We start from the raw sequence: 227,650 nt of genomic DNA on the forward strand, positions 1-227,650 counted from the left end.
TTCCCTCCTTCCTCTCCGTGGGCCGCAAAAGCCTCAGAACCACGCTGGTCTCTCGGGCAGGGCAGGTTTGCTCCCTGTGCTTGCGCCCCTAGATTTTGCAGGGTGTGTGGCTTGAACCGTTTGGGCTTGGAGGGAGCGCGCGGCTCCCACAGTCAATGGCGTGTGCATCCAGCCCACTCCTCACGTCACGAGCCCTGGCGTTTAGTCCGTGTCACACAACCCCACGTGGACGAAACCCGGCGGCCGTGCGAGCCACGGCAAACAACATGTCTCCCGGGCCACTCTGGGCTGTGGGGGGGCCCATCACTGATGTAGAGGGGAGACGGGGGCAGGGCTACCCAACAGGAGAGGGGCACTGGTGCCAGGCCAGAGACAGGCGTGTGGCACCTTGTGGCTGGTACAAGCGGCTGTGACGTCAGGCCTGTGGAACACAAAGCCGTGCCAGTGGAGAGCGAGCTGGGAGAGCAGGTGCAGCCGTAACGCTCGCCAGGAAAGGAGGATGGGTCTGTGGTGGATGCCTTGGAGGCTCTCTGGGGCTGCACGGTGGCGCTAATTCCACTGCTCTTGGCTGTGTAAGCGCGTTGGAGCCGGGCGGGCGCGTGGGTGGGCGCACACGCAAAAAATACAGTCTGGGATGGGCCTTCGCCATGATACTGTGACGCTTAGAACGGAAGGGCCCTTGCGAGCTCATCGCGTCCAGTCGCCTGCCCTCCCGGCAGGACCACGCACCGGCTAGCCCAGCCATCGCCACACGAGCGCTGTTTGAATGTGTGTGCCATCCAGGAGCTACCTCAGCCCCAACTACCCTGGCCCCGCCCCCTATGTGCCCCTTCCCCGAGACCCCGCCCCTGCTCCCTCCATCCTCCCCCCCCCATCCTCCCTTCCTTTCACCAGGCGGGGGCAGAGGGTTTGGGGACAGGCGCTGGTCTTGGGAATTTGGCGTGTGAGGGGGGCTGTGAGCTGAGCCTGGAGCTGGGGTTGGGGTGCAGGGCACAGGCTCTGTAAGGGGACCCAGGGCTAGGACAGAGTTAGGGTGCAGGAGGGGGGTTCATGACGGGGGCAGGGGATCGGAGCTGGCTCCAGCCGGGCACTGCTGACCACAGGTGGCTCCTAGGTGGTGATGCCGTGGGGCTAAGGCAGGGTCCCCCTTGCACCATGCTCCAAAGCAGCCAGCCAACTCCCTTCATCCCAAGCCCTGATGTGCCCCCCTCCGTTCTGTGAACGTAGACTACAGGGCGAGAGGGGGCATCCTGACATCAGCGCCCCCCTCTCCCTTCCCGGCTCTGCACCGCACGTAGCAGGCGCCCAAGGAGGGGCAGTTCCAAGGCCAACGGCAGGAGGTGCACAGCAGGGGGAGAAGGGACAGCGGAAGTGCTGGCACGTGCCAGCCCCGTGGCCACGCCAGTCGGGATCACCTGTCAAAGGCTCCACGATCTGCAGTAGCTCCCGCTCCGCTGGTTAGTGACCACTGCTCTAGACCGTCCCTGACAGGTGTCCAGCTGCTCCTTTGAAGGTGCGCGTGGCAAGTGTAGTTACTTGTGGCACGTCCGAGGTGTGGCTCCTTGCGGTATCCGGCTGGTGTGTTGGGTGGCACAGAGCTCGCCTGCATCGCTTAGGTGTGCGTCACAATGCAGCTGGGCTTGCCAGCTGGGATGTGTCCTGCAGCCCGACCCCCCCCACTGGCCCTACGCGGGAAGCTGGAGCCGCGGTGCGTTGTGTACGGGGGCCTTTCGCTCCTCTCTGCTGGTGTTTGCAGCCCTCGCCGCGCCTTTGTCTGCCGGGCAGTGAAAGAAGCTATTAGCGAGATAGACATCTCCCGAAACGAGGGCTCCTTTGTAGGGGACACCACACAAAGGCCCTTAGCCAGACCTTTTGGTCTCCTCTGTTTTTAAGCCCCGCCATGGTCATGTTATTGACACCCATCCTGTCGCAACAGAGAGCCACTTAGAGCTGCCAGGGCCTGAGAAAAGGCCGGGGTCCGCCCGGTGTGTGGCTCAGGGCCGGCAGCACAGGTATGGCAGGTATGCAGGGGAAGGGGGGGTTACGGTTTAGCGGCTCTTCACACCTGCGCTGGGTATTGAATATCCAGGAAGAGCCTTCCCTTTGCCTCGTAAGTACCCTTGACCGGCGCATGAAAGGGAGTTGCTCTAGGCCTGGCACTCTGGGGTGGAAGCCGCTGTGTTAACAGAGCGTTTTACTTAGCCGGACCTGCCCCTCCATCGCATCTTTGAAAGCCCTGTAGGGGCCGTCACGCGCCGCTCCCCCCACGAGAGCCCTGCGGTATTTCCACCGGGGAGTTGGAGAATCATAGAATACTAGGACTGGAAGGGACCTCGAGAGGTCATCGGGTCCAGTCCCCTGCCCTCATGGCAGGACCAAATACTGTCTAGACCATCCCTGATAGACATTTATCTAACCTGCTCTTCAATATCTCCAGAGATGGGGATTTCACAACCCCCCTGGGCAATTTATTCCAGTGTTTGACCACCCTGACAGGTAGGAACTTTTTCCTAATGTCCAACCTAAACCTCCCTTGCTGCAGTTTAAGCCCATTGCTTCTTGTTCTAGGCCAAGATGAACAAGTTTTCTCCCTCCTCCTTATGACACCCTTTTAGATACCTGAAAACGACTATCATGTCCCCCCCTCAATCTTCTCGTTTCCATACTAAACAAGCCCAATTCCTTCAGCCTTCCCTCACAGCTCATGTTCTCTAGACCTTTCATCATTCTTGTTGCTCTTCTCTGGACCCTCTCCAATTTCTCCACATCTTTCTTGACATGTGGTGCCCAGACCTGGCCACAATACGCCAACTGAGGCCTAACCAGCGCAGAGTCAGGATTCTGAGGGGCCGGGAGCTGGTGCTGCAAACGCCCAAGCAGGAGGCATTTCTGCCCTCTCGGGGATGTTTCCAACCAGAGACACCTGGTTTTTTTCAGTCATCTGGGCCAGGAACGGGGTTGGGGGAGGGGAACACAGGCCCTGGGAAGCCGGGAGCCTCCAGTTCCTTGAGAATTTGGGTGGCCAAAGCCAAACACGCCAGCGCGCTGAGGAAGTCTGGGGGCCCCCCCTTTTGCAGCAGGCTCCTGTTCCTGCAACTGACTGAACCAGACGCCCTGCTCGCCAGGCCCTAAAACCCGGGGACGGTTTGTGCCGCACGTGCCCCAGGCCTGCTTAAAACACAGTTCCTTGGTGTGCGACTCTTCCCCATCCAGGCCCCGTTTTAGGGCCTTTTCCCTCGTACGGAGGTGGAACGGGCCCTGCCTTCGATCGGCTTGGCTGAAACCTGCAGCCTGGCAGCGTAGCGGAGTCTCCGGGCCATGAGGCAGCTCTGGGAGCGCGGTGCCCCAGGGTTTGTCTTTCCCTGGGGTAGGCTGCTTCTCCGGAGACAGAAAGCAGGCGACTAACCGCTGGGGCCCTGAAGCAAGAGGAACCCCCCCTCCCCGTGTTTTGCTTTGAGCAGGGACACTCGCTCTGAGATCAGGTTACTCAACACCTCTCTCCGTGTGACTGTTCACACACCAGTGACCTCCTGTGCCCCCCCCCCCCCCCGCACTCTCCATCTGTCTCACCGCCCGAGGGGCTCGGCCCAGGGGCCTGAGAGCTGCCTGCTTAGGGCTGGGCCAGGCATCCTCCCAAAGGCTCGCCCAGCCAGCCATGTAAGCCACAAGGCTAAACAAACAAACGGGGGAGAGAGAAGGGGCCAGGCAGGCCCAGGGGTGGATGACACCTGGGTGCAGGTAGACACCGGGCACAGGGACGACAAGCAGGCGTCTCACCGGGCACAGGTAGGCCCATGCTGGTTAGGCCCTACCTGCTGATCCTGAGCCGGGACCAGGCCGGGCCGGCGCTGCAGGGTTTACATAGAAAGGCGGGTGGGCGGGGCACTTTGGGGAATTCCACGGGTGTAACTAAGAGGACAGGGCTGGACTGCATGCTGGGATTCGGGAAAAGCCCCCGATCGGAAGGAGGGGGAGGGAGGGATGCGATGTCACTTACAACCAGCTAGCCCTAAGGCCAGACAGCTGGGAACTAGGGCTGAGAACGGTTAACCAGCTCCAGTCGACCATTCATGGGTTAAATTGCTGCAGAAAGTGGGTGGGCATAGGGCGTCCCAGCTCTGGTTGCTATGGGTCTGCCTGAACTCATAGGGGGCCGACAGAGGGGATGGTGGGGTTAGCATGAGGCCCTGCGATTCTGACGTGTATCCAGCCCCTTGGGTCAATGCTAAGGAGAGCAGGTTAAGAGCGGCCCAACTGGGTCAGACCAACGGTCCATCGAGCCCAGTGTCTTGTCTTCCGACAGTGGCCAGTGCCAGATGCCCCGGAGGGAGTGAACAGAACAGGGAATCTTCCAGTTATTCCCTCCCCTGTCGCCCATTCCTAGCCAATGGCAGTCAGAGGCTATGGGGAACCCAGAGCCTGGGGCGGCAACCCCAACCATCTTCATAAATAGTCTTTGATGACCCTCTTGTCCATCAAGAATTCTTTTTTTGAACCCATTTATATGTTTGACCTGCACAACATCCTCCAGCAAGGAGTTCCACAGATTGGCTGTGCGTTGTGTGAAGAAGTACTCCCTTCGGTTTTATAGACCTCTGTCATATCCCCTCTGTTGGTCGTCACTGTCCAAGCAGAAAAGGTCCTGCCTTTTCACCCTCTTCCACAGACATTTTTGTTGCCCTTTTCTGTCATCATGTCCAATTCTAATATTGCTTACCTGAGATGGGGTGACCAGAATGGCACATGGGTGCAAGGTGTGGCAATACCATAGATTTATCTAGCAGCATTATGCTATATACTGTTTGGCTACGTCTACACTGGCCCCTTTTCCGGAAGGGGCATGTTAATTTCACCTATCGTAGTAGGGAAATCCGCGGGGGATTTAAATATCCCCCGCGGCATTTAAATAAAAATGTCCGCCGCTTTTTTCCGGCTTTTAGAAAAGCCGGAAAAGAGCGTCTACACTGGCCCCGATCCTCCGGAAAAAGCGCCCTTTTCCGGAGGATCTTATTCCTACTTCAAAGTAGGAATAAGATCCTCTGGAAAAGGGCGCTTTTTCCGGAGGATCGGGGCCAGTGTAGACGCTCTTTTCCGGCTTTTCTAAAAGCCGGAAAAAAGCGGCGGACATTTTTATTTAAATGCCGCGGGGGATATTTAAATCCCCCGCGGATTTCCCTATTACGATAGCTGAAATTAACATGCCCCTTCTGGAAAAGGGGCCAGTGTAGACGTAGCCTTTTAGTATTTATTCCTTTCCTAATGGTTCTTAAGATTCTGTACTTTTTTTTTTGACTGCTCCTGCAGGTTCTGGAGCCAACTGGATTCTCTCGCCTGGCAGATCACCTAAATAGCACAAATATCACACATAGAAACTGGGATTTAGGAAGGCAATGGGGGGGAGGCAGGTGTTGCTCTAAGTTACGTCGGTGTAAAGCGGGCAACAGGTCCACGGTGTTACACTGCGCAGCCATATCATGGCGACACAGAGGAGCCGAATTCCAGCAAGTGCTACATAAGCGACTCTCCCAGCACCATTGTTTGAGACACACCATGGCTGTGTCTACACTGGCGCGATCTCGCGCAAAAGCAGCCGCTCTTGCACAAAAACTTGCTGCCTGTCTACACTGGCCACGTGCTCTTAAGCAAGTAAACTGACGTTCTAATGTATGAAATCAGGGCTTCTTGCACCAGAACTCTGACGCTCCTACTCAGGAAGAAGCCCTCTTGCGCAAGAGCTCATCCAGAAGAGGCCAGTGTAGACAGGCAACATGAATTTCCTGCGCAAGCCAGCCCTATGGTTAAAATGGCCATCAGAGCTGTCTTGCACAAGAGAGCGTCTACACAGACACGGATGCTCTTGTGCAAAAGCACATCTCTTGTGCAATAGCACATGCCAGTGTAGACGCTCTCTTCTGGAAGAGTTTTTGCAGAAGAACTCTTCCGCAAAAGAGTTTTTGCGCACGATCGCGCCAGTGTAGACGTAGGCATGTGAAAAGCGTGCGAGTTCTTTTTTGGGAGAAGAGAGTTACACAACCTCAAAGGGTGTATTATTTATTTAGATTTACTTCTTAATGCATTGAAACACTGTCAGCTTTGCTGAGGCCCACCCTTTGGGCTGTGCACAGAAAGGCAGCTTTGACAAGAGACCCGCTAGCAGGAGAAATGTTCTCCTCAGTACTGGGTTTTTGAAATATCGGGGATGCTTTATGTAGCTATTCGGCCTCTCCGGCAATATGGGATGCAGGATTTTTTGTGGGTTTTTTTGGGGGGAGGGGAGGGTTTAATTTGGGCTTTCTTCCTCGCCGCTAAGGACACGTCTCACTGGCAGTGTGAGTAACAGGCTGGCCTCCACGCCGGCCGGCCAGCTGCGGAGATTGCCGGGTGGCACCAGGGGGTGCTGCGTTGTTAGAGGTGGTGTGTTGTGCGGCTAAGGTCCCCTCAGCCGGGGGTTGACAAGGAGAGAGGCTAGGGCTGTGGATGACTGACTCCCAAGGGGAGTGGCGGGAGCCGCTTAGCTGGAGCTGCCTGTGTAAATACACAAACGAGGGCTAACCCTGCATTGTCACGGGATGCACGAAGACGCCAGCTCCTTCAGGCTGCATGGACGGGCGTGGGGCGAGCCTGGAGCCCGTCGCTACTTGAGCAGAGCCTTGCAGGCCTTCTGAAGCGTGTCCCGGAAGGCGCGACGTGTCCTGAAGGTTTCCGCCCTGCACCGAAGGCCCAAGCCACAGGCTGACAGGACACGGCAGCGACGTGGCGACAAAGCCCTTTTCTCAGCCACGTTGGCTTTGGGCTAAAAGGTTTGCCCCCCCCCTTTTTTTTTAAACATCCCCTGGACTCTCTCTGAGACCTGGCCCTCAGCTTCCTTGAGCCCAGAAACCTGCTGCTTTGCTAGACCCGAATGACGGCCTAGGAGTGGCTCACTCACACTCTTATCTAACAATCGATTTCCTCTGTGGAGCGGCTCCCAGGCGGGCGCCTAGCTCAGCATGTGGGTTAGACGTGGCCACAAGGGCCTCGCCTTGCACCGGCCAGGGCAGCTTGGCATATTGGGAGAAATGCATCTGAAATGGTCCACCTGTTTCTTCAGTCCCCCCCCACCGCAACTGCTCCCCCTCCCCATTCACCTCACAAGCTGCCTTGTCTTTTGCAGGAGATTGGGGGCGATTTTGATAGGACAGTCCCTGTAAGAACGTAAGTGGGATGGAGCACAGGCGCCTCATAGAAAACTAGAACTGGAAGGGACCTTGAAAAATCATCAAGTCCAGTCCCCTGCCCTCATGGCAGGACCAAGCACCGTCTAGATCATCCCTGACAGGCGTCTGTCCAACCTCCTCTTAAATCTCTCTAGTGATGGAGATTCCACAACCCCCCTAGGCAATTTATTCCAGTGTTTAACCACCCCGACACTTGGGAGTTTTTCCCTCGCTGCAATTTCAGCCCATTGCTTCTTGTCCTGTCCTCAGAGGCCAAGGAGAACAATTTTTCTTCCTCCTCTTCGTAACACCCTTTTAGATACTTGAAAACTGCTCTCATGTCCCTTCTCAGTCTTCTCTTTTTTTCTATACTAAACAAGCCCAATTCCGTCAGCCTTCCCTCATAGCTCATGTTCTCTAGACCTTTTGTCATTTTTGTTGCTCTTCTCTGGACCATCACCAATTTCTCCACGTCTTTCTTGAAATGTGGTGCCCAGAACTGGACACAATACTCCAACTGAGACCTAATCAGAGCAGAGTAGAGCGGAAGAATGACTCCTCGTGTCTTGCTCACAACACTCTTGTTAAAGCCTCCCGGAATCATGTTGGCTTTTGTTTGCAACAGTGTCACACTGTTGACTCACAGTGATAGAGATGCAGCCGTGTTAGTCTGGTCTAGCTGAAACAAAAGACAGAACTATGTCGCACTTTAAAGACTAACAAGATGGTTTATTAGATGATGAGCTTTCGTGGGCCAGACCCACTTCCTCAGATCCTCAAATTGAAAGCTCGAAAGCTCATCACCTAATAAACCATCTTGTTAGTCTTCATAGTGCTGCATAGTTCTGACTGTTGACTCATGTTTAACGTATCGTCCACTCTGACCCCTAGATCCCTTTCTGCAGGACTCCTTCCTAGACAGTCACTTCCCATTCCGTGTGTATAACGGATTGTTTCTTCCTAAGTGGAGCACTTTGCATTTGTCCTTATTAAACTTGATCCTATTTACCTCCATCATTTCTCCAGGTTGTCCGGATTATTTTGAATTATGACCCTATCCTCCAAAGCATTTGCAACCCCTCCCAGCTTTGTATCATCTGCAAACTTAATGGCTGCGTCTAGACTGGCAAGCTGTCTACACTGTCCACTTGAATTTCTGCAAGAACACTGACAATCTCATGTAAGATTGTCAGTGTTCTTGCAGAAATGCTATGTTGCTTTTGCGCAAGAGGGCCAGTGTAGACAACGCGGTAGTGTTTTGCGCAAAAAAGCCTCGATTGCAAAAACGGTGATCGGGGCTTTCTTGCGCAAAATCGCGTCTAGATTGGCACGGACGCTTTTCTGCAAAAAATGCTTTCGCGGAAAAGCGTCCGTGCCAATCTAGACACTCTTTTCTGCAAATGCTTTTAATGGAAAAACTTTTCCGTTAAAAGCATTTGCGGAAAATCATGCCAGTCTAGACGTAGCCAATAAGCATACGCTCTATGTCATCATCTAAATAGTGGATGAAGATATTGACCAGAACCGGCCCCTAAACAGACCCATGACGGGGGCAAGGGTGTGTCAGGGTGTGGGGAGACTCAGGGCAGGGGGTGGGGATGTGGGGGGTGCAGAAGTCAAGGCAGGAGCTTGAGGGAAGTGGGGGGCTTAGGGCAGTGAGTTTGGGACGAGGGGGTGAAGGAGACAAGGTGGGGGGGTGAGGAAGGGCTCAGGGCAGAGGATTGGGGGTGTGCAGGGAGTGTGGGAGTCAGGGTCCAGGGTGAGGTGGGGCTCAGAGCAGAGTATAGGAGGAGGGGTGCAGGAATCAGGGCAGGAGCTGGGGGGACGTGGGGAGCTCAGGGAACAGTGGTAATGAGACTCAAGTGCACTCAGCCTAAACTTTCGGGAATGCTGAGTTTCTGCTCACTGTGCTTCTGCGGGGACTGGCCTGTTTCACTTTAGCTTGTTTTCATTATTTATGTTTAACAGTGAAGACAAAGTACGTGGATTCTACACTAGCCATGGGACGTTGCAGCAACTAAGTGGTAGCTGGTACTGTTACTTACTATGTTCATCACAGGAGTTTATAACGCTGGTACTTAAGCAGTAAGGGTATGTCTACACTACGAAGTTAATTCGAACTAACAGACGTAGTTCGAATTAACTTTGATAGGCGCTACACATACAAACCGCTAGTTCGAACTTAATTCGAATTAGCGGTGCGCTTAATTCAAACTAGGTAAACCTCATTCTACGAGGACTAACGCCGAGTTCGAATTAACTAGTTCGAATTAAGGGCTGTGTAGCCCCTTAATTCGAACTAGTGGGAGGCTAGCCCTCCCCAGCTTGCCCTGGTGGCCACTCTGGGCACCACCAGGGAAACTCGTATGCCCCCCTCCTGGCCCCGGACTCCTTAAAGGGGCACGGGCTGGCTACGGTGCCTGTGCCAGGTGCAAGCCTGCTAGCACCCAGCCAGCAGACCGTGCACCTGGCACAGCTCAAGCCAGCCACACGCTGCCACCCAGCCCTTCGCCTCTTCCCGGGACCAGACTGGCGGCTCCCGGGAGCCTGCCCAGGTCCGCAAGAGGCGGGCGCCTGCCTGGTCTAGTGCAGACATCGTGGACCTCATCCACGACCTCCGCACTAGGCACAGGAAAGTGGCCGTCTAGGGCAGGATAGCTGCCAGCCTGGCCACCCAGGAGCAGGTTGGCATGAAAATCAAGGTGGTCCAGTGAGACCCACGATCCTGAGCCCTGAGCTTAGAATGGCCATACTGGGTCAGACCAAAGGTCCATCTAGCCCAGTAGCCTGTCTGCCGACAGCAGCCCTGGAGGGGATGGTCCGAAGACAATGACCAAGCCATTTGTCTCATGCCATCCATCTCCAGCCTTCCACAAACAGAGGCCAGGGACACCATTACTACCCCATGGCTAATACCACTCCATGGACCCAACCTCCATGACTTGATCTCACTTCTCTTTAAACTCTGTTCTAGTTCTAGCCTTCACAGCCTCCTGCAGCAAGGAGTTCCACAGGTTGACTATTTGCTTTGTGAAGAAGAACTTTCTGTTGTTAGTTTGAAGCCTGCTACCCATTCATTTCATTTGGTGTCCTTTAGTCCTTCTATTATGGGAACTAATGAAGAACTTTTCTTTATGCACCCTCTCCACACCACTCATGCTTTTATAGACCTCTATCATATCCCCCCTCAGTCTCCTCTTTTCTAAGCTGAGAAGTCCCAGTCTCTTTAGCCTCTCTTCATATGGGACCTGTTCCAAACCCCTGATCATTTTAGTTGCCCTCCCCTCTCCCAGCCTCTCTCTTCCCCTCTCCAACCTCCTTTTCCCAGTCTCCCCGAGTTCTGTTCAATAAAGAGAGATTCTATTTTTGAACACACGTGTCCTTTATTTTGTACATCAGGAAGGGGGGCTAGGGAGGCGTAAGTGGAAGGAGGTGAGGGAGGAATGGGGTACGAGCCCCCAATGGGGAGGACTGGGCTGGCTCTGCGGGCTCTTCGGGGTGGAAACTCTCCTGAAGCCCCTTGATTGACCCCCCCTCCGGATGGCAGCCTGCGGCAAGTGCAGCCGGGCTGATGGCCGAGTGCTGTGATGTTCCGTGTGTGGGCACTCAGGGCACTCCAAGCCAGGACTGCTTTGCAAGCGGGGAACCCCTGAGAACTGTCTGTCCGGGGTGGGGGTCGGGTCCCTTTAAGCACAGCTCTCGGCTAGCCTGAGACAGCAGCTCCACACTCTAAGTCCTAACCCGATGCCCTGCCGGCACTGCTTCCGGCCATCTTTAACCTCAGTTCAGGGTCCACTCAGTGTGGACATGCTAGTTCGAATTAGCAAAACGCTAATTCGAACTAGTTTTTAAGTCTAGATGTGCTAATTCGAATTAGCTTAGTTCGAATTAACTAATTCGAACTAAGTTAGTTCGAATTAGTGCTGTAGTGTAGACATACCCTAAGTTAATTCCATTTGGACTGGACAGCGGGGCGATTAATCCTGTGCAATCCTCGCTGAAATTCTTCGGTGACGGAATTCCAGCTCTCCATGTGCTTTTCTATGGGACTTGTTTTTAGGCACTAGCGGCGAAGAGCAACGAATTAAGCTCTATCCCACCCAACGGTTATATAAAAAACTACCCACAGAGGGACGTGTCAGTGTCCCATGGCACGAGCAATATGGAGAGAGGTGGGTTTAGCTTCTCTTTGTGGCGTGTAATAAGACAGAATTTGTTATGGGCTTTGTCTAATTCCACAAAGACACCTGATGAGCGGCAGGGGAGGAGAGACACTGATGTTTGTATTCGTTCTTCTCCCTTCCCTGGAAGATGGAAATCTTGGTGACTAATCTCTACACAGCAGGGCTACACTCGAAATAAGCGATGCAACTCGAGCTATGCTAATTGCGTAGCTGAAGTCAAAATAGCTTATTTCGACTTTTGGCGCTGTCTACACAGCAGTTATTTTGAGGTAGAGCTCTCTCCCCGACTTCCCTTACGCCTCGTACAATGAGCATTACAGGAGTCAGAATAAGACGTCCTCCAGCTGGACGTTATTGCGACATTATGTGCAAAAAACTGCTTGTGTGTAGACGCTGACTATGTCATTCCGAAATAATGCTGCTCTGTAGATATAGCCTAAGAGGAAATTCTAAGGCCCCGCCAGCCCATAAATCCCCAAAGGATTCACATGGGTCTGGCAGTGATTCTATACAAGAGAGAATTCCACCCCAAGTTACTGCCTCTTACCCGTAACAGAAACTGAGAAAGAATCTACGTCCCTGAAAATCTAGGTAATGATTCACCTCATAAGTGCTGGGAAAAAACCCCACATTCTATCTAAGTAATTGTTTAGGGCGTGAATGTTATTATTTTACTAACTGAGTAAAAGGGTTTTTAAAAGATTAACTCAAACACTCTCAAATAATTAGAGTTAAATGACACGTAAACACTCATCTGAATTAATTTCTGAACTTGGCTGGATGCGTTACTGAATGCATCACTGGGCAGCCATTACTTTAGACAGGACTAAGCAGAGAAAATTAATTTCCTATAAGAGTTAATAAAGGCATGGCTGTTTTAGGTTGCCCACATTAATAAATCTTGAAAAACATTTTTGGATGAACCTGTATACCCGCCCCCGTCTCTCTCTCTCTCTCAGTTCATCCAGCAGTGGCAGGAAAGAACACACACACACGGACAGTACATTTTAGACTCTAATGTGTTTCAGAGGGGTAGCCGTGTTAGTCTGTAAGAGTGCGTCTACACAGCTGTGTTATTTTGGAATAACAGCCGTTATTCTGAAATAACAATGTGAGCGTTTATGCAGCAATTCCGTTATTTCGAAATAAATTTGAACTAATAAACTGCCTATTCCGACTTTGGTAAATCTCATTCCACGAGGAATAAAACCTCTTCTGAAACAGCTATTTCAGAGTAGCAGTAGCATGGATGCTCCACTGCTGCTATTTTGAAATAGCTCTTCCCCAGGGCCAGTCAAAGTAATTATTCCCCAGTGTCTCCTGGGGCTCTAAATCAAGGTAGCATGTCCACATTAGGGATGTCAAGGACTAGTCAACTACTTGACTATCCGATAAGCAAAAGCTTATCGGATAGTCGACAAGATAGTTGACTAGTTGCTCCTCACCCCATATTCCTTCTATCAGATAGAGGCAGCAAGGGGGCGGGAGAAGACAGTGGTACTTAAAAGCGGCAACACCGCACTGAGCCCGGGGTCAGCTGGGGAGTCCCCAGATAATCCCGCGCTCCAAGCGGTGCTGCCACTTTGAAATGCCATGCGGAGCCCAGGGTCGGCCTGGGACTCCCCAGCTGACCCCGGGCTCCGTGCGGAGTGCCTGCTTTGAAACGTATTAGAGTAACCAGCGGAGGCTCTTGTACATTTCAAAGAGGAAGCGCAGCATGACCCCCACTGACCCCAGACTCCATGCGGGTGCTTCTGCTGGGGCGCTTGTACATTTCAAAGATGGAACACAGAAGTGCTTATCGACTAGTCGATGGAAAGTCCATCGACTACTTGACTAGTAAATTAATCGCTAGACAACATTCTTACTCCACATTAGGGGAGCCTGCCTTAGACTAATTTTGAGGCTTTCCTGTAGTGTAGACGTGCTATTTTGAAATAAGCTATTTGAGAGTATTTCTTCCGGAATAGCTTATTTCCAAATAAGCGTGCTGTATAGACATACCCTAAGGCTGTGTCTAGACTGGCCAGTTTTTCTGGAAAATCAGCCGCTTTTCCGGAAAAACTTGCCAGATGTCTACACTGGCTGCTTGAATTTCCGCAAAAGCACTGACTTGCTACTGTAAGAAATCAGTGCTTTTTGCGGAAATACTATGCTGCTCCCATTCGGGCAAAAGTCCCTTTTGCGCAAAACTTTTGCGCCAAAGGGCCAGTGTAGACAGCTGAGATTTGTTTTCCGCAAAAAAGCCACAATTGCGAAAATGGCGATCGGGGCTTTTTTGCGGAAAAGCGCGTCTAGATTGGCCACAGACGCTTTTCTGCAAAAAGTGTTAATCTAGACGTCCGTGCCAATCTAGACGCTCTGTTCCGAAAATGCTTTTAATGGAAAACTTTTCCGTTAAAAGCATTTCCGGAAAATCATGCCAGTCTAGACGTAGCCGAACTGTAAAAACAATGTGTAGTCCTGTGGCACTATAGAGACTAACCACAGGACTACTATGCTAGTTTCATGAGCTTTCATGGGTAAATCCCCTTCTTCAGATGAGCCGGAGTAGAAAAATAGGAACCCAAAGTTAGCATATAATAATGAACAGAATATTTCTGTGCCCACTAACCGCTGCTGGATGAAAACAGACATGTACCCCCTCCTTCATATTATACATACAATAACCAGGCAAGAGTCAAATGGCTTAAATGCATCGGTTTTTATTCCAGACATTTAGAAGTGTTACATAAAGTGTTGTGATTGATAAATCTATTGAGAAGGTTAAAAAGACTCTGTGTGCGTGCCGGAGCGGATTGAAATTGACAGAGGTATATGTGCTTGTAAAGTTACATTATCATAACTGCTGGAAGACGAGACAGTTCAGAAAGAGAATACCCCTGTTTTTCTCATGATTTACAGTTTGCCATTCAATACAATTATAAGGTGCATTCAAATGGGAGGGACTTGTTTTCTGAAAACAGCAGATTCCTTCAGGCTGCTTAAGGGCACAGGAGGACGTGAGTAACGACGCGTTTTTTTTTAAAAAGAACATTTCTCAAAGGGAACCCGAGGGATTTCAAGGTCTGCAATAACCAGTGTGGTCGGCACGGGTGTGAGCCCCCCTATTTCACACACGTGACCCCAGTAGCTCTAAGCGAGTTTTTATGCAGAGCTGCCCCTTTTCACTCGCGTCTTTGTAGCCTAAGAACGCTTTGTACCCAGCTTTGGTCTTAACGGCATCAAGGAACGTTCCGAATGCAGCTGGGTGGCCTGCCAGCGCGCCTGCATTCTGAGTCGTGCTCTTTTAGAGACGCCTCGAGCTCCCTTGGTATGTGGCATCCAAGTAACCCTGAGATCTACGGTCAGCGTTATCCTGTTGTTTCAGGGCCATGTTTTGATTTCACGTTTCAGACCTAAAACCGGCAACTTGGCAGGCCCCCTTCCTGCCTGTTTGGAGGACACCCTGACCGGGGGGCGCTCCTGTGCTCACATCCGCCCACGCGTGGCGGCTGTCACTGTGCCAGCGGGAGTAGGAACAGCAGCGTGGCCGTGCCAGCGTGGAGAGTGGTGTCGGAAGGGCACGGCTAAGCTGGTTTCAGGGACGTTGGTGTCTCCACGGCTGCTCCCCGGGGCTACGCTGCCATTGATACTGGGGCTAGCTCCGTGAGAATGAGCACGAGCAGGAGACTGGCACCCCATGCTCAGAGATGCCCTGTCCATAGGACAGTGTGGGGTGGCCGTCCCAGGCACTGAGCGGTTGGGGGAGCCTCGGCGTGGCAGGAGCCAGAGCAACCTAGCAGCCTGCTCTGCCCTGCTGCTCTCGGCTTCTCAGTGGCGGGAGGAAGCAGAGTGCCCCGGCTCCAGGGCGCTTGGGTTCCTGCTGCTGCGGAGAGGTGGGGCGCAGCAGGCCGGGAGGGTGGCGTGGCAGAGCAGGCGGCTGGCCACTCCAGCTCCAGCCGCCTGTGTGGTGTGTGAGGGGCGATCCCTGCTGCTGCCGTGCCTGGCCCCTGTAACGCCCTGGGCCACCCTGCTCGGGGGTGGGGCTCGGAGCATGGGTGGGGCCTGCAGCGGGGGCGGGGGGTTGCCCAGGCCCCATGCTCCCCTCAGGACAATCCACAGCCTACACTGCATTGGGCAGCCTACTGGATTCACCAGGGCAGGAAGACTTAGCGCCCCGAAGCCACGTCCTGTTCAGCTACTTTGGCAAAGCGCCCGTTGCCTTCCATAGGATTGAATCCAATACAGCCCAGTAAGCGAGCAGGCTGCTTTTGAGTTAATAGAGGTCACTATGGAGCCAGCCCCATGGCGAGAGCCCTCTGGAATAGCCTGTCGGTAGAGAGTAGCTGGGGATTGCCCACGTGCCCCTGCCCTGCAGAGCTCACACGCTCAGTGTGCACGCGTCACATGTCAATACCGAGGAAGTGGCGTCCGGCCTAACTTACAGGATTGGGCTTTGGTTAACACGCGAGACAAGCCATGAACAAAAGCCGAGATGAAATAGCCGAAGACGCTCAAGGAAGGCAACTTTGACTAAAGAAATGCATGAAGCAGACACGAACGAGAGACGAGAGACGAGATTTCCCGCGTCATCTAGGGGCACTATGCGTTCGCTTTCACAAAGTGTATTGAACAAAAGTAGCTATTATCGCTTTGCTAAGTGCTCAGACTCTTACCTAGCCCCGGCGTGGGGAGGAAAGTAGCATTGCCCGGCTAAACAGACAGGCAAGGAGACTTTCTGCCTGGGCTGCTCTTGCTCTAGCCAGGATGCAATGTACACCACTTACCGCTTAGCTCTGTCTTCTCTCCTTACAAAGGTTTTGCGTCACAACTGGGTTCACATTCTGGCTTGCCAGTGAATACAGCAGATCCACGCTATGAGGTTTAATAAGTTAATCGGTTAAACTTAATCTTTAACCGGTGAACTAAGTTCACTGGGGCGTTTTCCATCCCGAGCTGTCATAAGTACCTCACTCCAGGTGTGAAAAAGCCACACCCATGAGCAGTGTAGTCAAATCTCCTGACCTAAGTCTCCGTGTTAGGGCGATGGATGAATTCTTCCATCAGCACAGCTAGGCCTCTCAGGGAGACACTTATGCTGAGGGGAGAATCCCTCCTGTTGGGGCCGGCAGCGTCCACACTGAAGCAACACAGCAGCACCAGAGGGGAAACAGCCCCCTGGTTAGGCTAATGGCTGGAATGAAGCGGCAGCAGTTCCCCCAAACGAGGTTTCCTCAGGGCTTCCCATGCGTGCATCTAGCATGGACTCCTGGCTGTCATGCCTCACCATGGAGCTGAATCGGAATGTGGGAATGGAGCAGGAGGCTCTGGCGAGGCAGGTAGAGCCTCTTGCTAGTGGGGAATCTGCTACGAAGTTAACGTAGGGTCTTCCTATGAGCTTGGAGTCACCCGCGGCCGTGAGGTGGCCTTGGGGCCGATGCTGAGAGGCAAAGCTGCTGCATGGACAGTCCTCGCCTTTGGCAACTCCCCCAGGAACAGCAGGTCACAGAAACAATAGTTCACGACCGTGCTTGAGGCAAGTTTCTGGTCCCACCGCCCCCTCCTGCTGGGGTCTGCCACAGGGGAAGAGGAGGCAGCTGATTCCTACCTGGGTCCTGAACACCCTCACACTACACCAACCTTCCAGTCCTCTTGAGCTCCCGTTGACGAATCAGCCTGCCCTGAGAGCCGCGACACGAACACATCTCCCCCAAGGGACTCAAACTTCTTGCTGGCTCCTTTTGCTGCAAACTGGGCCTCGTTATTTCTTAATTAACATACCCAAGAAATCAATTAACTGCTCCCTTTCTAATTAAATACTACGGGAGATGATCATCTCATTATTATCTGCTGAGGTGAACAACTCGATGTGTTTCTTTTGCCATTTCTCCCACTTCCCCAATTATGGGAAATAATAAATGCAAATGACGGTGCTGTTCTCACAGATTCGAAACTCTTTTGTACATTAGGAAAGTCAGAGAGATTAATTAGCTATTAAGTGGATGTGCATAATACTATCATTAGCTGTTGTGTGTATTGTTTTTGGCACAATTTGCTGTCCTAATAAACACTACTAATGTGCTCTCGCTCTCCAAGTACCATGCTTTTAATTTCTAATATTGCATTCATAGCAAAGCGTGTGTGTGTGTCTTTTCTCTGAAGATGCACGCTATCAATCATGTTAGATTCTTATTTGGGCCGGATTCTTATCTCATTTACATCTGGTCTAAACTGGGGTTAACACCACTGAAGTCAGTGGGGTTACTCAGATTTACTACAGGACCATTAGAGAACAGAATTTGGGCCTTTTAAAAAACTTTTCGCAAGTAAACAGAGATGCAACATTTAAAAAACAGCGATTAGTCATGTTGGGTGCTTCCATTTTGGAGGGGGGGGGGGAGAGAGCAAAGGAAAGCAACCTGAAAAACCTAAAGGGGCCCAATTTTTAGGAAATGCTGAGCTCCCGCCCTCTAAAAATCTGGCCCCCTTTCAAGTAGTTTCAGGCTGGAGCTCCAAAAACCAAGTCATGCTTGAAAAATCCGAATGAAAGAGCTCAGAGCTCATAGTGCTTCGTGGTCCAGTCAGTTTGCTCATTCTGAGCCTTGTATGTTCACATTATCGTGTCACATTGTTTGGGGAAAATGTAAACAACATCAGAAGTTAATAAACCAAGAGATTCATAATTCCTTAAAACCAGGGCCAGGCTCGCGCTAAGCCCGGGCGACAGAGAATACAGTGCAAAACCAGCAACTCTCACTCGCGGTACACGTTTCAAGTATTCCAGGGCGAATGCAGATGTTGCGTACAACTGCAAATGAAACCGGCTGCGTAAGACTAATTGTTCCTTGGGCAATCAAATGCCTGAGCATCGACCCTCCTTGCTGAACCACTCTGCTGCTTTTACTGCCCCCCAAATCCACTGCAAACCCTTCTCAAACATGAGCCAGTGATTAAAAATAAAATCAGGTCTCATTCAACAGTGCAGCACCCAAAATGTAAACTGGGTTCGTGCCACAGATTTCCAGCTGAAACCTGCAGAAATGGAAGGACATGGCGAGTCGGGCCCATTGTTACTGGTCTGGCTTTCGGCAGCACCGAGCCCAATGGAAAATGGATCCCTACCTGGGTCCTGGCCCCAAAATCTTACAGATCCCAAAGGGCTGGCGTGGCCTCTCCAGCTATTGGTTTCAATGGGGCTTACTCCTGATCTGCACCAGTGTAAGCAAAAGGTGACCTGCAGCTGACGCTTGCCAGTGTCGTCAATGGGAAATCCTCCCGGTTTCAAACGATGGAGGACAGTATAGCCCTAAGTTAGACAACGGCCAGCGGGAAGAGAGGGAAGGCCGGGAAAGGGTGAGACGTTACATCACGGAGCATATTATAACGCTCCCTGTATTATAAAGAGTCTGGCCATGGCCAGCCAATCAAGGCAGGGCAGAGGCGGGGTGGCGGGAGCCAGAGCTGCTGGAGAATGGGCACTTCCAGGGGGCAGTAGAGGGCCCAAGGGCACTGTGTGCTCCTCAGGCTGGAAGGGTGCCAGCAGGAGGCGCTCTCCGGTGGGAGCCGGCTGCGGCTGTCGCTGGAGTTACCGTTCCCCTCAGTCGGCTCCGGGGAGGGAATAGTGCACGTCCACAGTCGTGTACCTGCACACAGCGGCTGACTGGGCGCTCCCCAGCTTCTTCTCCTGCCCTGGGATGCTCCCATTGGATTCGGGCCTTCAATTTTCCATTGACACGGGCTGTAGGGGGTGGCAGTGTGGCCTGCTGGCAAATCATCTCCAAGTTTGCAGAGACGTCTTCTTGGCAGGCCCAATCCCTGTCGTACTGTTTTTGGGGCCATTTTGACTGCGAGGAGCCACGCCTTCCGTGGCAGGTGTCAAGCTGAGCGGGAGCTGTGGTCTGCTGAAGACACGGTCTGCTCCACTTCATGTTCATAGATCTTTTCCCTGCTCCCGCCCATCTCCTGTCTCTCCCTGGCTTCTGTCCCCCCACGGACGCAGTCTTCGGGCAGATCCCTTCCCACCTAAGGCCAGTTCTATTCTGGTGGAAGGCCACTACTGTAAAGGGCGCTATTCCTGGCTGAGAAATGCCTGGATTAGCAATCATTGGCAGGAGATGGCCTGGCACGTCCATCCCATGCTAACAGGGGTTCCATCACTCGTTCTGCTACTACCCCACAGCATCTGCTCAAGGGGGAAAGGCTGCCCTGCCAGGCAGCGGTGAGTTAAGAGAGGCAGTAATTACCGAATGGAGGCAGAGGAGAGAACAGAGAGGCACTTCCAGGGGTTAAAGCAGGACGGGGAGAGAACAGACTGACAAGAGGTGGAAGGAGGAGACCAGGAGGGTGGGGAAAGAAATACAAATGGGGAGAGAAGGCAGATGAACGACAGGAGAGGACTGAAAAGGACTCAGCATGCAAAACAGTGCGAAAAAAAGGCTTGGTAACAGAGTGACACCTGTTTCCCCTTCCCTGCCCTCTACTGTACTGAACAGGGGGGCTGAGTCTGTTCCACTCCCTGGTTTCGCTCCGGATTGTCACTGAGGCCCATGTAGCAGCCGCAATCCGAGTGGCGCTCCGGACCACGTCAATGGAGGCGACACATGCTTGGCAAGGACAACATAAAACCCTAACTAGTCTAGGCTGGATACACGGGCTGCTCTGAGCAGCACAAGTGATGCAGAGCAGCTGGAGCGAGCCAGGAAAACTTGCCCTCCATCCTTGGGAAGCAAGGGGTCCATGACAGAAAAGGATGTGGCTACTTTAACAGGCACCAATCCAGCCGGCCCTGTAGGATGATCTCTAGACTCCCCTGCCTTTGTCACCTCTGCAGCAGCTGACCCCTGGGACACGGTGCATCCGTTGAGCACGGACAGGCTTTACCAAGAGTGATGGCAAATTTTTAAAATCAAGACGCGGTGACTTCTTAGATCTGCTCTAGGAATGGTTGTGGAGCAGTCCTCTGGTCTGTGTTATCCAGCAGGTCCGATTAATTGATCACAACGGTCCCGTCTGGCCTGGGAACCTACGAACAGAAGACCTGCATTACGACATTTCTGACAAGGGGACTCAAATCTAGACACAGGACAGCAGCCACAGAAGCTGTCCAGAAGATTGGAAAGGAATTCCTCCCTGAACCCACCCCCACAAATCAGGGAGAAATTGTCCCTAATGCTCTTCCCTTGCTTTTTACCACCACCAATGAGAGCGCAGTGGGGTAACACGATTGTTTTGATGCCGGCAGAAAGCACTCTCGGTTTCTCCTGCTACCTCCTACAGATAAAAGGAGAACGGCTGAAGGACAGAAAGATGATGATCCATTTCTGTGCTTCACTGAAGAACCGGACAGCAGCGACTTCAGTTCACCTCCTGGCAACAGTGAAAAAGGGTGGCCTTGAGGCGGAAAACCAACCCGGACTGAACCATCATGGCAATTAGAGATGGGCCCAGGCTCCTTGTGCAATCAGAGTCAGATGTGGATTCATACACACTACACAGCCAAAGGACGTTCAGATCCAATGGATGGTTTGCCTACTTTACAAGGATGGTTTTCAGGTTACTGGACTTTTAATTTTTCAAGGTGTCTTCTTCTGTGCGGCGCTCAGTCTTGCGAGGCAGAGTGCAGGCAGTGTATGACATAATGCATGCACACACTTTGCCCTCTCATGGAGCCTTTACTTTTGTTCTTTCTTGTTTTGTTATTTCCCTTCACAGACAGTGGTCACAATTCAGACTGAAACACACAGTTGATCTTTGGTTCGGAAAAACACAGAACAAGACTCTGGAGAATGACAGGGAAGGACAAGGAAAGAAGAAAACAAAATTGAATTTTCTATGAGATAGTACGGTGTGTGTCACATGCTTCATCTCCCCGCATCACAAAACGGAAGGCTTTACGGCAGAGACTGGGGCAATGCCTTAGCTACTTAAAGATGACACACAGATGAGCACGAGATGTTGGCGAAGAGTCAACATAGGTTCTGTAAAGAATCTTGCATCACCAATCTATTAGAATTCTTCGAGGGTGTCAACAAACAAGCCAACGAGGGTGATCCAGTTGATACCGCATACTTAGATTTTCAGAAAGATTTTGACAGAGTCCTGCATCAAAGACTCATAAGCAAAGTATGCAGTCATAGCGTAAGAGGGAAGGTCTCTTCATGGATCTGTAACTGGGTAAAACAAAGGTTAGAAATAAATGGACAATTTTCACTACAGAGAGTGGTAAAAGGCAGGGTCTCCAAAGATCTGGACTGGAATGGGTGCAGTTCAACATAGTCATAAAAGATCTGGAAAAGGGGGTGAACAGGTAGAAAAATTTGCAAACAATAGAGAATTATCCAAAATAGCTAATTATCCAAAATAGCTAGCTGCTAAGAGTTACAGAAGGATCTTCCAAAACTGGGCGATAAACTGGCAAATGAAGTTCAAAGTTGATAACCACAAAGTAATGCAATGACAGTAACAAAAGCTAACAGGGAATTTCCTTAGAAATTATTAGGCAAAGGATCGATAAGACAGAAAATATCATAAGACCACTTCAGACATCCCTGCTACACTTGGAATGTTGCATACAGGTCTGGTCTTGGAACTGGAAAACATACAGAGAAATGCACCAGAAATGATCAGGGATATGGAACTGTGGAAAAAGTGAATAAGGAAAAATTATTTAGTTATTCCTACAATATAAGAACTAGGGGTCACCAATGAAATTAATAGCCAGCAGGATTAAAATAAACAAAAGGAAGTTTTTCTTCACTCAACACAGTCAACTTCCATTCGCTTTTACACCATCCAACCCTCACAGTGCAACTAGCGATTAGTACCTCTGCTAATTCATTTCCTGCAAAGTACTGCTCTAAAACACTCTGCAGTCAACGTTTATGACTGTAGTGACACAATCCAGTTGCCTATCCTTCTTGGGAAAGACTTAACTAGAATAACTAGTCTTCCTTCCTTCCTTTCTCATTTGCAAAACTTGTTTCTTTTTTTCTCCCCTCAGGTATCTCTCTCACACAAAAAAACCCAAATGCAGTGAGCAAATCCTTGAATATTTTTCTACCAAACACTGTAATTAGCTCTGCATGTTGAAAATTACTCACTCCATCTGTAGCCCCGGCAGGTAGCTAAAGTTCACAGCTAGTGGAATCTTTGATCAGTAATTATGATGTAAAAACAAATCATCTCTCCCTCTCCCCCCCAGCAGTGACATCGTTCCAAAGAAGTACTCGCGCCTACCTCCTCCACACCCTCCAATGACTCAGTTAACTCCTCCCTTCAGAGAGGTTGGCAGGCTTTCAGCAGAGTGGTTCGACAGGTGACAAAACACCCATGACATGGAAAATCAAGCGATGCCGAGAGAAAACACAGCCAGGACATTGCTCATTGTTCATACGAGCAGCTGATTTTTGTTCGCCACTTGGATTTCAGTTCAGAACAATACTGAATGCAGACTGCATGGCAGACAGCGAGATCCAGTTTGATTTCTGCATTCATCAAGAACACGAGATTATTCCCTTTCACATGAAGCTCAGTTTAGCTGATACACTTTTGGCACGTTTAAGACCAGTTTTTCCCTCCTGTGTGTGTGTGTGACTATGTGTGTGTCCATCAGTTGTGGGGCTCAGGTTTATTTTAATTTGGCATTTATCTTTCACCCAACCAGTGCAGCAATGAAAAGTCCCAAGTTTCCTTCTGTTAAGCTAAGTATGGGACACTTCCAGCCCACTTAATTAGCCTCATTAGTACTGGCCCTGAAACTGACAGTTACTTTTTTTCCTTGTTATTTCTACCCCAACTCATCTGAGGCAGTGGGTTTTGCCCATGAAAACCCATGACACTAGATATTTTTGTTCTCCTCTAAGGTGCCACAGGACTACTCGTTGTTTTCTGTGATCTGTGTTTTTGTCCAAAGCTGTCTGTCTTTCTCACTAGCAAGTTGAGATTTGTCGGTTTCATCTCTTTGTGGGCTCCATTTCTTAAACAGCTGCCGTGGTAGGCCTGGCTTTTCTGTTTCATTGCTGCTGTGAGCCAAACAACCCACGCACACACTGGTTGGAACCAACGGGCCTGGTTCTGTGTTGGCTTGCCCCTTGTGTCAGCTTAGATACTTGTGCAAAGTGGATGTGCAGTGTTACCCTGCCAAGAAGGCAGGGTTCCGGCGCTCGCTCTGGGCCTGATCCAGAACCAATGGAATGTATGGCATTGACCTGAATGGGCTTTGGATCAGGCCCCCAGTGCAAAGGCAGGTGTGAACATGACACAAGGCACAAGGCAGTGAAGAATCAGTTGTCCTGGTGGTCAGATGGTGTAAATCACTGACCTCAAAGGAGTGACACCAATTTACACCAGTTGAGGATATGGCCTTGTGTGTCCTGGGAATAATGCAGCGTGTGGCTGGCAGAACTGGACTTTGCAGGCCTGACTCGTCCACACCACGGACACGTGATCCTAACGCGACTGGGCTCAAATCGCCTTCCGTGCAGGTAAGCACGAGGGGCAGCGCCTTTGGTGAAATGGAGACGCTCTGGGGTAAAAACCCCGGCGAGAGGAACATCAGCCCAAAACTCCCACGTCACTCCTGTGCATTGGGGGACCGGAATCCCCACGGCCCCTGCCGTTTCCTGCGCCAGTCAAAGCCTGGCCTGCTATTTCGTACACTTCTGTGCCTTGCTAGAGCACATTTATTCTCTTCTGTCCCTACTACATGCCTAATGCTTGGCTACTGCTCAGCAGACGCTGGCTGCCTCGCCCATGTACATTCATGTGATCTAGTGCATTAGAAGAAATATACCGGGTTCAAGTCTGTTGTCTGTAACCCTGGGGGAAACCCAGAACAGGCCCATAGACTTAAGTAAAATGACTCTGGATTTACACCAGTGCAACTGAGAACATGATTTGGCCCATCAACTCTAAATATGGCTAGAATGCTTTGAGATTGGTTTGTCTCTCACTTAGGCTGGTCGGAGACTGGTGTAACCCCACTGACTCCCATGCAGTTACACCTGATTTACACCAGCATGGGAGCGGAATCAGCCCCCTTTGGCTTGATCCACCACTGTGCAACTCCGTGTTTACACTGGTGTAGCTCCAGTGGGCTGTCAGACTAGCATAAACCGGAAGGAACACACTGGTGACATAGGTCTGTTACTACGAAACATTGCAAGACACCATTTGCATACATTCGACAGCAGAGAGGCAGTTTGGTTTCCCATGCACCCCCTCCCTCCACCCCCCAAAAGCTCCAAACCCAAACAGGCATTTTAATAATTATACTATATGCATTTCTATAGCGTCCCTCCCCACTGTACCCGGATAAAGATCCTTGCATTCTAAATTGTAGTCAGTTGTGAAATGCACCAACGGGACAGATTCTAATCTCGGTAACACCAGCCTAAACGTGTGCACCTCCACGGACGGCAGCAGAATTCCTCTGGGGTGAGCGATTAGAGTGTGATTTATATTATAAGTCAGGTTCTCCGACAGTGCCAATCAACAGGGTGCCACTCAAATAGGGGGAAGTTCTGATAGTTTAGACCAGTGTTTCTCAAGCAGGGGTACGAGTACCCTTAGGGGTACTCCAGAGAAGTCTGGGCGGTACGTCAGCACAACTGAAATGTGGAGAAAACTGATTCTTTTGTGTTAAGTTCTACAGCACTTTATTATTTTTTACTTTTTACACCCAAAAATTTCATCGCCCGCCTGGCTACGATGAAGTCATTTAAACAAATGTGTTGCAATGGTAGAAAAAAATTGTGTGTGTCTGAAAACAAACTGTAGGTACTGGGGGTACTTACAATTTTTTTTTTAAAAAAAAGGGTACTTTATATATATATATATATATATATATATATATATATATATATATATATATATATATATATATATAAAAAGGTTGAGAAACACTGGTTTATACGAGCTGAAGCTCTGTCCCTTCACCATTTAGGCCTAATTCTGCTCTTATTAATTCCAGTGTATTTTAACAGAAACCAGTAAAGTTATGCCTGGAGTATGCCAATGAGAACAGAATTTGGCCCATTATGCAAAGTTATGGGACAGATCTGTGTTCTTTCTACCGATAGATCTCTTCCCATTCTGTGCACTGTACGTTGGCAGGTTGATGTTTCGTTATCTTGCTACCCTGGGCAAAGTCTGCCAATAAGCTAGAGCCTTCGGCGCCAATCACACAGAATATCCAATGAATGGCAGGGTCTGATTGTGGCTGTTTGTCAGAGAGGGAGGGAGGGCACACAGGCTAAGACCTTCATCGTGTTATTTGTTTAGAATCAAAGTGTCACAAACCTAACTAAAGGTTGTTTTTGTGCAAGATTACTGGTGCGAGATTGACATTTAATCAATACTGTACACGTATCAAACGCCCTAGCTAGCACTTCTAATTCATGCACCAATTGATTTCTAGAGAGTGATATCTGTGCAGCATCCAAGTGTGGAGATTTAATTCTTATTAAAAAACAAAAGTGTCTTGTGTAGTCTACTTTCATGGTGAGTTAGGCATACCCATGTCAACATATCATTAAACGCCTTTCCATGCAGCGCTGTTTCTAATTCAGGACGTTATATGGTAGCTAGCTCTCTAAAGTGTTTGAAAGTCATTTGTTTTTCTTCTCGTTGCTAATTTAAAACCTTAAATATGAATCTTTTTGACTGATGTGAGGTGTCAATATTCTGAAAGTGTTAATTCACTCCCAGCTCCTGAGAGCGGTAATAGGTTACAATCTCTGAGTTCTAGTGCTTGTTTTCCCCCCTTCTCCTCCTCAAATCTTCTGTGTTGAGAGGATCCACGTCCACTTACAACCCTTTATTGTAGACAACAGTCTTACTGGGTGTGGCCACTGCTATTTCTGGCTCCAGTCGAGAGGTCTCGATCTGCCAAATGAAAGAGGAGGCAAGATTAGAATCGGGCTAATATCGTCTGATGGCAACAGAAGCCTGATACTTCAGTAATATAAATAAGCAGGGGCAAGACTTTGGTTGATGTTGTTCTGATTTTACTTCAGCTGGCATAAATTGAGGGGGGACTCCGTTCAAGTCAGCAAGCCTGACACTGGTCTCGTAACTGCAAAACAGGTGTAAGCACCCCACGAGTCATGGACGTTACAGCTCGCCCAATGGAGTTCCTCTGCTGTGAACTGCCCAGGGGTCTGTAGTAACAGGCAGTAATAACTGTACTCTCCAAATGTAGTCTGGTCGTCTCAGGGTACCATCCCATGGTTACACTCATCTCACACCAGCTGATATTGAATTTTCTGTTACATGACCGGACTCACACGCCCTCCCTTGCCGATCTTTGAAATTCTGTACGAGTTTAAACACACACTTTTTTTTTTTTAAAGAAACTCTATTGTTTTATTTTACATCCCTGTCCCTTTCCCTGGCCTGATGCGGCCTCCCCCTCCACCCCATCGGATCCTAGCTAACTGCCAATCCTGCGACAGGACTCCTGTGGTTGGGTGCTTTGGAGGTGGGGGACGGGGGGAGATTCACAAAAAGGCCTAACACCACCCTTTTGACTGTGCTAAGACCCAGTGAAGTCAGCGGGGCTCTTTGTGGATGCCAGAGTCTGCATGCTGAGATCCAGGATCAGGGCCCTAACGTCTTCGGAGGGAGACTGGCAGCGAAATCCTAGCCTTGTTGAAACTGGTGGCAAAAGTCCAGTTGATTTCAGTAAGGCCAGATTTCCCCCCACATCTTCCTTAATCCTGCCATAAGTGGAGCGGACAGGACTAATTGACCTCTCGAGGTCCCTTCAAGTCTTACGATTTTATGACTCCTCTCTGTGCTATGGACACCTATGGCATGACAAAGAAGCATCAGATAACATAATACACAATATAACAGACTCAATAATATACTATCTAAGTCTTTGAAAAGTTGATTGTCTATGATGCATGGTTTAAAGGCAGCATTGTTCCATGCTCCACTGCATTTTTCTCTCTGTGAAATCTCCTTTTTCTTCTAATCGGGGGTGGGGTGGGGTGGAGGAGGGATTCTTCTTGTCCAGTCCAAGCCAGGATCCCCCCCCCCCCGAAAACAAGACAATGTACCTTAAAGTATCATCCTTTTAAAACCCCTATACATTTAATCAGTGCTGTAGCTGACACAATGCTAGGAACCCACGTTAAAATCTAAATGCTTTTGAAAATGTTTAACCTAGTTAGACAAATTAGCAAAAATTTGTGCAAAACAATTTAGGTATTTAAAATATTCAATGTTTTTAAAAACTGGAAAAACTGTTCTTAGCTTTCAGCTGCACAAACCCAACAAAATATAACATCAAAGCAATCTTAACATGAGGTGCAACATAACCCTTCAGCAAAGCTGTTAAACAGCTACTGAGGCATCATGGGAAATAGCACTTCATTTATTCAAATGCACATATGTCAGGTTTTTGCACCATATGTCATTCCAAGCTATTTACAGTAATAATTAAATCTTAATCAACGTTTAACCTCTGTAAAATGTTTGAAGGGATCTAATCACCCTTCAGACTGCACTAATGAAGGAGAAATATATAAACATAAAAAGAAAATGATGCATAGATAGCGCACCAGAAAGAACAGTAATTGCAAAATTGTATTTCTTTTAAATATAATCATCAAATTATGTAAAGTAAGCCAACGAGTATTTTAAGTGAAGACATCTTGGGTGTCAGAGGTGTGATCAGCTAATTTTGTACTGCTATCCATAACAGATGTAGCATATTTTCTTTTAGTGCCATTATTAGCAACTTCACCATTTCTTCTTTTACTGACACACAAAGTGGAGCATTGTAATAGGGGGAAGCTACTCCGCAAGAAGAGAATAGCCTTTCCTCTCATTGTACACGAGCGCTGACAGCCGCCATTTTCATACCAGGATTAGCTCTGATCTGGCTGGTTCTCACAGAGCCTTCCTTTCTATTTTTTCCCCTCCGGTATGGAAGGAGATGTTTTTACACATCGACAGTGCAGTTTCACAGATCAGGATTAAATCTCACAGCAAGAGGTGCCTTCGAATTCCCTAGCTCGGAGACCGAGGTAAGGGAGATATATACGCGCAGGTTAGTCTCAGACTCGCCCACTTGACCGAAGTCTCTGCTCTGTTCACACAACCACGCAGTCAACTCAGGATGGCAGCCTGTGAAAAGCTCTAGCCCCACTGCGAGGGTGCAGAGCTGGGTGAATGGGTGGGACTGCGCGGCTGCCGCCTCAGAGCAGCGCAGAGATAGCTGGCCTACCCGGGTCAAATGGCTCAGAGGATGCACAGAAGGACAGCAGCTGCTATCTGAACCTGGTGGATGAAGCAGGGAAGAGGGTGGCGCTGTGGTTTCCGCATGCAGGGGCTTGGAGTGTGAATTCATCGCTCCTCTTCGTTCTCTGCACAAGGCTCCAGACAATGGGCATTATGTGGAAAGGATGGGGGATTTCTAAGGACTGCAGTTTACGGGCTGGAGCGGTGGCTCTTAACCTTTCCAGAGTACGGGTCCCCTTTGGGGAGTCGGATCTGTCTTGCACACCCCCAAGTTTCATTTCACTTAACAATGACTTGCGAAGGCCAGGTCCACACTAGACCCAGAAGACACGACGGCACAACTCTAGCTACGTAAATAACGTAGCCGGAGTTGACATACCTTCCGCCAAGCTTGGCGCCATCTTCACAGTGAGAGGTCGACGGGCGCAAATGCTCCCCATAGTTTCCCTTACTCCTCATGACTGGGGGCACCCTCAGCATTCACTTTAGCGGGTCTTTACTAGACCTACTAAATCAAACATTGGAAGATTGATCTCCGGCACAGCAAGTGGAGAACGTGGCCTCAAAAACCAGATATAAAAATACAAGAGGGTCACAGCCACGTGGTTAATGAAAAATTGGTTGCGTTCCTCATTTTTACCACATAGTTATTAAAGAAATGAACTGAAACATAAATATTTTAAGTATCAGAGGAGTAGCCGTGTTAGTCTGGATCTGAAAAAGCGACAAGGAGTCCTGTAGCACCTTATAGACCAATACATCTGTTAGTCTATAAATATTTTACATTCACTTCAGCGTATAACATATAGAGCTGTATAAAGAAGTCATTGTATGACATTTTAATGTGCACTGACTTCGCTAGTGCTTTTTAGATAGCCTGTTGCAAAAACTTGGCAAACATCTAGTTGAGTTGATGGACCCCCTGGGAGACTCCTGTGTTCCCCTAGTGGTTCACATTCCCCTGGATCAGAACCACTGGGACTGTGTATTGCATGTGTCCCTGAGGATCTCCAGGGGGTGTTCTGGGGCTCCCTGTTTGCACTGAGGAAGAACAGTTTGAGACCCCTGTACAGGCTACAGCGCTCTCACTCGTACACAGCCGCCCAGTCCCCGCACAGTACTGTGCAGCCCGGAAGGCAGGCCCTGGGGCGGGGGAGGGAAGGCCAGAGGAGGGGATAAGGATGGTAATCGGTGGCCCTCATGGATGGTGTTGGAGCTGAGGAGACAGTGGAGAAATGGTGCTGTTTGACTGGGAAGAAGGCCGAGCTCATGGAGCAGAGAACAAATTCATAGCACAGGCAGTCCATGCAGGGACAGGTCTCCTTCCAGAGACCCGTAGCACATGATGGAAGTAAAGCGGCTGTGTAAGCAATCCTGGGTGCACTGGGTACCTTTTATTGCGGGGTCCTGTTGGACCCACTCAGGACCTCCTGGGAGACTGGAAATAACTGACAGGGGGTGGGGAACCCTGAGGCCTGCATGGCTGCACTAAAGGCAACCGAGCGGAGGTGTTAGAAGCCCTGGCCCCGAACGTCAGCTCCACGCCCCGAAGTGCAGACGTGTGTCCTAGGCAGATGAAGGAACAAAGTCCTTTGCAGAGGCACTCACAAAGCACCGATGAGAAATGCCCCCAGGTGACTCCCCTCCCATAGGAAAGAAATGGAAAAACCAAGGCGCTGGAACGGGAGTGTCACAAGCCAGCAAATGCAACGTGGAAGTCCTGGCGGCAGCGTTAGCCAGGCTCTCTCCACAGACCGCTCCGTAGCGCTTTCCATCCCATCTGCGTGTTAAACACGGAGCTTCGGATACTTGAGGGTAGGGTGCTCCAGCAGCTGCCTGTGTCCTGGTATCTGCTCGGCCTGGCTTTGACCCTTGGTCTGGCTGACGTCCACGCGCTGTCCAGAGAAAAGGGAAGTCCCTCTGTAACTCATCCTGCTGGGCCTCTGGAGCCTTTGATACCGATGGTCACCGAATACGTTCGCCTCGTCTTCAGGAAGATGACGCATGAATGGAAAAGCCTGAATCGGGGACTTGCCCCCAAGACAACCCGGAGGGCTCCTATGGGCTTTGATGCATCCGCCTCCAGACCCCTCCCCGGCAGCACCACCCGGTGCGGTACTCTTCCCCACACGACTCAACCTCCCCGGCAAGCTGCTGGAGGGCTGGTGAGACAGCAGGGCTGGGGGGGCTGCCGCACAGAGACTATAGCTCCTTCACACCACATGCAACCGGCATCACCCCCTAAGATCCCCCACGCCCCGTGCAGCTCCTGGAGAACGCGCTTCAGCTGGCTGCTTGAAGAGAGGTTAAAGCGACTGGGACTTTTCAGTTTGGCTCATCCCAGGGACTGGATTTGGAGACGACGAGTCACGTCCCCACCCCTCTTCTCACCCACGCAAGGTGGCTCAAAGGGAGGGAGTCCTGTGCAGATCTGTTGGGGAGGGCAGGGTCTGCAATAGGAGTTAGCACCCAAACTCGGTGTGTGTGTGTGTGTGGGGGGGGGGGAGTTGTCTGCAGAAGCACAGGGTCATTGGTGTAGAGTCCCTTTGCTCCTGGATCTTCATAGTGACTCTGGGCCCCGGGCCCCCCCATCTTGCTCCCTAGTAGCACAGCTCCATGGAAGTCCTGTTATCCAGCCCTTTCTAGGTCATGGCTGCCCAACAAACCCCCTTAGAGACAGGCCCACCACAGAGGGGGTGCCAAGGAACAAGACCCGTTTGCTGGGCCCCAACCTCACCTCTGTGGGGCAGCGTTCCCTGTAAGATGTGCACTTGGGCAGCCACCCAGGAGAGACTCATGAGCCACCCAGCTGATTAGCAGAGCGCCCACAGCCAGCATGTGTTCTGTGGGTGGTACACATCCACACCGGCCTCGGTGCACAGAACAAAATTATTCCACACATGGATTGGGAAAAATTAGAGCACATGGATATGGGAAGACTAGTCTCCATCCCTCCCCAGGGCGCGTCCCTTGTGAGGTGCAGTTCTAATGATGCCAGTCTCCTTTTCACGTGTGTGTCGGGGATGATCCCTCAGTAAATTAGGAATAATCATTGCCAGGAGGTCTGGGACTCAAAGGGGAGCCGGGCTATGGCAGTGGGTGAGTCAGGAGTGTGAGAACAGCTCGAGTACGCACTAAAGGGAAGCCAAGTTTGCAATCTGTTGCCAAAGAGCACTGAAAAGGGCCAGGGAGGGAACCGAGCAGCACCTCACCTTGCTCCTGCCAAATCAAGCTTCACCCTTAACCTCACCAGGAGCTAGCTCGGGCCTGGGAAATGCAGAACAGGCAGGAAGGGGCCAGGAACGAGCCGTACTCTTCCTGCGCTCGGTAAGTCGAGCTAGCCTCTCCCAAGACTAAATATTATTCCCTCTCCTCTCATGCTCTGGGATTTGGTGCCCTTCTAACAAGCTGACATCTTCCCCCCGGCAGGCTACCAGGTGCATTTCAAACAAATCCACCCAGTGTCTCTCCTCGAGCATCTGTTTATAAATGAGCATAACCCAGGTGAGGAAGACCGCATGGCAGAGCCGGCTTCCCGGCCGTGCTCTTGACCCGGTGAAATGTATCCCTCGAGGGGAACAAAAGCGTTTTAATGGGAAGCGCTCCCGCCGGCGGCGGCGAGAGAGTTCTATTCCCCCGTCTGTCCCCTGCTGCGGAAGCCTCTCTCTTCTAATCAGTACAGACAAGGCTAATTGGGGTGATAAAGAACTGGCTCCGAGAGCTGGCGTGGGCTGGCAGAACAAATGGTGCGGTGGTCACAGCTGGGACTGCGGAGACAGAGCGAGAGAGTGTGATACAGGCTCTGGGAGTGGCAAGTTTAATCAGCCCGCGCCGCGTGCGGGGCTGCAAGGTGGGGGGTTGTGTGTGTTTTGCATTCGCTGCTGCCATGGGTGTGACGTACCCGCGCGTCCGGTGGAGCAGAAGCAGGCAGAAAGCAGATGCTTTTTGTTGGGGGTTGATAATCATTTCGATCCCGGCTCGGGAAAAGGTGTAGAAAGGAATGTGCTCCGCAGGGTAGAGAGAGGGAGACAGGTCTAGGCTTCCTGCCAGGGATCCTGTCATGATATGGAAGGCAGCTAAGGGGGACCAGACCAGATGGATTTGGCATACAGCTAATCGCTCAGCCAAAAAAAAAAAAAAAAAAAAAAAGCCAGTTTTCGCAAGGGGAGGGTCAGCATGTATTGACTGAGGCTCCGTCGTGATGTGGGGGAGGGGACATGGCTTGTTCTATGGGGCAGGAATAAAATGAGAGAAGATGATGTTCGCATTCAAACTAGGGATGTAATAGTGTACTTGATTAACCGATAAGCAAAAGTTTATAGGTTAATGCTACAGACTACATGCATTCTCCTCCCCCCACCTGCCACTACCTATTTTAGCAGGCTGGCCAGTAGCCCGGCTCAGTCCTGGCTCGTAGCAGATCCAGAACCTACGCTGCTGCGGCTCTGCATTAGAAGTGTACTAGGAGCCAGGTGGGCAGGCAGCCCCGCTCAGTTCCGGCTCGTGCAGGGTCCAGGAGCTCAGCCCCTCCCCTGAACAGGGGCTGCTGCCTCTATCAGACACAGCCGTGCGGGGCGACAGAGCCGGTCCGCGAGGGGAGCTGGTTTTTAAATGGTCTCCCCTTGCAGACCAGCTCCCGCTTGGGACCCCATGCTGCCACCTCTGATACAGAGGCAGCAGCGCACAGTGGCGGAGGCTCCCCAGGGGTGGGGCCAGAGCACACTGGCTTCTGGCCCTATCCCCAGGGACTATAGAATAGTCGGCTAATCAGTAAGAATTCACGAGGTTAATTAACTATTCAATTAACCGATATTTAACATCCCTAGTTCAGACACAAAAAGGATGTGGATGCATTGGAGAGGCTCCAGCGGAGGGTGATCAAAATGATTAGGGGGCTGGAGCATATGACCTACGAGGAGAGGCTGAGGGAGTTGGGTCTGTTTAGTCTGCAGAAGACAAGAGTGAGGGGGGATTTGATAGCAGCCTTCAACTTCCTGAAGGGAGGTTCCAAAGAGGATGGAGAGAGGCTGTTCTCAGAACAAGGAGCAATGGTCTCAATTTGTGGTGGAAGAGGTCCAGGTTGGATATTAGGAAAAACGATTTCCCTGGGAGGGTGGTGAAGCACTGGGATGGGTTCCCTAGGGAAGTAGTGGAGTCTCCATCCCTAGAGGGCTGTGTCTAGACTGCATCCCTTTTTCGTAAAAGGGGTGCAAATTAGACATATCGCAATTACAAATGAAGCGGGGATTTAAATCTCCCCCGCTTCATTAGCATAAAAATGGCTGCTGCTTTTTTCCGGCTCGGAGCTTTGCCGGAAAAAAGTGCCAGTCTAGACGCGGATCTTTCAAAAAATAAAGCCTTTTCCGAAAGATCCCTTATCCCTCTTAAAATAAGGGATAAGGGATCTTTCGGAAAAGGCTTTATTTTCCGAAAGATCCGCGTCTAGATTGCGGCTTTTTTCCGGCAAAGCTCTGAGCCAGAAAAAAGCGGCAGCCATTTTTATGCTAATGAAGTGGGGGAGATTTAAATCCCCGCTTCATTTGCAATTGCAATAAGTCTAATTTGCATCCCTGATAGAACCCTGAGCACCGACCCAGTGGCATTTCCAAACAAATGGGGCCAGAATCCAGCATGGTACTCGCTCACAATTATTCAGTGTATTCCAGCAGTACCCAGAGATGCCAGTCCGGACCTAGGCACCGTTGCGCATGGTGCTGTACAATCAAAGAAGTCACCGCCCACTTTAAGAGAAGGTGACCCAATGTGTATAACAAACATTATTGATGGGTTTGACCCTGCTTGGGGATGGACAAGCAATCAAGTAGGTTTTTATCCTCTCTCGCTCCTGCAGTAAGATCGTCTGTGCGGATTGGACAGTGGTATCTAAAGCCTTTCCATGCTGTTTCATAATTTCTTGGTTTTTAACGGAGAGTAAATGAAACTATGTTGTTTAATAGCAATAACATTCAAAAATCAAACCAAATCCTGCAGTGCCATGTTTTAGAAGGCTGAGAGCTGCTCTCCAAAAAAGAAAACCAATTTAAAACACATGTACAGACAGCAAACCCATCTCTCTTTTCTTCAGGTCAACGAGAGAGTCCAAGAAGCTCCTGTTAACTCACCAAAACGGAAACTCTCTCTCATTAAAGGCAGAATCAGGAAGGAAATTGGGATTTGCTCATCAGAGAGCAGCTTGGAGTGCTCCCTTTGCATTCAGAAATCTCTTTGTGGCCTCTGTGCACAAAATAGCGTTCTTTTCAAATAACTTAGTCCGTGTCTACACAGCAAGTAGTTATTTCGAAATAGTGTCAAAATCCTGTCCAGCTGGAGGATTTCTTACTCTGACTCCTGTAACCCTCATTGCACAAGGAGTAAGGGAAGTCGGAGGAAGAGGGTTCTATTTCGAAAAAAGAGCTGTATAGACGCTCCCTATTTCCAAATAAGCTACGCAATTGACGTAGCTCAAATTGCATCGCTTATTTCGAGTTAAGCTCTGCAGTGTAGACACACCTTAACTGTGTAGGGCCCAGTCCACCCACAGCAACACCCACATGAATACAGATGCACATCAGTGTCCTATGCAGGAGCGGGTGCTCATCCCCTGAAAAATCACCTCTGGACGGCACTTACGCCAGGAGCATCGGTAGCCACAACAGGGGAAGAAGAGCTAAAGGGCTGTACTGAGCTTGTGAACCCTCTCAACCACAGTTGCCAATGAGAAATGTGCTCTATAAGCCACTTCTGTGCCATGGGGTATCCTCACTACACACATTCTCTAGAGGGAGTGTGATCTCTCACGACTCAAGTCAATTCTCTTCCCACCCATTATGGGCACCAGCAAACCGGGTCATTCCACAAAGCCCACAAACGATGCCCAGTCTCCAGAGCGAGAGTGGAAAAAGCCACAACTTTTTTTTTATGCTGAATTGTCTCCATGAAGCTTTCAAAACCCAGGCTCCCACTAACACGTGTCCAAATGAACAAGCTCCTGTGTGCATCTGCCAATCCCCTCTGCTGGAAGAAATCAAACCTGCCTGAATATGTGTCAATGGCCTTCCATGCCTCATACCAAATGGAGATTCTCCTGTCCCTCCAAGAGCAGGAGGATCTGGAGTGTCTCTCTGTTGCCACCAGGCAGTTCCAAGTGGCTGTAGGGCCCCGCTCAGTTAATAACACCACAGGGGTTTGGCCTGATGCAAGCAATCAGACAAAAGCATAAACTTTGGGCTTGCTGGGAGACACGTGGCTGGGTGCACGAGACAGGCAGGGATCAAGAATACCTGCACAGCTGCACAGTGACGAGACATTTAGCCGGTGATTACTTGTGCCATTGAGGGCTTTTGTGACTCATTTCTTTCCATCTCTGCTTTGAGCCTGGCCTTTGGCTTGGCACATTAAAGTACAGAATTTGACATTCCCTAAGACCTGTCTGGTGAGGGAGGGAAAGTGACGACTACCAGCTCCGGAGGAAGTGGGTTTTGCCCACAAAAGCTCATGAGATGTATATATTTGTTAGTCTTTGAGGGTACGTCTATACTTCCACCCTCTTTAGAGAGAGGGATGCAAATGAGGACATTCAAAATTGCAAATGAAGCTGGGATTTAAATATTCCGTGCTTCATTTGCATAATCGCGTTATGGCTCTATTTCAAAATAACTGACGCTGTTAAGATGCGGTTATTTCGAGAGAAAACCCTTCTCTCGAAATAACTGGTAAACCTCATTGTATGAGGAATAAGGGTTATTTCGAGAGAAGGGTTTTCTCTCGAAATAACCGCGTCTTAACAGCATCTGTTATTTCGAAATAGCGCCATAACGCAAATATGCAAATGAAATGCGGGATATTTAAATCCCGGATTCATTTGCAATTTCGAATGTCTTCATTTGCATCTCCCTCTCAAAGGAGGTTGGAAGTGTAGACATACCCTAAGGGTGTGTCTAGACTACATCATTTTAACCTCATGAGGTTTACAGGATCTTTCGAAAAAGGCTTCTGTTTTCAAAAGAACTGCGTCTAGACTGCGGTCTCACTTTTGAAATAGCGCTTTTTCGAAAAAGCGCCACAACGCGAATATGCAAATGAAGCGTGGGAAATTCAAATCCTGGCTTCCTTTGCAATTTCGAAGTATCTAATTTACATCCCTCTGTCGAAAGAGGGATGTAATCTAGACACACCCTACAGCTATGTCTACACTGCACAGTTATTTCGAAATAAGCTATTTCGGAACAGGTATTCCCAAATAGCTTATTTTGAAATAGCACATCTATATTAGGGAAGCCTGCCTCGGACTCATTTTGAGGCTTCCCTGCAGTGTAGACGTGCTATCTCAATTTAGAGCCCCAGCAGGAGTAACTTAGCACGGCCCTGGGGAGGGGCTGTGTCGAAGTAGCAGCAATGGAGCGTCTACACACGCCTTATTTCGAAATTGCTATTATGGAAGAGGCGCTATTCCTCGTAGAATGCTGTTTTCAGAAGTCAGAATAAGCCGTCTGTTATTTTGAAAATATTTCGAAGTAATAGAATTGCTGTGTAGATGCTCGCATTGTTATTTTGGAATAATGGCCGTTATTCCGAAGTAACTTTGCTGTGTAGACGCACTCTAAGGTGCCACAGGACTCCTTGTTTTTAAAGAGTAATTCCTGCGACCGTCATGGAAGCTTGAATGGTGGAGGTGAGGCCATTGCCTAGAGCACGGTAGGGAAATGCCTACCGATGGGGGGGAAAGGGCAGGGACGGGGAACTGAGAGAGGCCTCACCGGTGCTGTGCAGAGCTCCGGGGAGACATGGCCTAAGAAGTAAGCAGAGCAGAAGCTGTGAAGGGCTTAAAAAGCCACGTCCTGATGTGGCCAGTGAACAGAGCAGCTCGCATTGGTTATCGGTACAGGGATGACAGGACATGCTCCCTATGGGCATGAGCAGCACCGGCAGACGGATGCAAAGGGAAGCTTTTGGCACCGTCCTTGCCTAGCTCCCCCGAGTGTTGTCCATCCGTAGGAGCAGGCGGCACGTTGCAAACCAGACGCCAACCTACACCCTGCAGAGTTCACCCTCTTGGTAATAGGCAAATGTCACCTGTGGGCAAGGACTCAGGCACCAGGCAGGGTGGAGAGAGCAGAGGCGAGCCGAGTGGCAGAAGAGGCGTGGTGGGGTTTGAAGGACGGGAGGGGAGGGGGACGGGAGGAGAGGGGGTTCTGTTAGAGAGGCTGTTGCAAATGCAGGAGAAGCATCCAGAGAAGAACCCTTTTCCTCCCCCTTTTAACCTATCCGCAAGGAATTAAAACTTTATGTCCCCTTCCGCTGCACTAAGGTAAATAAGAATGGCCAGACTGCCTCAGACCAAAGATCCATCTAGCCCAATGTCCTGTCTGCCGAGAGAGGCCAATGCCCGGTGCCCCAGAGGGGGTGAACAGAACCGGGAACCATCAAGTAATCCCTCCACTGTCACCCATTCCCAGCTTCCAGCAGAGGGTACGTCTAGACTGCAGGCTTCTCTTGAAAGAAGCTTTTTCGGACGAGATCTTCCAAAAAAACTTCTTCCGAAAGAGAGTCCACACTGCCAAAGCACATCGAAAAAGGGATCTGCTTTTTCGAAAGAGTATTCACACTCATTGGACACACTCTCGCGTGTAAGCTGTGATTACTATGGACAGAGTGGCCACCAGGGCACCTGTGCTTTTTCCTGGAGGCCTCTTCTTTCAAAAAAACCTCCCTCTTCTGCGTCCACACACGCCTTTTTCTGAAAGAGCTCTTTCGGAAAAGGCATTCTTCCTCGTAGAATGAGGGTTACCAATGTCAGAAAAACCTCTGCATTCTTTTGATTTTCTTTTGAAACAACGCAATAGCAGTGTGGACGTAAGTGAAGTTTTTTCAGAAAAATGGCCATTTTTCTGACACCCCCCCCACCTCTGCAGTCTAGATGCACCCAGACACCAGCCCCGCCCACCCTGGCTAACAGCCATGGATGGACCTATCCTCCATGAACTTATCTAATTCCTTTTTGAAGTCCTGGTCTTCACAACATCCTCTGGCAAGGAGTTCCACAGGTTGACTGCATTGTGTGAAAAAATATTTTTTTTCCTTGTTTTAAATCTGCTCCCTATTAATTTTATTTGATGACCCCTACTTCTTGTGTTATGAGGAGTAAAAAACATGTCCTTATTTATTTCTCCACACCAATCATGATTTTATAGACTCTATCCTATCCCCCTTAGTCCCCTCTTTTTCAAGCTGACAAGTCACAGTCTTTTTAATGTCTCCTCGGATGGAAGAAGCTGTTCCATATGCCTAACCACTTTTGTTGCCCTGCTCTGTACTGCTTTCAGTTCCAATATATCTTTTTTGAGACGGGGCAATCTGATGTGCACGAGGTATTAAAGATATGGGTGTACCCTGGATATTTTTGTCTCCCTTTCTTAATGTACAAGTGCCACCTGATGCAAACAGAGCAATATTTCCTATGCAGACATGCTAGGAGCCACATGTCCAGGGTGCATCCAAGGGTTATAATGAAGCCCACGACTGAGAAATCAAAATGAAATACCTCCAGGCTTGGCCTATGCAGCCCTTAGACAAACACTCCCTAAGTGCCAACTATGGATGTTAAATATCAGTTAACTGAATAATCAATTAACCTCATGACTTCTTATCAATTAGTCGACTATTCTATATTCCCTGGGGTGGGGCTGGCAACCAGTGCGCTCCGGCCCCACTCCCAAGGGGCCCCCTGCCACTCCGCACTGCTGCCTTGTGGGGTGCCAGGCAGAACTTGGTCCACAAGGACAGCCAGTTTAAAAACCTGTTCACTTTGTGGACCGGCTGCCTGTCACCCTGCGCTGCTTCCTCTGATAAAGAGGCAGCAGCATGGGGTGGCAGCAACCCCTGGTCCTGACGTGAGCTGGAACTGAGTCAGGCTGCCTGCCCGCCCGGCTCCTAATACACTTTAAATGCAGAGCTGCAGCGGGGGTAGGTCCCGGACCTGTCACAAGCCAGGACTGAGCTGTGCTGCTGGCCAGCCTGCTAAAAAATGTACTGCAAGCGGGGGAGTGGGGGAAGGGATGCGTGTAGTCTATAGCATTAACCGATATGCTTTTGCTTACCAGTTAATCGACTGCACTATTACATCCCTACTGCCAACCCTGCTGTGGTTTTCACCTTTTGAAATAAAATGGAGGCATGAGCTGGTAAAGAGGTACAACTTGAGACCATACCTAACAACTTATGGGTGTGTTTGATGTACACCTCCTTGCAAGGCCCTAGCGGCCTGGGCGCAGATTTCCATGTAATTCATAGGGAGGGCGTACGTAATGCGGGGATGATCAGATGTTCCATTGTGACTGCCAAGCGGTTACCCATTTCATTGCAGATCAGGCTTGCAGGATGGTAGATCTACTTTGAGCACGATACGCTTTAAACCTCACTGGCGTACTTTACCTGTGAATTTCAGACGGGTTAGTGGGGGAATTTAGGGCTGTTACTATCCAATGCCTCTGCTGATTTGCCATGTGGCCTTAGATGCCTGTTTTCAGGCTGGAAGGAAGTGAATTTTATAATCCTTTCTTTTGACTGAAAAAAGCAACAGTTGCAGCTGACGATTGTGGACATGGAGGTGGCCGGTTTCAGATGCGTTCTTTGTGCGTGTATCTATGTTTGCGGCATCCTCTTTCAGTGGGAGCTTCTGGCCACCAGCTCCATCTGTCTGGGGATAGGGTGCCTGCTACGGCGTTGGGTCGGATGATACGAAGGAGACGCTCCAGGAGAGAAAGGGTTTTAACGTGGGCAGCCTGCATTGCCCCACTGGTGAAATCTGCTCTGTAGAAAACGGCTCGGTGACAGGCCTTGGGACCACCTGCTTATTTACGCTTTCTCACATCTGCTGACTTTTCTGGGCAGGACTGTGGCAGCGTCACGGCCTACGACAGAGCACCAAGTGAGAGCTGGAGGCAGTGAGAGGGGTGACATCAGGGACATGGATGACAGCGAGCAGCAATACTCCCTGAGTCAGCGCGTCGGCGTGTGTTAGTGCAGCGTGGCCCTGTTCAAACATGAAGCCCTGTGTCTGCGTCAGAAGAGCCTTATCAGAAGGGAGAGCTGGTGTTTACAGCTATCACCCATTATGCAGGTTAGCCTCCAGGCAGAAGGCCCTTCGGAGCAGAGAACAATTCTGTTTGGTGCTGGACTTAATAAATAAATTAATGGAGATTGCCTATCTCCTAGAACTGGAAGGGACTTTGAAAGGTCATAGACTCCACTCCTCTGCCTTCACAGCAGGACCAAGTACCATCCCTGACAAATATTTGCCCCAAACCCCTAAATGGCCTCCCCAAGGATTGAACTCTCAACCCTGGGTTTAGCAGGCCAATGCTCAAACCACTGAGCTATCCCTCCCTGACTTCCATTGCCAGGTCTAATTTTTAAGCCCTCCACAGGCTTGGCTCGGTTATTTCCCTAACGGTGTCTCACAATGACAGCTCAGGCAGACAGGGACACTGAGGGCTCACGAGGCTCAGGGAGGAACTTGCCAACTCTGGCCTCCGCTGCGGGACCCCCGAAGCCAGAAATCCGAATGTGCTTGCATCTCTGTGACATACGGCTCATCCCGCTGCAGACAACCTCCCGGAGAAACAGCCTCAAAGAGTCTTCTCCAAACCTGCCGGCTCAGCTTCAGTCCTGACCGCTCCAAGCACTCGAGAATCATTATGAAGCCAGTCTCCAAAACATTATGAAGTTGGCTCAAAAGCCACGAGATTAAAAAATAAAAAAATACAGAAAAAACATCATCAGAACCTAAGAACGGCCAGACGGGGTCAGACCAAAGGTCCATCCAGACCAGTGTCCTGTCTGCCCACAGTGGCCAATGCCAGGTCCCCGGAGGGAGGGAACAGAACAGGGAACCATCCAGTGATCCCTCCTCTGTCATCCATTCCCAGACAAAGAGAAGCTAGGGACACCATCCCCGCCCAGCCTGGCTAACAGCCATTCATGGACCTAATCTCTATGAATCTATCTAGCTCTTTTTTGAACCCTGTTCAAGTCCTGGTCTTCACACCGTCTAGGTGTTTCTGAACCATTGGGGGTACTAGGGAATCGTTTTGAAATTTTCCTCCGCAATCATGAGGACTAGAAAATGTGTTTTTTAATTAACCAAGCCAAGATTCTTACCTACTCACTTGTCCGAAGGAGCTGAGGTTTTAAGAAGAGTATCAAATATTACAAGGCTTGCAATGAAATCATGAGTTGGCCACACGGCGACCCTAAGGCAGGGGTGTGAAATGAAGGAGGGAGGGGAAAAGATGATCCTTCTGATGAGCAGAGATGCGCTGTGTGGGGCATGCAGCGACGGCAACCATTAGGCATGCGCTGGACAAACGCTCAGAGGTCAACACGCGTGTAACATGAAGTTACGGCTTACAAGCGCTTACAGAATGGCAACTCCCAGGCACGTGACTGAATCAAAAAACCCAGAGTCGCTACGGACAGAAAACAGGTCATGTCCGGGCAAAGGCAGGGCACTTCCTCCCTCCCACTGGAGAACCAGATGAAGAGGCAGAATCACGCCTAGTCAATGGTAGGGCTTATGATGCCCTTTCACATGGAACAGAAGAAGAAGAATTTTGCCTCAGCTTGTTTATTCTGCAGGGAAATCCTGATTATATGAGGTATGCACAGCGGAAGGTAAGTGCACATAAAGCAAGCAGTTTGCTAGCCATGGTAGGCCCACAACTGGAGATGGCTCCAATCCCAGTCCTATAGAGATGTCTCTTCTAAGGTAAGAGGCAGGCGCAAGCCAGAACCAGCAGTCGTAGGGGACTGAGAACCCTCCCCACAAGAGGAAGTCCTTCGGAGGTTAACTGCGTGGCAACATTTAACATAGCACGAAGGAGGAGAGAGAGATTCCTTACTCCTTAGTCCGGAAGTTTAGGCTGCAGACTGCATTCTGCTGGGGTGGGGTCCTCAGCACCTGAAGCAGCTCTGGAAAGATCAGGACTAGCCTGCCGAGAAGACGTCATGGGGAAGGCCACAGGCATTTTGTAGCCAAAGCAGCAGAACTCGGGTTCTGGAGCAGCCCAGCTGTGGTTATACAAGCCCCAGCGCATATAGATATATTGGACTTTTGTCCTCTTTTGGTGGCTGTGAAGACTCACACTGTCACATCTGGATGCCCGGAGTGGGCATCCCCATCTGCATTGAGGCCCCCAAAATCAAAACAGCCTGATTTTCAGAAGTGCTGAGCACCTACAGCTCTCACTGAAATCACTAACGTCAGGCCCACCAAATATAGTCCAAAGCACAGAAGCTTTTTAACACGAGTGCCAAGTATAGACTAGCTAAGCAAAGTCAGCCTAGATCAGCATGTGGATGGGAAACCAGCATGGAGGATACTACGGGAAATGTCGCTTGTGGTTCGGGAGGTGACACTTTCCCCCTATGAATCCCTGTTGAAGCAACAAAGACATTGGTCAGGAATAAATTCTGCTCCTCTAACTCCCGCTCTCCCAGAAGTTTCCAGTGGACATGGTGTATTTCTTCACGCCCCATCCCTAGGGCTTGTGGAGTGTTGTTCTGCACAGCTAAACCAGGCTGCATTACACTCCCAAGGGAGCTGCATTTCAATGATGTGACTAGTGAGCGTGCTGTGGCGTAACAAGCACTGGATACACAAAACTGGTATGTTGACACTATTCATTCGCCAAACCTAAAGTGGTATAATGGCAGCTTGCCTGGGTGACAAGGGAAGTAACAGTAAAAACAGCGAGGAGTCCTGCGGCGCCTTAAAGTTGAACACGTTTATGAGGGGGTAAGCTTTGGAGGGCTGTAGCTCACTTCATCAGATGTATGAAGTGGAAGCTTCAGCTGGCAGCTGTCCGTGCATACAGAGATGGGAGTGTGACACCAGTAACATGGCCGCCTCTCGGAAACGTGACTTAACAGCATTTCAAGCAAGTGCCATTGTCTCTTGACCGCTGAAAGATGGAAGAGTGACTACTAACTCCCTTCTCTAGAGCCCAGGCAGTGAGGGAATAGCTTTTACTGGATTAAAATAGCTTGAATTCTCATTAGAGTTTTATTCACATTCAGTAAGATCGTCAGAAAGAGCTCTGCTGTCCGGTTTCTCTCTCTGTCCCTGGGACACAGGTAGAAATATGTAAATGCCGCATGCAAGTTCTCCTGCAGGTGGGTGGGTTGCCCCATAAAATACATTCTCTCACCCACTTTGCCTCTCTGATATCCTGGAACCCATGTGGTTACAAAACCTCTGCCTACCACGCGTGCTCTCTCAATCGGAAGCCTCGGCAGTGCGGATTATGGCAATCATTATGAGCACTAAAATCAGACTGACTCCATTCCAAAGAGAATTCCTCACCCAGAGCGTGTGGCAGAAGAAACCATTCCGGGCTGCTTGACGGGGAATATAAAATCCCTGCAGGTACGTGAGACTAGGAGGGAATGCTAAGGACAGCCTGTCGGGTGTTAAAGGATGTAGAGATGCTGCTGTCGCTTGTGAGATGCCAGACAACCTGCCTGAGCTTTGAAATCTCATGCTTTGACTGGGTCGCCTTCTCTTGGCTGGGATGCAGAGTGGGACTACCAGGAACATACCGCAGACCTCAAACAGAAAGGCCGGTGGGTGGGCTGTCATCACTTGCCATTGGGCCATTTGCTTTGTTCTTTGGATGGTCCATGTAGTAACCAATTCTCCTCCTGGCAGGCACATTTGGAACAGTTCTGCTTGCTAAGCAGCCATGGGTCCATAATACCTTGCTTGGAGCATGGCCTCTTATGGGCAGAGCCACAGCCGTTTGTGATAAACCTCAGCAGCCATCCCTTTGAGTGGGACTGTTGAGAAATGTCCCGGAGAAAGACGGCAATTAGCAGGCTCTGCAAAAATGGAAGCATGGAATCTTTTCAGTCTGGCTGTCAAGCCTCTTCAAGGGTTAATGTTTAGTTGTTTACCTAGAGATGTCGGATGTCAGCTCTTTCCTTTGACTCTTAATGGCTTGTGGCTATCAGGAGGTGAAGACGCCTTAAAAGCGATGGGTGTCAGGAATGTTTTTATGCCCACCAGCACCCACACACCTGCAGGAGTTTGTGCTTGCAGGAGGGATAGTTTACATACTTGAACCTGTATCCAGGGGACAGAGATATAAACATGAAACTGGATCCCTTTCTGACATTGTTAGGGAAGCTGTCTGTGCAGTACAAAGGGGTTCTTTCTCTCTCTACCCACATCAAATGACCACAAAGAACAGTTCAAATTGTTGCTCGGGGGAGGGAAGAAGGGGGAATCAAGGCTATCGGCATAGGGCCTGATCCTGCAGGATGCTGATCTCCTATTAACTTCACCCGGGTGGGATTTCAATGGGAGAAAGATTCACCTCCTAACAGCTCCTTGGGAAGCAAGGTGACACACTTGCATTAGCAGACACAAGACGGGTGAAGTAATATATTTTACTGGGCCAACTTCTGCTGGTGGAAAGGACGAACTTTTGAGCTTCAAAGGCAACACACGGAAAGGGCAAAAATGTGGTGATTGGGTCAGGAAACAACTTGCCACTATTGTGAGCAGACTTCAAAACACAGATCCACCCACTCACACATCAACACTGTTTTGACAGGGGCATGGGAAAAAAAATCTGGGTGCTGAATAAACCTGGAGACTGCTCACTTGTGACATGCAAGGGATGAGACATGCCAGAGTGTCTGCTAATTACCCTCGGGTGCAAAGAGGCATTGCTACATCAAACCTTCTCATTCAACGGCTGCCTTGCTTTCAATAACTTCCGAGAGCTACTGGTGCTGGGAACAAGAACTTCTGAAGACAGAATTTCCTGCTCTTCCTCTGAAACACAGCCACAGCCTGGGCACAAGGGAAGTGTGCTTCCCACAAGCGAGTGACTAAGGCCCTCCTACACTACGGGGTGGGTGGATACTGCAGTGATCGATCCACCAGCCATTGATTTATCATGTCTGCTTAGATGCAATAAATCGATCTCTGAGCACGCTTCCATTGACGCTGGTATTCCGCCAAAGCAAGAAGAGTGGAATCAGAATACTGGGACTGGAAGGGACCTCGAGAGGTCATCGAGTCCAGTCCCCTGCCCTCATGGCAGGACCAAATACTGTCTAGACCATCCCTGATAGACATTTATCTAACTTACTCTTAAATATCTCCAGAGATGGGGATTCCACAACCTCCCTGGGCAATTTATTCCAGTGTTTAACCACCCTGACAGTTAGGAACTTTTTCCTAATGTCCAACCTAAACCTCCCTTGCTGCAGTTTAAGCCCATTGCTTCTTGTTCTATCCTCAGAGGCCAGGAAAAACAAGTTTTCTCCCTCCTCCTTATGACACCCTTTTAGATACCTGAAAACCACTATCATGTCCCCCCTCAACGTAGACGGCGTCGACGATAGAGCAGCCCCCACCGACCTTACCATATGCAATACACTGTGGTATATCAACTTCATCTATGCCATTTGCATAGCTAAAGTAGATCGATGACATGAGGAAGCGCAGACAAGGTGTGAGAGAGAACGAGGCAGATCGACCTCGAATCAATCCAACCCCAGCGGATGACAACTCAGGTGCCAGCTGCAGAGGGTGTGTTTGTAACTCAGACACGAGTTCACGAGAACCTCGATGCTGACCAGCCAAATTGTTTTGTGCAAGTCTCCAAGCTGCCACCAGGAAATATCTTCCATCTGCTACCAGTCTGGGTTAGATGGAAATTGGCTACCACGTACCGCACAGAGGAGAAGTGGCCCTGGCTATTGCTACAGAGTTTACATGGACGGTGCTCAGATCCTGCAGAGATGGGTAGCAGCATGAGACGGAGAGACAGAAGGATTCGATGCTAGGCACATCTCCATAGCCATTAATCCTCTTCCTTTTATAAAGGTTAGCTGCTTTCCATGTCGAAGGGTCTCCTGGGATATGTAGCGACGTGTGTTGCTCTCCTGAAGCATGACTCAGAAGGGCACTGCACAGATTTATGCTGGAAGCACAGGGCTTCCCGCGTTCCTTTAATAGTAACAAGGCTCTACAGAGATTCCACGGGCTGCCCACAAGAAAAACTCTCAGGAGTCTGCAGATGCCACTTCTGGGAGATTATTGCCAACAGGTTGGCAGCAGGCATGCCTGGACGTCGTCCAACTGAGATGAGGCGTGGGTGTTGCAGTGAGGCAATCCAACACCTAAGTCATGTAGTCCCCTCTCTTGCTCCAGCCCGTGGCCTATGTCGGAGAATTGTGATAATCAGTGCGATGGACTTTTGAAAAACTAGAAGGAATACTACTGTGAGGGGAGTAAGCCCCTGGAATGATTTACTAAGGACTGCGATCACCGGCAGTTTTAAAATCAAGACTGGATGTTAAGAACTTAAGAGCGGCCACACTGGGTCAAAACAAAGGTCCAGCCAGCCCAGCGTCCTGTCTTCTGACAGTGCCAATGCCAGGTGCCCCAGAGAGAGTGAACAGAACAGGGAATCGTCCAGCGATCCCTCTCCTGTCAGACACTTCCAGCCTCTGACAAACAGAGGCCAGGGACGCCATTCCTACCCGTAAGTACTGATGGACCTAACCTCCACGAATTTATCTAGTTCTTTTTTGAACCCTGTTAAAGTCCTGATCTTCACAGCATCCTCTGGCAAGGAGTTCCACAGGTTGACAGTGCGCTGCATGAAGAAAAACTCCCTTTTGTTTGTTTTAAACCTGCTACCTATTCATTTCATTTGGGGACCCCTAGTTCTTAACATTATGGGAACAAGCAAATAACTTTTCCTTATTCACTTCTTCCATCCCTGTCATTATTTTACAGACCTCTATCCTATATCCCCTCCTCCCCCCGTCTCCTTTTTCTAAGCAGAAAAGTGCCAATCTTTCCTCAGTTCCAAAAGGAAGTGTTCTGGTTCAAGCAGGTGGCACTCTGAGCTTGTGTTCTGCAGGATCAGACTAGATGACAAGAGTGGTTCTGTCTAGCCGTGGAAAGGTTGAGTACTGCTCTGATGCTTGCCATCTCCCCCGACAAACTGTGCACAGCTTCCCCCATTAAAACGCAGCCCACTCTGGGGCAGACTGGAGTAGAGGCAGGCAGGAAGCAGGAAGGAACCAAACGGCTGCAGGCACTTGGCTCGTTGGTGGCTCGGCTCAGTGTACAGTAGGAGCTCAGGGCTTCTGCTCGGCAGTGGTGGAGATGGGGAGAGTCGGGGTGGATGGGGCAGTTCCACATGGTAGGGAGGGCGAAAGTAGCAGAAGCCGGCACCTCAGTGACGAGGCTAGGCCGGAGCCAGGTGGGAGAGGAACAGCAGTGGGATGTTTGCAGCACACGGAACTGACATGGAAAAGGTTTTCGGATTCTTACTGCCAACATTTCATGACATCTTATTTCTTTGAAGAGCGTAACAAAAAAACAAAAACAAAAAAAAGAGACCCTTGTCATTCAAACAACCATGCTCTCTGCTGGCACTTTTTACATGCTCCAGTGCTCACATGGGCCCTGGGCGTTTCTCAATGCCTTTCGAACGCGCGGCACCTTGCTGCACTAATGAACTCCCAGACAGCAGCCTTGCAGAGCATCACAATGAGAGGGGGATGAAAGGGTGTGCTCGTCGAAGGAACCGGCTCTACAGGAAGCAAACAACTGTGATTTTTTTTTTTTTTGCCCTGGTTGTTTTTGCAGCAAAGGTGTTCTGCAGATGCCAGATTGTCAAGGTGGGAGAGGGGGAGCGGAGAGGAGGCGTGAAGGGAAGGCCAAAGGGCAAGGCCAAAGGAAAAACAGCCTGTGAAATCTGGCTCCTCAGGAAACGCACGCCAGGCCTGTGAACCCGGCCCTTGACGGAGGAATAGCTGGTGCAGGTGAAAGAAAACAAGAGACGAGAAAGAGCCAGGGAATGAGCTGGCGAGAAGAGGGATGGGCCATTTTCTCCTTCATTCTTTTTGTGCTTTATCTTCTTATTCAGCTAATGGTGACGGGAGGGGTGGGATTGGCAGTGTCCAAGACACAAGTGGGCAAAAGCCCTCCTGTTTTAACTCAAGGCAGTGCAAAATCTTTCTGACGCGTACAGTTCTGACAGGGTAGGTCTGCTCTCCTGCTAGCCCCTTTGAGCTGATCTGCTTTGCTGCGTCAGGCCAATCGAGGGGACTTTCTTGTCCAGCAAATTATGATTTTTAGTGGGCAATCCCTTCTCTGAGTTATATCTCCTTGTGTTTCTGCTGTGCCACGTGACCTGCTCTGATCGTGTTAACCCCTGCCCAGGAAAGGACTCAAACGTTCTAAAGGCACTGAGACGAGGAGGACTTTGTCAGTCCAGAACTCGCTAGAAGAGCTTTCAGCTGCGTGGGTGACAACACAGTTAAGCCACACACCAGGCATGGGAGGTAGGTCAATATTAATCCCATTTGATAGATGGGGAAACAGAGGCACAAACAAAAAGGTGATTGGCTCAGCCAGGGAATGATCCTAACACTGAAGTATGAAACGGCTCCTCTGCAGTTCTAGGAAGAATAATAAAGGGGGGGGCTGTGTCCCCTCAGCCCCCCCACCTGTCAAAAGTTACTGCAACTCAAGCGAACCTCAAGAGGGCCAAGTCAGAAAAAAACCTGCAGTCATGAGCTCCCCAAAAGCGCACGTTTTACATTTCCCCAGGAGAGCCCCGTGTGCGTTCTCCGCTCTCTGCCTACAGCAGGCTGTTTGCACTCCCGTTATCCCATTTACTGGAAGGATGAGCCGATAACCGTCAGTCCTACGCACTCGCTCGCAGCCCTTTTCTCTGTCTGTGGGGTCACGCTGCTAGACCCCAAGCACAGGCTAGACCCACGAGGGGCAACCTGGGCTAGTGAGTGGTCCACATCCACAGCCCTCCTTCACCCCCGAGGAGATGGGTGGTCTCCTGGGAGAGAGGCATCTTGCTCACTGCGCTGGCGTCCCTAGAATTGGCGGGGGGTGCCGACTGAACCGCAGCAGAGCTCTGATTGGCTGCAGAGGCAGCACCCGGCTCTCACAGTCCATGCTGTGTGCAGGCAGCACCCGCCTCCCTTCACTGCCCTGGCTTTACATGCGCGTCACTAACTCCAGTAGGGAAAGAACGACGCGGATGGAAGCCAGTGAAATCTGGTCACCCTGCACATGGACAACGGACTTGTGGGTCACACACAGACACCCAATGGGCCCACAATGGGCCTAGAGGGTGTAGACTTCCCACCGCTGGGCTCTCTCCCACTCCTGCCCTCATTCCCCCCTTCCGATGGAGCACAGTACTTCTGCCCTTCATTCAAACGCCAACCTCAGATAGGAGTCAGTCCCCCCTACTCACCTACTCCACACACAAACCCTTACCATCCTCCACAGCTGACACAGCTCCAAGTGCCACAGCTGTTATCTCCAGCCCACCACAACAGCAGCAGGGCCAGCCAAGACACAGGCTGACCAAGTCAAAGGAGTTCCCAACTCATCCTTTGAAATTTGAACCAGCATTCGAAACTAAAGGGACTCTTGTCTAGGACTCTTTCTGTCGGTGTGTACGGAGACTCCGGCGGATTCCCAAGCGGGGCTGAGTCAGCGCCGAGAAAGGAGCTCTCCCAGGAACGCCTTATGGCCGCAGGAAGAAATGCTGGTGTTTCTGCAGGTGTCTGCTTTTCCCGCCGAGTGGTCCCAAACAACGATCCAGGAGTGGAGTTGTGGGTCTGCTGAAGTGCACCGCGTAGTTCACACCTAAAACCAGGGGTCCGACACTTGTCAGCATTTAAGCCCTCATGGCGCTTGTCACAAGCAGGGGAGTTTTCAAGGCCAACCTTGACCACAAACGTCGCTGCCTACAGCCATTGGCATCCACGAACCCCTCCTTCACGCCCGGGAGCCACAATGCTTCTCACTTCTTAACACGCTCCCCCCCAGCAGCTGGTGAATCCTTTCCCCCTCTCCTCTCCAAGTTGGACACAGCTCCTGCAGAGAATCCCCTCCAGTAAGGCAGTCCCAAGAGAAGAAGGGACGGTTGCTTCGAGAACCCCTGTTGCCTTGCATCTGATTTCTCCTAAGTAGGATCCAAGGATGCTTCTGGAGGGCTTATGGCTGTGACCTCCATACCGCTCTTTTTGTCAAGTGCCATTTCATTAAAAAATCAGCCTTTTAACTGTGGACACATTTCAACCTCACCAAATCTGCTAATTATTGACAGTTGGTGAAGAGGAGATTTCACTTGTTCCTCCTGTTAAACTGCATCTAATTAGTAATTACTGGTTCACTGTCATCTTTACTGCAATAATCCCACTGCACATTGGCTCATTAACCTTTTGCTTTTCTAATGCAGCCTGCCAACAAGATGAAGGCTGAAACAGATTGGAAAACAATAGCTCAGTCTTGTATTTGCAGTGTTTTTCCTCTTGCCCTGAAGATCCAAACGGGAGATTATTTTAAGAGAAGAATTTCAATTGCAGGCACTCTCCTTCTTGGCGGTGGTTTGTCCTTCATCTGGTCGGCGAATAGAAGCCTTTAAACTAAGCCTGTGATGGGAGCTGGGTTTCTTGGTCACTGAGTCCTCTTCCAGATGCTTCCGCCCTCGTAACCAGAGCCCCGTGCCCTACCCAGCGTGCTAGGCCTGGACTCTGCAGGAAATTGTGCAGCAAATTCTTTGAAACGGAACATGAAGGGTTTGAGTTAATTAAATGTGGATGTGAACAATGAACTCAGTAGAGCAGCCCTTGCCTTATTTATTGGCATGCTGAATTCAGCTGATTTTATGCCATTTCCCTTTTCCGTGGTGGACATGTTGCAGATGTTTGTACAGGCAACGCATAACTGCACGGGGGACTGGCAGCGCGACGCTGTAGATTACAGTAGCTGGGTAGGAGATGTTGAGAGGTGTAGGAAACAGTCGGAGATTGTCTCTTACGTGCATACCAGCAGGAGATTTCTGGTAAAGTGACCAGCAGTGAAATATTGAATGCTGACTTGCATACTGCTGCATTAGGTTTCAGAGTCAACAAGACCATACTGAAATTAATGGGCTAAACCTTACCATATTCCCACGTTCGTCTACGCTTGCAGCAGACCAAGGAAACATCACTACCGGTTTCCAGTTGAGCCCAAGACACAGTTTCGATGCCTGAACTTTCCCAAAGCTTGGTTGATCAATTCACAAGTAACCATTTTAATGTCTGCATAGGCAGTTTTAAGGCTAGATTCTGATTTCACTTAGGCTTTAAACTGGTGTAATTCCACTAATTCTGAGTGAGCGACTTCTGACTTATGCTGCTGTAAACGCAAGCAGAATCAAATCGTAAGGCTTAAGAATCCAACTGTACAGCCTATTTCATTAATCTTCGGAACGTAAGAATGGCTGTACTGGGTCAGACCAAAGGTCCATCTAGCCCAGTAGCCTGTCTGCCAACAGTGGCCAGTGCTAGGTGCCCCAACAATCAAGCGATTTGTCTCCTGCCGTCCTTCTCCAGCCTTTGACAAACAGAGGCCAGAGGCATCATTCCTCCCCCCTGGCTAATAGCCTTTTATGGACCTAACCTCCATGAATGTATATAGCTCTTTTTTAAACTCTGTTATAATCCTAGCCTTCACAGCCTCCTCTGGCAAGGAGTTCCACAGGTTGACTGTGCGCTGTATGAAGAATTTTCTTTTATTAGTTTTAAACCTGCTATCCATTAATTTCATTTGGTGTCCTCTAGTTCTTATATTATGGGAACAAGTAAATAAAGTTTCCTTATTCACCCTCTCCACACCACTCATGATTTTATAGACCTCTATCATATCCCCCCTCAGTCTCCTCTTTTCTAAACTGAAAAGTCTCAGTCTCTTTAGCCTCTTCTCAGATGGAACCCGTTCCAAACACCTAATCATTTCAGTTGCTCTTTTCTGAACCTTTTCTAATACCAAAATACCTTTTTTGAGGTGAGGACACCACATCTAGTATTCAAGATGTGGGAGTACTATAGTTTTATATAGGGTACTAAGATATTCTTTGTCTTATTTTCTACCCCTTTTTAAATAATTCCTAGCATCCTATTTGCTTTTTTGACTGCTGCTGCACACCGCGTGGACGTTTTTAGAGAACTATCCAAGATAACTCCAACTTCTCTTTACTGATTAACTGTAGTTAAATTAGCCCCCACCATTTTGTACGTATAGTCGGGGGTTTTTTTTTTTTCCAATGTGCATTACTTTACACTTATCCACTTTAAATTTAATTTGCCATTTTGTTGCCCAATCACTCAGTTTGGTGAGATCTTTTTGAAGTTCCACACAGTCTGCTTTCGTCTAGACTATCTTGAAAAGTTTAGTATCATCCGCCAACTTTGCCACCTTGCTGCTTACCCCTTTCTCTAGATCGTTTATGAATAAGTTGAATAGGATTGGTCCTAGGACTGACCCTTGGGGAACAGCACTAGTTACTCCTCTCCATTCTGAACATTTACCATTTATTCCTACCCTTTGTTTCCTGTCTTTTAACCATTTTAAAATGTGGCAAGTCACCATTTTTCTCAGGCCTATAGGGAGCATGCACTTTGACAGGATGGGCAAGTAGAGGTTTGGAGATGGGAATTGGCTTTTGCATAGGTTTCCTGTATGGTTTTTACAGTGCCCAGAGCCATCAAAATAAACCAAAATAAAACAAGGCTCCCCCCATCAGTCCACTAAAATCAATGAAGACCAAAAAGCCACAGAAGCTCCCAAGTGGAGAGCTTAATAATGAACCAGCTGCTACGTTCGTTTGGTTGCTGACATCAATAGAGAAGTACATGCATTAGGGATATACAATTTTGATTAATAAGCTAATTGATTAGTCGACAAGGAGGGGGTGTGGAGCTCGCTATCTGCCTTTTAAATGTAGAAAGAGCCACCAGTGACTCTTATTACATTTAAAAGGCAGAAGAGCGGCAGAGACTCCAGCTGACCCCAGTCGCCCGGAGGGGAGCCGGCTGGGGGAACAACAGCGCAGGGGACCAGTGTCTACAAGTGAGCTCAGCGCAGTGCAGAGCCACCTGTGCCCCCTCCCGGGAACTGAGCCAGGTAGGTGCCCCAATTCCCTCTTGCCCAGACTGCACGCCCTCAGCTCCAGCCCCTCCCACACCTTTCCTCCTGCCCAGCCCCCGCACCCGCAGCTTCCGCACTCCCAGCCCCTCCCGCACCCTTCCTCCTGCCCAGCCCCCGCACCCGCAGCTCCCGCACTCCCAGCCCCTCCCGCACCCTTCCTCCTGCCCAGCCCCCGCACCCGCACCCCCCGCACTCCCAGCCCCTCCCGCACTCTTCCTCCTGCCCAGCTCCCGCACCCACAGCTCCCGCACTCCCAGCCCCTCCCTCACTCTTCCTCCTGCCCAGCCCCCGCACCCGCAGCTCCCGCACTCCCAGCCCCTCCTGCACCCTTCCTCCTGCCCAGCCCCCGCACCCGCACCCCCCGCACTCCCAGCCCCTCCCGCACTCTTCCTCCTGCCCAGCCCCCGCACCCGCAGCTCCCGCACTCCCAGCCCCTCCCGCACCCTTCCTCCTGCCCAGCCCCCGCACCCGCACCCCCCGCACTCCCAGCCCCTCCCGCACTCTTCCTCCTGCCCAGCTCCCGCACCCACAGCTCCCGCACTCCCAGCCCCTCCCTCACTCTTCCTCCTGCCCAGCTCCCGCACCCGCAGCTCCCGCACTCCCAGCCCCTCCTGCACCCTTCCTCCTGCCCAGCCCCCGCACCCGCAGCCCCCGCACTCCCAGCCCCTCCCGCACCCTTCCTCCTGCCCAGCCCCCTCACCTCTGCCTTCAGCCTGCTCCTGCGCCCTCCCTCCCGCCCAGACTCTGCACCCCCATCCCGTTCCTGCACCTCTCTCCCACAGACACTACACCCAACCCCATTTCCCGGCAGCCCCCTCCCACACACTGAACTCCTCATTTTTGGCCCCACCTTAGAGCCTGGGGGCCCCCCAAAATCTGCTAACTATGGGTCCCCAGAAGTGTTACACCAGCTCTTACGCTTTGGCACCTCCCCCCTGCACCGCAGAGCTGGCGTGTACGGGGAACGCTGCTGCCCCGAGTTGCACGAGTGAGGTGAATGTCTCTCTCTTTTTCTCCTTTCAGCTGGGAGCCACGTCTGTGAGGTTTGTTTGGTTTTTGCTTCTCATTTGCATGTGGCCCCCGATTGACTTCTCTGTGGCCTAGTGGGTCCCATACCAAAAAAGGTTCCCCGCCCATTTTAAATGGTCCCTCTTTGGGCCAGGCTGCCTTTGGAGCTGAATACCTTGGTCACATTCCTGTTGCCAATCATTTGCTCCATGGACATAGCTCATTACAAGTGTCTCTAGCGTCCAATCTCTAGCTGCTTGGCCACAAATACTTCTAGCACTGGGCACAGAGGTCATACCGAGAGGCACAGGAAGGTCTGCTAGCATAGCTGGTAGAAGGAGATTTTGTGGGCTACTCGTGCCCACACATAAGCCAAACACATCACATGCTCAGATCCTGAAGGGGCTTGCTTCAAATTGAGGCTCGGGAGATGGGCTGCGACAGGACACCTAGTCATGTCTGTGGAGAACTGGCTCTGAAGAGATTATGGTTTTAGAGAACTGACCTACTCTGCTCATTTCTGGGGTGCTGAATGTCCCGATAGCTCATCGGCCATTAAATGGATTAGAATCAGACTCTGTAGGGCTGGAGAGGCAAACCGTTTAAAGCAGGGGTGGGTGATAATTTTTGATGGGGGAGTCACACCAAGGTTTTGGTAAGTTGTCAAGGGTCATGCTTTCCTATGGAGGGGGTGCTGGGTCTGGGCAGAGGTTGGGTGCACAAGGGAGCTCAGGGTAGGGAACTGGGGTGCAGGAGACGGTGTGGGATCTGAGAGGGAGTTTGGCTGAAGGAGGGGGTTGTGACCTGGTGCAGGGCATTGGGGTGCAGAGTTCAGGAAGGGTATGGGTGCAGGAGAGGAGGGAGTGCAGGATCTGGGAGGGAGTTGGGTGCAGGAGGCGGTAGGGTGCTAGAGGCAGGCTCTGGCCAAAAGCACACACAAGCAGCTCTCAGTTGGCTGTTCCACGGGGCTCTCTGCTCTGTGGGGGAAGGCTCAGCGCACTGCCTCTGCCCCCAGCAAAATCTCTCAGCTCCTATAGGTTGGAAACTGGTCAATGGGAGCTGAGAAATTGTGCCGCACTGTTTTCATTGGCCGGCTCCCAGCCAATAAGAGCTGAGAGATTTTGCTGGGGGTGAGTGCAGTGTGCAAAGCCTCTCCCCTCTCCCCAGCTGCTGTATGATGCTGCTCCCAGCTGCAGGAGCAGACAGGCCAGATTAAAAGGCTTAGTGGGCCGGATCTGGCCTGCGGGCCATACCTTGCCCACCCTGGTTTAAAGACTGGGAGTCTCAGAAGACGAACTATGAAAATGCCTGATACCGCAGTTCCCACAGCAGAACCGCACTTCTCTTAAAGCGGAGGGACGAGAGCTGAGTCCCGGTGGATAATGAGCAATACACCACTGGCTGTGATGCCTTCGCTGACACGATGAGTGGGCGGAGAGCACGCCAGCCTATTTTAGCAGCTAATCAGCACTTTTTTTTTTTTGCTTTTAGAAAGTCACTGTCAAATCATCTTTGTATCAGTTAAAAATGTCCCTTTGTTTGCAATTTTAATAGTCTTTGGTTCAAGACGGATATTCATTTTTCTCTGAAATATGAACAGAGCTGGGATGGACACGGCCATTAACATCAGTAAACCCTGTCAGGCCAAAGTAGCGATAACGCTTTTTACCCAAGGAGCTCAAAGTGCATTTTAGGTGTCGGTACGCATTGTCACAAGCTCATTTTTTGCATAGGGAAACAAAGGCATGGACTTTTTTTTTTAAAGGCCCAAGCTTTCACAGAGGGCATATCATTTTGGATGCATCAATTTCTGGATAACAAACTTTAGATACCCATGGCTTGACTCGGTGCTCATCAGCCCCGAGGTGCTTGAAGATGGAAACCCCAACTGTAAGGGATGCTGACAGCCATGCCAGGCCCATGGCAAGATGGTGAGGGGGCAGGTCCATGCTCCTGGAAAGGGCAGGGCCTCAGGTAGAAGGGGCAGAGCGAAAGGCAGCCAGTCCTCTGCACTGCCAGGACCAGACCAGACCACATGCCCCCAGCACTACCTGGAGCGTGCCGGGCAGAGCCCCTGCCTCCCTAGGCAGCCCCAAGAAGGGCAGTGTCAGCCAGGGCACCAGACCCCTTTCAACCACCAGGCCTTTGGTCAGTGTTGCTCCCTTTGCCTCCTCTCCTTCCCCACCCCTGGTTGGCGGGCCTGCTAGTGGACATTCTTGAAAATTTAAGCCTTACTGACTTGTCTAGGGAAGCTTCAGGGGGTAGCCGAGTTAGTCTGTTACAGAAAAAAACAACAACAAATAGTCTGGTAGCACTTTAAAGACTAACAAAACATGTAGACGGTATCATGAGCTTTCGTGGGCACAGCCCACTTCTTCAGATGACCGGAGTTATGAATTTAGGATGTGCACAGCCAAAATAAATAGGAGAGGGGGAGAGGAGAGGGGAAAAAAAGAAAGGGGGGTGGGAGACAGGGAGCAAGAGGGAATCAGTAAGTATCAGCACTACTAGCTAGATCCACAGAGAAGCATTGGAATTAGAGTTCATCCGCAAATTCAATTCACATGCTAATGGACTCAATGGTGATGAAAGTTGGTTGGGACACGACCAACTTAACTGCCATTGACGGTGCAAACAGCTCTTTGGGTAGACTTTTCTGTCAGGAAGGGTTCTATCCATTGACTTTGATTCTTATCTGCTTTGTTTTAACTACTCAATCTTCAGATACTTACTGATTCCCTCTAGCTCCCTGTCTCCCACCCCCTCCTTTTTTCCCCTCCCTCCTCCCCTCCCCCTCCCCTATTTATTTTGGGTGTGCACATCCTAAACTCATAACTCTGGCCATCTGAAGAAGTGGGTTGTGCCCACGAAAGCTCATGATACCGTCTACATGTTTTGTTAGTCTTGAAAGTGCTACCAGACCATTTGTTGTTTTCGTCCAAGGAAGTTAGGTCCAAGCAAGTTCAGTGGCAGTTGTGAATGGACCCCAATTCCATGGCTTCCACAGTTAAATATCCCATCTTCTTTTAACTTACGTGTTGGTGACCCTTTAAGCAAGAGAATAAACTGGCCCTGACGTGTAGCTTCTGGCCAAAAAAAGCCTACACAAAAGTGCACGAGACACCAAGCAAAGCCGGTCCCTGCCCAGAAGAGATGCTCTGGAGATGAAATGAACATGGTGGAATGCTGTGTGAAGCCGTGAGAATGTATCTGCTCCTTGTGCGTCTTCCTGTCATAGGAGCTTTAAGACAAAACCACATGCTCACGAAATTCACTCTCTGGAGACAACACAGACACAGGAGGGTGTGCAGGCAGGGTTCTGCCAGAAGCATCAGAAAGGAAAGAGGCAGCTCATTTCTGAAGACCGCATGAACCAGTTTGATTCTTAGGCTTTGTCTACACGACGAGATTTTTTGGCAGAAAATATGCTAATGAGGGACTCCTTAGCATAAGTCACAATCTCATTTGCATATTTTTTGCCATTTCTTTTTGTGCGAGGGTTTTTTGCGCAAAAAAGAAAGCAGCGTGAACTTTATTTTTTTTACGCAAAACCCCTGTTTTGCACAAGACCCTTATGTCTGTCCAGGAGAAACACAAGTATCTTGTGCAAAATGGGGTTTTTGCGCAAAAAAAAAAAAGTTCACGCTGCTTCTTTTTGCACAGAAACCCCTTGCGCAAAAAGAAACGGCAGAAAATATGCAAATGAGATCACGACTTATGTTAACGAGTTCCTCATTAGCGTATTTTCTGCCAAAAAAATACCTCGTAGTGTAGACAGAGCCCTAGAGCCCATGGTGACCTGTCAGGTCCCTCAGGCAGGAAACACAACCATGGGTTGACTTGTGAACTGAACACATTTGACCTAGAATGACGGAAATAATACAGAGGGCCACAATGTCAGTTTTAGCGTGTTACTGTTTTAACTACAGCTGCTACCCTGTAAGTACAAGCAGACAGGATACTTTCCGGATAACGTTTTTAAAAAGCCTCACTAGAACGTTTTGGGTCCCTGCTCCTCCCTGCGATGAGTATGTGTTAAAACGGATTGCTGCCTAGCCTAAGTATCCTCAAGACAGGTGGGGATGAACCAGCTAAGTCCTATGGGAGGAAAAAAAAAGGATGGGGTGAAGGAGGAGCCAAATAGGAATGGTGCTATATGTTGCCTTTAAACCATGTATTTCTTGCATGGAACATGGGACTCTATTCAGTTCATTGCTGGTTAACTTCAGCCTGCATTTGCTTTACTCCAAAGCTCAGGAGTTAAATCCTTTGTAATAAATATAACAACATCACAACTCCTGGTTCGATCACTCAGGGCAGGTACTGTATGATCCAATCGCCAGCTAAGGGAAAGGAAAACCCAAGTGATCATAAAAGATGAACATGCCTCTGTGCATGCATCCAGTACTGCCATGTGCTGAGCAAGCTGTGATGTACATGCAGGAGGCCATATATATAACCAAGCACATATTTAAGTCAAGAAGAGAACAGCTGACTCCAAAAGAAGAGGAAGCCTGGTAGTGAACGTTCAACAGAGCAATCGATTTTTGTGAGTCAGTGTCTTCTCCCCATACCAAACCCACGGCTGCAGGCCTGCTCCGTCTCCCTAAGCTCCAATTCAACATGTCCTCTCTACGCCTAGGTGGGAAAGAGCCACACTTCCCATGGACTCCTCCCCAAATCTCTAGGACCACATGAGGTTTTACATTCTGGGGGCTGCTGGGGTGGCAATTGATCCCCTGATAAAAACTCATCCCCCCTTCCCTTAGCTGGGTGAGACAAACCGACTTTGCTGGAGCTACGGCTGGGGCAAGAGAGATATAGGACACCCCTGCTTCATGCTGTGCAGTGTGACACAGAGTAGACGTGCACTGACCTCCGACATCTGCGGGAAGAGACTGATGGCCAAGGGAAGAGCCAGGCCAAAGGCCGCGAGGCACACAAGGCCTTGCACGGGGAGGACCATCCGGGGCCGGGATCGCAGGAAAGATGTTCTGCAAAGAGGAGGGAGGCGTGGTTAGCCCGACAGACACCCCAGGTTACCTCGCGCCATCGGCCACCCCAGCACGGCTGCTCCGTTAGAACCGCACCAGGAGCAGCTCCAACCCCCATCTCACCGTCTCCCGGGCTCAGGTCTCCAGAGCCCTCCCGCTACCGCAACGCTCCTGAAAAAGGACCAGCTCTCTGGCCCTCACGTGCGTCGAGTGACGCCCTGCTGACGAGATCAGAGAGACCCCCTCGCAGAAGAGAGTGCTACTCGCAGTGCCCCACCATCTGCACCAATCCTGTAGGCTTGAGCAGTCCCCTGACAGCGAACTGGACTAACTCAGAGGTGCACATTGTGCAAGCTGGGCCCGTATTATCCAACGTCTGTTAGCAGGAGCCTGGAAAAGCACATAAGCCCAATCCTTGTAGCCTACGCTCAGGCAGCATTCCTGCTGAAGACAGCAGGGGGTGTGTCTGAGTAGGAGGTTCAGGATCAGGCCCTTAGCGATATTCTGATGAACTTCTAACGTTATTCTCTTGGACACTGAGCTTTCAAGAGCTGCCAGCAATGAAAAGTAGATAATGGATCCCCGCTCTCCTAGAGGGGCAGCCTATTGCCGGGCCTGATGCATTCAACTTGTGCGCAAAATACCACCGTCCATTAGAGCCCTTGTAGAGAAACTCACAGAGACTGGCCTCTTTCCGGCTTCCCGGGCACACAGTTTAAAACCCAGGCACCATTGCTGGGTTTCACCCCGGCGCTTTCATTTGGAAGCTACCCCCTTTTTAATTACTGCCCAGTTGGGGTCCGTATAATCACCCAAGTAAAAACTAAACCAATTTAAAGGGATCACTGGTACAGCTCCCAGGTGTCATTTCCAGGAGGTTTTTAAACACAGGCCAGTTCAAATTACAATGGCTATAACCTCCTAATTAAGAAGAGTTATGGCTTGATTTAAAGAAAAAAAAAACCTAATTAACACATGAAGTGTAATGTCTTAATTGGGACTCGGATTCTAAAATTTGTGAAGTTCAGTATAAATGATTCATAATTAGCTAGGAGGATCATTTTTCTTCTGCCTTTAGAATCTTTGTTCTCAAATCAGTTCTCGGAATAACATTTATCGAAATATTGTCGTCTGTATTTTGCAGAGAGGGACCAGAAATGCTGCCTAATATCCCGACAGTGGTCTCCCCCATCCGAAAACCTACATCTGATCTCTATTGCTAGTTGTTCCACAATCTCCTATTTGCAAAGGCCCCTGCCAAATTCGCAGTCCATTTTGGTCAATTTCATGGCCACAGGATTTTGCAAACAGTACATTTCGTGATTTCAGGTATTTAAATCTGAAATGTCACGGTGTTGTCACTGTAGGGGTCTTGACCCAAAGAGGAATTGGGGGGAGGGTCACAAGATTATTGGGAGGGGATTGAGGTAGCGCTTCCCTTACTGCTTTAGGTGCCGGTGCTGCCTTCAGAGCTAGGGAACTGGCAATTGGTGCCTCTTGGCCAGAAGCCCAGCTCTGAAGACAGGGCCACCGCCAGCAGCAGCACAGAAGGCTGGCCAGGTATGATATTGCCCGCTTGTGTGCTATTTCCTGCAAAGCTGGGCCTCCGTCAGCAGACACTCTCCGGCCACCCAGCTTTGAAGGCAGCACAGAAGGGTGGCAATAGCACCCCCCTAAAATAATCTTGGGACCCCCATTGCCATTCCCTTTTGGGTTAGGAGCAGCCCTGGTCGCTCTATGAAATTGGTGGCGTATAAGGCAGCATCTCTCAAACTGGTGTCCGCGGACCTCCAGGGAATTCACTGTCCCAGCTGATCAAGGCCCCGGGGAACAGCTGTTCAGCAGGGTGAGCAGGTGCTGGGAGGGAACAGGAGGAGGGGGGATGGGGTGTGCTTAGGGGAGGGGGCAGAAAGGGCAGGATTAACCAGGATGGGAAGAAGAAGGGTGGGGTGGGGCCTTCGGGAAAGGGGCATAGTGGGGGCAGAGCCTGGGGGGGGGGGCGGTCTGCGGAACATTTTAAATCGAAATGGGAATCCTCGGGTTGCTACCGTTTGCGAATCGCTGGTACAGGATAGAAACACACCAAAGACTAGATTTCTCATGGTCCGGGACGCCTTTTTCATGGCCATGAATTGGGCAGGGCCCTACTCGAAGCGGAACAAAGAATTAATTCGCTGTTTGCCGAATGGTGAACTAGTTTATCTCCGGGCAAAGAGACCGGGAGTCTTGCCCAGCTGCTAGGGCGCAAAACTGAAAGCGGACTCCTAGTTCCTATCAACAGGTTCGCCCCTGAGACGTCTACACTTGAAATGACACAGGGTCATGGCGGCACCACCTCAGCACAGACACTCCAGCAACAGGAGGGGTTCGCTCGCTGTATTTAATCCACCTCCCTAAGAGACGGTAGCTTAGTCTATAGGTGCACGAACTACGGGAGAGGGGGCTGCTTTTGTACCCCCCTGGTTTGAAGTAGCAATAACAGCCCCAATCCGTGGTTTCTGCCTTCAGCACACCCCCCCCCCCAAGAAAAGTTGTTCCAGCACCACCTACACTGGGGGTTAGCTCGGCTGCCTACCCGAGTCCTCTAGCATTCACAGTATGTCGGACCGGCACAAATCTTTCCAAGTGGCCTCTAATTCTGAGTCGCTCCAGTTTTTGGGTGCTTGGCTTTAGATGCCTTGCTGCCTCTAGCATTGTCAACGACACCAGTGGAAAATGAGTGCAATACACTAGCAAATCAGAGCAGCGGTGCACGGGGGCAAGTCACCCTCAAGCTATACGAGTGAATCAGACCCAGCATGCCTAACCTGGGCACCCAAACACAAAGCATGTAGAATTAGAAGATGCTTTTGAAAACATGGGCCTTGATTCTTCCGTTCCTCTGCGTAGGCTCCTGCAAAATATAGGTTGAACCTCTCTAGTCCAGAACCCTCGGGACCTGACCAGTTCTGAATCAGAGAATTTGCCAGCCCACGGGGGGTCAGTAACATTACCAACACTTCCACTGCTTACTAGGCTGTTAGAGGACATTTAGGAGTGATTTAGAGCTAAGTAACAGCACAAAACACTGATAGTCCGGACTAGTGGCTGCAAACAAACTTTATGGGATCACAGGAAACGTGGTCACACCCATGAAAAGTGGACATCCGGCTAATTAAAATCATGCCGGACAATGGAGGTTTCTGAACCAAAGAGTTCTGGATTAGAGAGGTTCAACCTGTAGTAACATCGCAATCCTATTATTCCCATTTCTGAAACACACGTCGCCTCCTGACACTCGACTGTGAAGCACAATGAACATTTGTAAACTGATCTTTGGAGGAAACACACTATGGATGTGCAGAGTATTTCTCCTCCTGCCACTGCCACTTTTCTCCTTCTGTCTGTCTCTCTCCCTCTCTTTTTAAGGCTTGTCTGTCTACTCCCCCTCAAAATTCCCTAGAGCCTACTTTTTTTTTTTTTTTTTTTTGCATCTTGCTGCTGACGCACAGCAGATATAAGCAAGCCAATGACATAATGAAGAGCGTCTGGCTCATTGATCTCAGGTATAAATTATTATTCTGAGATAGTTGTATTTAAAACAGAAAGACCTTACAGATCCCATTTACATATATACATATATATATGCGTGTGTGTGTATCTAGATCAACTTATGCAGACAGTACATCTGCTCCACAGACACCGTGTGTTGTAGATCTTGTAAATACACCTTCATTCAACTTTCATCACATTGTTCATTAGTGATTTAAATTTTGCATAATTTGGCAGCTGCCTCTGGTGTTTTTCAGGAGGTACTGTAATTTATTCCATATGGAAGTCACTTGGTGTACTAAAAAGGAGTTATCGGGTTCAGTGAACCAGAGCTGTATTTGCCTAGAAGAAGGTGTTAGATGCTAAACTAAATATGACAGGAGTTAACTGAAATCTCCCGACTGGCAGATTCTGTGGGTTTTGTCGTGTTTAATATAAACAGGATCATAGCGAACGCGTATTGTGAGCGATTGACAGTTACAATGGGGCAGGAACAGTATGTTGATTTCCTGTGGGTCAAAGACCCGAGGCACATCACAGGCAGGCAGTGGCTACTCAGAGCATCTTGTTACAACTGCACCTCCCAAATAAAGGAATGTTTGGAGTCGTTTTCCTGTCCCTCATGGAACTGTCCTGTAGCTGGAGCCTGCTGACCCACTTTTGCCACAAGCAGCTACCCCGAGGGATCAGAACCATCCAGCTGATTTATTTTGCCAGCTGGAAGGTCTCTCTTTTCAAAATCCGTTCCCAGAGGGAGTTTCCCCCCCACGTGCCGTGCAAGCCCCCAGCCCCACAAAGGGCCACTCTCAATGGGATGCTGTGCTTTGCTAGTGATGAGGCAGCTGCCAAGAGAGCCAGGGACTCCAGGGTTTCCCTTTACAAAAAACCAGCTTTGACTTGTGCTATGTCAGAGCCTCGCCAAGGCCTGGACGCATGCGGATATGATGCTGTGAGCTGAGCCCATTTCACTGCATGCCTTGAGACCAATCATATTAAAATCTGGGCTAGATGGGAGGTTAAGAGAGAGAAGAAACTCATCTCTAGAAAAGCTGCCAGTCCCGCCCATTCTTTCCAGGCCCCACCCCCTCACAAGAGCCAAGCTGCTCCCTCCCCCAGCTCCACAGGGAGGGTGGGTGGCACATGGCCCGTCTCCACAGCCCTGGATCATGGGGAGGGAAGGAGGGCGCTTGGGGGCAGCAGCACTTCACCCCCAGAATGCCTGCGGTAGGTGTTCTGGGGGCAGGGCCAGGCTGGCGGTTTAGGAAGTCAGAGCCTTCCCCTGCCTAGCAAAACCCTCCACCCTTTTCTCTAGGGCAGTATAACTTGGCCACTCTCCATGCATTTCGTTAGCCCTTGCGCTCCGCTGACATTACCAGCCTCCCTGGACCACTGGTCAGTTTCACACACAGTCACGCTATGCCTTCTTCTGTGTGGCCCACTGTGCATGACATGACCCTCGGCGCTTACCTACAGGGCCCCGGCCCTGCCTGCATTTAAGTCCCTCTTGGAGACCCACTTCTGCGAGGCACCCTACAGCAAATGGAGCGATCCGGTAAAGAAATCGCCTGGTGATATTTCCTCTTTCCCTTGCCTTGCCCACTGGGAACTCCGTGAGACAGGCTAGATCTGCAGAGTGTGTGGAGAGCTCTGAGCACACGCTGGGCATTACCAAAAGGAAACGGGTTGAAACTCTCTGCAGGTGCCTGGCTCAGTCAGTGGCTCGGGATGATTTTAAACTAGACAGTAAACGTTTGAAAATGGGCCCATCTGGTTTTATGGCAGAATAAAGGGTATTTCAGTGAAACCACTTGACCGCTGTCTTCCACTTTGTGACCTTTGCCCTCTGTGCCACATTGAGAGGACGTACCTGGGCACAAGGCGTTCAGCCATGAGCAGACTCCAACGGGTACAAGATAGAGGCAGCAAAGTTGGGGGGAATGGAGAGGGGGTACTTCAAAGGGCGGTGCCACACGGCATTTCACCGGAACCCAGGATCAGGACCTGGGGAAGTGCCACGCGGAACCCGCCGTCAGCTGGGGAGTCCCCAGCTGATCCCAGGTTCCGCTGAAATGCTGTGCGGAGCCTGGGACCAGCTGACCCTGACTCCGTGTGGTATTTCACATCGGCAGCGCAACATGCAGCCTGGGGTCAGCGGGGGACTTCCCGCTGACCCCGGGCTGCACATGGTTCCCCATTCCTCCTTTGAAATGTACAAGAGACCCAGTGGGGGCTCTTATACATTTCGAAGGAGGAACGCAGAAGTGCCTATTGACTAGTCAAGTAGTTGATGGAAATTCCAGCGACTACTCGACTAGCCAATTAACCGCAATTTAACATCCCCGCAAGAAGGAGAAAGCCTGTCTGTGCAGGAGACAGCATTTTCTCAGGGGCAGGCCCAAGAAGGCAAAATGAACTCCCTCAGGACCTACGGACCACCACGAACCTCCCCCCTTGCTGTCCTGAGTGCTAGGAATGTTTCTTCGACCTTTGCATCTCTGGTATAAACACACAGCAAGTATGCAGGGGGGTACAAACCCTCCAAAAGAAAAGACTGTGGCACACACTTCTCCCCGGAGATGAGGACAAGAGAACAAAAAATGTGACAGATGTGCAATCGCATTGCCTAATGCGCTAGGGGAAGGCACAAATACCACACTCATTGCTGCAGGATCTCAGGATCTATACAGCACAGAATAGCGAGAATCCTGCCCCTGAATAAATCAAACCAGTAGCCTTACGTATCCCCTCAGCAGGAAGATTTCCAGCCAAAGGTCTCTAGTTCTCGTCTGTTTGCCAAAAAGTCCTGCCACCTTCTTTTGCTCTGGTTATGAGACTCCCTTTTTGTTTAGCTCAAAAAAACAAATTAATTGATTCCCAGTTCTCCTCTCCTGCACAGCAACAAACCCCAAGACACTGGGTTTATCACAGGTCGAGGGAGAGGGAAGGAGAAATTGTTGTGCTAGTTCCTGTTAAAATCCTGACACAAACTCTCCACTGCACAAAGGCTGCTGAAAGGTGTAACTGCGCTCCTGGGACCAGGCAGAAGATAATGCTGCTGTCTAGAACAAATTTATCAAAGTGGCTGCAGTTTTCCCACTTTCTCCGACCCAGAGCCAAGCGCACCCCCCACCACAGCGGCTAGCTCTCGCTGTCGCCCCCAGCTCCGGAGTGACCCAAGGTTCCCCAGCTGTTCCCCTCCCAATGCGCACTCCGGCTCCGGCCTTCCTGGCTCTGGAGCACCAGGGCTGGGAAGTGTGGGCTGGGCCTGACCCCTGGATGCCTCTTCCCCTCCTTCTGCCTCTCCAGCCAACAGCCCCAGGCCAAGAGAAGCCTGCTGCACACAGGTGTGAGGGGGCCTGGGGCAAAGCGTGGGTGGGGCCACCCTGCCTTTTTGGGAAGGCAATGTCAGCGCCACCCATGGTCTCCAACACCCTGTCCTTTCTCGGAGGGTGTGTCTAGACTCCAGGGTTTTTTCGAAAAAACATATCCTGCATCTAGACTGCTACTGCATTCTTTCGAAATTAAATCGAAAGAAGGCAGCGGTTCTGTCGACTGTGGTAAACCTCATTTTATGAGGAATAACGCCTTTTTTCGAAAGTGCACTTCTTGAATGCAAACAGGGCTTTTTCGAAAGAGAGCGTCCAGACTGCCTGGGTGCTCTCTTCGAAAAAGTGGCTCACTTCTTCCAGAGAAGTGGTTGCAGTCTAGATGCGCTCTTTCGAAAGAGTCTAGACGTAGCCTGAGACTGCCCACTTAGGGACCACAAAATACCAGCTGCGGGGTGGGTTCTGCAGTGGGAAAGGATGGGAACGTCTCCAATAGGCTTTCGGTGAACATGGGGCACCCTGCTGGGTGCGAGGAGTCCGCTTTGACATTTGTATCACCACCTCTGCTGCTGAAAGGTGCAGGGTGATATTCTAAACACACCCCTGCGATCCCCACTGCAGCCTTGTGCTCCCTGCCTCCCCCTCCTCTCCTCTCCTAAAATCCCTCCACTTGCCTCATCTCACCTCCTGCAGCCAGAGCCAGATTCTCATCCTGGCCTTTCAGGCCTTGCGCAGCTCAGAGACTTCCTCCTGCCTATACCTCTGTTCTCACTCCACAGCCTGTGCACTCTCTGCTCTGCCAGCACGTCCTCCTTCCCCTCCGCCTCGCTGATCTCCACGCAGCTCTGTGCCTTCTTCCTCGCAGGCCCCTGCACCGAAACCCATTATCAGTTCTGCCCATTGACAGAGCTATCACCAGTCCGAAGGTCATGTGGGCCATGTAAAGAAAGCTGGGTCTGGCACCAGGGCTGTATGTCTGACATACAGGCTAAGGCCGTAAGCTCTTTGGAGCAGAGATCTTGCCTCAGATTTTCTTATAGAAAATGGGGGTATTACAAGGAGGAGGGGAAAAACATATTTTCCTTGGCCTCTGGACAAGGACAAGAAGCAATGGGCTTAAATTGCAGCCAGGGAGGTTTAGGTTGGATATTGAGAAAAACTTCCTGCCTGTCAGTGTGGTTAAGCGCTGGAGTCAGCTGCCTAGGGAGGTTGTGGAATCTCCATCTGTGAAGATTTTTAAGAGCAGCTTAGATAAACATTTGTCAGGGATGATCTAGATCAGGGCTACTCAACTTTGGAAGCCCCAATAATACTCTCAGCACATGCCGAGGGCCACAGCTTAAGTGTGGTTGCACATACATGCACATATACATGCAAACTGCTTCTTTCACGGTGAGGGGCATGAACACAAAATTAAGGGAAGGCTACACAACACACAGGCCCCATTTAAGTCAGTTCTGCTGATATTAATAACATGTAATATTTACCCCATTTCCCTTCCTAGGTCAGCACTTTGAATGAGAAATGACAGTCCAGGAATTTAACTACTAAAATGCATCTCAACAAAAGACCATTCTATTGACCACTTTTTTGTTTTAGCTCCCACCCACGGGCCACAAATAAACAGGCCACGGTCCACATGTGGCCCGCAGGCTGTGTGTTGAGTAGCCCTGATCTAGATGGTGCTTGGTCCTGCCGTGAGGGCAGCGGACTGGACTTGATGACCTCTCGAGGTCCCTTCCAGTTCTAGTGTTCTAGGATTCTATGAAAATCACTGCTGGTGTTAACTGGTGTGATTTCACCAGTTTACACCCAGAACCACTTCCCAAGATGAAGCCCTGTCCTGTTCCCAATTAACTTAATGGGATCATACCGCAAGGGCAGTGTTTTAGAACCATGCTAGGCTGCAACTGTGTCCGATAACAAGGGTACAATCCATACAATGAACAGGTTCTACCTCTGTTTCTGTGAGAAGCAAGAAGCTGTGTAAGGGGAATGAGAGGAAGCTAGCAATATGGCTGCAGCAACTAATGCTTTGTTGGTGAATCTCTGCACCTTTTCTTCCTCATCTCCCTGTAGCCATTGTCCAGTAGGATTCATACACGCATACGCATGATGACAACGTAATGAGAGACAAATACAGTACATTCATTCCTGGTGTAACACCACTGAAACGAGAGTTGTGTTAGGGGTGGGTTTGGTCCAGTGAGCCTACACCAGAGAAGGCGCACAATGGAGTTCTCATACTTTCTTCTGTTTTAAAATTAGCTACGTCCTAAACTTTGAATGTTACTACGTTCCTGGATGCAGCTATGCTGCATTTCTATTTTATTGAGTCTGTCTTAAGATAGGTATTTTTAATTATACAACTTAAACAAGAATACATCTGTGCAAAATAACCAACATTGTGCTGCTTGCATGGCACGCGCCGTCCCAAAATAAACGTGGATTCGAGAGGATGGATGCTTCCACCTCACATCCAGGCAGCGGGAGATGCATGAGACATGGAGAAAGAATGGAGCACCAGAGAGCTGAGCAGTGGGAGGTAGCACTGAGTTGCCTAAAGAGCAAACAAGGAAGGCCCAGGGAGTTAAAATACGCAGCAGGCGAAGAGACTAGAACCGCCAAGAGAGCTGAAAAAAAAATGGCATGAGAGATGAGAGAGGCAGCTGGGGGAGTTAAAACATGCAGATGGAGAGATGTGAGATATGGCTGGGAGAGATGAAAGACCCGGATCCAAATGGAAAGACGACGACCAGGAACTGGCCACTAAAATAAACTTTTAAAATACTGGGACAAACCCCGCCCAGCAACATTGGATTAGTTTTGTTTTAAGCTAAAAACCACTGATGGGGACAATGGGCTGACGGAACACGGCTCCACTGAGGTCAAGGGAAAACACCAATTGACATCAGAGTGGCATTTGTACGAGTCACTTTTCTCACTAACCAAAACCTCAGTTTTAAACACACCAGAGCTCTGAGGAAGATCCAGATGGAACTCTGTGACTCAGGCCTAGGTTTATTTAAAATCACTTTCAGCCATCAAAATAGTAAATCATTAGTCTCCATATCATTTTTAAAGTAATACGAGTTTTTTTAAATCACGAAAGCTATGTGTAATACACCTCATCTGTCTCTTATTATAGCTGCAATAAAACTGTCCCATCACAGCCAGAATCTGACAGACAGTTTGCAGTGTTACTCTAGCCTCGCTGGCCTCAGGATATTAGAAGATCAGGTGGGTGAGGTAATATCTTTTATTGGACCAACTTCTGTTGGTGAAAGAGACAAGTTTTCAAACTCACACATCATGTCTCTCTGACAGACAGGAAAAAAGAGCTGCCTGACAATTTTCCAATTAAATTGTTTTTTGACAGAAAAGGCAGTTTCTGCAAAATTGAAATTTTTCACTGGAAAATTTTGATTTTGCCAAACACATTTCAATTTTCTATCAGGAATACTGAATCAAAATATTTAATTTCAGGTTGGTTACACTCCTATTGAAATGTCTCAGTTTGTTGAACTAATCCAAAACATTTTGTTTCAAGCCGATTCGAAATTACACTGAATCTCTTCATGGTACTGTACTGCTTCATGGGAGTTGTAGTTTACAAGTCTCATGCCACCATTTTCTCCTATGGACCAGGTTCCCTGACTTGACTATGTCTCCTATGATGCAATGCAGCTTCCCTTCTGACCAAGCTATATGGCGCACCATAGAAGATGGTGCCTGGTCAGACATCTGAATGATAACTTCTGTGAGGCAGTGCAGCAGCACTGGGAGATACATTGTAATGTTGAACTGACTTGAAACTGAAGATCTTAAAAATCACATCATCATGATTATGATCTCGTGATTTCCTCTATATCAATACCAACATGATTTTAGCAGCTGATAACTCACACATTGCTAAAGATAAATGAAAGATGGAGTGTCGTAGCACTTGAAAACTGGGGTTCCAAGCCTTCAGATGGCAGGGGACCGTTTTTGAAAGCACCAACTGTTCTCGAGAGAGCAGCAGACAAGTTCCTGTTGGAACCGATGAGGGCAGAAAGCAAGGCAGCAATCAGAATAATGTATCATAGCTTTCTAAATCTAGGTATTATCACGGGAGAGATCTTCAAAGGCACAATGACAGCGAGACACCTTTTTCTCACTGAAAGCCAATGGGAATTGGCTGCCCATATGCCCTTTTGTGTCTTTGAAAATCTCGGCATTGTCTGTAAATATTATAAATATGTAGAAAATTGTATTTCTGCTAGTTCTCATTCTATACGCTCAGTATTGCCAATCCAAAGCATTCAGAAATTAAAGTCAGAGCCTCAAAACCATGAAACTGGCTTCAACATCATGAGATTTAAAAAAAAAAAAAACCCTAACTGTTGGGTTTGGTTGGTTGGGTGAGGTTTGAGCCTTTAAGGAGCACTCAGGTCACATTTTCAAGCTCTTCTTTGCACCCATGAGGGCTAAAAATTACTTTAAAAAAATGAATCCTGAGATTTTCACCCAATCACTTGACTCCAGGAGCTAGGCTCCAAGAAACATGTTGAATAGGCTCCTATTGTATGAATATTCAAATGTATAATCCCAGCCAATGTCCCCATTGGCATCTTTATGGGCCTGGTTCTCTCATGAAGTAAACCCATGTAGCTTTGCTAGCCACCTCAAAACCTGGCTTTATGAGTCTTTCTTTCTTTGCTGACCTAGTCTGCTATTGCCTTGACCTTCCTCTGATGAACGAACTCCTGAAAACTCCTAGGGAGTCTTCTGACTCCTACCCTTGGGTACCCTCTGCTGGTGTCCCAAAGCTGCCTGCATCCCCCATTTTTAAGGGCAGAGAGTTCCTTGCTGCAGGAAAGGAGCCTCAGACTATAATTACTGGCCTGAGAAAACCACTGAGCCAAGGTGGATGAACAAAGAGCAGCCACCGGGAGGAAAGACCCCCAGATTTACAGTAAGGAAAGCAACCCCAGTGGTAGGAGAAGATCACTGCACCTCAGCACATGCAGGCTGGAGCAGTCGGTACCTAATGCATGGGGGACTTAATGAGAAAAGGAAGAGATGCTGGAGCAAGGCAAGGCCCAGTGCGGTCATGGGGGGGAAGAGGAGGAAGGTGACTACGACTGGAACAGAGGGGGTTATTTTTAAGGTGATGCCAAAATTCCAAAGATCTGGCCAGGACACTTGGGCAAAGGGGATCAAAAGTTCCCCAAGATCTTTAAACCACCTTGCACATACCCGATAACATGCTAGTTTTACAGCTCATCAGACGGCACAGACTTTTTACTTGGCATTAACCCTTTGGGACTAGGAGTCCTGGTTCAATTCCAAGCGCTGTCATTGGCCTCCTGGGTGACACGGGGCAAGTCACTTCTGCTCCCATTGCCTCAGTTTCCCTATGCGTAAAATGGGAATAACAATACTGAACTCCTTTGTAAAGCACTTTGAAATGATTCCATAATAAGGCAGGGCTTGATCTTAAAGCATAATAGCTATTCTGGAATAGTTCCCTGTGTGGACACACTCATTCCAATTTAGCTTAATCCAAATTGGAATTAGTCTAGTCAGTTTCCCCATGTAGACAGGCCCTTAATCTATCTCTGCCTCAGCTTCTTATCTGTAAAATGGGGCTAATAATACTTTGATTCCTGCCTCCCTTTGTCTGTTCTGTCTATGTAAAAGAGTCCAGGGTAGGAACACTGTGTTTATACAGTGCCAAGCACACCACAGACCAGGCATTGGAGTGGGTCTTGCCAGGCTACAGCAATACCAATGAACAAATGCAAGAGGCTCAGAAGCACATCAGACATCACGCTTGATACTAGTTAACTAGCAGAGAGAATTTCACATCGTCCAGTGGCATTTATGGACCAAGGACAAAGCTCTGGTTCAATCCCCAGTCGTGCTAATTATTGTTTACTTTGTCATTGGAGTGTCTTATGTTGCCAACATTTGCTTTAAAAGTGCTTCCAGCTTAGCCCGTCTAAACAAAGGGAGCTGGCTCTTTAGAGACACTCTCCTTCAAGGCAGTAATCAGTCTCTGAAGGCTCGCAGGCTACACACGCCCCATTAAAGCCCATTGAAACTGAATGAGGTGTACTGATGGGATGATAGTTGATGGCCTCTTCTCTGGCAGAGAAAATCTTTCAAGAAGCCAGGAAGGAGTAAACATCCGGAACCAGAAGAATCCCCTGCGCTACCTTCTTAGCAGAAAGGAAAAAGGACTTGCTGAAACCTGGGAGGGGGAGTGGCCAGCAGATGCAGAACGCATGTTGTTAAAATGCGGTGACGCAGATAATTAGACATACTATGATATCCCTCACCCCCCAAGGTGCTACTAATAGGGTAGCATTTCTCTAAAGCGCACTGAAATGAATTTCATTTAGAGGACACCAAATGAAATTAATGGGTAGCAGGTTTAAAACTAATAAAAGAAAGTTCTTCTTCACACAGCGTGTAGTCAACCTGTGGAACTCCTTGCCAGAGGAGGCTGTGAAGGCTAGGACTATAACAGAGTTTAAAGAGAAGCTAGATCATTTCATGGAGGTTAGGTCCATAAAAGGCTATTAGCCAGGGGATAGAAATGGTGTCCCTGGCCTCTATTTGTCAGAGGCTGGAGAAGGATGGCAGCAGACAAATCGCTTGATCATTGTCTTCGGTCCACCCTCTCTGGGGCACCTGGTGCTGGCCACTGTCGGCAGACAGGCTACTGGGCTAGATGGACCTTTGGTCTGACCCAGTACAGCTGTTCTTATGTTCTTATGAAATGCCATGCAGCCGTTCATCACAAGGGAGTCAAGCTGAGGCTTTGGGTACACTGCTAAATCTACACGCGCAGCACTTGAATGTGGCAGTGTGGTCACGGTAAACCACTGACACCAGGGACATAGCTAACGGCGCTGGGAGCCTGTTTACACTGGCACTTAGCAACACTGCAACTTGCCGCACTTGGGGGCGGGGGTGGGTTTTTTTACACCTCTGAGCGAGAAAGTTACAGCAAAGTACGGTGGCCCATGTAGATGAGCCCTTACCCCAGGTAGCCACGTTTCAGAGGGCATGCAACAGACAGTATTTGAGGCTAGTGTCCTACCCAGGCTTCCAGACAGCGGCTGATAATTAGACACAGTTTCAGAAAGAGGCCTGAATGAAATAACATGCTTACTGCCTGATCCAAAGTCCGCAGAATTTAACGGGGATTTTTTCCCACTGAATACGCTGGGTTTGGGCTCAGGCCCCTAAAAAGAAAAGGTGGGTCTACCAGCTGCAGCAATTCAGAGAGAAGTTTTCTTCTTGTTCCTTTTAAAGAGAAGCCCTAAAACTGAGATTGAAGCTACGTTATTCGACACCACTGGCCAAAAGAGCAGTACAGCGTCTGACAATACAATCGCTGCTCTGCACCGGAGGACACTTTTGTCCTTGGCCTATTTGACAAGGGAATTGCCTCTCAAATCACAGTGAATGGCCACGCTGGAGCCTGAGGGTGTAACTTTTGGCTCAGGCAGACACACTCACACTAGCTCCGATCAAACTCACAAGCTGAAACCTGAAGAGCAGCCACGGCCGCATGGGAGAGCTAGCTGACCCGAGTCCACACTTGGGTTCTCCGATGGGACTGGCCCCTCCTGCTGATTGCACTGCTGTGGCTACATTGCTAGTTTCAGCACTCTAGCTAGAGCTAGCACGGGTATGTCTCTAGTGCGGGGAGAGGGAAGGGGAGGATGACGCCTTCCGGTTCCAGAGCAGGTGTAACCCACACAGCTGCTGTGGGAGGTCCACTGTCCCATGGAGTGGCACTGAGACCACCTACAGAGAGACAGAAGCATGAGTCTCTACAGGTCCCAGGTTTGATTCTGCCTGTCAGTGTTGTAAGTGGAAACCTGAGACCTCTGGAGCTTAGTCCATGAACCTCTGCTTGCTAGCGCTAAAAGCCACTGGCGCTCAGCTGAGGCTATAGAGCAAACTCCTTCTTTGTCTCAGTGCCACTCCGTGGGACGGTGACCCATCTCCCAGGTGTGTGGATTACATACATCCCTTAGCTGAAGAAGTGCATCCTGGACTTCAGAGACATCCCAGATGAACCCCTTCCCCGCCCCCGCAACTTTCACTGGCTTTTAGTTCAGGCCGTAGAGGTGAACTAGAGGCTTTTAGTTCAGGCTGTAGCTCCGGAGAGACCTCATGCACGAAGCTCTGGAGAGACCTCATACACAAAGCTCCGGAGAGACCTCATGCACGAAGCTCCGGAGAGACCTCATACACAAAGCTCCGGAAAGACCTCATGCACGAAGCTCCGGAGAGACCTCATGCACGTAGCTCCGGAGAGACCTCACACATGAAGCTCTGGAGAGACTTCATACACGAAGCTCCAGAGGTCCCAGGTCCGGTTCTGCCTGTCGGTGTTACGCGGACATATCCTAAACTGCACATCTTTACCCACAAAGGCTGTCTCTCACTGCCCCTTGGCTATTTCCCCTTGTCCCACATCATCCAACACTTACTTTTCCAGAAGAGACATAATAATTGGAGGTAGAACCAGTATAGGCATTGGCAGGACTACTCTAGTCAGGGCTGTCTCCATCAGTGCCTGAAATAAAAAAGAGAGAGAAGACAGACACTTAAAACTGGTCTCAGCGTATGCCTTGATTGATCAAGCAATCCACTGGGACACACATCCTTCCCCTGGCATTTTGAATGGTGGGTATATGGTTGTAATGCAACAACCAAGACTGATAACAAGGTTCCTATCAGTCACTTGCATGTAGATTCGTAGACTGTCAGGCCGAAAGAGGCAACTGTGAACATCTGGTCTGACCTGCTACATAACCCAAGCCTGAGAACTTCCCTCAATTAATTCCTATTTGAGCTAGAGCAGTTCTTCAGAAAAATATTTACTCAGAGAACGCTAGAAATGGAAGGGACCTCGAGAGGTCATCAGGTCCAGTCCTCTGCACTCACGGCAGGGCCAAGCACCATCTGGACCATCCTTGACAGGTGTCTGTCCAACCTGCTCTTAAAAATCTCCAGTGATGGACATTTTAAAACTGATTTTTAAATGGCCAGTGATGAAGAACCCACCACACCCCTTGGCAAGTTGTTCTAATGGCTAATTACCTTCCCTGTTCAAAACTGGCACCTTCTTTCCCATTTGAATTTGTCTAGTTTCAGTTTCCAGCCATTGGATCTTGTGTTAGATACACCTTTGTCTGCTGGACTGTAGAGCAAGGATGGGCAACCGATAACGGTGGGTCGGTCGCATGAGGGGCCTCCTGCACTTCAGTGGGCCGCAGCAGCCCACAGGGGTTCCACCCGCGGCCCCGTGACCCCCCTTTGCCTCTCTCCTCCATGAGTCTCTTGTGCACAGGGACCCTGCACTTACTTGCTCCTTCGCCCTCCCTCTCAGCACTTCTGGAGCCCATGAATCACCTGATTCGTGCACCATCCCTGCTTCTTTCCCCGCCTCCCTCCCACAGCAGGAACCTGCAAACAGCTGGGGGAAAAGGGGAGGGGCAGGGATGGATCAGCTCCTGCGTACGGGCCTGTAGTGGCTTCCCGACTGCTCTGCGGGCAGGCTGTCCAAGGCTGGAGCGGGGCTGTGGTGTGATTGCTCCTGGGGCTCGAGCCCCCTGCATCTCTGACCCCTCCCACACCTCTCTTTTGCCCTTCAGAAGCTCCTGCCCCCGCAATGCTCTGTCAACCCTCCCCCCCGTTCCTCACGTGTCACTGCCCCATCCCCAACACCTCTCCCCTGCAAGCCCAGGATGCTGGCAGCTGCTTCCCTCTACCCCAAGTGGGGACTCACAGCCAGCCCCATGAGGAGGGGGGGCATGTCTCACCTTCTCCCCACAAGGTGAGGGGACTCTACCTAGGAGTCTCTTGGGGGTTTGCGCCATGGGGGCGTCCCACGGCAGCACACACGACCTCATTGCTGGCGCATGAGACACAAAACACTCCGCTCATGGATGGAAAATCTTAGAGGGAACATGGGACAGGTCCATCGATGGCTGTTAGCCAGGATGGGCAGGGAGGGTGTCCCTGGCCTCTGTTTGTCAGAGGCTGGGAGTGGGCGACAGGGGAGGGATCACTGGATGGTTCCCTGTTCTGTTCACTCCCTCTGGGGCACCTGGCGCTGGCCACTGTGGGCAGACAGGACACGGGGCTGGATGGACCTTTGGCCTGCCCCCGTCTGGCCGTTCTGATGTTCTCATGCGAGGGGTGCTGGGAGGGGTCCCACGAGGGAGACAACCAGGTGCTGCCAGAAGCAGACTGGCTGAGGAAGGAGGCTGTGCAGGCAGAGCTGGGAGGAGGAGAACTGAGGAGTCTAAACACTGTGGCTAAGATGCTGGGGAGAGCAGAGCCCAGGTGAACGGAGAGAGGAGAGGGGGACAGCACAGCTGCCTGGCCTGGTGCGCGAGGCAAGATGGCGGCTGAACGGCCCCACCCTTTCCCCCTTCGCTGTGTTCCAATCCCCTCGTGCGGGGAACCCGCCCGTAGCAGCAACATGGGAGGGCAGCTCGGCTCACCTCTCCACCCCGCCAAGTGCTGCCCTGCCCTCTCCTGCACAGAGCAAACCGCCGGGAGCTTGGGCACTCAAAAGGAGCTGCCAGGCAACCAGCCAAACCCAGGTCCTCAGAGACACTGACTTGCTTCTCTCCCACTGAATCAATGGAAGCTGGGAAGCTGGCTACCCTTCAGGACCCGGGCCTGCGCCCTTTGGCCTGACATTAGGACCCAGAGGGGTCTTGGGCTAGAGATCGGGTGGGGCGAGTCAGGAAACCTGCTTCCGCTCTTAACACCACCTGCTTCTGAGCCCCTCGGCAAATTGCTTAACAGCTCCGTGCCTCAGTTTCCCCTTCAGTCACATGGCGACATTAACAGGGAGGCAGGCACCTGGAAGGGTAAATTAGATACCCTGTGTATTATGAGCAACCCTGCCTGGGCGTGTGCCACTGCACACTTCACCTTGCACATTAAAACCCACTAGAAAAGCACCCGGTTCAAGGAGACAATCCGCTGCTGTGCCAGAGACGAAGCTACTCAAGAAGAGAAAACAGGAAAGTCCAAATATATGGAGCATAGGACAGTTTAGAACAGCGGTGGGCACGTCACCTGCAGCCCATAGACCCTCTGGCTGCTCCCTTCCCCCACATGCCTCTCATGCACTAGGGAACTGCACTTACCGGTTCCTCCCTCCCCTTTCCTTCACTTTTGGTGTGTGCAAATCACTGGATTTATGCTCCATCCCTCCCAGAGCTGGAATGCCCCGAATCGCCGGTTCAGAAAGTTGGGGAGGAGCAAACCAGGTGTTAACAAGAGAAATAAAAACAGCTGGAGTCTCCTTACAAAGGTTTGGTTCATGGTAGCTAGTGTCATTCGGCACAGGATGGGTTAAAGAGCTAATCTAAAACTAAGTTTTTCTCATTTGTAAAAAGGTGCGTGTTATCTCTGCTTCATACTCGTAAGTGAAATGCTTATAGCTTCCCCAGTGAAATCCTCAGACCAGCTGGGAGTGAACAAGAGGCTCTCATTTGAAGAGATATTAGATTTTTCAGGCCAGAAGGATCATTACGATCCTCTAATCTAATCTCCAGCATAACATGCCCGTTCCTTCATCAATCCCACAACTTCTGGGGGAGCTAGAACACAGATTTTTAAAAAATAGCCCGGCTGGATTTAAGGACTTCAAGTGCTGAAGAATCAGAGGTCTAGGGAAGTTGATTTAGTGACCACTTGAAAAACCCCGTGCCGTACATTCTTATCTGAATGTGTCTAGCTTCACCCACCGGCTCTCACTCCGCCTTTTGCTACTAGACCGGGGAGCATTTCTACCATTCTTACTCTCATTAATCTTGATTGACTAAACCAGGTTTTCTGGACCAAATACTCAAAAGCAGCTTCTACCCCAATGGTACCCCTAATCCATCATGCACAACAAAGCCCCCAGATTTCTGAGTACTCACCATAGTTGTCTCCACAAAGCAGGTAATTAACCTCAAGATCTTGATTTATCTTGGATGATTATTAAGGCCTAAACCACCCCAGTTGAGTAACTGACAACTGTGATTCTCCTTTGTTTCTAGCTCTCCCACAGACATGGGCTTCATTGGTCCTAAAGGCCAGCTGTGTATGTGTGCACAGATCCACGGATCTGCACAGGTACATACATGTCTTATGTGTGCGTGTGCACAGCTGCAGGGAACCCACAAGGTACATACGTGTTTAGCATGTCTGGGCGCAGAGAACCAGAGAGCCCTGCAGGTACATACATGGTTAGCAGGTGGGGGTGCAGCGAACCAGAGAGCCCTGCAGGTACATACATGGTTAGCAGGCGGGGGCGCAGAGAACCAGAGAGCCCTGCAGGTACATACATGGTTAGCAGGCGGGGGCGCAGAGAACCAGAGAGCCCTGCAGGTACCTACATGGTTAGCAGGCGGGGGCGCAGAGAACCAGAGAGCCCTGCAGGTACATACATGGTTAGCAGGCGGGGGCGCAGAGAACCAGAGAGCCCTGCAGGTACCTACATGATTAGCAGGCGGGGGCACAGAGAACCAGAGAGCCCTGCAGGTACATACATGGTTAGCAGGCGGGGGCGCAGAGAACCAGAGAGCCCTGCAGGTACCTACATGGTTAGCAGGTGGGGGCGCAGAGAACCAGAGAGCCCTGCAGGTACATACATGGTTAGCAGGCGGGGGCACAGAGAACCAGAGAGCCCTGCAGGTACCTACATGGTTAGCAGGCGGGGACACAGAGAACCAGAGAGCCCTGCAGGTACCTACATGGTTAGCAGGCGGGGGCACAGAGAACCAGAGAGCCCTGCAGGTACCTACATGGTTAGCAGGCGGGGGCGCAGAGAACCAGAGAGCCCTGCAGGTACCTACATGGTTAGCAGGTGGGGGCACAGAGAACCAGGGAGCCCTGCAGGTACCTACATGGTTAGCAGGTGGGGGCACAGAGAACCAGGGAGCCTGCAGGTACCTACATGGTTAGCAGGTGGGGGTGCAGCGAACCAGAGAGCCCTGCAGGTACATACATGGTTAGCAGGTGGGGGCACAGAGAACCAGGGAGCCTGCAGGTACCTACATGGTTAGCAGGTGGGGGTGCAGCGAACCAGAGAGCCCTGCAGGTACATACATGGTTAGCAGGCGGGGGCGCAGAGAACCAGAGAGCCCTGCAGGTACCTACATGGTTAGCAGGCGGGGGCGCAGAGAACCAGGGAGCCTGCAGGTACCTACATGGTTAGCAGGTGGGGGTGCAGAGAACCAGAGAGCCCTGCAGGTACCTACATGGTTAGCAGACGGGGGCGCAGAGAACGAGAGAGCCCTGCAGGTACCTACATGGTTAGCAGGCGGGGGCGCAGAGAACCAGGGAGCCTGCAGGTACCTACATGGTTAGCAGGCGGGGGCACAGAGAACCAGGGAGCCTGCAGGTACCTACATGGTTAGCAGGTGGGGGCGCAGAGAACCAGGGAGCCTGCAGGTACCTACATGGTTAGCAGGTGGGGACACAGAGAACCAGGGAGCCCTGCAGGTACATACATGTTTGGCAGCAATTCTGGAAGATCCGACAATGTTCCCATTGCTGTCCAGGACGTCAATCCCTTCCTCCAGCTCCGTGTGCCTCATCAGGACAACGTTGCAGATATTGGCACTCGCTGAGGGCGAGAAAAGCACAATGATCAGAAATCCCTCCACCAGGTTTCACAGGCCACCTGGGCAGCCGCATCCCTCATTCAAAACCCACACCGCCGCCTTCGGCTCTCAGTAACATCTGCCCCGTTCTGCTTTTGCTTCGCTGTCACTGAGTAGAATTGGACCCCCGAGGGGATTTTGAAGAGGGAGGACTGACACTTGTAATGAGAGTTACACATGATTATCGGAGAGGAGGATAATACGTCGAGATCACATACTTTGACTGGACAAGCAATTTGTGGTCACAGTCAGAGGTAGATGGAGGCAAAATGGGACTTGGAAACACCTAAATTTTCAACCTCCCCCAAACTCGCTTTCGTATGATGACTGCCCCTCCCCTACTCAAATCCTGCTTCCCATCGTACCCCCGCACCCTGACCCACCTCCCAGAGAGGGTCGCCCCAGGATGGCACTAAGTAGTTATGTTCTGAGCCACTGCCTGCTACTCTATCTACGAGACACGGCTCCATGAGGAGTGGGTCCTGACTACAGACCCAAAGTCTCAAGGAATCTGCCTTCATCTCCCCCCAGGACAGCTTAGACGGACACAGATCCTTCTGGACAACAGCTGTTTGCAGACATGACAGAAACCTGTTGAAAACGATTTCACTGAGCTGCGGGAACAAAATCCAGATGTTTTACCTCACAGCTGCCTTCAGCTGTTAGCAGCACCTACCAAGTTTTGTAGAATCTAATTAGAAGCAGTTTCATTAACACATGTGGTTGTAAACCCGGTTCCTACTGAACTCTCATCACGGGGTGGCAACATTAAGGGGGGAAAAGCTGTTTAGATTTGGCTTTGTTTCTTTCTTTCTTAAAGAGATCTACTTGCTTGACACTTTCATTAGGTATCTTTCCAAAGTAGGCTATAAACCACCAGCACCCTAGCGGGTTCCCTTGATTTTCAGTCAACGTTTAGCCTTAACCTCCAGCCTGCTCCAGTTGTGCGGCTCATACCTAGCCTCAAAGAACTGCCCGCTGCTGAGATTTATGGCTGATTAGGGTTCCGTGCTGGAATTCTTTTGACATAACCTCCCCTCCTTGTTAGTCTGGACTATATTAAGAGCATGAGAACACAAGAGTGCCCACACTGGGTCAGACCAAAGGTCCATCTAGCCCAGTGTCCTGTCTTCCGACAGTGGCCAATGCCAGATGCCCCATAGGGAGTGAACACAACAGGGAACCATCAAGCGATCCATCCCCTCACCGATTCCCAGCCTCTGTCAGAGGCTAGGGACACCATTCCTACCCAGACTGGCTCAGAGCCATCCATGAATATATCTAGTTTTTTCTTGAACCCTGTTAAAGACCTGGTCTTCACAATGTCCTCTGGCAAGGAGTTCCACAGGCCAAGACGCTGTGTGAAGAAAAACGTCCTTTTCTTTGTTTAAAACCTGCTACCTATTAATTTCATTTGGTGACCCCTAGTTCCTAGTTATGGGAACACGTAAATAACTTTTCCTTATTCACTTTCTCCACACCAGTCATGATTTTATAGACAGTTCTATCATATCTCCCCTTAGTGTCCTCTTTTCTACGCTGAAAAGTCCCAGTCTTTTTAATATCGCTTCATATGGGACCCGTTCCAAACCCTATCATTTTTGTTGCCCTTTTCTGAAACTTTTCCAATGCCAAGACATCTTTTTTGAGATGAGGTGACCACATTTGTACGCAGTATTCAAGATGTGGGTGTACAATGGTTTTATACAGAGGCAATAAGATATTCTTTGTTTTATTCTCTATACCTTTTTTAATGATTCCTAACATTCTGTTTGCTTTTTTGATTGCCACTGCACATTGAGTGGATGTTTTCAGAGAACTATCCACAATGACTCCAAGATCTCTCTCTTGAGTAGTTGTAGTCCCCATCGTATTGTACGTATAGTCGGGATTATTTTTTCCAATGTGCATTACTTTACATTTATCCATATTGAATTTCATTTGCCATTTTATTGCCCAATCACTTTGGGTATGTCTACACTTGCACCCTCTTTCGAGAGAGGGATGCAAATGCAGCTGAGCAAAATTGCAAATGAAGCATGGATTTGAATTTTCCACGCTTCATTTGCATAACTGTGGACCGCCGCTATTTCGAAATACCCTATTTTGTAATAACAAACGCTGTGTTGACACCGTTATTTCGGGAGAAAACCCTTCTTCTGAAATAACCCTTATTCCTCATACAATGAGATTTACTGGTTATTTCAGAAGAAGGGTTTTCTCCCAAAATAACTGTCTAGACTGCGTTTCTTTTTCGAAATAGTGCCATAACATGAATAAGCAAATGAAGCACGGGATATTTACATCCCGGCTTCATTTGCAATGTCGAATGTCGACATTTGCTTCCCTCTCTCGAAAGCGGGTGCAAGTGTAGACATATCCTTAGTTTGATGAGATCTTCACAGTTAGCTTTGGTCTTAACTATCTTGAGTAGTTTAGTATCAACTGCCAATTTTGCCACCTCACTGTTTAACCCTTTCTTCAGATCATTTATAAATAGGTTGAATAGGATTGGTCCCAAAACAGACCCCTGGGGGACCCTACTGGACGCTCATGGCTGTGAAGGCTCCACTCCCTGGTCCCGAACACGCTGCCTGCACTGGAAAGGACATGGGGAAGCTGCCCAGCATGCAAGCCCACCAGCCAGGTCGCGTGGCTGCCACCGGAGCTGGAACAGCTTCACCATGGCCTGGCTCCAGCCGCGGCACATGGGGCAGCCTGCAGCATCACTCACATTGGGAGGCTGGGAGGAGAATATTTAGCGCACAGGGAACGGAGCTCCCCAGCGGGTGGAGCTCATTAGCAGCTGGGGGTGAGGCCCGGCAGAGTGCCATGGCTGAGCAGGCAGCGGTTTGCGGCCGGCCACAGGTCCACAGACCAGTGGTTGGAACTGCTGCTTTAGTTCACCTATCATGTTATTTAAACTTCTAGGGTCTGTGGATAAGCCCTTGAAAAATGTCACTATTTCGGTCTGCCATTTCCTGATGTGTTAGACTCTTTCTCATTTGATTGCTCCTCATCTGATCTGACCCATACTTTATCATCTTCCTTCCACTCCTCTTTACTAGAGCACAGAGAATCTCTATTAATAGAGCCTCCCCAAGAGATGTCTCTGTCTGATCCACGTGCTCCTCTGCACCCATTGGCTTCCCCTAGCCCTAAATTTTAAAACTGCTCTATGACCTTTTTAATGTTAAATGCCAGCAGTCTGGGTTTAGGTGGAGCCCATCCTTGCTGTATATTATCCACCGGATAATATTGTTAACCATTCCTGTATAGGCTCCTCCTTTCCCAAAAGTTTCCCCAGTTCCTAATAATTTCTTTTTTATAGAACTGGAAGGGACCTTGAGAGGTCATTGAGTCCAGTCCCCTACCCTCACAGCAGGACCAGGTACCATCCCCGACAGATTTTCCCCAGATCCCTAAATGGCCCCCTCAAAGACTCAACTCACAACCCTGGGTTTAGCAGGCCAACGCTCAAACCACTGAGCTATCCCTCCCCCCACCATAATCTAAACCCCTCCTCTCTACACCATCATCTCATCCACGCACTGAGACTCTGAAGATCTGCCTGCCTACCTCACCCTGCGCGTGGAACTAGAAGCATTTCAGAGAAGTCCTGGATTTCAGTCTCTTTCCTAGCAGCCTAAATTTGGCCTCCAGAACCTCTCTCCTACCCTTCCCTGTGTCATTGGCACTTACGTGTACCACAACCACCAGCTCCTACGTAATTTACGCCCTCCCCTCCATCTCTGTACAGGACACAGTTGCGAGGCTCTGATGCACACCTCTGGACTCAGCTAATAAACAGGACCAACTAGTTAAACTGATGCAAGCTAAGAGAACGGGATCAGGCTATCAAGAGAGTCCGGTTTTGCAATATCATTCACTCTAGGAACTCCTTCCAAAAGGCATCTTTCGGCAGCTCTCAAAGGGTTAATGATTGCTAATTAAAGTCAATTCATATGGTATAATCAACATACCACCCCCGACTGGTGGGTGGGCGGGCCCCGATGCAAATGCCGCTCCCAGCAATGAAAGCCGTTTTGTGGCATCACTGCTGTTTACACTCCAGCATAGGAGGGAAACCACATGCACGCACACACATTTCAGAGCTGAAGCAGTGTGTGGGATTAGGGTGTAGAGTTATCTGGCAGGTGGACTGAGCACACTTGTGGTGTGGGGCATAACAGGGAAGGTACCAGGGAATCTCTCACTCTATGTGGGTTAGTAATGCTGGGGAGGGGGACAGTCAGGGAGAATCAAGTCTCTTCTTCCCTCTCGGTCACCACACACAGGCTACGTCTACATCGCGCATTCTTGTGCAAGAAGATATGTAAATGAGGCGTGGCAATGAAAATCGGGGTGCCTCATTTGCATACCTAACGAGCCACCATTTTTGCACAAGGGGCTTTTGCGCAAGAAGGAGCAGTCTACACTCCTCCTTCTTGCGCAAAACCCCCCTCTTGCTCAAGAGCCGTTCTGCCACTTTCCAGGCAGAACAGCTCTTGCGCAAGAGGGGGGTTTTGCGCAAGAAGGAGCAGTGTAGACTGCTCCTTCTTGCGCGAAAGCCCCTTGCGCAAAAACAGCGGCTCATTTGCATATCTTCTTGCGCAAGAATGCGCAATGTAGATGTAGCCACACTCTTTGCTAGCAACTGCCAAGCTCTGAGCATCCTGTAACGTCTCGGGTCAGGAGTGCGTTTGTTCCCCTTTCGCCCTGCACACGTAGGTATTTCAGGGTGTAACAGGTCCACCCGCTGATGAGCGCCCTGCTGCGGCCAAGAGGCGTTGAGCAGGATCCTTGCCTGGTTGTCCGGTTTTCCTCAAAGTCCTGGAACCAGGGCCGGACTAGGCCTCTGTCCACGGTGCTAGTAAGTCTCTGCTTGTGGCTGGTCTTCGGCCACTGAGTCTGAGTCTTACCCAGATCTAAGCTCAGCTCACACTGGGAGCTAGCCGTAGTGCTGATCTCCCAGTCAGGGTATAGACCTGGCTGGCTCAAGCTCCTGAAAGGAACTGCCAAGCTCCACCCCTGCAGCTTCTTTTATATCCCCTCTGCTGGGTCCTGATTGGCTGCCGCAGAGACAGCCACTCTATAGTGCCTGGAGGACCTCTTCTCCGCTTCTCCTGTTGGGATGGGGGGCGGCAATAGCCTCCTGTAGGGGGCGTTGGGGCCTAATCCAGCCCATCACACAGGGCTTTCAGGGTCATTTGCAACTATGCTCTGGCACCTGGCTCTCTGCTTTGAGACTTATATAGAAGGGAGGAGAGATGGGAGGATGGAGCTGGCCTAGCATGAGGGCTGAGGCCAGGGCTCCATGCTTCCAGGAAAGAGAACTGGAAGGCTAGGGTGCTGGAAACCGTTCCCTGACAGAAAGCCTGGCTTGCAATTCTTCTCCCTCCACATTCCCAGGCAGGTGGAACCCGAATGCCAACTGCTGCTAACTGTTCCCTGCCATAGCGGGGAAAAAAGAGAAACTCAGAATACGTTTTACTTTCTTTCTGCTAGCAGGGGTGAAAAATCAGGACAAAGGGTTGAGAGTAATAGGTGCCTATGTAAGAACCCTCCCCCTCCTCCTGAATATCAGGATTGTCCCTATAAAATCAGAACATCTGGGCACCCTATCTGCAACACAGGTTACAAACAGGCCTCTGTTAAATGCTGGAGAGACTCTAATTACGACTATGGTCAGCCCACCCCGAAGCCCTCGCGATGGCAAAATTCCCGTTAACTTGAATGGAGTTAGCGTGTTCCACTTGGCAGGGGACCAGAATAGATGAAGGAGCCCTGGGCTTTGTTCCTGATTCTGAAACTGACGTGCCGTGTGACTCTTGGGAAGCGACTTCGCTTCTGTATACCTGGGCTTCCTCCTCTATGAAACTGACACGGCTGGTTTCCAGCTTTGTTAACTGCTTAAAGATCAGGCTCGACATGCACAGTGAGGTACCTGCTCTGTGGATGAAAAAGAGGCAGAGTCTTCGGGGTGGGAAATCTAGCACCTTTCACCAGCACTAAATGTATATCAATGTATTTAAAAAGCTAAAATCCAAATATACAGTGGAAGAAACAAAGGGGGGGGGGGAGTAAACTATCAGCTCCTGCTGTAAAAGCAAACCAGATCTCCCTTATTGCGCTGAGAGTGATCTACGGTGCTGATCTAGCGCTTGCAGTAGCTCAACCCCTCAGTCATCTTTAAAGTCTGAACTGAGTCCAGCGTCCCTTCAAACAGAGTCTAATGTTCAGAATTGGGGACAATCCTGTCCTAAGTTTCCCTTTGTTGACAATCTTTCATAATATGTATCCCTTTATATGTCCAAAGTCCTGGTCAAATATGAAATATCTAAGATTATCATCCACCAAATGCCTTGTCCCTTGCAATATATCCTACCAACTTCTACTAAACAATGTGTTCCACTTTGCATCTTGCTGTGAAAATGCCCTTTTGTTCTGCCTAAATGGAATTGTTTAAAAAGATTATAAAACCAGAAAAGCACCCTCCATAAACTCCTATTGGCGCTAACTTGGCCACAAATCTTGAAACTTTAAAAGGTTCTTTTTAGGTGACAAAAAAAAATCCTGCATTGCATTAGTGACACTCCACCAAGCAGAAATAAAATTCCTGAGCTGACTTACAATACATGCCAGCAGCATTAAAGGGCTGCTCCACGCTGAAAGGCGACTATGGTTCGCTGTCTCATAGTAATTTCTCTATGAAACGTATCTCTCAAATCTCAGAGCTCGGGTATGGACTTCGACCCAGAGCTAGATCAAAAGACAGTTTTGCTAAATCCCTGCAAACTTAGCCCGGGGAGCTGGGGCCTGACATATGGGAGTCTTTTCATTGACTTCAGTGGGCTTTGGATCCGGCCCTAGGAGGCCAAACTGGGTTCCACATCATCCCCATTGATAAAGGTCAAATTCTGCCTCCAGTGACATCTGTGCCACTGCCCTAGCTTTACATAATGGCCCTAGCAACAGCGAGGCAATCCCATTGCTTTCAGTGGCTTACCCCTGTATAATCAATTGCACTTAGGTATCAACTCAGCTACACAGTTAAGTGTGTGTTTGAGTCCTTAGTAGGCAATTCTGCTGATGAAGCACAAAAAGGAACAGAATCCAGCTCCTTCTCTCTTTACTGTGTTGGCCCTGCAGGGCTACACAGGAACAAAAAGCATTCACTTTGCACATCTGTTGCTGTTGTATCCAGGTACGGTTGATCCGTGTAGGTCCCAGTTCTCAAATTCATAGATCAAGCGCACAACGGACCCACATTTTGGGGGAGTTTGAATTCAAATCCAAGCTAATCTAGACTCTACGTCACAGACCAGTTGCTACTTTCCTTTTCAAACGGCATTCTCCCTCCCCCCCCCCACTCAAACATCAAAACCAGATGGATAGTGTAGGCAACATTTCTTTCCACCATGACAATGCTTCAGAGCAGGAAGCTGATCAAAGCACAGAAAACGGGTACAAAAGGACTCTAAGTCAGAGTTGGTATAAATGTTACTCTGCGGACTGTGGTATAGCTACAGTAACTTATTTCAGAGCTGCATTTGGGTTCTTTTCTCTGTTTTTAAAACAATGCCTTATAACCAACACATCCCAAAATTCAGCCTCATACATTCACCAGAGGCGAGCAATGTGTGTAGCAATGCATGTATCACGTGTTAGCATCAAGGCAAAGGGTAGTTGAACAGCGATCGTGGTTGGTCTGGTGGCACATGTTCAGGATCATTCTTCAAGCTGTTTATAACATTAACTTTGTTTCTTTGAAGATAAGGTTCCTGGTAACTCTGCAAATCGACTCTCTCTTCCCATGTTCCTTAGCCTGGCAGATTTACACTCGGATGAATATGGATCATTGGATTGCATTTCTTTTCAGCATGTCTGCAAGTCACCAGGGCCTGAGGAAATGCATCCTAGAATACTCAAGGAGCTGATAGAGGAAGCATCTGAGCCTTGAGCCAACATCTTTGAAAAATCATGGAAGCTGGGAGAGATTCCAGAAGACTGGAAAAGGTCTAAGTGCCCATCTATAAAAAGGGACATAAGAACAACCCAGGATACTGCAGACCAGTTAGTTTAACTTCTGTGCCAGGGAAGATAATGGAGCAGGTAATTAAGGAATTCATCTGCACACATCTGGAAGATAATAAGGTGAGAGGTAACAGCCAGCATGGATTTGTAAAGAACAAATCATGTCAAATCAACTGATAGCTTTCTTTGATAGGATAACACGCCTTGTGGATAAGGGAGAAGTGGTGGACGTGGCATACCTAGACTTTAGTAAAGCATTTGGCATGGTCTCACATGATCTTCTTATCAATAAACTAGGGGAAATACAACCTAGATGGGGCTACTATAAGGTGGGTGCATATCTGGCTGGATAACTGCTCTCTGAGAGTAGATATTAATGGCCCACAATCCTGCTGGAAAGGTATAACAAGTGGAGTTCTGCAGGGGTCTGTTTTGAGACCAGTTCTGTTCAATATCTTCATTGATGATTTAGATGATGGCATAGTGAGGATGCTTATTAAGTTTGCATAGGATACCAAGCTGGGAGGGGTTGCAATTTTGGAGCATAGGGTCAAAATTCAAAACGATCTGGACAAATTGGAAAAAAGGTCTGAGGTAAACAGGATGAAGTTTAATGAGGACAAATGCAAAGTACTTCACTTAGGAAGGAACAATCCTTTTCACACAGACAGAATGGGAAGCAACTGTCTAGGAAGGATTACGGCAGAAAGGGATCTAGGGGTCAGAGTGGACCACAAGCTAAATACGAGTCAACAGTGTGCAAAAAAACAATATGATGATTCTGGGATGCATTAACAAGAGTGTTGTGAGCAAGACATGAGAAGTCATTCTTCCGCTCTGCTCTGCACTGATTAAGCCTCAACTGGAGTATTTTGTCCAGTTCTGGGCAGCACATTTCAAGAAAGATGTGGAGAAATTGGAGAAGGTCCAGAGAAGAGCAACAAAAATGATTAATGGCCTAGAAAACGAGCTATGAAGGAAGGCTGAAGAAATTGGGCTTGTTTAATTTGGAAAAGAGAAGACTGAGAGGGGACATGATAGTGGTTTTCAGTATCTAAAAGGGTGTTACAAGGAGGATGGAGAAAATTGTTCTCCTTGGCCTCTGAGGATAGAAAAAGAAGCAATGGGCTTAAATTGCAGCAAGGGAGGTTTAGGTTGGCCATTAGGAAAAACTTCTGTCGGTGGTTAAACACAGGAATAAATTGCCTAGGGAGGTTGTGGAATCTCCATCAGTGGAGATATTTAAGAGCAGGTTGGAGAGGCATCTATCAGGGATGATCTAAACGGTTCTTGGTTCTACCATGAGATCAGGGGACTGGACTCAGTGACCTCTCAAGGTCCCTTCCAGTTCTAGTGTGCTAAGAGTCTGTGATCACTCTATGGGCCAGTGCGCGCTCTTACAAATGCTATATTGGAAACAATGAGATTCATCATCTTCCCACATTCAGCATCTGCAAGAGAGAGGAAGAAGACTGGTTAATGAAAGAACAAGCCGGTATGTGCGTGGGGTGGGAGGGTGGGGAGAAGAGTGGAACTACAAAAATTGCTTCTCTGAGGGACACAAGTTACCTGATCTTGTGTATCACAGTGTATCTCCACAAGGATGATTGGTCTTCTGAACCCTAGGGGGCGTGATATTCCTGTCATAACAAAAGGATGAAAGTTGCAACCAGCTGCTCACATGAGGACACAAGAGTTGTATCTTCCCAGCCTGAGATTTCCCTGAAGGCAGCAGGTCCCTCCAGAATCAAACAATATGCTCAGGCTCCTTGGTTTGCTGTTTATTTTGTGACAAGTCCATTTCCTTAGCAGACCCATCTCAGAGAGAGAGATGCTATCAATAAATGTAGTACACAGTGAGTCCTCCGGGACACTGCAATAAGAGCAGGAGCAAGGAGAATGGGGTTTTGTCCTCTAATACAGGTTCGCTGCCTGACCTCGGACAAGTCACTGAACTGCCGTGACTCAGTTTCCCCCAAGCACTTTCCCACCAATCGATTGTGGACTTCTTTTCATCATGAAGCCCAGGAAGAATTCCGAGAGGGGTCTGAGCCAATGAGCGTATTCCTGCAGCGGAAAGTACAAGGGCAGATGTACGTGCTTATGCTACCACTGTGCATCCGAGGGAGGGAGGGAGAGAACTCATCCACCGGTGAGTGCAATTCCATTTCCTGCAATACTGCATTGATCGTCTGGCTTGTCGGGTGTTTACAGCTCAGTGCAGGCTTTGTCCTTTTCCTAGCACAGTGTCAGAGGGGATGCTGGTGCTGTTTTCACATAAAGTATTTGTCTGCACAATCAACTGGGGAAAAGGCACAAAGTTCAGATGAAAGCTTTTAGTAGTCCGAACGGCAGCGGATACATTGATATGCACAGCACACACAACTCCACGTTAGGGCGTTTCCACTGTAAGGAAGGCTGTGGGCTCACAGGACATCCCTCACTCTCCTGGGCCAAGACCCCATGTTTTTCTGGCTGCCTGCTTTGCGTCTGTAAACCAGCACAGTCTGTGACTCACTCCTGGTGAAAGGATACCCCATAGCCTCACATACGCCGTGCCGCTTGCAGCATGCCCTGAGAACACAATGGTATTACGGGCATTGCCGGTCAAATGGTTTCTAGGCAGCGCCAACTGGCTGGCTGTCAGTCGAAGTCATAGCCCATCACCTTCCTGCAGCTGCAAAGTGGGTAATTAACTCTTCTTCTGCCAGATGGTCCCATAGTGAGCTGGAGGAGAACCCAAGTCCCTAAAGCAGCAGTGGGCAGAGACACCTCGCTGCTAGCCATGCTATTGGGAGGGAAGAAAGTCCTTCCTGGTCCACATTTAAAACACTCTGGAATTTTTCCTCTGGTGTCATGCACCTTGTGGCACATCCCATGTCGGTGCATGTGAATCCCCTTCTGTGGTCAACCGCGGTGTGCCAAATGAACACAATATTCCAGGGCAGGTTGGACAGACACCTGTCAGGGATGATCTGATCAAGGTTAAACATGTGGTCCATTGGCCACATGAAGCTGGCGGCTCATTTGTTTGCAGACTGTGGCACAGTTTGGGTTTACATGGGGCTCACAGGTGGGAGCCAAAGCAAAAAAGTGGCCAACAGAATGGTCTTGAGTTGAGATAGTTTTTAGCAGTTACATTCCTGGACTGTCATTGCTCATTCAAAGTGCTGACCTAGGGGTGGAAATTGGGGAAATGTTGCATTTTATTAATATCAGCAGAACTGACTTAAATGGGGCCTACTTGTTGTGTCGTCTTGCCTTAACCTTGCCAGCTTACCAGTGTGAAAGAAGCTATTTGCATCTATATTTGCATGTATGTGCAACCACACTTCTGTTGCAGCCCTCGGTATGTGCCGTGAGTATCATTGTGGCCCCCGGGGCTTCCAAAGTTGAGTAGCCCTGGTCTAGATGGTGCTTGGTCCTGCCGTGAGGGCAGGGGACTGGACTGGACTTGATGACTTCTCGAGATCCCTTCCAGTCCTAGTATTCTAGGATTCTCAGTCCCATTCTCCCAAAGCCAGTAATTATTTTGGGGACATGAGCAATCCTCACCACTTATGGGCAAATCACAACAGCCACCAAACCATGCATCCCCATGGCCACAGCACTGACCGCCGGCTTGCCACCACCACACAAGGTAGCCACCGATCTGCAGCAGTCTAAGAGAGGCCGCTACCAGGCGGCAACAACAAGTGGTCTAGACCGGCCTGGCCTGCCTCGGATGCAAGTTGTGAGGTGTAAGGGCCAGGGCAAGCGCCTCACACAGCTCCATGCAAGTGGCCTGCTCGTGCGGAAGTTTGCCTCCACTTTTCCCCCTGTTCCACTGCTGCATGCCTCTGGCACGGTCTCCTCAACAAGACCTGCCCCTGCCTTCCCAAGGCAACAAGCCACGGCCTCCACTGCATCTCAGGGCCTGTGTTTGTGCCGAAATGCAAATGAGAGCTGCATTGATACCGACAGCTAGAACAGGCCCTCGGTATGCCGGGCTGGATTCGTGCCTTGCTAGCAGTGTAACTATCTAGAAGCGCGTCTATTTACAGCACTGGCTTACTCAGTCTTCTGCACAGAGATCCAGAAAGAGAAGTAAGTTCTCCCGCAATACACTGCAAAGGATTCACAGAGTGACACAGTTCAGTGGAGTACTCGGACCCAGGAGATCTCTCTCAATCTTAGTGCCTAAGAGGCACTACATTACTGTAGAACCAGTGTGGACATGGTTACACAGGTGTCATTTGACCGTAGCTTAATGGCTGAACACTCACATCCTTAGGGTGTGTCTACACTGCCCCCTTTGCTCGAAATAAACTACACAATTTGCCTAGTTTATCTTGCGTTAATTTCGAAATAAACTGCTATTCTGAAACATCCCTTAATCCTCGTGGAATAGCGAGCCCCTTTTATTTCGAAATAACAGGCGTGTTCAAAGACACTGAAGTTATTTTGGGATACCACAAGTATCCCAAAATAGCACTGCAGTGTTCATAGAATCATCGAATCATAGAGCTGGAAGAGACCTCAGAAGGTCATCAAGTCCAGCCCCCTGCTCTAGGCAGAACCAATCCCAACTCAATCAACCTGGCCAGGGCTTTGTCAAGCCGAGACTTAAACATCTCTAGGGATGGAGACTCCACTACTTCCCTAGGGAATCCATCCCAGTGCTTCACCACCCTCCTAGGGAAATCGTTTTTCCTAATAGCCAACCTGGACCTCTCCCACCACAACTTGAGACCATTGCTCCTTGTTCTGCCATCTGTCACCACTAAGAACAGCCTCTCTCCGTCCTCTTTGGAACCTCCCTTCAGGAAGTTGAAGGCTGCTGTCAAATCCCCCCTCACTCTTCTCTTCTGCAGACTAAACAGACCCAACTCCCTCAGCCTCTCCTCGTAGGTCATATGCTCCAGCCCCCTACTCACTTTGGTTGCCCTCCGCTGGACCCTCTCCAGTGCGTCCACATGCTTTTTGTAGTGGGGGGCCCAGAACTGGAAACAATACTCCAGGGCTACATCTAGACTGGCATGATTTTCCAGAAATGCTTTTAACAGAAAAGATTTCCGTTAAAAGCATTTTCGGAACAGAGCGTCTAGATTGGCACGGATGCTTTTCAGCAAAAGCACTTTTTGTGGAAAAGCGTCCGTGGCCAATCTAGACGCGCTTTTCCGCAAAAAAGCCTCGATCGCCATTTTCGCGATCAGGGCTTTTTTGCAGAAAACAAATCTCAGCTGTCTATACTGGCCCTTTTGCGCAAAAGTTTTGTGCAAAAGGGACTTTTGCCCGAACAGGAGCAGCATAGTATTTCCGCAAAAAGCACTGATTTCTTACAGTAGGAAGTCAGTGCTTTTGCGGAAATTCAAGCGGCCAGTGTAGACAGCTGGCAAGTTTTTCCGGAAAAGCGTCTGATTTTCCGGAAAAACTGGCCAGTCTAGACACAGCCCAGATGTGGCCTCACCAGAGCCGAATAAAGGGGAATAATGACATCTCTGGATCTGCTGGCAATGCTCTTCTTTATGCAACCTAATATGCCATTAGCCTTCTTGGCTACAAGGGCACACTGTTGACTCATCTCCAGCTTCTCATCCACTGTAACCCCCAGGTCCTTTTCTGCAGAACTACTACTTAACTGGTTGGTCGACAGCCTGTAACAATGCTTGGGATTCTTCCGTCCCAAGTGCAGGATGGAACTCTTAGACCGCGACGATTCCCATACCTAGTTACCTGGCGTGACGGCGCGTCGGGGTCCCCCCGATCCTGCACCCCTGTAGCAGCCAGATCAGACTCCACCAGCCAGTAGAATACAGAGGGTACAACACAGCATAGACATGATGTGGTTACAGGAGACAGGGCCAGGATGCCTCAGACCCCTTGGGTCCATGACCCCCTCAAACGCTCAGCTTAGTCTGTTCCCTTCATGTTTCCCAGCCAGACACTGCCTCATTCCCAGACCCTGCCCCCCAGCCAGGTGCTCGTCTCCGCCTCCCTTCTTTGTCTCTTCCCCTGGGAAGAGCCTTGTTACCTGCTCAAGCCGGGACTAGGTGTGTGGGCCAATATACATGTGGGTGAGTCTGGGAATCACACGTCACAATGAAGGGGAACCCCAGGTTACAGAGCAGACAGCTCCCTTACTACATCACACCTGGGTTCAAGGAAACTGCAGTGAAGACATACTCTGTCTCTGGCCAAAATCTTATCCCCTCAACCTGGCGTGAAACATGTGCTAGTGGACACAGGATAGTGGCTGCCTTCCACCCTAGAGGTGGGTGCCTTTTACTGGTGTTCTACCACTTTTGAGCACATGTGGGAGGAAAGAGGCTAAGGATGGGAGTGAGCATAATTCATTGGTATGAGAAGAGAATTTCTAGAAGCCCCCTCTGAGCAACATACCACAATTCAGACTCCTGGCTGCTGTAAATCGGTGCCAGCAAAGTCAGTGAACCAGATTGGATGGAACTGTCCTAGTGACATTAGTAGAGTGACACCAGCTGACATCAGCTCAGCATCTGGACCCATGTCATCACACGATTAAATCTAGATCATTTCTGGAGGCTGGTAGTTGAAAGCGAATATGAAGACAAACCCTTAATTAAGCAGTTTGCCCAGGTCTCCAAACCAATAACTTCCAGCTCTCCAAACAACACAACAGTAATTAATGGGAGGATTCCTGATGTCCTGGCACACAATTAAGCACGACAGTACACAAATAAAATAAGAACTAGAGAATTAATTAAGGGCTAAACAAATTAATTAGGGTCCCCAATCAATTCTGACGCCAGCTTAACCTCTTTCTCCTAACACCTCCGTGTAAAAATAGAACCACCTGGTGGCAGAGTGCGCGTACATACACTGCTGATCCAAGCCTGGTCTAAAAATCAGGCTTTGAAATTTACAGCGAAGCTTTAATGCCATCTGGATGCAGAACACAAAAGAATGGTTACAAGACAACTTCCCATTAAACGCACATCTGAGACAGCTGTGCCCATTGTGATTGGGATTTTCATGATACATTTTCACTCCTAGATCTCACAGTGCCTTTTAAAAGCAAGGGAGTATCTTTAGCCCCATATTGCAGATGAGGAAACCGAGACCTAATGTGGCCATGTGGTCTGCCCAAGATTATTCAGGGAGCGTGCGACAGACCAGCGGTTCCCAACCTCCAGGCCACGGCAACGCTGGGGGTCAGGGCTGGGATACACCACCCAGCACCTCCACTCCTGCTGCGGCTGTTGGGAGAGGCGTGTCCTGCTGTGCCTCTCAGCCAACCAGCGCCGGGCAGGGGCGGGGTCTCTTGCCAGTCACAGCAGAGCACTTCGCTGCATGGCAGGAGGGCAGCCTTAGAGCAGTCACGACCTGGGCAGCAGCTGGCACTTGGGCGGCAGCCCAGCAGAGACTCAGGTGCCGCCCAGCTGATTGGCAGAGTGCTCACAGTCGGCACCATGTGTTTCTTATGGTGGCGCACACCTTCCCATGCACTGGTGCACACAATAAAATGTATTCTGCACATGGGGTGTGCTATATGATACAATCTATTACATGATTCCATGCTATTTTTCCTCACTCGCGGTACAGGCTGGGTGGTGAATAAATCAGGGCTGGTTCAGTCACCGGACCTGAACTGGGAGAAACGGATGAAGGAGGGATCCCTGTGCACTGAGGAGAACATGCAAATATTGAACAGTTCACAGTGCATCATCTCACCTGCACACTCAACGAGCCCCTTCCAACTCTGGCATCCTTTTCACGTCATCCTGTATTTATTTGCCTGGGGACACACAAACGCTCGGTTTGAGCGGTGGACACTCCTGGGGCAGCACTGTCTGCTGTTTAGATGGAAGAACTTTTGAGGCAGAAGACCCAGGTTCTACTCCAAGCTCTGCCCCGACCCACCATGTGACCTCTGCAGAAACTGAAATGAGTATCCACAAAGCTTCTTGCTCACCTCTGCACATATGCTAACCAGAGTAACTGGTTTTAATACAGTGCTTATGTACATAGGAGTGGCCAGACGGGGTCAGACCAAAGGTCCATCTAGCCCAGTGTCCTATGCCAGATGCTCCAGAGGGAATGAACAGAACAGGGAATCATCCAGTGATCCCTCCCCTGTCGCCCATTCCCAGTCTCTGACAGAGAAATGGACACCATTTCTACCCATCCTAGCTAATAGCCACTGATGGACCTAACCTCCAGGAATACATCCTCTGGCAAGGAGTTCCACAGGTTGACTGTGTGCTGCGTGAAGAAAAACTTCCTTTAGTTCGTTTTAAACCTGCTGCCTAAAACTCAATTTCCCCATGTGCAGAACAAGGATCATGATCATGTTTGTAAAAATCTTTGAGATTTTTGGAGAAAGAGGATGCAGATGTAATAAACATTAGTAGGGCATGTCATGTGTGTTAGTCCAAGATAAGACTTCCCGTTGGGCAGCTCGGTCAAACCAGATATGCCAGCTGAGGTCAGAGGAAGGAAGTTAGTATGTTCTATGGATCATAATGAGAATTGATCCAGGAATTCTGAAATGAACCTTTTTGCATCGGAACCAAAACTTTTGCAGAATCACTCTCAGTTTTGAGGAAAATGTCACTGAGAAAAAGAGAGAGACTCTCTCTGGGACTGCCAATGCTCTGATGGCATCGTTCCAACTCACCACGATGCAAGTCGGCGACAGACCACCTTCCTTGTGGGTCACTATGCAGGGTGTGGACGCAGAGTGCAGGTGCAGCAGCTTTGAAAAATACGTGCAAGTCCTATTGTGTGCCCGCAGTAGTGATGAGGCACAAACAGTATCTTACACATTCAAAGCTGGTGCCCACAAATGGAGCCTGAGCTGGGGCGATTGCCCTTTAGAAGAGGAGTGGGGAACCCTTTTTTGGTTGGTGGCCACTGACCCACAGAAAAGTCAGTCGGGGGGCCACACACAAGTTAGAAGCAAAAAAAGAAAAAAACCAACCAAACCCTCACTGGTGTGGCCCCCGACTGAGAAGGAGAAAGACCCTCCCCACATTCCTCTCCACACCACAGCCTACGGGGTCCCAGGCTAGTAGATTTTGTGTGCGCCAGCCCTGTGTAGGGATAATGCAGGGCTGGAGCACCAGCGTGGGCTCTCCAATGTTGGGGGGTAGCCCTGAGCCTCGGGGGCCGGATCCAGCTGTGGCGGCGCGTTGGGGTTTTCCCGTCTCCTGCACCCCCGCAGTGGCACGGACAGACTCCACCAGCCAGTAGAACAGAGGCAGTTTATTGCTTCTCCAGGATATAGCACAGCACAGATGTAATCTCGTCACAGGAACTGGGGCTAGGAGGCCTCAGTGCCCCCCCTTGAGAAGGGGGGTGGCTGGGCCCTACAATCCCAGCCCCCTCCCTTGCCCCTTCTCCCTTGCTTCCCAGACAAACTAAAGACGGTCCCTTCCAGCCCCGCCCCCCAGCCAGGGGCTGCATTCCACCTTCCTTTGTTCCTCTCCCTGGGGGGTAACTGGTCGAACAGGTGACCTCCCTGTCCCATCAGCTACTCGGCTGGGCCGTGGTACAGACAGCAGCCAGCGGGAGTCACCCACAGCCCAAGCCTAGCAACCAGCAAGGTACCCCCACTACGTCACACCAGGCAAGTCAGGGGCTGCAGCCGGCCCCCGGGCCTGAGGTTCCCCACCCCTGCTTTAGAAGTTCAGCTCCATATGTTGCACACTGAGCAACACAGGCAAAGGCAGTAGTGAACCTTACCAGTCACTATGGCCCAGTTCCTCAAAGGTTTTGAGCCCCCTAACTCTCACTCAAATCAATGGGAGGTAGACACCTCGATAGCTCTGAGAGTCTGGGTGCCGGGCTCACTTTCCAGTGGTCTGAAGCACTGATGAAAATCAGTCAGCAGCAGACTCGAGCTTGAGCGAAAAGTTTTTAAAATGAGCAGAGCCCTGAAGAGTTAGCACTTCAGTGTTCCGCTACAGAAATAGAAAAAGATTCATTAAATGTGTGGAATCGCTTTAATAATCATTATCCGACTCAGCAATGACTTATGACTGGTGATTAGTCCTTTAAAATACTCAGACTATGTTGTACCCGAGCTGTCTAGAAACCGTGGCCAGGTAAGACTGGCTGGGAGCTGGCAGCCCCATGGGGCGGGAGTATCCCTACGCCCACAGTGGGCCATGGGCAGGGGCTGCTCCCAGGGAACGGTGAACCAGCTACCCGTTCACATCCCTATCTCACACTTCTGAAGATCATCATCTGCAGCTCAGAAGGTCCGCAAGTCTGGCCACCCCTTCTATACAGGGAAAAACTTTCTTGTATCCTCTGTAGCAGTGTCAAGTGCGCTATTCGGCTCTGGTGAGGCCACACCTGGAATACTGTGTCCAGTTTTGGGCCCCCCACTATAGAAAGGATGTGGACGCATTGGAGAGAGCCCAGCAGAGGGCAACCAAAATGATGAGGGGGCTGGAGCATATGACCTACGAGGAGAGACTGAGGGATTTGGGTTTGTTCAGTCTGCGGAAGAGAAGGGTGAAGGGGGATTTAATAGCAGCATTCAATTTCCTGAGGGGAGGTTCCAAAGAGGATGGAGAGAGGCTGTTCTCAGTGATGATGGATGGCAGAACAAGGAGCAATGGGCTCAAGTTACAGCGGGAAAGGTCTAGGTTGGACATTAGGAAAAACTATTTCCCTAGGCGGGTGGGGAAGCACTGGGATGGGTTCCCTAGGGAGGGGGTGGAATCTCCATCCCTAGAGGTTTTTAAGTCTCGGCTTGACAAAGCCCTGGCCGGGTTGATTTAGTTGGGATTGGTGCTGCCTTGAGCAGGGGGCTGGACTTGGTGACCTCCTGAGGTCTCCTCCAGCTCTAGGATTCTATGAACATTAATCTTCAAGCACCCCAAGAGGGAGGTAAGTCTACTTGCTTATAAAGGATGTCATTTCCAGAACGGGCTATGGATTCTGGGACCTGCCTTTTTGCGCACTCAACCATAGACACCCAGGACCTGAGTTTTGGAAGCAGGGCTCACTTTCCACTCCAGCTGGTGTCAAGAGGAGCTGCAAGTGCTCTGCATCTCTGAAACGCAGGCCCAAGTGAGTCATACAAAAGTAGAAGCTACCTGAAAATGAGTCTGCAAGAGTGCGTCTATACAGCAGGGCTAACGCCGAAATAAGCGATGCAACTTAAGCTATGTCAATTACGTTGCTGAAGTCAAAGTAGCTCATTTCGGCTTTTGGCACTGTCTGCACAGCAGGAAGTCCGAGAAAGAGCCCTCTTCCTCCAACTTCCCTTACTCCTTGTACAATGACGTTACAGAACTCGGTGTAAGACGTCCTCCGGCTCAACATGACTTAGACATTCTGTCGAAATAACAGCTTGTAGTGTAGAGGCGGACTATGTTATTTGGGAATAACATTAGTTATTCCAAAATAATGCTGCTGTGTAGACATACCTGAAGTGATTTGCCCCATGTCATACAGGGAATCAGTCAGAGCAATGAGTTTAACTCAAGAGTTCTGTACATAAAGCAGAACACATCACCTCTGCCTTCACTCCAGAGGGGAAACTAGATTTTAATGGGCCACGGCTAGCCGGCCTCTCTCCCCAGTGTAAAAAAGCAGAAGAACCCCATATCTGTGATGTTTGCCATTTTTCACACAGTTAACACCCCTGCCCCCAACAATAGAGCCTTGTAGTGACCCTGGATTGTCTAAGCGAAGGTGCCTAACTCCCCCTGACTTTCAGTAGAGCGAGGTCCTTAACCTGCTCAGGTGCCTTTGTGCATCGTTAGGTGCCTAAATACACTTGCGGCTTCACTGGGATGACGTGCAGCAGCTGTTTTCGTTGAACAGGCAGGTTGGCAATCCTATACAATAATCAGACCACGCGGCCAACAGCCTCTCTCAGTCCTTTCATGCACACGTCTGTCTCCCTCTGCTTTTTGGGAGACCGTGAGCGTACTCAAAAGCAAGGAACTGATGGCGCCAAGTGGCACCAAACCCCACAGCCTCTCCACACATCGTCTGTCAGTGCAATTCAGACTTATCCACTGATGCTCCTGCACTTCTGATTCAGCATCTCTAGAGGCTTAAGAATGACGCACAGTGCAGCGGATATTTTAATGCGATGTCCAAACCACCAGGGAGGAGGCCAAGACCACCACACTCATTTCACTTGGCACCTACAGCACACTGGAACTTCGATTTTTAGAAGCAGGGAGCTACGGTGTTGACACCAAAGTCTTACTAGCTTCCTTCAGATTAGGGTTGTAAGTGACTAATCAACTAGTCCCTCGAAAAGTCGCTTCTCCCCCCACATCCGGGGGGGGGGGGAAGGGAGCTGGCTTAAAAGGGGGAAGCGGAGACAGAGGGGTGGTAGGAACTGGGCGAGAGCCGGGAATCAACTGATTCCTGGCTCATGGCCAGTCTCAGATGCTGCACCTCTGTTTTTTAAATGTATTAAGAGTCATATAACTAGTGTAGGGAGTCTCGTGTCCAGTGAGTCTCACCAGGGACCTAGACCTCGGAGGGTGCCCTGGATTCCCCCAGCTGGAGCCACATCTACTGCGGCCTGGTGCGAGGTGACAGGAACAGGACTCCCTGCAGACTGAAAGGGTGTAAGCATTTCCAAGTGCCTGTTGCTCTCTTTTACGCATCGCTCTGCTTATGCTTATTGATCTGTCACTTTGCAGTAGCTGTGTAACCATCTGACAGTATTAAGCCTGTAATAGTAGTTATGTAGTAAGATTAATAAAAGCAACTATCCCTAATCCACTCTGTCTTGAAGCGAATCTACAACCCTGTTGGGCCCGGGCCCTGTGAGTTGACACAGTCTTCCCTCAAACAGGATGAGCGGCCCACACGGGTTATTCTCACTGAAACAGCGTGTTTCAGTCCTGTATTTTGTTTAGAATAAAAACATCCGAGCTGCTCACTGCACACCTTGCATTCCTGCCAGCCGGGTGTTCAGGCAACAGTATAAATTGCAGAGACAGAAGCTACCTGTCTGCCTCGACAGCATTAAATCCATATGCAGGACTGTATCACACACAGAAGAGTATATAGACGTATGTCACTGCTTACCTACAGCAGGGAACGGCACGAACCTCTGGATCAAGAGACGGGTGGCTGGAGTAAACTTGTTTGCTCTCTGAACCAGAACATTAAGGCCCACCTGTAGATGGAGAAATGAAAGAAAATTAAGAGCATTTAGCGCCAAACAGTGGTGCACATCCCCGGGCCTGCAGCAATTAAGGAGTAGAGCTCCTAACAGAGACAGAATGAAACTGAAAGGGGGAGAGACCTTTGCTTCGGAAATGATTCAGAAGTTGAATTCATTCAGGTAACCTTACTTGTAGCCCTTTCCAATGCTCCCATCCTCCTCCCATTGTCCCACAACGTCCAGCCCTCCACTGCCACTCACCCAAAAAAAGGCGGGATCCCTTACAGTGTTACTCTTCTGGGCTTCTTTGCATTGCCTGTAATGTGAAGTTTACATTTTCTATCCAGCTAACCTCACCCCTCTAGCAGAGTTTGGATTGAATAGTAGTTTAGCCATGTAGATGGCAGCATATACTTGTAATAGCAACAGATCCCAGATATCATCAGCTGAGATCAAACCTGGGACCTCTGGAGCTTAATGCATGAATCTCTCTACTACATTAGCTAGAAGACAACTTTTTTAGCAGAGGCTCATCAGCTGGTCTAGGTGCTGCATCACGCAGGCATTGGTTCAATAACTGTATCTTTTCCGCCCATTTCCTGAACGACACAAGAGGCACTGCTTTTTTACTGCAATCCCTAAGTAGCAGCATTTATGTAACCCAAAGCAACAGTGTGGGTCTTTGCTCAGCTATTAAAGGGGAACAAAACCCTACAATCTATCTGTGTGGGTTACAGATTAAGGCTGCTCAAAATGTTTCCATCAAAATTTCCTCCCCCCACAACTCCGACAAAAAAATCGAGTTCTCATCTAAACACAATTTTATTGCAGAAAGCGTCTGCTTTTCTCAAAAACTTTCTGTTTTTCAAAAGTTTTGGCTGTAATTCATTTGACAGTTTCTAAGTGAGAGTCAGCCAGAAAAAGTGCAATGCCGAAAATTTTCAGCTGCTGAAAATGTTTTGGTTTTCAGTGATTTCCATTTTCTTACCAAATAAACAATACATTTTCTTAAAAAAATCAAAATTGTTTGTGGGGGGAAAAAAACTCCAACATTTTCTAATCAGGTCAGTTACAGATGCACATGCAGTGTCGTTGTCCTTTTGGGGGGAAATGCTGAAAAACACCATTACTATTTAAACACTGCGTGAACACAATTAGAGTTTTCACACCCACAGCACCCTTCTCAATCCAAGCAAGTTTCCACTGGAACAGAGAGTGACACTCCTAAATGGTGGGCTGCCATGAGGGCAGAAGTCTGGACTTGATGTCCTCTCGAGGTCCCTTCCAGTTCTCGTGTTCTATGATTCTCCTTCTCTGGAGTATTTCTCTGCCAAACTGTCCTTTTCCACATTCACATGATATCACCCCCCCATTCTGGTATTGGTGGTGTTCAAAAAGAATCATTATACACACATTTTTAAATAATCAGACAAATGTTTCTCTTTTCCTCCCCTTCTTCATTCTCAGCGTTTGCTCATACATTCCAAGTCCTGGAAAATTTAAGCCCCAGAGATGAAAGTGTTGGGCCCAGAAAAACAAGGCCTGGTCAACATTATGCTAAGGAAAGTTAACAAAGGCTAATTTCATAGGCCTCTGAGTATTCTTGACCAGAACCAGGAAAGTGGTTCAGACAGAACCCTCCATGCTGGCTTAGGTTATAAAAGTAAGATAAGTGATAAATTACATATTTGTACCTACTGCGGCTTGCTTTGGGAACTGGTCAGAAACTCCCTGTTTTTGTTCCCCTTCGCTAATCTTACCTCCCTATTTTTTGCCCTTTGTTTGTACCCGACTCTTTTGTCTCCTTGTTCCTGGTACCTGCCTTTTGTGATTGATAAGAAAGTTGCTGATGCATTATGAAGAGCTTCTGGCCACAATGTATGGTTGGCTAAGATATGCATAGATATTAAAAGTTTCTAGAAAGGGGGGTCAGTGGCTTGGGTGAAGAGCTTATGACACGACGGAACTGTCTTTATAAGCCTACCTGTTACTAAAATCGGGGCTGGTTCTCTTTGGAGACGGGCCGCTCTCTATTGTTCTGTGCACTCTTCAATAAAGAGCTTGTGATTGGACTTTGCTGGTGTTGCCTGTCTCTTTGCAGTCAGACAACGAACCGAACCGTCTGGGCTAGAGTCCCTGACAAAAGCAAGCTTGGAAAAAATTGGGGTTTCAAAATGCTCAGACAATGCTAACCACAGCTGCTGGTACCACTACACTTCTAATGCAGCTGCAGTGCTTATAGATTTGATTCACTGGATCTGCCACGATGTCATATTTTGTTTTGCTATCGACCTCCTCTGCGTGCAGCTTTGAGCGCAGGATGTGAAAGCAAAGTGCGGGCGCAGCAGCTTTCGAAAAGAGAAAAAGGTTGAGTTGAATCACTGCTGTGAAGTGGCTGATAATAAAAAACATTTTACTGTCAAATTCAATTGGGTGCCACAGATGAATTCAATCTTCTGTCTAGAGCAGCCACCCTGCTGTGCATATGAAATTAAATGTTGATACGGATTTAAATCCAATCTCCCCAAATTCTCAACACAGGGACTAGATTTAAGAAACTAATGAGGGTTTGTTTTTACAGGTTTTAAATTATTTTACCCAATCTGTGAACTCTTTCCCGCAGGCCACTAAGTGGAACCACTGGAAACAGGAAAAGGAGAATGCACTGAAACATACAGGTATTTATGATCTCAAATCATTGCAAACAGAAGGACCACCAGCAGAGACTTATTCATGGGTTTTAATTGTGTGGGCTGGCCAGAGGTATAATGACCAGTGGGCCAAATGCATGACGGAGGTAACTCAATGCTCATGAAATTACTCCAGGGATGAATACAGTTAATTATTATTTGTTCGTAGCACCACCAAGATCTGGCCCCATTCTGCGACGGCACATCAAAGAGGCAGTCTCTGGACCACAGAGTGCTTGCTTAGTAGCTTGAAAATAGCATCACTTTCTCTTTCGGATCTCCAATTGCCTCTGGCAAAGTATTTTCCCCTCCTATTTTTCATGGAGGGTCTTTGCCCCACTTGCTTATTGTCATCATCCTCAATGCAGTCGGCTCGGTGCTGAGAGCAGAGTTCGCTCTGGATTTTACCACGAGCGACCCAACATTTGGTGCTTTTCTGAAAGCCCCACCTCCTGGAGTCACGGGATTATATAAGAACCTTAACTCTTACATTATTTTTTTCCCTCATGGTTGCAGAGAAATCTTAAAGCCATGACGCAAGTGTAACCTCAGAAGGCAAAAGTTAGTTAAGTACATGCCTCTTACTTTGTGGCTGTGTCTACACTGGCACCTTTTTCCAGAAATGCTTAAAACGGAACAGTTTTCCGTTATAAGTATTTCTGGAAAAAGAGCGTCTATATTGGCAGGATGCTTTTCCGGAAAAGTGTCCGTGGCCAATGTAGACGCGCTTTTCCGGAAAAAAGCCCCGATCGTCATTTTCGCGATCGGGGCTTTTTTCTGGAAAAGATTACTGTGCTGTCTACACTGGCCCTTTTCCAGAACAGTTTTCCGGAAAAAGGACTTTTGCCCGAGCGGGAGCAGCATAGTTTTTCCGGAAAAGCAGCTGATTTCTTACAGTAAATCGTCAGTGCTTTTCCGGAAATTCAAGGGGCCAGTGTAGACAGCTCGCAGCTTATTCCGGAAAAGCTGCTGCTTTTCCAGAATAAGTGGCCCAGTGTAGACACAGCCTGTGACTTTTCTGAGGTCTGGCTAATTTTTTTTTCGGGGGGGGAGGGGGAGGCGGGAGGCACAACCCTGAGTTTGTTCGATCCGGCTCCCTCTCAAACCCACGGGGAATAGCTCCCACTCAACGCCAGATTTGGGATTTGGGATTGCTCTGAGGGCTGTCTCGGAAGCTGCAGAGTAACAATACCGGAGGGTCGCCAACCACGAGGCATTTTTATTTATTTTTCAGTGATGGATTTTTTACAAAGAAAGCCACCCTGAGAACTCCACCACAAAAGCCAACAGCGCTTCCTCACTACCTCCTACGAGTCAGGAGACTTGCCTGGGGGACAGATTACCCAACAGCTGCCTGTTGTAAGGCTCCCTGCATCTTCCTTTGAAGCACCTCCTTGGAGACAAAGATGCTGGCCTCCATGGTCCACGGTTTTGACTCAGTCTAACAATTCCGATGGTCCAGCTTAATGGTGGTATTTGAACCATCTCCTCGCCAGTGTCTGCAAAAAGAAATCCAGACCTTCGGGAAGGGATCTAAATGAGACTCATCTTTCAGCCTCATACTCACCAGCATAAAAGGGGCCACGAGAGGGCCTGAAACATAATTAATACAAAGGGTGGGTCAGGACAGACACAGCAGAAGACTCACCGGAACTCAGATGTGAAGAAGGAAGGAAATTGGAAAGCAAGCGGGGAGAGGACAGGAGAAGAGAGTGGGAAGAAGTATGGGCTGGAGCAAAGGGAGAGAAGGAAGCCAGAGTGCAGTCCAGGAGCATGGGATGAGAGGAAGGCAGGAGAAGGGAAACTATGGAACCAGAGCCAGCGTTAGCAGAGACAGTGGACGGAGGCTGAAAGGGAGAGGTTGGTGGGGGGCAGAGGAAATGATCTTTCGATTGAAGAAGATGGCATGTTCTTGAGCAGAGAAAGAAGAGATGGCGCAGGGGCACATGAGGAAGGAGGGATGTGGTGAGGAAGCAGGACAGAAACGTGGCACGGGGAGTCACGCAGGGCACTGACGGACGAGAATCTTAGACTTGATTTGGGAGGTGACGAAGACCCAGTGGTGGGACTCAAAGGAGGGGAGCGGCATGGTCTGCATCCCTGTAAGTACACAAAAGATAGAGAGTCCTCTGGCATAGACGGGGGAGGAGGAGAGGGGCTTTACTTTTGACTGCACATCAGCAAATGGGTACTGTCCTGTACAGAGGTAGCAGCAAGCCCCCGAGTCATCCAGCAGGCCTGAGGAGGGTGCAGGAAGCTGCCCTGGCAGCAGTAAACGAGAAGCCACCGCAGCAACAAGGGAAAATGCTGTAGCGAAGAAAGAGGAGCCTGCCGGGAAAAGGCAGCAGGTGGACACCGCAGAGTTCCCGCGAGGTGGCAAACCTTTGGGTGACACGGAGAATACTGAGCTACCGACCCACAGCGCCTAGTGTGCATTCAGTGAAACTGCACGCTGCTGTGTGGACATAAGTGTGAGGAGACGCACCGGCAAACGCAGCGCAGCGGGAACGCACTCCCCCGCTTTTTTGGGCTGACCTGTCTCAACAGGTCTTGAAACGGCCAACTCCTGTTGGTAGACACGTCCACGGGCAAGTATGGCTCCTTCTGAAAGATACGCAGCAGCTCCAACAGAAGTGATAGGGTTGAGGAAGAAACGACAGGGTGAGCTCCTCTGGCCTTAATGGGTAGCAGGTTTAAAAATAATAAAAGAAAGTCCTTCTTCACACAGCATGTAGTCAACCTGCGGAACTCCTTGCCAGAGGAGGCTGTGAAGGCTAGGACTATAACAGAGTTTAAAGAGAAGCTAGATAATTTCATGGAGGTTAGGTCCATAAGAGGCTATTAGCCAGAGGATAGAATTGGTGTCCCTGGCCTCTGTTTGTCAGAGGCTGGAGAGGGATGGCAGGAGACAAATTGCTTGATCATTGTCTTCAGTCCACCCTCTTTGGGGCACCTGGTGCTGGCCACTGTCGGCAGACAAGATACTGGGCTAGATGGACCTTTGGTCTGACCCAGTACGGCCGTTCTTATGGCCTACAGGCTAGACCACAGCATCGTACTCGGACAGGGGCCGATCCCCCATCAATGATCACTTTTAAATCCAGACTGAGTGTTTTGTGCAGAGAGGCTCTATGGCCATGTTACGCAGGGGTCAGACTAGCCACCCTCCCAATACCCCACATAAAGCCAAAGTAGGAAAAAAGGACCAATTAATCCTGCACCAGGAGGAGAGCAGGAATGATACTGCTTAATGGCTAACGAACCCCAGGTGGGGGAGGAGCCAGGCTAGGCATAAAGAGGGCAGCTGGAAGGAACCCTTCCGCCATGCCCTGGAGAGACGGGGAGCTGGTGCTACACAAGGAGGCGTTTTATGGGGCACAAGGCCAGAGATTTTGCCTGGCAATGTTGCTGTTGTATGTTTCTGGAGTTCAGAGATGACCATGACATTGCTGATCGGTTTGGATTCTGCAAACAGGGGAGTGGCCGATGGGGCTGGTTTGAACTGGGAACTGCGGACAGGCTGCTCTGGGCTACTTGATTAACAGCCAGCCTGCTGCTGCGAGGTTCACACGGTGTGCGCGTCTGCTCTGCTCCACAGACCGTAGCTCCAGTATAGATGAGACTTCGCCTGGCAGAAAGATTTTGAGTCCAATCTTCAGGCTCCAGCAAGCACCCAGAGAGGTAAGTGGCCTCGGGGAACAGAGGAGGTTTCAGTGGTGACCAAGGGTGGGCCAGAAGGCTGTGAGGAAACATAAGGAGTTATCCAGGGAGATAGCAATAGGGTCTGGGAGCAAGCAGATGGCAATTGCTAGACGTCGGGTCCCTGGGCTGGAACACGGAGCAGAGGGCAGGCCTGGACAGAGAGCAGAAGAGCGACAGAGAGTTTATATCGCAAGACTTGGTGACCACCAGAAGGCCGAGTCGTGCAGAGGGAGTAACCTAACTTCAGAGATGGCAGAAAGAGGGAACATCAGACTAGTGGAGAGCTAGTTCCACGACGAGCCACAAGGAGGCCCCACAGCCACGGGTGCCGACTTCCCCTCTAGCCATGGGGCTGCTTGACCCTCCCTGCCCCAGGCCCCGCCCCACTCCAACCCTGTCCTGCCTCTGCTCTGCCCCCACCCCGTCCCCTTCCCCATAGCCCCCAACCTGCCTCTTCCCCCACCACCTCCACAGAGCGTGTCCTATCCCTGCTCCTATCCCTCCTTGAGCTTCCCGAATGCCACAAATCAGCTGTTTGTGGCACCCTGGAAGTGAGGGGACGGCAGAGCAGGAACTGGTTAGTGGGGCCACCAGAGGCTGAGGCACGTGAGGGGGACAGAATCACACAACAATAGAGCACTAGAACAGGAAGGGACCTTGAGACGTCATCGAGTCCTGTCCCCTGCCCTCACGGCCGGGCCAAGCACCATCTAGACCATCCCTGACAGGTGTCTGTCCAACCCGCTCTTAAATATCTCCAGGGATGGAGATTCCACAATCTCCCTGGGCAATTTATTCCAGTGTTTCACCACCCTGACAGTAGGAACTTTTTCCTAATGTCCAACCTAAACCTCCCTTGCTGCAGTTTAAGCCCATTGCTTCTTGTCCTGTTACTCAAGGCCAAGGAGAACAATTTCCCCCCCTCCTCCTTGTGACACCCTTTTAGACACCTGAAAACCACTATCATATCCCCCCTCAGTCTTCTCTTTTCCAAACTAAACAAGACCAGTTCCCTCGGTCTTCCCTCCTAGCTCATGTTCTCTAGACCTTTAATCATCTTTGTTGCTCTTCTCTGGACCTTCTCCAATTTCTCCACATCTTTCTTGAAATGCGGTGCCCAGAACTGGACACAATACTCAAACTGAGGCCTAACCAGCGCAGAGTAGAGCGGAAGAATGACTCCTCGTGTCTTGCTCACAACACTCCTGTTCATGCCTCCCAGAATCATGTTGGCTTTTTTTTGCAACAGTGTCACACTGTGGACTCCTATTTAGCGTGTGGTCCACTCTGACCCCTAGATCCCTTTCCGCCGTGCTCCTTCCCAGACAGTCTCTTCCCATTCTGTATGTGTGACACGGATTGTTCCTTCCTCAGTGGAGCACTTTGCATGTGTCCTTACTGAACTTCATTCTATTGACCTCCGACCATTTCTCCAGAAGTGAGCGTGGCTGCTGGTGAGTGATCAGCACCCCCTAACCTTTCCCCGAGGGTGCTCCAGCCCCAGGGCACCCTCCCAGTGGGTGCCTATGCTCTCTGCAGTGAGTAGCAAACCCTGGGACAGGCCCCCTTTGGCCTTGGAATTTATGAAGTTGTGAATAAGGGTCCCATCCTGCCTTAAAATCTATGAACAGTCAGGGCAGGAGAGAGGCAAAGAAATGGGAGCAGGCGTCTTTGGGAGTTTGCTCAGGGCAGGGCTGCCGGATTCAGAGCCACATACTCACGTACCACAGAAGCCAAACAGGCAGAGAGGGCGCATCACCTGCTCTCGGAAGCAGGAACGGGAGGAAAATCACTGAGTGACTCAAGCCATGTTCCTGCTAAGCCCTAAGGCGGCATCAGGTCACTCTCCCTCTTCTCCCTTGCCCTGCGTTGGGCTGACCTCCTCCTCCTTCTAAATGTTCCTTTACGGCACTAAGTGGTAGGCAGTCCTGAGGCCGGTGGGTGGCCTCCGGCTCGCTCTCTCAACCTGATGATGGGCTATCACACCAAATTCACAGGCTGTCAGTGCAGCCGCTCCACGCCACTCGCAAACAATTATCGAGACGAGGGAGCTGGGATTGGAAAAAGCCACGGGGTACCTTCGCCGAGACAGGAGAGTGAATTGTGTGCACGAGGTGGTGCCTGAGGGGGGAGGGCGGTGGGGAAGGAGGAAGAGGAGAACCGTGCAGGGGAGAGCAGGGGCGGTGGGGAGTAAAAGCGGCTGCTGGATCCCTCTGTGCTTAAGCACGTCACCCGAGAGCACACAAGCCCGTTCCTGCCCGGCTGTGCTTACGGCTCCCGGCAAGCCAAGCACAGAGCAGCCAGGAGGCCCTTGGCAGCCCGGAGAAGGAAATCACTCGCGTGGGGGTGTCTATAGCGCTGCCACTGACTCTCTTCTGGTGGCCATTTGATGCAGGTGGTCTTTAGGAGGGAGGGAGGTGGCTCAGGGCCCTGGACCAGGAAGGCGTTCTGTTCACAGGAGGAAAGCGTGGGGAAAAACCAGAAGGCCGGCTGTGGAAGAAGTGGGTGAGCACGGCCACAAGGCCAGTCACTGAGGAAGTGGGGGGTGTATGTCCAACACCACATCTGAGCCTGGAGCTCAGGCTATCAAGCTCCCCTTGTCCTGTTGGCTTCTGAGAACAAGTCCAGCCTTAGCCACGTCCTCAAAGCAGTGTCTACTCAGCTATCTTGAGGGAGCGTGCATGAGCCCCCCAGCACACGTCTGTGTACCCAGGCCAGGAGGCGGACTCCCAGAGACAGTGTAGACGTACCCTTGGGGTATGTCTAGACTACAGGGTTTTGTCGACAAATACTGTTGACAAAGCTTCTGTCGACAAAGACCGTCTAGACGACATCCAGTTCTGTCGACAAAGCAAGCCGCTTTGTCGACATAACAGTGTGGACGCAAAGGACAGTGTAGATTCAATAATGCCTTCTATCGACAGAACTCTGTCAAGAAAGGCGTTATTCCTCGTAGAATGAGGTTTACATACGTTGACAAAACTGCTGAGTTTTGTCGACGTTATGTCGACATAACTCAAAGGCAGTGTGGACGCAGGTATAGTTTTGTCAACAAAAGTCTACTTTTATCGACAAAACCCTGTAGTCTAGACACACCCTTAGTGACTAGGTCAGAGATGTAGACTGAGGCTGGATTACGCAGGCCTTGAAGACAAAGAAGAATGTCAAAGAGCTTCCTACTGAATGACCAGCTCACTCCTACTCAAATAATCCAAGAATTCAAATAAGAAAAGGGGTAGTTGCGTTAAGCCTGTTTCAGCAAAAGCAACATGGATCTGACAATGTGGTTTCCGGCCCAGAAAAGTTTGTGCCCAAATAAACGTGCGAGTGTTTAAAGGGTCACAGAACTCCTTGTTTTTATTTAAAGCACAGTGGAATTAGAGCAAAGAAATCGAAAAAGAGAAAGACCTCGGACAACATAGAGAAGATCTACTGAGACTGAAGGACAACAACTGGGGTACTTCTGGAGTCAGCTAGAAGTTTTGTCTCAAGACAGAGTGAAGTGGAGGAGACTTGTAGATGACCCATGCGCTACTCGGAGTACAAGGGTTTAAGGAGGAGGAATTAGGGCACGAACCCAGAAGAGGGAGGACGTAGGGTCAAGACCTGCTCTGCCACACACTTCCTGTGTGGCTTTGGTCAAATCACTTGGCCTCTCCAAATCTGTTTCCCGTCTATACCATGGAGATAACTTGTGCAAAAGGCTTTGTGGACAGGCTACATCTGGTTTTAGAATGGCTTATTTCAATACAGCCACACTTATTAGAACGCTGACTTCAGCTACGCTGAAATAAGCGTCCACAAAGCCTCTTGCACGGCTTTAGCTCGGCCAGTTTAAATTTACACTTTAAATAACACCTCCCATGCAAACAAGCTCCCATTTAACTTCAATGCGATTACTCAAGTCGAAAGTTAGGTCCACACTTAGGTGCCTGACTGAATCGGGACCTAACCACCCCTCAAAGATAATGAAACCAATCTCAAGCAATGCAGCTGCACTGGGCCTCACAAAATACTTTGTTGGTTCTTTAATTGCTCATGTACAGAACCTTGTCCGCTTCACAGTGATTGTTTGAAATGGCAGAGTGCCTATCGGGGTACAGACAATGCTGGAATCTGTTCATAAAAGTGCACAAGAGTTGTGCTAAGTCTAGAGTTAGAGCAGCCCTAAAACTGCATATGCGCTAAACAGCGTAATTGGTTTTATTACAGCGCTTCCAAGGAAAAAGGTATTATATCTGATACTGGCACATTTCAATGTTTATGTGACATGATGGGCCATCAGCAGCAGGGACTGAACGCGGGTCCTCCAGATCTAAAAGCATAAAGCTCTACTGCCTGAGCTAAAAGACTCAGCTGTCATTAGGGAAAAAGATGACGGCCTTCTTCTGTCCTATCTGCAAGGCAAAGGAAAACGAGCAGGATAACCATGGGGCACTTCAACTGGAGAGTGTCGTCCGCGGGAGGTCTCATGCGGCCAGTATTACAACATTCTTGGAATTTCTAAACATTGCAGATGACAAATTCCTAACTCAAAAAGTATTACCGCTAACCAGGGGCAATTCTTTATTAGACGGTCCTACCGGATACAGAAGAATTGATCAGAGAACTAAAAATTAATGGGAGCTCAGGTATAAGAGGTCAGGACTTCATCACGCTTATCATGCACAAGCAGAATAAAGTACAGATCAGTAACACGCACCCACATGCTTGACTTTCATAGGGCTAATTTCACAAAGCTGAAAACAATTATAAGATAAAACTAGAAGACTTACCCAGCATTGCCTGGGTCCTTCAGGGCAGGGGGCAGGCAGTATGGGTGGTGTAGGAGTCAGGACAGGGCCTTGGGGATGAGAGAGGGAGGCAGGAGGCTAGGGACATGGGGGGTACAGGAGTCAGGGTGGAGGATTGAGGAGAGGTTCAGGGCAGGGGGCTGGGGTATGGGGCGGGAGTGCATAAGTGAGGGTTGGAGTATGTTCAAATAAATCACACCCAAGAGTTTTCAAAGCAGGAAATCATCATCACCTGAGTGGGCGTGTTTCCAGTGGAATCCGTTCTCGGTCCTACCCTATTTAACATTTTTATCAATGACATTGAAGATTCCATAAAATGATCACCAACACAAAAATTGGAAAAGTAGTAAAAAATGACTAGGAGCGGTAACTGATACAGAGCAATCTGGATTTTGCCCACGAAAGCGCGATACTATATATATTTTTGTTAGTCTCTAAGGTGCCACAGGACTACACGTTTTTAAAGCTATGGACTAACACGGCTAATCCTCAGACTTGATAAACTAGGCACAAGCAAATCATGAGTTTTAATATGGCTATATGTAAATGTATTCATCTAGGAGCAAAAAACATAGACCGTACTTACATAAAGGGGAGTGGATTCTATCCTGGGCAGCAGTGACTAGGGATGTGAATAGGTAAGCCATGGGCTGCTCCAGCCCCGCACAGCTGGCGGCTGGGAGCCAGGAGAGCCAGGCCCAGCCCCTGGTTCAGGGACTGGGAGCGGGAGCCCAAATGTTAGGTTAGCCTAACGTTTGACCAGGTAACTGATGAACTGGGATTTTACACCTCTAGCAGTGACTCTGAAATAGCTGTGGGACCATGGCGAATAATCAGCTGGACATGAGTTACCAGATTGACTGTGTAACCTAAAGAGTTCATGCTATCCTGGGATGCATATCAGGAGACTCTAAAGTAGAAGTAGATAGATTATTTTACTTTTGTATTTGGCACAAGTACGATTCCTGCTGGAATCCTGTGTCCAGCTCTGGTGCTCACAACTCAGGAAGGATGCTGATAAACTGGAGAGGGTTCAGAGAAGAGCCAAAAGCATGATTAAAGGACTGGAAAACCTGTCGTAGGTTAAGGGGTGCACTGGCCACTGTCTATAATTACCTGCATGAGGAACACATATTTAATAATGGGCCTTTCGATCTAGCAGAGAAAGATCGAACATGCTCCAACAGCTGGAAGCTGAAGCTCAACAAATTCAGATTGGAAATAAGACAAATTGTTAAGTGAGGGTAATTCACCAGGGATGCAATTTACCAAGGGATGTAATGGAGTCTCTATTTCTGACAACTTTTAAATAAAGATCAGGTGGTTTTATAAAAGATCTGCTCCCGGAACTACTCTGGGGAATTTGTCTGGCTGGTGCTACGTGGGAAGTCAAACTAGATGGTCTCTTCTGGCATCTATGAAAGGCTGAAGCCGACTCAAACCAGGTTGTGATCCAGCCACTGGAGAGGTCAGGCCTTACACCAGGTCCTCTGAATGCGAGACTCATCCTCCGTGCCATCAAGCTGCAAGGGGTGAGGAGGAAATTGCTTCCTGTTGTTGTCTACCAGAAGCCACGCCCACTAACAGCAGGCTGCTGATTGGACGCTGCTGGGTGCTCCTGACCCATCTGCCCAGACTCCGTCTAGAGGCTAAGTTCCTGCCTCGTTGCCTGATTCCGGCTCCTTGTCCGTGTCACCGTGCCTCTTCCTGCTACCTGCTTTCTTACCCTGACCTCAGTTGCTGACTCTGGCTTGACCCACGGTGGGACTTCTGCCTCTGACCCTTGGCATGACTTTGTTCCTGCGCTAACCATTAGCTCAGACAGCCCACGTGATAGGCCCCGATAGCTTGCTCAGCCCAACCTTGATCTCACTGCGGACTCCTTCTTGAACCTCTGGAGTGAGCATGGGCACTGCTGGGTGACCATCACCTCGGGGTTCTGTGAGTTCTCAGGAGCAGATCTGCCCTTCAGGCAGGAAGCCAGAAAGGGAGAGACCAAGTGCAAGAGCTGCAGACAGGAAATGGTTTCTTGCAGGAGCAAGCCATCAGGAGAGGGGCCCTCCGGTTAACCGGGAGTTAGCTGGTAAGCATGCCAATAAGGCATATGCTTTCTGGTTATCCAGTTAACCTCCCTAGAACACAGTCACATAGCACTGACCAACTGGGACTCTTTCTTACAAGCATTTGCCAGTATTTTCGATGGCTGCACTACTCCCTCTCTTCCTTGCCCTGACCCCAGTTGTTGACTCTGGCTTTGACCACTGGCGTGACCCTGATCCTGACGCTACTCCTGGTTCCAACCACTAGCTCAGACAGCCCATGTTACAGGCCCTGACAGGAGACAGGCGGCCACAATGAGTAAACCTGGGTTCCATTTAAATGCAGTTGTATTTATTCTAGCTCAAACACACCTCCTCTGCCCCTCCCTTTCATTTCAACATCCAGTCACGGTTGCTAAGTGATAAGCCCATTGTTATCTGTCACTTAATTTACAAAATCCAAGCACTGAAAAGAATCTAAATGAACAGTTACAGACACACTGATCCGACGCTGCCCCCACAACAAAGACATGCGTTAGACATAGACAATGCAAACAAAGGCATATGGGGTTGTATTGTTTGCCTCCCCTCCCCCATCAGTTTTTAAGTGGGAGAAATTCACAACAGCCCCACAGCCAACAGAGGGCAACATGTTCCAGCAAATCTATGCTCAATCCCATGATTCCTAGCAGATGAGTTACTGGATTTACTTCCAGCTTTGCTTGGGAATTCAATCTGTAGCCATCGGAAAGTATGGCCAACAGCAACCTTACACACAATAACGTCCATTCACAACAGGGATTTAATCCCCATTATAACCAGAAATCTGGAGGTGCTCAACTATGGAGTCACCACGGATGCCTTCCTGTGGAATTACATATACCACACATCAGGGATGTGATCGTGAAGTCGGTTAATGATTAACCGTTAAGCTTTCGCTTATCGGTCAATGCTCCCGACTACCCACATCTCCCTCTCCCCTGTCCCTGTGGCTTTGCCAGTAAATTTTTTAGAGGGCTGACCAGCAGCCTGGCTTAGTCCCGGCTTGTGCCGGTCCAGGGAGCTACCTCCTGCTGTGGCTCTGCATTAAAAGTAATTTAGGAGCTGGTGGGCAGGCAGCTTGGCTCAGTCCTGGCTTGTGCTAGGTCCCTGGAGCTACCCCGCTGCAGCTCTGCAATAATACTCTCGGGACATGGCACGAGACAGGACTGACCCAGGCGGCCTGCCTGTCAGCTCCTAAATTACTTTTAATGCAGAGACGCTGCAGGGGTAGGTGCTAGATCCGGCACAAGCCGGGACTGAGTGCTTGCAGTGTGAACCCTTATCGATTAATCGTGTAGTCGACAATTTTTTTTGTTGGCTGCATGATTAACAAGTCACACGCTTCTTAACATCCCTACCGCATCCCTGATCTCACTTACACCATGTTGTCACTGGTATAACTTACTGGCCATCCAGGTGTGAGACCAGAAGGATGCCAACAGTTTACCTGCACACAGCACCTCTGTGATGGAGGCACCAGGTGGACAAGATGGGAGAGGTCAGCAGTTTAGCCAAAAGACACTGAGAAAAGCCCTTACTGTTCTGAGAAATCCAGTAGGATCATTATACAAAGCAGGCAGGACCTGGGGGTTACAGTGGATGAGAAGCTGGATATGAGTCAACAGGGCGCCCTTATAGCCAAGAAGGCTAATGGCATATTAGGTTGCATTAGGAGAAGCATTGCCAGCACATCCAGAGAAGTGATTATTCCCCTTTATTCGGCTCTGGTGAGGCCATACCTGGAGTATTGTGTCCAGTTCTGGGCCCCCCACTACAAAAAGGATGTGGATGCACTGGAGAGGGTCCAGCAGAGGGCAACCAAAATGATTAGGGGGCTGGAGCATATGATCTATGAGGAGAGGCTGAGGGAGTTGGGTACATTTACTTTGCAGAAGAGAAGACTGAGGGGGATTTGATAGCAGCCTTCAACTTTCTGAAGGGAGGTTCCAAAGAGGATGGAGAGAGGCTGTTCTCAGTAGTGACAGGTGGCAGAACGAGGAGCAATGGTCTCAAGTTGTGGTGGGAGAGGTCCAGGTTGGATATTAGGAAAAACTATTTCACTAGGAGGGTGGTGAAGCACTGGGATGGGCTCCCTAGGGAAGTAGTGGAGTCTCCATCTCTAGAGGTGTTTAAGTCTCGGCTTGACAAAACCCCGGCTGTGTCGATTTAGTTGGGTTTGGTCCTGCCTAGAGCAGGGGGCTGGATTTGATGGCCTCCTGAGGTCTCTTCCAGCTCTATGGTTCTATGATTGGTTTTGAAGACTTGACCAAATGGTGCTCCTCCTATGCACTGTATTGAATGGAACTCCATTTATCTACCTTGGATAATCCTCAAATGCTTTGAAACTGTGGTTCTGAGGAACTTAAGTGCTGCAAATCTGATGCTTAACGGCCAAATCCAAACACTGCTGAAATCAATAAAAAGAGTCTTATTGATCTCAGCGCCCTTTGGATGCTACTTTCTCAGAATCTTATACTGCTGTAGCAGATTGTTGTTATTTTTTATTTTACTGCTAATACCTGATGCAAGCTAGGCCTGATATCATCCCACATTGCCTCTGATCCTTCCACTTGGCAGAGAGCGACACTCAAGTTTTGTTAGTCTATTAAGTGCTACCAGACTATTTGTTGTTTTTTAAGTTTATCCTGTACAGGCCAACTCGGCTACCCCGAGTTCTTTTCTTGCTTACTGTCTCCAGCCTCACTACCTTACATTTCTCCACACTGAGTTACCAAAGCTATTTGCTCATTTCTAATTCTCTCTCGGTGTTACCACTGAAGCTAATCAGAAACCAAATTCCCCTTCTGAAGGAAATGCTGAATGGTTTTGCTCTGCAGTGGAAAAAAGTCAAAATTTACCATGGAATGGAAATTCTATAATTGAATTTCAGAAACACTGAAATGTTTCAAGTATCAGAGAGGTAGCCGTGTTAGTCTGAATCTGCAAAAGCGGCGAGGAGTCCTGTGGCATTTTGTTAAGATCAAAATGTTGCTTCAACTTCTATGTTCATACCAATCAAACCAATACAGAAAAAATGGTATGTGTTGACCTAATCAAATTTTCAACAAAAATTGATCCTTTCCCACAGAATATCCTGATTTCCATCGAATCACCATTTCCAATGGAAAACTATTTCACTGGAAAGTTTTCAACCAATTCTACTTACCACTGTCCTTGTTCCATAGCAATTGCTACTCTTATCCCTCCTGCTCACAACCAGTATAATCATTGCGACACTACCTTTTCCTTCTTGCCAGGAAACAGCAACATAGTACATATACAAAAGCAGTTATATACAGTATCATGAGATTTCAGGGTAAAACCCACTTCATCAGATGAGCTTGGAACTGGGTTTTACCCATGAAAACTCATGATACTATATATTTTGTTAGTCTCTAAGGCTACATGTACACAGCAGAGCTTTTCCCAAAGTAGCTATTCCGCATCTTAAGAGCAAGCCCATTATATCAAAATATAACGGGCTCGCTACTCCGAGGTCCCTGTAAACTTCACTGCACGAGGGATAAGGGACGTTTCGGAATAGCGCCTTATTTCGAAATCTGGCCCTGTGTAGACAGTGCCAAATTGTGAAATAAGCTATTTTGAAATAACATCGAAATAAGCTATGCAAATCGTTACCTTATTTCAAAGTAAGGGTGCTGTGTAGACGCACTCTGTGGTGCCCCAGGACTACTCATTGTTTTTAAAGTTACAGACTCACACAGCCGCCCCTCAGCAAATCAGTTATAATACTGATGCTTGCAACACCCCGATAGTTGTGTCTGTCTATGGAGAACTCCCACAATGCAGTAAGCACACACAAGACAGTAGGCACACAATAGTCAAGCCTCTTCATCTGATTTGATTAGTTTTTCCTAGTGCAAGGTTAGTCTGCTCTGCAGTACGACAGCAAAGATAGTAAAGAACTGGCACATGTGCTCTGCCACTACGGAGCTCTGCGTACAGAAACTTGTTTGGTCTCTTACCAGCAGTGAAGGCATTCCTGAAGCAGAGAGAGCATCCTCAGAATCTGCTCTGACTGGGTGGCAGGGAGCACCAATTACCTTTGGAAGGAGCTGAATCCAACCCTCACAACTGGTAGGCTGGCTGTAGCATAGGGTAACTGAGGATTGACTGTATTGATAGGGTGCAGCAGAGAGAAAACCTCAGCTTCTTTCTCACGACTGAAGGAAAGTTCATAGGACTGTCGTTTCTTGGATCCTTTCAGTTTTCAAGTTATCAGCTATAGAGCTGCCAGCCTATTCTGGAGTTATATGCTGGATGGAGGCTGGCTCTAACTTCCCCCATTCTCCCGACAGTCACTGGATTCCTTGCTCACCTCAACTGACATATATCTGATTTCCTGCACGTATTTATTCTTCCTCCTCTAGAAAACGTACTTCCCACAGCGGCACTGGTTTCCCCTTTCTGCTCGGAGAACTCTGAAGCAAAAAACTGATGTATGTATTATTTCAGCGATGTCTGTTGATGCCAAGTTCCTCTTATCCTTTAGACAGCCCAGAGTGTATCATTGATCTCATCCTGTCGTGCCCTGTTGTACCCTACAAGCACCTACAGTTTAGTGGATTATCTGGAATTGGGTTCCAGAACTGCCACGTTCTGTTTCTAGTTCTGGCTTACTGGGTGGCCTTGGGCAAGTCCTTTTAGTTCGCTCTGCCTCAGTTACCCCCTCTGTATAACGCAGATAATAATAAGTGTGCTTCCATCGTAAAGTACTTCGAGACCTACAGATGTGAGGCCCCATGTAAGTACTAACTCTTAAGATGTGTCTCGGCTCCTCTGAGTCAATGATTTCTCTCCTGTGGAGTCAGCCAGGCAGCAAAGAACCAACCAGAAACAGTAGATTTGGAGCCATAGCCCTCCCCTTTCAGACCCTCTGGTCTCTTGGGGTATTTCCACAGAGCATTGTGGCACCCACAGGAGCTCCAACCCTGGAACTATCGGCTTGTACTTACGTTATGAAAATAGCTGAAGAGACAGTGCTTGGAAGTTGTGGCTTGGGATGGAGTTTCGCTTCAAAGCACTGTCTCCACAAGTATTCTCAGAGCCCCAGCGGAAGCCCCGCTAGCCCTAGCTTGTCCACCCAGGCTGGGATACTAGATCCTGTGATCTCCAAAGGCCCTCTTGTGGATTGAGAACTGGTTAAAAGACAGGAAACAAAGTGTAGGAATACATGGTCAGTTTTCACAATGGAGAGAGATAACTAGTAATGTTCCACAGGGGTCTATACTGGAAACCATCTTATTCAACACCTTATTCGACCGGGCCGCAATGGGCGGGGTCTCTGCTCCTGCTGGCTGGGCCCTCCGATTACTTGGTGACTTGGTAAGAATGTCGGTGAGGCTAATGCTTACTGAGTAACCCTTTACAATCTAATCCACTCTTAGCCCTTGAAAACCCCTAAGGCTCCACTAGGGGTGTCTGTGGGGAATTCAACCCTACTGTGACCCTGTCCTCCCTTAGGCTTCCAGGGATGCCCCTGCTCCCTCCTGGGAGCCTCAATAGGCTGCTCTAGGCCCCTCATGCTCTCCTGGGCGATGGCAGTCAGACAAGCATCATCTCCACCCGAAAGGCGGCCTGCCATCACTCACCTGAAGGGAAAGCAACGTTTCACACCTGCACCCACTTCTTTTCCTTTTACATAGGAGACTTCCCTCCCCAGTTTTTGCAGTGAACCCACATGCAGAAGGAAGCCCCTTAGATTGAGCGTTGTGATGGTGTTTCTACAGCTGCCTCCAACTCTTACCCTGAACTGCTTTAAGTTCTCGCAGCCTAAGTGCAAGGGATGGCTGACTCTTTGCAGTTCAGTGCTGGGATTAGTGATGGCTTCAGCCCAAGCCCCTAAATTTTTGGAAGGTTTGGGCCTGAAAGCTAATAACTTTTACAATTATTGTAACTGAAAATGGTTGTTAACAGGAATAATCATGTGCTTGTCTCTTATTTAGTATTCTCGACACTTCCAAAGCTTAACCCATAAGATTACAAGTAAAGAGTTTTCAGATCATCACAAACTCCTCTGACTTATTACAATTGCTGGAGCTGGAATGTTTGGGAAAAAAATATTTTCAAGTCCACCTGGTTTCTCTCGATTCCTACTAGTGTTCCCTGGCTTTGTCCGTCTTGTTTTGGGAAGCCAGCTGACATGAATTGTACTTCACATATTACCACAGCGACCAGCCAGAGAATCACGAATAAGGGGTAAATAAGCACTAGTGACAGGACTAGGGATGTTAAATTTAGATTAATTAACTAATCGAATAGTCAATATGATTCCCGCACTTGACCTGCACTCCCTGCGGGGCGTCTGCTTCTACCCGCTGGGGCTCTTGTATATTTCAAAAGCAGAATTGCAGCATGAGTGGACTGCTTCTATCTCCCCCGCAGCCCCCACCCGCAGAGATGGTGCTGGGGAGAACTGGCTTTTAAGCTGGCTCCCCTCCAGCATTGACTCCTGCTTCTCCACCTTGCTGCCTCTCTCTGACAGAAAACTTTAAAAGTCCACTTACAGACTAACTCAGCTACCCCTCTGAAAGGAGGCGACTAGTCGCATTACTAGTCGATTATCTGCTAAGCTGATGCTTATCGGATAGTTGACCCGTTGCTTATATCCCTAGACAGGACTCCAATTGTTGAAAAAGAACAATTACTGCTGAGCATTCAGAAGATCAGTTAAGTGGATAGCAATCAAAATAAGAGGCAGAAAGACAGCTTGCTTTGGCAAGTGTGCCGAGAACAAGATAAAAATACACCAAAATCTCAGAGAGAGAGAGAAAAAAATGTAGGTTACTTACCCGTAACTAGAATCCTTTAAACATATTGCCTCCACAGAGCCACGCTCTAGGAAGTTGTATGGTACACTGCGACAATCCAACGGTCTTTAAAACAGTTAGCCTAGCTCTAGAAAAGCACTCATTTGGGGGTAAGCCCACAGCTCTCTAAAGAGTCCTGTCTACCCTATGCCCTCTATTCTTGTCCAGAACTCAGGAAGTGTATATCTGTGGAGGCAATACATTTGCAGAGAATCCTAGAAAAACCATGTCAATCAGTGATAGGAGGGATCTGTTAAATCTGCTATTTCATCCCCTTCTTCCACTGCCAAGGAAGGATTAGTGCCTACAGTATGTTCTCTAGTCCAGTTTTACATGGCTAATTTATCTGGTAATTGAGTGGGTGAAGAAAGAAATGCCCGGACCTGGTGCCGTTTTCTTTCCCCGACCAGAGTAAGTTTCACCAACAAAAGTACTGGTACACTCAGCGCTAGGTTGGCGAAAGAGACTCCACTGCCAACATAGCTATTGTTGCTCGTTGGGTTATTTATGCCGGCAGAGAGAGCTCTCCTGCTGGCAGAGCACAGCTACATGGGAGACCTGACAAGGGCACAGCTGTCATGGTAGAGATGTGCCTTGTAAGATCCATAGTGTAGACACTGCCTAAGGCTTTGTGAAGTTGGGCCAAACGGACCTGCCTCAGGTCCCAGAAGAACTCTCTGATAGATGAAGGATGTCAACACAGGTCTCTCGCTTCTGAATGAAAACCTTGCTTAATGGCCGTAGAAGCTGTTCACCAAATCTGACATACACCACCAGGCCTGATTCTCCCCTCGCTTCTGCTGGTAAAAAGCAGGCATTGCTCCACTGACATCATCTGAGCACCATGGGATAAGCGCGAAAAGAACCCCTTTTGTCCTTTTCCCTAAGAAAACCCATTTAAATGATCCCCAGCAAAGATGACAGCCTCCTACAGAAATGCACAGCAAGGAGGCCAGAATGGAATTTAATTGGGGAGCTGATGTTCCTTATTGCATTTGAAAGAGTGTGGAAAGGAAATGAAAAGGAAAAAAGGACAAAAGGAAAGGGAAAAAGGAGAAAGGGAAAGGAAGAAAGAAATTACCTCCTTTGGTATGGGATGCTTCATGAAAGTCACAGGACCAAGCAGAAAGGAAATGAATTTGTAAGAATGAAAAAAGCAGCTCAAACCAGGAAATGCCACTTCTACAATAATGGGGAAAAGATTGTTTATAAAGCATTGCAGAGCTTTGTGGTTAACTGCTAACCACACAAGACCAAATTCTGTTCTAAGTTACACCTCCTTCCACCTCAGTTGGTCGTACAGGCGTGAGAACAGAACATATCCCACTGTGGTTAGCTACAGGCAAAGGGTATTTAAATTATGGAAACGTGACCTAAAATCAACAGATTTGTCAAGACCTTTCTGTACTGATCATACTGCAAACATGGAAGGGACTCACTTTAATTAATACCAGGTCTCTGCAGACCACTGGAGATAATGGCACTTGTTTTCAGGTCATCTAGTATTAATAGGCTCACGCTGGGAGGTGATCTGTTGCTAATTGACAGCAGAGATCAGTTAATGAGGTCTAGGGCCTTAGAATCCCCAGGAACAAAAATTAAGGCTCTTTCTGATTTTTTTTTTAATTTTGTTTGAGACACAGATGTGGGATACCCGTTCCAGAAACTTGGCTTTGGCTGTTAACCCAGACATCTGCAAAAAGTCACATCTCTGCATAGCTCAAGGGTCTCACGGAGAAGGTTTACATTTCAAAACTACCCTAAAGGGAAGGGTGCTCCAAGTGAGGAAGGGAGACTGCTTGGCCCAGACGCTGTGTAGCAATGACACTGTATAAACACACACAGTCAAACCTGTCCTGCAGGATGTGTTGTTCCGATTATAACTCCAACAGGACGGGTTAACTGGATGGAAACGAGTTAGGATTAATTATAAATATGAATGTTCTATATATATTTACAGCACAAGTCGATGTGAAAGCCCACAATGCCTTATGAGAACGCTGCTAACGATCGACAGAGGCGGTTGTTTATGGGGAGGGGCTCAGCTTTGTCGGTGGAGGGTCCCCTTCTGGAATCTACTTTTGTTGCTGGTCTGAGAGCTGCTGACATTCAGGAAAGGGAGAAAGGGCTATCTGCTCTCAGGCTTTTGCCTGCTCCACGTGCGTGCACCTAGGGGAACGGCTCCCAACCTTTTCAAGCATTCAGGCCCCTTTTCAATCTATTACAATTTTACAATGCCCCCCAAACAATAAGCTGTTTTCAAACATTCCATTGCTTGATACTGCGGCAGCCAGCACGCCCCTTGGCCCACGCTGCTTCCTCAGCTCCCACCCTCTCCGTCCCCTGCCCGTCCATGGAGGATACGGCAAGGGGACTCTGGTGGCCAAAGGCAGCTCCTGCCCTGGTACTCCACTCTTAGCTAGGCACGGAGCCCTGGGGGAGAAAAGAAAAAGAAAAGGAAAAGAAAAGAAAAGTGAGGATCAGGCCCATCGCAGGACTGGGACAGGGAAGGGAGCTGGTGCATTAACGGCAGCACAGCTGGCAGCAGGAAGACAGGTGGTCATGAACGGTGATCCCTGGGCAAGAATCACTTGGCGGAAAGTTGCAGTCCAGCGATGGGCCCGATCCTTACTTTCAAGATTTCGGCAGACACCCTACAGATTGGGAACCATTGACCTAGGGGGCTAACAGTTTGTACCTGTTGCAGAGAAAGGTCTGAGGTGTGTGTGGGGGGGGAGGGAGGGGTGATTGCTTGATGAAATACGGAAGGGAAAAAAGGGCCAAATTCAGCAGTTGTATAAATTGTACTGAAAACTGCATGCAAGTGGTAAAGCAGAGTAACTTGGCAATTAGTAACAGTAAAATGAGAGTGATTTACACTCAGAAGTGGCAACTTACATGAAGAAGGGAAAATAACTAAGCCCTGGTCTGACTACACTACACAGTTAGGTTGAGGCAAGGCAGCTTACATTGACCTAACTCTGTGAGGGTGAGTCTAGACTACGGGATTTGTCCACAAAAGTGGACTTTTGTCGACAAAACCATACCTGCGTCTACACTACCGCCGAGTTCTGTCAACGTAACGGTGACAGAACTCGGCAGCTTTGTCGACAGCGGTAAACCTCATTCTACGAGGAATAACGCTTTTTGTTGACAGAGGTCTGTCGACAGAAGGCGTTATTGCATCTACACTGTCCTTTGCGTCTACACTGTCATGGCGACAAAGCGGCTTGCTTTGTCAACAGAACTGGATGTCGTCTAGACGCTCTTTGTCGACAGAAGTTTCATCGACAGTATCTGTCAACAAAGCCTCTGTCGACAAAAGCCTGTAGTCTAGACGTATCCTAAGTGTCTACACCAGAGGTTGGCAAACTTTCCTAAGTGGCGTGCCAAGATTTAACCCTCCTGCCCTGGGCTGTGCTGCTCTCCTGGGAGGGTGTCTCTCCACTGCGCACCCTGTGGACCACCTGGGTCAATGCAAACCTTTCCGCAGACCACCAGTTCCTAATGGAACTCACTGTTAATTACATAATTATGCCTGAGCCATTTTGCTAGTGCTGCAGCTGGGGAGAACGGTTTAATTTAAATGATTAACCAATTAAGCGTTTTAACTTTTTCATGTTAGTTTATCAAACTTCATTTTAAATAATGTAAAATATTAATTGATGTCCAACCCAAAAGGTTTCAATGTCTTTATGTATGGCAGGGTCAGGGAATCTTTTTTGGGTTGGGGCCACTGACCCACAGAAAAAATCAGTTGGGAACCACACAAGTGAGAAGCAAAAAAACTCCTCTAAGAACCCCCAACCCTCACTGATGTGGCCTCCAGTGGAGACACCTCACTCTTCTGGCACTCCAGCCACATGGGGTGAGGGGAAGGGACGTGGTGGTGGGGCAGTGGATGGCAAAGTGGCCTGAAAATGGTGCCTCTGGAAGCCGGCCCAGCTGCCCGCCAGCAAAGCTCCAAGGGAGCCGTCTACGTGCTTTGGGGAGTGGGGGAGGAGGCTGCGCTGCTGTGCTGTGCTGTGCTGTGCTGTGCTGTGCTGTGCTGTGCTGTGCTAGGAGCAGTGGCAGTGCATGAAGCCATTTCTCGGTCGCTTTTTCCCTGCAAGTACTGAAATGTCCGGCGGGGTTTTCTGGGACATACTGTCGGCATAGATCCAGCAGGGAGGCTCGTGTGCCAGTGAAAACCAGCTCGTGTGCCACTTATGGTAGGTTGTCAACCCCTGGTCTACACTAAAATGCAGCTCCCGGCGACGTAACTCCCCCACCACACTGACTTAATAACTCCACCTCTCTGAGAGGCGTAGTGCTTGGGTTGATGCAATTAGGCCAGTGCAGTGTCGGTGTAGATGTTCTGTTGCTTATATCGACTATTGCTGTATTCAGGAGCAATCCTGTACTGTACCACACTTCCAGTTGAATTGGTGCAAGCACTCCTGGTTAGGACACACCATGCTGACATAGGCAGTGTAGTGTGCACATGCACAAGCTGTTGAATCATTGCAGACGCTGTATGCTGATGCATCTTAGGATGACTTACATTTGTTGTGCAGACTTGCCCATACACAAGATGCGTACGTGGAGTCCAAAGAATCCCAAAATACCTGACAAACTCAACATTCCTGCTGTCCTTACTCAGGGAAAATTGTTGACTTCATACAATCATAACACATTAGGGGCATGTCTAGACTTGCTTTCACTTTTGAAAGAAGATATGCAAATTCGGCACGAATTTGCATATCTTCTTCCGATCGCTTTTTCGAACGAGGTTCTTTCAAGAAAAAAAAACCCTTTTTCGAAAGAACTGTGCAAAACCTCATTTTTTTTAGGAAGAACAGTTCTTTTGAAAAAGGGTTTTTTTCTCGAAGGAACTGCGTCTAGACTACTTTCTTTTTCAAAAGAACCTCTTTTGAAAAAGCGAGCAGAAGAAGATACGTAAATTCACGCCGAATTTGTGTATCTTCTTTTGAAAGTGAAAGCAAGTCTAGACATGCCCGAGAACGGGAAGGGACCTCGAGAGGTCATGGAGTCCAGTCCCCTGCCATCATGGCAGGATCAAGCACCGTCTAGATCATCCCTGACAGGTGTCTGTCCAATCTGCTCTTAAATATCTCCAGGGATGGAGATTCCACAACCTCCCCAGGCAATTTATTCCAGTGTTTGACCCCCCTGACATATATTGCTTAGGGAGGCTGGGGAATCTCCACAGGACTTTGTAGGTCTGAGCATTTTATTTACACACAACACCACTGAAACTAGGGATGTCGATGGTTAACCAGTTAACCAGCAGCCCAGCCAGGATGGAGGAGCTCCCTTCTTGCCTGCAGTGTGCTGCAGCAGGTCTGGCCTGGCCGGAGTTACCTCTGCCAACAGCAGGCCTGGCCAAGCCAGAGCAGCCCAGGCCAAGCCAGAGTAGTCCCATGTTCACCCCTAGTTAACCAGTAAAACATTAAATATAACGTTTAACTGGTTAACCGATTAAATGAGATTTCACATCTCTAATAGAAACATAGTCACTGCTGCTGTGAAGGGCCGTAGCCTGCTGGCAGCTCCATGGAAGTGAGGGGGGGGATGTTTTGGCCAAGGCAACAGGGGAAAATCCCTACTCTTACAAAAACCACTATGGAGTTTTTTAATGTCCAAGCAGAGCCAATGGAACACTTTCGTTTTTAAGGCCATATTTGAAAGGCCTCCCTGAAAAGAAAAATCGCAGAGTCAACTCTGGACCCGTGTCTACCCCGGACCCGTGTCTACCCCACGCAGATAACGAACAGCTGAGTTGAACTGGTGCTCCTCGGGAGTCTAAGAATGGAACACTTGATAGTCACCCAACGAAGCCATAAACGTAGGGAACGTAAACTTGTGAGGGCTTGTCTTTGCTGCAGAGTTAAATGTGAATTACAACTTGAATATTGCCCATAATTCCAACCCTGCCCACACACAAAACCTTTAACTAGAGTGCGGTGGAGATTTTAATTTGGAGTTGGCCCACCCACTTAGGTACAGACTAACGCTCAAGTTAGCAGAACTCAGCAGCTGCTAATGCAACCAATCTGTGCAGCTAATGCAACCAATCTGTGCAGCGCAAGTGCCATTTTACGTGGGGGAGATAAATAGAGTGATTGACATTCAAGTTAACTTTCCAGTGAAGATATAACCGGGACTTCTACTACACAGAGCTAAGGTCCTGTGTACGCTAGCAAGCTTACACAGCCACACCACTGTACGGTAGCTGCTCTATTTCAACAGGAGAGAGCTCTCCCACTGACATCATAAAACCACACAGTGGCTATGTCTACACCGCAATGCTATTTCGGAATACTGGATTATCCCAAAATAGCTAACCTGAAGTTAACAGCAAGCCCGTTATTTCAGGCTCGCTATTCCAACGTCCCTGTAAACCTCATTCCACGGGGCATAAGGGACATTTCGGAGTAGCAGGTTATTTTGTAGAGTGTAATTGCAACGGCTGGCTGCCTATGGACAGAGAGCCCTTTTCTTGACATTCAGTCCAGGTTCTGACTATTAAAGTCAAGCCATTTCCCATTTCAAACAACTGATCTCTCCAAAAGATACACCATTAGTACAGGGGAGACGTTATTTCTTTAGAGGAGAGAAACAGAAAGTGTTACTCACCGCAATGGAGACAGCGCTTATGACAGCTCCCAAGTAGCCCTGGATGAACTTGGATGTTGGAGAAGGCTTCAGAAAGGAAAGAAAAAGTAACAATTTCAACACAGGATTCTGGTTATGAAAATAATTCTGAATGGATATGATTATTCTTAAAAAGTTTGGTTTTGCCACATCTGCTAGCTTATCCGTGGTCCTCTTAGCAAGTGGGAATGCTGAAATAACAGGAATGACAGCCTGGTGGCGTAGGTTTAAGCAGTGGTTATCAACTTGGGCAGTGTTACCTGTAAGTTATGTGCTTGAGCAGCTGCCCAGGAGACAGTCAAATGTCGCCCAGCTGACAGGCAGAGCCCACAGTGCCCACCGCCAGCAGCATGTGTTTCGACTGGTGGTGCACATCCACACATGCCTCGGTGCACATAAAACTTATTCTAGACATGGATGGAACACTGGTTGTGGGATACATTTGGGGGATGTCACAAGTGCAGTGCTGGCATGCAGGGCCCCACGAAGTTACATTACCGCCTTTAGCCCGAGATCTGCCGGGTAGCAGGGGCTGACGTACAGAACTTAGATTGCGGGACCTCTGTGGTTTTTAAGTGAGGTGAAACTTGGGGTATGCAGGGCAAATAGACTTCTGAAAGTACGATAGTTTGGAGAGGGTGAGAGCCACTAGGTTAAAACAGAGGTTCACAACCAGGGGTCTGCATACCCTTAGGGTGAACAGAGATCTTTTAGGGGTACATCAGCTCATCAAATAATTGTCTAGTTTTACAACTGGCTACATAAAAAGAACGAGCAAAGTAAGTACAAACTAAAAATTCAGACAATGACTTCTTTACACTGCTCTATCTACTACACGCTGAAACATAAGTACAGTATTTAGCTTCCAACTGATTTATTTTACAAACATATGGTAAAAATGAGAAAGTAAGTGCTTTTTCAGTAAGAGCGTGCTGTGACATTTTTGTATTTTTATGTCTCCTTTTGTAAATCACAAGCTGATTTTAAGCGAGATGAAACGGGTCCACAAGACAAATCAGACTCCTGACTGGGATACCATCATCTGGAAAGGTTGAGTGCCACTGAGTTAGAGGACTTGGAAAAGAATTTATTTAGCACCACAAATTTACTATTTGTCTTGGACATATTATGTGTAAATGTGATTTGGCAAAGTGACAGAGCTATTCACGCCTACGTTGTTAACCTAAAGCTATCTGATTTAACTACAGGTCTTTGAAAGATTATCTTGACCTGACAAGTTCGTTAGCTTTTAATGAGAATCTATTACAGGTAGACTCATAGACTTTAAGGTCAGAAGGGACCATTATGATCATCTAGTCTGACCCCCTGCACAGTGCAGGCCACAGAATCTTGCCCACCCCTCTTAGAATAATCCTCTCACCTATGTCTCAGATATTGAAGCCTTCCAATACTTTGAAGGCCCCAACATGCAGAGAGTCCTTCAGCTGTGATCTATGCCCAATGCTACAGAGGAAGGCGAAAAACCTCCAGGGCCTCTGCCAATCTACCCTGGAGGAAAATTCCTTCCTGACCCCAAATATGGCGATCAGCTAAACCCTGAGCATGTGGGCAAGACTCACCAGCCAGACACCCAGAAAGTTCCCTATAGCAACTCCTATCATCCCTCCATTGACCTATTTCCAACTGGAAATGAATGGTCAATTAGTTACCAAGATCATGTTATTTCATCCAACCATCCCCTTATCATAGAATCAGAACTGGAAGAGACCTCAGAAGGTCGTCAAGACCAGCCCTCCGCTCTAGGCAGGACCAATCCCATCTAAATCAACCCGGCCAGGGCTTTGTCAAGCCGAGACTTAAACACCTCTAGGGATGGAGACTCCACTACTTCCCTAGGTAACCCATTCCAATGCTTCACTACCCTCCTAGTAAAATAGTTTTTCCTAATATCCAATCTGGACCTCTCCCACCACAACTTGAGACCATTGCTCAAGCCAGATGGCTTCTAATTCAGCTTCAGATCTTGAGCTGTCAGCCACCACAGAATCATAGAATACTAGGACTTCAGCTCTTCTCCGTGTCACTGCTCATGTTGCCGGGACTGAGTTTCTGTCAGGGATGGGCCCGAAACCTTGGCTCAGCACTAGCAGGGGGCTGGGGGCCTGTCGCCACAAGAAGCAGCACTTTCCATTTTAATCCTGGGCACCCGCAGCGGGGCAAACCTAGGCCAGTGAGGTAGACTGCCCCGTGGAGAGGGCCCTGTTATAGAATACTAGGACTGGAAGGGACCTCGAGAGGTCATCGAGTCCAGTCCCCTGCCCTCATGGCAGGACCAAATACTGTCCTAGACCATCCCTGATAGACATTTATCTAACCTGCTCTTAAATATCTCCACAGATGGAGATTCCGCAACCTCCCTGGGCAATTTATTCCAGTGTTTAACCACCCTGACAGTTAAGAACTTTTTCCAAATGTCCAACCTAAACCGCCCTTGCTGCAGTTTAAGCCCATTGCTTCTTGTTCTATCCCCAGAGGCCAAGATGAACAAGTTTTCTCCTTCCTCCTTGTGACACCCTTTTAGATACCTGAGAACGGCTATCATGTCGCCTTTCAGTCCTCTCTTTTTTAAACTAAACAAACCCATTTCCTTCAGCCTTCCTTCATAGGTCGTGTTCTCTAGACCTTTCATCATGAGAAATTATGCAATATAAAAGAGCACAAAAGAAAAACCAGGAGTAAGAGCATCCCTGGAACAGTAAGAAAACAGGGAAGGACTTGTCCCTGCCTCCCAACAGGGGTTGCACATTTAATTGTGAAGTCTTATTTTGTCATCAGAAAAGCCAGGTATCTATCATATTTGCTATTTGTCAAATTAAGTCACTTATTACCAATCGAGACTGGCCAGCCCAGTGGCAAATTGAGGTTGTGGTAACACGTTGTCTGCCCTGTAGGAGAACAAGATCTGGAAAAGAAACTCACTCGCCTCCACAAATTAGAGGGTCCAAAGTGAAATGGAGAAGAGAGAAGCCAAGTATCTGGAAAAAGGCCCCACTTTTAAAAGCGCTTGAAAACAGGAGCATTAGACACAGAGGGCCTGCATGTGCAACTCCTGTGTGCGTCTTAACAAATGCTGCCCACCCCTACCCCTGGAAAGAGGCGGATGGACTCTAGCACTCTGCAGAACTCCTCTCAGAAGTCACTCTGCCATTAAAGGCTTGAAACCTATCTGAAGGTGTAGAGGGAATACTGCAGAATCGCACCAGCAGATGGTTCTTAGTAGCGCTAAGCTACTTAGCAAATGAGCGGGATTAGAGCATCTCTCTGGGTAGAAAGAACCAGGGTCTAGAGCCGAGAGGTCCTGCATGGGCAAATGGTTTTAGATCTGTTGAGGCTATCTGAGTTACTAATAAAGTTTAAATCCTAGGAAGGCACTAAGTTGGCACTACATACAGAATGCATATATTCTATAGAACGGGAACGACATCTGCTTCTGTCACCTAAACCAAGACCAGCAACGCTTCTTCTATTCTGGAACAACCCCCTCGTGTGAAGGTTGGTGGAGTCAGTGTTCCCTGTAAGCTGAGCATGTGGGCGGCCACCCAAGAGAGAGTCAGGTGACACCCAGCTGATTAGCAGAGTGCTCCCAACCAGCAGTGTTTCCAGTGGTGGTGCACATCTGCTCATGCCTCAGTGCACATAACAAAATGTATTCCACAGATGGATGGAGACAAGGGGCTGGATCTGCTGCTCCCCCACCCCAAGGCTTTGAAGCACCACGCACTGCTCGCAGGGGGGCGCGGAGTCGGCTTTGGATGCTCCCTGCCCAACCTAGGCCCTAATTGTCCTAGGGCAGAAGAGCGAGGGAAGCCTCCTCCCACACCAGGGGCATGGGCACCTTGGGGGAATGTGGTGTGGGGGCAAAGGAACTCCCTTACCCCCAGACCAATCATTGTCTGGGGGGGGGAACCTGGAAATATCGTGGATACGCCCCTTCCGGTTGATGCCACACCCCTTCCTGTGCGGCCCAGGGCCACTTAAAAATTTCCGAAGTGGCCCCCAGCAAAAAATTATTGCCCAGCCCTGGACTAGAGTGAAAACACAAACTCATTCCACTTATTACTGAAGACAATGTAATGTAATAGTGAAGTCTCCACTGGAGAAAGGCCAATCCATACATCTGCTGTGGCTACCCTACAGTGTCTGTTAAAGTCCAAGATTCAGGAATTATGCCGTCAAGAGTCAAAACAGATCAGACCAGACTTACTGCAGATACTGCCTAGGTAGCACCTCCTCACCTTTGTTGCATTTCGGTTTGCATAGTTGACACATGCGTTGTGGCTCTGATTCAACCACTAAAAAGGAAACAAAAGGGAATAAGAGACTAACAACTGGTTTAAAAATAATGGCTACACCTGTGTCACTATGGCTGCAAAAACCAAAACCAAACCCTCCTAGAAACGTGATAAGAGGAAAGTCCACTTTATCCCATTATTCCTCCCACTGGGTCATAGGAGCTTTGTGATATCTAGAAGAAAACGGTCACATGTCTGCACAAGTATAGCAGAGAGAGAGAAAAACTAATGGCAGAAATGTCCATTTTCTACCCGACACACACACACACACACGCATACAAGCTACCAACACCCCAGCGCATTTCTAAGGCTTTGTGCATGCTTGGAGTCCGAGCCAATACCCTTTGAAGTTAAGGGGGACTCTTTGAATTGACATCAATGGACAATCAATCTGGTCTTCCGACTACTGTACTAGAGTCAAGTTGAAAAGGGACGCGTCAGATAGTTCAGATGCTAAATTTAGTTTTTATAAATAAAAGTTTTACAAAATCTATTAACAGAATTATTTTCATGATACGTAAGAATACTCAGTAAAAACAGGAGGTGTGCTCAGACTTACACATCCTATCGTGTTACGCGAGAACAGCAGCTTTCTGCTATTAGTATTATTGGTATTAAAGTAGTAGCTACAGGTTCTAACAGAGACAACAGCACCACTGGAATAGGTCTGTACATACACACAGTAAGACAGAGTCTCCTGCACCGATGTGTTGTCAAAAAACAGTTGTTTGGTCCCTACCACCAAAAAGAAGACAAATAGGCTGGTCTCCCCCATTCGTCTAAGGGAGGGGTCTCTGCTCAGTATCCTCTACTGTCACCATTTTGCTATAGGGTACTACTCCTGGCCTTACACTCTTTGGCCTCTGGTTGACATCCCAATAGTTTTAACCCTCCCCTTTTCATTAGCATTCAACTCACACCGACAGACACACAGTTGGGCTTTGTCTACTCTGACACTTTCACCGCTGAAACTTTTGTTGCTCAGGGTGTGAACACACACACACACACACACACACACACACACACACACCCTACCTGAAGGGCTAAGAGTTTTAGTGACAAAAAGTGCTGCTTTGGACAGTGCTTTATCAGTGGGAGACACACTCTCGACAACAAAGCTACTGCCTCTTATGGGTGATTTTATTCTGTTGAAGGGAGCGCTCTTTCCCAGTGACAAAGAACGGCTACACTGCATACCTAACACTGCTACACTGAGCACCTTATAACAACACGGTTGTACCGTTGTAAGGTGTACCTCATAGACACAATCCAGAAATAAACAAACATGCCCTACCTGGAAATAGTAAGACTGTGATAAAAACTGATCTACAGCTGGAAATATCAAACCTTCTTAAAATTCTTTTCATAAATGTAACACCATTGAAGGGTTACGCTACATGGTAATTTAACATTAAGCATTCTTATGCCTGCTCTGTTCCATAGCATCCATTATAGAAAGTGGCAGGATATTACAGGCCGTAGCAGCCAGTCCTTTAGACACTCATTAAACTCAGTGGTTCTCAAACTGGGGTTCATGAGAGGCTGGTCTGGGGATTGTGAGAGGATCTGCCGTACAATTACAGGCACAACGGTCTAGGTCATTTAATTGGTATTTCCACCCCTGACTTCTAGGATAGCACTCACGCCAATGGAAGCGTGTAAGCAACAGGACTGGCAACTGGAGAAGAGGAGCACCGTGATTTTGAACTGAAGTGCTTTATCCACAGCAGCTGTTGTGAACGGAAAGAACGATGGTTCTCCACCCCACCCCACCCAAAGCGGGGTAATGTAAGAGTAGGATACTACTGATTCTTCTCCAGCTAGAAAGAAGGAAGGGGAGAGAGAGTCACCGGGGGTGAAATGTGGGGAGGACAGAGACACAAAAAGACCAAGCTGGGAAAAAGCCGTAATGGTGGCCCACACGCATGTTCTTCCTATTGATCTCAGAACTTTCACAGCAAGGAATAGTCGGCCACCAAAATTTGTCTTTTATGCTTAAAAAAAAAGTTTATAAGAATTGGTTTTTTTTTTTGGCAATCGGTGCTGGGAATTTTCCTCGTTTCTGGGTCTTTATAAAGCTCCACTAATCAAACGCCACTGAAGTAGTGGTCCGTTGAGCAGAGCTAGGAAACCTTTGGTAACAGATCCTCAAACCCGGGTGGAATTGGGTTTAATTGAAAACCCAATAGCACCCCTGTTCAGTCACCCTCCCACAGCTCCACCCCAATTACCAATCAGAATCTCAGCTCCAAAATATAAAACTGGGACACGTTTTGCCCCGCTCCCTTCCTACCTTGTTTTTAGAGTGGGGACGGAGCCCTGCTATCCATTCCCTGGCTCTGCGGTCTTCTAGGGTGACTGGCTGATACACTTCTGGACTCTTCAGAGGGCGGCTGGATGGCCCTCTCCCCCTCTCTGCAGTGTTGAAAGGGGGCAGCAGTGGTAGTAGGGCCATTCTCCCCACAGCCAGGAAAAGATCTACTGGAGGGAAGGCGTTCTGCACAGTCCCTCAATTCAGCAAAAACGGGACTCCAGATGCTGAGTGGTCCCACTCATGCTGCTCCAGTGACTGCTTACCTCAGTCTGGGGCCTGACATGCCCTGGCCTGCAACATGCGTACTCAAGGTGCTGTGGTTAAAGCGTGTCAGTGCGGGCGCACGGGGCTGCTCTTCTCCTGCTGCTGGGCAGTACCTGAGAAATGATACCGAAAGGAGAGAAGAGGGGAAAGAAACAGAAAGGAGTCAGAAAAGCTGGAAAGGAAGGGCAGGAAGAGAATGGGAAAGATGGAGGGGAGCAGGGACAGAGGAAGAAGGAAGGGGGGTGGGGAAAAAATGTTCTCACCCAAAGTCTGGTGACCCTCCATATTCTTTGTACCACATGTTAAGTTGGCAGGCGCAGTTTGAGCGAAGGACTCCCAAAACAAACCTCTCCTGGTAACTCTGTCATCTGGGTCAATTTGGTTTGGTGGGGGGTGGCCAGCAGGCCATCCTCACCTGAGAAAGTTTGCGAACCACTGATGTCACTGCAACCTCCCAAGACACCCCGAGTTAGTCAAGTTGAAGGCTGTGACCCTTTTCTTTGCTGTGGGCTGGGTTTGTGTCTGGTCACCCTCTGACAAGCAGCTGGGAGCCTACATTTCACATGCTGAATTCTACCTCTGCATAAGCACAGGCCACTTCCAGGGAAGTCCACGCTGCTTTACTAATGGACGGGGAGGGACTTGAAATATGTATATTCTGTCAACAAATTCCTTTTGGATTATGCTCTTGGGGGTTGATTTTTTCTGTTTGTTTTTAGAGTACTCTTTCCCGTTCACATCAGGATCTTGACGCCCTTATTTAAACTGAAAAAATGCAGTCTTCTTAGTATACATGCAACATGCCTCAGGCAGCGTCAAACCAGGATTCACCACTGAATTGAGTCTCACAAGATGCTGCTTCAGCACTTGAACTCTGTGGTCATCACTTACCTTGCTTAACTTAAACAAAACCACAAGCTACTAGGATAAGTTTGTGTGTCCTGTTGTCTGCACATACACTTTAAGTCCTAGATAGTTTGCATTTTGCCTTGATCTTCCATGGCTGGTATGACATTTTATATCAATCACTACTTACTTTAAAGGCAATAAACAGAAAGGTTTTTAAGCACAGTGTGAGTAAGCCTTATTACTTCAACTAATCAGAATCATCTAACTGGGAGAACATTTACTACGGCTAAAATTCACTCACACACACACACACAGATACACACACACCCCCAATAGCTTTGCAAAAAGGAGCTACAGAGGCATCATCGTAGAAACATTAGCCAAGCCTCCATTCCACTCCCACACCCGACTCAGCCTGCAGAACTGGCATGGAGCTCTGCTGTCAGTGGAACTGTCAGATGATGCCCATGCAGAGTCTTCTGCCTGTATGCTCTGCTGTCCCCTCAGTCTTGGAGCCTTTCTGAAGCCTCAGAAACCTGTGGATGAATATCCCCAGGAGAAGAGGCAGCCTAGTTGTAGCCATGACGATCCCAGAGAGACAAGCCGGGGAAGGGGGGGGTAATGTCTTTTACCGGACCAACTTCTGTTGGTGAGAGACAAGCTTTGGAGCCCACACAAAGCTCTTTTTTCTAACAGCTCCGTGGAGCGAGAAAGCTTGTTGCTGTCACCCAGAGAAGCAGGTCCAATTGCCTCCCCCACCTTGTCTCGCTAACAGAGCATGCCCTTTCCAAGGTCTGCAAAGGCGGGAGCCTCAACTACTTGGCAGAGTGTCTTCCAAACAGCGGAGGTGTCAGCAGCGAGGACCTAATTCTCCATGGCTTTGCACCTTGTTTCATCATTTACACTTGCGCAAAGGCGGCGGACTGGAGTTAGCACCATTTTACACCTCCTTTACAAAGGTGTAAATGAGAACACAGTGTGCCGGGCAGCAGAGACTCAGCCCCATGGGTTTGCTTGCAGCGTACTCCAGGCCTACCAAAAGTTCCCAGTTGCAACCAGCCAGGCTGTCTTCTCAGTAAGTAAGATGCTCTCGATGCAGGACGGTAAGTGTGTCTTAATCAAACTATCCTCGTTTTTTGGGACTATGCTGGAGATGCAATTCAATGAGGCTTTGCTCTTTGTCCCACAAGTCCAGAGACTCTATGTGCCATGGCAGGAGATCGTTACCTGCCAAAAAACAGTGGTTGCCAGCGTCTGGTTAGGCAGGAGAAGACCAACAACCTATAAGAGAGAGAAACGGTTAAAAAACAATAGAAGGAGCATCATGAATATACAGTCAGTGTGTTTGTGGGGCTTTCCTACGTATTAAGCACATGGAGGCGCTTTCTATCACCTGTGGTAGACAGGTGGAGAATGTATCTGCTCTATCAGGGTTTATCATGTAGCCCAGTATCAAGGGTAAAGAAAAGGGGTGGATATCTAGAAAGCAAGATTCTTTTTCCTGTTGTTTCTGACTCACTAACTTTCACTTAATGTCTCTGTAACTCAGTTTCTCCATCTGTAAAATGGGGATGGTTGTGTTCCCCTGCCCTCATGTTGATTAGCCTTAATTACTTTTGCAACATGCTTTGAGATCCTTGGATAGAAGGACAAAGTATTAGAAGCTACGTTTTTCTGAGGATTAATTGGGACGTCCACAGTTTGGTAATCAACTATTTTGCACAAGTATCCTCTGAAATAGGATTTAAATATCATGTCTCAGAGAAATTCACTAATAATTTGTCCTTGTTTGGGGGGAGGAGGAGTGGAAAGATTGTATTCTTGTCTGATACGTTCATTGTCGCAATGTTTATAAATGTACTCCCTCTAGCAAATATCAAAAGCAGATCAGATTTTAATGTTTGAAAAAGGAGAACTATCATCTTGACGTACAAGGGCTGTAACCTGCACTTCAGTCAGGACCAGGAGTTTTAATGATCATGTGTTTTAAATGGTTAAAATATGTCAGTGCAGATACCTCGCACCCACAGTGACAAATACCCGTGAGGTCCACGTTTGGGCCAGGCACTCAGTCCCATACTCACTGCCCCGCCAGGGCATTTCTGCGCACCCGCCGACAACCTGGGCCGGCCCTGCCCCCGGCACGCGGCACACAGGAGGCGCCAGCCCCAGGCGCGCAACACGCGCGGCACTCGGGTGGCCCCAGCCGCAGGACACATGTGGGCACTCGGGCACGCGGCGCTCGAGCTGCACCAGTGCCGGCCCCAGGCACGCAGCTCGGGCGGCAGCGCCAGCCCCGGGCTCACGGTGCTCGGGCAGCCCTGGCCCTAGGGCACATGCCAGTGCCGAGTGCAAGGGCATCCCGGTCCCCTGGCGTGCCCCCGGACGCGCGGCCCAGCCCCCGGGCGCCCGGCGCGTGAGTGGCCCCATCTCCCGGGTGCCCGGGAGCCTTAAAGGCTGGGGACCACTGTTCTAGACCATCCCTGATAGTGGTCTATCCAACCTACTCTTCAATATCTCCAGTGACAGAGATTCCACAACCTCCCTAGGCAAATGACTGTGAATTCACCCATGCTCTTGGATACAGAGCCAGATCATCCTCTCTGATTTTATTTATGCTGAGGATGAAGGGAGGGTAAAACCTGATATAACAGCCAAAAGAATGAGTCAAAAGGAAGGGAGGTGAGCTTACAATTTATACTCATTTGCAGTAGCATCAGTTTTGAGGGTACAGCTCACATGCTAAGGGTCCAGAAGAGAGAAACCACTAACAGGAGGTGTAAAAAAGGTTGGGAAGAACTGGTTTAGTTTACACTTTCCTGTTGGTTGCTTTTTCCTCCTACACTCTTTCTTGAAATACAAGTTACACCTACTTTGAATGCCTGCTGAATGCCAAATCAGTGAATTACACTACCTTACCACTTACACCCAACGCTTAACTAACACCAGGATTTACAATATGAGTGAACTTGGCCCAGATATTTTCAAAGGAGTTGATCTCAGTCCAACAGACCTGAATTTAGCCCCAAGAGCCAATGAGTTAAAGAGACTGGGGGAAGAGGAGGCAGCCCCAAATGTTAGTCATTTATAGTCTGAACCTCAGTGGAAGAAAACAAGAAATACTACAAGAAAAAGAACACCCAAAATCTGCATGACTGAAAGAGGCACATTTAATGCAAACTCTCCATATGTGCAAGAGTCTGCCAAGGAATGTACAGCTTCACTTTTAATTACTGTCAGGGAAAAAATAGCTAAAAATGAAAACAAAATAAAAAACCCTAAACACTAGAAATATGTCAACCACAAAATTCTAATTGCCGGACTGGTGTGATGGTCACTGCAGCTTTGAAGCCTAGGGATAGAGGTCCGTTCCCTGAACACTTGCTGATTCTGACAAGACTAGTTCAAAGAGGTCAAATGGGAGGAATTAGCAAGAGGGGTCTTTATGTTTACAAAACCAAAGTCCTTTTCTATAGGTTAAGGAAACTGGGTTGATCTGTGAGTCCATATTAATAAGAATACTCAGCTCTTACCTACTGCAATACTGCCAAGCCCAACAATCAAAACCCACTAATCTTAACCCCAGGGAAGAAAGAAAAAGCTGAGATTCCCAAGGAAGCACACAAAACCAGGGGTGAGGCATTAAGAAAATTGACCAATATCACGAGACTCGCGATAGAGTTGCAGGAGGTGGTAACACTGCTATCGCTTTTCTTCCCCAAGTACTTTACAAAGAGAGGCAATATCATTTGGCCCTTTTACCAAGGGCTCAGAATGTTAGAAATAACTTGCCAAGCTGACGCAGCAGGGCCGTAAGCACGGACAGGCAGGGAACTGTGGACTCCCATTCCAGAGCTCTACCCACTGGGATACGCTGCTGAGTTCAGTAGGCTCAGAGGAAGGCTCTTCCTAAGTTGGTGTCTGGTCCCAAGCAAGAACCACCAGACTGCTGCACAATCATTTTGCTCGAGGAAATCCCATCCCCCTATGCTCAATGTAAGATTCCAACTGTTTCTATGCTACAGCAGGCTGCCAATTTTGTCACTACATTTCACAGATAGATTGGCATACATGTTACATTTTAATTTTAACATTTGAAAATGCTTCTTTTTAAAAAATGACAAGAGGTTCCAGTTTATCCTTTACAGCTAGCAAAATTGGACTCATCTGACAGCTCTCCGCTTTGCTGACAGCTCTGGATTTGGGCCGATTCCATTGTCAATTTGATCGTTAACTCATTTTTGTTTAACCTAATTTTTTTTTAAATAATGCCCCACACAACTTGCCACCAAAATGTTAGATACAACAAATAAATCATAACAATTTAACCTCCATGTTTTGGTGTTCGTGTTATTGCTTATTACCCTTATGCCCTACACAGTGAGACACCTCAGAGCTCTATCTATGTTGCTGAACAAAAAGAAGGAGTGATCTGATTGCAGTTTGTAAGTACCTACTTACGGAATAATGGGCCCTTCAATCTACTAGATAAAGATATAACAGGATTCAATGTCTGGAAGCTGAAGCCTGATAAATTCAGACTGGAAATAAAGTATAATTTTTACAGGGAGGACAATGAACCCCTGGAACCATTTACCAAAGGTCCTGGTGGATTCTCCATCACTGGCAATTTTTAAATCGAGACTGGATGTCTTTTTTTAAACAAAATGCTCTAGGAATTGTTTTGGGGGAACTTTTATGGCCTTTGCCATACAGGGGGCAAGCACAGATGATCACAACGGTTCCTCCTGGCCTTGGAAGCTATGCATCTGAGTGTTGGACGCCACAAACAGGGGCGAGGAACCTTTTTTGGGTCGGGGGCCTCTGACCCACAGAAAAATCAGCTGGGAGTCACACACAAGTGAGAAGCAAAAACACAAACAAATAAACCCCTCACTGACTGAGGAGAAAGACTCTCCCCACATTCCCCTCCCACACAGAGCCTACGGGGGCCCAGCCTAGTAGATTTTAATATGGAGACATACCTATCTCATAGAACCAGAAGGGACCTTGAGAGGTCATCGAGTCCAGTCCCCTACCCCCATGGCAGGACCAAGCACCATCCCTGACAGATTTACCCCAGATCCCTCAAGAACCAAGCTCACAACCCTGGGTTTAACAGGCCAATGCTCAAACCACTGAGCTATCCCTCCCCCATTTTGTGTGCTCCAGCCCCTGAGCCTCGGGGGCTGGAGCCAGGCAAGCCGGAGGGCTGCATCCAGCCCCTGGGCCTTAGTTCCCCACTCCTGGTTTACAAGGAGCAAATTTCAAGCTTTCCAATATATGAGGCTAGAGGATTTTTATTTAAAAAAAAAAAAAAAAGCTGGAATCCAAAAGTACATGAATTTTTCATCATGGCTCTGATGTCAACTTGCTGTGTTGCCTAGGGCAAGTCATTTACGATCACTGCACCTCAGTTTCCCAATCTGTAAATTGGGCGTAATACTTAGCTACTTCACAGGCAAAAGGTAAGGGTCAACTGAAGCTTAAGCATTTTAAACGCAGTCAGGGAGACCTCTGTCCCAGCCTTCACTTCAGATGCTGTCCCCAAATATTAATTTTACCAACTGCAAATAACAAACATGAATGGAGAAATGCACACTTCACAATAACCCATCACAGCTGTTCATTAGACAGAGGGTTTTGATTTTCCTTGGGGGAAAGGATTACATTATCCTGGGGGGACAAAGAGCTTGTGGGCCTCTCATAGGTTTGTCACACTCTGGAAGCAACTTGTTGGTTATGCAGAGGAGGAAGGATAAACGCAGAAGTTACATTTCACAGGTGATCAGTGCACCTTGCAGTATTAGACACCCGCAGCTGGCCCATGCAAGCTGACCCAGGTTTGTGGGCTTGGGCTAAGGGCAGAGTTCCCGCTAAGATTTTCCAGCCATGAGTGGAGTAAGTTTTGGCTTCTGCACCAATACTGAGGTCAGGTACACTGGTTTGGAGATGTGCCATCGTGGCACCCAATTTATTAACACACACACGTTCCCGGCTGCCGGAGCAGAACCCCTCCCCCCCCACTTCCCCACCATGTGGCAGGTTATGTTCCCAGTTACCAGAGCAGACCCCCCAACGCCCCCCCGCCCCGCCATGCAGCAGGTCCTGTTCCCAGCCCCAGCAGCCAGAACAAGCCCCGCCCAGGTCCCCCCCCACCACTTGGCACCCCCGGCCCCAGAGCAGGCCTACCCCCCACACCTCCACGAGGCCACAGCAAGTCCTGGCCCCGCACGCCAGCGGCTCCCTCACTGCACTACCTCAGCTAGACCCACCTGCCATAACAGCCATCTGCCGCACACGTGTTGCTGCGCAGCTCTCCAGAGGAGGCGGGCAGGGGAAGATTTTGTGGTGCACGGCTGTGCAGGCCTTCACCTTAGCGGGAACGATGGCTAAGGGGCTGTTTAACTGCAGCGTAGATGTTCAGGTCCAAGCTTGAGGGTCTGGAGCCCAGGCACCAACCTGTGTCCAAATATCTACACCACAATTAAATTGCACCTTAGCCCGTGCTTCTGCAAACCGGAAGTCAGCTGGTATGGGCAAGCCACAGGCTTTTCCTTGCAGTGTAGACATTCTCCAGAGCAATAATCGGTAAGAGCCAGATATAAGGTGAACCAGAAGCTCAAAGTTATTACAAAAATAGCAGAATGGGTTTGTGTGCAGGGAAGGAAGTGAATAATGTGTAAGAGGCAAACGACTTTAAACAGGACTTTCTAACTCCAGCAGGGCATATTTTGCACAATGAAACCCTCGCTAATGTGTGATGGGAAAGGTGTGAACATTTTGTGAATGTCACACCGATGTAGTGTGGAATTTGGAGAAGTCTACGTGAGTGCTAAAAAATGCATTTCCTGTTACACTCGGGCCGAGAGGGGAGAGATGCTAAAATACTTACGATGGGTGTTCCAAAAGGAATGTAACCTATAAAACAGAAAGAAAGAAACACACATTTTAATCCACGGAGGTTAAGGAGATATTTCACCTGAGAAACTTAGTGCCGCTATGAACGTAGGATTGGAAGCGCATAGGACAAGCCTGAGGCTTCGTCTACACTTAAAAGTTTAAAGTGCAGCCACGGTAAACCATCGCCCTGAGGGAAGCAGCTAGCAGTTCACACTGGTGCGTTTCACACCCCTAAGCCAGACAGTTCAGCACTGTAAAGTGCCTGTGTAGACTTAGCCTGAGTCTCCTTTCCATGCGGTTGTAACTCCAGTGACTCCAGCCTGACAGTCAGGAGTGAGGGGAGAAAAGGACTCACAGTTCTTACCTCACTTTCTTTCTCTGCTCTGGGGGGGTTTAAGCATTTTCCAAGGATTTTTGGGGGTTTGGGCTACATGGGAAAAGTTATACAGGCCTACATTGGTTAGGCATGTGATACTTGTATCGACAGTCGGGCATATAAACCCTAGTATGGATGTAGTTATTACAATATAAAAAAACCTTATACTGGTGCATCTTATTTCTTTTCCCAAGTCAGAGTAAGTTGCACAAGGAAGCTACACCCACAGTGGGGGATGGGCAATGCTGCTTTAGCTGTAACAGTATAGTTAAAATGGAATCACAATCTTGTGCGAGCAAAATGTACCCAAAATATCAATGGCCCTCTACAAACATCACACACTTCATAGGTCGCTCCCCTCGCAAGAGAGGCCAATCACCACAATGCTCTGTTGTGCTCTGACCCCTCCCACCCGAGGGGCGACGCGCATGTTACAAACATTAAGGCATTAAGTCTCACAACCCCAGTGGACAGATGGGGATCTCAAAGCGCAGGGAGGTGGAATGATTCGCTCGGAGTTACACAGCAAGACACTGGCAGAACGAGGCGGGGAGGAGACGACCCAGGAGTCCTTTAGCCACAAGGCTCTCTTTCCTTTCCAAAAAGCTTTTAGTGATTGACACACCAATTCTGCTAGTCCTCCCATGCTCACAGATCACGTCCGCCATGGCCCGGCACAGCGTATTAGAAATCAGGTAACGTCCCTTCTAAGGGGCGGGGGAGAGGAGGGGTTGATTTAATGATGCAACAGCAGCTGTCTCACACCACGACTGGATGTGGTATATCACAAAAGCAAAGCACTTTCTCTCTCTCCCCCTCCCTTTGTCTGAGGGTGAACGAACATGGGCTGGCATGGAAGATACCTTCCAAGACTCTTGCTGGAGTTAGGTTCTTACGCTAGGCTGTCATCATGGGAGGTGGGCCCAATCCACTCTTCTGGGTGGAAGAAAGCCTCAGTGTTTATTCACATAGAGACTTTCTTCCCCCCACTGACTGCTAACACTGCCACCGAGTGCTGGGTACAACCGAGACGGGCGCATTACAGAGGCCAGAGATGAAATTAGCTGGCGCTCCCATTCAGCTGTCCAGGGGGTATGGAGAAGAACGAGGCAGACACTAAACATTTAAAAGACTCAGAGACAGAACTGGGACAAAAACGGGGTTATCGCATTTACTGGGGGGGTTCAGTAAGATTAGCAACCAGATCGGTACACTGAGTAGATAGAGGCTATACTGTACCTGACATCCTGAAAGGCATGAAGATCTTCTCATTAGTGTCAGGATGTATGATGGCCTACAAAGCAATCAGTAAATAGACACGGTGAAAGCATGCAAGTGGTGGGTAAGTAGCAGAGAGACCGACCCTTCCCATTATGTACAGTCCGTTTAACCGGAGAGCAGAGACACACGTAGGGTCTCTCCGCAGGCGCGTCAGCAGCATGATGCATGTGGCGCCTGCAGCCCAGATCAGCGGCCTCTGCCCATTCAGTTAGCTTCACAAAAGCCTCCCCCTCCTTAATGGTTTTCTGCTCCTTTAAAAATTCTTAGTATGACTGAGGGCTAGTGAAAAGCGACAGACTGACAACACTAGAGACAGACGTACAGCAACGGTACATTAATGAGCAGCAGCAACGTCCGCAAAGAACAGCCCACACTGTGCCTTGACTCTGGCCTGGGAACAGAGCCGTCCTGGCCATAGAACAGATCAGGGAGGTCGCCCCAAGCCCTGTGCTGCCCCAAGTGTCCCATGGACAGGACCTAGGGGATTACCTGGAACCTGGCGCGGCAGCAGGGATCACCCTCTCCTCCCCCCACGCACTCACTGTGGCAGCAGGAGCTGGAGCAGCACCAGCAGTTTGCTCCCTGGTGTCCCTTCCCAGCCCACTGTGAGAAGCAGGGCACAGCTAGCCAGGAGGGCGGCGGGCCGGAAGGAGCAGGCTGTGGTACCGCTCTGGCCCCTGCCACCACAGGCCCCGGGTAATCCCCTGGGTCACGTTGCTTGGGGGCAGGAATGGAGCAGGGGTGAAGCTTGGGGAAGGGGCAGGATGGGTTGCCCAGAGTTCCATGCCTGGGCCTCTGGCGTGGAGGTTGCTCCAGGCTCCGTGCTCCCCTCAGGACAGCCCGGCCTGGGAGGTGCTACCTCAGGGACAAGAGGAGAATTCAGTCTCTATGGCTCACCCAGTCCTTGGTGTCTCTACCAAGACTGCTAACAACGAGGCCAATTTTGTTGGTGAGTTTGTAATCTGGCCACTTCAAGTAAATTCACTGTGCGCAGGGCACTAACATCTATTAGATAGCAATAGCTCATTATCAAGTGGACTAGATAGGAAGCAGCAACCTAAGTCAGTGCAATGTAGCTCTCTTGTCCTGTGTGTAGGTTTGAAGTTGACACAGTAAAGTTTCTGAATGCAAAAAGAAAAAAAAATCCGTTCTAAGCAAATGTTCAGGACAGATTTTAAATTAAAATTATTTCAGAAGTGTTACTCCGCTCTCCTGCAGTAAATTGAGTTGTTCAGAAATCCCGGTGATTATACAATCAAAAGCATGCTTTCTGAAATGACAGGTTTTATTTAACTCTTCCTGAATGTATACATGATGGCTTCTATCCACAGCCCTCACACCCAGAAAATCTATGGATGCATTTTCCTAGGATTAAGTGGGAAGATTCTTTCAATAATCTGTATCAATGATGTAAGCACCCTCCGTTCGCATGTATACATATGCCAGATTGTAAACCAGGTGAAGACAAGCATGGACATTTGCATGGAAATAAATCCTCCAGAGACTGACCATCATGTTGCCAGCTGAAAACATGATTGCAAACTCATCTTGTGCTACTGAAACACAGAATTCTCCATAATGGTTCACTGCATTACATTAGGAGAATTTCAGCATTCATGTCCGTCCAGTTCTTGGCCTCACGATGGAGATCATCTATAAAGGAGTCAACTGCAGTAGTTCATTAAGAATTGGACTGAGACCATCAACATACTCCATTCTACTGCCATCCATAAAAGTCCCTTTTGGTTTCTCTCATCGTACCCAGATAAAGACCAAATCTCCATATGAAGTCAGCGAGGATGCATCAGTGTGAAACTGGTGTAAAAGCAGTGAGAATCAGTTTGCTAGTAATTTGGGACTGTCCAGGGGAAAGATGTGACTGTTTTTATTGTTATGGAAGAACTGTCAAACATTCCATGGGAATGTGGAGATCAAGAAAACTCTAAGGGTACGTCTAGACTACATGCCTCTGTCGCCAGAGGCATGTAGATTAGGCTACCAGGCATAGGAAAATGAAGCGGCGATTTAAATAATCGCCGCTTCATTTAAATTTACATGGCTGCCGCGCTGAGCCGACAAACAGCTGATGAGCTGTTTGTCGGCTCAGCGCGATAGTCTGGACGCGCGGGTGTCGCCATCAAAGGTATTTGTCGACTACCCAGGTAAGCCTCCTGGGATGAGGTTTACCTGGGTGGTCGACAAATACCTTTGATGTCGCCACCCGTGCGTCCAGACTATCGCGCTGAGCCGACAAACAGCTGATCAGCTGTTTGTCGGCTCAGCACGGCAGCCGTGTAAATTTAAATGAAGCGGCGATTATTTAAATCCGCTTCATTTTACTGTGTCGGGTAGCCTAATCTACATGCCTCTGCCGACAGAGGCATGTAGTCTAGACGTACCCTAAGATAGATAGGTGACATGACATGACATGACATGACATAAAATAAAATCATGATTCCTGCATGGGAAAAAGTTATTTACACATGCTGTTTGATCTTGCCAAACAAAAACATCTCTGGAAAACCAAGACAGAGAAAAAAAAATCCCATTCAGGAAAAACAGAAGGGAATCACAGTATTTTAAAGGAGGATAAAATATTTTAAATGCTTTACCTGCTTTATTTTTTGAGCTCCCCAAAGCTAGAAAAATAAAAGAACATATTAATTTTTTAAAAAAAATCAGCACACAAGACCTCACAAGCTTTGAGAACCCGTTTCAGACAACTCCTGAAACATTTATCCTCTGATCTGTTACATTAAAGGAACAGGGAGAATCACTGTGAGGATGAACCTTCCTCTCGATGTCACAGAGCCCAGCAGTGGGCAATAACTGGCCTGCAAGCCAGCAGGGTTGGACAGGGTTAACCCCTGGCTGGCAGCTGCTGTATTTTCCTGCCACTCCACAGCTGCAGTTCCCATTTGGCTGCAGATCGCCGTTCCTGGCCAACGAGAGCTACAGCAGTGGCCCACCAGGATGAATCACCACCGTCTTATTGCCCACCCTGATATAATCGGTTTTATAGGGCGCTATTCTGCCACCTTTATCCACATGGATAGCACCTTATCATAGTCAATAGTTCTACTGAAATCAATCCTAGAACACTACAACTGGAAGGGACCTTGAGAGGGTATCAAGTCCAGTCCCCTGCCCTCACGGCCGGGCCAAGCACCATCTAGACCATCCCTGACAGGCGTCTGTCCAACCTGCTCTTTCATATCTCCAGTAATAGAGATTCCACAACCCCCCTGGGCAATTTATTCCAGTGTTTAACCACCCTGACAAACGGGCGCTTGACACCACCTGGAAAGGAAGATGACAGACCTTGTACTGTGAGCTTCTCAGAGGAGGCATGCTGCCCTCTTTACTCTTGTGTACACATCTGAGCATATGATTAGCATGATAATACCGTGAATGTGCTCCCACTCCCACTGAAATCAGTGGTCTGTGGAGGGCATTCCACACTAAACACTGTAGTGATGCATCTGTAAACATGCATTCAAATGCAAACTACCTATTAGCCTCAATAGGATGACTGGCCCATTTTTCAGTTTTCCACAAAGAAAGGTGCAAGGAAAATCTTCTTCACTGAAGAACGCGCGCTAAAAAGGAAAGTGTCCTGAATATTCAGAATACACATATTTTTATTACTATGTATAATGAAGTGGCATACCAAGGCCCAAATCAAAATGAGGCCCTGGTGTGGGGATGTTGAAAGACAGCCCCTGTCTCAAACAGCTTACAATCCAGTATAGCCAGTAATTGAAGGAATGGGTGGGGGAGGATGAGAGTCAGACAGAGAAAAGGATATCCAACAGGACTTGCCTTGTGTGGTGTAGACCAGTGGTCCCTGACACGGTGCCCGCAGGTGCCATGGAGCCCGCTGGGGTGTTTGTGTGCGCCCATCTGGTAACCAGGGTTGGCCTGAAGCATTCTTGTGTCCCGGGCCCCGGGCACATACATGGCCCCCACCCGGGTGCGCGGTGCATGTGCGTCCCCACCCCTGCCCAGCCAGGCAGCCACAAGAGGTTGGGGACCACTGGTTTAGACATTTGTGGGTTGGAATTTTTTTAATCCGAACTATAGGATTTTGCCACCCTTTCTCACCTGCTCCCATTCAAATCATTGCAAAAATTTGTGTTGACTTGTTATGGGATCAAAACTGTCGAGGAGTATTTTTCAGTGGGAATATTGATGGGGTAAGATACTATCTCCAGGTGAGGAAGCATGGCCTATAATTATCAGCAAGCCCTACTACCAAGTATTATCTACACCCAGTTTCCAATCTCACTGACAAAGGTATAAATCTTGAATAACTATTGATGTCAGTTGAGTTACTGCGGTTTTTGAGCCTCTCAGACTTTTTAGTGTATTAATCTTCACTACCGCACTGTGAAGGACTGTGCTACTATCCCCATTATACAGAGGGGAAACTGAGGCACAAAATAAGTGATTTGCCCAACATCACACAGAGAGCATGTGGCAAATAAGGGAATTAAACCAAGATCAATTCAAATCCCAAGCTAGCATCCGTAAGTAACTCATGGCAGCACTCGGAAGGCTCCCCCACGCTGCTGCTAAAATGTTATTTGCTAATGGGGTGCCTCCTCCCTGTTCCTCTAGCTCCATGGTGTTCAACACTCTAGCCACTAGCCACATGTGTCTATTTGGCCAGTTGAGTGTGGCTAGTTGGCTTTACATTGCCAGAATAATGCGGCTAGTTTGCTAACATGGCTACTGCTTCAGAACTGGTTGGACATCACGGCTCTAGGCGGTCCTCCCTGCAGGCATCAATCGCTAGGCAAGCATCCTATGCACTGGACTGTGCGGCTCCTTTAATGTAGCATGTGTAGAAAGGTATAAAAGTCATCAACTGACCTTCAGAATATTAAACAAAACCACCTTCCATTAAAGAGAAATTCTACAGGCGACCCCCGACTTACAACCCCCTGCATTTACAACCCTTTCTTCATGCAAGATAGCGCCTAAATCCCCCCCACCTTTACATCTGCAGCTCGTATTTACGACGGTGTACCACGCAGACTCCACACGTCATCCCAAAACAGGAAAGGCACAAGGTCAGTCAGACTCACCAGTCTGCAGCTGCTGCTTGACCTGCACGCATCTCCGCCACATTCATCTTCACTTTTTAGTTATTTTTGTGCATTAGTTGAACTATTTAGTTTAGTTTTCCTCCATTTCCAGAGTCATTTTTGGTATTTTAGGGTATGAAATGGGTTTTCAGGAACGGAACTGCCATTATAACATTGCGCCTATGGGAAAAAAGGGCTTGACTTACAACGGTTCTCCAGGAACCAATTAGGTCGTAAATGCAGGGGTTGCCTGTACTGTGTGTTTCCACCTCTTCTAAATGCATTGTGCAGCAAAGTCAATGTATTTTCTGGCATGATCTTAGACATGGGTGCGGAGAACAGCCTTTCGCTTCCCCGTTCAGCTCGGTTTTCAAATGCACTAGTGAAAAAGAGAGTTCTTGAGGCGGAAGGATGTTTCTGAGTGGGTTCCACGAGGCACTTGGGTCAAGGTCTCTAATTTCACTAACGGGTCCCAATGCTTCTGCATCTCCTTGCTGCAGAGCAAATATTGTAAGGACACAGGATTATCCACTTCTTCCCAGAAAGAGCCTTTATAAGATGCACCTGATGAGTCACCTAAAGATCCTGCCAGCTCATCTTCAATTTTTTTATCCTCTAATTCATCTTCTGTTTGCAGCAAGTCTACAAAAATTTTCCAATATATTCAACACTGTGAGTAGTTGGTTTTGCCAATCAGTGGCTGGCTGCTGACAGCAGGTCTCTGTTTTAGCTAGGGATTCCATTCACACATTCTCTGGCCATGTTAGAGATGGGGGGAGGCCAAATTCTGATCTCATTTGCACGACTGTGAATCCAAAACATCTGCACTAAAGTAAGGAGAGTTATCCCAGACTTATGCTCGTCAGCCCACGGTTACTAAATAAGGGGCTACTTTTGGGTGGTCTCCTACCATGGGTGTTCCTATTTCGCACAGGAGTTACTGTGCATTAATAACACAGAAGTATATACTAGTTGTCACCATTCAGGGCAAGCCCACCTGCATTTCCCCTGCATGGCTCGGTAAGGTCACCCACTCTGGGCTCCCAGAATCCTCGGCTGTCACCTCCCTTGAGCGAACGCCCGTACCTCCCTCCTGACTAGAGTTTTTTTTTCAAGCTATACAGTTCCCTGCTTACACGGAGAGCTCTGCTGCGAGTCAGACTGCCTTCGCAAGCCTGCTTTGCTTTCTCCACCGAGGATACAAAGAGAATAACTGCCCACAGTTACCGCACCACATTTTCTAAGCAAGCACATCTATTCTTAAGGGAAAGCATTACAGAGAAAACATATTAGAACAATAGAAAACTCCAAGAGGTCAGGCAGGGATCAGTCCTTCAAACCCCACCCAGGGACTCTTCTGTAGTTATAAGTTTGTCCTCATGCAACAGGCGAGGAGCAGCTAAAGACTGCCTCCTCAGAGTGAAGCTTCTAAAAACTGAATTCTTGCAGAGATGAGTGAGTTTACACTTGCATCCGTTTCCCCCTAGAGATTGCCTGGGAAACCCACTTAACTTTAAAAGTTCATTCTTGTCTTCTGGTTATTTCAGTTGATTCTCTGAAGCTCTTAACACCCAGAGTTTACATTAGTCATGACTGCCCCCTAGAGACATTCTATGCAAACCCAAAATAACACATAACTATTTGCATTTTTAAATACAATATACTTCCAAACAACTTAAACTTACTCCCGTCAGCTTTACCCAGAATATCGGAGGAAATTGCCATGCCTGTCACACTAGCCACTTTATCGTTTGTGTTCCAGCCAAGCAAGGTGGATTTAAAAAAAAATCAATGATTTTAAAAAAAATCAAAATCAGATTTTTAAAAATTTAAATCAGGTTTTTTGATAAAATGCTTTTTTGAGGAAAAACTATGTAAAGATAGTTTTAATTAAAATACATCATAGCTCAAAGATATCTCATCATGGAATAGAGATTATAAATTCTAATTCATGGAATGTTCAAGAAAAGTTCTGTAAATGAGTTCCAATAATTCGTGGATTAGGGATCTAATCTTATGGGGTTCTAGAGGCTTCTGTATAGATTATTTAGGTTAATTTTTCAAACAGTTCAATGAATAGAAGCCAGTATTTAAGTATGCATGTTGGCCTGGCTGACATAGTCAATTTAACTTTTGTTTTTTAAAATATTTCATTTAACTATTTTAGTTAAAAACTATTTTAACAAACTTGATTTTAGAAAACTTGAATGTTTAATTAAATTCAAAAATTCATACGCTTCTTTTGTTTAGATATGTATTTGCTGTTGAAAAAAAAACCAGACTACATAAAATTGTTGTTTTAGTTAAATAAAACAATTTAAATGTCTGTCTGGTGATGTTCTCCTCCTATTACAGCATAGCAAGAAAACCCTCCGAGTATTAACGATTAACCTGTTGAATTGGAGATAGTTTATCTCCCGTTCACCTCATAAATATCTGCTTCAATTACCTTTGGTGATTGAAATAACCAAACAGTCATTAATTTTCTGATATAGCTGTAAAACTAATCTGAAAAGTTTTCAAAATAAATCACTGTTGAAAAACATACAGTGTGTACCTTCTAAAAATGAAACCTACATCTATCTCTGAGTTGTGAAGAATCTGACAACCAACAAGAATGTACTTTTATGTAGAAAACTATAATTAAATTGAGTCTTCCTGACTAGTGATTTAAATCAATTCAATTTTAATCAAATCCACCCTGCCTCCAAGAGTTTGCTACCCCTCCAGTTTTGGTATTAGTAGCATATCTGCTCATATTTGGATTTACACAAAAGAAACAAGTAAAAAAACAAAACCAAAGGAAACCGAACCATGTTAATAGACTTCACTTGCTGGGCAGCAACCCAATGGTAAGTGGAAGACAATCCTGTGGCCATTACAACTTCTTAGGATGACAAGTCTGCCTCCTGCATGTTTCACAGACACATGCTTCATCACAGTGAATGAGTCAGCTCCAGGGGCCATTTGCAATTGCTCCAAGATGACAGTCTATAGCTCTCTAGTTGATGACAACTTCAGCACTTTTTCATCTGCGGGGACCTTACGACTTTGTTATGGAGGCACCGGAGAGTTGTGTAAAGAACAAGAACGTGTGAAGTTAAGATCTCCTCAGGAGTTTCTACTAGGATTATGCGAAATTTGGGGCGGTCCACGTCACAGGCATGACAGACCCAGAGCACAGTGAGGAGATAGAAACCCAAGTAATCCAGGGAAGTGGTGAACAGGAGCTTTTCTCAGTTGGGGTTTGTTGTAATAATTGGGCCTACCCAATTGCCCTCATGGTGAGTCCAACTATAAAAAGGACATCAAAGTTCACAAAATGTCACAATAACCTACAATCACCAGTGCTGATGGGCAAAGGTCTGAAAGGAGACAAAATACATAAACTTAGTCCAAACATAAAGGCCTACTAAGATAACTCATGGTCTGTGTAAAAATAATTCTTGATAAATAAAAGGAGGGGAAAAATCAGCAAATCATGTGTCAGAAACTAGGCCAACTTGGTGGATAAAATAAGGAGAGGTTGGGCTATTCCACCCACCATCCCCTTTGTGGGACCTTAATGTAAGAGACTTTAAAGGAGAAAAATTGGCTACTGGAGCAAGCTTTAGCATCACAGCTGCCCTGCACACCACCTCCTGGGACCCCAGGCTTTTGGCATCCTCATCCTCGACATACCTGACCAGACTGGGCCAGAGAGAAAGTCCCAGATGACATCACCATTTCAACCAGCTCCACCTCAATCCCAATCACCCCATGCAGGAGCGACGCATGTGGGGCATACGCCCCACAAACACTGCAGGAGGGGCCAGAGTCCAGCTGGCGGGGCCAGAGTCCCTGGGCATCTAGGGAGACTGGTGGGAGGGCCTGGCACACACAGTAAGGGCCCGACTTTGGCCGTAGTCACCAGCAGCGGTGGGAGACGCAGAGCAATAGGTTGGGTCTCGCCTGCAGGAAGTGCAGCCACAGGGTCAGGAGCTGCATTTCTCTGCTTCGCCACTGAAGGGTGCAGAAGGGAGCTCAGGCTAGGGGACTCAGGTGCAGGAGAGGGTGTGGGATCTAAGAGAAAGTTTGCAAGAAGGAGGGGGTTGTGATATGGGGCAGAGGCTTGGCGGGGCAGGGTTCGGGAGGGGGAATGGGTGCAGGAGAGGATTCTGGAGGGATGCAGGAGGGGGCTGTGATGTGGGGGAGGAAGGGAGGGAGGGTGCAGAGGGTTTGGATGGTGAGTTGAGCGGAGGGACAGGCTGGGTGCCAGAGGCAGAATGTCCTGGGAAGTGCTTACCTACATGGCTCCCAGCCAGCAGCCGTGCAGGACTCTGAGGCAGGCTCCCAGCCTGCCACAGCCATAGGCTGCTCAAAATGGCTGACTGCTTCCTGTGGCTCTCTGCTCCAGATGCCGGGGGAAGGAGAGGCTCTGCATGCTGCCCCTACCCCCAGCAAAATCTCTCCACTCCCATGTAGAGCCCATGGACCTGAGAGCGGATTCTGTTTGCATGCTGAAGCCTGGTCTACCCAGTGGTAAACATTTCTCACTGTTGCTCAAACTGGAGTTAGAAACATGGAGACCAACAGGAATGAGCTAGTCTGCATAAGACCTGTGTCCAGAAAGACCCACCCTAAGTAGGCTCAGAGAACACAGTGCTTAAAATGCTGCAAGCAGCCCATTTACACTGGAATTGACAAGTGACAAATCTCTGCTAGGGGTTTCCAGGTGTCCGGTTTTGAACCGGACAGTCCAGTATTGGAGCCTTCTGTTCGGGAAACAAATGGAGAAAATAGAACTGTCCGGTATTTTCTAAATCAGATGGAATGTCGATTGTGATGTAATGTCAAGTGTGCCCGGTATTTTTGTTGAAACCATCTGGCAACCCTAATTTCTGCAAAAAATTCCCTATTCTAGACAATGCTTAAGAGTGAATCACTAGGAAGGCGTGAGTGGCTTGTAAGTAATTACCTCTGCTTTTTTTGGACAATGACACAGAAGTCTCATTTGGAACCCGGCTAGCCTCTTTCTTACTCTGTCTGGGAGATTTTTCTCACCCTTTTGCAAGATCCTGCCTGCCCCCACAAAACGTCAGTGTTAACGAGATTGCAGTCTGGAGTTTGCACCCAAGTCAGGAAGTTCCAGTTGTTTCTCACTTCGGGGCCTGGAAAAGATTTACTAAAGCACAGCTTGGATTATCTATCGCACACGGAATTCTGAGTGTTTCAGTATAGCGACTGCAATGAGTCATACATCAGGGGTTGCTTTATGCACCAGAGCATCTCCTGGCATTGTTCTTTCCCCCAATCCCTTAAAAAAAACAAACCTGTTTAACTCCCTGCAGGAGAAATATTGTCCCTGCTAGGGGGCTGCCTGCTTTGCTTTGAAAGTTCTTTGAGGAATATTTCAAGCAGACATCAAGGACGTGCTAACTGTTTGCCTCAAGTATTAATAATACTCAGCACTTGTGTTGAGTGCTAGGACATGCATTCACAAATGAAACAGGACAGCAGTATTGTCAATTGGTTAGAATAAGATTCTGAGAGTCAATCCCAGGTCTGCCACAGAGTCACTATGGCTCAAACATTCAAAGCAGGTTTGAAATGGTGGGTGCCCAACTTGAGATACTAGCCTACCTCTATGTGGGTTGCCAGAGCGAAAGACCCACTGCATTACAAAGACATTCATGGTAGCTGCGTGCCTGTCTTTTGTTTCAGCAAGACCAGACTAACATGGCTACATCTCTATTACTCACTTACTTAGGCTAGTGCTAGAAATGTAGCCGTGTTAGTCTGGGGTAGTTGAAGCAAAATGCAGGACAATGTAGCACTTTAAAGACTAACAAGATGGTTTATTAGATGATGAGCTTTCGTGGGCCAGACCCACTTCCTCAGATCAAATAGTGGAAGAAAGTAGTCACAACCATATATACCAAAGGATACAATTAAAAAAATGAACAAATATGAAAAGGACAAATCACATTGCAGAACAGAAGGGGGATGCGGGGGGGGGGGAGGGGGAGGAAGGAAGGTAAGTGTCTGTGAATTGATGATATTAAAGGTAGGGAGAGTGGGATGTTTGTGAGTTAATGGTATTACAGGTGATAATTGGGGAAACTGTCTTGGTAATGGGTGAGATAGTTCAAATTCTTGTTAAGTCCTTGTTGGCAAGTGTCGAATTTTAACATGAATGACAGTATTTGTCCTGCATTTTACTTAGGCTGGGATTTTCAGACTCCTAAGGTATTTAGCTGTCTAGCTCCCACTGAAGTCAATGGGAGTTAGGCACCGAACTAGATTTGTAGATCTAGGTTTAATTGTCAAAGCACCAAGTTTGAACATTTGGGCCTTGAGTTATCCATTTATAAAATGGGCCTTTGAGACCTGCTGATGAACTTTTATAAAGCTGTTCTAGACGCCCTCACATGGAAGGTGGCGCAGAACGAAAGCCTTAGTTATTGGCATGGTCAATGGATGTCAGCAGCTCTCAAGGATGGAGTTCAATTTTCAAGGGGCATCTGTGACATAGCAGGGCACAATCCGGGCCGGGGGAGGGGGATCCGGAGGCTGTGCCGCCCCGCCCTGCAACATTTGGTGCCTTACAATGCCTGGCTGTGGTGGTTCCAACGTGAGCCACTCACAAACAGCCTACCAGCAGGAAAGCCACACCCTGAGTGTCTGAGTGTAACTGTAGCCTACCAGCTACACCCTGGCTCTCACAAGTCTTGGTTAAGCAGCTGGGTGATTCGAACTCGTTCCCATTCCTGGAACCTCCCCCGGAAATGTCTGTCCTGTATTGCCCAGCTTCCTCCTGGCCAGTACAAATATATTATGTCCATTGTTCCTTTAAGGGAGCAAAATGACAGCTTATTAAACAGTCTGCCCGACGGTTCAGCTGAAACACTGGATTGAACAGCAAAACACGATTATTAACGACAGAGAGAGAGATTAAGCGAGTATAAGTAACATGTCAAAGTTAAAAATGGTTACAAGAAAAATAAAGATCAAATGCTTACTCATGCCTAATTTAACAAACTATATTAGATTCAAGCAGAATTTCTCTTCATCTGCTTCCAGCAAGATTACTGACCAAACTCTTCAGGTCTAGACCCTTCCCCAAAGTACTAGCATTGGGAAAAGTTCAGAAAAGGGCAACAAACATGATTAGGGGCATGGAATGACTGTCATATGAAGAGAGAGAAATAAGACTGGGACTCTTCAGCTTGGAAAAGAGACCACGGGGGGAGGGGAGGAAGGGATATGACAGAGATCTAAAAAATAAGAACTTAAGAACAGCTATACTGGGTCAGACCAAAGGTCCAGCCCGCCCAGGGTCCTGTCTGCCGACAGTGGCCAATGCCAGATGCCCCAGAGGGAGGGGACACAACAGGTAATCCTCATGTGATCCCTCCCCTGTCACCCACCTCCAGACAAACAGAGGCTAGGGACACCATTCCTACCCATCCTGGCTAATAGCCATTGATGAATCTATCTAGCTCTTTTTTGAACCCTGTTAAAGTCCTAAAAAATCATGACTGGTGTGCAGAAAGTGAATAAAAAAGAGTTATTTACTTCTTCCTATAATACAAGAACTAGGAAACCAAATGAAATTAACACAGAGCAGGTTTAAAACAAACAAAAGGAAGTTTTTCTTCACTCAGCTCAGTGCACAACCTGTGGAACTCCTTGCCAGAGGATGTAGTGAAGACCAGGACTTTAACAGGGCTCAAGAAAGAACTGGATACATTCACGGAGGTTAGGTCTATCAATGGCTCTTAGCCAGGAGGGGTAGGAATGGTGCCCTAGCCTCTGTCTGCCAGAAGCTGGGAATGGGTGACAGAGGAGGGGTCACTTGATGATTCCCTGTTCTGCTCACTCCCTCTGAGGCACCTGGCATTGGCCATTGTTGGAAAACAGGACACTGGGCTAAATGGACCTTAGCACTGGGCTAAATGTGGCCGTTCTGTAGCTATTTCTTTTTGTCTTCTCATGTATAGTGAATGTGACGGATAAAGAGAGAGAGGAGTGTCTTGGGGGATTTGTCCCTCCTTTTTTATAGTTTCAGTCACCCTCTCGAAAAACATTTCTATTTGAGAACCAGAGAATCTATGTGGAAGAATATTCCCTGCTGGGTTTTTCCCCTACTTGTTAGACTTTCCATTTACATTCCCTTCCTACTTGATGACACTGTGTACTACTAAAACGCCAAAAGGCAAGCACACAAACTTGTGTTTAGGACAAACCTGTCCTGGGGCACCTGGTGCTGGCCACTGTCGGCAGACAGGATACTGGGCTAGAAGGACCTTTGGTCTGACCCAGTACGGCCGTTCTTATGTTCTTATGTTCTCCCGGGGCAGGGCCATGGGCTTGGAACATGTGTTAATAACGTCTGAACAGAGGAATCTTATAAAGCCACATACAACATCACCACATCTCTTACTTGGACAATAATGACCATCAAATTATAGGTTTCGAAATGGTACCTTACAAAGCATAACTCACAAAGATTATTACAATAGTGTGAGTAAAAGGGCGTATTTTGTCACAACCTCTATTTTGGTACAATTGGTTTACTGAGCTTCTGCATGTTTTTTTGGGCCTTAAATCAAAAAGAGAGACAAGGAAAAGGCCTATAAAGTTTGACCAGTTCATCCGACTAGCCAATGGAGCACTGGTAACTAGAGAGCTGTATGTTTTCAGTTACTTTCCTATGCATCAAAGCCCACCTTAGAAAGGCAGGGGCAGTTCTACTTACACATATAGTAGTACCTGTCTCCCAGGGCTTACTTGCCTGGGAGAGGGGGAGTAACGTGGACTATGGGGATTGATTTCTAACGTGCACTAATGTGTTGGATGCTAACTGGCCCGTGTAGACCCTTTTGGCATGAACTAAAAGTTCCCCAGTGTATCATATTAGAGTGCAGTAGGGAACATGTAGTGCACACTAGGGAAGATCTACACCAGGGGCAGGCAAAACATGGCCTGAGGGCTGGATCTGGCCCACCACGTCTTTGGATCTGGCCCACAGCCTGCTGGAACCCTCAGGCACACTTCCTGCCTGCCACGGCCCCAGGGCGCCCAAAGCAGCTGGTCGTTGGGACCATGTACCTCTAGGTACCGTGTGCTCCTTGAGGGTAGGGGGGAGACTTCACGTGCTGCCCCCTACCCCATTACAATCATCACAGCTCCCACTGGCCCGAGTGCTGGGGGTAGGGGCAGTGTGTGAAGTCTCTCCCCCTGCAAGGGGCACACGGCGCCTAGACGCACATGCCACTTTGAGTGGCCCGGGGCTGCAAGCAGGCAGGGAGTCCAGCTGGGCTACTCATTGGGAGCTGCCTAGGTAAGTGCCTCCTGGCCAGAGCCTGTCTCCGGCACCCGCACTCACACCCCAACTCCCTGCCCCAGGTCACCACCCAAACCCTCTGCACCTCCCCAAGTCACAATTCCCTCCCAGAAGCACCAGTGTGTCTGCTTCCAATTCCCCTCGCCCTAGAGAGGTCTATCAGATTTACCCAGTTTGCTCAGATTGGGGGGGGGGAGGAGGTGCATGAGACACATCAGGGGCTTGGGGATGCTCAAGGTAGGGGGCTAGGGACATGGGGGGGTGCAGGAGTCAGGTGTGGAGGGGGAGGAGGGGCTTGGGGAAGGAGACCAGAGGCATGCAGGGGTGCAGGAGTCAGAGCAGAGGGTGGGAGGCTCACGGCAGGGAGCTGGGAGGTGTGAGGAGGGCTCAGGCCCAAGTTACGGGCTGACCAGACTACCACCCGGGACACCCCATTGTAGGGGGCGGCGCGCAGGGCTGCTGGACCGGCCCTGGGCTCAGGGTAGGGGATGGGGGCAGCTCCCCGAGGGCTGGCCCAGGGGTGGTGGAGGCCGCGCTGTTGGTGGCAATATGGCATACACGGTCCGAGTGAGCCAGGAACATCTCTACTTTGCACTGCCACCCAGATGAATCAGCAAAAGAGCTGCGCCACTCCGGTGGCAATCTCCCGCCCTTCTTATGTGAGGCATTCCGCCGGCACCGGGAGTGGCAAGCCAGAAGCCCCAGTGCCAGCGAGCCTCGGAGCCAGATCTAAAGAGTTGGGCTCACGCTGCAGCACGAGGCAGATGGCATCGCAGGCAACGGGGGCCGGGCTGGCACTTGGATGTCTAGGGAGGAGGCAAGTTTCAGAGCCCGGGTTCCATCCTGAACTTGAACATCTAGACAGCTATTTTGAGCGCCACTGCACACGCCGCTGTAGGCAGACTCGGAGACTCTGCCACAAGTTCCTCCTTGCCACACAGATGTGTGCTATGTGCCGGCCAATTGTCAGTCACAAGCCTTCAAACAACCCAGGCTATCTAGGAGTCGGTGCTCACTGAGAGACCCAAGGCCTTGAATAGCTGACATGCTGTTGGCAGGGCCATGCGGGAAAACCTGCCCAGCGTCTGCCTGAATTGCATGACTGCAAATTAAGTGCCCGATTCCCCACTCAGTTACACCAGTGTGAACCGAGAGTAACTCCACTGAAGTCCACAGAGTTACAATGGTGTAAACTAGTGTAAGCAAGGGCAGAATCAGGGGGAACAAAATTCACAGCCCTTAAATAACAGTTTACCCCGTAAGAGCACTTTATAATAATTAACTAACTAATTTTCGCAACATCCCCACTGGACGGATTCCGCAGACGGGGCGGTATGGCACCCTATTGTTCCACTGGGGTGGGGATGTGCCCCAGCCAACGTGCGCCCCTTTCACTACCCTGGGAGTTCCGCAGGGGTACATAGGCAGCTGGGCCCATACACAGCATGGTTCCACTACAACCAGGACCTCCTGCCAGCCAGTGATTCTCTGCAGGGGACATAAACCCATCATGGTGAGACCTTCCTATGGAAGTTAATGAAGCTGAGTGTGTGCGCATGTGAAAGACACCAGAACAACCTGGTTTACTCCCAGCCTACCCATTTCTCTCTCAAGCCGGCTCAGTCTTCGCCCTTTTCCCCATCAAGGAACCTACACCTGCTCTGACGGGGGGAAGGTGCCGGACGGTTGTTGGGGCCCCTTCTGCCTTCAAGGGAAGGTTCACTCATGGGGCATTGTCAGCCGACGGTCAGGGCAGTGTGTGTGTGTATGTTTCCGAGAAAAGGTTTAACGTCCGTGCCTTTACTGCTAGGACCGGGGTCCCATCGCAGAGGGTGGCCAGCAGGCCAACAGACGCCCCGTTATATAGGAAGAGCTTATTACACCTTAGATTTTAGCTGCTAGAACACAGGGGGTTCCTTCGCAGAGGGCAGCCTAGGAAAGGCTGAAAAGGTGCCCCAACAGATCTTGTCACCTGGGAGTGACACAGATCCAAACGCCCAAGCTCTCCCTATGTCTGTCCCTTTATGACCGGCTGAAGTTCTTTTAAATTGTGCTTGGTTCTGTTACAGCAACTGAAGGAGGCAGGTTAAAGCTTAAACAGTTACAGGTTTATTGAGGAAGCTTATAAATCATATGGTTGCAATGGCTATTGTTCTATTTCTTAACTATTAGCAAAATATAGGTCTTAAAAATGGTTACAAAGAAGATAAAGATAGAAAAATAGAAATAATGGTACCAAGTAACAGCTTACTCTTTCTATGTGTACACTTAAGACAGAGGACCACATCCAGGTACCATTTTTACCCCCTTCTGTGCCTCTCGACTCCAGCATGTCAGGCCAGGGCCGGTCCCTCAATTCCTAGGAAAGACGAAAATACGAGGTGGGCGTCCCCATAGAACCTCGGGAGGTCAAACACCTAACCCGACCAGCAGGTAGAGGGTAGAATGACACTCCAAGTGAGTGTGTGCTGGGCCCATCTTATATACCCATTGGGTCACGTATTTTCTCTTTCTTATCTGTAATGCCAATTGATGCTGGTCTGTCTGCTGTGAGACCAGTTCTTACAAGGAAGTTGTGAACTTAATTTACACTTGTAAGAGAGATTTGAGATGATTAAATTTTGAAGTACTGGACATTGTTTTCTCAGTGGGAAATTCCTCTTCCTGGGACTGTGTGTTCGAATCAACATAGGTGCCAGCCGCAGCCTCGAGGCCAGCTTATCGACTTAGCTGCTCTCTATCCACATATCTGTGTTTCAGCTTCTCAGGATCAGATGAGCCAGCATAGACTGTGCTGATATTATTGCTCCTTCTCTGCCCTGTGCTTCAGAGAGGCAAATAAGATGGATGATATGGAGGCAGGCTGTCTGGCCACAGGCATTGGAAGTGGGATGGCTGGCCCAGCAGGGGTCTTGTTTTGGTGGAACTGATTTTAGGCCTTGTTTCCGGGTTTTGTTCTCATCCTAGTATAGACGGGACCTGGGGGTTCTAGCAGGGATTAAATTGCAGGAGAGAGATGGGCCCAAGTTCTGTCCTCAGACCATGAGAGCACATCCCTCGGAAAAGGAAGCAATAGGAGACCCAGTATACAGCGTTCTGAGCAAATGCATGTAATAGGGGATGGGAGAGGGGGAGAGTCCAGTTACTGCAAATGGACCTCTTCACTCTTCATCAACACTGCAAAGGAAAGTTGTTATTCTCCAAAAGGGATGCTGTTTACCTTCCAATAGATTCACTATCCTCTGCTGTGCCTGGGACAGCAGGAGCGGCTCTTCCTGCTGCTCACATGATTGAAGGAAGAGCACAGTAATAAACCCATGCCCATTATACTGGCGAGTCTCTTTTCACTTCACTGAGACTAATGGGGAAGAAATGAAGCCGTTTCAAAACAACAAGTTGCCAAAACTGCATTAGGAAAAGCGGAGGAGCGAGAAGCCACAAGCGACATGCCAGCGCGGGTGCGCAGCCAACACACACAGGGACGCATTGGATGGAGGAAGAGTGTCTCTCTCCCGGGACGCAGGACGACACATTTCAAACGCTCGCATTTCTCTCATGCTGCGGCTCCTTCCATTTCCTTCAGTGACACTTGCGTACTCCAGGGGTGAAGATCTCGGGTGAGGTATCTTGAGAGTGGTGGAATGAAAAACAATGTAAGGACAAAAAGGTGAGAGGAACGGCTGTCTCTTTGTTCTCTCCGTGCCAAGACGCGGCAGGGCTGGGCGCACGAGAAATACACAGGCGCTTCTTTTCCATGTATATTGCCTGGGCCCCCAACGATGTGTTTGGTTTCCTGCACGCATACAGGAAAACACTCGACCTACAATCACAGAGCCATAGAGTCAGAAGGCACTGCAAAGGTCATGTAGTCTAACCCCCTGCCGAGGTGCAGAATATGTTGTGTCTAACCCATCCAAGACAGATGGCTCACCAGCCTCCTCTTGAAAACCTTCCGTGAAGGAGCTTCCACCACCTCCCTGGGCATCTGTTCCACTGTCTTCCTATTCTTACAGGAAGGAAGTTGTTCCTAAGATTTAATCAAAATCCGCTGTGCTTTAGTTTGAACTAGGGATGTGAAAGGTTCACCGGCTAACCAGTAAGCAGCATCCTAAACTGGTGATGCTTATCGGTTCTGGTTAACCGTTGGGGCCTGCTCTGGGCAGGGCGCTGCTCCAGCCCTGTGGAACCCAAATCCAGGCCCCCCTCCTCCAGGTTACACACTGGCTCCCCGGGAGTGAGGCTGGCAGGGGCTGCCATCCTCTCTACAGGCTCTGCAGTAGAAAGAAGCTCGCAGGGTGTGCAGCCGCTACAATTTGCAGCGGTTACATGGTTACCTTTTCTCTGACTTTTTGCATCTCCACTTTGAAACCCACTGCCTCGTACATTGCCCTCTGTGGCAAGAGAAAATAGCTTCTCTCTGGTTTGGGGCAGCCAGAGCTCACAACCTAGAGCTCTGTTTCCACGGACACATGTGCAGACTCTTTCTTTTACAAGGGAAAAGGTTCAGCATTAAGGGCACGAGCCTGGGACTTTGGAGACCTGGGTTTATTGTGCTGCTCAATAACAGACCTTCTCTGTGTGTTGGATGGGCGTGTTTTGCTAAACTTAGTAAGTAGGTTGTTTGGGGGGGAAGTGAGTCTACTAGTTTGTCATTATAGTTCGATAGGTTTTACCACACCAAGAGGAAGAGCTGGGCCATTTCAGTAAGATAAAGTCTAAAATCATAGAATGCTAGAACTGGAAGGGACCTCGAGACGTCATTGAGTCCAGTCCCCTGCCCTCACGGCAGGACCAAGCACCATCTAGACCATCCCTGATAGATGTCTGTCTAGCCTACTCTTAAATATCTCCAGTGATGGAGATTTCACAACCTCCCTGGGCAATTTATTCCAGTGTTTAACCAGCCTGACAGGTAGGAAGTTTTTCCTAATGTCCAACCTAAACCTCCCTTGCTGCAGTTTAAGCCCATTGCTTCTTGTCCTAAACTCAAGAGGTTAAGGAGAACAATTTTTCTCCCTCGTCCTTGTTACAACCTACCTGAATGCTGTTATGTCTCCTATCAGTCTTCTCTTTTCCAGACTAAATAAATCCAGTTCTTTCAGTCTTCCATGATAGGTCACGTTTTTCTAGCCCTTTCATCATGTTTGCTGCTCTTCTCTGGACCTACATCAAACATGAGGGTAGAAGGAATGTGGCAGTTCTTTAATTTGTGAAAGAGCATTTCCAGCTCTCATGCCCTAATTAAACACTTCTACAGCAGCACCCTGTGCCTGAGCAGTATCGTCCACGGCCAGCATGCGAAGGTAAGTTCCTTGGGACAGGCACCTGTTTTTCCTGCGCTGTGTTTTTGTGTAGCGCTGAGCGCAATAATGAAAAAGGGAAACTGGCTGTATTGTCACCCAAGGAGTCTTCAAACCTCTCCTGTGTAGCTGGTAGACATCACATACTGCTTCTTTCAACTTTCACCACTCCTGACATGCCAGCATCAATCTGTTCTTCCAATCTGTGCTGGCCGGGTGGACAGGTTGGAAAAGGGACTCTTGCAAAGACAGGACACAGATGCAGTTCTGCAAATTAGACAAATGATGCAAAGGAGATGGGGAATAAAGGACACAAGCCACATCTTAACGTCTGCAGGTGGTGAAGCTTTCCAGTGGGAGGATGTGTCTGGGCACCGAGCAGCGTGACGCAGTCCCCCAATATTTTTGGGACGGCCATTCTTCCTCAGAGAAGTCTTTCTTCGACAATGCCTTTATTCCAATGGAGGCCTGCCCCCCCAGGAAGAAGTCTGGGACTGGCTGCCCTGTTTAGAATTGGATGTGTTATGGTCTATACCTTCTGCTGAAAACTGGCTCCGAAGGCACATGTGTGTGTCAGTCTCATCTATCTCCTTTCAAATATCACCAGGCACCAGAGTTTCATACTAAAAGCCAAATCCCTCCTGCAGCCCTCCAAAAAGCCAGGGGTACCTGCAAACAAAGGGCTTACAGGATTGGGCCCTTTACATGTAACATGTTACCCCTCTCTCACCGTACAGAAGCTTGTAATGAATGCAAATGAAAATAAATCAATAAGGAACTGGGAGAAAGCTGACGGGTGCACTCAGGTGGGACAAAGAAATCTGCTAGAGCTCTCAGTAATACAAAAATACAAAGGTATCTCTGTACAGTAATTACTCATTTAACACATGCCCACTTAACACGTTTTCGCAATAGCATGATTTTTTTTTTTAGGGAACTTTTTCGAATAACACGACCGTCCCCGAAATAACACGAAGATAATCAAGTGGCAGACTACTTCATGCAGTGGTATAAGTTGATGAAAACTGTGGTAATACGCCTGAGCGGATGAATACACGTTGTCACAGCACTCCTCCACTCACTCACGTGTTTATCTTTGTGTTTTAACAAACCGCAGCGATTTGTGTTGCTAGTTATCTTGTGTTGCTAGATATCTAATGTTGACGTTGATGACCAAGCACCAACAAAAAATGGACTTTGCCACCACCACCTGAAACGCAACACCCACATTTTCTATTATTTTTAATGGGAAAATTGACCCGCATAGCACGTTTTTGCTTAGCACAAACATTTTCAGAAACTCATCGACAGTGTTAAATGAGGAATTACTGTACACAGAGAAAGGTGGGACATTGGTACATTTCTCTCCCCCGTCAGCAAGGATCACAAACACCGGCACCTCTAAGTGGACAGACAGATCTACAACTCTAGTGTCAGTTCTTCGGCTGCATCTACACTGCCGTTTTTATCCGCAGAAGATATGCAAATCGCGCTCTCATTTGCATATCTTCTGCCGATCCTTTTTGCGCAGGAGGTTTTGCCCCTAAAAAGCTCCATGTAGACGGGGCTATTTGTCGGGGGGAAAACCCCCTTTTTGCAAGATCCCTTATTCCTCAAAAAATGAGGTTTACAGGAGTCCATGTAGGAGGAGAAATCTCTCTTTAAAAGCCCTGCCAAAGAGATAAAAGTATTGAAAAAACATTTGATGGTACAGAGTTTCTGACTGTTTTCATTGCTTGGTGAAACAATGCCAGTACATGAAAAATGAACATGTAAAAAGACAAAATACACACAGTTATTATGCCTTTGGCTGCAGCCAGAGAATCGCTGGCAATAGTCACTGAATGGAACGAAGACAGTGTTGAATATTGGCAGGGACAATGTTAATACTCGTTACAGAAAGTCAGGTGGCATATTACTTTAACGGTTCATTCAAAACAAGATGTCCAGTGTACTACAACTGGAGAGTAGGTTTTTGCTGGACCATTTGAACTGTTAATAAAGGTTTCACAGTTTATCCTGCAGGTCTTCAGCAAGTCACTGATTTCTACTCTTTCTACCACTTTTGCACCTGCCACCTAGAATTTCATTTAGGCCACACACCACTAGTTTTCTTATAAGAATGTCATGTGGGACTGTGTGAAAAGCCTTACTAAAATACAGATAGATCATGTCTACTGCTTCTCCCATCCCCTAGCCAGTAACCCTGTCAAAGAAACCACGCACACTGTTGCTTCACTCTAACGGCATGTCTACACAGCAGGGCAAAAGTTGAATTAAGCTACGCAACTTCAGCTACATCAATGAGTAGCTGAAGTCAAAAGAGCTTACTTTGGCTTTTGGCACTGTCGATACAACAGGAAGTCGAAGGACTTCCCTTACTCCTCGTGAAATGAGGGTTACAGGAGTTGGAGTAAGAAGTCCTCCAGTTCGCCATTATTTCGAAATAACGGCTTGCAGTGTAGACATGCTCTTTGTTATTTTGGACTAATGTTAGTTATTCCGAAATAACGTTGCTGTTTAGACGTACCCTAAGTGTCCAGACATCTATCTCTTACCTAAGCCCCAGTGAGACCCTAAAACAGGATATGATAGCTGGAGGAGACATATAATGTAAGTGCACTTATTTCAGTGAGGCTATATCAACAATCAACGTGACCCCTGAAAAAGGAAGTGTTTATAGATGAGTCTGGCAGTTAGTACATGAACATGGTGACCTGCCTGGTGTGAGACTTCAGCTTAATGAAGAAAGCAACATATTGTTTTGGATCTTGAACTAGAAAAACACCCGTTTTGTGAGAGCTGGGGTAGTGCTGGTGCTGAATGTTATTCTTAATCCGCACAATTCTTTAATTTTAAATGTTATACTCACGTTTAATAATCATTTTTAGTCGACATGTTTATAGGTTAAGCCACCTTTAGTGGACTTTTCCTCAGCTTTATTTTTTTAATGCCTCAAAAACAAAAAACAAACCCCCATCAGGGATGGTCTGGGTACATTTGATCCTGCCTTGGTACGGGGGGGAAGGCCGAGAGGGCCTCTCAAGGTCCTTTCCAGGCCTATATGTCTATGATTTCTGTCAAATTATGAGCATTAACGTGATACGCATCAAGCTGTGATACCCAATGCCAAAAAGAACATGGAATAGCTAGTATAAAATATCCAGTTCCTTCCAGAGGGAGCAAATACTGGCATTGCAACTAATTCCAGCTCAGATCCCAGCACCATGATAGTCATCAACTTTACCATCATTACGGACTTTTTTTTTTTTTTTTAAAGTAACACTAAAAACAAATCAGTAGCAGATGATAACTGGGGGTAGCCATGACAGTACAAAGCCAGGAAAGGACCAAACTGACGGACTAGCTACAGACATTTGTTTTCTTCAGTAAAGTTGTCCAGGCACATGTAGGAATCCAGTAAACAGCTGCTCGTATGTGTTACCTCTTTGTTGGTGACTCCTGGGGGTAAAGTCCCATGTTTATAATCCTCCAGCAACTGCACAGCTTCTTTAAGACGACTCTGCAATGACATAAAACAATAAAGCATGATCAGCAACATTGGTTCTGTACTGTTAGACCTCAGGCTGTGAATCTAGGTTATAGGACCATATGCAAGTCATAAAACACACTTCTCTATGCAGGCCTTGGGATGGGTGTCTTTTTATAAACACACGCACACATGGACATCCGGTGGCTTAGGCAAGGAAGGCTCTGCCTCCCAAACTGCCAGCCTGCCCCCCCCCACTCACATACTCCAGCCCCAGAACACCTGCTAGAGGTGTACTGAAGGCAGAGTGTTGCTGCCCCCAGCACCCACCCTCCCTGTGCTCCGGGCCGGCTCGGGCTGCTCCCTCCCCAGTGCTCCGGGGGCTTGGGAGGCTGAAGCCATGTGACCTCCTCCCTCCCTGCTGCTACCAGGGACAGGGAGGCGTGGGTCAGCTCAGGCCGCAAAGACACCTCCCTTCCCGCTACTCTGGGGCTAAGGAGGCCACTTGGCCTCCTACCTCCCCGCTGCTCCTGGGGATGCTGCCACGTGCTCTTCCCCTCCCCACGGTGGTGGTGGGGGTGCACGCGTGTGCTCGGCAAGCTGCTGCTCCTCTCCCTCCCTCCCGGTGGTGGGGGCGGGGCCTCAGCAGAGGGGGAGGGGCTGTCGGTAGGTCTAGGAGCCTGCCTCCCAAGCCTTAGCTGCACCGACCGCCCAAGCACACACATTGAGCATAAAACAAAAGGAAAAACTATGTAGCACTTTAAAGACTAACAAGATGGTTTAATAGGTGATGAGCTTTCGTGGGCCAGACCCACTTCCTCAGATCATATTCTGAAAGAGAATTGGCATGACCATATATACCAAAGGAATACAAGGAAAAAAGTAAACACATTATTATAGCATACATATTTGTATTTGATTTATACTATCAACTTCTAGAGCCAGGGACTGACTTCCTCTTTGTTTGTACAGATATGTAACATCATGCTGGTGTAACCCACACACCTAGTGTGGTTCACTGTCCCATTGAGTGGCATTTAGACTGCTTGCAGCAAGAGATAAGATCAAGGGAGCTCTACAGCCTGAGCTAAGAGCCAGCTGGCTTTAGTGTAGGAGTCTCTACAACTTGAGCTATAGAGTTCCCAAGTTCAAATCTGCCCATCAGCAGTTACACTGGCTCAAATGGCATCAGAGTACTGTTCAGTTGAAACTTTCTTAGTCAGTGTGATGAAACTGATTTACTACCTCGTGCAAGAAGCTGGAATCATAATACTTTTTTTTAAGACAAAATGACCTACTCAGATGCAATGGAGAGTGCATTTATAAGGAATCGATTCATACATGGCACCAAACCCTGAACTCCAGACACCGTCAGAACACCCACTGAAGTCAAAACTCCATTTGCCTACAGGAATGAAAAATACAGAACGAGTCGGACTACTGCATAAATTCAAGCCCTAATGAACTGCAGTAAGAGGCACTAGCCTAGATACTCGAACCTCTACTATTAAAAGGAACACACACACACACACACACACACACACACACACACACACACACACACACACACACACACACACACACACACACACACACACACACACGTTACCTTTAAAAAAAATCAACAATTATTAAACAGCATGTTTGATTCTGATCTCAGCTACATCAGCGTGGAGCAGGATAACTCCACTGAAGCCAATGCAGTTTCTGATCTCAAAATGGATGTACCTTCTTCAAAATCAATGCAGCTATCCTGCTTCACACCACCATAAAGGAGGTCAGAAGCAGGCCCCATGCATCTGAGATACAACAATATTTTCACATACCTCAGAACTGATTTAACAATGCTTTCTCGGGTACCAACACGTGGTAACTGTCGGCAAATGCTGGCACTGTAATGATGACGGCAATACACACATCCACATTTGGCCCGGATTTTCAGAACCAGTGTTGGCATCATTCTACTCCCACTGAAGTTAGTGGGACCAGAATTAGGCAGGAGCCAAGGACTTTTGAAAATCCCACCCATTATACACGTAAACAGAAATAAGCAACTTTCTCATGCCACACTAAAAGGCAGTTTTTAAAATCTCACGCATTCAAATGATCACAGGTGAACGTTCATGTACTGATGAATCACAAAGTCCCATTGTTTCCGGAGTATATAATCATATTTAAAATGGGAGGGTGATCTTGCAATTACACACTGAACTAAGACCGCACAATTCTTTTGATGTTTGTAATAAAAAAGGGGGAAGTAATCTCCATTCAATTAGTCTAAAACCTGCAGAAGAACAAGTCAGGCTGTAAAGGCTGGTTTCAGCGGGGGGCACTGCTTATCCAATGCCCTGTCAAACCTGCAGTGAGGCTGCAGAAAATGCCAAGGGGCTAGAGACATATTTCCCATTTATTTAAAACAGAAAGACAATCCAGATGATTTACCTGGATGAGAGATTCCCTGCAGGAACGCTGATGTTTTCAAATGTTACTGTCAGGCTTGTTTAGTTTAATATTTCTGCACTAGCTGTTAGAACTGTTAAGTCAAGATAGGGAAGCTATATACATACAGATTTTTTTAACATGATGAAATCTGATTATAATCTACATTAGCACTTAGAGCCCTTACCATTGCAATATAGATGCTCACCAACATTAATAAGATAGTCCTTCCAAAAATTAGGCAAAGTATCATTACAGCCAAACTTGTTCTTCTATAGACTATCTGCTAATTGCTGGCAGAGTATTAATCCCTTTTTGTTGCAAACATCAAAGCATACTTTGTTGTTTTCTTGGAAATGCCAGCAGTTAGGCCAACCTGAAATTGGCAATAAATGAATGACTAGTGCCTTTCAAGCGTTCAGTACTTAAAAGCATTAATGAAAAAGTGGCAATCCCAGCGTTCTACAGAGCTAATGTGCTGTGGATGGATTAATGCCCATTTTTGCATACGCTACCCTAATTCCATGTATATTCACATATTTCTGGCCCTGTATGACATTTCGCATTGGCTTACGTGTGTTAGTCATGATTCAACACAGCCGTAAAAGTGAGTCGTCTTTGCAAAGACACCTAATGAGGCTTAATTTCAAGGAGATGGGAAAAAGAAGGAATACAAGAAAAATTAAAACAGCCTTAAAGAAATGCAAACTTCTTCCCTTCAAGAGCTGCAGTGGAGATCAGTTACGGTTATGGGGTGAGTTCCCTGTATGGCTCTGCCCGCGTACATCTCTTCAGGTGAAAAGCTGCTTCTTGTGGGTTGGAGTCACCAGATTCTCCCACTCTTAGACTAGAAGCTGGAGTGCAGACTCCTGTGCTCACCAAGATTACTTGGGCAGGTTCCACTTCGGTTAGGTACCTGCGGTTTTGCCCTGTGGGAATTATAAACCAGTGGTATATATCCATTGTGACCCACCAGCTTGGCCAAAACGAAGTATTTCTTATGCTTAACAGTCGGAACACCAACAAGCAGAAGACGGCAAAGAGCTTAAACCAAAAAAATAAACAAAACACAGGGCTGTGTATGTAGAGCTTACCATTCCTCCCCTGCAGTGTTAGACAGGTACCCCAACTTCTTCAGAATCCTGTCACAGATTCACCCCATCTCAACCTGGTCCTTGAACAGCCCCAACAACTGACCCTGCTTAAGTACTGAGTGTCCTTGGGATCATAAAGCCCCAAGCTCTGGAAAAGCCAGCCTTTGACGTTTGCAGGAGTCACTTGAGTAGCCAGGCTGGGAAAAACTACAGACAAACAACAGGAACACAGACAAGGTATTTAAAAAAACACTAAGACAACCCTCCTGGAATTGCCCATCCAAAGATTTAACTTCTCACAACTCATCTGAAGAAGTGGGGTTTGCCCATGAAAGCTCATTATGCTGACAGTGTGTGTGTGTGTGTGTGTGTGTGTGTGTGTGTGTACACACACACGTTAGTTTCTAAGATGCCACAGGACCCCCCACACACATACACACACACACACTCGTTTTTAGGGTTACAGACTAACACAGCCACCCCTCTGAGCCTTATCAGCTTTGAGGTGTGAATGAGGGAAGGAAAGTTTGGGCCCTTTCCTAACAGGAAGTGATCTCTTTGAAAAAAAATAGGGTCCAGCTCGCTACACTCGCCAACCCCCCCTCTTGCGGGGGTAGACAACCCCGGATTCCCCCCCAGGCACCGGGGGGGGGGGGGGCCTGGGCTGCAGCGATACCAGCCTGGGCCCCTTCTCTCCTCCCCCCCACAGCTGCATCAGCCCGGGCCCTTTCTCCTCCTCTCCCCTGCGCCAGCCTGGGCCCTTTCTCCCTCCTCGCCCACACCAGCCTGGCCCCTTTGGCCTTTCCCCAGCCATGCCAGCCCTGACCCTCTCTTCCTCCCTCCTCCCGTGCAGTCTGGGCCCTTTTTCCTCTCCCTGCCACCACCAGCCTAAGGACTTTTGCTCCTCTCCCCCCCCCCCCCCGACTCCGAGGCCTCACAGGCCTTCATTGCTAAAGGGGGCTTCCCCAAATAATTCATTGGGGGATTTGATCCCATTTGGGGAATGGTATCCCAGGAAGCTGGGTCCAAAACTGCATCTTCCTTGGACCTGAAGAGATTCAGTGTCTGTACTGCTTCTCGGGGGGCTGTAATACTCAGCTCTGTGCCTTGGCTGGGAGAGACCCCGCAGGACAGAGCGGTGAGAAGCCCCAGAGAGCAAAAAGAAGGGTGGCAGTGGCCTTGTCAACACCCCGGGAGTCACCCCCAAGGGGTCGTCTATGACCTCACCCCGTCACAGTGATGATGTCACTCTGTTGTCCCACAGGAAAAACTTTTTTATATAGAGAGACACACATAATGGAGTCAAGATGTAACAATGACGGGCACCTGAAATGCTTTCAAGTAAAGAGAGTCGTGTGGTCTGTGGTCCATGTCTGTCACAGGTCCCACAACTTTTACAAAGAAAAAAAAGACTGCATGGAACTCTTTTCACATTTAAATAAACAACAAGAAAAGTTAGCTCTTTAGCCTTTTTGGTGCTCAGAATAACCATCCTAATGGGAAAAAATTAGGTGGCACAGTCTTCCTAATCCTTCCAATTGTCAATGCTTCTATAGAGTAGTCCTTCGTTTATAGGAAGCGGTTAGAAGGGACAGGAAAGCTATAAAACCACATCACTTAGGAGTTACAACAAGTTGTATCAAAACAAGAGCAAGTATAAGAATGGTATCAATATCCTGTGTAATGTTATAGGTTTATCCTATCTGAATGAGTTTAATTTTTTTTTTAAAGATAAGAAGGTATTTAATTTATATGAAAACATATGCAGTCAGGCTTGGGAAGGTAAGGATTTGGGGAGAGGGCAATTGAAATAAAATGTTGGATATTGCATTTTTTGCTGTGACAAAAAACTGATTTTCTTTCAATTCATATCCCTGCCCCTAGACTACAAAATTCTGATAGTCATAAAGGATGGGACTATTAAAATGGAATTAACTGGAGACTCTGCTATGGCAATCCAGATGTGAAAAGTTACAGATAACTAAATTAATAATAAGCAAGGATCTAGGGAAAAGAATCAATTTTCTCAACAACTCTCCACAATAAAGTACTCTTGCTATCTCAATAAGCGGAGAATTCCTCTTGCTCATTATTAGTACTGTATTGGGTTTGTGGGGGTGGGGAGGTAGAGTTTTCCACTGAAATTACCTACACCATGAGCCTTGCAAATCATCTACACAGAACAGCATGTAACTTTGAATGAAAGTCTGATGTAAATAAATGAATGGATCTGTGTTCTATTTTTTTCCCTCTTCTCTTCAGGAAACCTTAGTAGTTACTATAACAACCCTGGCTAGATCTCATCTTGTTTAGTACAGCAACAAACAGACACAAAAAACCCAATTTTTGCTTTTAAACCTGCAGTCTCCTTAAATTTCTCCTTTGGGCTCAGCAGGCAAAAACATAAATAAGGCTTCAGGAAAGGAAAGAGCCTCCCAACAAAATTGCTAAGGGCTGTGAAAGATAACAGCTGGCTTAAATGGAACTTATGAATGTCATAACAAACAAAAGGGAAGAATATGAAAGGCACTTGGTTTAGAACTGTTGAGATTATTTTAATACAAAATTATTAACTGCCCCGACACTGTGCTAATACGGAGTTAAAATTAACCAGCAGCGCCTCACACGCTTCCAAATAGTCCTGGGGCACCTTAGAAAGTAACAAAAATATAGGTTTAAGATTGTGAGCTTTCGTGAGCAAAACCCACTTTGAAGTTTTGCCCACGAAAGCTCGCAATCCTTGACATATATTTTTGTTATTCTCTAAGGTGCCACAGAACTACTCTTTTTTTTAAAGTTGTTTTTAAAGTTACAGACTAACACACATACCCCTCTGAGACTTTTTCACACACTTCCAGAATGTTGAACGCACTTGCTCTTTAAACTTTCTAAACCCAGGAAATACAGAGTTGACGCAACTTGCAACATTAACAGTACCACTGACTCTAAAGTGGGTGATACCATTATAGTAAAGATTGCACCAGGATTTCCATAAGGCTAAAAAAAAGGGCTACAGTTCTGTCTGTTGGTTTAGAGAGTCGCTTTAAATGTTTATTGTGTACTGCTTCATTTTTTTCTAAAAGTTTGTGGGAGTATCATCTGGGGTTTGCGGTGACTGCTGCTGCTTACAGGAATGTTTCTTCTTCCCTCTACTTAATTTAAGCTATTTTCCTTGACAGTACTTCTAAGTCAGTAATGTAAAATCTGAGTATGCACATAGCTTCTAGACAACTTCGAAATATCCGCTCTTCACCAGCGCATGCGCTCTCAGAGCAAAACCTGCGGAAGCTTCTGCAGAACAGAGGCCAAGAGCAACCGACGAGCACAGAACACCTTCTCAGAAAGCCGTGGAGAACATTAACTCACAGCATAGCACCCAGAGCTATCCACTTATTTGGCTGCCTGCAAACTCCGGTTTGCAACAGAGCTCCAGTCATGCTGCACGTACGCAAACTGACTTTCTTTGGCTTGTCAACTTGGACTGAGCCATGCGGTGGAGACAATTTTAACCTGGGTAACTTTTAAACTACTGCTTCCTCCGAGGGGCAGTAGGTACTGAGATCAATCTTGAGCAAGTGATATCAGTTCGGAAAGGATCAGTAAGCCTGAACGATGTGCAAAACCAGCGATCATTAGGCCTTGGTGACATGATGATATTTCTTAATTTGTTCTTCCCCCCCTTTTTTTTTTTAGCCCCTCATTTTTTCTGGCATTCACCATGTTAGAAATCCAATCTTTTTGGTGAAAACTGAAACAAAAAAATAATTTAAACACTTTTGCCTTTTCTACATTTTTAGTTATTAAATCCCCTTCCCCCAAGTACCAGACTACCCTGTCCTTGGTCTTCATCTTGCTTCTAATGTATTTATAGAATGTTTTCTTGTTGCCCTTTATATCTCTTGGTGGTTTAATCTCATTTTGTACCTAAACCTTTTGAATTTTGCCTTACATATGTTATTTATTTATATTCAACCTTTGTTGTTTGACCTAGTTTCTACTTTTTGTGGGACTCTTTTTTGAGTTTCAGATCATTGAAGATCTCCTAGTTAAGCCAGCATGGTATCTTCCCTTATTTCATATCTTTTATACACAGTGGGAGAGTTTTCTCTTGTGCCTTTAAGAATGTCTCTTTGAAAAGCTGCAATGTCTCTTGAACTGCTTTCCCCCCACACTTGCTTTCCATGGGATCTTACCTGCCTTCCTGAAATCCATTATCTTTATTGTGCTATTTTCCCTGCTACCGTTCCTTAGAATTATGAGCACGACCATTTCAGAATCCCTTTCACATAACTTGCCTTCCACTTTTACATTCTCAACCAGCTCCTCCCAATTTGTCAAAATCAAATCTAGAACAGATTCCCCCCTCGTTGCTTTCTCCACTTTCCGAACTAAAAAACTGTCTCCAATACATTCCAAGATTTGTTGGATAATCCTGCCCTGCTATTTTCCCTACAGGTGTCTGGCTAGTTGAAGTCCCCCATCATCACCGAGTCTGCTGTTTTGGATGACTTTGTTAATTGTTTTTAAAAAATTTCATCTGTCTCTTTTTCCTGGTTAAGTGGTCTGTAAGTAGTCCCCGCCATGACATTACCCTTTTTTTAGCCCCTTTTATCCTAATCCAGAGACTTTTAATAAGTCAGTCTCCTATCCTAATCCAGAGACTTTTAATAAGTCAGTCTCCTATTTCTGTCTTAACCTTGGTCCAAGTATGTACAGTTTTAAAATATAAGGCAACATCTACTTCCTCTTTCCCTGCCTTCCCTTCCTGAGCAAGAAATGGTTTTGACCTTAAAAAAGAGAGAGAAGTTTGCTTCACTGAATTTCATACTGACTTTATAGAAATCATTCACTCACGTTAAGTTAGTGGCAAGTCAATGGACCAGAAAAGGATTAAAACCCTGAAAAAACCCTCATAGAGATTTCAATTGTCAGAGGCACAACAGCCTCTCTCAGCTTTTTATGAGGCGAGCACCTCTGAAAGCTGCTCAGTATTTGCATCATGCTGCATATTATTACATAAAGACACCCATTGGCCATCTCCTTTCAGGCCCATCGGAGTTTGCAATGGGATTTAGCCCTCCGGGATGCAGAGTTCTCCTGCCCTAGCAATGGATCAGGACTAACAATGCCTTTGGAAAGGACACATATGTCAGTGGAGCATCTCCACATTGACACTGATGTAACTGACAGCAGAGTTTATTGTGGGTTTTTTAAAAGAGAATCAGCACACTCCACTTTTGTTCCATTGAACAGCACGATCCCTGGCTACGTCTACACTGGCATGATTTTCCGAAAATGCTTTTAACGGAAAAGTTTTCCGTTCAAAGCATTTTTGGAAAAATCGCATCTAGATTGGCAGGATGCTTTTCCACAAAAGCACTTTTTGCGGAAAAGCAGCCGTGGCCAATCTAGACGCGGTTTTCCGCAAAAAAGCCCCGATCGCCATTTTCACCATCGGGGCTTTTTTGCGGAAAACAGTACTGTGCTGTCTACACTGGCCCTTTTGCGCAAAAGTCTTTCGGAAAAAGACTTTTGCCCGAACGGGAGCAGCATAGTATTTCCGGAAAAGCACTGATGATTTTACAGGAGATCGTCAGTGCTTTTCCGGAAATTCAAGCGGCCAGTGTAGACAGCTGGCAAGTTTTTCCGCAAAATCAGATGATTTTGTGGAAAAACTTGCCAGTCTAGACACAGCCCCTGAGTTTAAGTGAGACTTTGGAGGTGCAGATGGAACCGCTACCAGGCAGACTTGAACCTGGGGCCTCTGGAGCTTAGCGTACAAGCTTCTACAGCTTGAGCTGTAAAGCAAGCAGGCACTCAACATAGGCTGTAGAGCTCATTTGTTCTTATCTCTCCCTGTACGTAGTCTGCCCCTACATAGGACAGCGAACTAGAGACACGAACAACTAGTCGACTATCTGAGAAGCTAATGCTTATCGGAGAGTCGACACATTAGTTGACTAGTCGCTCCCCACCACCCTTGCAGCCTCTATCAGAAAGAGGCAGCAAAGGGTGGGGGGAAAGGAGGGCTGCTTCAAAGTGGCAGCGCCGCGTGGAGCCCAGGGCCAGACCCCAGGCTTCATGTGGCGCTGCCACTCTGAAACACCACCTGCAGCCTGGGGCCAGCTGGAGTCCAGGCTGCATGCGGTGTTTTAAAGCAGCAGAGCCGTGTGGAGTCCCGGGTCAGCTGGGGACTCCCTCGCTGATCCTGCGCTCCATGTGGTGCTGCCGCTTTGAAACATTCTGGGTAGCACAGGGCCAGCGGGAACAACGCTTACACCTCTGAAGTGTAGCTACAGCCCCGGGGCTGCTACTACACTTGAAAGGCAAAGGTGCCCTTAGCAACTATTCAAATAGTCCATGCAAAGTGCATCGACTATTCGATTAGCCGATTAATCTACATTTAACGTCCCTACAGTGCACGACACTAGGCGTGTGGGTTAACCAGACACATTGCACAAGAGTGGATTTCAGATCTGATCTGCTAAGAGTACCTCCTAGTTGCAAGCACCACAAACTCAACCTAGCATAGCTGGATTTTCAGAGCCTCTTTCTGCCACTTATGCAATCCCGGGTAAAAATCCTAAATCATTATTGCTGGTGATTCTGCCGATGATATGCAAAGCAGGCTAGAATCCAGGTGACTCCACTGTATTAAATCTCCAGTAAGATGACAGGAACAAGAAACTTTTTGTCAGTGTAAAACCCGCAGTCATGACACTGAAAACAGACAGTAGATCTGTTGAGTAAGAAGAAATAATCCACACATTTTACTGTGATTCTACTTTAAACCTAATTATGGGTGCTCCAAATTACGCAAGGTTCGGCCCTTAATACTGATGCAGGCAACGACAGATCTTCTTTGATCAGACAGTTAAAACACAGTGCTTCTGAATGCAACTTGACTCTTAATTCTTATTTAACTTTTGCTTTATTATAAGCTTTTTAAATGAAAGGCCTCTCCTGCAGTGTGTTAACAGTCTGTCTAGGTTAATGTCACATGGAATAAGTTTGGTTTATAAAAATATCTGCCAATCCCCATTGCTTCTTCTGATGGGGCTTAATTACAGAGCAATTTAAAGTATTATTCCAATCATTTTAACCTCACACTTTTCTGAAAACAGGCTTGTCGCCCACCAAGAGGTTTCACGTAGTCTCAAATACAAGATTAACTGGGCCTGACCTCAGCAGCACAATGTTTTCTGCTTATTAAGAAAGTTTGAAATTAGTTGCTGGGAAAATTATAAGAATTCCCCTGTCTTTAAGGCTTACATGCAATGTAACTAAGGGCTGAAGTCTAGATCTCAGAGTGATAGATGCAAGAAAGCATGTAAAATAAGAGGTTTTGGACAGGGCAGCCTGGCCTACTGAATGTAACCCACACCCCTAGTGTGGTTACTGAGCAATGCAAGTGGTACCTAGACCACAGCAACAGTTAAGACCAAGAGACCTCTACAGCATGGGCTGGGAGAGACTTGGCTTTTAGCTCAGAGGGTAGAGGCTCCTTATACTCAGCTCCAGAAGTCCCAGGTTCAAATCCGCCTGGTGGTGGTTACATGAATCGCAGCTCTGCTACTGGTTTGCTCATGCAAAGCACATGTGCTCACTATTCATCCCTCATTTTAAATTGTAATCATATCAACACCAGAAGACTTACCCAGCATTACCTGGGTCCTTTAGAACAGAGGGCTGGTAGGGGTTCCGGAAACAGGTCTGGTGCCAGGCAAGATAGTGTAGCCCCAGCCCTTCCCACTATCTTGGTGGTGCGGCTGTCCCCAGTGGTCCCTCTACAGTATAGCTCTCCCCTGCATGCTCGCTGTCCCCCAATGGCCACTCTCAGTATCATGTCTCTCCTCTCTCTACCCCCTCCTTTTTATGGAAAACAGTCCCACTCCTGGCATTTCCTGTTTTCTTCGTACAATCAAACCCTGGCCTTGCTTTAAATTAGGCTAAGAGGAAGCTGCACATCAAATTTGGTCGTCCTAGCTCTTACTAAACGCATCTGACGAAGTGGGTCTTTGCCCACGAAAGCTTATGCTCCAATAAATCAGTTAGTCTATAAGGTGCCACAGGACTTTGCATTGTTTATGCAGATTTATACTAACATGGCTACCCCTTTGATACTAGTTCTTACTGTTTAGGAGGAGTTTTTGGACAAACAGATGCATATTTCTAAAATATATGGATATAATTAATACCAATACCTACCTCACAGTGAGGCTGAGTTAATATTTGAGGTCCTCAAAGATGCAAGGCACACTAGTATGAAAAACCTGCATCAGAGTAAGCTTTAGTCTCATAATTTTACAATGCTAAATGTTAAAGCTGCAATAGTATCCATCTCCGTAGCACCTTTTAGTCTAACAAGCCCAAAGCTCTCCCCAGACTTTACCAATGGATTCTACAAAACTAGGAGTCAAGTTCACCCCTGATGCAATTCCATTTGGTTTCCCATACAGAGGAATCACTTTGCTGAACATCAGAGTACAGCCACCTCTGGGATGGGACGCTGCAAGTGCCTAGCAACATACACCAGTTTAGAAAAGGAAATGAAACTATCCAGCTAAAATTGCTGTGGAACAATTTTTGCAGTTCTCATTAGAAAGCTCATTTGTCCATTTCTTTCCGCTGATACTGGGCTCTTCCAAGACAAACAACAACCCATTTGTTCCTTGAGAAGAGCCCCAGGCCTGAAAGATGTAGCCATCTGTCAGCAGGAAAGGGCTTGCTGCATATGGCCATGTTTTATCTTTCACTCTTCCAGCCATTTCTAGATGTTATTCCCCGGTTAGAGTATAACACAGAACAGAACGGCTTTTTCTATTTACACACTAAGTCTTTCAGAGCAGTGAGTCAGACACAAATCGTGCAGCGACGGTGTAGACAAACAAAGCAGAATGCACATGCTTAAGGGTTCTTTACATGACCCTAGATATTAATATCGGTTTTACTAAGAAAGAGATTAGCCAAGAGAAAAGGGTTAATGATGTTCCCATAGCATGCTGCTGAGGACTCATGGGAGCTTCAGCATAATTCCATCCAAAAAAATTGTATTCTGGGAACATGCTAGACTGTCCCTGTGAGATCAGCATGGCTGACAGGGTTAAACTAGTAAGGCTTCTGCAGAGGGAAATAATGTCTTGGTGACTTATTAGAAATCTTGGAAGCGGTCAGTAATGTAGATAAAGGAAAATCAGTTGACAATTTATTTAAATGTCCTAGAGGCCTTTGACAAGGTCCCTCATAAGAGTCTCCTAAAAAAGCTAAGTAATCATAGGATGGGGATACAGGCCAAATATCATCACAGACTAAAGCTGGTAAGAAGGCAGAAAACCAAGAGAAGTAATGAATGGTTAATTTTAATCATGAAAAAAGTTAACAGGCTCATAAGTGTCTCAGCGCATCAGATGACAGACCCAAAGGAGTCCCGGACCCAACACAATGCACAGTAGAAGGAAAAATTTGATCTCCTCATATGCCCTATTGGACTATACATTAATCATAGCAACTCTGGAAGAGGACTGTAATGGTGTACGTCAGTGACAACCTCTGCTCAATGAATAGCTATGGTCAAAACATCCCCAAAAGGTGTTAAGATCTATATGGGATTAAATGGAGAATAATACGGCGACTACTCTAATGCCATTGTATAAATCCATGATGCGGTCTCATATTGTCTGCAGTTCTGGTCACCCAATCTCAAAAAATATATTGCAGAATTAGAAAGGTTTCAGACATAGGTGATGAGAAAGATTAGAGGCCTAGAACAGCTCTCCAATGAAGAGATTTTAAAAATAGATTGGGATGGAAAATCTAAGAAAAGAGAAGAATAAGACAAGACAATAAATATAGGTAACAGTTTCTGCTAGTGCTGTTTCATGATACAAAAACAAAGAGACATTCCATTAAAAGGAAAGACAATGAATTAAAAAATGATAAAATATTTTTTCATACAGAGCATATTTATCCTGTGGAACTCACTGCCACAGGATGTCAGTGAGGCCAAGACCATAGAGTGATTCAAAGAAGAACTGTATATTTTCAGAGATAACAAGACTACCTAGAGTTACAGAAGTTAATGCTTTAAAAGAGAGCTTTGCTGCTTCAGTGTTCAAGCCCATCTCTAATTCTGAAGAGGTAGGCAGAAACCTCAATGATGGGGAGGACAGACTGGGTCCCACTGAAAGTCTTTTTTCTTTGTTAATGGGGGTGAGAGAAAAAGTTCCTGCTAAGAACATCTGCATCATATGGTTGATAAAGAAAATTAAACTATAAAATTGTGCTTCACAATTGAAAAAAAAATTACTGCACTTCTTGGGGCCCAGTTCTGATCTCATAAAAAATGGATTCACATTTGCATCACTCTAATTCGATAAAGTCATTATCAACTTGAATTTTGCACGGAATACAGTAATGCACAGTGGAAATGTTTTTTCCCCTCCAGTGAGCATTACTTTTCATTTATCAATAGTGAGTTTAATGTTAAGAATCAAGCCTTATTATGTAGTAATTTTTCTATTTTCACTTGTATGCTTGTGTTGTCTTTAAATAAATACCAATTCATGTGTGAGAGAAAGCCACTGAATTCACTAGTAACAGTATCTCTTTCACCGTGCTTTCTCTTGCCAGTTTGAGGGTTCACAGGCATCCTCATGCAATTATAAACCTCTCTCTTCCTAGTAGGTTATTTCTTCAAGCTGTGTTCCACATCGAGGGCACTGCCTTTTGAAAACTGGATTTCACATTTCATCCAAACTTGTGTTTTTATAAGTGAAGCTATAAACATCTATTTTATGGCATCAGAATTGCAGTTTTATTCTCTGCGGTTCTCTTGGACAGGAATCCAAAGAGAACTAATCTAATACATCTTACCCGTATGTCTTCGAATGAATCTGATCGATTCAGGAAAAAAAGAGACATTTTAAAAACTTGGCAGGGCATGTTTTCAGTTTGTGTGCAGAGAACTGGATCCCGATTGCCACTGACATTAAGACAGTTCAGCAGTCGGTGTTCTGCAACATGCACTAAAATTAAATTTACAACCGTGGCAGTATTAGCCACACACAAAAAAGGTGTCTATTCTCTATTGTATCTTCCCCTAGACAGAAGTATGCAGCATTGTTTAAGATTTACCAACTGAAATATATCTTTTGGGGGGAAATATTCTTTAAGATCAATAACTGTATGAAATATTAAATGCAAAAACTGTACATGTCAATTTCAATGCAAAATTAAATGCACACAAATCAGGTAAGTTACGGCACTGTTATAATCAGGAAAGTCACTATGTAAAAATGCCAACACCTTATTCAAAAGAAGTGCGTGCTGCCCTGTGCTTACTCAGAGTTAAATCTTCTAGCTTTAATGGCATAATACCTTTTTATTACATTTTATGACTCCAGCGAGCATCACAAGGCCAACTGTGCTGTATAGAAATCGCTCACTCCCTACAATTCTAGCTCTTGTAGCATCAGCAGAATTGTTAACAGACCTCCAATTGCAGACTCTTTATTTCAGGTATCAATGCACAAACCAGAAAAGACCAGGTTGACCTTTAGATTCTGGCAGCATTTGTGAAACTGTCAGAAAATAGAAAAACATTTTACCTGTAGACTAAGCGTGATGGGGCGCTGTCACAGAAGCCCCCTTGGGATTGTTCCCCGGTGTGCTGATCATGTCACTGATACCTGCCTTCTTACTTTCTGGGGCTCCCCACCCGTGTTCCCTCTAAGCAGTGCAACAGCACAACTTCACAGGTGATCAATCAGCCCCGCCCTGCCAGTCAGCTCCCTGCATAGAGCCCTGAGCCTCTGACTGGGCAGGGCTGATCAATCACTTGTGAAGCTGTCCTGCTGCACAGCTTGGAACACCGCTCCCCACCACCCTGTCCCGCTGAGCCAAATCCTCTGGTCTCTGCCAGATAAGGCACAGATTTGGGATAAACGCCGCCCTGGAGAGCAATCCAGACACCAAACCGCTTCAGCTTTGGGAGGATGCAGTTCTAGGGCACAACACCCAGGAAACCAACCCTCCAAAAACCCTCCATAAATCCATCTTCCTTTGTGTAAACATTTTACACAGTGAACGCTCATCCCCTTTATCAATGACAGAGAGATATGCACAATGGTTGTTCCCCCCAGGTACCAATTTACACTGGGCCTGATAGTAAACAAAAGTGGGTTTACTAACAGTAGGATTTAAGCAGTTGCAAGTGAAAACTGACAAATCAAAGTAAGTTACTACATTTAAATGAAAAGAAAAGGCATAGCTAGTTCTAATTCACTAAAACACATATTGCAAGCAGTTCTTACTCTAAAAAGCTGTTCTTATTTCAGGCATAATCTTCAAGCCAGAAACAAACACTTTCACTCTGATTTGGGTCTCCCGCCCTCTTTGTATCCCTTTGAGGTATGTCAGGTGAGCTAAAGACAAAGGACTGATAGCTTCCCATTGCTTAAATAGACTTTCCCCCAAGGCGAGAATCTTTTGTTTACATCTCCACCTTGAGTGGAAATTTACCAGGTACAAGATGGACCCCAGCACCAGGCAGTACGGTCACATGTTTTTCTAGGACCAAACACTGCTTAGACTTTTCTAGAACCAAACACTGCTTAGACATGGAGATTTAGATGGGATTGGTCCTGCCTAGAGCAGGGGGCTGGACTTGATGACCTTCTGAGATCTCTTCCAGTTCTATGATTCTATGATAAGAGGATGGTTTGATGAGATAACATGATCTTGGTAACTAATTGACCATTCATTATCAGTGGGAAATAGGTCAAGGGAGGGATAATAGGAGTTGCTATAGGGAACTTTCTGGGTGTCTGGCTGGTGAGTCTTGCCCACATGCTCAGGGTTTAGCTGATCGCCATATTTGGGGTCGGGAAGGAATTTTTCTCCAGGGTAGATTGGCAGATATCCTGGAGGTTTTTCACCTTCCTCTGTAGCATGGGGCGCAGATCACAGCTGGAGGATTCTCTGCATCTTGGGGCCTTCAAAGTATTTGAAGGCTTCAGTATCTGAGATATAGGTGAGAGGATTATTCTAAGAGGGGTGGGTGAGATTCTGTGGCCTGCACTGTGCAGGGGTCAGAGTAGATCAGTGGTCCCCGACCATTTGGGGTTGCTGGGCGCCAGGGGGCGTAGCCATTCGCCCGCCGGGCGCCCGGGGGGGCGGGGCCCCCCCCAATAGCCGCATTCCCGGGGCCGGTGCTGGCGCTCTCTCTCAAGCGCCGCGCGCCCGGGGCCGGCGCTGATGCTCTCTCCCCCAAGCGCCGCACGCCCGGGGCTGGCGCTCTCTTCCCCCCCACTTCCCCAAGCGCTGCGCACCCGGGGCCGGCGCTGGCACTCTCTCCCCCCCCTCCCCCATGCGCCGCGGGGGGTCAATCCGCGGCGCCACATGCCCGGGGCCAGGCCAGCCCTGAGCACTTGGCGGGCGCAGACAAATGCCCCCGCGGGCGCCATGGCGCCCACGGGCACCGTGTTGGGGACCACAGGACTAGATGATCATAATGGTCCCTTCTGACCTTAAAGTCTATGAGTCTATGGGTGTGTCTAGACTACATGCCTCCTTCGACGGAGGCATGTAGATTAGCCAGATCGGAAGAGGGAAATGAAGCCGCGATTAAAATAATCGCGGCTTCATTTAAATTTAAATGGCTGCCCCGATCTGCCGATCAGCTGTTTGTCGGCAGATCGGGGGAGTCTGGACGCGATGCCCCGACAAAGAAGCCTTTCTTCATCGACACAGGTAAGCCTCGTGAAACCAGGTTTACCTGTGTCGATGAAGAAAGGCTTCTTTGTCGGGGCATCGCGTCCAGACTCCCCCGATCTGCCGACAAACAGCTGATCGGCAGATCGGGGCAGCTATTTAAATTTAAATGAAGCCGCGATTATTTTAATCGCGGCTTCATTTCCCTCTTCCGATCTGGCTAATCTACATGCCTCCGTCGAAGGAGGCATGTAGTCTAGACACACCCTATGAGACTTATGGGACAAACAAGGTTCTTCACAAGTTGTTAAGCTGATCACCAAGTCAAGAGCACATTTAAAACTATAGAACAGTCTCATACTTCATATTTCTAACTTTACATACAAGAATGATACATGCACCAAAATAGAATCATAGAATCCTAGAGTGAAAGAGACCTCAGGAGTCATCGAATCCAGCCCCCTGCCAAAAGAAGGACCAATCCCAACTCAATCATCCCAGCCAGGGCTTTGTCAAGCCAGGACTTCAAAACCTCTAGGGGTGGAGATTCCACCCCCTCCCTAGAGAACACATTCCAGTGCTTCCACACCCTCCTAGGGAAATAATTTTTCCTAATATCCAACCCAGACCTCCCCCACTGTAACTTGAGACCATTGCTCCTTGTTCTGCCATCCGTCGCTACTGAGAACAGCCTCTCCCCATTCTCTTTGGAACCTGCCTTCAGGTAGTTGAAAGCTGCTCTCAAATCCCCCCTCACTCTTCTGTTCTGCAGACTAAATAAACCCAAATCCCTCAGCCTCTCCTCGTAGATCAGGTGCTCCAGGACCCTAAGCATTTTGGTTGCCCTCCGCTGGACCCTCTCCAAACAGGATATACAGATCCAGCAGACTATACATTAAAATTGATGGGTTACATGAGGTATTTTGTCTAATGCATCTTTGGGTACGTCTAGACTACAGGCTTTTGTCAACAGAAGTTTTGTCGACAGATACTGTCGACAAAACTTCTGTCGACAAAGAGCATCTACTCTACATTCAGTTCTGTCGACAAAGCAAGCTGCTTTGTCGACATGGTAGTGTAGACGCAAAGGACAGTTTACATGCAATAATACCTTCTGTCGACAGAAACTCTGTCGACAGAAGGCGTTATGCCTCGTAAAATGAGGTTTACCAGCGTCGACAAAACTGCTGAGTTCTGTCGACATTATGTCGACAGAACTCAGCAGTAGTGTAGACGCAGGTATAGTTTTGTCGACAAAAGTCCACTTTTGTCGACAAAACTCTGTAGTCTAGACACACCCTTTGAGTGATGCATGTTTTATATTCATAAGTCATTTTTCAGAAAGCACAAGGGGGACTGTCACACTAAGTGTCGCCCAAAGGCACAGAAATGATCAGCAAGGAACTTCATGATGCCATTTGTAAAGAGTCACTTTCCAGAGTACAAATACAGTTTTAGGTTTCAACAGCAACCTTGAAAGTGATCTCTAACAGGTTTTATTTATTTTTTAATTTGGATTTGTTCCCTTTTCTGCTCCTTTGACATGCGAAGGCTTGAAACTTTTTCCGTTACTTTATTTGGGGGAGTTTTCCGGATTAAAATACTAGGAACACCTTTCCTTTTTGCTGAAGAATATCTGGGAGGTCTCGAGGATGTGTATAGTGAGCTCTTCTACTTTAACGGAAAATACGGTGGAAACTGGCTCTCAATTTCCTGATATTTGTGCAATTACAGCCTCATCCTGAATGGTGGAAAGTAGGGTTGTTAAATATAGATTAACTGACTAATTGAATAGTCGATGCAAATTGCATTGATTATTCGATTAATTAATAAGGGCGCCTCTGCCTTTGAAGTGTAGCAACAACCCCAGGGCTCTTGCTACACTTCAAAGGAAAAAGCGCTGCGGGGAGCATGAGATCAGCAAGGCACTCAAGCAGTCCCCCACCAGCCCCGTGCTCCTCGCAGCATTTCAAAGCAGCAGCCCCACATGGAGCCCAGCCGACCTGCAGCTCCATGTGGCGCTGACACTTTGAAATGCCAAGTGTAGCTCAGCACTCCCAGCTGGCCCCAGGCCGCACACACTGTTTCAAAGCAGCTGACCATGGGCTCCATGTGACACTGCCCCTTTGAAGCACCCCATATTTCCCCCCTCCTTACTGCCTCTTTCTGATAGAGGTAGCAAGCAGGGGAGTGTGACTATTTGACTAGTGTTTCACATCCCTAGCGGAAACCATCTTCAATTGTCACTGAAGTAAAAAAGAAACTGAATATGCTTTGCGTGTGATAGAATTGGTCCCTTAAAGCCATGCTAATGGTATATCAGTAGATACACTTACACTTAAATATTTCTTTTTTTAAATCAACTCTATCAAATAAGTAGTATTTTCAGAGATTACAAGAAGTAAAAACATTACCTCAGTAACAAAGAGCGTGCGGGGATCGATGATGTCCAAGAAGTGCCGGAATCGGCCATAAAATGAAGTCTGAAAGACAGAGCATAGACAAGATGTTCCTTTGTAAAACAGAAAGGCATTTTATATTGTTACTTCCTCTGGAGAACTACCGTATATACTCGTTCATAAGACGACTTTTTTTGGAACAAAATCCCGCTGTGAAGAGTGGGGGTCAGCTTATGAATGGGTTCTTCCTGAGCTGCGGGAAGTATGGGAGCGGAGAGGCTCCATGCCGGCAGCCCCCACAAGGATCGCAGTGGCAGGCGGGCAGGGCAGATTGTATGGCTGAGCTACATGCAGCCAAGGTAGCAGACCAGTGGGCAGGGGCCCATTAGCCAATGGGAGCTGCAAGAAGCAGCACGGGCTGAGGGGCGTGCAGGCTGCAGGCACGGAGTCTCTCAGCTGCCATTGGCTGGGAACAGCAAACAGCAGCCAATGGGAGCTGAAAGGCTCTGAGCCTGCAGCCTGTACGTCCCTCAGCCCACGCTGACACTGACGAGGATGAGCTGGGTCTGGAAGTCTGTGCTCTGGAGTCAGCTTATAAATGGGTCAGAGACTTTTTACCCTTTTTTCTCTGTAAGTCTGGGGGTTGGGTTATAAACGAACAGGCTTATGTTCAATTATATACAGTATAAAGTAAGGGGAAACGCTATTCACAAAAAAGCTGATAAGGTGTCTCCTACATAAGCTCTCCAGAGTAGACGAGATAAACCAAACCTAGGCTTTGAGGCTCTGAACAAATATATAGATGACAAAGGACTCTTTGTCTTCCGCAGCTGAATTAAAACAGGTGTCACAATTTAAGGAGGAGAAAACGTTTCTTCAACATGCCCCAAGAATTTACAAACCAGAGTCCTCAATCCTGCAAGGGGCTGGATGTGGGGGACACTGGTCACCCTGTAGAGTCCTTCGCAAGACCAAAGCCTAGCATACTGAAGTGTTGTGATACCACATGAGAACAAAGAAGTGAAATGGTTGTGCCCATTTTTATCATCCAAGGGGACCAGGTGCGAAGTAAATTAAATTCTCATTTTTAGTAAACTCATGTGAATCAGAAACACGATTATGGGTTTCTTGTTGGTTTTTCTAAAATGAGTTTTAACCTGATAGTACTGGGTGTTTTACAACACGCGCACAACCCTTGCCTGGAAGACCTTACACTGAATGAAGCAATCAATAGTGATTTTGCTAATTTGAGGTGCTTGATCCGTACATACAAGGACTGAAATGGTTTTTCAGGTCTCCAAAATTGATTAATGAAGGCCAGGATGTTTAAGCTTTTCCTAGGCAATTACCATTTTGGTATCTTGCTATTCTAGACGGCTGCAGGCAAATTTTCACTGAATTAACTTACGTTTTTCATTATCACCCACTCTTGGACCAGGAATGAACAGCAATAAATATTTATATTATGGTAGCACTCAAAGGCTCCAATTGGGATGAGAGGCCTTTCTGCTGGGTGCTACACAAACACAAAGTGTTTATAATATAAAAGACAGAAGGAGAAAAAGCTCAGGAAAGTGGATGCAACATTCAAACAAAGGAATATGGTAAAGAACTGGCCCGGTTTGTTGGTTACATATATTGTAATTCTCTCTCCCTCCCGAGTCCTTCCCATGCAAAGGAACTGCACTAGCGCTGCTCGCCTCTACAGGAAAAAGCTGTTTTCCAGGAACTTGGATTACAGAGTGAAATGGACTTCGAACACGTTATTAGTCACTTGCACTCTGCACCAATGTCACTAAGATGCACTTGTAGCCAAAAGAACACAGCTCCTGTTAATAGGGACATTAAATGATTTTCAGGTATCTAAAAGGGGGTCACAGGGAGGAAGGGGGAAAATTGTTCTCTTTGGCCTCTGAGGATAGGACAAGAAGCAATGGGTTTAAACTGCAGCCAGGGAAGTTTAGGTTGGACAGTAGGAAAAACTGGAATCAATTGTCTAGGGAAGTGGTAGAATCTCCATCACTGGAGATATTTAAGAGCAGATTAGTCAGACATCTACCAGGGATATATAGACAATGCTTGGTCTTGCCACGAGGGCAGGGGACTGGTCTTGACGATCTCTTGAGGACCCTTCCAGTTCTAGTGTTCTATGATTCTATGGCGTTGATTCTATGGAATTATCAACTAGTCGATTAGTTGATAAGGGAGGGAACTGCAGCGCCGCAGCAAGGTTAGCTTTTGGCCCCGGGAGCTAACCACTGTGATTCTGCCTTTTAAATGTATTAAAAGCACAGCAGGGAGAACGGGTACGAACCGGGAATCAGTTGTCCTGGCTCACACCTGGTCCTCCTCTTCCCCCTACCCCTCCTCCCCGCTGTGCTTTTAAAATGTATTAAGAGGACATTTAAATGTGCTGTTTAAATGTATTAAGAGCTCCTTAATATTAATAATAAGAGCTCTTAAAAGCCAGCTCCTCACAAGCACTGGCTCCCACGGAGCCACCTGCCCCCTCGCCCCACTGCCTCTGATAGAGAGGCAGCAACGCAGAGAATAAAGGGGGCAGGCAAGAGCCTGTACATGTGGGAAGCGGCTTTCAAGCCAAGTCCCTCCCTTTCCCCTGTATCACCAGCAGCCCAGGTGGGGCAGGTAGGAGCCAATACATGCGGGGAGCCGGCTTTTAAGTCGACTGTGCAGACCTGCCTGCCCACACCTTATGGTCTCTGATACAGAGGCTGCAAGGTGGGGAAGGCGGAAGCCAAAGCCGGCTCCCTGCAAGCACCAGCTCGCAAGCTCCAGCTCCCAACCCCCCACATGTAAACATGTAACTGCTAAAACATCCAGCAGTTACACATTTACACCTTAGTTAAAATCCCCACTAGGGATGTTAAAACGCAAGTAACTGGCTGTGTAACCACTGAAAAAAATTCAGCGGTTACATTCACCCACCGTGTGGGGCAGTCAGCAGCTCCCCGGGAGGCAGTACGTGCCGGGAGTACCCACTCCCGCCTGTTGCCTTGCTCCCAAGCAGCCATCTGCTGTCCCATGCTGCTGCCTCTGATACAGAGGTAACAGTGCAGGACAGCAGCTGGCTCCCTGGGAGCTGAACTGGGAACCACATGTGACCGTTTGGGTAACTGAGAAGCTCATGCTTATTGGTTACCTGTTTAAACAGCTACACTCTTCTAACCCTACTCTTCTAACCCTACTCTAAGGGTCTGTCTACACTAGCCCCCTAGTTCGAACTAGGGAGACTAATGTAGGCATTCAAAGTGCAAATCAAGCCCGGGATTTAAATATCCCGCGCTTGATTTGCATCTTCCCAGCCAGTCGCCATTTTTTAAATTTGCAAGTCTGGGCTAACTGCCCACGTCTACATGCAGCAGGGACCCAGCAGTTCGAATTAAAGCCCGTACATTGAACTACCTGTTAAACCTCATTCCAGGAGGAACAACAGGTAGTTCAAACTAGGGCTTTATTTCAAACTACCGGGTCCCTGCCGCGTGTAGACGTAGGCAGTTAGTCCGGACTTGTAAATTTCAAAAATAGTGACCAGCCGGGAAGATGCAAATCAAGCGCAGGATATTTAAATCCCGGGTTTGATTTGCAACTTCGAATGCCTACATTAGCCTCGCTAGTTCAAACTAGGGAGGCTAATGTAGACATACCCTAAGGATCTATAGCCACGGAACCTGGCTCCGGTTCACCGCTTACAGCCAAGGAGAGCCGCAGGAACCGGAGCCAATGGTGAACTGGAGCCAACGCGAGCCACAAGGCTCCATGGCTAGGGATACTTTAGCAAACAAAGTGGTGGGGGCCAACTAGCAGCTTTCCCAAAGTGGGCCTGCAGCGCACTTTGAGAAACAATGATATACAAGAAAGGAGAGAGGCAGCACAGAAAGGAACAGTGGAGTGTACTGGAAAGAAAAAGAGAGAAGACATTCTTCAGCGCACACACAATTTCCTATATTCCCCTACACTTTTGCCATAGAAAAACGGCCATAGCTGCTGGGTGTAAGAGAGACTCTGTCTGGGAATATTTTGAAGAAATTCTTTCCCTGGGTAAAAAAGGAAAATGTGTCAAGTATAAAAAGAGCAAGATGATGATGTAGGACCTAGCTGCAAGAATGAAACAGCAGAAGGAAAATTGCTTATTAGAAGAAAATGATATAGATGAAGATATGCATATGTCTGAAGAACAATGTGGATCCACTGGTTAATTACTTAATTAATTCACTTTGGAATTCAACATTCTTCAAGACATTCTCTATGCCTTTCAGAATAAGTGTGATTTAACAAGTAAATTCCCAAGCTGTGTGCTATGCTGGAAATTGCTAGGAAAAAAAAAGTTTAGCTAATCCTTATAGGCTTCTTTAATTAGTTAACTAGATTTAGAATCTGTCACCCAGGTATACGGTACAGCTGCAGTAAGAGAGAGTCGCCAGTCGCCATTGATTCAGAGTCTAGAGTTGTCAGTGTCATTTTCTTATTTTATAGTACATTATTTTGAAACATCATAATCACAGACCATAAGGGTGATGTCATAAATCTATTCCCTACTTTACTTCAGCATAACTCAGTTTCCCCATGGGAACCTCATCCTATACTTGTTTTCTCAAAAAACAGAAGCGCCAGTGAGTTCAATTTTACTCCAAAATTGTACATTAGGGATGTTAAGCTGTATTTCCAATAGCGCATTCTACAGACAACTTTCCTCAGATCCCACTGTGGAATACACTAAGAACACAAAGGCAGCAAGTGGGTATGGGGAAGCAAGTAGCCAACTCAACTACCCAATAAGCAGGGCTTGACAAACCGCTGTTTCTACTCGCCCATGGCGAGTAGATTTTAGCCGGTTGCTCCGTGCGCCCCATTCACCGGTGCTTCGCACATGCGCAGTGCCGGTCTGGCGCATGCATGGTGTGGGGCTGGCGAGTGGCTCTCGCCATAGCATAGGCATTTTGATCATTTGGAATTGGATCTTTATCCTTGCTGAAAAAATGTAAATGATTAACTGAATAATAGAGCGAGGGGTGTGACTATTGAAAATCATGTTTTAATTTTGTTTCAGGATCTCATTTAAGCGTAAGAGACTTAAGACTGGTTATCTGCAACAACTTCAGTCATCCATTTGTACTTTTAGCAGCAGAGCTGCAACTCAACCTATTTCAGACAACAAAGCGTCAGTAGTGAGCAAAAGATTTCAATCATCCACCTCTATGGATGGGTTTGTAGCAAGGACCGCAAATACCAATGAGACACCAGAGATGAAAAGATTGCTCGGTTCATTTATGCCATAAATTCTCCTTTTTGCACTGTTATCAATAAACACCTTCATTGACATGACTGAGTCCTCATGACCAGGCTACTCTCCACCTGGCAGAGCAAACACTGATGGAAGGTGACTAGATATACTGTGTGAGAAGGAACTTGAACATTGTTCAAGAAATACAGAGGGGAAATTTGCCAGTTTAACCCATGATGGGTGGAGCAATGTAGACAATGATCCAGTAATATGTGCCTATGTCAACAGAAGATGGGGCTACATCTCTTTCAGAAACAATAAATACATCAGGAAATGCCCACACAACAGAATATTTAAAAGAAGTGTCAATGAAAGCTGTAATAAACTGCGAACAAAAATTCAACTGTCACGTGTGCTGTTTTGTCACAGACAATGCTGCAAACATGGCAAAGATGAGAGGACACTTCGAAGAAGAAATGGAAGGATGCGCCTTAATAACACATGGCTGCAGTGCCCATGTCACACATCTTTGAGCCAAAGACTTAAGCACGTCTTCTCTAGAAATAAAAGACATCACAAAAGACTTCTGTATCAGCCACTTTGCTTCAGAGAAGAGAAGCAAAGCTGAATCGAGCAAGAGGAGCCAAACTAATTCTCGCTCAGAACGTTCGATGCAATCCTGTGGTGGTTTTGAACAATTTATTAAGAATTGGCCTTTTCTCATCAAATGTTGTGAAGAAAATTGTGATTAAAGGGATGGAAGTATGTCGAGGGGGTGACAAGCCCTTGGAGGCCCCTTGGCTTTATTCTCTTGACTGAGTACCTCACAACCCTTGAGTCTATTTATGACACAGCCCAATGGCCTCAGATACTATAAACGCCCCTTTACTCAGGATGTTATGCCCCAGCACCCTCGATCAAAAAGTACACCCCTGTATTCAGGATATTACAGCTTCGTGGCTGCAGCCAATTTACACACTCCTATGTGCAGGGTCATATGGCCCAGCGGCCATAGTCAATATACATGCCCCTATATTTGGGGTAATATGGCCCAGCGGCCTCAATCAACATAGAAGCCTCTCTTCAGGGTAATACAGACCAATGGCCTCAGTCAATACAGCCTTGGTAATGCTCTCCACACACAGGGATATGTAAGGAGGGGGTAGGGGTACCCAGGCCTTCCTTTTCCACTGGGACCCAGCCCAGGGCCTTACTGGCAGTGGCACAATCTACTGCTCGCTCAGCGGTGAGTCCTGCAGCAACACGCTGAGCGCTTGGGTAGCAATTCCCCGCCCTGGGCAACTTCCCACTGGTACCTGGCAGATGTCCTCTCTGTAGGCTCACTCTCATTCGGCAGCTTCTCCAGTAGCCGCTCTTGGCCCAGCTGCTGCTCCTTGGTCCGGCTGTGCTTCCTCCTCTGGAGGTCCCTCCACGCCTCCTTCCCCTTCAGCAGTCAGCCCTGAATGAGCTTCTCTAGGGGCTTTTATAGTCAGTCTCCACTTGGAGCATGCCCACCAGGGCTCTGGAGGTGGGGCTCTCTCAGTGCAGGGTTGATACACCCTGTGATAAAGTATCTCATCTAAAATATCTAACATTGGATTAAAGAGGAATGTCGAGGATATGCTCAGTACACTGAAGCCTTACACAAACGTCAAAGAAAATGTTGCTGCTATTGAAATCATTTCAAGACACACTAACGAAAGAAAGAAAAGAGGAGACTAAGGGGGGATAGGATAGAGGTCTATAAAATCATGACTAGTGTGGAAAAAGTGAATAAGGAAAAGTTATTTACTTATTCCCACAATATAAGAACTAGGGATCACCAAATGAAATGAATAGGCAGCAGATCTAAAACAAACAAAAGAAAGTTTTTCTTCACTCAGTGCACAATCAACCTGTGGAACTCCTTGCCAGAGGATGTGGTGAAGACCAGGAATTTAACAGGGTTCAAAAACGATCTAGCTAGATTCATGGAGGTTAGGTCCATCAATGGCTATTAGCCAGGATGGGTAGGAATGGTGTCCCTAGCCTCTGTTTCTCAGGAGATGGGTGACAGGGGAGGGATCACGTGAGGATTACCTGTTGTGTTCCCTTCCTCTGGGGCATCTGGTATTGGCCACTTTTGGCAGACAAGATATTGGACTCGATGGACCGTTGGTCTGACCCAGTATGGCCGTTCTTATGTTCTAAATAACTCACCAGAAAATTAAACTGCAGGAAATAAACAAGCGACTGGATCAAATGCTTCCTCCACCTCCTTTTATTGTGAACAATCTTAACCCCAGGTATACAGGTAGATGCCTCAACTTCCAAAGATGCTGCTGCTTCCATGGCATGGGTATCTCAAAATCATTCCTATTATGCCAGTCATAATACATTGCAGGGGGGCTGGAATGAAACCATTTAATCAGTACTCATTCACTGATGATGTTTTGAATAAAGTCACTCCCCTAAATTGATGGAAATCATTAGCCAGGCACCTTGAAACAGAGTTAATTCCATTTCTAAGTCAACTATTCACAGCTGTGGCTTCCTCTGCAGCACAGAAAGAATATTTTTATTGTCTGCTATTATTCACTCAAAGCTAAGAAATCTACTGCAAGTTGAAAAAACAGGAAAGCTCCTATTCTGTTTCAGTCTCTGAATCAAAGTAACAGTGAGAGTGGGGAAGATGAGCGCTAACTGCAGAAGTTTTAAGGATATTGTACATTTAGTGATCTAAGGATAGGTCTGTTAGAATTAATAAAATTTCAAAAACTTAAAAAAACAACTAATAGTCTAGCAGCACCTTAAAGACTAACAAAACATGTAGATGATATCATGAGCTTTTGTGCATATAACCCACTCACTACCCACGAAAGCTTGATACCATCTACATGTTTTGTTAGTCTTTAAGGTGCTACTAGACTATTCTTTGTTTTTTAAGTTTTTCTAGTTACAGACAAACTCGGCTACCCTTCCAAAGCTTTTAACATTTCAAAATTAAAGAAGAAAAGAGTTTAAAGACAGCCATCAACTGACCACTCTGGACACTGTTGCATTTGCAAATGTGAAACATATTTTATTAAACTACATCTTAAATGTTATGTAAGTGCTATTGGACTTGCGCGTGTGTGTGATTTAGTTATTCGCATTCCTAATGTTGTCTCTGCAGCTTGACACAGATAGTGCATAATACTCATTATTTCCTAAATTAATAAATATAGTTACCTAAAAAAGTGTAAGTAAAAAGATGTTGTAAAATAAGATGCTTTGGTGATCAAATTTGCACCTTTGTTTAAGAAATATGTGAATAAGTATCAGAGGGATACTTGGTTGGTTTAAATCAATGTTTTTTTCTTGGTTATTTAAATTGTGATTTAAATCAACCCACCCTGTGGCCGAATGATTGGGGGGAAAAAATGACTTTACTTCTCCATGTCTCTGTTTCCCCATGTTTAATATGAAAATAGTTCTTTTCTACTATAAGGCTGAATTCGCTTATATTGAACGGAAGTTTCTATAAGTCTCTGATCTCGCAGGATCACGGATATTCCAAGACTAGAAAGTCCCCGTGGAGGGCTGGGAACCTGGCGTGTGGCAGCGGGGTCAGGAAACCCAGTGGGGCTGGCAGACCCAGGGCTGGCAGGGCAGCAGGCAAGCAGCAGAGGGGTAGCTGGCCAGAAAGCCAGTGGCAGGGCCAGGGCTAGGGGGCCAGAAATGAATATCCCTCATTCAGGACCGGGCAGGTCCCAAAGGTGCCTCCAACCTGTACAAGTGCTGATAGTGGTCTGAAAAAAAGGGAGAGGCTTATCGTAATCGGGGAGCAGCAACTTTGCTAAAACAGTACGTAAGGTGCCCCCATGCTTTGAACACAAGTGCTACAGAAACACAAGTGTATATTGTACAGGAGAGAGAAATATCATCACAAAGTGTATTTCTTTCACAAAATAATACGCCCCAGCTTGAAAATTCTCCTCTCCTTGGCCCTGGTAAATGAGACGCTTTCCCTGTCAGATTAAGGGGAATCGATTTATAAGTCTCTATACCGGCGAGGAGCAGCCTAGGCTAGTGAGTGGGCCACACGAGTAGCCTCCTTCGTCTCAGTTGGCCGCAAGATTGTCATAATCACAATGGTCTCCTGGGATAGGGTAGTTTTGCTAACCGTGTTGCGTACCTAGAATTTGCAGGATGTGTCAACTGAATTGTAGCGGTGCTTTAATGGGATGCAGAGGACACACACAGCTCTCACAATATTGTGTGCAATCAGCATGCCCCTCACTTCAACATGCCCTTGCTTTAAGTGCGTGACACTTTTGTAATACAGGTAGGAAAAAAAATATGTGATCAAAACTAGCAGAATCTAGCCACCCTGTGCACGGGCAACAGTAAACAAGAGGTCTTGTGGGCCAAACACAGAACCCCAATGGGCCGCAAGCAGACCATGGGCCGCAGGTTGCCCACCACTGATTTACGTCCAAATCAAACCGCTAGATCCAAACCTCCTCCAGTCCTGGGGCAGTTCAAATTCTGATCTTAATTCTGTACCCCAATCCCATTACTATTTGTAATCGGTGTGCCTTTTCAAACTTAACTGCATGGAACAAACACATCCCTACATTATGCACCAGGTCTCTTATTCAAATTCAAGTGTATGCCTAGAGCACTGAGTTTCTCCATGAAAAGCTAAGGGATAAGCAGCCAAAAGGTACAGGCCATTTAGCAGGTTGGCTACCACAGATCCACAAAAACGTGGGGGGTTTCAAAGAGAGTCTCTTAGGCATTTCTGGAAATAGAAAAGGTTTAGAGCCACAATTTCTAAAAGAGTTATGAAGATTCAAACCAAAGAACTCCTAAACACCTTTGTTTTTAATTATACATTGACATTTAACACTGCTTACTTGCCATACAGTATTCACTGAATGATGCAACACTTCACCATCACTTTTATTCACAATTAAACAAGACACTGCATCTCATAAAGAAAACAATGCCTTTTCTCAGTCATTTATTAAGACCTCAATGCTGCAGCCTTTAAGCAGCCAAAGCAAATTCTTTATGAAAACGTGCATAACGAAGATATGCTTTATGTAAGATAGCTCATGTAAGGTATCATTGGAAAGGTGTTGATTTACCAAATGATTATCCTATTTGCATGAATGTATCGTTTTTGTATCTGAAGTTAGGAATATTGACTATGTGTCTGTATTTCAATAATGCTACTTCGAGTGACGCCCACTGCCAAAACTTCAGGTACAACAATGGAAAAACCAGACAAGCAGATGCCCCATTCGTGAGGACAGTGAAAAAAGCATCCCACGGATGCTCCGCGCTGTCATGGATGCTGTGATACTACAGAATTAGGTGACCTAGTCACCTGATACTAACCTCCATCTTGGACTGCTGAACTTTTCCCTTGGAAGGTGGAGGAATCAAAGGATTCCCACCATTAGAAATCCTATATAAGGTGGGGGACAAAAACAATCAAGGTCTTCAATTTGTTTCTCCTCTGCCTCTCCACTCAAAAAGATGCTGGAGAACACCCGGAAAGCATTGGAATGGGGCAGGGAGGGAGAGAACTACTTGGCTTGTGAAGGAATCAACCTAAAACAATATCTAGAGTGAGGAATTATTTTCTTAATACTCTGCTGTTCTCTTTGCTTCCTCTTTAATTACTTAAAATCCACATTTTGTAGTTAATAAACTTATTTCATGTTTAGAACATAACCCAATTTGTATAATTTCTAACAGTGAAGGCAAGAAGTTGTGCATATTTTCCTCCACAGCGAGGGAGGAGGCAAATTTCATATAATTTTGGGTTTGGTCTCCGAGGGAGGTGGGGCACCTGGGTGCTGAGGCAAGTCACTTAAGCTGAGCTTTCCCAGAGAGGATCTCAGTGTGTGTATATCAGTCTGCAGTTGAATGCGGCCCTTGCATGCGTGGTTGGGTGGAAAAGGCTTGGGAGCCTACTCCAACGAGACCAGGAAAAGGAGACCAAGGATGACAGAAAAGGATGACAGCCTCAGTGGTATCTTGGCACATCAGGTAGCATTGCAAGGCATTCAGCCTATCACAATCAGTTTTTGATCCCAAAGTATGTAAACTGTTTAATACTGTTCCTCTTAATCTTCCTATCAGATTCTTCCAGCATTTCCAGTAATAAAGCGGGCCATTTTAATACAGTTCCTTGAGATAAAGCACACTGGACATGCTTTTCAACAAGAGTTCCCTTATTTCTCCCCCAACATTAACTAAAATCATACCAATAATTTGAGATTGTCATAGCCTGAATGACCATTTTTACCAGTAAAAATACTAGGCCTCTGAGAATTTTAATCGACAATCACAGTTATTATTTCACCAACCAACGTTACTAATCAGTTATTCTCGTATCTTTGAGACAAAGTCCTTGGGAAAGTGCCCCTTATGGAAATATGCCACTGCCCTAGTGGCAACCAATGAACAGCAAAAAGAGCCAAGTCTGAATCCTAATAACAGGTTTAAAGTTACGCAGTGTGAAAATGGGGCCACTAGCACAGAACATGGCTCCTGCTACCACACAAAAGCACAGAGAAACCTCAGGCCTAATCGAGGCTACAAAATTATAACAGCCTAGCTATGGTGGTCAGGAGTGTGCTGAGAAAACAAACACCTCCCACGGCCAACATAGCTGAGCCAGAAAAGACCCCAGTGGAGATGCTATGATGTCAACAGAAGAGCGCTTCTGCTGGCACAGCTAACGTCCTGCGAGCAGGTGGTGTTTTCCAGTAGAACTCCTGACTGTTCATACTGTGTCTACACTCGGGGGCTCTATTACATTGGCTCCGTAGTGTAGACATGGCCCCAGACACTAGGACGTTCTAAGCAGGAGACACTGCTTGAGGATCAGTGTTATTCAGGCCCCTCTCGTGACTGCCTTCCCCTAGCTCTCTGTAAACACACTCTCTTGCCTGCTAATTTAAGAGATTGCAAAACTCGTAAGAGGGAGTAGGTGTTTGCGTTTCTTTCAGATAACTGTCCAATTAACTCTAGTTATGAAAATGCATTAGCAGAATCTACCCATTAGCCATACTCTATCACAGTGGTCCCCAACCTTTTGGGGCTGCTGGGCGCCCAGGGCGCAAGAATGGCTCGGGCCAGCCCTGGTCACTAGGCAGGCGCACATAAATGCCCCGGCGGGCGCCATGGCGCCCACGGGCACCGCATTGTGGACCACTGCTCTATGATGTCCTCTTCTTGCCTCCACTTCTTCACCTCACCGCTGGATCATGAAGATTTACTGCTTGTCCCGCATCTGCGTATTTCTTCCTCTCTCTACTCCTTTTTAATTCAAGAGTCCCTTCCCTTCTCCCATACTCCAGGGGTTGCATTTGGGCGGTAAGATGATGCGCCTGGAGTCATCTACAAATGGGGATGCTCAGTACTTCTAGCTTCTTTGCGGCTAGAGTCCAACGTGCTGCCATCTGCCGCCATCCCAACATTTCGTAACTCCAGAAGACGAACGCTGATGTGCTGACAAGACAACAGAGGCCACTTAGCTTGTATTCCGTGTTATTCTTAGTCCCAGCAGAGCAACTCCTTGAAGCTCACGAGGCCTGGAGTACATTGCACTCCCTGAAGACAGGTCCGTCCGCCCAGTCGCACCTCAAAGGAGCCAAGTAAAACTGATGAGGACAATTGTCTGTTTCATCCTGTTCCTGCCAACTCTTCTAGGGACAAGCTACCTGTGGGGGGCCAGGCACAAACCTCCTCTGCCAATCGTGCAGAGTCTTCCTGCATAGTCTCTGGAGAAGAGGGCTAGGGCAGAGCTAGAAATTTTATCTCATGGCGTCTGCTGCAACAGAATGATAGGGGTTTGGTGTCCTCCTCCATTCTGACTGCTCTCCCAAACAGCTATAGAATATTTTCACCGAATATACAAGATATTTCTTTTATTAATAGGATTATTTCCAAGGGCCTGAAGCTCTGGCTGGCAGATTCCTTGGGAAAGAACTGCCTAGATATTTTGCCTGTATTTCTACATAAATAACAGAGTTTAAAGAGAAAGATACTTGTAAACTGACTTGACCTTCAACTGTCATCAGGTAACATAAAAGTGTGCACAGACTCTCTGTTGCCCATCTGATTCTTTTAACAGCTGTTATAGTAACCAGTTCACTGGAAGAAAACTGAACACACACAAATTTGCTGTGATTAACCGAGGCTATTTTGGTTCCAGTTCTCACCAGCCTGAAAACAGGGTTTAGTTCTGAAAAGTGGCTCGGAATATTAATTCCTCTACACAGCATAGCAGTTCATAGGGAGTGAGGGAGCACATTACAGCTCCATTTCAATTAAATCATTGTGCTGTAGGCCATGCAAGATCCAGCTGACTTCAAGATAAGTAGTACAAGAATGGAAATACTTCTTACAGGCTCGGGAAAGTCAGAAAGAGGCTAAAGGGTAACGGGCAACTGCAACATTTGACGGTCACCTTAATTTAAATAAAAGCCAAGAGACGGACATTTCTTACACACTGTAAACAGACACATGGAGAACTTGATAACTAGAGGATTGGGAATGGAAGACAGGGCTTGCCTACCTGCAGAGCGGTACTCGTTCATCTTAAGGCATCAATTTAAAGTGATTTAATGAAAACAGTGCAGAAGGCAGTGTGAACACATTAATTCTGGATTCAGCAGGGCTTATTTCAGTTTCAATAGACTGGGAAGAGGTGTGAGATTAAAAACTATGCCCTTAACCCAAAATAAGTGTGTCCACATAGGAAGCTGAACTAATTTAACGAAAATTGTGTAAGACGAGGCCAAACAGTCTTTCACCTCAAGCTCACTGGCACAAACTCAGCCCAAGTTGGGAGTTTTTAAAGATGGGGTTAGACGTTCTTTGCCCCCGTACACATGCTGCAGCTACACCAGGGTGGGCAAGTGGCTAGCAGGCCGGATGTGGCCAACCAAGCCACCGAATCCACGGCCACCTCACCAGCACCCTGACTATGCAGCAGCTGCCCCCTTTAAAAGCTGGTTCGCCATGCTCGGCACACTGGGGAGGGCCTGGGAGGCTTTCCCCCAGCAAAATCCTTTAGCTCCCATTGGCCAGTTAAGAAATTTTGCTGGAGGTAGGAGCATGAACGAAGCCTCCTCCCTCCCCCATCCCCGTGACAGAGCAGAGCCACCTGGAACAGTCAACCCAGCAGACAGAGCTGCCTACATAAGCCCTTCCCAGCCAGAGCCTGCCTCTGGCACCCCAGCCTCTCTCTCCCACAAACTACCTGCCCCAGGCCACCACCCAAACCCTCTGTATCCCCTCACCTCACTTCCTCCAGGTCACAACTCCCTCCCAGACCCTGCACCCCCTCCTACGCACTTCTCCCAGTCCAGAATCCTCTCCTGCATCCATACCCCCTGCCCGACCCTGCAACCCAAGCCACTGCCCCAGGTCTCTACCCAAACCCTGGGTATCCCCTCTCCCTACCTCCTCCAGGTCACAACTCCCTCCCAGACTCTGCACCCCCTCCTACATACCTCTCTCAGGCCAGAATCCTCTCCTGCACCCATACCCCCTCCTGGATCCTGCACCCCAACCACCTGCCCCTGATCATAGCCCCTTCCCTCACCCAAACTCCCTCTCAGACTCCACACTCCCTCCTGCATCTTAGTCCTTTATTCCAAGTTCCATTCAACACCCCACCTGCTGTCCCAGACGCTACACTCTCTCCATAAAAGTGCAGCCCTGGACCACTTAAAATCTTGGAGTGGCCCCCTATTAAAAATTATTGTGCACCCCAAGCTACACTGTACTGCAGATACCAACGTTGCATACTACATCAGCCAAGGGAAGACAGGGCCTCAGGTGCACACAAAGCAAAGCAGCTTGACAGTTAAACACGTTTCATGGCAGAAGGTTTTTAAACAAGTTAAGCTGGTCTGCGAAGAAAACCTCCTCTGCCCTGAATGGTTCTTGAAGAGGCAGAAGACCCTCCCTGGTGGAACTCTTTCAAAATGGAGTGTAGCCTGAGTAGGAACTGGACTTTCACACGATGGGTTTGACAGACCTAGTTCCTTTGGCGTAGCAAAGGTCCGCACTTTATCCACTTGCCAAGCACATTTCTTCCCCTGTTCTGAGGGGCACACTAATTCACTTTGCAACAAACACCACCTGAAATCACGTCAACCAGGATAAGCTTATCTGCCCCCAGTGTTTCAGGTCTAGCCCTTTGCTTCAATCCTGCACAGAGAAAGGGAAAATCTCTAGCTTGGAAGCCTGAACATGGCTTCAATTCGTTGTGGGTTTCCCTAACGGCAATGACACTAGGTCATGCTGCCTCTTTCTGTCAGGATTCACTTCTGTATTGCTGCACTCATAGAATCATAGAATACTAGGACTGGAAGGGACCTCAAGAAGTTATCGAGTCCAGTCCCCTGGCCTCATGGCAGGACCCAGTACCATCTAGACCATCCCTGATAGACATTTATCCAACCTGCTCTTAAATATCTCCAGAGATGGGGATTCCACAACCTCCCCAAGCAATTTATTCCAGTGTTTAACCACCCTGACAGTTAGGAACTTTTTCCTAATGTCCAACCTAAACCTCCCTTGCTGCAGTTTAAGCCCATTGCTTCTTGTCCTAACATCAGAGACTAAGAACAATTTTTCTCCCTCCTCCTTGTAACACCCTTTTAGGTACTTGAAACAACTATCATGTCTCCTTTCAGTCTTCTCTTCTCCAAACTAAACAAGCCCAATTCTTTCAGTCTTCCCTCATTTTTTCTAGACCTTTAATTATGTTTGTTGCTCTTCTCTGGATCGTCTCCAATTTTTCTTTTTTTAAATGTGGTGCCCAGAATTGGACCCAATACTCCAACTGAGGCCTAATCCCTGCAGAGTAGAGCAGACCATGTCTTGCTCCCAACACTCCTGTTAATGCATCCCAGAATCATGTCTGCCTTTTTTGCAACAGCGTCACACTGTTGACTCATATTTAGCTTGTGGTCCCCTATGACCTCTAGATCCCTTTCTGCAGGACTCCTTCCTAGACAGTCACTTCCCATTCTGTATGTGTGAAACTAATTGTTCCTTCCTTCCTTTTCACTTTAAATATATCACCAAGCTGTGGTATTAAACAAGAAGCTGATCCTATGCTGACTCATACAAACTGGTGTGTCCGCAGTTCTTTTGGGATCAGCAGAGCTGGTATTTCTGTGAGCATTCATAGACAAAAGGGCTGGATGCTGCAAAGGGATCTGGGGTTCGCTATTTTTAATTTGCAAGGCAAGGTAAGAGCGGGCTTACCCACCCAAGCCCCCTCCTCTGGGTTAACTGGCTGGAGGTGCCAGGGAGCGGACACCCAGTTAAGAACAAGCAAGTCTCCCTCATGCTGAGTGCAGGGGTGGAACAAGGTGACTCAAGTCCTCATACCCTGGGATCTGGACCAGTTAGAGATCTGGCTGACAAACACTGATGATCCTGGGGAAAGCAGGTAAAGAGCACAGCAAGCGATTATGGAGAAATGGGACATAGTTTCTCATTTATAATTGCACCGGTGGGCATGGATATTGTCAATTAGAAAACCTACATTTTGTGTTAAAGCACTTTCTCTGGCTTCTAGAAAACAACTGGGAGAGTGAAACCATTTTAACTGGCATAAGCCAATCCCCATGAAATGCAAGTTTGTCCCGCCAAGGGTGGATTTTTTTTCCCCTAGCAGGCAGCTTTCCCTTGTCTTTCTCCTCAAGGACAAAGATTCTTAATATAGCACAACTGAATTTTTTACAGCCCTTGTTTTACTCATCTCTCCTCTTAAAGGACCACAGTATTGTTTCTAGCCATCATTTCCATGAAGAAACAAAACAACATGATCCAGAAGTAGCAGTATTATTACAATTTAGATAGTACCATAAATCTCCCCGGTGTGTTACAAAACAAGTAAAGATAAAAGTGCCTTATTAACTAGATCTCTGCTCCAAGGATCTTATAGCTCAGTCCAGATGCAACACAGCAGTGGATGACAATAAACAGAGAATTTGGGAACACGCGGCCCCTTTGGTCAGTAGCAGAGGGTTGAGGGGAAAGCTGGGGGAAGGAGAGAGGATTTCATGGAACACTTGATATAAAAATAAAGTTTGCTTTTACAGGTATAAGAACATAAGAACAGCAAGACTAACGGTCCATCCAGCCCAGTGTCCTGTCTGCCGACCGTGGCCAATACCAGATGCCCCAGAGAGAGGGAACACAACAGGTAATCCTCACGTGATCCCTCCCCTGTCACCCACCTCCGGACAAACAGAGGCTAGGGACACCATTCCTACCCACCCTGGCTTATAGCCATTGATGGACCTAACCTCTGTGAATCTAGCTAGATCATTTTTGAACCCTGTTAAAGTTCTAGCCTTCACCACATCCTCTGGCAAGGAGTTCCACAGGTTGACTGTGCGTTGAGTAAAGAAAAACGTCCTTTTGTTTTAAACTTGCTGCCTAGTCATTTCATTTGGTGACCCCTAGTTCTTATATTGTGGGAATAAGTAAATAACTTTTCTTTATTCATTTTTTCCACACCAGTCATGATTTTATAGACCTCTATCATATTCCCCTTAGTCTCCTCTTTTCTAAGCTGAAAAGTCCAAGTCTTTTTAATCTCTCTTCATACGGGACCTGTTCCAAACCCCTCATCATTTTTGTTACCCTTTTCTGAACCTTTTCCAATGCCAATATATCTTTTTTGAGATGAGGCAACCATCTGATACTGTCTTCCATATCTTATGTCAATTTAGTTCTGGTGAAAAGTGCCAGCATAGCTGCTCTAGAAACTGAGGGTATATCGATACTACAAGCACTACAATGGCAGCGAGAGAGATACAGACATTTGCTACAGCAACTGAAGGAGTTCTTCTGTTGCTGTAGTAAATCCACATCCTCAAGTCTCCTGACTTCCTGTCCTCAAGCGGCCATTGTTAGGTCCATGAAAGAATTCTTTCATCAACCTAAAGATGTCTACACCAGGGTTTAGGTCAGCTTACCTACTTCTCTTAGAGGTGTGGGTTTTTTCATACCTCTGACCAATGTAGCTAGGTCAACCTAAGTTTTAGTCCCCTAACTTCACAACAAGGTAACATTGGCAGCTGACCCTCCAGCTTTCCTTTACTGACTCAATGCTGAACTAGACAGCTCTCCAACACAGGCCTTAGCTATACTAGACCTTTCCTTTCCCCGTAGAATATCCCTTTGCTGATGCAATGGGAGCACTAACAGATATTCTGCCAGCAATTTTAACCCCCATGAAATCTAGAATCCCGGTCAAAGAAGATCTAGAATCAAAACAGGGTTATTCAACGTGGTAGCTAAAGCACTAGCATTTTTGCTTTTATTGTTGCTCCCATTTATGAAACCCCATGGGTTAGCAGTAACAACAGAAATCACTAGGAAGACATTTGGTCACTTGGCAATGAGAGAAATCTATATTCCTATTCACAACATGGCCTTTTATTATTGAGGGCATATCTACAGTACTGGCCGGACCGAGGGGCAGCAGCTGATCTAGCGGGGGTCGATCTATTGCATCTGAAACAGACACGATAAATCAACCGCCAATTACTCTACCGTGGTCTCCGATACTCCTGCAGAATGAGAAGTGGAAGCGGAGTAGATGGGAGAATGTCTCCTGTCCACACACCACAGTGAAGACACCACGGTAAGTGGCAGGGATGTAGAAGTGTAGTCAATTAACCCATTAACCGATCAGCAAAAGCATATAGGTTAATGCTACAGTCTCCCCCCTACATTTTTTTAGAAGGCTGGCCAGCAGCCCGGCTCAGTCCTGGCTGGCGAGGGGTTTAGGACCTACACCCGCTGTAGCTCTGCATTTAAAGTGTTATTTAGGAGGTAGGTGGGCCGGCAGCATGGCTCACACTGGGTCCGGGAGCTCAGACCGCAACCCGGACAGGGGCTGCTGCCATCTCTGTATCAGGGCCAGCAACACGGGGCGACAGGCAGCCGGTCCACATGGGGAGCTGGTTTTTAAACTGGGTCCCCTCATGGACCAGCGCCCGCCTGGCACCCCGCACTGCTGCCTCTGATACAGATGATATTTGGCAGGCATGTCAGGCGGGTGTCAGGCACAGACCCAGGAGCATTTTGCTCATTAAGGAGTGATCATCATTTGTAACAGTGTTTTAAGAAAAACAAACCCAGAATGGGGCAGCATGATGTTAACAACCATATGCACATATAACATGTCCGTCTAGGTTGTAGGTCTCATCTGCATCTCAATGGACGAGCTACCATATCAGCAAAAACTCCATGATGACTGAACCCTTTGTGAGCCAACTCAGGCCTGGTCTATCCTATTGCGAGAGAGCAATCTGAGTTACACGACTTCAGCTACATGAATAGTGTAGCTGAAACCAATGTACTTAGATCAACTTACTAGGGATGTTAAATATCAGATAATTGAATAGTCGAGTAACCTCATGAATTCTAATCGGTTACTCGACTATTCTATAGTCCCCAGGGGTGGGGCTGGCAGCCAGTGTGCTCCGGTCCCACTCCTGTCCCCTCCTCCTGTCCAGTTGAAAAGCTCTGGACAATGTGAACATCCCTTGAGTTACTGAGACAAGAAGGTGATTAGCACAATGAAATACCCCTTTGCTGCACACAGATTTCTCACTGTACTTCCCCAAGTTTCCTGACTTCCTGTCCTGTGCTTTAACCAGAAACCCACCCTTCCTTCAGTAGATGGGCAGGTAAGTAGTAAAGTAGGTTTGCTTCCCGAACTTTGGCGCTGCTTGGACACCAAGCAATCAAACTTTACATTACGTCGCTGAGCCTCCCAAAACAGATAAGTTGCCTTAGTTCCAGGGCAGCTGCCACCTACAATTAGCAAGTCAACGAGCTGGCAACTTTCCTGTCACACTGTGATCCTGTCCAGAACTCAGCAGGATAGTGAAAAAGTCTCCTTGGAAACCTTATGGCCTTTAGGACTAATTCCAAGTAATCTGGGATGAGAGAGGGAAAGGGATGGAAAAATCATAGGAACAAGTAAATTCTTGTGACTAACTTTTTGTTTGTTTGCTAGAAGCACGTGAATTGAAAACCAGATCAGTCATCTCTGCCCCGTGCTCTCAATGTTCATGTTAGTGAAAGAAACCAACAATCCTTGGAGTAGATCACATAAACTGCTACCATCCAAGGAACTAGAGTATGTGGTGACGCCTTACTGGACAAGATTCGGGCAAGTTTTTTTGTTGGCCAAGCGCTGGCCATGAATGGTCCAGGAAACAAAGTCTCCACAATCTCCTAATGCAGGAGCAGCGAGAATGCAGAGCAGAATTGAGGGCCTAACTCAACAATGGATAACTGAGGTTAGGGAGTAGACTACATGAGTGGGCCTCCATCCCAGTGGGAGGCAAGAGTCTCATAACCAAGATGGTCCCCGGGACAGGGTAATTTTGCTCTTTGCGCTCGCATCTCTAGAATGTGCGGGGGGTGCCGACTGACCTGTAGCAGCACTGAGATTGGACGCAGAGGGAGCGCTCGGCTCTCACCGTCCACGTTGTGTGCAGTCAGCACCCACCTCACTTCACATGTCCTTGCTTTACATGCATCACTCTAGCAATACCAGTAAGAAAAGCACATGGACAGAAACAGGTGGAATCTGTCAACCATGCATGTGGACAATGATAAACACCATAACATGTCTTGCGGGCCACACACACAATCCCAATGGGAAAAACGTGGCCCAGGCTGCCCACCACTGACCTAACTTCTCCAAACCTTTCACTAGCTTTTCATGATTCTGTATTTTGTTTTAAGGCCATGGTCTCCGTAAGCATGAGCAGACCAAACCAAAGTCTACTGTGCACATCTACAAGTTTCCTGACCACTCGTATTTACCTAGCTCGTCTTATAGGGCATCGCATACCTCCCCTGGTCCAGCAAAATCCCTCATCTGGGACCAGTCAGGTCCCAAGGGTGCCAGACCAGGAAGGTCCAACCTGTAGTTAATTTAGGAAGGATCCACACCCTTCCCTACCCTTTCTGGAGAAAATCCAGAAAATTGCAGAATGTTCATCACAGCAGGGACTTGTGGCCTCTAGACTCCCTAGGGAAGTTTCCCCTCTTCTGTACGGATGGAGCTGCTGACGGAGTGGCTAGTGCAGACAAGTTGTCAGCCATTTTATCGTGTTTTCTAGGCCTGCTCTGGGCAGAGCTAAGCGACACAGTAATGAAGATGCAGATGTATCACCACTGCAGATGTATCAGTTGCCATCTCCCAACTAATCTCTCTCTGCATACATGCTCACAAACGGTAAGAGCTAAGGCCACCAAATTTGGTGCGCAGCTTCCTCTTATCCGAACTTAAAGCAGGCCAGGGGGAGTGAGGGCTGGAGAAAGCCCCTACCGGATGGGACCCCCCCCAGCCTCTCCTCAACCCTCACTCTCTTGCTCCCCCACATGCCCAGCCCCCCGTCCCTCAACCCCCACCCTAACTCCTGCACCCTCACACCCCCAGCTTCCTGCCCTGCCCCCCCATCACCAAAGCCCTATCCTGACTCCTGCATGCCCCCCCCGTGACGGCGCGTTGGGGGTCCCCTGTCTCCTGCACCCCGAAATGGCACAAACAGACTGCACCAGCCGGTGGAATAGAGGAAGTTTATTGCCTCTCCAGGATACAGCACAGCACAGATGGAATCTGGTCACAGAGCTGGGCTAGGATGCCTCAGGCCCCCTTGAGATGGGGGGAGACTGGGCCCCTAAACTCCAGCTCCTCTCCCTAGGCTGTCTCCTCCATCCTCACAGACAGCCAGCAACTAACTAACTCTCTTCCAGCCCTGCCCCCCAGCCAGGGCAGCATCCACCTTCCTTTGTTCCTCTCCATGGGGGGTGTCTGGCCACTGGTTTGCATAGTGACTCATCCTGTTTTGCTGGGTCGTGGTACCCACGGCAGCCAGTGGGGGTTCCCCCAGAGCCAGCAGCATAGAAACCAGCCAGGTACCCCCACTACGTCACACCCCCCCACACACACACACACGCACGCGCAGCCCCCTGCCCTGAAGGACATGGGCAATGTCAGGTAAGTCTTCTAGAATAAAAATAAAGAAATCAACAAAACTATCACACTGAAACATTGACACATGCTTTAGCCAAGGAGCGTTTTAACATCTTGGGAAAGAAGCAAAACGTAGTTTCATTCTCTAAGTCAGGAAATTTGTTCAGAAATGAATTTTTTACACCCAATATTTGCTTTTCTGAATTTCCCCTATATTAAAAAAATTGCACGACAAGCTGTAAAATGTGTTTCCACCTTTGAAAATCCGATTCCTGTCTCCAATGCCAAAGTCACGAGTCGAACCTCTGTGGTCCGGAACGCTCTGGTCCAACAACACCCGTGGGTCTGGAAGGACCACGGATGTTGCCAGACTAGAGAGCCCCAGCAGCAGCAGTTGTTGGCGGCTCAGTACCAGTGGATCAGCAGATCCCATGGCACATCAGAGCCCGCAGCTGGCGGGACAGAGAAGCTGGTGGGGGGGGCCAGAGCTCATGAGCCTGCAGCCAGTGGGGCCGCTGCAAGTTCTGGCAGGGCAGCGGGGCTTCCATGAGCTCAGGCGGGGTGGCCAGGCTACCACAAGCTCTAGCAGTTGCGGTGGGGCTGCTGCGAGCTCTGGCTGGTAGCAAGACTGCCCCAGTTCACGAGACGGGGAGGCTGGGAAGAGGAGCCCAGCGGGAAGGCTGGCACCAGACGTCTCATGGTCCGGCAAACTCCCTTATCCAGGATCGGTCAGATCCTGAGGGTGCTAGCCCAGGAAGGTCCAACCTGTACTCTCCCATCTATGGGACTCAAAAGGTGCTTTATGGATAACGAAGTTCTGAGCAGCCAGAGTGCAGCAGCGCAAACCTGGCAGAGCAAAGCTCATAGGAGGCAGTCACTGCTGGATTTCACAGGAGAAGAAATGCACAGGTATACCGTGCCGGCGGGTATGCAAGGGCTGTCCTGCTCTCCCCATTGTCCCCCTCCGTGCCGGCGGGTATGCAAGTGCTGTCCTGCTCTCCCCATTGTCCCCCTCCGTGCCGGCGGGTATGCAAGGGCTGTCCTGATCTCCCCATGCACCCCCTCCGTGCCGGCGGGTATGCAAGGGCTGTCCTGCTCTCCCCATGCACCCCCTCCGTGCCGGCGGGTACGCAAGGGCTGTCCTGCTCTCCCCATGCACCCCCTCCGTGCCGGCGGGTATGCAAGGGCTGTCCTGCTCTCCCCATTGTCCCCCTCCGTGCCGGCGGGTATGCAAGGGCTGTCCTGATCTCCCCATGCACCCCCTCCGTGCCGGCGGGTACGCAAGGGCTGTCCTGATCTCCCCATGAACCTCCTCCGTGCCGGCGGGTACGCAAGGGCTGTCCTGATCTCCCCATGAACCTCCTCCGTGCCGGCGGGTATGCAAGGGCTGTCCTGATCTCCCCATGAACCTCCTCCGTGCCGGCGGGTATGCAAGGGCTGTCCTGATCTCCCCATGCACCCCCTCCGTGCCGGCGGGTACGCAAGGGCTGTCCTGATCTCCCCATGCACCCCCTCCGTGCCGGAGGGTACGCAAGGGCTGTCCTGATCTCCCCATGCACCCCCTCCGTGCCGGCGGGTATGCAAGGGCTGTCCTGATCTCCCCACGCACCCCCTCCGTGCCGGCGGGTATGCAAGGGCTGTCCTGATCTCCCCATGCACCCCCTCCGTGCCGGCGGGTACGCAAGGGCTGTCCTGATCTCCCCATGCACCCCCTCCGTGCCGGAGGGTACGCAAGGGCTGTCCTGATCTCCCCATGCACCCCCTCCGTGCCGGCGGGTATGCAAGGGCTGTCCTGATCTCCCCATGCACCCCCTCCGTGCCGGCGGGTATGCAAGGGCTGTCCTGATCTCCCCATGAACCTCCTCCGTGCCGGCGGGTATGCAAAGGCTGACCCAACAGCGCTCCCCATGTGCCTGGGGCCAGGTGGCATGGGACACGCCGCAGAGCAGGTGGGGCACAGATGTACTGGGGCAGGAGGAGGCAAAGGGGTACCCGGGACAAGAAGACACAGGGGTACCCAGCGCGGGGGCAGGAGGGACACAGGGGGGCCCGTGAGAAGGGGGGGACACGGGGCAGAGGAGCGGGGGGGACCCGAGAGAGGGGGGACACGGGGCAGGGGAGGGGGGGGGACCCGAGAGAAGGGGGGACACGGGGCAGGGGAGCGGGGGGGGACCCGGGAGAAGGGGGGACACGGGGCAGGGGAGCGGGGGGGGACCCGGGAGAAGGGGGGACACGGGGCAGAGGAGCGGGGGGGGGACCCGGGAGAAGGGGGGACACGGGGCAGAGGAGCGGGGGGGGGACCCGGGAGAAGGGGGGACGCGGGGCAGAGGAGAGGGGGGGGGACCCGGGAGAAGGGGGGACGCGGGGCAGAGGAGCGGGGGGGGACCCGGGAGAAGGGGGGAGACGGGGCAGAGGAGAGGGGGGGGACCCGGGAGAAGGGGGGACACGGGGCAGAGGAGCGGGGGGGGGGAACCCGGGAGAAGGGGGGACACGGGGCAGAGGAGCGGGGGGGGGAACCCGGGAGAAGGGGGGACACGGGGCAGAGGAGCGGGGGGGGGAACCCGGGAGAAGGGGGGACACGGGGCAGAGGAGCGGGGGGGGAACCCGGGAGAAGGGGGGACACGGGGCAGAGGAACGGGGGGGACCCGGGAGAAGGGGGGACGCGGGGCAGAGGAGCGGGGGGGACCCGGGAGAAGGGGGGACACGGGGCAGAGGAGGGGGGGGACCCGGGAGAAGGGGGGACACGGGGCAGAGGAGGGGGGGGGACCCGGGAGAAGGGGGGACACGGGGCAGAGGAGCGGGGGGGGGGACACGGGGCAGGGGAGCGGGGGGGGACCCGAGAGAAGGGGGGACACGGGGCAGAGGAGCGGGGGGGGGACCCGGGAGAAGGGGGGACACGGGGCAGGGGAGTACCCGGGAGAAGGGGGACGCGGGGCAGGGGAGCGGGGGGGGACCCGGGAGAAGGGGAGACTCGGGGCAGAGGAGCGGGGGGGGACCCGGGAGAAGGGGGGACACGGGGCGGAGGAGCGGGGGGGGGACCCGGGAGAAGGGGGGACACGGGGCAGGGGATGGGGGGGGGCGGGAGAAGGGGAGACTCGGGGCAGGGGAGCGGGGGGGGGGCCGGGAGAAGGGGGGACTCGGGGCAGGGGGGGGGGGGGCGGGAGAAGGGGAGACTCGGGGCAGGGGAGCGGGGGGACACGGGGCAGGGGAGCGGGGGGGGGACCCGGGAGAAGGGGGGACGCGGGGCAGGGGAGGGGGGGGGGACCCGGGAGAAGGGGGGACTCGGGGCAGGGGAGCGGGGGGGGGACCCGGGAGAAGGGGGGACGCGGGGCAGGGGAGCGGGGGGGGGACCCGGGAGAAGGGGGGACTCGGGGCAGGGGAGCGGGGGGGGGGCCGGGAGAAGGGGGGACTCGGGGCAGGGGAGCGGGGGGCACCCGGGAGAAGGGGGGACACGGGGCAGAGGAGCGGGGGGGGACCCGGGAGAAGGGGGGACACGGGGCAGAGGAGCGGGGGGGACCCGGGAGAAGGGGGGGACACGGGGCAGAGGAGCGGGGGGACCCGGGAGAAGGGGGGACTCGGGGCAGAGGAGCGGGGGGGGGGACCCGGGAGAAGGGGGGACACGGGGCAGAGGAGCGGGGGGACCCGTGAGAAGGGGGGACACGGGGCAGGGGAGCGGGGGGGGACCCGGGAGAAGGGGGGGACACGGGGCAGAGGAGCGGGGGGGACCCGTGAGAAGGGGGCAGGGGGACCCGGGCTATCCCTCTCCCCCAGCAGCGGAGACGCGGGGCCGGTCCCGGGTCCACACTGGGGGGGGGGGGGGGATCCCAGCCTACGTGGGGCTCGAACCCGCGGCGCCCAGGCGCCGCTCCAGGGCCAAGGGGGCGGGGCGCACGAGACCGTGAGGGGCAGCTCGGCGGACCAATAGGAGGGGAGGAGCCCCACCAATCAGCGCGCGGGACGGGGCCGGAGGGCGGAGGCTGCCGTCCTTCCCTGCAGCGCCCCGTCCCGCCAGGGAGCGCCCCTGGCAACCCCCAGTCTCGAGACCCCCCCCCCCCCGGCGCGGCCCCGCCCCCGCCCCTCGCGCGCGCAAAATGGCGGCCGCACCTGCTCGAAGCGGGGCTTCCCCAGCTGGAAGGGGGGGTTCTCCGCCGGCTCCGCCATGCCCCGCGCGCCCCGCAAGCGCCACCACTTTAAACGGCCTCCTCCGCCGCCGGGCCCGCCCCTCGTCGCCACGCGCGCCTATTGGACGCGGCCCTCCGCAGCCCGGCGGGGCATGCTGGGGGATGGAGTTTTCCCTCGCCCCGCCGCCGAACGGCACCCTGGGAAATGTAGTCCGCCGTGGCGGGCGCATGGCCTTGTGGGAAATGTAGTGCCAGCTTGGCAAGGGCTGGTGGGACGTGGAGGAAAGAAGTGGTGCATGCTGGGAAATGTAGTTTGGGGGCTTGGGACTGAGGGAAGGGGAAGGGGCTCCCCCTAGCCCAGCAGCAGGTGTGGAGGGGGCCAGGTGCCTGGATTTCAACCAGGCACTAGCAGCTGCCATTAGGACTCCAGTGTGGGGCGCAGTAGGAGCTAAGGGAGGCTGCCCCTCAGCCCTGCCTCCGCCCAGCTGCAGGGTCCCTGGGCGCTGTCCCTGCCCTGCCAGCTCCCATTGGCCAGGAACCGCCACCACTGGGAGCTGCAAGGGGCGGTGCACGGAGCTCCCTGGCCACCCCTCTGCTAAGGCACCGCCAAGGCCTGGGAGGCACCTGAGTGCCACTAGGACCATGCAACCCCAGCCCCGTTATGCAACCCAGAGTTCCCTCCCGCCCCATATGCCCTCTTGGAGCCTGCACCCCTCCTCCTCAGCCCCACCCAAAGCCCGCACTCTCAGCTCAAACCACTGCCCCAACCTGGAACCTCCTCCCACATCCTGATTCATTTCTGGTCCCACCTGGAGCCTGCACTCCCAGCCCAGAGCCCCACCCACCCACCCACACCCACACCCACACCCACACACCCCAAGCCCAATGGAAGTGATGGAGCAGACGTTATAGAATCACAGAATACTAGGACTGGAAGGGACCTCGAGAGGGCATCGAGTCCAGTCCCCTGCCCTGTTTGGTTTTGTACACTTAGACACACACCCCGGCCAACCCTAACTGTGACCCTCAGGTTAGCCCCCCACTCAGGCCTTGTAAAGACAGAACCCAAGGCCAATCTGCCCCTTGCCTCCTGCCGAGAAGCCTGTGGAGGCAGGAAAAGGGAATAAGGGAATTTGTGTGCAGCCATCTTGGTCTTGTTAACAAGAGAGCAAGAGTCAGGCTAAGTCTGTGACCTGACAACGCGAGATCTGTAATTAGACGCTGCCTTTGCCTCTTGCCTCCGTAGGAGATAAGGATAGAATGCTGACTCTGGCAGGGACCTTGAGATAAGGAGCATCTGGGTGGAACTAAATAACTGTTAGCCATTGGTGTTTGGAATGGGAAGGAGATTAATTGTTATTGTTATTATATCTAATAGTATATAAACTGCTTCAGAATTGCTTGTATTCGAAGATCTGCCTCGGAGGGGGGGGCTTCCCCCCCTCCCCCGTCGGAACCAGTTTTTCCCTTGCTGCAGCTCGTAATAAAACTGCCTCTGGCTACTTGTTGCTTACAAACTCAGAGTGAGGACAATGTTTTCTTCCACAAGCCCCATCTGGGGAAAATGTTTGTTTCAAATAGGATTGGGGTAGGGACAAAGCAGGACCATTCCTCAAACTCAGGAGCTCTGCAAACATGCGTTGGGTCTCATGTGAAAGCTGGGACATCCTAAGAGAGACTTTTTCTAAGGAGAATCCCTGAAATTCACAAACCTCACTCCCTTCTGCTCCATTCCCAGTTCCTTGGCCTGCCTTTTCTAACATATCAACATGTATAAACAAAGCTCTTCCCCTACTGGGCACTTCCCTGCACACACATCTGTCTGCAGGGAGAGGACAAGAGACCAGCCACCCCCTACCAGCTGTTATACTGCTTAGTCATAGAACATTGGGGATGGAAGGGGCTGTGGAGAAAGTTTCAAACCGTAACCCCAGTGCACCCTAAAGGTTCAAAAAGCAGAAGGCAAACAAAAAGAGCCCCAACACAATTCATCTTTTGGATTTTAAAGACAATTCATAACTTTTGGAGAGTCGGAGTGGCTATTTTTTTTTAACATCTGGGGTTAGCTGTACTGGGTTCCTCAGTTTAAAAGAAAACTGAAGAATCCGGGCTCTAAGACTTTGTGCACATCGGAAAGTTTTACTTCTTATAACCACTAGGGGTGTTACCTATTGGATAATTGGATAGTTGTGTAACTGCATGAAATTTTAGTGGTTACACAACTCTTCCATGGTCCCCTGGGGCAGGGCCAGAAGCCAGTGAGCTCCTGGCCCCACTTCCAGGGAGGCCACTGCCACTGTCTCTCTATCACCGGGGGAAGGGTAGGAAGGAGGTTTGGGGGGAGAGGGATAAATAGGTGTAGTTGTCAAGATTAACCCATAAGCCTAGCCTACACCTTGACATCCCTAATAACCACACCCGAATAGCTTTATCAGCAGAGATTTCTGTCCTGCATGGACACTCTTATTTTGGCTTCCGAGAGACTTTGTCTTAACTTACTACCTCCAAACTACATGAAATAAATGTAAGAAGCCGCTCATACCAGAATTAGCCTCTGCATAGGGAAGCTTATACCCCTAAAACTAGATTGGTTTAAATTCACCCCATAGGTTATATGAAAAAGTGTCCTGTGTAGGCAAGGCCTAACCTACTCACCAAAACAAAACAGAACAGATTAGAGGGCTGGAGCATATGACTTATGAGGAGAGGCTGAGGGAGCTGGGTCTGTTTAGTCTGCAGAAGCGAAGAGTGAGGGGGGATTTGACAGCAGCCTTCAACTTCCTGAAGGGAGGTTCCAAAGAGGATGGAGAGAGGCTGTTCTCAGTAGTGACAGATGCAGAACAAGGAGCAATGGGCTCAAGTTGTGGTGGGAGAGGTCCAGGTTGGATATTAGGAAAAACTATTTCACTAGGAGGGTGGTGAAGCACTGGAATGGGTTCCCTAGGGAAGTAGTGGAGTCTCCATCCCTAGAGGTGTTTAAGTCTCGGCTTGACAAAGCCCTGGCTGGGTTGATTTAGTTGGATTGGTTCTGCCTAGAGCAGGGGGCTGGACTTGATGACCTTCTGAGGTCTCTTCCAGTTCTATGATTCTAGTGAGCTTCTCTTTGGCTGCTCCTCAGTTTCAGGCTTTGAGGCAGCAGCCCTTTGCATGATATGTGGGCTGGGAACGTTTGCCAGTGGACTTCAAAAAAGACAAGCAACGGAAACAATACAAAAGGTAAACATCAGTAGAAGAGTCCTATTGCCACAAACCCAAAAGCCCTCAGTAAATCTGGGTATGTCTACACTACCCTCCTAGTTCGAACTAGCGGGGTAATGTAGGCATACCGCACTTGCAAATGAAGCCCGGGATTTGAATTTCCCGAGCTTCATTTGCATAAGCGGGGAGCCGCCATTTTTAAAACCCCGCTGGTTCGAACCCCGTGCAGCGCGGCTACACGGGGCACGAACTAGGTAGTTCGAACTAGGCTTCCTAGTTTGAACTACCGTTACTCCTCATTTCACGAGGAGTAACGGTAGTTCGAACTAGGAAACCTAGTTCGAACTACCTAGTTCGTGCCCCGTGTAGCCGCGCTGCACGGGGTTCGAACCAGCGGGGTTTTAAAAATGGCGGCTCCCCGCTTATGCAAATGAAGCCCGGGAAATTCAAATCCCGGGCTTCATTTGCAAGTGCGGTATGCCTACATTACCCCGCTAGTTCGAACTAGGAGGGTAGTGTGGACATACCCTCTGATCCTGGACAACACTCCATAAAGCCAATCATTTTTCTGCAGGGAGAATCCCTGCATTAGTAGGGCCACAGAGTAAACAATTTAGGCTGCAATCCCACAATAGAGGCTTGTGCTATGCTTCAGTTTTTGCCCAGTGAGTAGCCCTTTTGATATTAAGCACAGGAGTAAGGCCTTGCAGAAATCAAGCCACAAAAGGCTTTTCTCCTCATTTACCTCCAGCTTCTTAATTCGTTTGCTCCACACCCAACAACTTTGATTGCTCCTGCAGCAGATACAACCTCATCAAGTAATTTCAGGCTCTCTTTACTTAGTGTGGTCTTCTGGCTGTCCATTCCTGACCCTGTACCATAACTTGCTGAACATTTCCTCCCAAACCAGCTATGTTATCAGTGCTAACATGATACATCCCAACAGGTGCCGAGCTAGAGAATAGAAAATGATCCCACTGGATGAAAAACAAACCAGGATTATGGAGAACTTAAACACCTCTGTCTGAGCAGCAAAGTCATCTCCCCAAGCTTAAAGGGAATTTTTTAAAAATCTAAAGGGATGAGGAATTTCATGAATAGAAACCTGGGCCTTGAAAAGAAAACAGAGGGTTGATAAAATAACAGGTGAAGGAGATTAGAAGAGAGGAGCTGGAAGCTCTGGTGTAGTGGCCAAAGCTCAGCTGTGACTGGATCCGTGCAAAGCAGAGGCCCCGTGCAATCTAAGTCCTTTAGTGGCATAATGGTATTAGAGCTTTAATATACTATCAGACCCAAAACACACTTGCGTGTCACTCAGCGCATTACAGGACAAACCCCCTTTAGACCTCTAATGCCCTCATTGTTTGGTAAATTCTGCTCATTGCAGGACAGCTGGAAATATATCCTCCGCCTTTCCCATATTCCTCTGTTTTCACAGGTGTGCAGGGACCTGTGTTTACCCTGAACCCTGACCTCCGCTCAAACACAGACTTAATGCTGATAATGATGGCTGTTTAAAGAGTATTTGACAAGATCTGTTTTCCCAAAGGGCTTTTGAAATCTCCTCCATCAGTTTCCCTTTCCTCCTCCCCTGATAGGGAGGCCAGTTGGCCTGAAATATTCTGCATTCTGGCCTCTTCTGCAAAATGCCCAGAGAAGCACAAAGGTCCTCTATGCCCAGCCCAAGACATAAAAACCAGGTGCTTAAATGCTCCTACTAGACGGAGTCCTCAGCACATGATGCATCTACATCGTTTTGCAATTAGCACCAACCGTTCTGCTGATTTGATGCTTTCTTTCAGAAGACGATCATTCGCCACTTTCAGGAACAGCAGATAACATTTGCTGTTAGACTTACCGGAGTTATAAAACTGAAGCCACTCTCCGGGTTCCCATCACATGCATGCATCTTTCTGGATAAGGAACTGGACTAGCATTCTCCCAGGCCTGCACGTTAACATAGCCGCACTGGAATAATAGAAGCAGCTGTCAATCATCGGGCTGGCATCTGAATTTTTAGATGTCGTTTTTATCCATTCGGCGCTTTCCCTGGTCAGACTGGACTTTTACAAAGAGAAGATGCAAGTTATTGCTGCATATTTAATGCTTACCCCCTAAGCTCAGATGCCCCCCCCCCCCCCCCCCGGTCAGAGGTGAAGGTGGTTGAATGGTGAGCACCAACCTTTGTTGTGTTAAAGATACTATTCTACAAAGCAGGACATATAAAAAGCAAGAGATGAAGGCAGCAGCTACTGAAATATTCAGGATGCTAGGAACTATTAAGAAAGGGATAGAAAATAAGACACAGAATATCTTACTGCCCCTATATAAAACTATGGGACGCCCACATCTTGAATACTGTGTACAGATGTGGTCTCCTCACCTCAAAAAAGATATTTTGGTCTTGGAAAGGGTTCAGAAAAGGGAAACTACAATGATTAGGGGTTTGGAACGGGTCCCATATGAAGAGAGGTTAAAGCAACTGGGACTTTTCAGCGTAGAGAAGAGGAGACTGAGGGGGGGATATGATAGAGGTCTATAAAATCATGAATGGTGTGGAGAGGGCGGATAAAGAAAAGTTATTTATTAGTTCCCATAATAGAAGAACTAGAGGACACCAAATGAAATTAATGGGTAGCAGGTTTAAAACTAATAAAAGAAAGTTCTTCTTCACACAGCGTGTAGTCAACCTGTGGAACTCCTTGCCAGAGGAGGCTGTGAAGGCTAGGACTATAACAGAGTTTAAAAAGAAGCTAGATAATTTCATGGAGGTTAGGTCCATAAAAGGCTATTAGCCAGGGGATAGAAATGGTGTCCCTGGCCTCTGTTTATCAGAGGCTGGAGAAGGATGGCAGGAGACAAATTGCTTGATCATTGTCTTCGGTCCACCCTCTCTGGGGCACCCGGTGCTGGCCACTGTGGGCAGACAGGCTACTTTGGTCTGACCCAGTACGGCTGTTCTTATGAAACAAAAAGGTCTCAGGAGTGATTTACTCCTTCCCAGAACACAAAAACTAGAGGCTCATTAAATGAAATTAATAGGTAGCAGGTTGAAACAGACAAAAGGAAGTATTTCTTCGCACAGCTCGCAGCCAACCTGTGGAACTCCTTGCCAGAGGATGTTTTGAAGTCCAAGACTATAACAGGGCTCAAAAAAAAGAGTTAGATAAATCCGTGGAGGATAAGTCTATTAATGGCTATTAGCCAGGATGGGCAGAGATAGTGTCCCAAGTGTCTGTTTGCCAGACACTGGAAATGGGTGACAGGAGAGGGGTTGTGGATGATTCCCTGTTCTGTTCATTCTCTCTGGGGCACCTGGCATTGGTCACTGTGGGCAGACACGACACTGGGCTAGATGGACCTTTGGTCTGACCCAGCGTGGCTGTTCTCATGTAAGGGTTTTAGAAATAGGAGCTCAGAAATCAGGTGCCTACCTAAGCAACCTGGTGTCAAAGCTGAGCGACAAGTGACACTTACAATCGCCCTTCTGCGCACTGGCCCACCAGTTGCCTGTTGACTTGTCAGGCTAAACAGGACCTACCCGCTCATCCTCGGGCACTGCTACAGGAACCCAATGCGCCTTTATGGAACAATCCCGTTGTCCACCGTTAGCGGGTGTTTAGCAGCATGATGCCCCAACGAACCGCACGGACAGGAAGGGAACTGTACCTGCAGCTGGGAACGTCAGCACGGAGACTATCGTTACTGGATTTGGCCAGAACATCGTAAGGCCCAAAGGGACCCGCGATCACTCTCCGACGACCTATATTCCTCTAGTCTTACGAAGAGTGTCACTTGTTAGACCTTCACATACAAGTCACCTGGACCTTCAGCAGCACCGCGCCTCTCAAATTCAGGCCTGACTTGTCCGAATCGCCGCCACACAGTTGTCCTTTGGCTGTGTGTCGTCCGACACCTGCCCCAGTCTAAGGCTGTGTCGCGTGGGAGGTCGGTATTTGAGGTGGGATGGCTACCCACCTCCAATACCTGACCTGAGGTCAAACGCTACAGACTGAAAGAAAAATGTTAAAATTCTGACGGCAGGGAGGTGTGTTTGAACCTGTTTATTGTGCCTGCGAGTTCATGAATGGGTGTCCGCGGGAGGCAGGCGCTAAGATTGTTCTGATCCCATTGTCATGTCGCAACTTTCTTCCTGGGGCAAAACATTTCAGTTTAACGCTGTGAATCCCGGGGATTATAACCCCATGGAAGCTTCAAAAACAAGTTTGCTGCTCTAAGGCATGTCTAGATCATGGATGCTACAACCAAGCCACTGTAATGTAAATGCTCTTACCATCAGGGGAAGGGGTTTTTCTGTACGTACCCCACCTCCCCAAGTGGTGGAAGCCACGTCTACCCTGGGGTGAGATGGGCTTAATCACAAGGTAGCGCATTTTTCACACCCCTGCGGAACGTAGCTAAATCAGTCCAAGTGTAGAGGAGGCCCTAGCAAACGATCTTTTCCTTACATTGCACGGGGATTCCTCTTTTTCTAGAGAGAAATGGCAGAATCACTGCCCTGCTGGCATCGCACTTAGGGCCCACTCATCTTTTTCGTGTCCTTCAGGGCAATTCCTACCCTTTTTAATTGAATTCTCACTCACGACGCAGCATCCTCTGGAATGTCTCTCTCCCAATTAGATGTGGTTTGGCCAAGTCTCTATGGACACAATTTTGTATCCAAGGACAGCAGTTCCTGATTGCTAAAGGATAGCTCAAAAGAAGGAAGCAGCTCTCTCTGTGATAAGGGACAAAATAGCCATACACCTGAATCCAGGCTCTGATTCACAGAGGCGCCTGCTGGGGGTTAGCAGATGTTTGCAGCTCCCCAGCGATGATTTGTGGGCTACTTCCCTATTAACACAAGAGCTCTGCAGATTGAGTGGATTCAGGTGCTACCTACCTTACTCCATCCCCGGAATAACTCCAACATAGGGAATCTGCTGTAAATTCACCTTCTTCCTTGACGGGGCAGAGGAGGGGACATTCCTGGAACCAGGGACAGGGTTGACGGTGTGGGTTCGTTGAGCGTTTGGAAGAATGGCTTCCCCTCCCTTCAGGGAAGAGGGGTTGGCTGAAATCAAGAGAAGCAAGTGCCTTTGGGAACGAGGACGCCGCTTGCCAGGGTACTGTGGCTAGGCAATGCCTTATAGCAGAGATTCACCCCAAAGGGTGTGTGTTTTAATCCAGGGGATCAGCACTTGGGTTAGCCTAGCCTAGCCCAGCCTCACTGCAAAATCCCACAAGTCACTGTGGCCTCCCTTTTGCTACATCTCCCACCCCATATAGAATCCTAGAATCCCCAGGCTGGCAGAGACCTCAGGAGTCACCGAGTCCAGCCCCCTGCCCAAAGCAGGACCAATCCCAACTCAATCATCCCAGCCAGGGCTTGGTCAAGCCAGGACTTCAAAACCTCTAGGGATGGAGATTCCACCCCCTCCCTAGGGAACCCATCCCAGTGCTTCCCCACCCGCCTACGGAAATCATTTTTCCTAATATCCAAGCTAAACTTCCCCCACTGCAACTTGAGACCATTGCTCCTCGTTCTGCATCTGCCCCACTGAGAACAGCCTCTCTCCAGCCTCGTCAGAACCTCCCTTCAGGAAGTTTTAAGTCTCGGCTGGACAAAGCCCTGGCTGGGTTGATTGAGTTGGGATTGGTTCTGCCTAGGGCAGGGGGCTGGATTTGATGACCTTCTGAGGTCTCTTCCAGCTCTATGGTTCTATGATTCTAAGTTGAAGGCTGCAATCCTTCTCTTCAGCAGACTAAATAAGCTCAAATCTCTCAGCCTCTCCTTGTAGGTCATGTGCTCCAGCCCTCTAATCATTTTGGTTGCCCTCCACTGGACCCTCTCCAATGCGTCCACATCCCTTCTATAGTGGGGGGCCCAGAATTGGACACAATACTCCAGTTGTGGCCTCACCAAAGCCGAATAAAGGGGAATAATCACTTCTCTGGCTCTGCTGTCAATGCTCCTAATATGCCATTAGCCTTCTTGGCTACAAGGGCACCCTGTTGACTCATCTCCAGCTTCTCATCCACTGTCATCCCCAGGTCCTTTTCTGCTGAACTGCTACTTAGCCAGTCAGTCCCCAGCCTGTGACAATGCTTGGGATTCTTCCTCACATGTGGACTTCTAGGGGCACATCCCATGGTTCTGTAGCAGGAAGCTGAGCTGAGCTCGGATTCTTCCCCAGAGAATTGTGGGAGAATCCACCTGTCCTGGCCAAGCATGAGAGGATGATCAGCTCTCAAGTGATTGAGTCTGGATCCTCTGTGAGGGAGGGGGATGTGAGCGCTAAACTCCACCCTAGCTTGGACAACCACCCAGAATGAAAGCACCATCAAGCCTTTGGAGAGATTGGGGGTTACTGTCAAACACCCAACTATAAGCCCGGCAAACTCTACAGGACGACTGTAAGTAATAAATAATCCATGAGATGGCAGCTGGAGGTTTCAAACTAGATGATTCCCAGTTATCTTGTGTCCCCATTACGCAGGCAAAATACTGTGCATCACTTGGACACAAGAAAATGTTACCCATTAGGAGGTAACAGCACAGTTTATCCTAACAGGGTAAGCTGCCAGGAGACCCACCGAACGGAAAGAAGTCTGGTTTCTCTTCCCAGCGCTACTTCAATCGAGCAAGTCACTTTTTTCCTGCCTTGGCCCATAAAAATGGATTTAGTGATGCTGCCTTCCCATGGCAAAGACATTTGGAGATCTACAGATGAACTGCCCTGAATAAGGGCACATCACTATAAGCGTGCTGGGTAAGGACGCAAGTTTAAATAGTGGTCCATGCCGCAGGGACATGCATGGGAATGAAAAATAAAGACCCCGACTCCTAAAGAGAAGGGGGGGAGAAGGGGTACTTCAAAGTGGCAGCACCGCACAGCTGAGCCACAGATCAGCTGTGCCACTCTGCTGCTTTGAAACACCGCCTCGGTGTTTCAAAGAGGCAGCTCCATGGAGCCTGGCATCAGCTGGGGGGTCCCCTACGGACCTTGGGCTCCATGGCTTTGAAATGCATAAGAGCCCCCACTGAGGACTCTTGTACATTTCAAAGCAGGCATGCCCATGTGCAGCCTGGAGTCAGCCAAACTTCCCGCTAGCCCCGGGCTGCCCGCGGAGTTCCGCATTCCTCCTTTGAAACAAGGGCTCTTGTACATTTCAAAGGAGGAATGCAGAAGTGCCTATCGACTAGTTGATGGAAATTCCATCGACTACTTGACTAGTCAATTGACCGCAATTTAACACCCTTACAGGAGACCATCCTTCTATTTCAGGAAATTAAAAAAAAACAAAAACTGATCACTCCATTTCCATCAATAGATCAGACGCGTCTAGGAACAGTTTGAACAATTTTTATTGTTTTAAAGTGCTTAAAACGTAAATAAACAAGCTCTTTATAAACATTAGTTGCAACTATGAAATCAAGAAACAGAACCTTCTTCCCATTTGTGAAGAACAGGGAAATCAACAACCCTCCTCCCCCATCTGAACACTCTTGACCCTGGAGGGTGGGGGAAGGTGCATTTCCAACACACATTTATAGCACAGAAAATACTGTTTCTTTACAAACAAGATTATCCAACTCCAATAGGCTGGGTTTACAGGATTCTGTTCAGGATCCATATCCCTTCAAGTTTGTTTCGGTTTAAGGCCATCACTTGGAATCTCTTCTGTACACCCCCATTCGCCCCTGGCCAGAAGAGTAAATAAAGAACTTGATGGGGTTTATTGGGAAAAAATTACTGACCCTACAACAACAAAGCACGACAGACACAATCTTCCGCGCATCTGCGAAGCCGCTTGGGCGGGGAAGAGGCAGACTCTATAGGGATGCAAAACAAAGTTATGGGAATGGCTTTGTTTCAGACCGAGTGGCTGACCGCAGCAGGTGATCCATACGTACTAAAGTTCTCTCACTTGCACGGATTAGCCCTCACTTCGCAGGCTCCAGCTTTAGATCTACACAGAGGGACAAGGACGGTTCAACTCACTGTTTTCACCCCCCCCCCTTCCTTTAAGTAGGGAGGCCGGACTGGAGCATCAGTAGTATTTAGAATCTATTTCTATTGTACTCTCCCCTGCCTCCTTTTTGTAAGGCATCTCCATTTGAACATCTCCGTATCGCTCTCCAGGACGTTGGGAGGAACAAATGCCGTTCATTTAATAGCCACTCTGGTTGGAACACTGGTCTGTGGACACTTGCGGCATCGTTAACTGTCTCTGCTCTGTTATGTGGAGCGCAAATCGCTGGGGGAAAGAGCGTTTGTGAGACGGTGGAGAGATGGCAGCCAAAACAGCAAATGGACTTCCTGAAAAGCCTCCCATGTAGAATGCCTTTCCCCCCGCAAAGGGCAATCACAAACCAATTCTAATGGTTAATTAGATGACACCCTGTTAGCCATGACAATCGCTACGTTGGTGCCATACTCCCCACACGCTAGCTTTGGCTAATTCAGATGTTACGCTGCCCACTGGCAGAACCTGCTCCGCCGAGTCTCTCCCAAATGGTTTCTCACAACGTCCTACTAGAGTGGGATCGGGGCTTGAACATTTTTTAAAGCCGTCCGCTCTGCAGAAAGGTAAGCTATGTACCACTTCTCACTGCATGGATTCTTGCGGGGCAAGGCAGCCTATGGGTTCGCACAGCGGTAACAGAGGCAGGAGAGGTCCCAGAAAGGAAACACACTTGTTAAACAAGGCCACTGTCCTGGTACAGTGTGTTGTGATGCAGCACTTCAGGGTTATCCTGACTATATAAAAAGTGCCAAACTTTCAAGCTCTGAAAAGCAGAAAAGCGACTAAGGCAGAGAGATGTGTAGATGTGATTAAACCATAAAAGGGTTAAGAAGCCCGGGGGTGGAGAGAGCTCTTTAAAAACATTGGCACTTGTGTGGGTGTGGAAAGCACCTACAGTCAGTCCATCCTCGGGACGAGAAGACGAAACAAAATCCGACCAGAAAGCCTCGCCAAGAGAACAGCTCATAGGCTCTACAGGCTGCCCGGGGATCAGAACGGTTTGGTACCAGGCAGTGTGATTTCCGCTGCGTCGTACACTGGAAGAATAGTGAAAAGATGGCAAACTCCTCCCCTTCCCCCCTGCGTGAGCTGTGCCATGCCAAGGAAGCAGGGATATTTCAGAGGACAGACAGAATGGGGCGTGCACCTTTCGTACACCAGAAGCCTAAAAGCCGGTGCGGACACATTAATTCTCATAGAGATTAACTACTACAGACATCCCTCCTTGAGCACGTCCATCTGACACAGGCCTTCATATTCTAGCTCAACCTGCCTGTGATCATGCCCTTCCTTCCACTCCGTTCGCTACGAGTAGTTGCTCAATTGTTTTTATGAGCATTTTGCCTCCTTACATCAGACTCGATGCAACTTCTCAACTAAAAGGAAGAGCTCACCCGAGAGGCGTACAGCCAGGAAAAGAACCGGGCTCTCATGCCAGGGGAAACTTTGCATTGTACATGCAGAGAAAATTTCTTGATACCTGAACTTGTACAAGGAAAAAAAGCTGGATATATTTCTTAAAACCCTACATGGTACAATATCAAACCCTGCCCACCCCCCAGCTACGTGCACACACAGAACAATTCAGGCAGAGTCCCCCTCTCCCCCCCAGACTTCTTTCCTATTAGAAACAAAGGCAACCAGGACCGAAATGCTCAGAGCCAGTGTTTCCAAGGGAGTAAGAGCCGCCTCCTCCTATGGTATTCTACACACGGGACCTGGCCAGAAATTCTCAATTGCTTGTAACATCAGATCCCCTTTTAAAACTTCTCCTCCCATCCTGTTCCAACAGCTCGCTCTTCTTGGCAGGCCACCAGGCACGACTGCCTCGCAGGATCTAGTCCTGATTTTACCCAGGTGCTTTTTCCCTTGGCTCACACGCCCCTGTATTCCTATCCTTAGGTAACACTTTCAAGTCATTTCCATCGGTCATCCATAAAAGAGTTCCAGCCCGGGGACACAAAGCTATCTGCACACCCTTTGCCCAGGATGATGTTTTATTGCCTTAAAAAACAAACAACCCTTCCCCCAACCTTACCTACCTCGACCTTGCAAAATTTTACTTGCCCACCAGGCTCAGGTAAGGACAATAATACACTAGACTGCAGGATGGGTTTAACGAATCAACCATTTTAGCAGGAAACTGCCTTTCCTCTGCTCCAAAAGGCACAACTTTCTGACGTGGTTCTGCATACATATAAACAGGTAACAGTGAGGGAATGGGGAAAAGGTTTACAAAATAAGAAAACCCTCAGGGAGACAAGGCCCTTTGGCCAGGCTGAGGAAACTGAACTCCAGCCTGAGTTTGGTGCACCCCTCTCCCGCCATGCCTTGATGGAGCAGAGAGAAGAAACTGACAAGCGCTAAAAACCGAAAGGTAAAACACATCAGCCACTTCTCCCCGCTCCCAAGAGGGCATCAGAACCGCCAACTATGCTGTTTTCTGTGGCGGCCAGATGTACTAATCCCGGGCTCGCCACATTTGCAGCTACTAAGCCAACCAACACACACGGAGTTTGTTCATTTACGCCCCCACATCTAGCGCTACATATGCACCTCCTGAGCGCGCCGGCCCCGTGAAACATCTGGGCACTGGCAGAAGATTTAAGAGGCCTGATGTGTGGCTAGCTGGGATATAGCCCTAGTCGTGATGTCAGTACCGGGGGTATTTTAGAGTGGGGAACTGCTAGTTTATTAGACTGTATCTGAATGCATTTGACGGGTGTTTGGCTAACTTGCATATAGAGGGGGCTGGGCAGTCCCTCTCTATTGCACTCGCGTTTCTGTTTCTTACAGCA

General features: G+C 48.6%; 1 protein-coding gene across 2 annotated transcripts; it reads right to left on the reverse strand.

The window, feature by feature from the left end:
• Nucleotides 1-14,069: 14,069 nt before the first annotated feature.
• Nucleotides 14,070-213,760, reverse strand: SFXN5 (sideroflexin 5). Of its 2 annotated transcripts, XM_075931041.2 has the most exons (14): nucleotides 213,607-213,760; nucleotides 187,256-187,324; nucleotides 167,554-167,631; nucleotides 147,003-147,029; nucleotides 144,349-144,403; nucleotides 142,726-142,751; nucleotides 137,058-137,111; nucleotides 132,347-132,403; nucleotides 128,073-128,138; nucleotides 101,259-101,349; nucleotides 80,037-80,152; nucleotides 75,003-75,088; nucleotides 59,530-59,647; nucleotides 14,070-26,245 (listed from the first exon to the last, which is right to left on the reverse strand). In XM_075931041.2, the coding sequence occupies exons 1-14, from the start codon at nucleotides 213,661-213,663 to the stop codon at nucleotides 26,168-26,170; spliced, it is 978 nt and encodes a 325-aa protein (XP_075787156.1). In that variant the 5' UTR covers nucleotides 213,664-213,760; the 3' UTR covers nucleotides 14,070-26,167. The 2 variants fall into 2 exon arrangements, with proteins under 2 accessions (XP_075787156.1, XP_075787157.1); XM_075931042.2 differs by lacking the exon at nucleotides 187,256-187,324 and having other exon boundaries at nucleotides 213,607-213,734.
• Between the last annotated feature and the right edge of the window lie 13,890 nt (nucleotides 213,761-227,650).

This window comes from Pelodiscus sinensis, chromosome 4 (assembly GCF_052426305.1).
Source record: "Pelodiscus sinensis isolate ZL-2025 chromosome 4, ASM5242630v1, whole genome shotgun sequence".
Taxonomy (NCBI): domain Eukaryota; kingdom Metazoa; phylum Chordata; order Testudines; family Trionychidae; genus Pelodiscus; species Pelodiscus sinensis.

What these genes read in the sequence shown, in the direction of transcription:
- SFXN5 (XM_075931041.2), bottom strand. Translation starts at nt 213,663, where the DNA reads ATGGCGGAGCCGGCGGAGAACCCCCCCTTCCAGCTGGGGAAGCCCCGC. An exon ending in CAGGAGTCACCAACAAAGAG is followed by an intron (nt 147,030 to 167,553) that starts GTAACACATACG and finishes TTATTTTTCTAG; the next exon opens with CTTTGGGGAGCTCAAAAAAT. An exon ending in ATTATGTCTCTTCTGGAAAA is followed by an intron (nt 59,648 to 75,002) that starts GTAAGTGTTGGA and finishes TCCTCTTTGCAG; the next exon opens with AACATCTTTCCTGCGATCCC.